The sequence below is a fragment of the Coloeus monedula genome (genome assembly GCF_965178545.1).
Source record: "Coloeus monedula genome assembly, chromosome: 1".
In the NCBI taxonomy this organism is placed as follows: Eukaryota; Metazoa; Chordata; class Aves; order Passeriformes; family Corvidae; genus Coloeus; species Coloeus monedula.
In genome coordinates this window covers 37,178,827-37,467,184 of record NC_138781.1, presented here as the reverse complement: position 1 = coordinate 37,467,184, position 288,358 = coordinate 37,178,827, and the positions used below count along the sequence as shown (strand labels likewise).

At 37.1% G+C, this 288,358-nt stretch overlaps 1 protein-coding gene across 1 annotated transcript; it reads right to left on the bottom strand.

The window, feature by feature from the left end:
- Nucleotides 1-51,490: 51,490 nt before the first annotated feature.
- Nucleotides 51,491-224,167, bottom strand: KCNH8 (potassium voltage-gated channel subfamily H member 8; the record flags this gene model as incomplete). The annotated part of the gene is made up of 16 exons (XM_082290170.1): nt 51,491-52,201; nt 62,703-62,779; nt 63,723-63,829; nt 68,116-68,471; nt 70,182-70,220; nt 84,433-84,647; nt 89,027-89,276; nt 91,032-91,231; nt 95,910-96,107; nt 116,768-116,975; nt 122,128-122,285; nt 136,468-136,708; nt 139,378-139,505; nt 151,683-151,814; nt 166,422-166,655; nt 224,092-224,167. The coding sequence occupies 16 exons, from the start codon at nt 224,165-224,167 to the stop codon at nt 51,491-51,493; spliced, it is 3,330 nt and encodes a 1,109-aa protein (XP_082146296.1).
- Between the last annotated feature and the right edge of the window lie 64,191 nt (nt 224,168-288,358).

Sequence of the window (288,358 nt, the reverse complement as noted above, 5' to 3'; positions counted from 1 at the left end):
CACAATTTCAAGCATATTTGTGCCCATGTCCTTTGAGATACCATTTGAAAGGAAGAAAATGTAACCGTGTTTGCTGTCCTACTTCAAGGCTTTTAGTAATTTACTCCAGGTTACTAGTAATGGATAATTGTCAAACTGCATGACATGTATAGAAATACATTGTATGTGGTCTATTTGTAGCAATACCACTTTTCCTTTTTGGTGGAAAAAGAGCATTAGTAGTATCTCAGAGGTTAGGAAATACTAAAGTTCACAAGAAAAAAACCTCAAATCAGTTTTCTCCCAAGAATCCTCTTGATTTATTGGGCTGAATATAACTATTTAGAAGGTGATCTAATGAAGAAGGATTTGTATAGGGCCTTTTTCTTGTTTAACGGAGCCAGCAAAACCAGAAGTTACTTTTAAACTTTGCATAAATGGTTAAATGGTTTTAATCTCAAGAAAATAAGATGACAATTATAGGAAATAATAATCCAGGGGAAGCTTTTTTACATGATACTTGGTCTTGTCTATCTGTGAGAGCAGAGGATTCTGGAAGTTGCCAGTGCATCAGGTCAGGGGCTCTGGAGCATGGCGTTATATCACAATGCTTGATCTAAGTCAAGAGCTCAGCACTGTTGAGTCTAGGTGACTTGGGGTGCTGGCAGTGGAACCCAGAACAAGCCACTTAAATTGACTTTCCATAAATGCAAGGAAGACTTGATCTCCCTGGTTTCTCTTCTATAAACCATGAACATCTAGAATTTGTGAGGACGGCAGAGATGTGTACCTTAAAGCTGGATAATGTAATAGGTATAGTCTATGAATGCTGTAGTTATAAAATATGTAAAATTAACTAGAAATCTGTAAATCTGGCCTGGGTCTGAAGTCGAATATCTGAAGTAAGGAAAATCTAGGGCTTCACATTAACCAAACAACAAGAGAAAAAATATTGCAATGGGCATGTGTCCATCTGTTGGACAGAATAATGTGAGGAGACTGTAGGGAGAAAAGAGAACAATGTGTCTTTGCTAGACACTGGAATTCAGGATCCTTTCATTCTAATGTTTCCCCTGTTCCCTTTCAGTTTCAGACTGCTTCCAAACATAACTGATTCAATTTATTTTTCTTGGGCTGACATTGAAAGCAGAAAGCCCTCTGCTTTCAGAGGGAAGTCATTATATGAGAATAAAGGCTACAGTTCAGTTGTCATAAGGGATATATAGGTTCCCAGGATTCCTTGGTTTCACACAGTTGAGTGAATTGTGCAGGTGTTGTGGAAACACATGTTATGACAAGAATTTGCAGCTCTTCATCACTTGAATCCACTGGGTAGTAAAACCTGATAAATGGAGCCTGAACAGCAAAAGAGGTAATTTTCTAAGGACAATAATAAAATACAAACTCGCTGGAAACAGGACAAAAATGAGCATGTAAAGGAGTTTTTGAGAAGCTGATAAAGAGGAACCAAAGGAAAGAAGAGTAGGAGGAGCAAACTTTAGGTTACGTTTATTAGATAGAGTGTGCAGGTGGAGGGATCACTTTGTAGATACAAAAATGCTGTTAGTGAGGATTTTCTTGTTAGTTTCTAAGTCCGTGAGAGATTTTTCTCTCTCACAGAAGAGGTAGCAGGGAATGTAAACAACCAAGCCACCTGCAACCTTGAAAAGTCTTGTTTATGGTATAGTAGAAAATATTTTGATAATGGATGTTTTAGGATTTTAGCCAATCACCCCCAAGGGGTGGCTGGTCCTTTGTCCAATTAGACTATGAAGAGAAAAGTCTGTAAGGAGTTTGTAAAGTAATTATATAAATCAATCTTGCTGCACAATTCCTGCCTGCTGGATCTTCTCCTCCTCCTCCTCCCTATAGCTGTGGGACACGGTGATATACTGTAGGAACCAGGCCTGCGGTAATATCACTACTAAGTAAGCAGGCCCAAAGCTTGTCTTACATGATCAGAGATAACACAAAAGCAACACAGAAAAAGGTATGAAAGGGAAAATAGGTCCATTTAATCATCAAGTACTTTTTACCATTGACCAAACAGCAGAGAAATATCACTGCAGGATCCTTCACAAATACATAATATGGTATAACTCATAGCAATACTAAATTATATTTGGGTACCATTGGTCATTTTGGAATTGTGAAATCAAAATTGGTAAAAATTGTTAAGCATCAGTACTGCTACAGTGTTTATATAGTCTCTAGGCCTGTGCAGTTTTGTGTTCTACTCTGAGCCATACGTACCCAGAACAATGGACTTTTGCAATACACAGACCACCTGCTCTGGCCGTAGGGAGAAGCAGAGGGAAGAGAGCTGGAGGTGAACTGTGTTCACTCTCTTCTTGCTCTTTTCTCCTCCTCAGTCTTCTCCCTGATTTGTATCCAGCCAGAATCCCTCTCCCTGCCACCCCAGCAAAGTGACAGAGAAATGCTCTGCTCAAGGGACCTGAGTTGAAGTGAGAGTGGGAAGAAAGGAGCTATTTATTCCAAGAGAGGGGTGGGATCCAGGTGCCACAGACAGCAGTGTGCCCCTGCCAGTGAAGACTCTTGGAGAACAAATTCCATTTTCTCTCTCCTCTCTTGTCCTTTCTTTCAACCCACAATATCATGTCAGACATCAAGGTGGGCACTTGAAGTCACAAAGAGAAAAGCTTACATTTTCACCTTCTTCCAACCCTCAGTTATCCTAAAAGTTAAATGGTATTACAACAGGGTTTTTTGGTATCCATATGGCAGAACATTTAAATGTTGGTCTTGGGCAACTGAGAACTGATAAACTTTTGAGAACCCTTGATGAACTGACACTCTTGGAATAAATCATCTCTTGCTCAAGTTAAGTTTCCTTGTGTATTATTTGTATGAGCAATGCATCTATCTCATAAACTGGCCTCTTTCTCACTGGTGAATTTAGAGGAAATGCTGGATTGGCAGGATAGGGGACAAATGAGACAGAGTGGTAGGTAGGAGCCTTGTGCCCAGCTGGTAACAAATGTGTTCTGCTATGTGTGTATTTGGCTGTTGCCTGTCCTGTCATCCATTCTTCCTTTCAGGCCAGTGAAGCAGAAGCGAGAGGAAGGAATACCTGTGCAGCTCAGAAAGCTGCATTAAAAATAAAGAGGTTGAAATGAAATAATGTTGAAGTTATTTCTTTTTTTATTTGCTGAGCTAATAACTTTTCTTGAGCAAAGTTACTTGAATAATCTATATAAAAGACAGACAATGAATACTAAATCTAACCTTGCATAAAAAACGGAAGGGTTTAGTGACTGGAAAATACCTTTTCATTTACCTAGTGTATTTTACTTCTACAAAATTCCTTGCCTTCTCTAGTTTCCATAGGTGCTGGATTCTTTTGTTTTTGTAGCAAATCGGGCTTTGAATCTTCCATAAAGAGGAAAATCAAAATTAATTCAGGCTTCCAGGCCTGATACTGCCCACTTGTTCTCGTAGAAGCACTATAATTTATACATCTCAAAGCAGTTCAGTTCATAGGTGAAATAAATTGGATTACAGTTGCAGAGTGTTTTATCACAATATGGAAAACTCTTTTTATTGCCATCCCTTTGGTTTTTTCCTTAACATTTTCTGAAATTTAATTTCTGGTACTCTTTGTTTTCTTTCCCTTGAAGAGAATGTTATAGTTATTTGTCAGTTTTTGACATTGCCATTAGAAGAGCACAGACAATTGCATGTCAGTCTCAGACTTCCATCATTATCTGAATAAGACACATTGATTACACTAAAATATTCATCTGTCCTATGTAAAGAATGATAAATTCTCTGGAAATCTGAACTGTAGGATATGGTATGAGGCATGAGGAGCTATCTGCTCCCTTGCTCTTAAACAGCTTTTCTCTTCCAGTGCATTGCTAGTTTCATATGAGAAATCTGCTTTAGGTGTTGGATGTGGAAATCTCAGGTGCTCAGCATTGCTCCTTGTCAGTGAGGATTCATTTGTTTGGCCAGTTCACAAGGAAATCTAGACATTCACATATAGATGAGTCAAATTAGTCTTCTAAACAACTGTTGTACACACCTTGCATCAATCAAACCAGTATGAATTTGCTGATCAGCTTAATGTGTTTCACATTTCTCTTTCATTTATAATGACTTTCTATCATACCAGCAGGTAGACAGGAAACATGGTCCCTTTGACTGGCAAAATCAAACGGGATTTTTCCTAATTGTGAGTTAGAAAAATTTCTAGGTCTGAATTTTGGTAGATTTTCTGTTTGGATCGTATTAAATAGCATGTAGTGATAGCAAGGTAACAGAATGTCTTAAATGGTTTATTAGTTTGGGGGTTAACTTTGGTTACTTAAGATAAGAAAAGTCTGCTTCAGTCATCCTATTCTCTTTCCTGGTACCTCAGAAACTACACCTAATGTGGGTTTCAAACTCTGTTTTATGTGGACAGTGACAAAAAACAAATGAGGTTTGCTGGAACGTTTTGGGGGTTAGGGTTTTTTTTTAAAGTGACCAGCTGAAATGTACTGAATTCTGAATAGTTGAGATCACACCTTTCCCCATGATGGGCCACACATATACTGCATTTATGGTTACTGGGATGGTTACTGTTGGACAGATATGGAATGTTCCTAGAGTAAGAGCTGGATTCCAGCAAATAATTGTAAAGCTTCTCTGGAGGAAAATGTAGAGACACTGATAGTGGCCTTTGGGTGTTACAGCAGCCCACCAGTCAGTCAGTACCAGGCCTCTCTTTCTGTGACTCTTAAAGACTTTGCAGTGAGTGGGGAAAAATGAGATGGCTGGGACAGGCACAGGTAGGAAATCTGTGTCCAGTGTTATCACACAGCATGCCTGGGTCTGTTGCTAACACACCAGGCCTTTGATCTCCAGGGTAAGGTTGCTTTGCTTTTCCTTCGTATTAGAGCCATACTTGAGCCTGAATATGGCTCAAGTGCTACCGATCTTACTCTGATAGAAGGGGATTAAATGGCATCCAGACAAATGGTTTGGGTTTAGAGCCATATGTCTGTGTACTTCAGTATTTAAGTAGGTATTAGCTAAGTGTTCTTCCAGAGCCCTGAAATGGTGATGCACAGTTTCCTAAATGTATGCAGTTTTGAAATGTCACAATATTCCGTGTACTCTGTTCAACTCTATATGTGCTGTGTGGGAGTGATACAGATGGAACAAGATAAAGATCTTGCTTTTTATTTTATGGGCTTTTCCATCTGAAACACACAACTTTATTTTTTTTTCATCCTGTTTGTGTGAATTATTAAATTACTCTTGGAAAAGCTTGTTGATTTTTGACTTATGACATGACAGATTCTGTGTGTGTGTGTGTATTTGTGGTTCTTTTTTTCCTTTCCTGAAATAAAAACCTGCAGGCAGAATTTTATATTTCTAAAGAACATAAACCTTTAGCCTCTTATTTTGTGAATTGTTATCCTGAATAGATCAAGTGCTTTTTGGGGTACGTCATATATTTCAATGTGCATGTAAGACTTCAACACAGTATAAATAATCTGTTCTGATCTGTACTATATGAGGATTTTCCCACTAAAAAAACAGTTCTGTATATTTTTGGGAAGGAGTTAATATGTTTATGTTTTGTGAAAGAGTACAACCTCTTTCAAGTCTTCCAGGCTTATTGCTAAAATGTTTGCATAAAACTAATGAAAATGGCTCAAGAGAATTTATACTTTGAAGCTCCTTCTAGGGTAGACATTTTATCCTTATTATTAATATCTCAGCCTTGATTTTAAAAAAGTTTCCTTTGCACTGTTTTCCCTAAGAAGAATTAAATATTATTCTCATACAGACAAAAAGCACCCACCTCAAACCCTTTCAATCTTTAGGTTTTTTAATTTTACTTTTAATGTATTTATTTAAATGCTTCAGGGGATAAAGAACTAAGAATAGACATTTTCATTGCAAGGATTGTGAAGCTACCCAGCATTTTAACAAAGCTATTATTTGTGCTTTGGAAAGGCTTTTCTTTAATCAGATATTTAATGCTGCAGCAATCAGAACAGAATAATGGTGACTCTTTAGCAGCTTGGAAAATAGGGATAATGGCTATTGTAGTGTGCAGCAGTGGTCCTCAATTGTCTGTGTAACATAGCTAAACACCTATTGAGAGCAAAGCAAAATGTGTTTTTCTCGCATTTTGAAGAGTTTCCATCATCCTCTATTACTTCTTGATGTAATACATGACAAGAAGTTACTTGTTCTTGCAATGAGGAATATCTTATCTCTCTGCGAGGGCTGAAATCTTTCCTATTTAATGGGGTAAAGCCTAGAAGGGTTGTGAAGATCACCAAATCCTTTTGTGACTGAGGACCATAGGCCCTCTTTCTTTAATAACTACATATTGAATGTCCTCTTCAAACTGGTTAGCTATTTGAATTACAGGTTGCAGTCTGACCCTGGAATTTTGTCAGGGAAAATTAGATTAAAGTGATTTCTATGTTCTCTGATTGATGTAACATCTCCCTTGTTTGTAATTTAAGAAATAACAAAGAGTACCACCAAATTTTTTGCCTTCAACAAGCATATTACAGAATATCTTCACTGAAATAATATACTTTTTCTGAAGTTCTAGCTTTCTATGGCTCTATGAATAGCCACAGAAATTAGATGCCTGTGGCCATGAGGGACATAGTGAATATAGGTCTCTAAGTATTTAATAATTGCATAGAAGTGAACAAATTCAAAACATGTTGTTGAAGGAGATGCACCACAGAATATCTTAGAGCCAAATCAGGGCAAGAATTTCTTCTGAGGGCAGAAAATTAATTTTCAAATGGTTACTCTAAATAAAACATGAACTTTGGGGGCCCAATTTAGATTTTTAACTAGTAGTAAGTAATGAAAAGATTACATTTAATGGAAAGGCTACATTTAATCAATTTTTGTTTCCAAATTTCCTTCAGATTTTAATTGTTCCATTTAAAAATGTTGTAAGTAAAAGTGGTGTTAGATTCACTTTTCATTTAGGCTAGCAAAAAAAACCAACAAGAAATCCAAATTCTTTTTGGAGCTGAAAGTGAATGGAGGAATTCATTGCTTACGGACAAGGCATTCCACTCTCTGCTATTGGGTTAGAGACCAACATAGTCAAATCTTCCAGAAGTGAAAGCTGTTTAAGGATCTCCTGCAAAAATTACAAATTACATGGCACTATCTTGTTAAAGAGGAAAAAAAGTCTAACTAGTGCTGTTGAATGACAGAAGAGAATTCAGTTTAATCTTTGCTACACTTTACAGACCTGGACATGATCCACATGTATTGTATTATGTCTCCTTTTTTGAAACTGGAACAAGGGAAAACAGTGGAGAACTTCAGACCAGTAATTAAAGCGTGGTTTTTTTTGGCAAGTTCTTTGATTTGTTTTATACCTTTATTAGCACTGAGATAAGTAAAAAAAGGTCAGATGCTTGGTAAAAGGGAGACAAATATTATCCCAACTATGATCCTCCCATATGGGAAAAATTGATCTTCCTCTGTATGAAGGCTGTCAGCTGTCAGGTGATTGTGGGATATTGCTCAGTCAGAGCAACATTCTGGTAAAGCTAACTGGATCCTGTTGGAAAAAGAGCTGTAAGGATTACAGCAGCAGAATTTTCATGTGCTGAGTTGATGAGTTTCCCTGGCTCAGAGTGGGAACTTGATTCAGTATTTAAGAAGAGATCAATGTTTTAAGTAAAAAGAAGGCTGACTGATGATGAACTCTTTCAGTTTTGCGTAAAAGTTTTATTTTTTCAAACAGAGTATCACTTTTTCCTCAAATAAGATGTTTGAGAGATACTTTGTGCATTCAATAGAGGATTCAAACAGGTAGGGAAATAGCCATAAAATCACTACTAATGTAAAAGATAAAGTCAAAACCATTGTTTTACATGTTGAACATAAAAGAAAACATCAAGGTAGAAGGAATCTGTCTACTAATGCTGTCTGTATGAGCTTTTCAGTAATAGAAACAGTAACTTCATCCTAGATCTTTGTCTACAGGAACAAGATACTGGTGTTTCTCCTTTGCCCGCTCTCCTAGAAATCTCAGAGTGAACAGCTCCCTTGCTGTAGAGTATGCATTGGATTGGGTGTCTCTGTCAAAAAGAAGTGGGGAAAAAATTCTTTCTTTATATCTGGGGTGGATTAGTGACTGTTACACATGAGAACAAATATTTATATGCAGGGTGCATATTATTAGTACATTTGTGCTGTAAACCACACACAGACAGTGGATCCTGTGAGTGGACAGACTGTCTGAAGTGAGCTTATAACATATTCCTTCCTCAGTAAAGTAGTGAGATACCTCTATACCCAGAACATACTGTCAAATCTCTGTAACTCCCTTTCCTGGACCAGTTGCACAGTGTCTTGAGCAAGTTTATACTATGCTGCTCAAATCGTTGCAATCCTAAAAATCCACAGAAGGCAAGATATTTAGACTATAATGTTTTTTAAAGGAAAGTGAAGTAAAGAAAATAGTTGCTTCAGGCTTGATAGGCTAAGGAAGAGATTTCTGCTCTTTAATATAAGATCTCTGAAAGTCAGACTAGCAAACACATTGTAAGATAACACCAGGACAGCTGGATGGCTGGGTTAGAGCATGAATAAAAAAGACCTAACCTCTAGTTTTGTGCTTAACTGACTCTAAAGAAAGCCTTAAAAAAAAGACCCAACAAAACAGTCTTGCATTACTGTGCACATCAATTCTGTCCTTCTTTTGTGCAGGTTCTGATGGGCTGTAATTGTGTTCCTGGCATTCACAGTGAGTCACATTAATTTTGCTTTTAACTCTCTTGAAATTCAATAGAAAAATATGCAAATTGTTCAGAAGGAAGTATGTAATTCAAAAGAGGTGTTATATGGTGGGGTTTTTTTTCCTAACTGTAAGAATAGAAGCTTCGTTGTCTTTTCAGGACTCCTTTATTCATATTGATAAATCAGGAGTCTGTTTCCTCCCCAAAATTTGAAATTAATTTTTCCAGTTCCTGATTATATTCTAGTGTTTCTTGTGTGGTGTGTGGAAGGAAGAAGGGGTTCTTGTTGCTGTTATTATGTAATTGCTGACATTCCTCTATGACAAAACAGGTTGTTCCCTTATGGATTTTCTTAAAAATGAAACCATCACCAAATCATCAGTGATATTAACTGATTTAGTCAGCAACATAGAGAGGAGATTAACTCTGCTCTTCGAGTTGCTTTGTGAGTTGTCAGGGGTCCAATGTGTGATCAAGTGCATCTTATGGAAGTAGGGTTTATGTAGTATCACAGGCATAGCAGGAAGAGTACACCAGCTGAGCGGTGGGATGGCTTAAACAACGCTCCCATAACTAACACTTGTGCCATCAGATTATTTCTGACAAGTTCTCTCACGTTTTGTCCCCAGGAGTCCAGTCCCCCCATTCAAACACTGATTCCACCCAAATGAGGACTTTTTGCCCCCTTTTGAGCAGGATGACATATGGATGAGAAGAGGAACAGAAGAACACCCTACCAAACAAACCAACTCACAAAACCTTGTCCTGTGCATGAATATCACCTTTGGAGGGGAGATATGCATCTATTCAAACTCTTATGTTTACCTTGATGGCAGTGCAAATGTATATTGATATCTACTGCTTGCTGTTGACCTGCTGTGAGGAGGAAATCAGGCCATACAGAAAGGTATTGGCCTCTCTTCCCATGTGAGCTTCTAGAAGTTACTCAGTACTGTATGGACACATTTGCTTTGATTTTGTATCTGGGTTCAAACAGCTGCCTTTGCCAGAATAGCTTGTGAGCTGGAAAGAGAGAACAGTCTTACTGCCCCCCACTTCCTGCCAGAGAGCATCCCCCTGGAACACTTGTGTGTTTTTCTCTTATGAAAGGAAGGACGGTAAAGACACAGAAGCACTGTAAATGGCTATTGATAGTCATTTTAATATCTCTCAGCTTTGACCTAGGAGCAAGCTATTACCCATCAGCTGTACTGCACTAAGGACAAAATAGAAACAACCCAGGGCAGTTATTGTGGAGAAAACACCTTGTGCCAACTCTCCATCCTGTGGGAACTGCTGTTCCTAAAGCTTTGAGAAGAAAGAAGCAATTAATGTCTGAGAGCCTAAAGTGGATATTGCTCATTAAGGTGTACTTCATGTGTATTTCTCCTGTTGTAGTTGTGACTAACATCGGTCCCTGGGGATAAAGTGTTGCTGCTTTAAGCACACTGCAGAGTAATGGCTACTATGGATGCCACAAGAAGCTGGTAATGCAAGGGGAAGGTGGGCACTGAGTAGGGGAAAGGAAGGAGATCTGGGACAAATTGGCAGTGTGCCTGCTAGACAGGGAGGGAAGCAATAGACATTTCTGCTTGGCAGGTACGTTTGGTGTACCAAATCCCCCAGACTGCATCACCTTGAACCTTTTGTTTTAGCCCTATTCCCACATTTTGAGTTGCTTTTACTTATGAGAAAGGTATGTCTGGTGTGTTTGTGCACTTGGGGATAGGTGTACGTTTCCGATAAAGTCTGCAAGAGAGGCGTGTGTGGGAAATACTGAAAAATTACTGATGCTTCTAAAAGGTTTTTAGTCTTAATGCTCTTTCAGTCTGTTTCTGCACACACCTGAGGTTCTGCAAATGCGGGGTTTGGTTGTAGAAAAGGCCTAAGTGTTATCTTTCCCATCCTTTCTCTGAAGCTATACAAAAAAACCAGGAGGGGGGTTGGGGGGTGTTGCCTCCAAGAAGGCTGGGGCTGGACAACCTGGTGTGCCACAACCTTCCTAGAAAGTGTCCTGCAAGGAACAACTCTTCCAGGGACAGTGGCTGGCTTCCCTGGGCAACAAGTGATTTCAGCAAGTGTAGTGATTTCTCAGCTACAAGTGATTCCAGCTCTTGTGATTCAGCCCTTTGTGAAATCACCCAAGGTGAACTCGGGGACAGAGAGACAGGAGCCTTGTATAGCAGTTCCCCAGAGGTAGCCTTTATTGTCCAGCAGCCCCTGTGAAGGGGTGGCCAGGGACAAGGCTCCCTGCATCAGGGCTAGGGGGCAGAGGTTATATGGGGTAGGCAGGGGGTGGGGCAGAAACCAGCTAGCCAACGGGGTACTGGGTATTACCACACAGAAACAAGGCATGCTGGGGGTGGTTCACTTTCTCCCCATGACCCAGAGGAAGGTTGCTTATCTCTGGGGAAGATCGTCTTGCCCTCAGGCCTCTCTTCTCCAAAGGAGAGCAGAGGGCTCTTGTGCCGAGGGCTCCCAGCCCTCCACAACTCCCCCTTCTTTTTTTACTAAGAATGCCTCCCCAATGACCTTTTTAAAGCAGTGTAAAAAACATGGGAACATAAGCAATATGACAAGAATTACAATGAAAATGCACAAAGCACCCTTAACTAAAGAAATTGCCCACCCTTGGAGTCCCCATTGTCTGAGACAGTTGTTGAGACCGTCCGTGATTTTTTTCTTCTGTCTTGATTTGGTGGACTTGATCTTTTTAGCTGCTGGATGTTCTTTGAGATTGAGTCACTATGTGATGTTAAATCAAAATAGCACGTGCCTTCAAAATCTTGACAGCCATGTCCATGGGCTAGGAGCAGGAAGTCAATGGCTGCTCGGTTTTGCAGTGTCGGGTGTCTGGTGGCTGTTCATCTCAGAGGAGGTCACTAGGGGCAGCAGATGTTGCGTTGGCCTGCTTGCTAAGGCAGCACCCCAGGTGATTTAGCTCACCAAGGGCTTTAGCAGCGGCTACCCAAGGTAGAAGCAGGGAGACTGCTACCCTTTTTCCTTTACTCCAATTAATAATTTGAGAATCACAATTTTTGTCATATTCTACATATGATCATTTTTGGCATGCCAATTTGTGTGCCAAATTATTTTTTAAACCTTGAAGTATCGTAATGTTTGGGGTGAGGGTAGTAAGCTGGCCAAGGCTACAAGGACCCACTTGAAGGTGTGAGGGGATCTGGCCCATGCCCTGTCTCCACAAATAAGAAACACTCCCCAGGGCAACACTTTGGGATGGAGTGAGGATGAAGAAAGTGTATGACTGGTGTAATTGCACCAATTTGGAGGATTATAAACTTTGTTAGTTGGTGAGACTTTTTTTTTTATGGGTAGACATAATAAGGTCAAGCTGGTTCAAGTGTTGGCCGGATAGTTTATAATGAAGTTGCACACAGTAATGAGCTTTGGAGGACCCCAATAAGTCCAATTCCTGGGTTTCCTCTGGTGCTTGTGGAAGAATCTTGGTCCACTTGTCCCAAATGTCTACCGGATTGGGTTTCTTACCTGTATATGGGTATTCATGTGCTGCTAGAGGAATCCCTACCAGGCACGTTGACAATGGGTTGTCTAGGTTGCCCATGGACAGGCACAAGTTACCTTGTTTTAATGTCCTTGCTAGGGTTACCCAGATGTTATGGCTGGGTTGTGGGACAACCCAGCTGAGGGCCTGTGTCGCTGTGAGGAGCGTCCAGGCAGCAGTGAGGGCAGCAGCAAGGTAGATGGGTCTCATCTTTAGACAGGGATGGGGCTTCTGATAGGGAATATAAACAAGAATTTGTTAACTTTGAGGTGAAGGGGGAAGGGCTGTCTTCACTTTTCCTCCCTCCTCCCTTGCCGTTTCCCCTTTGTTTTTTAAAATGAATACTGTTGTGGGAGATAGAGGGTTTGGGATATTCTTGTTGGAGGTAAGTAAGGGTTGGGGAGGAGAGGGAGGGGAGGAAACAGGAAGGGGTAACTGTGGAATAACTTGTTATTTATAACAGCGTTGGCCAGACGTATGTCTGGCCTGTAGTTTGTTTTGTTAAGTTTTAAGCTGCGTTTTGTCTGTGACCTGGTGACGGGACGGTGGATTCTTCTTGGCAGTCGACGTGTTCTCCGTCTCCAGGCTGAGCTTCTCTGGTTAACTGAACCTGATGTGTCAGACTCCGGGATATTTCGGTTATTATTTGTGGAGGCAGTGTTTGCAGGGCCTAAGTATGGTTTGATGTTTCTTCCTGGGAACCATTTGGGGCCAGATGGTAGTGAAACACAGGCAAACCCCCTCCCCCAGGTAATCAACTGGAAAGCCCAGAAATCTGATGTGTTTCTGGATCTTTGATCAGCGCTGGCAGTTTCTCAGTGAGCTTAGCTCGGGTCAAATTCGAGAAGTGCTGGAGTATGGGGGGGGTCAGGCTCTGATGAAGTACAATTTAGGAAATTAATAATGTAGAGAGCCTTGCAGTGTCTTTCAACGGGAGACATAATCTCTGTTTCTCTCTGTTGCTGATTGAGGACTCTTTTGAGGGTTTGATGAGTCCTTTCTACTATGGACTGTCCTGTGGGATTAGCGGGTATGCCCCTCGTGTGTTTTACTCCCCACTGGCTGAAGAAATCTTTCAATTTGCAGGAGGTATAGGCGGGCCCATTATCTGTTTTTATTTGCTCAGGGACCCCCAGGGTGGCAAAGGCAAGGAGAAAACGCTTGATGGTATGGGTGGCTTTTTCTCCTGCGTGGGCTGATGCAAACACTGCCCCAGAAAACATGTTGACTGACACGTGCACACACTTAGACTTTCCAAAGGATGGGAAGTGGGTCATGTCAGACTGCCATAGCTGGCAGCTGTTCAGGCCCTGGGGGTTAGTCCCGGTACCCATAGATAGTATCTTGTAGTGGTGCAGGTGGCTGCAGCTACTCTTTGTCCTGAGGAAAACTCAGACAACCAGCTGTGGTGGTTAGCAACCCAAGTAGCATGTAACTTTCAGTCATGGTGAGAACCCATGATTCCCTTGTTTTGCCTTTTACATGTTTTCCCTGAATAGTTAATATTTTGTCACCTTGTTTTAGGTATGAAGTAATGTATATTTATTTTCCTTCTTTAATATGTATTAGTTCTAGAAAGTGCCTTGTTCCTCGACATCCCATTGGATCCTTCTCAGAGTCCCTCCTATGTGTTGTTTCCATTGGTCCCCTTCCTGTCAATCCCACCTGCTTGTCTCTATCCCATTGGCTGAGATCCTTTTCCCCACCTATTCTGTACCCAGTATAAGATCCCTGAACCCTCCCACCAATTGGCTTCTTCGTCCTGTCTTTGCACGGTAATGAACCTGTGTGGAGCACATATGGAGAGTCCCCTCTCTTTACTTCTTTCCCTTCACCTGCGTGCCTGCATAACAGCAACAGAAAGATACAGCCCCTTTGGGTGAGGAGCTCTGCCCCTTTTTCATTGTGTGTTGGGCACTGTGTGCCGCCTTCCAGAGGGGTTTCTGTGTTGATATCTGGGCTTCTTTGTGTCGGCACGCGAGGGGAAAAACCCCCTTCTGCCAGCTCCCAGTGGCTGAAAACCCCTCCAGTATCTGGTAATTTTGGCAGTTTGGACATGTTGCTACAATTGCTCTCACTTGGTCTTTCAAGAGCTTGAACATCCTGGTGAGGGCAGGTACATTTTGATGATAAAATGCATGTGATAACTTTGCCTGGGCGAAGATGTCAGGGATGTTAGCAGTCTCTGCCAACAGGGGCATATGTAAACTGAACTGACTCAAATTTAAAAATTATTTAAAAGTATTACTTTCATGCTGCGAGGGGAGGAGAGGGGAATATATTACTCCAATGACAAAATTGTGTGCTATTCTGGGAGTGGACAGCAATACAATGTTGACACCTCTTCAAGTTAGCATTCAAAACAAAACGTTCCTGGAACTACAGCTTAATTTTGTTCTTTATTTGTGCGAGAAGCCTTTGCTGGAATTTTTAAATAACAGTGTATCACTACCTTCAGCCTTTTATGCTAGCTACAAGTATGTTCCCTTTAAGCTTATTGTTGTGTCTTCACCTATTTATATAAATACTTTGAAAAAATAGATTCATTGGCTTGCATCGTATGATGGCTTGTTGGTTCCTGTATGTTGTGCCTATGCACAGGTGTATTTTCAAGTACATTAGTCTGAAAACTTAGATCCTGCAATTTTTCCATGGCTAAGATTGAAATTTAATGTTTGATACTTCAACAGATTTTTTTTTTGTTTCATTTTTTAAAAAAACACTGATAAAATCCACGTGTTTATAATAGCTACAGTGCATAAAACTCTTTGCAACGTGCAGTTATGTTCAGAATCTTGCAGCTTGTGTTTTAGAATTGAAAGGTTTCTGAGAACACATTTCCAAATGTGAACAAGAAGGACAACAGCTTCAACTTTGTTGCTGTAATTCAATTCATGTAACAGTGCCAGGGCAGCAAAGCCGATTCTCTGGTATCTTCATGGTCATTTTCACACACATTTTTCTATCAGAACTATTAAAATGGTACAATAACACTTAGGATGAATGAAAGTTGCAAAATTTTATTAAATATATCAATGTGTCAATCGACTTCTGCATTTGGCAATCTGACTTGTTGCTGTCTGGGGAAGAGGGAGGTTTTTACGCACCTGAACAGTTTGAGAAGCCATACCACGGTTGCCTTTTTAGGTAAGCAGTGTAAAAACTGTAGGTTAAGGTCACAGTGATTGTTTTGGTGAAGGCAAAGGAACCTTGACCAAGAGAATGGTAGCTTTTACAGGGAAGTGAGGAGATGGGAAAGGATAGGAAAACTTCACAGACTGGACTATTGTTTTCCAGAAAAGCAAACACATCAAAACCTAGGCTGTTTACTTGTGAATGGGAGTTAAAAGCAGGGAGTTCACACCTGATTTAAGTGAAAGAGCGGAGTCTTCAACATTTGGCTTCATTCTTTCTTGATGCACCCCTTTTTCACCTGCTTTTTCTCTTTGCTCATTCTCATACATTCCTGTTTTCACTAGCCCGTTTCAGGAAGGGATTTCCTTTGGCATTTTCCTTTAATAAGAGAGAAATATAAGTTTCTGGGTTTACATAAATTTATTGTTAGCCTCCAGGCTTGTCTTGCTGCATCTGTAGTTCAAAATGATTTGCCATAAAAGACTAGCAGATTGAGAATACTCTTGCATTTTATTTTTCTTATATTAGCTGCTGCAATATTATCTGATAAAGAAACTTTATCTTTTCCATGCATAGTCATGGAAGTAAAGGAGGATTTATCCATTCTTCTGACGTGGAGGGAAGTCAGAGAGAGAAGAATGAAAGTGGAAAAACTGCTTTGGCCCCCTGCATAAACTGAAATTTTATGTCGTTCATAATTATCTTCAAGCTCCTAGAAATGGTGCACCTGCTGAAGCTTTGGCATTCTGCAATATAGCAACATCTGATTTCTCTTCTCTTTTGTTCCTTCTAAGTATATCACTCACATTTGGTCCCCACTTTTAAGCAATGTGAGTCAAGGCCACTGTCTATCTGTTGGAATTCTTGTAATTTGACTGAAAATCTCTGTATGTGATGGTGCCTTCCCTGGCAGAAACATGGGCTACAAATAGCAGGAAAAAGATATTCTATACCTAAACCAATAAATAAGATTTATGTCTCTGAGCAGAAACAGAAATGCAAATTCCCCACAAGAACTAAAAGAAAAAAAAAATCTGCATAGTGTCAGTCTGTTTTTTGCTGTGTTTCATGTGTGTGCTGGTTTTACCTGCGTGTGATGAATCTAGATTTCGGTTCCTTCTACCTTGAGTGGAGTGTTGGTTAGCAGGAGGACTTGGAGAGGTCCTTTCCATTTTTCCTTCAAGCACTCAAAGTTCCACATCTTTACATATATAAAATTCCCAGATTGGTATGATTTAAGCATAATTTTTACCAGTCCCTAGTTTTATTTGTGTAACAGGGAAGGCCTCTGCCCATCCAGAAAATGTACCTACCAATATCAGAAGATACCCTGTACCTTTTTTTGTCTAGGTAATTCAGAGAAATCTATTTACCAGTAATCTCCAGCTGAATTTCCTGTTAACTGTTCCAGAAGGTGGCATTTTCCTATTCATGGGATTGTTTTTTAAACAAATTGGACATTTCACCGTTATTGATTTTTCTATTTCAGTCATTCACACACTAAGTACAGAATTTTGGAGACTAGATATCATGGACTCAATTCCCCAATGGGTTTTGTTGTGTTCCGTTTCCATTATTTTCCTCATTATCTGAGGTGGAACTGTTGGCTGTCCACCATCCCTATTGATTCTTAGTGGGTTTTAATACATTCAGAGCTAAGCTCTCCTCTGCAGGTGTTCAATACTGAATAAGAATAGCCAGAGATCTGCCGGGATGAACCACGTTTCTCATAGAGATATGATGGAACTCCGTTTATTCTATTGTCAGACCCATAGTTATACTCTAATTCCCCAAGCACGCATAAGCAAGCTCCATACTATTGGGTTACAGCTACTGTTCACACGGCCTCTAATAGCAAGTGATTGGTTACAGATTAATATGCACGCAACTAACTAACATAAGTCTTTCTCTTTCTATGGTCAGCATCCCCCTCCCCAACATCCTGTCGACTTGCCACATCAGCATTGCTCCTCTCTTTTTCCCTAGTCAAGGACAGTTCACTAATATAGCTTGGATTGTGCATGTACACATCTCCCTGTTCACTCAGCCGTTTCTCTACAATTCCCCCTTTTTCTTCTTGCACAAGCCCGATTAACAACATTCTCTAAAGCCTGCCGTATGCACCCAAAAACACAACAAAATATCCTGAGCACGATAGACGTACACTGCCTAAAACTTTTTGTCTCGGGCACTTGATAACATTCTTGGCATAAACTACCTTGCTTGTCTACATTCCAAGTTCCCCTAGTAAGCTCTTCCCCACAGCCCCCACAGCGCAAGCACAAGCTCTAATAACAGTGTAAACAATTTCTGTGGCGATTAGCATGCACACTCAGTGACTGTTTCCAGACTCTGAGTGGTCGTCCAAATGTGAGGTTGTCAGCCACCAAGCAAAGCTTCACTTCCCAAAGGTTGGGAACATCTGCTGTACGTGCCATGTCCTGGCTCAAAGTCGGGAGGTGGAGCGGAGGGCTTGACACGAGCCCATTCCTGTAGTTGCAGGGCCGTCTGGGCCGCACCCTTTCGGGACTCAATGGGACCCTGTTGTGGCTCCTGCTTTCGATTGAGCTTTTCTTCCATAGAAGAAGCAGCACAATCAAAATGTTGTTTCATTTGATGCATTGCCTCTATTACTTGATGAGCCCATCTTTCCAGTGGGTTCATGCAAGATCCTGGGGGATGAGCAGGTAGCTCACTTGTTGCCTCTGTCATTGGTATGTCATCATCTGGCAGAGAAACAGTCTGTGGTTCCGGCAGGGAAACAGTCTGTGGCAGAGAAACAGGCTGTGATTCGGGATGAATCTCTGCTAGGAGCGAAGGTGGAGGGGGTGGGCAAGCAGGGTAGAGGTGCGGCTGACAAGAAGGACCGCCCGTTGCTCCGCCCATTGACTGGTTGACTGTAACTTTGGCGTTTGCCTTCAGTTTGCTCTGAGGCACAGTGGCGGTAGCTTCCTCTTTTGGCTCTGATTGCAAGAGCTCTTTCTCCTGCTCCTGCAGGAGCTCACTGACAGTCTCAAAGTGCTTCTCTGCTTTCTGCCCTTTTATCGTGCTCGGGCTTTTAAACAGTCCACTCAGCCCCCTGCGCTGCGTAGTTCGGGCAGGAGCGCCAACCTCAGCTGGTGTTGCAATTGCCTCCACCGCAGCCGCAGCTACTTTCGGCTCAGCTTGCATATTTTTCAAGGTATTTATAACAGTTCTCCAGGTGGGCCCTAAGTTTGTCATTTCTTTCCCTTTTCCCTGGATAGTACAGTCCCACAGGTGATCCCCTACTTCACTCGGCTGCATTGAAGGGGGGGGACTTGCAAATGTCCATGCTCCCACGCCCATAAAACAAGCTTATTTAGATCCTTTTCCTTGACTTCCTCCCCTCGCTTAGCGAGGATACTGAGGAGTAATTTCTATGTTGCAGCAAACTCTAAATCTATGCTAGCAGGGTATCACGGAGGGAAGGTACTGACCCTTCTTACCGGCGTGACTGACGTCCTTTGACTCGTGGTCGACACTCTCCACCTGCAGTATCTCTGTCGCTTGTCATCAATCAGCGAGCGTATCTTCCTCTGAGGAACAGTCCCTGGTCGGGCGCCAGAAATTGCTAGAGATCTGCTGGGATGAACCACGCTTTTCATAGAGATATGATGGAACTCCGTTTATTCTATTGTCAGACCCATAGTTATACTCTAATTCCCCAAGCACGCATAAGCAAGCTCCGTACTATTGGGTTACAGCTACTGTTCACACGGCCTCTAATAGCAAGCAATAGGTTACAGATTAATATGCACGCGACTAAATAACATAAGTTTTTCTCTTTCTGTGGTCAACATCCCCCTCCCCAACATCCTGTCGACTTGCCACATCAGCATTGCTCCTCTCTTTTCTCCCTAGTCAAGGACAGTTCACTAATATAGCTTGGATTGTGCATGTACACATCTCCATGTTCACTCAGCCATTTCTCTACAAATAAGTATTATTCTGAATTAATTAAAAAAATTTACCTTTTCATTCTCCACCAATAATGTAACGAGGGGATTCCCCCAGTCCCCTTCAGGGCAATTCTTCATCTTCACTTAAGGTCATGAGTTTGATGGTTTGAAGAGCCAGGTTTGGGTTTCCTGTCTGATTTTCCCCCAGCCTGGGGACATCCCCTTTTCCAATGTTCTTTATTTGGCTGGATGCACAAGGGGATATCTCCTCTAAAATATCATGCATGCTAAGCACAGAAAAACCTCCTGTTTAGGTACTATATTTTACATGCATGTTCATAGGTTTTTCTGAACTCATTAACATAACGTTTCCTGCCCTCTCTGCATGTGTTCTTCTGTCCTGGGAGTCTCTTTGGTGGTCCATGGTGGTTGGTGACCCCAAAGTCATACGCGATTGCTTAGTGAAGTGGTAGAAGTTGACATAACTGGTCTAGTTGCTTTCCACTTCTTCCTACAGAATGAGTATTGTGTGGTTCCATAGGCCAGTGGTTTTTGAAGAATAAGCATTGTATCAGCCCACCAGGTGCAAATGATTTTTCATCTGGCAACTGTTGGGAGTGAAAAATATATGCTCACAGAGGGAAACTTAAAACAATGGGTTGGATTTCCTTTATGTATTAACAGTCTGAAAGCAGTTTGCTCCTCCTCAACCCTAAAACATCCCATGAGTGTGTTTCCTAAACCAGTATAGTGAATTTAGGTGAATTAATCTCAGTTCTTGAGCAGCTGGATTTATAATGTGATCTTGCAGAGGAATACATAGTCTGGTTGAATAAAACAGAACTGTCTAAATAGATTACCTAGCTTTTACACAATTCTGCTTTTCAGTGCAAGTAAGGCAGAGTCAGATGCATTCAGGAGCACAACATAGGTACAACAGACCTATACACCTACACAGACCTACACCTACACAGGTGTAACAACCTTCTCCTAAAATGGCTGTGAATCTTCTTATTGTTCATCCAGCTCTAAATACTCCTTTGTCTCTGAAGAGGAAAGAGGGTTGTTTGTGCTGTGAGATTTGATGCATCTAATGTAGCCTTGGGTTTTAATTTACACACCTACATAATCCCTGCAGAGAAGGAGGTGCTCTGAATTGTACTCTTGGGGTGCTTATCTTCCTCTATTGACTGAGAGCTGAGATGTGGAGGGAAGGGCAATCTCCCCTTATATTTAGTTGCAAAGAAATGAATGTATCCCCTTCTCTCCCACTACTCATGCTGATGAATGTTTTATTCAAGCAAGCTGATTTCCAGACCTGGAAAAAATACATGAGAAAGCATGTGGTGATTTTAGAAACAAAGAAAAAGCTGTCATGGAGAGCAGGCAAAATGCCATATGTGTTGGTTGAAGCAGTAAAGCCTGTGGAGAGAGCAGCAGAGACTAGAATTAAAGAGCTTTGAAAGCCATTTCACTACTGGTCTAGGAATCCTATGAGTGCACTGATTCCTCATCCTTGTTTTGACAAAACTGAGGTCACTAGTGGTTAGAGCTGACATTTTCCACTCTTCACAGCTGTAGAGTAAGAAAAATGACTTGAAATCACAGCAGCCTACAAAATAGTACAGTTATGCTAAATAACACAGTAATTCAAAATAAACAGTACAATAATTCAAAATAGTACAAACAGTCAAGAATGTTCACTATGTAATACCCACCTCAGGCTTCAGCAGCTCCAGAATTCTGGGTTCTGCTCTATTACTGAACTGAATTTTCAGGATAGATGGTGTAAATGACTCCACAACATTTGTCTCTGATCACAACAGGCAGATTTTAAAGTATCCTAATGATTTTAACTCCAATGTCTGTTAAGTAATAAGTACTGAAGGACATGGTTTCCCCTTTACCTGATGTTCCTCCTTACTTTAGGGCCACTACTCGCCATGAAAACACCCACGCTTTTAACTGTGTCACCAAAAAGAGTGACTTGCCTTAAAAACTCTGATTTTAAACACCAGGCATTTTGCACGAAGGGGAATTTGGGGAATGGCAAAAAACCCCCAAACCAATGGAAAATAATGAAAGTTATTGTGGCAACAGCCACTGGGGAATTCAGTGTTTGGAACATCAGAAGCCCAGCAGACTGATATGTCGGTCACATGATGAAGGACGTAAACAAAGTTAAAACTTCCCAGTGCTCTGTGCTTATGCCTCATCATTCCAATAGCCTGGCTGACCCTCAGAGCTGCTTCTGGTGTGGAATTGGAGGATTGGGCAGTCTACCAGCTGGAGCAGGGAATCACTTTCACTAGGAACTATGACTTTCATTTGTTGCCAAAGAGCAAGAAAATTCTTTTTTCTTCATGAGTGCCAGCAGCACTCGAACCTGCAATGGGTAGCAAATCCACAGTAGAGGATGTGCCAAAATTTTGCTGCTGCTCAGAAAGATGTGAATGATTAAAAAAAAAATTATTTTTTCAGCAAGCAGCTTGCTTTATTGTTTAGTAAACACCAAGCTAGCCAGGCTGTGCAGTATCACAGTTCACAGTTTAATTACAGAGGAAACACCATAGGTGTGCTGTACCTGCACTAAGGGAAAGCAACAACTAGCAAAGAAGATCAGTTGAGGCAGGGAAAAAAATGCTGGTAAAACAGAATAAGGAAAATAGAGAGTAAAGGACCAGAAGAAATTAAACACAGGAATAAGCAAGATGTCCTCAGTGTTTTTCACCAGAGATTCTATGTCCAGGCTTTGGCTGACACGTTAAGTCTAGGTAGCACTGCATGAGATCCTTGCTTGATGTAGGTAAATTAAAGCTGCTTTGCAATCTGGGACACGTGAAATCTCTCAGCACCTTCCGATACTTCTGAGAGTGGAGATGGTGAAAAGTGAAGAACTGTCTGCTTTGGGTTCTCACCCCACCCCCTGAAGAAGGGAGGTTGGGCACTCTTGGTCATGCTGATCTTACATGAATGCACATCAATGCCCTCAGTTGCCAACCATCCAGAGCAGCATAACCTGTCTCCCCACCTGTCAAAGATCCAGTAAACTGCACTCAGCTGTCCACGTGCCAGGCACAGGCAATCTTAGAGTAGCAGCCATGTGAGCTAAAATCTTGCTTTCCTTTGAGCCAGCAGTGACCACTGGAGACAGAGATATCTGTTCCTGTTTTCATACTATCTGAAAGCACATTGGGAGGATGACTTCACTAGTTCTTTCAGCTCTCCTTGCTGGAAGGGCATTATGAAGGAAGAGCATTATCTCATTTACATTTATGCAATCCATGCTGTCACTGCATTTACATTCCGTCAGGGCTTGAAGTCTGAATCTTAAGAAAGGTTTTTCAAGGTGTTGGATGTATCTGCATTAAAAATGGGTTCTTTGCCTCTGTGTCTTACTCTTCCTTAGCAAATTAAGAGTGGAAGTAAATAGGTAAAGGCAAAATATTTTGCTTGTAGAAACTTTATGGTATGAATCTGAGTTATGGGATTTGGGCACAGCTTCATGTGTTTCTTTCCACACACGCTCCCCCTTCATTTGTGTCTTTGAAGAATTGCGTGTTTGTATGTTTAAACCAGTTTTCAGCACCTGGGATCCCATTTGGTTAAATTATTTACTGTGTTGCTGTTAGAGTTGTCACAGTGTTTTGTGGACCAAGTATAAGTTCAGTCTGTAATTTTTGCAATGGTGTCTGCCTTCTAGGATTTGCAAATTATAATACTACTTGTTAAATTTTTCCTTTGCTCTTGGTGATGAGGAAAGTTTTATGAAGACAATTATTATTCCATCTGTGGTGATTTCATTCAACTTTGTTTTCTCTGTCCTGTGTTATTCCACCTACTACAGTCATCATCCCCACTCCTGCTGGCACAAGCTGTTGTCCCAGTCTGCTCCAGACTTTTAATCTGTGAATCTCGCTGTTTATTCAAAGTCCTCCTTTCCTACAGTCTCTGAGAGAGCTGCACTTGGCTTTCCTACCCTACCAATCCTCCAAGTTAATTCCTTTCATTTCCAAATTCTTTCTGCTGCTGCAAAGTAGATTGTGTTCCTGATACTATGATATTTTTGTGAGTAATTTTATGCTTTTTATTTTATCAGTGAACCCCAGCATGGTTCCTGCAGCTTGATTGGATGCCTGTGCTGACCTGGCATGCAGCAGCAATTTCTTCCTCCTGCACTGCTATTTTTGTTTCTTGTCATCTTGATCATTACTAAGTTTGGGCTTCTTTTTTTGAATCAGCTAATGCTTATTCATATAATTTTCTTCATCTCATTCCTGTCCAATAAACCTGCCATGTTTGATTTGCTCTGCCATTTATTTGACTCCTTTGGCTTTAAGTGTGCATATACACCTGTTTTATGTGGACTTGTTTTCACTTTTTCCCAAATGGCTTTTGCAAATATAGCCAATTTCAGCCACACTTTAGAGAAGTAAAGCTATCCAGGAAAATTTAGCTTCTACCCTCTCTGTGAAAACTGTAGCACTGGAACAGGCTCCCCAGGGAAGTGGTCACAGCAGCAGCCTGATAGAATTCAAGAAGCATTCGAACAGCACTGTCAGGCACATGGTGTGACTCTTGGGAATGGTCCTGTGCAGAGGGAGGAGTTGGACTCAATGATCCTCATGGGTCCCTTCCAGCTCAGCGTATTCTGTGGTTCTGTGTGATTCTATTACTGTAACAGAAGGCACATTTTAAAGAAGTTTGGCTAATGTATGTCTTTCTTTCTTAGTTGCCAGTATATATGGGAATTTGTGTACAATTGCTGTGAAAAATTAATCAAGTTTAATTATACATGGCTGTTTTAAAAAATTATATCCTATGTTCTTTACTGTAGTAAAAAAAGTATTTTTTTTTTCCTCTGAAGTCTTGTCTACTTTATAGACAGGTGTTTTTGTCTTTCTTGCATGTACCTGAAAGCTGCTTTTGGCACCCTTCTTGCTTTCTCCTTTATGGGCTTCTCAAGCTTCTGTCAAACAATTTTCTGCTATCCTGATCTATATCCTTATGCCTTTTTTTTTTTTTTTTTTTTTTTTGGGGGGGGGGTGCATCACTGCATTTATAATATTAATTTATTTTTAACCTTTTTTTTTTTTTTTTTCCCTGTAAAAAATTGCTGGTTGAATGGAATCTCTCTTCTTTGGCTTTATTTTTCCAGAGGTTATTCTACTGAGACTGTCAATGGAAATGTGTGAAGCTGAAAAGTGCAACAGCAAAGAGTTGCTGTAATCCTTTACTGTCGTTCTAGAGGCAGTGAGGTCTTTCAGGGGTAAAATAAGTCCACAGTTCAGGCTATAGCTATATTAAGTCTCATCCCTGGGATACATTAAAAAATGGCTCCTGTTTCAGTACAGATTTCCTGGCATGGAGAATAGTGTTGGCATAGGTGACAGCATCTGTTTGGACGACTGTATTTCCGATTTCCAGAGCTTTTCAGAAAAGCTCTCTTACTCTGAGAGTTTCCACTATGGCAATTCTTATTTTGCTTTGCCCTATCCAAAGGTAGTTCTCTTTATCATCCATTTATTTCAGTAGTAATTTTCTGCATGGAAACCGTAAGATCTGGAGTGGGGTCTCTTTAATTGAGCACAGTTGATTTAAATAAAACAAGAGGCATCAGGGCAAGGCTGTGCAATGAAAGGACTGTACAATACAGGGCCCTTGCAAATGAAGGTGAGGATGGCTAGCAGAGAGTATAATGCTTTTGAGGGTCAAACCTTATCTCTATTACTAGATTTTGCCATTTTCAAATGGTCTGTTGTGTACATTTTCCACCCTCTTCTCTGTGTTAACCTCAAATGTAACTACGTTTTCCTCAAGATTCCCCAATTGACATTTCATGCAAGAGTGAACAATTCAACATGGGACCTGTGGGGACAATCATTCCCTACTTAAATTCTGTCAGGTACTTTCCTCAGCACTGTATCTTCTGTGAAAGATTATCCTTCATTGCTGAAGTTGGGACTGTTTCAGATTTTGTGAAATATCAATTAGGTATTTCCTGTTTTCTGTATTGTCATTAGAGTCATAAAGATTCTTTCCATCTGATGTTAAGATGCTTTCTGAAAGCAGAGATTCACTAAATATGTTCTTCAAAATTATCATGCAAGAGAGAAAGATACAAATTTCATTGAGTGACTCTTGCCTAACTCATCTTTGCTGTCTTTTGTCAGTGAAAGAACAACTTGTCCCCTGCCCAGGCTTGAAACCAAATATAACTAAAGTTAAGCTCTCTTTCTTTAGAAGAATGAATAAATAAAAGAATGGAAATTTATAGTATCTGGCAGTGTGAGTCTCTGAGAGGAATGTTCAAACACTTCCTTGCATGATGATAATTTTTATCACCGTTGACTACTATGTTTCTTAAAATTGCCTCTAAATATATCTACAGCAGTGCAAAACCATGCACATGCTTACAAAGGAGAAGGGGGAAGAGATCCAGGTCTGGGTTATCTAAGGAAAGAGGAGGAAGATTTTTAGTGCAATACCCAAGAAAAGGACTACAAGAATAAAATTTGGTATGAGAAAGTTTTAAAGATTTACATTGAACCCAGCTGCAATTTTAAGATCCTGTTTTACGCAGATGAGCAGAGCCATATTGGCAGAGTACTATAGAGAGAAAAGATGTGAAAAAAAGAGGACTTAATAGCATGGGTGAGACTCATGTTTATGACAGCTTCTGAAAGATCTGTTCCTGTACCCGGTCAAAATAAAATATCTCTGCTAAGTTGCCTGAGATACATTCACGTACGATGTAAATTTGAGATGAAGAGTGGCATAAACATAGTTCAAGTTTGGCTTCTGTAGGAGAGAAGTTCTTTAATCTGTAATGCAAATTGCAAAAGCAGTATAATGAACATAAAGAGCAATATAACTTAAAATTGCTGTGGAGGAAATTTTTTTTAGAATGGTGCAAGTAGGAGCAATTTAAAATTACTGTATAGTGCAAAAGATTCTTTTCCATAAGAGTGAAAATTGTGGAATGCTTACATCACAGTTTCTGATAGGAGACTAGAAAGAAAATCTGTGTAGTGAATCTCTGGAACAGGGATCTTGCCTTTGAACAAGTCTTTTGACCTCCATGGCAGAGGTCTGAAGGGACTGATTATTTCAAGAATGCCCTATAATACCTAACTCAGTCTCAGACAACTAACAAGAAACACGCTATTTTCAGTTAACTGAGTTTAGAAGGAATCAGTCTGTTTTATAGCATGCTCTCTTGTAGTTAGCCTGTGAAAGTTTTCCTAAAGTAGTACAAATAAAAGTAGCAATTTTTACAGTGATCAACTATACTGTGCTTTGTTTTTCCATGCAGAATAGAAAATTTTACTTTCAGCAACTTATCACAATAGTAGTATTTCGTTCAGTATTCCACATTCCTCCACCAAGTTATAGGGTAGGTATCTAACAGATACCTTGATCACAATATGTCCTTTTTAATTAAAATCTTCATCTAGCTGCAGCTAAATTCTTGCTGTTATGACAGACATCTTCCAGTGCTGATGGGTTGTCATCCCCAGCAACTGATTTTGGACGCGAAGTTGCTCCACTGGCAGAACTTCTGGTGAGGGCAGTAACTCTGGGCCAAGCCAGCAGGCTCATAGGCCACCTCCATGCACTGACCACAGGCATGTGTTCCACCAGAGCTCCTGTCTAGTTGTACCATAAGGACGAGCTGATTTATGTTGGGAATCACAGAAGGAAAAGTGCTTGAAGTGTTAAACAAAAATAAAGATAGGAGGTCTCCAATAAAGAACACCACCTGTATGCCACAAGTACCCTGAACAAATTCCTGGTTTTGAAGGAATAATTTTTGTCCTATGCTGTAGTGAGTAAGGCCCTGACACAAGTTATGCTCAGAATAAAATCAACAGCATTGGCCCAGCTGCAGATAGAATTTGTCTGGTTCAGTGGAAGCAAGCCAGGGTCCTGAGGAGGATGCTGATATATGGCAAATTGTTCCATGCCCACCCATCGAGTGTACTAGAAGTGCTGTGAAGTGCTCTGGTATTGCCACTAGGTGTTACTCTCTCAAAAAGAAGCAGACTGACAATTTCTTTGAAAGTACCAAAAGAACATGCGGGAACCCAAGGTGACAAATTATAGCTGGAAACTTTCAGAATTTAAAAAATATTTGTGGCTTATTATGTATAGTTTGAAAACAAGTCATTGTCAGGATTTTCACTTCACTAATTTGGGAGACTACCAGACTGATAATTGAGGAATAGATTGTATGTAGTTGCAAGGATGAAGATTAGAAGTAGATTTGACTGGGATGAAGCAGCTCATTGGGCGTGGAAGTACCCCTGCAGCATGCAGCTCTCAACCCTTTTGACCTATGATGGAAGGTTTTTGTGGCTGATATATAATGAAATTAAATGATCTGACGGAGTGTTTAAGTGGTAAATAAAACTCAAGTGAAATCTAAAGATGGTGATACCTGAACAAAATATGTATACGTGGTTCAACAAAAAATTATTAATATGGGACAACTCTTTTTGGCAAATGCAAGGTTGTCTAAAGTCACATTTTTTTCTCTTTTTCTTCATTCTCTGATGAGTAAGTGGGGAAGAACAGGCTCATGGCTAACAGGTTTGGTATGGCTGAAATGCTGCAGCTAATTTTTACTGTAGTGTCTAAGCCCTGTCAGTCTAGTTCAAATATTTCACTTACAGGTGTGACCTAAAAGAATTTTAAGGAAGTGTTTTAAATTATTTTAGGGGGTTGAGGTTATTGGTTTGTAATGTCTTTCCAACAGTTTTGGTTTTGAAAAATTAATATTTTTTAATGTTTCGCCTTCATCTGCACCAAAAATAAAAAGAACCCATTCGTAAAATATTTTTTCAAAAAGATCATGACCAAACCAATTTGATATCATTTGTGTTCGGGAACTGATACATATAAACAAACTTTGATTCCATGTCACTGATCTGTTTGAAAGCTGGCTCAACATCTGTTCCTGTTTGGCAGAGGGACACAGAATGTACAGATTTTTAAAGCCTTGTAAAATGCTTTCATGTTTATTTAATGATTGATATTTCATTGCAATTAATAACCTGATAACATTCTTCACCAGAGGTAGGAGGATGAGAGAAGTTAACAGACAAGCACATCTGCTAGTCTTTTGGAGATCCAACAAACTTTTAAATGAGATTTAGATTTGGAACTCCTTTCAAGTTTATTTTCATCCTGAAACCCAGAGAGGATAGTAATGGGCTGAAAGGAAGCACACTGTATTGCCATGAAATGCATCCCAGAGGAGCCTTTACAACTGGTCTATCACCAGTTTCATTAGTCAAATGTTTTCGCTGGAGAAACAGCTGGCTGTTTTCCTAGCAAGTGAATGCCACCATCTATGACACTTCTATGCTTTAAAATATTCCATCTCACAAATGATAGTAATCATGTAGTTATACTCAGAGTGGAGCAAGTCTTCTGAAAATACTGTTTAGTAATTCTGTGAGCAAGAAAGATACTCCAAAAAATGTAATTCACTAAATGGCAGAAAAGTGAAATTTTGAAATGAAGAAAGATAGTAGTTTCCATCTTAAGTGTTCAAGTGTTCTATTCAAGATATTTTAAATTTGTTTAAATTTGAGGTATATTATCTTTAAACCAGCTATTAAAACTTTAATATAACTAGATGTTATCCTTAATAAGTTTTGCAGTATTAAAATCTCTGTGGACATGTGTGCTCTGTTCTGTAGGATGATAAATAGATGTCCCCAAGATGATGTTAAAAGGACTCGAAACAGAGTGGTATAGTCACTCCACTAATCTCATTCATTTGTTGGTTAGCCTGGCAGCAGCTGGTGGAGCTGAGATTGGAACTGGAATCTTTAGCAATGTTTTGTGGTGTTCCATGGATGGCAGTCCGCCTTGCTTGGAGGCAGGCTGAGATCCCCTGCAAGAAGCACACAGCCCAGAGCTCGTACACTTCCCTGTGGAGCCTGCAGCAAAGTTGCTTTGTCTTTTCCAAGGCTAACTGGCTAAACATGGCTAGATGTTGGCTAAACATCAGGTTCATATCTTTGGTAACACTGGGGCACACAGCTGTGTTCTCAGGCAACTGAATTAAAAAAACTAGGGGTTTAAACTTCGTTCCTCCCTTTACCTTTGCTAGAGTTGTAGCAGCCAGGACTGACAAAAACAAGTGAAGGGATAAAGACATCTGGCAAATCTTGAAAAGTATGTGTGTAGGTAAAAATAAGCTGTTTTTATGATGATGTTTTAGAAAAAACCCTAACTTCAGTGTACTATAGTGATGTACAATTTAAGTTGACAAATTAAGCAGTGAAAATTGGAAAAGACCAAGAAATAGATTGCTTATGAGCTCTCATGAATATGCATCATGGCACAATATTTCTCTCCATAAGTTCTCGCAGTCTCTATTACTCCCAGTATATTCTGTAGTGGTTTTGGATTTGAATCATTGAGCAAGCAGCAGAGAGAGTTCTTCTGGGTTTAATTTCTTTCACGGAACAAATGCAGCGGAAGCTGTAAAAGTCTGCACTAGAACAAGTCCAGTACAAGGAGAACTTCTTGATAACACAAATGTTAGGCAAGCTTCTGTTGTTGATTATATATGAAGTTATTTTTCCAGAATGCTTAGAGTTGTACCTGTTTGAACCTCTGTAGCTATTATGTGCATTGCCTCTGCTTTAAAAAATAAAAGTTTTATTCAGTTATGATGCAAAGCTTTCCAATCTGAGAAAGCCATAGAAACATGGCTTCCCAATCTAGTTCTGGAAAAGCACAAAGCTTGTTTCATGGTATTATCTTAAGTTAACAAATACATTTTGCTTGAAACAAAAACAAAGTTTTGAAATTTTGGCACCACTGACACAAATTTTTCTTAGATCAGTGAGTGAAAATGGGGTTGGATCCTATTACCAAATGATTGAATGGAACTTTTTTAGTAATGATATTCCCACTATTTCAACCCTTAAGTATACTTGCTAGTAGAAAAGCTATTTAATCTGTCTTTCCCTTCCACAACTAAATTCTTTAGTAGAAGAAAAATGAATGTTTACTAGATATTTGCAGTCTATAATAAAAGAAAAAAATAAACTGGAATATCTTGATTTCAAAAGCACAAACTGTTGATGCTAGAAATAAAAATTATCTTCCCCAAACATGGCACACATCAATTTAAGTTTAATTAAAAGTAACAGCACCAATACCATCTTGATGCTTGTCAGAATATTGAAGAGTTGTTGGCAGATGCTGGCAATACAGCAGTAAATATGAATCTTTCCCTGTTGTATCATTAAATTTTTTAATGAAATCACACCGCTTATAGACTCTTCAGGTACGTTCAGGTCCACAGGGTATTGTGTATGCAGAGCACAGCATACGCCAACCTGTTTTCTTAGGTGAAGTTTATGCAGTCTAAAAATAGCTCTATGAACATATGTGCTACAGTATTTTGAGGTAACCTTTGTTTTCTCACAACTTAAAGTAATAAATCAAAACCACAGAGCCAAGCACATGCTGTTTCAGCTCCTCCTGCACAGTCATACATCACTTCTCAGTGCAGGAAGGAAACTTCTGATATTAATATAATATATAATCTATAAAAATTACTTGTGGTAGGGTTTTACAAAGAAATCATAGTATTTGTAAAGAATTTCCCTCTTTAAAAAACCCACGTTAACAAAAGGGATGGCTGATAGGAGAGTAACTTTCTCTTGAACTTTTTTACCTCTTTAAGGGCTCTAAACTTATAGATCACCTGCTGGGTGGTGTACTGACTGTTCATTATCTGTGATTTGTGTTAAATGAGACCAAGATCTGTTCACCACAAGTCTGTCTCAGAGCAACTTGAATAATACATGGCCATTCACATTCTTGTGGGTTTTCTTCAAGGTCCAGTACTTAGCGATTGGAGCTGCTTTCATCATCTGAAGAGTAAAGCAAATTGGTATTGAAGCTGAAAAAACATTGCTCTGTTTTGGCATGTCTAGCGTGTGCTCTGTGCAGTGGGAAAAAGCTTGTCAGGTTATCACTCACAATTATTAAATTGGCTCAAGTATTTTAAATGTGAAAGCCACTTGCTTGTGGAAAACAGACTAAGCTTGTGACTCTTAAGAGACAAACAGCTGTTGTGCTTGACAATGACGGGCTGGGGATGCCAAAGAGAGGCTGCTGCTGATCAGCTTGACAGAAAGACTGAAGGGAAGGAGGAAGATACAAGGAAGCTGATGTCAGCAGTGTAGAGAAACATCAAGGAGGCAAAAGGAAGGGTTGTGCGGGGAAGTTTAATACGTATGCAGAGTTGACAAAGGCACCACCCATGCCTTCAAAGACCTGCATCTACCCCATTAATGAGTATTAATGGATCTTAGAACAGTAACAGCAAATAGTGCAGGAAGGGTGCTATGGGTTTTTCTGGTTTGTGTGTCTTGTATCTTGACATGGTAGAACTAAGTAGCAAGGTGACATTCAAATGTTTAGTTGTTTCAGCAGGGTTTTGCCTTTTTGTTTGGAGCTGCTGTAGGTTCATGCAATGTCCTTTCTTATGACACCATGTTTTTGTCAATAAAAAAAATCTAAATCTGCAATATAATATTTGTCTGCAGCTGAGTGAAAGAGCAGGCATGTAATTTAGAGTTATACCTTTTAGCTCGTTTGCCTCGAGCCAGCTGACTGAGATAACAGAAATCCTCTTAAATTTCTTGAAGACAGTTCTTAGTGTATTTTTTTTTAAATAAGGTGTTTTTATATTAGTGTTACAGACATGAACTGGTGCTAGAAGTATGGCTTATACTGATAAAATACATGTAGCTAAAAAGTATCAAATTCAATTTTGGATAAAATAATTTATAACAGTCTATAATACATTTAAATAAGGGCATGTCTTATAGTCTTTGTAAAATGATATGCTTGTAAATGTAAAGTTTTGGATTATGGTGCATAGATCCAAACAATGATATGAAGTCTTTGGTAGTAGACTTGATTCAGCAGCTCATTGTGTGGGATTGACATTGTACAGCTATTTTTGGCTTATCTTCCTGTTAAGTTCTTAATTATTTTCAATTCTTCTCCACATTTGGCCTTCAAATATTCCTAATGTCTGTGGAGTGTGGACTTTCTATGGTAGCAGCCCAGCCTCTGTGTGTTGGTTTTCTCTTCCTTGGGGTTGATTCTGAACTTAATGCATTCCCTGCAGTTGGAATTTACTGCAAGTCTGAGTGATGGGGACAGTGCCATGAGGCCAGGCCACTACAGAACACACCCATTTACTTCTGGTTTAATGGGTGCACAAAAAGCAGAAATACTGTGTGAAGCTGACTTTATCTGTCTTTAACAGCAGCTGAAGAGTGTCAGGAGATCTTTCTTTTACCTCACCAAGAACTCTGGCTGAAGGCTTCAGTTTCTTCAACCAAAGTAAAACACTCCACCTGGTCCTGGGATAATTTTTTTAGTAAGTCCTGGTCAGCAAGTAAATAATCAAGTCCATGATATAATAAGGAAGGGGGGAACCTTTTGGCTCACCTTTTGGAAAAGAAGAGTTACTTGAAGGGAGATGAGAGCAAAGAACCCTTGTGCAGCCTCTTAGTACTGGTGCTGGTCACAGATGAGGAAGACAGGCCATCTCTGTGGGGAGTGCCAAAGTTGGCAGATTTTTTTGTCTCCTATCAGAAGGTCACAACATAGTGGGGTGATGTATTACATACAAATGCCATATGGCACCTCTTGACAATACTGTTGTAGTTAAAAATAGCACCTGAACACCATAAGACTACTGTGGATTTTAAGAACGTGTTTTTTCAATCTATCCTATTAGCAAATTTTCCATTGTATTTCATGTGATTACTTTCATTGAAAGGAGAGACAAGCTATGCTTTTTATAATATGTTTTCTGCAGTAAGTCACTAGAAATACTTGAATATAGAAGGTAAATAAGCAAACACTTCTGTTTTAAGACAGCCAGTAATCGCTTTACTGTAAATGATGTCAAGCATAGAAAGAGACAAGGTATTCCACTTAGAGTATTTAATCCCTTTCAAGATAACTTTCTTAGGTTAGGCTTAAGTGCAGAGTGTAAAATGTTAATGCAAGTAATCTGCTTTTGTTGGCCATGAATTATTCAGATCTGAGTATCTGCTCTGTGTAGTCTGCAAGTTCACAGATGAATCTTACCTAACTACTCTGACAGTCAATCATTAGAAGCTTTAAGAAAGTATAATGTGCTCAAGTACTGTAACTCAGCTGACTGCACTAACACAGCTCAAAGAGATATATTTGTACTATAAGGATTATTAAGAAAAGGGTAGTTATGTGTTATGAAGGCAGATGTTTTCAAAGCACAATTATATCCAGTAAAATAGATTGTCATGAAAAAGTCTGAGTCTTCTCTAAGTTATAATTGTCTTTGCCTCAGTTGAAACATGCTTTTTTTGAATGCTTGGTATGTCTTGCAGATATAAAAACAACTCATCAACAAGCAGGTCTTTAATAATTACATAAAAATATCTAGATGCAGCACAAACTGATTAAGTGTAATGATCCAAGACTTGAATTGGCACACGAAGAAACAGTTGAATGGAAACAGCAGTGAGGTGGTAGGGGCTGGAGCTCTACTACTCTCCTAGACAGTGCTTTTCACCTTTCCTGTCTTTTCCTCCTTTTGTCTGCTTGGACATTTTCTTCATGGCAGAGATCACCCACAACTGCATGCATCCTGTGGTGCATGGCATTGCACACTGGACAGGGAAATGTTAAATCATGTCCCTGCAATACGAAAGCATAGAGTACAATAGAGATAATAAGGGGGTTGAGGGGAGAGGGGTCTCATCATGGCTTTCTGGGTTTTTTCTTATGTCTTGTAACAGTCAATTTTGCATGTGGAGTACGCAAGGATGGATGGGTTTCTAGGAGAAAGATGTAAAGGGAAAGAAAACATATATGGAGGGAAATGTAGGAAGTTATATAAACAAAGAACAGATACAAAGTCTCTATTTCCCATGGAAGGAAAAATGACCCTGAAGTCTTTAAGGAAATTGACTTCAAAACTTTTTCATATCTTTACTGCATATTAAAGATGGGAGTGCTGTCAGGGAAAGCGGTAGCAAGTTTTGCTATTCAAAGAATTAAAAAAAAAAAAAAAAGTTTATTCAAGAATTCAAAACCAACAAATGTTTTGATCCACTTCCGTGACTACTTCCTAAGCTTTATTTTGAATGCAGCATTGCACATGGCATGCTTATAAATGACTGTGGTCATAATGACTTGTTTCAGAACAGGGAATAAGATTTTTGGGCAGTTTTCAGGCGGTTAGAGATCCTGTGTTTAAGGTGGCCCAGCAGTCTGGTTTTGTGCTCCCTTGATACCACTCTGCATTCCAGCCTGCTGCAGTAAGCTCCATTATAGCAGAGTTCACCTTAATGTGAAGGCCAAATGCATTTACCTTGCAGAACAAATGAAAGCCTCAGTCCTTTCAAAATGTACCAAATAATACAAACATTCATGGCCTGCAACCAAGCCTGCCCCTGGTTCTTGGAAGCATGTTCTTATTTGATGTGTCTAAAAACTGGGTTCAGCTAACTGATTTCCATGTCTCGGGTGTCACCATAAAAAAATCTCTTTATATGTGCAGGCCCTGGTTGTTTACCTGGTTCTGGTTTCTCTGTATCTGAATTTCTCTGAATAATTTCATAAGGCAGCAAAAGGGTAAGTGGACATCATGACTCAGTTTCTAGGCTTTTTTTTTATTCAGATGCTAGCCTGGATGTGTTTTCTGGATGCTCCTTGTTATCACAGAATCAACTAGGTTGGAAAAGACCTTTGAGATCATCAAGTCCAACCTATGACCAAACAACTGTTTGGTCATACCAAACACCACCCTGTCAGCTATAACACGGCACTATGTGCCACATCCAGTCTTTCCTTAAACACTTCCAGGCACAGTGACTCCACCACCTCCCCAGGCAGCCCATTCCAAAGCTCAGTCACGCCTTCTGTGAAGAAAATGCCTTGGTGCTCCTTCTGCTGTTCATTTATGGTTCATGTAGTGATTTTACATGGTGTTTCTTTTGATAATTGGAATAGATTTTCAGGAGCAGATTAAAGGTAAGTAAAATTGTCAGAGGCAATATGCAGTAATTGCTTTGTTCTTCACAGAGCTTAAGAGAAGTGAGAGACACTCAAATGAGAATTTTCTTATCCAGGATTTTCTATGAATATGAGATATGATAAAGAGGGGTTAATAGACTTGCTCCTTTTGAAAACCACTCAAAAATGCTTCAGTACACAATATTATTACAAACCACTATAACAAGTCATTTGCTAGTGATGCATAAGTGAGTTAAAAGTGTCTTTGGACATGAATTATTTGTCTTGGTAATATCTACTATTCAAATAAATACTAGACAGCAATTGGGCATAAAAAATGTAGAGGAAGAAAAATGGAAACGTGTGAAAGAAATACAGAAATATACCTATATCATAAAACTGTAGTAAGGGTGTGACAAGAGAGAGTACTAAAGAGAGGAAAAGTCATAGAGAAGATAGTTATAATTTTTATAATCCATTTGTTGAAGTTTATGTGCCTTTCAAGGGATATGGGATAAATGTGCCACTTTTTTGAACCTCAGCATTATCCCTCTAGTACAAAAGAAGCAAGGGGTTCTTGTGAAAATGAAAATTCAGGTGTGTAAATAAAAGTCATGTGGATGTGGTTCAGATTGCAAATGACTCTGCTAATGCAGTGCATGATGGCCTTTAGGGATCAGCAATCTGGAGGCTGTGAAGAGGCCACAGTGTTCACATCAGCCAGGGAGAAGCAGAGGCTGGAAACTTGTGTTAGAGTAAACTCTCATCTTAATCTGTGATAGGTGTGAAAGTTGTCTTTTGCAGTATTAAAGAGAGGCTCTAAAGTGCTACCTGGGTGTAACACTGTGTTCATGTCAGGCTGAAAAAGAATCATCAGTGATGGCTTTATAACTTTAATTAACCTGGTCTTCATTTACAAACCCCCCAAGGGTTTGAGGTTACACTGCAAGTGTCATATCACCAGTTTTTGCACTGCATGTACTCATGTAAGTTTCTGCATATGCTTTTGGTCTGTGTATATCAGAACCATATACCTCGTGAAACAAGTTGCTGTCATATTACAAATTATGTGGTATTAAAAGAAATCTGAATATCTAGATATATTTGACCCTGTTAAATACCCTTTTTTATTTCAGGGTTTCTTATCACTCTGTAGGTCTCTAACATTTCTTCCTGTTAACCATATTTTGATAGAGACACTCATAACATTTTTGTCCTTCTAGGCACATACTTTTGTTGTTTGACTGCTTTTGCCTTTTTTAATTTTACCTGCTTCTTTCTGTGTGGCAGGGGTTGGGTGTTACTAGCATTCAAAATTACATGCAGGAAATGTGCAAACTGGCTGGAGAGCAGTAGAAAGATGCTGCATCCATTTCTTACTGTAATTGATTAAGATAATGAGGTCACAGTTTTCACCTTGAGTGTCACCACGAACTCAGGGATGGGGACTGGTACAATTTTCATATGGCTCATGTAATTCTTGAGCATTTGAATGGCTTGTGCAAGTTGTCAGGGAACTGGACTGTTGGTGTTGGTGGCCAGCCAGTTGCTCAACAAATGCAGGATGTGCACTGGTACCAAGATGGTTGAGAGTAAGCTGGTGTATGAAGTGCTTAGCAATGTTTGAGAGATGGTATGCGCTGTTTGGAGGGGAGCTGTCCTGTCCTGTGAATCCAGAGAGCTCATGTCTGCTTCTGCTTTCATTGCCAGACTGCTGGGTATCTCTCACTGGCAAGTTGCTTTTCCTGTCTGTGCTGTTCCTGCTTTGGCAGTTTGTGTCTTCTTTATTAAAAAGGAAGGTTTTGGTGGTATGCATTGTCACAGACTATGCACTGTGCATTTATGCCTTGCTGTCACAAGGCACTGCTGTGAGCTGTCAGAAAAATCCTGGAGAATTTTCAACTGTCAAAACCTTTGGTAATTCCCCAGCAGAATATTTTGCTGTGGCCATTCTGTCCATTCCTGTTTTGGGAATTTTGTCTGCTTCTTGCCATTCCGTGCAATCACCAGCTCCACTGCCATTATTTTTTTAACACACTCATACAGACACACACACCCCCTCCTCCCAATTTTTTACTTATTACTTCTCATGTGGTTTTCTTTGTTCCTCTCCTCTTTGCAGTAGAAGTGCCTCCCTCCCCTGGTGCTTTGTACCTACTGCTGTGACTTTGCTTTTGCAGGATAATCACAATTCACTAAAAATCTTTTGGGTAGGAAAGCAAATTCAAATGGCAACCAAAGACTGCTTGGGTTATAGAGTCCTTCACATCCTGGACACGGGTGTACTCAGATCTGAATGACAAGATTTGCTCTGTGGGCAAAGGAGCCTTGAGTCTGAGCTGAGATAAGGTGATGGAAGCTGGTCCAGTTGTTAACAGGCTTCCTTAAGGAAGCCTAATTTGGGGGCTCTTTGTTTCCTTCACTTGTGAAATGAAGTGTGGTGTGAAATGAAGCTGAGGGAAGATAGGTAGGAAGAATAAGAAAGTATGAAAGAATTTCAGCTTCAGCTGGGCCACCTGTTTTGATTTTGCTTTGAATTTTTTCTTCTTTTTTCCTTAGGTTGGCTTGACTTTCCAGACACAGATTTTAGTCTAAATCTGAATTATTTGTAATTTAAATACATTTTAGTTATCATCAGCTGCAGAAGAACATAGAAGACAAAAAAAAAAAGTGTCCTTTTAGTTCACTGGTAATGTAAAAGCTGGGTTGCAGACTATCTCACTTTGAACAAGAACAAATTAACTTTGAAATTTTTTGCTGAACAGGAAGTTTGAACATAGTTGACTTTTAACTAGATGTGCAGCACTCTGCTTTCAAGTTTTTTACACTTGGTTTTAAAATGAATGGGAAGAAACGGTTGAAACAGCAAGAAACTTGTCTTGACAGCGCAGCTATATGTTTGATATAGCACTGGAGTCTGAACAGTCCTGTTCTTCCTGCTGGAAACTGTAACTTAGTGATTTTACCTGAAGTGGAGCGTACCTCAGGAAATTTTAGTTTTCAGTTATAATGACATTTATTAGCTATTCAAGTGACTGGTCTCTCCATTTGATGCTTAATGCTTCCTTAGAGAGTTCAGGGACAGAGGTGAGAGAGGTGAAGTTTTTATTGTTGTTGTATGGGTCTGCCCAGGGTGGGATCTGATTCTTTCCTTAGCAGATCAAATGCTCTTCTGTGACAGTTCAGGCTTCTCAGGGAACTGCACCTGATGACAAAAGTATTGTATAAATAGACAAACAGAAAACTACCTGCAGGTTGGAAATTTGTGTTCCCATCCTTACAGCACATCACTTTAGAAGTGAAAGGCAAGGAACAATCAAAAGACAGGAAATAGATAATAACACCTAAAGTATTAGAAATTTATCTAAAAACAGTTTTAGAGAATCATGTGAAAATGCTTATTCTGGCAGCATGCTGACTGTATATGCAGAGGAGAGAGAGATTGATTATAAGGCTTTAATTGGCAGCCATCTAAGTGAAGTATTTTATCTGGATCTAAGGACTATAAAAAATGTCCCTCCCTAGACAATGGGCTAATATAACTTTTCAGGTGTCCTCAAAAAGTTGTTGCTTAGAGAGTGAGCTGCTTCTGACTCCTGTAATAGATGAGAAATGCATGCTCCCGCTTGGACCAGAAGATAATAGGAAAGTAGTATCTGTGGTTTGCAGACTGACTCTGCTTGCAGAGGGAACGCACCCTTCCTTGACCTTCACACGCCCAGCTAGCTGAAAGCACTTGCAGAAAGAAAATAGTCTCTTCACAATAGATCAAACAAGGATGGTAGGGGCTTTTCAGTATTCTAAAAATGGAAAAATAACAGCTCAAAAAAATTTTCTGAAATGTTTGGATAGAATGAGCATAACAAATAAGGATACTTATTTATGGAGGCAGCATCAATAAAGTACACTTTAGCAAGATACCTGAGATATGGTGGTCCACAGCTGGAATTTCTGTTCAATGAATAATGTGGGCAGCTGATGTTTTAGCTATATCTGAAGCAAACAGAGATTTTTTAAGAAGCTTTTCAAATCTTTTCCTGTGTAGTTATTTGAAATGGACATATTTACTAATGTGCATATGACATAGTTTCTGAAACTTCAAAGCTAAGTTCTCAAAGTCCTTGAGATTAGAAATTAAGGTTTAGGGTTGCTTAGTATAGATGGTCTAAATTTCCAGTGCACCCACAGTTTGGTATCACACAGGTGAAAACCTCTGGTGTTCTGTATAGCAGGGGCTACCCTGGAAAAGCAGATTTGGAAAGCTCAAAGGCTGTCAGGCTAATTGTCTGGGACCTGTCTTGGTTTTGTTAAACGTCAGGGGCTATTTTAGAAAGTGTTTCAGTCACTCCAAATTTTCCAGTTAAATTTGTTTCACCTGAAAATTCCCCGTGTAGCATGTGTGTTTCACAGAGCTTCATCATTTATGAGTACATAAAATAAGTTGCTGTATGTGTGCTTAAGTTATTTGTCTACAGGTTTTGGCCCACTAGTTTGAGGGGATGTCTAATTCTGGTGGTTTTGAGAGTTGAAAGTGATTGCTGTTGAGTCACAGTGTCAACACTAGTTCAGCCTTGCACCCTAAAGAGTAACAAGTAGGAAGCAGAAGAAAGGTATCAATTTCTCTCATTATCTGAAGCAGAGGCTATGTTAGCTTTCATACAGAAACCATAAAGCCTGATGATGGATCATCTTTGATTAGCTGGAGAATATGCAATCAAAAAATTTTTTTTTTCTTGTGGGCAACAACCATAATGAAAGAAAATATGCCCTGAAGGTACAGAACAGAATAACCCAACATATAGAGAAAAAATAGGAAACCCATAAAAATACTTTTATGAAAACATAAGCTAACAAACTGGAATGTAAATTAAGAACTTGTGCAGAAAAATAAAACAAGGACCCAAGATTAAGAAAGCAGTGTCTAGTGGGACAAAGTCTTTCTGTGTAGTTGCAGGCTGATGTACCCTAAACCACTAGACAACTCAAGGCAGGTCCTGGGTTTCTCTTATTGCCTTCCTGTGGGTCATTAGCTGAAAACAAAGACATCTGAAATTTTGTCTGTTTGGTTTTTGCTACTGACACTAAATAGAGAAGAATTCAGCCCTAAAAACTTAAGTCCTGAGGTTCCTCATTTATTTCAGACAGCTCTTTTATCCCTCCCAGATTCAAGATAATGCCACAGATTGCTGGTGAAATTCACATTTAGTAGGGTTTTGTAACCCCCTTCCTTTGTGTTGGTGATTCTTTCCCCTCCCTTGCAGTTAGTCTGTCTTTGATTGTTGTTTTACAGGTTTTTCTTGTTAAATGTTTTCCAGCTGGCAGTGAATCATTATGTGCTACTTTATCTGCTTTCCAGTGCTCTGAGGGCTTCTTTATTTATTAATAGGAACAATAGCAAACTGAAATGCATGTCCTTTTTATAGTCACTATTTGCAGAGCACATTGTTCCAGGCCACCTTGCACCACTGTCATAAATAAAGCCTGCAACAGCCACTTGACATACATGCAATGAATAATAAAACCAGTGTTCATTTGGCAGCGATTTAAAAATAATAGATTTACAATCTATGCAGATCAGCAGTTTTAACATTTGGCTGAATCTGAATACGACAGTGAATTCCTTTTGTCTTGCAATTAAGCCATTTGTTTTATACCAATGTTGCTCACATGATAGAATTTACACAAGATAAAACAAAACAAGCTCAGGAGCTCTCCCTGTGGAGAGGAAGAAAGTTATTTCTAAGTCACCACATTCTGGTTTAAACCAAACAATAGTGGGGAAGTAGTCATAACGGGTTCACATCAATATTAAGAATTAAGAATTCACTCAGGAAAGCTCAGACTGTATGAAAGTCATACCCTGGCTGAAGAAATACAATAAAGCTGTAGTTAAGAAAAAAGAACATTAATTTCTGTCACTGGCATTTATGACTGAAAAAAAAAAATTAAATGTTCTTCCACCCTGCAGAACTCAGCTTAGAGCTGGCAAGGGACCCTAGAAATATTAGGAACTTTTCAAAAACTCTCTAGGCTAGACTTGGATGTGTCTGGAAAGTTCAGTGCTGTTATTTGTGAGAGAGAAAGAGAACTGGGAACTGTTTCACTGTTGGAAACTTTCACTTCTCAAATACAGTTTGGAGAACAAATGCCTTAACAGTGGTAGGCAAAAAACATGTCGGAGAGACGACAGCTTGCAGATTTAATCACCAAATGGTCACTGAAAAAAACAAGAGGAAGGTCCTGTACCCAGGTCTATTTTGGACTTCTAACCAGGGCATTGCAGAAGGTAACCTTGGACCAACTGACCACATGTAGGGAGTTTAAATTAAATGGAAAATAAAAGTCTGAAACGATATGCGTATGACAATCTGAGGTTAGTTGAACCTGATTGCTTAAGGGCATGAATGCTGAGGAGGCTTTGCTTTTCTTCAAATCAAAGATACAGCAAAAATATCTGAACTCCCTATTCCTAGAAAAAGAACAATGTTTTTAGAAAAAGAACAATGTTTTTAGAGGCAGGTTTCAGTTTTAACATCTTCATCCACACAATAATTTCTGTCTACATTGGCCTATTCAGCGTCACCTGGCAAGTTAGTTAAACATTGAGTTATCCAACTCTGTTAACAGTATGGAATATGTTCAAATATTAAACTTAAAGGTTGGCTGTAAATAACTGTAAAGGACCTCATTCTTGCTGGTATGGGGAGAACCTGTTCCCATTCCCAAAGCTGCCAGCTTTTTCCTTACCTTGTTGACTGTCTCAGTGGATATTGAGTCGTACAATGGTTATGCTGAAAGGCAACACTGAACATAATTTTTCCTTTTTTTTCCCAGTTTATTTAATTTTTATTACAGTGTTTCCCAAGTTACAGTTTATTTCTGGTATCAGATAGGGCCTGGGGTCTTCTGACTACTGCTTGCACAACGATTGGGGGAAAAGGTGTAGAAGAAGGGAAAGCACAGGATGTAAAATGCCTCTCAAGGACTTGACTGCCTGTGGTTGCAAGGTTGGCTGTAGCAGCAGTGAGGCTTGCACAGCTGTGCATGCAGAGTCAGCAGATGTGCTGCATGTTGCTGGAACACACTGTCTGCCTTCTTGTCTCTGAAAATACTTGACTGAGGCAAACTTTATCCTCGTGGGCACTAAAGTAAGCAAGTATTTTTCAGATGTGATTTTTATGTCTGATGGCAGGTTAAGGAAAAGGGCTGCTGGGCTGCTCTTGCAAAGCTGGGATTGCAGGTGTGATATAAACCTTACGCAAAGCCTTCAGAGACTTCCTTTTATTCTACCTTGCACACGCAAAGAGGCTAATTAATTATCAAACTGGCTGGCATAATTCAAGCATCTGCTCTCAGAAACTTAATAAGTGCAGTTACAGAAACTGCTATGCTATCCAGCCCTCACCACAGACAACCCTCCCATGCATCTTGTTGGTAGGTACTCTATTTTTCACAGAGCATAGTTCTGGGAATCCTTTAACATCTGTGCTTGGAAGCACTTTCTGCTCTCCTAGGACTCTGTTGCCTGGTGCAGCTCACACTGCTCTTCCATGGCTGGGCAGCAGGGCAGGCAGGGAGTCCACCCCCCTGCCTGCTGCCTCTGGGCTGGGCAGAGGGACCTATGCCCAGGAAGCCAGCTGTTCTGCTCCTGCCTCCCTGCAAGCCATTGTGGGACCTTGGATGAATTTTTCATGCTCCTTTATCTCTTTGTGCTACTCCTTTTTTTTTGTTGGGTTGAAAGCTCTCTGAACTTTGTATTATCTCCATACACTGTGGTGAATACAACAGACCCCTGAACTCTTTTAGGTGCTCCAGCTTCTATCGCAATGTGAATAATTGCTAAACTAAGCTCCATATGAGGGCATTTATTTTCAAATACAATTTTCTTATTGAAGCAAAGGGCGACCAATGCTTCAAAAGCCTCTGTGCTGTGCTATGGCTCTGGTGAGGATATTGTCAAATGTCCCTGAGGGTTTTTACAGTTCGCCTGTTTCATTTTTCTGCTAGTAAGTAGCTATATAGACATCAGCTTTTCATAACAGCCGGTTGCTCAAAGACTCTGTTCTTGCCAACAGTTGAAAGAATGCTTACTTTTACATATTGGTATGCACCAGGAATAGGCAGCTTATCACCTTGGGTGCCCTATACTTGTTGCTGCTGAGAGTTCGGTCCTGAAGGAGACTATTAATGATTGCATTGGATCTGGCTGAGATGGAGTTCGTTTTACATCTCCCAATCACTGTCCTTTTCTCAAAACTCTCATTTTCCTGGGTTTCAGCCCCAGAAAGACTAGTGGGGTGACCCTGTATGCCAAACACCCTCCAAATCTTTTCTATCAATCCCTTCCACATATGGACAGGGGAGAGAAGATATAATGAAGGGTTCATGGATTGATATAAGGTCTGAGATCACTCAGCAAATACTGTCACGGTCAAAACAGACACAATTTTGGGATATTATTTGAATTTATTACTGACAGAATCAGAGCAGGACAATGAGAAGTAAAAACAGACCTTAAAACATCTTCCCACCTCCCCTTCGTCCTTCCCAGCTCTACCTCCTCCCCCTCAGCAGTGCAGGGAAGCAGAAAATGGGGGTTATGGTCAGTTCATCACATGTTGGTCATGCCACTTCTCAGGGAGAGGAGTCTTCCCCCTGCACCAGCGTGGGGTCCCTCCCACCGGAGACAGTTTTCCTGAACTTCTCCAACATGGCTCCATCTCACAAGCAACAGTTCTCCATGAACTGCTATAATGTGGGTCATTTTCCCACAGGGTGCAGTCCTTCAGGCACAGCCTGGTCCAGCCTGGGTCCACAGTGTCACAAGTCCTACCAGGAAACCTGCTCCAGTGTGGGCTCCTCTGTCCTTGGGTCTGCAGGTCCCTGCCAGGAACCTGTTCCGGTGTGGGTCTCCCCCACAGGCTGCAGGTGGATCTCTAAATCCGTGTTGACCTCCATGGGCTGCAGGGGCACAGCTGCTTCACCATGGTCTGCACCATGGGCTTCAGGGGAACCTCAGCTATGATGCCTGAATCACCTCCTTCTCCACTGACCAAAAACTGCAGAGTTTTTCCTCTCACATATCCTCACCCTGCTTTTCTTTGGCTGCAATTACGTATGTACAAGGATTTTTTTAATTCCTTCTTCTTAAACATGTTATCATGGAGGTGTTCCCACAATTTCTGATTGCCTCAGCCTTGGCCATCAGCAGATCCATCCTGGAGCTGGCTGGCATTGGCTCAGCTGGACATGGAGGAAGCTTCTGGCAGCTTCTCACAGAAGCCACCCCTGTATCCCCTTTCTACCAAAGCCTATAATCAATAATGTTTTACAAAAGACCGAGCAGCAATTTTCTTTTTATTAAAAAAGCTTTTCATGTTGTTGGAGAGGTGGCGAATAAGGAATTCTTGCCTTATCTCTGATGTGGTACAAGTGCCAGTAACTATTTTTATGGTCTATATATACATTCATCAGAGATTCTGTGGCACAATCTGTAATGCAAACTGGTAATTCTGTATGGGAAAAAATAAGCAGGTGATCGCATGTCTTTGTACACATTTCAGCTGCTTGACAATCATGACTCAGTAATATTTTAAAATGCTGTTATGACACAGTGTAGCATTCAGAGAATGTGTGTGTTGGTGGTGGTGTTCCTGTCCATCCTGTGTCATGTCCTTGCCTCCCACAACTTCATTGCAAATAAAGGCACAGAAGAGAATTTTGATATTTACTTTTGGAAAATAATTTCAGACTAATGTGAGTGAGATGAAAAATATTTTCTATTATGTGTTTATCATTTTCCTTTCCTAAAACCAAATATAATGCAAGAAACCTGTTCATGTACTACAGGCTTTAAAATTCTACTTAGAAGCTATTTGCATGGTTACTAAAATAATGTTGGCATTTTTCTGGTAAGAATATGAACTGTATTTCTGTGGATCAGTGCTGTGCAGGGGTGGGGAAAAAAATCCAGCAGCACTATATATATGTGTTAAGTTAAAAATCGTGTAAGAAAACTCAGGAAGTAAATGATTGACAATGCTGGCCTTTAAAAAGGCATAATTAGTCTGTAACATTACCGCCTATTGAGGCTGGTGCTTCCAATTTGTCTCAGGGTGCTGCTGTTTTTGTCCTGTGTCTGACTGCAGAGTCAAAAAGGAACAGGCGCGTGGGATTTGATTGTTTGTACATAGGGAGGTTGACACTGCGCGGGATTTTTTTATCTCCTTCTTCTTGAAAGAAGCTTTGCTTTTTTTGAAATTTTTTGAATTTTTTGTGAGGTTGATAACACAGCACCTAGGATAACATTTGAAAACTGAGGAAATGTTTCTCATAAAGCCATTGGAGGAAGCATTTATTTCATGTCATATTAATTCTGTTGATATTTTATTCTGTGGTTAGATACATGGTAGCCATTTACAATTGTAATACATAATTTGTAAAATTCAGTGTCATAAAAGATAAAGATCTTTACTATTTTTTTTTTTTCTACCTTTCCATTTCTTGGTCATGTATAAGACCTTTGGATTTACCACAGAAAAAAAATCAGCAGGTTCCATGAGAATAAATTAAGTGTTAATCTCTTGGAAATAAATGCATAAACTTAAAACACACCATCAAGGCAGAAATGTAAGAATACTTTCTAAATCTTAAAATTTAAAACTGTTTGAAATTGGAAGGTACTGCTTTTCCTCTTGCACATCTTCTGTGGTTCCAAGTTCTGATCGACATGAGTCTTTAAACTCTTAAACATCATTAACTTGCTTCTTTGAGAGTTTTCCAAAGACTGGGAAATTCCGGTATCAAGGTACATAGGAAATAAAATTTTCTTTTCATCATCCAGTTTCTCTAAATGAAAGGATCAGATCTGTGTCATTTCTTTGTGGTTTTGAAGCCAGGAATTGCTGTTTCTTGTCATTGTTGTTGCCACTGACAATGTATGATAGGAGAAATGAAGAGACACCATGGGAAGGAAATTTTATGAAATACGCAAGAGATCAGTGGTTGGTCTGGGAATGTTGTGATTTTTATGCTCATGTTGGAAGGGGTAAAACCAATTATGTATGTGGAATTATCTAAGAAACTTGCAGCTGTGAATTATTTTTAATAGTATTTAACTATTTTGACAATTTGCAGATACTGAATGAGATGAGATAGATTTCTTGTTATAAGCTATTTGATTTTCTGAGTGAAGCAAAGACTCAGTACCATGTAGGCCACTGGAATTGATGGCAGCTGGGCAAATTCCTCTTACTGAGACAGGGGAGTGATCCAGCAAATCAAGCACCAGTCCTTTCCCTTTTCTTACTGCTTACTCCACTGCTGCCTAAATTACCAGCTATAACCTCATTCTTTTCAGGCTGTGGTAAGTTGTTAGAAACATTTTTCTAGAACATGGGAATGTGACTGTGCACTTTCTGTGGTAGTCCCAGCAGCAGAAAATATCTAAAGTGTGTCCCACTGAGAGAGATGTGAGGACCATGTGCTTTTAAGTTAAGGAAAGAAGATGCAGAAAATGTTGAGAACAGTTTGTTTCATCCAAAACTTCATTTGTGAAACACAGGATTTTTTACAAGCTACCAGGTGAGGTTATTGACACAGTGTGTTACAAAATTGCCTGATAAAGGGAAATGTATTGAAATCTTCTGTGCAGTTAGCAGATGGACTAATTAGAGTAAGTTATTTGTGGTAGATAACCAGCCAATGGTCAAAGCAAGGTTATTGCAGGAGCTGGTGGTTATGATCTGTAAAAAGATGAGAAGTATTTGCAGAATTTGTGATAAGCTGTGTTTCTTGGATTGAATCTAGTAGGTACCATGGGCACAAGACAAATACATATCTTTAATGATGTATCTGAAGCACAAGACAGATTTCCTACTTTTGGTATTTTTGTTTGTTTGTTTGTTTGTTTGTTTTCCAGTGCATCTTTTCAATTTTTTTCCTTTTTTCCCATTGTCAGTGAAAGCAACTGCAGCATTGTGAGAATATAACAGTGCAAGAGATTTTGGTTAGAGATCTGTGGTTTACTGCCTGAATCTTGACCAAATATGGTGTCCTATTGCATGACTGATTTCAGTAACCATTTAGTTTATTACTGGTAGGATGATTCTTAATAGAAAAATTACCAGGAAATGAGGAAAGACATGGTGTAGTTTGATGAAGTTAGAGAGAGGTTATAAAACTGAGTGAGTGAGGAAAACAAGAGAGGGAAACAAATAAAAAGAGGGAAAATAAATACAGTTACTGTACAGAAGAAGAAACTGACAGTGATGGAAAATGCAAGAAATGTAGCAAATTTAGGAAGTAAACTGATGCAGAATGAGATGGAAAGAACAATCCTTAACAAAAAGCAATCCTATTTTTTATTTTTGTAAAGCTTAGTGTGAAAAAGAATAAATTCAATTGTCTGAGCTGGGTGGTTGGATGTTAGGGCGTGGGATGCTTGTATTGATTTTTCATTCTGAGCATTTTTGAAGGTAACATGAAAATATTACAGTGGTTGTTGCTTTAATCCCAGATATCCTCAATGGCTACTCCGTGCGTAGAATTAATATGTCCATGGCAATCCTGCTTAGATACTGTTTCATTCCAAATGTACATGCCTTCACATTTGTCCCTGTGAGTTGTCATTTCACCTTCAAAAGTGAATTTTTTTGCACTGGTTGCAGATACCTCCCAACAAAACTTGCTTGAGGAATGCTTTTCCTGGGAGTTTTCATAGTATGATGGTATCAGGGAATTTAAAATAGTACAACTCCTCAAGACCTTCCTCTTTCCTTACTTGATTTTGGGCAGGTGTGCTGGTCTTGGCTGGGATATTTAATTTTCTTCACACAGGTCTTCATACCAGCTCTTCACAGCAGCTGGTATGGAGCTGTGGTTTGAATTTGTACTGAAACAGGGTGATGAAAGAGAGAGGTTTTGTTACTACTGAGCAGGGCTTACACAGAGCCAAGGCCTTCTCTGTTCCTCCCCCCACCCAGCAGCAAGGGGGCTGGGGGTGCACAGGAAGTTGGAGGGGACACAGCCAGGACAGCTGACCCCGACTGACCCAAGGGACATTCCATACCATGTGGTGCTATGCTCAGCACATTAAAGCTGGAGGAAGAAGGCATGGAGGGACATTTGGAGTGATGGCTTTTGTCTTCCCAAGTCACTGTTCTGTATGATTGAGTCCTGCTCTCCTGGAGATGGCTGAACACCTGCTGTCCATGGGAAGTAGTGAATTCATTCCTCGTTTTGCTTTGCTTGCATACACGGCTTTTGCTTTCCCTATTAAACTGCCTTTATCTCAACCCGTGAGTTTTCTGGCTTTTACTTTTCCTGTTTTGATGCTTATTCTGACAGGAGGGAAATGATTGAGTGGCTGCATGGGGCTGGGTGCTGGCTGAGGTTAAACTACAGCACCTGGAATGAACTCTTGTCTGAAGTTCCCTGAGCTTTTCCCTGGAAGGCAGTACACTCACTTGTGTGATGCCCATCTTACAGAATCTCTGCAATTCAGTGGTATTCCTTGAAACTATGGCCAATACAAATGGTATAGTGTTTGCCAGCTTTGTTCAGGATGTTTTTGACAGTTGCAGAAACAAGGAACAATTTAGGAAAGATATCCTGGTGTTATTTCTTCATAATTACTGCACATGTGTTTTTTTAAATTTGAGAATTAAATGTACAACAGTAAAGCTATGGCTATGTATGTGAAGAGATTTTTTGTGTTTCCACTGACCTTTTTAAACTTTCATACAAAACTGACACAAAAACTCCAGAACAAAACATCCAGTTTTAATCTCATGACACCAGTGTTTATACTGGAAAATGAAAAAAACAATGCCAAAACTTTAACTCATATACATAATGGTTTATGTGTCCTAAAATGAGAAAGCAAATGCTTCTCCCAGTTTATATGTGTAATGGAAATTGTTAAATGGCATTGAGAATTAGGCATGGTGTGTTTGTGCATTCCCAGTCAATAGCTGTGATATGGTGAGCTGAGGAATCAGGATTAGTGGCCAGCTGTGCCACAATGTGCCTGTGCATCCCAAGGAACCAGCACCTGTGCTCCATGGCTATAGGGTGCTGAGGTGCAGTGGGGCTCTGCCAATGTGGCCCTGCCCTGGGTGTGGGGGGCAGGCAGCCCTCCCCCAGCCTCCTGCCCAGCGCTGAGGCAGGGTGGGTACCAGCAGATGGCTAAAGGTGAACCAGGATTGTTTGCAGAAATACCATAGACCTGTACTTGCTACTGTATTTGCTACTATCTGTTGTTTTTATTATTATTATTATTATTATTTTATTATTTTTAAATTTCTGGGATATGCCTAATTTAATCAGCACTTCTCTATTTAACTTTAAACTAGGTGAAAACTGGAATAGAGGTAAAGTAAGAAACCCTGAATATAAACACTCACATTGGAGTGTAGACACACTGGCAAAATTCAGGCAGCCCAAAATGAGAGATGACACTTCACCCCTAATTTGTACCAGTGGGAAAATGGATGTGAAAGGATAAAATTTGGGCACAGAGTATCAGCTGGGGTTTGTGTTCCCGCACACATCCAAATGTTAACGATAATTTCAGTCTTTGAAGTTTTCATAAAAAAACCCAAAACAACCTCTTAAGGAAGTTACACCTAAATCTGTGCTCTGTAAAAATTTCAGTTTAATAACCACCAGTTTGCATTAATTATTAAATGTAACTTAGTTTACTTCTCCATTTTAGGGCACTTATTTTGTCTTGCAAGCATGTTTTTTTTTTTTAGAAAGCTAGCTAAAAATACATACTTATGATGTACACTGCACATCTTTAAGTATATAAATCAAAATTCCAGTGCAAATCTGTAGCTCTGGTTGCACTGTAGCAATATGTTTCTAGTACATTGAATACTGGAAAAAAAAAATTGGGGGGGCATTAAGTCAGATTCTGGATTAAATAAATTGCCAAACCTATAGTATCTTTTTTCTTTATTCTGACTAAAAATCAAAGCTAGTTTTTAGAGATGAAACAAAGAAATCATTAAATAAATAAATATTCTAATCTTATTTCTTTGATTCAGACTAAATAATTGTAATTTTCTCCTTTAATATTTCTCAATTTGCTCGATGGTTTTCATCCCTTTTAATTTTCTTATCCAGATATAAAACCCCTAATGAGGAATGCATTGTAAAATGTTGACTTGTTCTTACAAATGACAGCACAATACTAAGACACAAACCAAGAGTACTTAATGATATCAGTATGACAACTCACTTTTCAAGTAGTGATAGCTTATTATAGGATACAACATTCCAGCTCTTTTATTTTTTTAAATAAAATAATACCTTAATTTATTTGTATTCCACCAGAATGAGTACATTCGTTGCAAATTGCATGCACATAAAAGGGAATCCATTTGTAAACTACATAATATCTTAGTAATAAATAGTATTTGATCTAATACATGATGGTAGTGCATTTCTTGTTAAAACTGCAAGCCTTTACGAAAATGAAACCAAACTCTTATTCTCTTTATAAATATTTTAAATAATTTTTAGGTACATGGTTCATACCAAGTATATAAAAATAGTGGTTTTAGATAAATTAAGAGATTTCATTTACATGACAAATAACGTGCAACAACTAAGCACTCTCTAGCAGCTCTATTTGGTTGATTGTCTAGATGACATGCAGCGAATATTGTCCCTTTGCCTTCACAGAACTGACAAAAAGACCAGCAGGACCCACGATCACCTGAAGCAAACAGTGCCATAGCTATTGTTTGGGAACAACGGTCAGACACTCAGGGAAAACCTTTGCTTCGATGAACAAAAGCCACCCATGACAGTTCTTTGTGCTAGACTTCCAGCTGCTCTGACCCTCAGGGTCTTTGGACTATCACAAAAGTCTGTCAAACAGACAAGTAAGTTATATCTGTATTCAAAATGTTTTTCAACATGCTTCTAGAATCTAGAAATTTATTGTTTTTTCTATACTATGAACCAATATTACCTTTTCTTACTTTCTGTAAGTCTGAATTTTCATGTTTGTAAATCTCCATGATCGCCAAAACAGAGATCAAATAAAGCAGTCATGCAGTACTCTCTAAACGTAAAACTGGCAGCTGTGGAACATGCTTTGAGTACCACTTTGCTGTGTCTCATACATCTATGGCTTGGCAATCTTTATCTTTAAGATCCCTTGTGCTTGTCACAATGTCTATTGGGAAATCTGGGGTCTGTGCAGAAGTTACTCTGGCTGTTGCTTCCAGGTCCCACGATCCTGGCAGGTTCTCAAGGCTTAGTGAGCTGATTGCTCCTTGGCTAAAGCTCTCTTCCTCTGATCTGCTGGGCAGCACGAGGTGTAATGATGCCTCTGATGAAGAGCATACTGAAGGAGAAAGGGTCGCTGAAATAGACTGAAGAGGAGTCAGGGTAGTGTCTGAATGGGGAGAGGTGCATCTTAAAAATTGCAGATTGTCTTTCTGAATTACCTGATACTGGGAAGGGGAATTTTGAAGGCCTGTTGTATAACAAAATTCACCATCCATAGAATTTTGCAGGTTGGGTTCAGTCCTTTGGGGACTGCTGCCTACAGAAGACAGGTCTGTATTCCAAATGTCACAGAATGTGTTTCCACGACAAAGTTGTGCTTTGGTGCAAGTGAAGTTCCCAGCTTGCATGTGCGAGCAAGGTTGATGTGTAGTCCAAGCCACTCGAGACTGCAGACTATCCAGTGTGGGACTTCGAGATATGCTGTGCACAGCACAGAATCCTGGAGCCTTCTGGGATGTGAGCAGGTTCTCCAGAAGGTGCATCACATTCTTCATATCCTTACGTAATTGTGAGACTTCTTGACTTAAAGTTGTCATCTGTTATGAAAGGGCAAAATATCACAGTATTTATTCATGCACCATGCATAAAGTATGCACATACATCCCTTTTTTCCTTCTAAAAATGGCAGCTTTGATTTATGGCACGGTGTCTCTACAGTAAAGAAATATGCTCTGCTAATGTTTATGGGGAAATAGTCCTTCCAGCTACTTTAATTCACCTGATTTTAAATGATTCTCTGTCTGTAAAAATTGGTCATAGGGTCAGAGCTGAGATGACTTCCAGAGGGAGTATGACACCAATATTTTCTTGATCAATCATTAAATATTTTCAACCATAAACCTTTCTTATTAAACAATTTTATACTGATGAATTACATAAAAATGAGGTCTTGTGAAATCTTGTGTGTGCAAAACAAAGAATCAGATTTTTTATTAGACCTTTTCTCTTAAATGCTGAAACTACTGATAGCATCCAGTTGGTTACATAAAGTACATGAAGTCTTTCCCAACACTGCTGCTTCAGGAGGGGATCAGATTGGCAAGTTCTGAATTTCTGTTTTAAAGTTGACTGGCATATGAACATTAATGGGGACATTTGCTAGGACTTTATAAGGATGTTCTGGGCAATGAGAAGTCTAGTTCAAACATAAAAGTAACCCACTCACCATTTCAAATGGTAGAAATTAAATTTGTCTCCATGATAGCTATCAATCTATTCTAGGTCAAAGCACTGTCATTATCATTAAAATAGTTTCTCTTACTGGTGCTACTTAGTTGAAAAAAAGACATGACTGCACATTCTTCAAGCCACATGTCAAAAAGAAAAAAAGCTATTTCAGGAGGCCTTTCTTTGACTCAAGTAAAGACATCACTGATTAAATGATCTGCACAGATTAATTTTCATATAACCAGAAGTAGAAGTATAATTTTCATTTTTCTGGCAGGATAGTTCTGAAGAAATCTGCTGGAAAGACATTTCAGGCTGAGTTTGATTGTGTTAATACAGGCACAATAATTATAAAGAAATTTGGAGAACAAAGTAGGAAGCTCCAATACAGCTCCTATAGATCTATTCATTTTTCTCTGAGCAAAGAGGTCAAACCCAATATATTGTTCAATAGTTTTGTAGTGATCACACTGCCTCTGGAGAGAAAATCCTTAAAGGGGGGAGACTCTTGAGTGGCAGGTGACAGGATCTTCCTGTGTCTCTGCACTTCTCTTTCTTTCTACCTTGTTGTTTAATTGAGTCACAGTAGGTAGAAAATAACCATGAGATCCTCTTCTGACACCTGAGATTAAGCTTTGAATGCTTGGTAACTTCAGTAAATGTGAGGAGTTAAAATATGCTGCCAAAGCATTTTGTGAACAGGCTTCCTGTGGGGTCTGAGCAGCCAGGGAAGGTTCTTGGTACCGTCAGACTGTAAGGAAGCACACTGAGATTGCTGGACAAATCAACTGCACAAGAACTCCTGTGTTCTGTTGGTAACTGGGGGATGACATTGCAAAACATTCAAAAGCTTATTTGGGAAGAAAGGGGGAAGACAGACAATCAAACTCATGGCTATCTAGATTCAGTGGTCATCAGTTCTTTTTAGGATCATCACTGGCCCCTACACCTAGTGGATACAGCAATGATTTTCTATATATAATTTCCCAACTTGCGTCAATTTTTCAAGGCCTTCTGCAGTTGTGCAAATAGAAGCATTGACACTACCTTATGAGTATGCACCTTATCCAAACTATGAATGCTGTGTGAAAATATCTATTTAAAAATATCTTGTTTGGTTTGATCTATGTTTTTGTTTTCCATTTCTCATCACTTATGAGCTTTTTAGAAGTTTAATCATCATTTAACGTGTTTCTTTTGCCAATTCATTGAGACAATACAGCAAAAATCAATTCCAGCATCAGCACTTGTGACAGCCCTGAATTTCTGTTCATTCATTACAACATGCTCTAGTGCCCAGATACTCTGTTTTTGATATATCAGCTAGCTCATAGGGTGTTTTCTTCTCTCATAAGCTTGCTCTTCCACCAACGTAGGAATTGACCTGATAAACCCCTTTGAAGTAGATTTTAATGGTTTCCAGTAGTATGATAGTCAGAGTAGTTATGCCAAACTTACTCACCACTACCATTTAGTAAGATCTATTTGGACCTATTCTGGATGCCACATACACAAAATATGTAGGTTTCATGATTTTATGAACTATTAATCTTACAAGATTAAACCTCCAGTATCGATACCACTTTTAATTTTCATCTGTCTCTATATTATTGTAGTTCTATACATACATGGCATAGTAATGGTGTTCCTACCAATGCAACACTGTTTATACTATTATTTTTATACCCTGCAGAAATCTTTGAGCAGATGCAAATAAAAGGGTGTAATAGGGGGAAAAAAATCTTATCAGTACTATTAACAATTTCACAGTGTTTGAGAAAGTGCAAAAGAACAGAGATTAAAAGCCAAAGGAATTTTATGTTTGTGAAAGAGAAATTGAAAGCAGAACAGTTTCCTCCTGAGGAAAAAGGGCTAATTCCTGGCATGCTGGTAAGGCTGCACTCTTTTCAGGAGCTCACTGATTATTGCTAGGCAAAACAGCTACTCATACAAATGGTTCCCACTGTGCTAGGCAGACAGCTTTAAAATTATCTCTGAGATCCCAAATATACTTGAAATGCTGCCTTAACACTTCCTAGGACTTGAAAAAGATACTGCAATATTTCCGGATGTAGAAACTGGGTTTTATACAGATTTAGCTTCAAGTAGCAAGAGGTGCTTCTCAGACTGTTTGAAAGAAAAGTCCTGGTGCCTTTTTAGTAGACCATGTTATCAGGAAAGAATATATTCAAAATAGAGGTTAAAATAAAAATTTTACTTGATGTATTTTGTGTTTTCAAATTACTTTGACAGTTTCAGCAGAAAGTATTTTTCTTTACTACCAATATTAAACTGTTGAGCAGTTTGAGTACTTTGTTCCATGTAATTAGGTAGGAATGATGTCATGTAAGATGATTATGATGATTATTTATTTGTTTATTTTTCAATGACAGATTTGCAACTGGAATGCCTAGCTCTCATAATTGTTCCTGGATAAATCTGGAATAAGAATTTTTCTGATTAGAAGCTGATTCTGATTAGTACATTGGTATTTTTTTCTTTCTGTGTTTACTCCCTTTTGAAATTCAAACTTCAAACCCAGATATCTTCCTGTTATTACTCTTTCTGAACACCTGAAGAAGTGAAGATGAATATTTGCTCCTTGAGTAATGGAAGTTGCATTTTGGCAAAGTGGAGGAGCTGCCTGGCTTGCACTGCATATGGCAGCTTCTCTATTCCCTTGCTTGGTCTTTCATTACTTCTATTCTGCTTTTTCATTAAGTCAGGGAGACTTTCAGGTAGAGTGAGCTGTCTTTGAAGGCTCAGATTGACTAACTGCTGATATTCTTTTCCTTACTGACTACATTGTTGAATGAATGAAACAAGAAGTCAGTGGAGGCAGACTCTTCACTGATCATCTGTCAGCAACTCTGTGGCATTGGTATTATGGTGACAGACATTTCTGATTTAATGGCTTTAGTAATAAAGCTAGTTGCAGAAGGAAAAAAATCCAGCGCAGCTAATCTGAGTTCAGATTAAATCTATAGGATTTGTGCAATGATATGATTATTCAGTTTCAGTGAAATAAATCCAGGAATCTGGAAGGCTGTGCAATTTGTTTTACTGTGTGGGAGTAGGAAATTTGCTCGCTTGTCTGCTGCCTCACTAGCCAGCTCTTTGGTAGTTCCAGTGACCAGTTTGTCTGGGTAAATTAGGATACCAAGATTATTGCTATTAAACACGTAAGGATAAAGTAGAGAAGTATAAAGGACTAGATTATTTAAATGTATTCAAGTCAACAGGGGTCCCATGAAATTCAGTCTAGAAAAGGGGTTCCCAAACTGCAGTTCTAATAGTAATTTGTGACTCTTCATTCAGAGTGAATCTGGCTGGTGGGAAGGAGGGAGGGGGGCAAGAGGAAAGTTGATTAAAGGTATGGAGCATCTCTTCTACAAGGAAAGGTTAAGAGAATTGGGATTTTTCAGCCTAGAAAAGAGAAGGCTTTGGAATAACCTAATTGAAGCCTTCCAGTACCTGAAGGGAGACTACAAGAAAGACGGAGGAGGATCACTTACAAGAGCATGTGGTGAGAGGACATGGGGGAATGGCTTCAAACTTAGAGAGTAGGTTTAGTTTAGATATTAGGAAGAAATTCTTTACTGTGAGCGTTGTGAAGCACTGGAACAGATTGCACAGGGAAGCTGTGGATGCCCCATCCCTTGAAGTGTTCAAGGCCAGGTTGGATGAGTCTTTGAGCAACCTGGTCTAGTGGAAGGTGTCCCTGCCCATGGTAGGGAGGTTGGAACAAGATAGTCTTTAAGAACCCTTCCAACACAAGCCATTTCATGATTCTGTGACTGTTGGATGTGCAATCTGCCTTTAGGTTCACATAGAATCAGGACGGTGACAGCATAATTGTAGCAATAAGAAAACCAGGTTTGGAAATTACTGCTTCAAGGAATTCAGAAAGTATCAGGGACAAACTGTCAGACTAGCTACTGATTGAGAGCAAATGGAGGATTGTGGAAATCCCAGGTGGCTGGGAGACAAGAAGCTGGCAATATGTGCTGATGAAAGGAAACCTGAGGTAGTATATATGATTTTGGGCAAAAATATGAAGCAGACAATTTCTATAAGCACCTAAAGGAATAGTTAAAAGAGAAGAGGCAACATTATGTTTCTTAAGAATAAACCTTGGCAAAACCATAATTCTCTTCTTTAACTGAAAAGCTGTTTAAAATATAAGAAGAAACTTTGGATGTAATATACACCTTGTTAGAAGACTTCTGAGATGTTACTGTCCACGTGACACTCTTCTAGAACTATTTTCTAGAAGAAAATATGAAGGAGATGTAATCACCGTAAGCTGGATTCTTGAATGATTGGAATGGTTTATGATCAATAGTTTGCTGTCAACCATGGACATTTTAAGATATTCTTTTTAGCACCCTCTCCTGATCTGTTTTTATTTAATGTTTATTTTTAATGTCTAAATGGAATTCATGTTCACTTTCAAATATAAGTAATATGAAATTCAAGAAAGATAAATGTTAAACATTACATCTGAAAAGAAAATGTCAGAGGCATGAATATAATATTCTGCCTATGCAGAGTATTATAGAAAAATGTCTGTGGAGTTCTGCTGAATGACACTTTGTGGACATTAATCATACTCCCAGGAAATACGAACAGGGTATTTTCTTTAACTGAACTCAAGAAGGGGGTTTTCTTCACAAGGAATTACTTAGGCTGCTTGAAATACAGCTGCCTGAGATTGTGTACTTTGTCAGTGATTTCGAAGATCTAACCAAAGACAATTCAAAAGAAAATTATACCAATGAAGTGTTGTAGCAAATGTAATGGGAAAAGAAAGTCAAACAGAATTTGGTTTGCTGAGATCTGCTGGAATCACATGTTTCCAGAATAAATTGACTTTAGGAGGAGAACACCAATCAACTTCTTACGATCTGCTAGGCAGAAAAGAAAAAGCAGTGAACTTGTGAACTTGCATACCTACAGACATTAACATTTAGGAAAATAGATGAGTGCAGGAACATTTTGAAATGCCTGTTAGAGATTAAGTGTACAGTCATTGTCATCTGTCATGGTAGTAATATTTTTTACTCAAATTTGAAGTCAGCTTTTGGTGTCCGCTTGATTTGTATACTGCATGGTTGCCTCTCAGTTAATTCCTTTGTCTCAGGTGCCTTTCTGCCCTGGAAAACTGCAAGAGACTCACCACAGCATATGGGACTTATGCTATGTATGTACAGTGTGTTCTGCTTAAAAAGAAATAACCTAAGCTTTAGAGCATCAACTGTTTTTGTTACTTCATCAGCCAATACCAATTAAACTAATATTAAAAGAAGAACAAAGCTACCTGGTAAGGCGTCTCTACAGTTATCAAAGTATGAGAGCAGAGAGACAAAACAACAAGGTAGAAGTTCTTTGGAAACATGAATGTCAGTGCTAAAAGAGAAGATATATTTTAAAAAATCTTGGCAGGCAAAGTGCATTTACACTGCACGCATTGTTTAGAAAGCTCTTATTTCTTAATACAGATGATACTTGGTTTTATGTCTTGGCTTTAATGTGAAATTTACATGGCTAAAATCCAAAATGGATAGATTAGTTTTAATAGTTTTCATCATCTATAAATGTTGTTAGTTCACTTTTTGCCATATTTTTCTTGATTGAAAGATGTTTTAAAAGCAAATTACTGGGATAGCCTTGCTGTGATGTAATTTCTCTCATGTGATAATATAGTTATGAACTTGTTAGAAAGAGCATGTATTTAATTATTCTAAGTCAAGTGAGTTCATTGTATGAACTCTCAAGTTGCAAATTGAACTTTAATGCTATATCCCCTGTGTAAAACTGAAAGCCTGATTAACTTCACAAAATTTTCTTTAGTGTCCCTGATTATCATCTGCATATATTTTTAATAGTAAAAATGTTTTTTTTTTTCTGTACTGAGAATGGGATTGATTTTTTGGCAGCTGGATTTGAAATACATTTTAAAATAATATATGTATAAAATTTATGATTGGGAAAATAAACATATTTGCTCTAGGATTGTTCCTTTTATTAGATACAAGTTAAATATCCCTGTGAATATAATTTCTCTGTTCTGCATAAGTACCAGATGCTTAGAGTATTCTAAGTACTTGCATTTAAAAAACCTAAAATTAAAAATAGCTGAATTTCCACTAAGTGCTCCAATGTGGAGCTAAATAGAAGGCAATTATCTAGCTCAAAACCTGACCCTATTCATATTTCCTTATGTTTATTTGTTTTTCAGTTGAATGGGAGAAATGTGAACACTGTGTTCATTATACTGTTATAGTACTGTAATTGTGGGATCTACTAATATGGTAAAGCATGAAAACAGCCCCCAGATTTCTGAAGCTGAGGGAGGCTGCACTGAAGCTGGGTTCCATATGAGGAAAACAGGGGACATGACAAAGCAATCTGAGTTTGTCTGCATGCACTAGATGAGATTGCCTTTTTATCTGAGCTCAAAATCATGTACCCATGTAGCATGTTTTTGAATGGAGAATGTGTACATGTAATTAGGGGGAAAATATGACTAATTTTGGGCATTTCCTTATTTTAACTGGTCTATGTTTTGAAATAATTCAGATTTGGGTTTTGCAAACTGAATCAAAGTAAAAGTATTTCTCTGCTCTTTTCATACAGTGGCATTCAAATGATAGAGAGCTACAAGCCTAGTAGGATACAGGCAATGGGACAGTGATAGGCAGGTGCTTTAATCTAGATGTCTTGGCCATCTGTATACCTCAGAAAATCTGCTTTGTGGTTTCCTATTTTTACTTCGTGGGCTCCTTAGTAGATATGTATGATTGCATCAGGTAAATGGTGCCTCTGAAAAAATGCTCAGTGTTCAGATACACTCATCTGATCAGCATTTGCAGACAAATGCATTGGAGAGATGCAATCGGGTGTACAGATCTCTGCAAAGGAAGGACAGAGACTCGTAAGGCAGAATACTCTTCCTGAGTTCTTGCTCTGCCTAGTTTGGAGCAGATCTTTGAAACAAGCTTTCCCCAGCTCAGCAAAATGTACAGTGCTGATAGATATTCAGTAACCTAATCTTGAAACTATTGCTTAAGTAACTGTGTTTTTACTGGAACAAGAACCTGAACCTTAACTCTCACCTGCTGTATACTGACGGTACTGAGCTATAATGAATGTCATGCCATCTTTATTCAGTGATTATTTATACTAAGTGTAAGGGACAAACATGGTAGGAGATAAATTAGTCCTATTCCACTCCACCTTGCAATACTGAACTGGACATAAATTCCTGCATCAGCTTGGGTCTCATTTAGGCTCAATGAGCAGTGAGGTCAGGTGAGGGAATGGAGAAGCTGGTTAACTGGCTGAGCAGCCAAAGCATGGAGCTGTACAGCAGCAATTAGGGGTGTGTTCAAGGTTGTCTCACATTGACTGTGCTGACTTTGGAGACTACTCTCCTTAGAGGAAGTCTGTGCATACATTACTACTAAAGTTAATGTGGTAACAAATCTGAGAAGTGAAACCAAGGCCCTGAGTTGTGTTACTTTCTTAGGTAAATGAAACGTTCTTTGGATTATGTAGTGTATGCCACATACCCAAAATACTGCCAGGAGCTCAGCTGTATTTCTAAACTAGGTATAGCTAATTTTGTTGATTTTTCTCTGGGGTAACGTTTTCTTTGCTTTGCTAACAACAGACTGTATTGAAAGTCTGAATGGAAAGACATGTCTTTTTTCCCCCCCATGAACAGCCGAAATATTTCTAAGCTAACTAGTGAACTGTTGTAATACAATTGCCTTTCATGAAAGCAGTTATTTTTGCATTTGTTGATTGACTTCTGATCTCCACTGGAAAATGTACTAATGACAGTGTTTACTGCTGTTGGCTACTTGTGACCTGTTTTCTCATATTTTCTCTACCAGGAGGAGACTGCATGTCTTTAATACAGAACTTTGTTTCTGACTGTGCTGGTATTTTAACTACTGCGAGTATTCTGCTGCAGCATCAGTGATAAGTTCCCATTACTGGTCATCATCAAATGATGAAAGCGCTGGGGCTACAAATATTCAGTACTTAATACAACAACAGAAAACTCCAAGCAACAGCTACTGAGTATCAGCAAGGCTGCCCAGAGGCTCATCTGGGTAAGCACCAAGTCCATACTATCCATTCAGAAACTCCAGCTGGGGCATGTTTGACTACACATAGAATATGCAGTTAAGCAGCCTTACAGTCATGCAGTTTTTCCAATGTAAATGTTGATCCATGGGAGGACTAGGAGGTTACCCATCCATCTCTGGGATTTGAGCCCAGAATATTACCTATGAAATCTAAATCTAGTCCTACTGTCTGTTTTATGTTAATGTGAACAAACAGCTTGTATAACATTTTGATCAGATAGTATTATTAGGACAAAATTAAAATTGTATGTGGAGAGAAATGACCTTGAACATGTGGAGTTTTTTTCTTTTTTTTGATTAACATATTCCCCTGCTCCAAGATTTATTTATTTATCACTTTTCACTAGAAAAACAATGAGAAGCCCAGAACTGTTCCAGTTGAAATGTTTGTTTAATCCACAAGATCCCTGCCTTGGAACATCTGTCACCATGATACGTTTTCCAGTTGCCTCTTGCAGATAGCCACATAATACCTCCTCCTATTTCAAAAAATCCTGTTCTCAAAAGGGATGAGTCAGTATGACTTGTGTGTCTCAAAAGCATTATATAGGAAATGTAATTTCCTATCATAATGGTGGTGTCAATGAACATCTTGAAGATTTTTTTGAGTTCTTTGTCCAAGTCCTATAAAAAACCATAGTTTTTCATGGCCCACAGTCAATGGGTCATAAGACTTTTGTCTGAACTCTACACTTTGACATACGAATTAGGTGATGCATTCATAGTAACTAACTAACCATGCATGCACTCTTAGCTTAGGATGTTTAAGTTATCTAACCAAGTTAAGATGACTCAGGATGAAAGAGGTTTATAAGCTCAATACTTTGTAAGTGGAAAATAATAACTAGATTAAGTGTACACAATATAGGAGGAGAAATAAAAATAAAACTTGACATTTCTGGTAGCCAGAGAGCTCAGGGAGGAAGTGAAACTGTGTGGTGGGACTTATTGAGATGTTTCCTCATGTAGAAGTACAAGGAATTGTCTGTAATCTTTTCACATTGAAAGCGAGAGTATGCTGGAAACAGATTTTAGTCTTTCAGTATAACTGTGAAGTTAGTCTGATGCTTTAATCTTGTTAGCTGAAGTGCTGCAAGGACTGTGTATATGAAACAGCTTAGCCACAGAACATCTCTAGAGTTGGATTGATAGCTGATTACAGGTTTGAAGTTTTTAGAAGGGAGAAATAGAAAGCACCACTGAGTGCTATCAGCCCTGCATTCCTCAGGTCATATTGCTTGAGCAGGAAGGGTTGAACCTCTCTTTCATCCTAAGTAGACACAGGTAAAGTGATTTGAAATATTTTATGTAAACTTGGACATAAATGGATTTGCATTTCTTTCAAGGAAATTCTCTAAAAGCAAAACACGCATCAAGACAAAAAAATTTGGGAGAAGAAACTTGGAGAAGTAATGAGAGGAATGAGACACATAGAAACATACTCAGAAGAGATTAAATCCTAAGAAAATCAGATGCACTAGCCTCACTTGGGTTTTAGCCCTAGCATGTGACACAAACTTTTATGTAGGTTTCATGTAGAAAATTAATCTCAGAATGAGTTAAATCCCCAAACTGCCCTACACATAGGAACCTAATCCAGTTTTGTAAGCTCATTTATAACACATTTATCACATTCCTGAGTTTTCTGAGTTTTCTCCAGCATTCCTTGATTCATTGTTAATATCCTTCAACCCCCACAAAATCTTGTTACCTCATTATTAAGCCTGCTGATCTGCTGTTTGGTCTCTTCTGCTTTGATAACAAGCACAGCAGCACCAATTTCAGCCTCTGAAAAGAATTCAAATTCATGTAAATGAGAAGAGTATGATCACTTGGAAACAGTAATACTATTCTTGCACTTAACCAATGCATTAAATTTAAGCCCGTTTTGCAGTTGGCTAGAATGGAAATAAAACCACATGTTTAATGTTTGGTGTACAATGTGTGAGAGAAGGGCAATTAATAGTCTGGGCCTGAAAGGAATGAAAATAACAACCCTGGCGCCATCCATGTGGCAGCTCAACACTTTTTAAAAATCAAAAATATGACTAAACTTTTATTATTATTTTCCTGTTTGGCTTTAAGAGGAGCTATATATGTCCTAGTTTCCTCCATGAAAAAGGGACATAGTTATGTGGGGAGTGTTTACTTCTAAAAGAGCGGATGTTGGAAACAGTTACTGTCTCTTTTTAATCTTTTTTTCCCCCCCATCTTGACATGTTCCATTGCTTTGTTGTGCTACTTTATCAACCTTTTCAGTCTGTAGGTCATTTAAGGCTTCCTAAAACCCTTTATTATTCAAGGCTTTCACTCTTACTTTGAAAAATCTACGTTCTTCCACGCTCCCTCACTTCTCTAAATATCTTTAAAAAGTTGAGAGCCAAGTTTACACATAGGTTTCAATTTTGTCCTTGTGTTTAGTGCCTTCTATGACCAAAGGTTTGGAAGCATGAGGCAGATTCTACAGTACTTCTGGTATAACACATGAAAATCCAGTTCCCTCCCCAAACTGTTTTTTCATGAGTGTCTGTTAGCAGGAAAACTACAAATGACCTCTGGGACCTTGCTGTATTTTTCTACAGAACCAATTGTGGCACTGAAATGGCACTGAGAGTACAAATATATGTTTAATCTATTTATGCCACTTTTGAGATCAAAGAAATAAATGGGAACAAAAAGCACTTTTGAAAACTGTTTTCTCTAAAGAGTGATTTTCCCAGGCAAAGCTCACCTCCAGATGTAGGAGATAACCTGGATTCCTGCCTGAGCTGATCAGAGCTGAAGTCAAAGGTTTGGCTTTCCTCATTATGGTTTCCATCCTCAATCCCATCAACAATTCTGTTGAGAAAAATTGGAGTAATGGAACAGTTTCGTAAGTATCATGTCCATAATTATGCTATAAAAATTACTCCTAAGGGGCACATTTTGAAACAATGGTAAATTTTTCACAACATTAAGTTTAGAGAAAAGCAGAACCTATTATACTGGTATAACTTCTCATGAGTCACTAAAAATTAAAATTACTGATAATGGAAGGAATGTGAGGCCAAATATAATTAACCAAAGTTTCAAAATTTCCATGACTTTGGCAGCACATTCTGGGTCCAATTCAAACCTATATGGAACATAGTTTGCTTTCCATATCTAAAGTAAACTGTTGCTAATCTTTCCTCTGCACAACCTAAAGAGGCTTCACTATGCTCTTGTGAAGCTAAAATCTCACAGCACACAATCAAGCTCTTATCAAGTTTATTTCAGCAGAGCATAATCCTGAACATAATATATTTACAAAAACATCTCTAAACCTCAGTCAAAAGTGTCATTTCCATGCAAATAGTTATTCTAAATTTGTTTAAAATGAACTAGCTCAGGCAGGGCAATCCTGTTTGCAAATTTGATATAGGAAGATGTGTGGACCAGCCTGCAGTGTCCCAGTTACATTAATAATGGTGTTGGATCTGACTACTGGAAAAGGTATTTTTGCTGGTTATTTCTGCCCATGCATATCAGTTATCTCTAAATTGCAGAGTCAAGGAAGCCAAAGGAAAAAAAAAGAAGCAGTATTATATACAATAATTAGGTTCTGCATGCAAAGAATAGAAAACAGGTATCAGAGGAATCAATGCACACAACATTAAAAATATATAATTATGAATATTTTCTGTTCTCAGTTAAAATAAATTGTGCTATAAAGAGAACTATTTTAAAGTCAATGAAAGAGAATCATACAAATTCCAGTTTACTGAACTGAAGCATCAATTTCTTGTTTTGTCCAGGCACAAGCTCCATATTTTGTCTTACAGTAGGCAGATGAGTTAAATACTAATCTGGAAGGGCTAAGACAGAAAGTTCTTATCCTCTCAGTCATTGATAACTTTGTGATGATGGAAATTAGACTTTTTCTCTAATAAGGATATTTTCAAGGAAACTTCTTGGCTGGAAATGTCTGGAGAAAGAAAGAACAGACAACACAGAGGTATCTGTGATGTATTTGGCTTGAAAGACCTGTGTGACTCAGACCTCTGTACACATACCATGTGTTCTCGTCCTTTTTGGCTCTTCGTGGATTTAGATCTCTGTGTCATGTCTGAGTGTTCATAGTGCCAGTTGGATGCTACTAGACTTGACTCTAATCTTAATCAGCCTTTGGTAGAAGAGGAGACTCTAATGTGGTGCTTGAGCAGCCCTGGCCTATGCTGCTATCTGCAGCTGAAAACCAGAATGATTACTTTGTTAGAAATTTGCCATAAAACCTGTTTAATGTCATTTGGCCTCACTGCTTCAAAAGGCAAATTTTAAACACCAATATTGCTTTTGTAGAGGTTTCTAATTATATAAAATGCTAACATTTTAAGTGCCTTTACAGCACACAGGAGAAAGCTTACTCAGATGTGACTTGGAATTTATAGATGTTACATTCTTTATAGTGTTTAAAGATTCAGACTAAAAGGAAATTATATTAGCAAAAATACCTAGTTGTGGAGTACCAGGTTTCTATGTGGGAAATATGTAATGTGCAATATGCTTATTCATATACAAGGAACTGGCTGGGCACTACATTACCTAGTAAATTGAAAACATGAGGGGACAAAGGCAATCATTAAGTCTCACCCCTCTCTGAATCAGCTGTTGTACAGCCCTGAATTTTCTCCTGAAGACAGAAAACTCCACTCCTAAAAGCCAAAAAGTCAGAAAATATTAACATGTGACCTCTTCTAAGCAGTTGCTTAGGGCTAGAGTGCACTCCTCCGTGTGGGTCTGAGGAGATTCAATTACATAAATGCCTCCTCCTGGGGCTGCCTTTATTATCACTTACATTTTCTTCCTTTTAGCGCTCTTCCATTTCATAGGCAGTACCCAAAAGTAATTGGGAAGACCAGGGCTCTCTTCTAGGAATTACAATTCTAGCTTCTGTTCCTGGCACCAAGAGCTCTTTAAAAATTTGACCCAGTCTCTGAGCTTTATTGCTTTCACTGTGGGGCACAAAGAAAGAACCTGAGTCACCTGTGAAGAATTCTAGTTGGCTTGCTGTAGGAAACACCCACAGTGGAACAAGTTTCTTAAGGAGATAAAGTGAATTCTCTTGAGAAACTGTGGTTATACACCTCAGAACAGCACTGACTGGATATTTCAACCAGTCTTGTCTTTCACTTGCCTTCCTTTTCTGTCCAAAACCAAATATAAATGAGGATTTTAATGAAGGTCTTATTTTCTCCTTAATGTTTACAAGGAAACACTTGGGGCTATTTTTTAAAGTGGTATTAACTTGTCAGTTTAAATATTCTAATAATATAAATGCATTCTAGGAAATAATATGAAAATGTTTTGTCTGGAAAAAAAGCCCATAACATACATTTTGGGCCAATTTTCAAGCCTATTAACAGGATTAGTCTGCAGTTAGAAAATTATGAATGGAAACAGGAATATGTAACAATACTTTTTTCATATTTTCTTTTGCAGCCTTGAGTGCCAATGTCTGGCTGTATAAGTTCGGAGCAATAACGAGCAAGATTACATTTCAGCAGAAAATAGGAAAAGCAGCTTTTCCCTGAATTACCACTTGTTATGTGAGTGATAATGACCTTTACTCGTAGCTGACTGAACCAAATTCATATGAGATCTAGGAAACAAATGAGAAAATATCTGCTATGCATTTCAATTTTGCTTGTGTAGAAGCTGCTTTTCCACACATTATCGTTCCCTGTATTGACCCTCTATTTAGGATCTAGGAGAGTTCTATGAGTGGCTGATGGAGGTACAGTGGTTTGTTTTGAAGAAAAAGAGGCTCTCTACAACTACCTGAAAGGAGGTGGTAACAAGATAGGGGTGGGTCTCTTCTCTGGGCAACCTGTAACAGAATGAGGAATTGGCCTCAAGCTGCACCAGGGGAGGATCAGATTGGAAATCAGGAACAATTTCCTCACAGAAAGGGAGGTCAAAGGAAGGGAATGGGCTGTCAAGGAAGGTTGTGGAATCACTGTCCCTGGAAGTGTTCGAGAAGCAAGTGGACGTGGCACGTAGTTCTATGGTTTAGTTGACACAGTGGTGTTTCATCAAAGGTTGGACTCGATCTTGGAGGTCTTTTCCAACCTAAGGGATTCTTTGATTTCTATGATTTTATGACAAAACTAAAATTGATTTGTATCCTGCTGCTATTTGAAATGTAGCTGCACCAATAAAATATATGATGGGGGGAAACGGTTCTATATAATCTTCTGTATCCTTTTTGTGATTGCATCTCTAGGGACCAGTGCTTTGACAGAATTAAACAAATATTGCTCAAGGTGTGGCTATTTCACATTTGCAATGGCAAGTTCCAGAAACTTCCACTCTGCCTCTAATGAATAAAGGAAGTGCTTGAACATATAAACCGCTTCAAATTATAGTAGGCAAAACTTGAACTGGAAGATGAACTGCTGCACCTCCTTGTATGTATGCCTGTGGTTTCTCTAAAGAACTGGTCCTAAAACTAGGATTACATTGCAGCAATTTAAAAGCAAATTACATAAATGTAAGTAGCATAGAAGTAAAAAATTGAACTATTTTAAATTGTACACTAGCAATACCACAATAAACTGTTATGCGATGCTTCTTTATGTCAAAAGACACGGCAAAAAAGATTTGCTAAACTCTGTATTTAATGTCTACATAACTTCCATTATCAGATTTCCTGTCTCTAATGAAAAAACCTCTAAATATTTTATAAAATTGCTAGGCAATTGTTTTCCATTATAGTCCTCTTCTCCAGTACTTTTTTGTATTTACATCGTTATGCTATAATTTCATCTACTTGCTTTCTAAATTTTTGCATCTCTGATGGAATGTTTCACAGTGCTATTGTGGGAATTAATATTATAGACAAAATGACACAATAAGGCCAGACTATTTAAATAGCCATTTTTGCAGTTGCTCATTTTTTTTTACTGCCATTTTATGGGTAAAAATACTTTAGTTTGCAATAAACTTCTAAAGTCATAACATTCTGCATAGTGTGTGATGGTTCCTACAGTAATATGGGATGAACAGAAGTATAAACTGTTGAAGAATAACTCTTATAATGTCAAAATCATATTTTTAATTAGAGTTACATGAAAGAGAAGAAAATGACCATTCCTAACTATTACCTTGGGCTCAGATCTGGTGGGCCAGTAGTGGTCAATGCTGACAGGTATAATTTAAGGTTTTTCTCCTTCCTTCTTGAGTAGTAATGAAGCTCTGTTTCATGTTTGGCTCTTGAGGGGTTTGAACTGCAAGCACGGATGGGGGAATGAAAGGGCACAGTTCCTGAGGCCAACTGCTTCAAGTTTCTCCCTAGGTGGCTTTTATTGCTTGCAGTCTTCTTCTGCTGAGAGCTATTTGTGCTTCGTGTATCAATTGGTGAAAGGGTGCTGCTTTCTTCTTCTCCCTCCTCTTCCTCATCTTCATCTTCCACAATTGAAGGGAGTCTCTTCTTTATATTTCCATTTCCCTTGAGCTCTGTCTAAAATAACAAATAATACATACTAGCATAAAATTCAGAGCCTGATGTTGCAGAAACACAATTTTTCTGGTGTTCATCCTGGAACAAACCCAGACCTAGCACAGCTTTCATTTCTCATTAGAGAGAGCTCTTTTGGAACTCATCCATAGCCTCAGCTATGGCTATATGTGCAGACACAAGAAAAATACAAACAAATTTAAAAAGGTCACTCGTGATACAGTCAGCTAACTTGCTGCAATATGTTTTGTTACCAAGAAAGAGTACAAAATTAGTTCTTGCAAGCCATTTGCCATATGTACACTTGATAAGACTAATTTTGTTTAGCTGAGGCATTATTTCTTTTGAATGTTATGTTACCAGAATCTTGGTGGTCCACAGAAAAGGTCTGAGGCTAGTAATTCAAATAATACCACTTTTTCATATAGAAACTTTTATAATGGATAAATGGCATTTACACCAGTTCAGTTCAAGCCCGATGTTCTCTGTGTCCTTAATTTTTGTAACTGAAGTCACTGCCAGGATGGTAGACAGGCTTTTCAGTTCACTCAAACTCCCATTAATACACCAACAGTGTGACAGTTTCAGCTTCAGAACTGAGTCAGCAGAAAGTGGAGCTACATCTGGTTTTGAAAAAAATGCAATTTAGATGCTTGTTGTTGGAACCAGGGAAATTTAGAAGCAAAATAGACCTGGGTTCTGTAATTTATGTACTGATTAAAGCACAATGTAGGAGATCAATGCTATTTTTTTCATGGTAACAATGTATCCTGGTCATGAGTGCTGAGATATGCCAACATGGACCTCATGTCAGGATCAGAAACAGTTCCATTTATTCCCATGGTACAACTTACTGTGTTGGTAGTGTAGTAGGTGAATGGCCTAAGGCAGACTCAGGCTCCAGATCAAATTAACAAGCCAAATGCAATTTTATGGTTTCAAAAGGAGTTTTTGTTGTTAATTAATTTTTTTTTACAGGATACTCCTCTTAATCAAGCTTTATTAAGGCACTGTCGGCTTTAGATAGAAAACCTGAGATGACCCTGCATAGTCAGATTTCTAACATTCAGGCTAAGCCAGATTGGCTGGGTGGAAATACAGATTTGGGGAATTTATCCAAATATTCTAAGCCCCTATTAGCATCTGTCTAAATGTTTTGCAGCATAGGTTTAACTTTGCTGTGTGTTACAATACACTTTCATGGAGTGTATGCTTTTCTCTTGGTATATGTTGACAGATTTAGTGAACTGGAACCTTTTCATTTGAGATCTATATGAAGAGGTAAGAATTTAAAGCTGTGACAGAAGAGATGTCTATATAAAATAGAAAAGCCTTGTTGTCAACTGTAGTAGTCATCCAAAGGCTGTCACAATGATCAAATTGTACAGGACCTGGCACTTATACTGCCTATACTCTATAGACAATGAGTGTTACCCATATTCAGAACTTTGGCTTAGGTAGCCATATATTTAAAATGCAGTTGCTGTAGGAGGATATCCAAACTTAGTACTTGGGAAAAAAACCCCCTTAAACAGTTACTCATAAAATGGGCAGTGGCAGAACTATCTGCAGGATGCTATTTAAATTCTCATTCTGAAACAATGGAAGTGTGTTTTCAAGCAGGAAAGGAAGGAGTTTTCAAGCTTTGTTCTGGTCATAATTATGTGCATGTTCAAAGTCGAGCTTGGCATAGTTAAAATGTGATCAACATACCTGGGATAGTGTAGGCTTATTGGATAATTTTGATATTACCTGAAAAAAAACAAACCAAAAAGGTAGGAAATATGTACATCTCCACAGTTTGGCTTCCAACAGGATACAAACATCTAAACCAAAACATTTATGTCCATGCAAGAAAAGACTCATGATAAAATGGCTGTATTAAATCAAATGGTGACATAACAGTGAACTAAGGATAATCCTTGCAAACAGGTGCTGTGAGGAAAAAACATGTTTTATCTTAAATAAAAAGATAGTTAATGAAAAAGTAACATTTTACTTCAATAAAAAAGTAGGTCAAGACTCTAAACCATGAATGAATGTAGATGTGTGACAGCATGCCTGGTAGGTTTCAGTGCTGGTTTGATGGAAATGCAGGAACAAGTGCTCTACTCTGGCCCTGCTTGGCTTTAGCTCCTGTGCCAGCCTAGTCTGTGTGTGAAGATGAACTAAGTATCTCCAGCATCTCTGAGGAATTTTCAAAAGCAGTAATGAGACTGAAGCAAGTAGGAGCACAGTAGTCCTGAGGGAGATAGATGTCTAACCTATTCAAGGTCATAATATTTTCTTTTCTTGAATTACACAGAAAGTAAAACAAAAGAAAAGGAGGAAGAAAAAATTATGCAAGTTTCAAGTGCAGCTACTTCTAATAAAATCCACTGGAACTGCTGAATAATATCTGTTATGAAAATTCTGCTGTTGATTTGAATGTTTACGTCTTGACCACAGGCAAGTCTCTGACAGCCTATATACTGTATTTATAGGAACAGTTTAGTCTGGTAGAATTTTGAGAAATTATTTTCAGCTTTCCTAAACCCACATATCAAGGCAAAAAGAGCTTAACTCATCAGTTCATAGCATCAATTTATTTTTCTCCAAACACAGGTAGAAGTTAGGCATTTCTGACAGTCATTGCAACTTCTCAGTTTGTTTGACAAAAGCCTTTAGAACTCCTAAATATTCAAATTCTAGGCACAGATTTCAAAATAGTAATTGTGTGGGGTGTTTTTTTTTTTTTTTTTAATTTTTTTTTTTGTTCCTTTACAAGTCTTTCAGGTTAACCTAAAAACTGTTTTGTAGTGAGGGTACTAGTAATGGTGTAATATACAAATACAGAATATTTAAGTTTTCATAAGGAGAAATCCTACTGCACAGCAGCCAAGACTGTAGCAGGTGTACCATTAAATGTAGCAATAACACTCTAATAACTGCCAAACAGAGCAACTGCAATAATTAGGCTATGTAAACAAAATAACTGCTGTGTTCTTACTGAGTTAAAGTACTAGATGATAGCAGAGGATGAGATGTCAGATACTGAAATCTCACAAGTTGCATTGTAATCTATGCCAATTGAAGAATCACTAGCTTTTTCAAGATTCAGGATGAGAGGAAACTAGGAATGTACTAAAATATTAGAGTCAGAATTAGGAAGTACTACTGGCCTGCTTTGCACATATGTTTGAAATATTAGTTTAAAATAGTGCCCAGAATTTTGGGGCAGCAGTTTGCTTGGCTTCTAGGCACAGGTGCAGTGTGAATGTTAAATAGCAGCCTTAATTAAAATTCCAGGCAAATCCCAAACATTAGCAGCTTCACAAAAAGACCTCAGAAAGTATGCATTTTCCTGCTGAAGGCTTTAGAAGTGACTTGTCATTTGTAATTTGTATGTGGATGAAGATTTCCCTCACTTTTTGTTTTGATTTGTTTATTTCCTCCTCCTGAGTACATGGTAAACCTGACTGTACATCTAGAAAACATAGACAAAGAAATCATTATATGGGTTTTAAAGCTGCATGGCCGGTTGTTAGCACTGTGCCCTTGCTTCTGGACCTCCCCCCTGCTCCTCAGCACAGCAGCCACAGCCACCCATCAATCCCTCTCTGCTCTGTGTTACCCTGGCTTGGTCACTGCAGCGTGGAGGAACTGGCTGCAGAGGAGATGGGGTTAGTGGCAGCATTTGGTTGCCTCGTGACCTTCCCGAGAGAAGGGTTAAGGAATTTTTGAAGGCAGGCTGCTTTTTGTCCTCAGGAGGAAGTGTAACAGAAAAGAAGGGTAAGTACAAACACAGAGCATGTGATTTGAGAAGCTGCTTACCAGGCTTCCCCTGTTTCCCCAAACTGGTTCCTTTAACCTACTGGGAACAATTTCCCCAAATATTGATATTTTTAAATAAACTAAGGACCGATAAACTATCTTTTCCATAGCACAAAATCCACAGTAAAGAGTGCTGTAATTACTTCTCTCTAAATACACTGCAACCATACTTACTGCTTGTAGCTTTGAATACCCTGTCTTGCACACACAAAGCAGGGGCCTGGGCTTTATTGCTTAGTAGTTAAAGTTTGCAAAGGAATCTAATCTGTGACCAGAGAGAACTCTCAAGGATTTTACTTTTAAACTTGTTCCAGCACTTCCTCTTGTCTCTCCCTCCAGTCTCAAAGAGAAAAGATGAACAAGAACTTGGACAAAGCCAGTCAAAGTGCAGTAAGTTAAAAGTCCTCATTATGCACATAGTTTTATTTCTGTAAAAATGTAGTATCAGAAAATAATTAGGAGGTGTTGTCCTAGTTTCTAGGATGCTAAAACCTTTTATTTAGGGCAACACACTAATGCACTCTTCTATAAAATGCTCTTTTTTTTCCTTCTGCAAAAAGAGTGTGCTAAATAGTTCATATTCCCCTCTTTTAAAAAGAAGAGCAGCTCTTAAAGGATAAGGACTAAAAGGAAAAACACAGATATTTAACTTTATATGCATTAGGAAAAAACCAGAAATTCTGATGTTAGCATGAGTTATATGAAATACTGTCAGAGAGTCTAAGTAAATTTTTGATTTCAGTGCTGATGTCTCTTTATGTCTTGTGAAACCAGGTATTAAATTTAATTTTACAAGACAAAACAATAAGAGGTCATGTACCTAAAACAGAATCATATAAAAATCTTCCAAATATGGAATCACAAATCTATAATCTTCCAATTTTTTAGTATCTTAATACACAGATTTTAAAAATTCAATAATCCTTGACATTATTGGAAGCAGAAAAATAATATTCTCCATCTGAAAACACTAGTGGTTTGCTGTTGAAAGCCAGTGATCCGAAAATTTTTTCAGTGTCAAGTGGCAGTAGTCATTTATAAAGAATCTCTCCCAGGAACTGTGGCCAGCACAGGCAATTAAATAATTCAAGATGAATTCCAACTATAAAACCCTGAAAAGAAGATACAGAGATGCAGCTAAATTTGAGGCTAATACATTATATGTCCAGTCACTAACTTTGCACTCTTGGGCTCAATAGAATGTTACCAGTGTTTTCTGGGCTGATTCTTGCTGCTTTCACAAAAAGTAGGAATAAAAATAGAAACATAATTTCACTGATTTTCTTGTAATCTTAGGTACAAAAATACATGAATAATTCTTTATGTCGGAGGAGTCAAAAGGATAAAATACATTTTCAGGGAAGGATTTGAAGTCAAACTGGAGTATTAATGTTCTTAGTCAGCATTTGGAAACTGGAAAAGCCCATTTAGGAGCACAGACAGTGTGGGGTAAAAAAACAAGAATGCATGCCAGATGTTCTATTCTTTGCAAATTTACTGTATGGTAATGGAAGAAATACAAGTACATAACAAGAGATTATTGTACTGCTGCAAAACTTAATGCCTCAAATGTACTCAGGCCTCAGTTTTCTGTAATCAGGAATTTTTTAATGAAATATCACAAGTCCTCTAAATCACAAAAGACTCAATCACTCACAAAAACCTTGTTAGACACAATTGTTTTATATCCCCACCCCCTTTGTTTTCCCTTGTTTTGCTTTTCTTTTTAAGACTTTCTATTGTTCATTGGCTTGTTCCCACATTTTCTCGGGTTATTCTTCTCTCTCTTCCTTGCTTAATGGACAGATAAAGAGTATTTTGTGGAAGCAGATGTTTTCAGCATTCTCTGATCCTTCTTACAATACAGAGTGCATTGAACTAGCAGCAAAAGTTGAACAGCAGATCTATCACTGGCATTTTATCCTAGGGAAACTGTAATAGTGAATTGCCACGAGCTCTGCAATCTCCTGTTAAGATATTGTCCTGAATCTTTTGTTTCTTTGTAATTGTTTTAACTTGTGAAGTTGGTACAAATGTTCTGTGACTGGTTGGTGGTGGTTAGCTTTGGATAGTGGTTTTTTTTGCAAATGAATACTTGGATTCAAACTTCTCACATGAGTTTTTATATTTGGTATTAAAAGTTTACTTTTCATATGTTTCTTTAAAACCTGAATGTTAACCTCTCTGCATTCATTAAATTTTTTTAAAGTTACACTTTAATTGTTTTAGTAGCAATACAGGATACATTGCATTTCTTGTTAAAAAGGTGCTACAGAAACAAAAAACTAATGTCTCTGTCACTTGTGCCACATTAAGAATCAAATAAATGGAAAACATGGATGGTATAATTAGTAATCTTTACTTCTATATACTTATGTGCCTCTAACCCACCCCAAAACAGGAGAAGAAATTAGGGTTTCAACTGCTATGAAAATGCATCTTTCATAGTAAACCTGTGCCAGTAAGAATTTTAAAAAATGAAAAATTAAAGAACAGACTATCAATAAGGTGAAAAGAAGACAAAAGGAAGAATTGTTAAAGTAGACAATAGACCTGGCACTGACTGTACTGTCTGGCAGGTTGTATTTTTGGAAAAGCCTGCAGATTGCTGCAGAAAGATGATGTAGTGGAGAAAGCTTTTTAATACTCCTACAGTTTGATTACAGTCAAGTAAAGACTTACATAATAGAAACTACAATAAAGGCTGGCAGCTTTCAAAGCAATAAAACTTTTATGCCTAACTTCAAGCATCTTTAAGATTTTGAACAGATTCATAAATATTTGCATGATTGGCCCTTGATTGGCCTGTGATATTCAGTTAGACTCCTCAGTTTGAGGCTGGAGATACTGTGAAGGAGTTGTGTTTGTATTGTTAGCTTTATCTTTAAATGGAACTTCACACTACTATTTATGTAAATATGTATATCTAACTTCAGAGAGGCTCTTAAAAAGAGGGGGACAATGAAGTGGATATTGAAGAATATTCTCCCAGTTAATTTTATTACCAGTTGCCTATTTCTAAGCATTCCTGATGTTGGCCAGGTGTTTTGTTAGCATTCACAGGACAAATCAGTGGGATGAGTGTTAATAAGTGCCTCCCTGAGGAAAGTAATATATCTGTGGAGAAGTCTTAAGAAAATTGCTTGAAGTAGCACGACATAAAAACAAACACAGTCATAGAAATCCAGTATCAATTTTGGACAGTGATGGAATGAACAATGAACATAGTGTGACTAGCAATGGAATCTGTCTCTGAACACTTACTATCTATGCACTACTGTACTCTATATACAGTATATATGTATATAATGTGTGTATATATTTATTATTACAGTCATGCTATTATTTACCAAATCTTCAAAAATTGTCAGTGATGTGGTAAATAATAACATGATTTTAATAATGTAATGTAATATATGACTTGGATACCAAATCTATTTTCAGCAGAACTCTAGTTGCACTTATGTAGGCAGGTTCTGTAGCTCTGGTTTTACTGGCTGAAGGTATAGATGATTAAAAAGAAAAACACGCAGATATATTATTTTTTATATCAGTAGAAACTTTGACTGCATTTGTACATAAAAAAATTCTGGTTTTCCATTTTTACATGGAAAAAATATCTTTGAGCAGAGGGGTGGGTCTAGATGACCTTCAGAGGTCCTCTGTTATTGTACTGTTCTATGATGTTTGAAGAAAAATGGCACTAAAAACATTACCAGTGCAATAAAATTGAGAACACACACTTGTATCGATGTAAAATGCCAACTTGATACACAGCTCACACAGATTATAGACAGTTTTCTCAAGGACTACACTACATTTAGTTTCACACATTTCAGCATATATCCTGAGGTTACAATGACTCTGCAAGTCATGTAGGAACTTCACCACATAAGCCAGTCTGACATGAACATTATATATCAAGGTAGTCTATGCTTTCAGAACTAATGTTTTTATAGAAGACATTGTGGTACTATCATTTCATTCATTAATTAGTCCTATATTACCCATAATAATAAAAGAACAGCTTATTGTAAAAACACTTCTAAATCTAAGGTCACTGACAGATCAGTGCTACATCAATAAAAATAAAAGGAGTAGTGAAAAAAAATTAAATTCTCTCTCCAAATTGACATTATTTTAAATTTTAGGTATATTAGGATTAATTCTATTTTCCATTTTTTACAGCATAGAGACAAAGATAATATTAATATTGTAAAAGTTATAATATGATGTTCCCTAAGGCACATTGAGACACATTGGAAAAAAAGTTATCCTCTAGCATGCCTGTCTAATTAAAATAGAAATATGGTTAGATTCCAAGGCAATACTCTGAAAGCCAGGAGCTTTTCCTGTCTAAAATTCTGTTTGACACAGTGTTTTGTACCCTCCTCATACAACAGTCTAAAACCATCAATAAGCTGCTTTGCTAGCCTGGATTTTTTTCAACATGTTACCCTTGGGTTAAGCTTTATAATCTGATGCAGAATGTAATAATCCTAGGAAGTGAAATGAATGAGAATGGAGAATGTTCAAAAGGACTCAAAAGCTAAAATTAGAAGTAAAATTTTGTCACTTATTTAAACATGATAATTCTAGTTACAATGAAAGTTTTTTTGTATTTGTCAAGAAAGTGCTAAGGTCCACTTTTGAAAATATTTTAATAAATAATGTGAGGCTAATAGTCATAATTCCTGTCTCTTAATCCATTCACAAAAGTAAAAGAGTTGGAATACATAACATACTCCCAAACTAATGTAAACTGGTTAATTTCTCCTCCTCCTCTTTGTCTTTTTTTCCACACCTTGTGTGATTCACCCTTACAGTTAATTGTCCACTTGTTTTAGGTGTAAAATGGAAAAGATTTGTAAAAATACAAGAACTAAAGAAAAAAAATTAATGGAAAAGATGACATAATTGCATCCATATTGTGGTGGGGTGAATCTTCTAACTGAAAAATGACCACAAATCAGATGAATAAACTATTAGATACAAAACCAAACAGTGTCTGTGTTATTTTCAAAAAATTAGAATGACAGAAGGCTACAGAGATGAAACAGGAGATTATCAGGGAAAAAAGATTCTTCAGGTAAAGATACTAGGAAAGAAAATGAAAAGGCCAACCTGTCTGTCCTTTTTGAATTACCTGTTTCCTTGTTGCATTATTTCTCAGCAGTGTACCATATTGAAGGATATATTAGAAACAACGCAGTGAGGTGATTATCTTGAGGGGTACTGGGGGAAGAGATGGCTCAGAGGCACACACATGCTCATCAATGGCTGCTAGTAAAGAAGCTTTATGAGCTACCAGACTACAGAGAAAGGATTGTAAGCCTGGCTTACACTATAGCTCCAGGTCAGCCTTGCCCCCATAGAAAGTGAAGCAGTTAATTGCCAGGCTGAAGGAGTGGAAGAAGGACTGACTGACACTGCACAGGGAGGAAGCTACTGCAGCAGATTTCCCTGTTTGAAACCAGCATCCAACTTCATAGCCAAAGATCCACCAAAACATGCTTACTGTCACCAATAAAGATAGGAGACCTGTGAAATATCTTGCAGAGAGCTAGAGGACAGAGCTTATTCCTGAACCACATCTCATCCATTTAATATCATAAATGAAGTGTAAACCAGGTGCATTAACAGCTCTGGTTTTGTTTCTGCCAGTGCTCGTGGCCATCTACAGCTGCATGACTTTTTCCGTAGGAATAAAGAAGTTGAGCTGTGTAAATGACATTTTGAGAGTGCTGCCTTGTTCAGGAAATAGACTAATTTATTTAGGGAAGAGGGAGAGAGAGAGAGAGAGAGAGAGAGGGAAGAAGGACGAAATATTCCAGCTTGTCCCAGAAGCATAAATGAAAAATCTGAGTAGCTTGTAAAATGTGAAAGCCTTGAGTTACATTTCACAGCAGCACTAATTGGTGAGTAGTCCATGCACAGAGGCAGGTAAGAGAGCTACTCCAATGAACACATCAGGAATCATGTCTCAAAATTAATTATATGTTAACAGTTTTAAAATTAGTTTAGTTTTTGACAGCATGAGGAGCACCTTCATTCCTACACTATAATCACTGAGAAGTTGAGCAGTTTATAGACTCCATAACAAGAGGTGTAAAGGAAAAATTAGTACATGGTGTCTTTCAGGCAGAAGCAGTGGCTGTTCAGCCATCACTCACTTAGGGCTTCTACAAGGACAAGTAGAGCAAAGGGAACCACGTGCTTGTGGAATAAAGAGAAAGATCATAAACAGTTGGTTCACAGGCTTAAAGTTATTTTAGTTGTTTGTTGGGGGGGGGGTTATAAAGAATAATCATGCAAATAAAGTACTAAACTCCTGTTGTTCTAGGTGATTTATTGAATTCTATATTCTACTTGTTGTAATAATTCTTGTACAGAAACACAAAAATTGCTATTGATTGGTCTCTTAGTTTGCAAAATTTATACTTACTGACAATAAACCAGTGAGCTACACCTGCAATAATAGTACATGATCCTCTGCCAGACAAGTATTGACAAAGGTGAGTGCCTAATATGCTGTAAGCATATTTAAAAATTAGAAGTTTTCCTCAAAATTATCCAACACTACTGTTAAAGTAGGACTGATTGACTTTTTTAAGGTAAACCACTTCGTTTTACACAGCTGCTGGGTGGTGTTACAAAACCATCTCCTCTCTCTAAAAGTTTGTTGGAATTATTTGGGAAATGTTCTATGAAAATTATTTATTATTAAAAATATTTTGCAATGTGTGATTGTCCTGCAGTGTGCAGGATGAACCATGATCTCAGATGGAGTAGAGGAATTGTGTCTATAGCAGTGCTGTAAGACCTAATTTGGAAATTCATTTTTTCAATGCATGAATTTTATTATAAACACATAGGTAATACACATGAAATAGGAATTATTTTTGCTTTGGAAGTTAAACTCATCAATAAGTAATTATGTGAATGAAGTTTCTATCAGGTTTTCTTATCTAACAAAACTTGCCAAGATTAAAAGCAAAAAACATCCCCATGCTTATTTTTTTCCTTAATATTTATACAGTAGTAAATAGGATAACTTATTTTCTTCCTTAAAGCAAAATACTATTTACTTTGCAGACAATCAATGCATTAAAAATATCAGAAATTTCACACTATTTTCATTGCTGGTTCATAATAGACAATCAAATATGTAATAGAACAAGTTATTGCTATATTGGAAAGTAACATTCATTAATTCAGATGACCTATAGTAGAAATCTAGATCTAGAAAAAACATGAATAAAGAGGCAAGAGTGAATGCACATCAAATATGTAATCTCCTAGCTGAAAACCAAACAGTGGCAAGGCAGAATTTAATCTGAATTTTGTGCTTGCATTCAAAATATTTTTTGCTCTTTTCTTACAGCAAGAGCAATGCCACCAGTTAGAACAAAGAAAGATAAAAGTCTTCAAATGAGCCAGTTAAAATGACATGAGGAGGAATTACTAACATGCTTTTAAAATACTTAATGCTTAGCTGGAATGAATCAGAAAGCTCAGTATATTTTAGATCAGAATTTGTAGACATTTTTTCCCCAAGCTGTGCCTGCTGTTGTGTGCTCCAGAGCTTAGAGCTACTCTCACCTTTATGAACAATTGATTTTGTCAGTTGTCAGATTTTCCAATAGAAAATGAGGATCATCCATTGCAATTTCTTAGATACTGCTAATAACAACCTGAGCTTTATTATATTAAAAACTCCTCACAACTCAGTCATTAAAATTTAATAAATGCTAAACACCAGCCTCTCCAAAGTACAAGAATCAATCCCTATTTTGTCAGACAATGCCTTTCAGAGGGAAGGTGGGGTTGCTTGATTGCCTTTTAAAATTTATTTGTCTATTTATTTATTTTATTATCAAAGAGCCTGGCTAAGGTGCAGTAAGACTCCATGTTCCCAACTGGAGAAGGAATCTACCACATTTTCATGAAACCCTGTCATTATGTCTCATTTATACTGCGATGCACTGACAGAATCAATCCTTCCTTTGTTTCACAAACAGTGTTTTCATTTTAAAGACAGTAGCTGCTTCTTTGGGGAGAGGGGAAGGGAAGCTTTTGTAGGAGCCAGAACACTACTTCTAAGTCTACAAAAGGAAAAGTATATTCTTATTAGTTGCAAGTCCTATTTACAAACATGGATTTTTGACCTTTCAATATAACCACTTCTTTTTGAAAATGACACACAGTGATAGAGCTTTAGTGAGACAAAGATTGTGCCTGCATGTGCCTTGTCTTCCTTTGGGACTTAATTATAGCTATGAGGAACAGCATAGGTGTCAAGGAGACTTCTTGTTCTTTTTATCGGTGTGGCTTTAGCCAGCCTTTGGTTTTGTTTTTGGTTGGTTTTTTATTTGTTTGTGTTTGTTGTTGTTGTTTTGGTTTGGTTTTTAAAATCTGAATAATATTGTCTATACTGCAGATTCTTCTGCATGGACATAAGAAATAATCAGAAACAATAAAATATTATAAAGCCTTCAAAGATGTTGTCCAAACATTTACTTGTTCTGAGTTCTTCATAGGATAATTCAGAGTTATAAACAGCTGCTACTACTCTCTAAATGTATCAAATAACACATTTTCTAGGGCTGGTGGATAACAAAATAGTTTCCAATTTCTTTTATATAAATGTATGTGTACAGATGTAGCTACATATGTTTTAAGAACCTTCTTCTGAGTGCTTAGCTTTATCAAATCAGATATGGACACTCTCACTGCCTAATACATATGCAACCTCTAATTCATAGTGCAAAATTATATAGATGGGGTGAGGCACATGTCAAAATCTGTGTTACTCAGCAAACTGTTTCCTTACTGTGACAACACAGTCACAGACATAGAAAAATTGGTTGAAATGGCTGCATTGTTTTAATGTCACAACTCCAGCAACCAGAAAAATTGTCTAACTGTCCTCAAAGATTTGAATACATTTACAAACACAGTTATGGGTTTATTGATCACAAGACAGCAAAGAAAGCAGAGGGTCAGAATATGTACAATCAACAAAAAGTCTCTCCTAATTTACATCTTGCTGTGATGAGAATGTATGAAAAGATGGCATAGTAGCACTGCCAGTGTGGCTAAACACACATTAATGGTGATAATAATAAATCACTTAGCAATTCCTGGCTTAAGAGTTATCATGAGGAATCATAGAAACTTTATCTCTCTGATTTTGTGTCTGTTTCTCTGCCTTTTAATCATTAGAGCCTGAAATAGTTGTCATCTCCTATACTCAAAATCTGGGCTTTTCTTCCAGGACTGCTAAACAACACTTTCAATCCGTCTATAACCAAACAGCTACAGCTTCTACTTGTTACTGGGAAACCTGGTTATGTCTCCTCCTTGTTTTACTGAAAAGTGACAAAACAATGGAAGTCCTTGAACCTTTTCCACAGTTATACCTTACTTGGATTTTAATGCAGATGGAGCACATAATTATCTACACTCTTAGACTTACAAATGAACCAAGAAAACAAATTTAAAATGTTTCCCTTTTTTATGTGTGGGTAGGTAAGGGAGATAGGTAATCTAGTGCCAAGTATCCGATTTTGACACTTCAGGATCAGGACACTACAGATGACTTCTGACCCCTTTTTGTCCACATGCTTCTAATTCAGTTAAAATCTCTGATTCAATTTTGTGTGCAGTGAACCATTCCAACAGCACAACAAAGGTGGAATGGGGATAATGAACAACCAGGACTAAATTCTTATTCATTCTCAGCTTTTTAATGCTGGCTTAGAGTGCTAATAAATCTTCAGCCTACAGTAGATTTGGTGGACTTTGACTGAAAATGCAGTAACATTTTAGGTCAGGACTGAAAGACAGTTCACAAGTCATAGTGGGGAAATTCATACTATTTCACCCTGCAATTCACCTGACCCTATACACTGCTGCTGATTAATTTTAAGAATTATTGAATTCACATTCAGGTACAGATTTACAGTAATTTAAAATTTCCAAGAAAAAAGAGTGAGAAACAGACTTACTCAAATGAATAGATCTACTGTTTAACTACAGAAATGTTCTCCAAATCCAAAACTTCCATAAAGCTGCGGAAGTCACAGATAATCTGAAAAGTAAAATCTCCCTATATTAGGGAGAGGGAATCGAGATACAGCAACCTAGCTCCAAACTGTCCCATAACACCATTCCCAAGAAGTAGTGCTGTACTTAAACAAAAAGAAGAAAGAAGTCATATTAACATACCCAAGAACTGTACATCTGAAAACTTTCTTCTTACTTTTCTCTGAGAGTAACCATCATATAACTCCAATTATTTCTGTTTGCAAGTTATAGTAATGAAGACAGAGTATTTTCCAGCTGAAGCAAAGTTAGTTGCTTTGACCAGGCACACCAGGTACAATTTTTGGCTGCCTTATTGGTGCTGTTTATCCTTATTGATAAGTAAAATGGTTGGATAAGAAATGAGATGCACAGATATGTTCTACTGCAAGAGAACTACTAGTAGAGGACATGGCTAACCAGAGGATGTAGGTGAAAGCAAAACTGATAATCTATCTTGGATTCTGTGTATCTGCCTGTGACAGTGGATGTTACTTCATGTCAGGATATTTTTTCCTTTAATTTTAAGGTGGCAGATTATACCATGAAAATACAGCATATGCTCACAAATACTACTTTAAAACACAGAAGTTACTTGAATGTGTCCTGCACTGCTTTAAATCACATCCTCCTTGGAGAACCTGAGAAACACTCACCTCCAAGACTGCTGTAGGCTTGCTCGCAGCAGTCTGTACATCACCCAGCTGACTCTAATCAGGAAGAGTTGTCCCTGAATTTATAAAAACTGAATGCAGCTGAGAGGGTGATCCTCAGATTTGTCATCATACAGAAAAGCATGAAGCAACAGATTGTGGGGATCCATCAAGTTCCACGACAAAACTGTAGAGGGGAATGTAATCATCTTCAAACCCTATCTTTAAATGGAGTTTTACTCCTTTTCATATCAAATATCCCTCCCCAAGGGAAATGTGTTACACAAACTAATCACCAAGCTCTCAGAACAGATGTGTACTCTCAGCTGCTGTTTTCATCAGCAGGAAGTTTGGAGACATTTCAAGAGACAAACAAATGAGAGAGATCCTGGTTATTCTCCTCTCCAGAAGTACACACTTATATATGGACTCCTTTCTGCTGTAATGGTTTAATAGAGTGTTGCTGTGGAAACACTGGCACCAAAGTACATCTAATAGGAAGCTATATAGAAAAATCAGCCCATATATCAAATTCATTGGGGTTTTGAACTGAAAAGTATTTTGGTGCACTCTTACTTGGCATTATATTTGTCCCCTGTCTTGATATTATCCTAGCAAAAATTCCTGTTTTTCCAATGTTACTTCTCTCTGTGTGTTAGGAGAAGCACAAAACAAAGACAAATACCTGACCTGTTAAACACTAACTTGAAAGTTTGGCTATAACTGTATTTGAGCATTCACATGATTAAGTCAGAAAAAGAGGGCTGTCATAGAAGCTTTTCATTATTAAAATCTCTCTCTATATATTTTCTATATAATATCAGTGAAAGTACTTTGTTGAGTCTGTACTGAAGCCTTTCAGGAGTGCTTTATCTGGAATTTCATCTTGTTTTGTTTTTGTTTGGGGTTTTTGTTTGTTTTGGGTTTTTGGTTTTTTTTTCCAAAATAAAGTACTTGTTTAAGTGGAAAAACACATCTTAATTGTAGTGTACGAGAACTGTTTTTCATTTTCAGTGTGTGTGATGACATTCTTAACTAAAAGTGATAACCAACGATTATGAAATGAATGTTCATTAGGCTGGCACATGAGCTTCTAGAAAAGGTATGGATAAAGCCTTTATTTGGACACATAGCTTGTGTAAATATGAATTATTTTTATATATAAACAAAAAATATAAAAAAAAATTAAAGCATTTTCTCTCAAGGATGATGTTTGTTATGGAAAATAACAAGCAGAGAGGTTGTTCAATGCTTATGATCTGGCCAACTGATATACAATTCATGTAGGTAATATCTGAATTATCAAACCAATGGAATCAGCGGCTCTTTTAACATAATCTGTGTATTATTTCTTTATTGTGACAAGCATCTGAAAGATGACAATAACTGCAGAAACCTTTAAAGATACTTACATCACTTTCATGGCCTTCTCTTAGATTGTAAGTGAGATCATGCTGTATGTCTTCAACAAACTTGTGAGCATACTCTGGGTAGAGGTCGAGCACTTCAAAGAGACCTTTGAGTATAATACATTGGAGGTCACAGTATGTTAGAGCTTTAACATCTGCATTTGTTTTAATAACTTGATCCCTAATGGATAGGTTTGCTCCAATTAAGTCTCCTTTACCTGAAAGAAAATACAAACATAATTATCTTCGAAGCATAAATTCTTTACTTCTTTTTTGAATCATAAAGCTGTTTAACATAATTGCTACACCTGAACCTGAAATCCCATTGTTACTAATGCGTTGTTTAATTAATAACATCCTAAAGGATCTTAGACTAATTTTTTTTTTTTTTTTTTTTTTTGCAGATGCAACCTTATATGCAATTAATTGGAGGTACAAAAACTGATTTCCAGACAGGTAACTGGTTGATTTAAGGGAACAATAAAGTAATTAAGTATAAAATGAAGATTACATTAGTAACTAATAGCAGGTGCAATTATTTTTCAAAAAAGCTGTTATGGGGTGTTTTTGTGTTTGTGTGTGTTAAAACATGCAGGTGTTAAGATATCATTTTAGCATCTCTGTCGAGAAGAAAGAATGGCTTAAGAAAGAATTCTTATGCTGTTGTTTTTTCATTTATGGGCAGGACTGCCTTAGGACACTTGTAATAAAAAGTTCAACAGACCATGTATTGAAGAGCACAGAAACTTTATAATTAAAAGCTTCCATAAACATCTGATCTGAGGTATAAATTCCAAAGTGCAGTCATTGAACCAGAGCTTTTCCCCAGAAGTTAAAGCAGATGGTCTTCACTAAAGACCTGGACAGTGTGATGGAGTGTATTCTTAGCAAGTCATGGGCAGTAGCAAACTGGGGGAACTGGTTGATATGCTGAAGGAAAAAGCTGCTATTTAGGGCGACCTCAGTGAAAGACAAATCAGCTGACAGGAATATCATGAAGTTCAACAAAACCAAATGCCAAGTCCTGCACCAGGGATGAAAACCCTCCCTACAGCAGTACGAAGTGGGAGCTGAGCAGCTGGACAGCAGCTCTGCAGGAAAGGACCTGGGGGTCCTTGTGGACAAATTGAACATGAACCAACAGTGTGTCCTTGTAGAAAAGTTCAAGGACCTCCTGTGCAGCATTAGCAAGAGTGGAGCCAGCAAGACCCAGGAAAGTGATTCTTTCCTTCTATATTTGTCACACCTGATCTGGAGCACTGTGTCCAGTTCTGGGCTTCCCCATACAAGACAGAATATTTGCAAATTGGAGTGAGACCAAAAGAGTCTACCAAGAATCAGGGACTAAAAAACGTAATGTATGAGGAAAGGCTGCAAAAATGGGGTATTGTTCCATCTTACAAAGAGAAGGCAAAGGAAGGATATTATTTTCTTCAACAGCCTAACAGAAAATAGTAGAGAAAACAGAATTAAACTTCTCTTCAGAGTGCCCAGGGGAACAAGATGTACTGAGCACAAGGTGTAACAAAAGAAATTCTCATTATAAATTAGGAAAGTCATGAAACGGTGGAACAGCCTGCTCAAAGAGGCAAATTCCAAAGAGGAATTGCAAGCATCTCTGGAGATGTTCAAAACTTGCCTGGACATAGCCCTGAGGAATCTGAGCTAAATTTGCACTGTTTTAAGCAGGTTTAGGTTGGGTAGCTTCTGAAGGTCCCTTCCATCTTACATTATTCTGTGATTAATAAATAATAAGTTAAGACTGTCACATCTGAAAATCCACCCAGCATGTTATTCCAGCTGTATATTACATAGGAAATGGTCAGCTTGCAGGGTAACCTAAACTAAGCAGTCAACCATTCCTGAAGCTTCTTAAATGGGATAGCTTTACACTTTAAAATATCACCTTTTTAGTACTTTAAAATAAATTTGTTCCTATTTACATGGAGCTTGAAGAACTTTCTCAAATGTACTTATCATAAACTTAGGATAGGGAGGGATTTTCTCTTATGATAGGAATACACATACATTAATGCTACTTTGGGGTCTCTTAAAAATCTCTATTGGTATAAATGAGAACTGGTATGAGCTTAGGTCAGTCTGGGAAAGCGAAATTTGATAAGTAGCAATAGCATCTGTCATTGCTCATCACACCTTGTATTGCTCACATAATAAAACATAGCATAAAGCTAAGCAGTAACACACTTTTACATTTTACTTTGAATACCAGCAATTCCTTAGAAGTCTGCCACTATACTAAGCAAAGGGCTGGCATGTTAATCTGTTGCTGGCTGTTAATGTGGAAAAGGGAAAGAATATTTCAAATATACCAAAACTGGTCTTTAAACATCTTAATTAGAAACTTTTTAGATATATGAACAGTATTAGTATAAATATTGCAAAAACATTTTGGAAAAATATTAGATTTTTATTTGATTGTAGTTATAGTGTTGAAATAATGTCATATTTAAAAACTCTAAAATTGATCTGGTAGTGCCAATATATGTCTCCTTTTCAAATGAAAATAATGTAGCATAGGCTGTAGGTAGTAATCTGAAGTTTCATGTAGAATTAATGAAGTGATGAAATGACTTTACCTTGAATGTCAACATTTGTTACATAACAGAATCATTTCAGCTATTCTTAGTAGCTATTTACATCCTTTTTTCTTTAATTGGAGAAGAAATTTATATAGAAATGTTTCTCACAGACATATCTGTTTTTAATAAACAGGGACATGCAGTCAAAGTTACAAATGTCCTCATTATGGACGTTTTCAAAATAACTTATGGCTAATATTTTTTAAAAATCAAAGATATATGCTCAAACAGTACATAACTCATATTAAAACATATTTTCCTATAAAATATACCCTAACCATCATTATTGAAGTGATAGTCTCTAGAGGAACCAAAGATGTATGTAATGAGAGCATTTCACTGAATTGTTGCTGCACTGCTTGTTAGTGAGAATGGTTCAGTAAACAAAAACTAATTCACTAGAATTAGAATCAGGACAGAATTATAAAATATTCTGGGAACTGCAGCATTGTCAGGGAGAAAACTGCTCTCTTGGGTTTACATGACATCAGTAATACAATTTCTCATAGGGTCCTATATGTTTGATGCATTCACCTTCTGCTGGTGTTAATTAGGTTTAAATGATGAAGTTCCCATTCACTGTAACAAAACATTATTTCATTGTGTTATGTTTATGTTTTTTGAATTATGATTTCATTAACTTCTCTCAGAAATCCACTAATCTCTTTCTTATTTTTTTGATTGTTACCATTACACAATGATGCTTTAATTAACATTTTCAGAAGAGCCTGAAGATGGAATTATTAATGAAATCATAGTTCCAATGGAAGTACCTCTTGACCTTTTGCTGGCTTTTGGCTTATGTTTTATTCTAAGCCATATTTTGTATCTTTGATCTATGTGATCCAATGAAATCAAGACATTCTTAAACTTTCTAGAAACAAATGAGTGATGGAGTGATATGGACAGTCAATCTAATACAATTAAAGAGTTCTGAAACAAATAGGAACTGTATCACATTTATATTCTAAAAAAAGACCAACCAAATGCATTCTAGTAAAATAAAAGAAATTCAATTACAGAAGACCAGAAGCTTCCATTATCAACAGTCTAGTGTAATCCCACAAAACAGGAAGGAAAGCAAAAAAGGAAATGTTCTTTTTAACTCTGTTTTATAAGAATATTAAAAGTTATTAGAAGAATACATTTAAGTCTAGAGATATTAAAATCACAATAAAATAATTCTCTACTTTTAGAGTAAACTTTTATATTTCACAAAAAAACTTCATAAACATTAACTCAGACAGGTCCAATCATCCTTTAGCTGAAGATAAAGAGAATTTCTTTAGTAGGCCTTAGATTGAGGCAAATCACAGAAATTTACAGGTAGAGATGCTTAAGCGTCAATGAGTAAAAACAGTCATCTTGCAAACAACAACTAAAAATGTATTAGAACTGAACTTCTGGCCTTTCTCAGTTCTAATATACTTAAATGCCTGCAGACAGCATCAGTAAGCATGAAGAAGTAGCTTGGGGGAGCAGAGCCAACAACGCTTTGTTTTTCACCACGTGGCTTTTCTGCAAGGGATGTTCATAGGCAAGTGCCAAAGAATGACAGTAGGCTCATATGGCTTCCTTTCATTTGGGAGCATTAGTGGGAGCGTTTCCTGGCCACTAATTTTTATGAAAGATTTAGGAACTGACAACCAATGTTCTTTGAGCTGTCAATGCCATCACCAAATATAGTAGAAGGCAGCAATTTGTGTCAAAACATAGCAAGTACCTCTTTACATGAAAAGAAGAGAGAATAAATATAAGGAAAGTGAAATACTGCACAGCTAACAATCTAGCAATTGAAAGCCCCTTAGGTCAAAATATAAGTTTAAACTAAAAAAGAAAAAAATAAGAGTGCACATAGAATAGGTATTACAGATTAAAATTAAACAAATTCTTTCTCAGCAGACTACTAAGGGCATACTAAGCCATCAGTTAGCAGTGAAGGTCCTCCTATGCTGGGAGACCATTCTTCCTCTTTAAATCTATGATTGTGAACATACCAAGAATTGCCAGCACGGTGCTGTCCTTCAGGACTTCCATGGAACCTGAGCACACAAAGTAGATCGCTTGCAGGGCATCTCCCTGCCGGAGGAGGTATTCCCCGGGAGCACAGAAGGAGGTTTTGATGTGCAGAGACAGAGACCTGAGGCAACCACGACTGGCACACTCGAAAAGGGAGAGCTGCAAAATCTCCTTGTTCAAGTGCATGGTGATGTCTGAACGCAGCTCATCTGGGAAGTCTTTTAAAAGCTGTCCAAAAGATAGAAAAAACTATGAAAAAGGGAAAAATTGTAAAATTATTTGTTTCCGCTTTTGCAGAAATAGCCTGAGTTAGTAGTGCTGCACATGTCACACTGATGTAAATACTTCCCTTTCATTTTTCTTATCCCCTTGATGAGATATGTGCTTTTAAAATAAATTTTAACACTGATAAATTCCAGGAAAAACATGAATGAATATATGCCTTTATTCTACCGAAAAACACCTCCAAAAAAGCCTCAACAAACAAACCCTCAGGAAAAATGTTCAGTAACACTGTTTGTATGAATTCCCTCTAATGCACTATATAAGTTTGTCCAAGTTCTTCTCAGCTGATAGAACACAGTAGGCTGATCAGGTATACTGTTGTATACAGTGACATATACAATGAAAACAGAGCAAACATCAACATCATTTAGACTTTCTTTAAAATCCTTCTATAAAATTCATCATTATGCAATATTACTTCTTCTATAGCAAAACCACTGGAAGAGGGATAACTAAATAAATCTGCCTTGAATGTGTTTTTGTTGTTGTTATTTTTATTTTTTAGTAACGTTATTGGACACTGAAGGAGGGGTAGGAAAGGAATGGAGACAAGGTGCGTGTTCAATGGAAGAACCTATGGAAACTAAAACCCATGAGGTCTTCCTTTTCTCCCTTTTAAGCTGCAAGCCCACAAACATAGTTTTGTTTGTAGTTTGAGGGGATGTGGCATCTGAACAATACAATCAGCCAATGCTTGACCAGGTGGGCTCGGACAAGGCTTTTTATCTGTAGGAGGCAAATAATGAAAGACTGATGGTCTCTCCAGGAGCTGCAGTTGTAATACAGCAGTCACTCACTTTCAGCATGACTAAAGGTACAGAAGGTACAAAAGCTGAAGGTGATCATTAACCACATCTAGGAAAGCTTTGACATCTAAGTCATTTTTGTACCTTTGTAAATCTTACTAAGCTCCTTCTGTTGCTAAAATGCTGTTGAAAATCCCATTCTTTGTGCTGTTCACAACACAAAAAGAATTTATCAGGAAAAGAATGTTCCAAACCCCAAATCTTTCTGCTTACTTCCACATTATCTTTAGGGACCACTGAGTTTTATAACACAGATAACAAGAAACCTGAAGGGAGTGCGCCATTCAAATAACACTCCAGCAGAGAGAAGCCATTATTTCTCCTGCAGTACAGTAACACATAACCTGGATAAGTAATTTAAAACAAGCAAGCACAGACACCACCAGAAATCTGTCTTTTGATTTCACTCTGAAGTTACACTTTGCAATATTTAAAAATGTAACTATATAAATAACATAAAATTCAGGATAAATCACTTGTTTACAGTATTGCAATAAATAGGATGAAGGAGGTAGGAAAGGACATTAGAGTCCCTCCTTTAAAAAGGACTTAAAATCCCCATATAGATATTTTTTTTAGTGAAATACAGGACTACTCATTATAGCATTTCTGCTGGCATCATCTAAAAGGTTTCTGATGAACGCCTCTTCAGCATCTGAGAATCATGGAGGACTGAACTTTACTTTACATTATTTGATGTTTTAAACCTGCCTTTTCAATAGTGTACCCTCTTCCCAGGATAACCCATCTTTGTTTTTAGGCACGGTTTTCTTTGGTATGTAACTTCACACAAAACACAGCATCAAAAAAGAAAAATTACCCCCCTCCTGGACTCTAAGTTCATAGCCAAAACAATCAAATAAAACCTCCCCCCCCCTTCTCATTTGGTTACCTCATTGGAATCAATTCCATTATTGACAGACCACGTGGTTTGGAAATATTCAAGCATCCTTTGCTTTAGCTGCTGTGGCAGGTGATGGACCCGTATAAAGTCCTTCAAATCTTTAGTTCTTGTGTGATAAAGGGACCATCTGGAGTACATCCTCTGAATGATGGCAGTCACATTGCCAAACACCAAGGCATGCATCAGAGCTAGGGAGTACAGAAATTATTGTGAAATGTGGAGTGATGGTCAATGAAACTTAACACAGAAAATAAACAGCAGCTTCACAGGGCAAAAATTTCCTGATTGAGAGATATAAGAAAGCTTTTGAATATAAGGCTCCTTGAATAAGATACAGTGTTATTAATATTCATTTCTGGTTTTTGAGACACTGTGAATCATAGTCATGGGACAGGGTAGAATAACAACTGTTTCTGTCTAGTCAGGGTACCCAGCAAAATAATGTCGAAGTCACATTAAGTCCATAGTCTAAGAGAAAAGGAAAATGGAACATAGAATCATAGAATCACAGGATGATAGAGTCATAGAATGGTTTGGGCTGGAGGGAACCTTAAAGAACATCTAGTTCCAACCCTCCTTCCAGGGACGGCTTTCACTGGACAAGGTTGTTCAAAGCCCCATCCAGCCTGGCCTTGAGCACTCCCAGGGATGAGGCCTCCACAACTTCCCTGAGCAACATCTTCCAGTGCCTCTCCACCCTCACAGTAAACAATTTCTCCCAATATCTAATCTAAACCTACTCTCTTTCAGTTTGAACCATTCCCACTTGTCCTGTCACTACAGGCCTTTGTAAAAAGCCTCTCTCCATCTTCCTTGCAGGCTCCCTACAGGTACAGGAAGGAGCACATGTAGGCAGGTATGCTCAGGAAATAATCAGTATGAAAACTAGACTCGAACAGTCCATTGGAAACTACATAGCATGGAATAGTTTTCAGAGAACTCATATAAATACATACAATTACTAATGGAGACCATATGTAGTGGAATGAGGTTGTAAATAACATTTAAAGATGTATCGTATTCTGGGGTACATATTTTACAAAAAAATCAGAAAAAAAACCCATTGTAAATTCAGGCTAAAAGAAACATTCAAAGAGACAATCTGATTACTATTGCTTGGCATGGTCAAATATGGTTAAAGTCATTTATCAGAAAGTTCTGACATCCTGGAGTTTGTCTGCAATTAGTTATTGGCTTGGGAATAAAAAGATCAGAAGCAAAATTGAAGAAATATTTACAGATATAGGTCATCTGGGTCTGTCTGTGCAAAATGTGTTTGCTTATTATGAGTTGGAAAAATCACTGCTAAATTGTGATATGATATTGATCTAATGTATAGAATATACACATCTACAAATTGTTTATTGAAAAAATTACTAAAAAACTTGATTGTTCATCTAAAGAGACGTCTGTCTTTATAGTTCTTGAAAGAAAGCAGACTCCTAAGAGTGACAAAGGAATTGGTTTATAAGCAAGACAAACAAGCTGTTGACCTTGCATGTCAATTTACAGATATCCAGTGTGAGTGAGAAGAAACAAGGGGGAACAGGAGGAGGAAAGGATACACTTTAAAATGGTAGAAAGAGATAGAAAATTCTGGAGTTTGGTGTACTAGAAAATGTTTACAGACTGAGTAAAACCCAAAGGAGCTAGTAACTATATATGTGTCCTTATTGTGAAGGGAGTGCAGAAAAACAGATAAAGAACTGCAGTGTAGAAATAGCAGAAAGAAAAGGATTATGTATATAGTAAGAATAGTAAGCCTAGCTGGAAATTTATTTCTAAAAATAATCAGCTATATCAACTAGGCGTTGTTCATGACGGTGCAGTGAATTGCTAACTCATTAATGTCACAAACAAATGCAACAAAATGTGAGGGACTGGTGTACTACTAGATACAGGATATTATACTAGAAATATGACAGCTAGGTCTGAAACAATTCAGCCAGACACAGATAAATAGGTTAAAGAAATAGTGTAGCCTCTTTAAGGATGCAATAATCAGTTTAAACAGGGGGGAGGGATAAAGCATTAGGTGGTGTATGAACGCATTTGTAAGAATCACATGCGGTGTAGGCCTCTCATCAGGTTCCAAGCTAGGAGCTGGATGGTGTAGAGATCTCAGTGATGTTATTATAGGCACAAATATCATCTAGAATTTTATTATTATGGAAGAATCTGTCTTTGCCTATATACATTGGAAGGCAGCTGCTTCTCATAATGACAAGCTATTCTTGGCTGTGACAGGCATTAGAATTCTTTATCAAATAATCATACTCTTACCCTACTTTCTGTAAGAAACCTATTGCGCCTCTGTCTAAACCCAAGTAGGACAAGTTCAAAACTTCTAGGAAATGTATTTTATAAAGTGGCCTTTATTTTAATGGATATTCTAAATCACATTTTAGTTACTTACAGAGGAACACCTCTGATCCCAGATAGGACTGGAGCTACTAGAGTGGGCCTCCAATCTCTTAAATACAAAAGTACACATTATTTGCTGAAAGAACATGCAGAGTACAAGACAGAACAGAGTATGATCACCTGCTGGAGGGCAGATCTGATTAATATTTTACAGATGCTGGATATCCTAGGAGTTCTGGTTACATTTTAATATGTACATTTTCTTTCCCACTTTAAGAAGACATACTGTATTGAACAAGATCTTTTCAGAATATGACTTGTTAAAAATATGAATTTCAAATTCATGCAAAATAAAAATTAATATGAAGAGGCCAGTAAATATTAAAAAGGTTTGCTATAAGCTATCTATTTGTCAAGTTTACACTTCTTTTTTCTTTCTTCAGCTTTTTCAAAGTTTAAGTAAGTTTTTTTCAGTTTGTAGTGTCATCCATTAAAGAGATACAGAAAAACTACTGATAACTCACCCTATCTGTTACACCCGAAATTTCATAAACGAACAGCTTGGTCAAAAAGTCTGAAAAACTTACACCAATTTTCCTCAGACCATCACTTTCCACCAGGGAATTTTAAAATTGAATATCAGCCAAAACTATATGCTAGAACATTTTAAGAAATGAAGAGGTATCATGTCCCTAAGCATACAGATCAGCACTTTATTCCGAACAGTTTTCTAAGGCATGCTCACCCATCTTCACAGTATCATTCTAACTCCTTCAAGTTTCCTCGATTTTCCTCAATAGTATCTAAAATAGAATAGAATTCCTCAAGAAAATACCTGCAGATCAGCCTGCTCTGCTTTTTTTACCTGGACACATCTTGTTCGCTGGACCCCTGCAGATATAAATCCCTCCTCCTACCTGCTTGCCTATAAGCAACTTTGTCTTTCAGTCATCAGTTCCCTCTTACTCCACTCAGTTGACTAGTTTGTCACAATTTATTCAATGTACAAGCATATTATTTCTGTCACTTAATAATACAAGAAATAAAAGTGAAATTGTTACAACTGGACTAAATAAATGTATAGGATACCTCTGTATTCTTCACTATTACATTTATGAAAGCTCTGCCATATTAAAACGAATTAAATATTCATTGCTGCCTTACATGGGAGATCTTTTGGTTTCTGGATAGAAATGAAAACTCCTTCCTTAATTCCAACAGATTTTATGTAGTGAAAGCCCCAAAGAACAGAGACCACAGTGTATTTTAAAACTATAATTTTATGCAACCACCAAAAGCAATTAATGAACTGCTTGTGGTTTTGTGACATCGTCAAAAAAAATTATATCATTCTTGGATGATTCATTATATTATTGCCTCTTATTTTCAGGACTGAGGAAAACTAAAATAATTCACTGAACAATTCTTATACCGATTAATGCTGCAAATATATAGTTTACGGGTAATTCATCGTGTTCTCTGGCTTTCAATTGTCAAATCTGCAAATTATTGTTGCCCACAGAAATTTATCCAGCAAAGCTGATACCCAGGGCTTTACTGACTAGCCCTGGAGAAATACCTACTAGTATTTCCAGAACAACTAAGCAAGCAGAAAAAAAAAGGAGGACAGAGTACTCTAGCAGTGACTTGCTTTTACCCTTCATGCCCAGTGTGACATCTTTGAGCTGTATGGTGTACACATTGTGAAATAGCGCACCTAATTTTTCGTGGGAGGAAGGTGAATGTAAAAACAGAGCTTCCAGTACTTTCTCTAAAGGTCTTAGCTTACAAATCTCTGCTGGTTGTACCCAGGTGCCTCAGCAGAAGGAAGAGGACCATGAATGAGCACGTGGCTTACTCCAAGTACGACTTGGTAATCAACATAAATGAAAATGTTACTAAGAGCTCCAAATACGACAAAAAATTGCATTTTGATTCAAATCTGTATCAAATGGTTATCAATGATAATTGAACTACTTTTTTTTTATACTAAGGCTCACCAGACAGTCTCCTGGCTCTGTCCTGTCTCTATTTCTTTCTCTCTGGTCTTGTCCTTCAGATGAGGATATGCACCAGCTCACAGACACATTGTCCTTTGGGCTCCCACTTCCCCTCATCACCATTCCCAGGGCTGCTGTGGGGAATGTACTGCAGCTGATGTGCACATCATACCTGGCTGTCTGGGAAAGTGTCTGCCATGTGACTGAAATCCCCAACACATTGCTGGGCCACTCTCACTGTTAATAATGTGAACTTGCATTTTAGTGGGCGGCACTCTTTCATCACCATAAGTGAACAAAAGGTTAGAAATTCGTTTGCCTAAGAGAGTTTCTCTAAACTGAACAAAGTTATTTCCTTCTTTTGCCATTTTAAATTAAATTTATTAAACCTCATTTTGTGTTTGTTTGGCGTTTCTTTTAAGAAACTTAGCAAAATTTCAGCTTTTATTTGACTTTTTCCTACTCCTTGAAAATGCTGTAAATGATGCTTAATTGTACCTACCCCCAATCAGCATTGTGCAAATGGAGAAGATCTTTTCAGCATCGGTATTGGCTGAAACGTTTCCAAAACCAACACTGGTGAGGCTGCTGAGAGTGAAATACAGGGCAGCTATATAGGCACTTCTGACTGATGGGCCTCCTAGTGTATTATTCTCATAATAAGGAGATTCAATTCGTTTTCCTAGCTCATGAAGCCAACCTGCAAAACAAAGCATAAAAAGAATTACTATTAAATATTACTGACACCTCCATAAAAGCTACATATTATATAAAAAAAACAGTTCTAGAAGCCCCCAAAAACCTAATTAAAAGGCAGTATAGTCTTCACACAATTCCAAGAATAAAGAGAACATTAAAATGTAGGAATTTAAGCACCACATTAAGTATTGTGTCTCTGCGGTATTTATGTACGATTTTTTATGATAAGAACTGCATTTTTGCATTGAAATCAAGTGGTTTGAATTGCATATTACAGGTCTAATTAGATAATTTATAAAATCCATTAAGTCACTGAAAAGAAAAAAATCTTCACCTAATAGCACTGCAGCAACAATGCAACATCATTTAATTCTTTCCATTAATTAATGCTTGGAAAGCTTTTTGACATTCTAAGACTAAATCATTATAATAGTAATTACATATTCAGAGCTTTTCACATGTTTCTTTTTACAGTAGAAAAGATTCAAAGACCTAAACATAACTTACAAACCAGAACTAATTTCAAAACATGCTTCAGTAAGTATTTTCTAAATTGTTCATTTAATCTTTCCTTTCATTTTGATAAATGAGTCTATGTATGCCAGAGAAAGCAGAATTAGCTACTGCCTCAGATATTTGAAAAAAACAACAAAACAACCCCAAACAACAATGCAGAAAAAATATGCAGCTGGAAAACACAACCTGAATGAATTGCATAAACACAATGCTTCACAAAAATCAAGATAGGGGAAAAAAGAGGGATAAAAATCTATTTGTGTGCCCAGTTTTGCCTGTTAAACAGCTTGCTTGGGAGATTGGGAATCTTTCTTGGGTATACAGGGAGAATTGCCACAAGAAAATAATCCTGACAGAGTTTTATTTTTAGAAAAATTGTTTGGGGGGGTCTCCCTTTTGTAACCTGGGACCTGACAGACTGAATCACCTCCTGAAGCTTAGTCTCTCTCCACTTCAGTCAGCATCCATTTCTGTGAATCCAGATATGAACTGGAGGAAATCTCATTGCACAGGATGTCTGCAAAAGTAGGGGGTAGATTTAAAGTGTCTGTCCCTGCACTTCCAATTAAGTTGGGAAAAAAATCTGTAGGGATTTAGCACCCAGAGTAGACCTGCTGAACCATGGCTGCTCCCATGCTCAGCTCCAGGCTTTCTAGCATGCTCTCCTCCAGAGAAAGCTCAGCCAGAAGGGCTTAGTAATGGCAGAGCCAGGTCTGGCTGTGACTCTGCTGACCCACTCTGTGCAGGACAGGGAATTTAATCAAAGGCGTAAATGAAAGCAATCTGCACTGTCGTACGATGGCAATACTGAGTAGGACATTTTACCTTGCTGATGGACAAGAAAGCATATGAAAATCCCCTTGATTTTGCCTGGATAGATAGTACTAATCGTGGGGCTATTTTGTGTTTGTGGCTCCCAATTATTTAAAATGAAAGTAAAGCAAAATGGGGAAAAAAAGAAGCCTGTCTGAGTCAATACCAGTCCTCTGTGCACTACTCTTTTTCCAAGAACACACTACATTTCCTCAACAGTAACATGGCCCTTTGTATGGCAGATTTAATTCCTATGTTTCTATAGTAGGGAAGATAATCACAAACACTAAAGAACATAGAATAAAAACCTAAGAAAATCTCTGGGATTATCTCTGAGCTTAATCTCTCGTTTTATCTCTGAGCTACAACAGTAGCAGTTAGCAATGATTAGCAATTCTTAACAATTGCTAAAATAGTGCTGACAATGTAAAGAAAAGATGTTAGGTAAATTTATTCAGGGTTTAGACTTGGAAGAGAAAACATATCTCTGAAAGGGAAAACCCAAAAAATATATAAAAATATATTCCTCTGACTTGTAGATAAGAACATGTTTACAGCTTCTCATTTCTATTTTGGCTGGCAGAGATTGTCCTAATCAGGAACTTTTGAAAAAATTATATAAAATGATGTTTCAGCCAGAGTATATAAAATGCTGCAATATCTTCCAGATCAACTGTACCTCTCATATTTTTGCTGATAGCACTGCATTTTTTTTTTCAGTTTCAGGATAGAGGAAAGATACTGTTGGGTGTAAATACTTTCTTCAGCCAGTGGAAATAGTCATGAGGTAGCGTCATTGACTAATGCCTTTTCCTTTTCAGTTCCTGTAGGTAACAGCACTCAGCAGATTCTCTGGCAAACTTGAGTAATTAATTTCTGCCCTCAGGGAAGAAGAGAAAAGTAAATATACCTTGTAGTCAGAGGAGCTTCCTAGAGTTTAACATTATGAATCTTGTCTGGTTCAGAATTAGCACTGTCTAGGTATAGCTCTCTGACTTTGAAAACATTTTAAAGTGCCAATTAGCATAATTAAGAGGAAGGCCTTTCAAAGGGAAAAAGAGCACTTAAGTAATCAAGTCCCATTGGAAAAGTCAATAGGAATTGGATATCTAGCTCCATTAGACTAGTTTGAAAATTGCTGTAAGAATCTGTATTGAGTTTCATTTACTTATATCTGGGAAGTGCTCAAGTATCAGCAGAAGCCTAAAAAAGCATTTAAACCTCCATAGATTACATACTTTTTAACTGGATGTAAACCAAATTACTTCATTTAGTAGACATCCAGAAAATCGGCCCTTCCCCTGGCTTGGTACTTTCTCTGCATTGAGTATGTACAACACTCTCTGTGATTTGAGCTTCATTCTGTATTACTACTTAGATTTTCCTTATATGCCAGATACTTAACATATCAGAATACTGTCTGGTACTTCAAAAACTTACAAATTAGTTGCATTTTCTAATGCATTAATTAACCATAACACTCATTCTAAAAATAAGGGAAACTTTATTTTTTTTTCTAGCTAAAAAACAGACCAAAGGTCTCTGGTTTATTCAGCACTACAGTGTCAGGAGTAATAAAGAGGTATAGATAAGGAGTGCCTCTTAGAGCATCCCTGAATGTCTGAAAGTAATAGTAGCAGTGATGCTAAAAGAGAAAAGTATGAGACAAAGGCCAAGCTTCTCTCAGCTATTATTCCACACCAAATTTAGGGACTTCAAGTATTCCTGGGGGAAATGTAAAGGTAGAAAAGCCTATCTGCTCTCATGTAATCACTTTTTTTTGATGTTTAGGCTGTATTTAAACCTCATGCAGGGCCTGACCATACTTGGCCCTTTCATGCTAGTAAGGAGAGAAAGCAATACTATGTTGATAGTAGAGAAAGAATATGTAGTGAGAAATGCTGGAGTAAAAAAAAAGGACACTGTGGTTTGTCTTTAGTGAGGGTTATCTTTAAAGACTCTGTTTGAGGCTGAGTTTTTCTTTTCTGGAAAAGAAAAAATAATAAAAGAATGTCCTGAACTGGAGCACATGCAGCCTTCTGATATAAATAGATTACAACTTTCAACACAGAAGTCGCTATCTTATGACTACTAATGTGTGTTGCAGTGAACAGTTTAGGGTCATTAAGGAGAAGATAAAAACTGTACAAGAGAAATTAGATCCTTCATCACTGGAATGCATTTTTAAATTAAAATCACCATGTAGCTTGAGAGCTGTCTTGGTTCCCGCTGCAGTAGTCCCTTATCACTGCTGATAGCTCCTAATTTCAGATCTAGAGCAAGGCATCCAGGAGCTGTAGGTTTGCACAGCAAAGCACACCACCCTTTCATTACACAGCTGTACCCTCTGATCTGCAAATAAACATCTCATATTTCCATTTTAAATGCGGGAAAAATATTCCAAGTTTCTATTGCTCTCAATGAACCAAGATTTTTAGTTGTATCTTTCTCTATGTTTCTCTGTATTAACCTCCACAAAATAAACCTTAAGGCAGAACAGTTGCTAAGAGGGAGCAAGTAGGTGAATTTCCTTCTTTTTAGGTAAAAGCACCTGTGAATACAGTTTCTATGATTTTAGATGTCCAAATCTTCCCTTAACTGTCCATGTGGCTTCTTCAGAATGTATCATAGTTAAAGTGCATTTGAGGAGTGTAGCCCAGAGCTAATATTGTATTTGAAATAAGATTTTTTATAACACCATAATGAATACCTTTTACCATATCAAACCCCAATTGTCATTCATTAGACATTAAAACATTAGCTTTGCTTTTAAGATTGCTTCCAAAGAATTTTGCACAATTACTTTCTAGATGTTGCCGACTGATATAATACATTCAGAGTCTAAAGGTGTATAAGGAGATGAAATCATTTTACTTCTTCTTGTATGTATGACTGCATTATTAAATAGTCATTGCCTCTGTTCTCATGGTGATTACTTGTTTAAGGTACTCGGGTTCTTCACAAGAGCTTCAAAGCCTTTTTTGTCCCTGTCTAGCCAAAATGTTTTTGACATGTGCAATTTTTTCCTGCTAAAACATTTGTAGTTTTTCCCAAGACTATTAGATGACCAAACAGCACCATTCCTATTATTTCAGCCTGTGGAATATCACTGTTACTCTTTCATTGCCACAAAACCTGGTCATTTGTTTACAGGTTTGATCTACAGTTGAGTTTTGCCTGTCATGTTAGGAGAGGCTCCCAGGTACCAGAGCAGATGGTTTTAGGATTAAAGAACCCTAGAGATGACAGGAGCAATCATACCTTCAACCAGTGCTTCTGAAGGACTGTAAATGTGCCAGACCTTTTTGGACTGGGTTGATATGTACAAAAAGAATCAGGCTTTTCTTTCACACAAATTTGGAAAAAAAGAATAGCTTCTAACCTCCCCTCCCCCTCCCCCCCCAGCCCCTCTTTCCCCCCTTCCCCAAAAGACCCCAAAAGGAGAGATACTTCCTATGGGAAGCTTGCAATCTCCCTCAGTGAAGGCACTATAAGGATTATAATGGGATTTCCAATGTCTCTGCTTGATCACTCTTGGGCACGTTCATGGTTTAAAAATGGTAGAGCAAAAGGCCCAATATTAAAAACCAGTACAAAACACAGTCATGGACGTGTGATACAGTTGCACATTCTGACAGTGTGATAACACAGCTCCAGCACATCTGCTCAAATGGCAGAGTTGCACATTAGTAAAATACAGGATATGAATTAATGCTCTTTTCAAAATGAAGACAATAAATAAATGTTATATGTGTAAGAGGAAACCTGAGAGGTGTCAATAAGTACAGGGTACAAAGGAACAGCTCTGGACAAGAGGCTTATATTTGAAGAAAATTAGCTGGTATTCTAGATAAGTAATTGCTAATTGGCAATGCACAAAAATTAAAGTAGAATGGTTTAAATATTAGTACAACAGACATAACCATAATGGCTGCAGGAAAATGAGGAGCAATTTGCATTAATCTAGTTCCCTTGATCTTTATTCTGCTAACACACTTTCCTGCAAAGAGTAGACACCTAAAATGAGAAAGAAAACAAATGTGATAAAGACAATAATGTATTTCTCAAGTACTGAGACTGCTTAAAAATGTTAAAGTAGTCATACAAGAATTTAGGTGAACACTAGGAATGGATAGATTCAATAAATATGCCATTTGATTTCCATTGAGGAGAAACTGGACAGATTTTTTATTACACCTCTTCCCAAATTAACAAATGAAGAGAGATGGTCATGAGCCAAAATCCAAGGCACAAACACTCCTGATAAAGCTGAAAATTCATACCCTTGCATCTACTTTTTTTTTTTTTTTTAATGGATCAAATTTAAAAAATCAGGATTTGAACATATGTCAGATGAAATTGTAATTCTCTGCAGCCTTTGGGAATTCTACCACTGATTTTCAAGCATCTGTAACATCATCCAGAGAAAGTTTGAACTTGGACATAATCCAGTCAGAAGGGAAAAACAAAGGTTAGTGAATGCCCCTGTATGTCTCATTGCTCTTGAGGCTTGGACATTCAAGATGCACAAAACTCTGTAGTCAAAAGCAGGTGGGTGAAACTGTTACCTTCTTATCTGGTTCCTTTTGAATGCCTGCTTTAACCTTTGCAGGTACAATAATCTGGAGGAAACTCTGTCTTCCCCAAGATCCTTAGGGAAAGTTTTTGACTATCTAGAGACCTTCATTGAGATAGATGTTTTAAAGACTTTAAAAACCCATAGAGCATTCCAAACAAAATGCGTATTCCTTTGAGTTAGAGCATTTTTAAATACAAGCTTAACCTCTATCAGGTCTACCAAAAGTTCATTTCATTTGAAAGGTGACAAGCTATGCATTTCATCACTAATTCACTTTGTAAATATATTGGCTGTTGTATTCCTAATTGAATGTATACTTAGAAGGTATCATAAAAAACCTTACATTTTGCAGGGCTTTAACTCATCTAACTTGACAAAGCCATAACAAGATATTGACCCATTGTTCTCACTGAAAATGATGCTTTCACGGTGAAATAAATACTCAATGAACTAAGTAGTTTCAGCAGGAAGAGAAGCTCAATCAAGAAAGTAAAGAAAGGAAAAAAAATCTGATATCTAGTCACAATGTTCCTCATAACAAGAAGAACACAGCTGAACCAACAGAAGTGGTGAAAACCTGAAAATTAGGCCTTAATTATCTCATAAAACTCAACTATAAATTTCAAGTTTCACTATTTAGAATAAAAAAGCAACATTTTCCTTTCTCATGGTAAAATTGATGCCACCTTTGAGATATGGAAAAAACTTCTTGTAGGAAGTAATTTCTTGTCATCACCAAGGTGTGGTCTGTTAAATAATTTATATTTTTATTTTGGAAAGCCATAAGTGCAAGGAGAGATACTTCCTGTGGCAATCCACCCCAGTGAAGGCACTATGAGGATTATAATGGGATTTCCAACATCTCTGGTTGATCACTCTTGGGCATGTTCATGGCTTAAAAATGGTAGGGCAAAAGGCCTGATATTAAACACTTGCAATGATAGCATTTTATTAGAAAACAATGTAGGAAAGATATATTTTAAAATATTTAGTTAGCAACAAGTTAGAACAGTCAGAAGTCCGGCATATCTTCCACCTAATGCAAAATCCTACGTAAACACTCTACAAAACACAGTGCGGATGAATTAACAACAACTTCACACATTTCAAGCCCTGCACATTTCTAGCCAGAATCTAATATAGTTTATGCATTAAATCTTAGAATTTCTGGATGATGTCCTATCTTCTTTTGTCTGCAAAACAAAGTCTTGCGCTTTCACTTTTTCCCCTGCTGTGAGAAATCCCTAAGGAACAGCCCAGATAGAGGTTCACAGTCAGAGCCCCAGATATTTCTTAAAGTTGGTAGGTAATTCATGTGAATTAGATATTTACATTTCTTCTACACCATGTGGCAAAATATTGTCTTTCCAGAGAACTTCCTTTGTGCTTACAAGTAGAGTTTATTCTGGTGAGAGAAGAAAGAAAGGAGTGGCACTGGGGGGAGAGGTTCCTTTGGGCAGGGCTCCAGGACAGTCTCCTAAAAGCCAGCTAATGCTCTGCATGAACGTAGAGGTTATCACCTCTATAAGGCTCTGGGTGAGTTGTGCCTCTCACCCCTATGCTGTGTTGAGCCTTGCTGCCTCATAAGGCTACAGATTGCATCTCTGGGACATGCAGCTGGCATTCTGTGGATGGCTAAACCAATCAGACAGATCTGTTGCTCATATTTATGAGGAAGACCGCAATATAGCTCCATACCAGTCTCACAGTTTAATGTAATAAAGATTCCCCTTACAGCAGAGATATATTTATTCCAAGGTAGAGACCTGTCTATATTACATATAAGAGCTATGTATAAGAATTTGAAGAGCTGACTCAGCAGACCTGCACGGAAAACATTCCTCTTGATATTTTATGATAGTTCTCTAAACATTTAGACTGTGTTGCAAAGAAGCTCCAGTGTGCATGGTCAGTCCACCTGCATTACTGCAGAACTAGGTCATAAATTCCTTCAGCCTCATTTATCAAGGGGTCAGTAAATTTAGAAAAGGAATGTTCTTGAAACTCTTCTCTGTGATAAGTTAGTACATCTCTTCTCAACAGTAATTTGTCAGATGGCTATGTTAGAATATGTGGGAGATTTAAATCCCTCTTGCTTTTGCAAGTCAGCAGTTTACTCTCTCTTCCCCACATCACTGAATCACAGAATCAACTAGATTGGAAAAGACCTGGGAGATCATCAGATCCAAAGAAAGGACAAGATGGGGAAATTTTCAATCAACTTCTTGTGACAGTAACAGACAATACATGCAAAGCACTTGCTATAGATAATTATTACTATTAAAATTTTTATTGTTACTAGGAATAGTTTACAAACACCTCTGATGCCATTAATATATTTGGAGTGAAGAAAAACACCTTTTCATTTTTTTAAAAAATTGTCTTGCTTTATTCTCCCCAGTATCTTTTCCCAGGGTTCTTACACTAAAAGAAATTAGTAGCGTAAGTAAGTTAGCTACTTTTTTTGTAATATAGTAAAATGTTAATTTAATTTTTAGACTACAGGTAAACCATACAAATCTAAACATATAGGTAATTTGAGAAATGAAATTGCAAGGCCATAATCAGAAGTATATAAATCACGTGAATATCATCTTCTTTAAGGAGATGCTCACACTGTCACTGCACAGAGTTTCAGTATCTAACATTTCTGCTCCTTAGGCAAACTGGCTGCTACTGTCCTTTTCCAGGCTATTAAATGCCTTGCAGCTAAGCTTGGAATTAGACACATTTGTGCTTGTTTGTTCAGTGCAAAGAGCACGTCCATCTATGCCCCCTTTGCTTCCCTGCGCTCCATAGGTCTGTACCCATCTGTTAGAGCTTTTCTTATCTTATATTTAGACTGTAATATCCTCTTGGGCAAGAGCAGCCTTTTTATCCTGTGTTAATTCAGCAATGGAGACAAGAGGGCCTTGACCCATGAGTAGCATCCCAGGTGTTCCTGCAATGAAATTTATGGCAATGAGCGTTTTTTTTTATGGTGTCAGCTAAAGAGTTAGAAACCTATTTTGCAGTTTTATGCATTTGGAGTCCAAATCATGCCAAAAAGGTTTTGAGCTACTACAGGCAGGATATTCATGTCTTTTTTAAGAAATAAACATTCTCCTCCATAAGCAATATAGATGATTTTAAAATGAAACCTTTATTATCAAAATATGACAAAATATCCCACACAACAAAGCCTTGCAGAATGTTAAGTTTTAAAGTTGCTAACAAAATTTTGTGTCCAAATGTGTGCATCATGGCATAGTTGGTAAATTAATCTCACCTCTACCCTGCTGTTCTCACCTGCTCAGGTTTCACCATCAGAGAAATACAGACTGAAGTCTTTCAGTTCTTATGACAATTTTTCAGTCCTAAGAGTTAATGTATTAAAGTTCTGACTCAGAATCTGCAAGTAAATTCTCATGGAGGTAATGACAGTGGTAATCAATACCTTAAAATCTTTGTAAAAAAAACCCAGTACTGTTTATTTGCAACAGCAAGATATCAAGAGGACTGTATTTTTTTAGAAAAACAGTGCAATATGCTACACATATTTTATATTTTCATTCTGACTACCAGCAATCTGCAAGAGTAGAGCTGTTTACTTCCAGACTCTGCTGTAAGAATCCTCTCTGCTTTTTAAATCTGAGTAATACAAGAAGTGGTCCCTCATAGGTGGTACCTTCCCCTCTCCTGCCGTCTTCCCCACTCCAGAAATCAAGCCAGCTTTCAGTACCTCCTATCTGTTCAAATGCAGTCTCCCAGCTTGGCAAAATAGGGCCAGAAGCCTCAGCATGGAAACTGTTTCCTTTTGTAGGTCTAACTACAAATGAAAGGTTAACTTCAGAATTGCAACAAAACCATGCTAATTTCCATCTGACTGGCCTGCGTAATCACACAGGAGACGATAATGACAGCACAGAGTTCAGTTTGGGTCAGTATAGACTGCTGCAGTCTACATGACATCCATTTCTCCTTGTCTTCTGTATTAATAATATCCATGCTGGTTAGATAATAGCTAAGTATGTTAACCCTTGCTACAATCCCCTCCTTGCTTGCTCCACAGTTTTTACAGCATTGTCAAAGTATTTTCCTTTGTGTTCTTATCTAAGGAGCCACCGTGTTGTACAGGGACCTGTGTCTGACAGGCAGCCATATGATAAATGGTATTAGGACTTTATTTGCTTTTGACTTGTCTTATTTTTTTGTTCCTTGATTCTACAACATAAATAACATTTTTCAATTTGTTCTTTTATTATGCACCACTTGAATCAAGGAAGTTTAGATCCAAACATATTTGAATTTGGGAGGAGGAAATCAGCAACAGGGAATATTTTACTCCAGATTGTATCTAAAGATAATAAAAAACCCCAAGAACTTGCAGTATAATAAGGGCTTGATGTAACGAAAGAGTAAAAAGTGAAGAAGAAAGGTGGTGACTTCATGGAAAAGCACACAATGTTTTTAAAGTTGCAGCAGTTCTGAAATATTACATCTGTGTCTGCAGATATGACAGGTTTTTTTGAAGTGAGTGACATAAGGGAATCCTAAGCGTTAGTATTTTTATCTCTACCTCTCTTGAACCTGACAATGAAAAACAATTTAAAATAATTAGGTATAATTACTTTTACAGAATGTGGCTTGTGTAAAACTTTACATGCTGCAGAATTCATTGACATACTCTCACAGCTTCACATTGGCTTCTTTGGCTGAAAGTAGTTACTAGTTAACTTTGAGCACTGTAGCCTGAAAGTACAAAAGGAACAGAAATATTTTCCAAGGTATAGGAAAATGGAAGAGAGCCTGGAAAGAAAAGACTCTTGAATAATTTCTTCATTTCTGTACAGAAATCATTTTCTATTCTGGCAGCAGAAAACCCTTCTTTTATCAAGCACCTGCTCAGGTAAAGGGCAGAGAAAAAAGGATAGATAAATAAATAGGAAATAGGAATATATGCAAAGGACATCTTTAGATTAAAAATTTAAGGCATGCTTGTGCTACAGAAGAAAAGAAAAGTTATTTTAGTCATTATGGGATGTCTTTGGAATGCAACACGGCATTCTAACACCCTAGGATCTCTACCTGCGTGATGGGGCTGAGAGGCAGACCAATCACATATTGAAGCAGCTGCTGAAAAGATTTCAAAATTTATAGCAAAGTCTTTGTGGGTTTAAACTGGATTGAAAAGGTACAGTTTGAACAGCCTAGACATGAGCTTCAAAACAGAAGTAGAAATTTCTAAGAAATCCTAACAGAACTTCCTATTACACTAATGTGTTAGAGACACTAATGTTTTAACAAACTGTACAAAGCTCTCTGAAGAGGGTAGTGTAACCCTAGAACAAGCTACCCAAACAAGGTTTGCAGGACTTGGATGGAGCAAGCCGTGTTTGACCCGGTTTACTGCATGTTATAGTCCAGATAGTTCAACTATCTGGCTGGTTTAAATGAACCCCAGAGGCTCTCTGCAGCCAAGAGTTCTACAGTTCAAGTACAGCAGTTAAGGGTTAAAGACTCTGACGTAACTTCAGATTTTCTGAACAGAGCTTTTATGCACAATATGTTCAACTTCCAATAAATTATACTTTCTGGTGTTCGCATTATAGAAGCCATGTGGAAAGATCCTGGTGTTATTTTACCTCTTGGGACTATCCCTTCTTCCGGGGTGTTTACTAGGCAGATTTTTCCCCTACTTGTGGCTCTGAGAATTTCTATTATGGTTGCAGAAATTTGTCCAGATACAGCTTCTGCACTGAGATAAAAACTGCTTTGTAGAATTAATAAATGATACATAGGTAATCTGTTGTTTGACACAGCAGGACACTTTGTTAAATCTCAGGGGCTTCATCCGCATGCCAGATTTTTACCTTTGACTTAAAAACTGTCCAAAATTTTTTCTACTAGTTACAAAATCTTGGAATATTTTAATAATGATGTAAAAATTTAACACTCCATTTAATAAGCTACTTTCATGCCTGTTTTTTTCTGGGCTTCAAATCCAAGAGGACATCTCATTCCTGGGGTATTTGGTGATTTCTAAAGTGGTGGTTCAATCAGAAGGCAAAGTAAGGTAAAGGTAAAGGAAAATACAGTTTAATCAAGGAACTGAGCCTGCAGGAAAGAACAGCAGGGAAGAATGGCAGAATAAAACTTACTAAAGCCCAGAGCAGCTAAAATACAAATTGGTATTAATCTAAATGCAAAAGGACTGTTTCAGTTCAGCTCAACAAATGGTATTTTGGTTTCACTCACCTGCACCTCAAAAACAGTGGTTTGAGTTTACAAACAGAAAACTGAATAATTTCCACAAACTTAATTTCTATGAATATTTTAAAATATAAATTTATATTTTAAATCCTGACAAGGTCTAGTATACACTGCTCTGAAAAGAGGGATTTTAATAAAGAAAACCTCTTGTAGAAAGTATATTTGATATATGGTTTATATTTATTTATATAATATGTATTTATCATACAAAACAGGCAGAAAAAGTAGGGCCAGGGTTTCAGATAAGCCATTCCAAGACCTTAATTTGTAAGTATAGGTCTTTACCATATGCAGACAGGTTTCCACACATACTTCCTGCATATGTTCTGGTGATTACAGTTTTGCACATAAAACCCCCTTGCAGCAGTTACATTTCTCTGTCTCCAATCTCACAGACTTACAGACACAGAAAATACTATGTGCCTCTGCTTGTACTGTACTAAAATAATGAATATTTATGTTTATCTGCAAACAGGATTTCTTCAAAAGCCAGATGAACTTTGTCTCACTTGTACCTTATTCAAAAGTCTAACCCAATTAGAGAAAAAAAAAAATTCTTTCATTAATATTCCACACCATAAGCTTCTCCAAATTTGGCCTCATATATAGTATTTCACAACAGAATTACTTTCACCATTCAGGTAAGGTATCCAGCAGATTTTAAATAAATATTTTTCGTTGTTTTGAATTACACGAGTACATTAATTCTAATTTCTTCATGTTTTTAATGATTTTATCTATATTCATTCTAACAAGGCTAGATATTGTGAACCTCAAAAAATTAATGGAAAATTTACACATTGCGTGTATAATAAAAGTGTTACTTTCACAGAGGAATAAAACTCTTAAGGATTAAAAAAGGCAATAAAATTATTTAAAAGAATTTCAGTGTTAAATATTCTTCTGGGATTAAAATTTTCTGTTTGAACTGCTTTAGAGTGTTTCACCACTATGTAATGCTTCAGTATTTTGGTATATCCTTGTCTTTTTCGAAGTATGTGCAATGAAATAAGTACTGTTTGTAGTAATTTTTAAGATGAGTACTTTGAAAAGTTTCATAGCTTCAAAGTGATCATCTTGTAAGGTTGTCTAGTTTATTCCTATTTATTATTTCTGTATGACACTCCAGGGGCTAATTATTTTATAGTGTTGCAAGAAACAACCCAAATTAGTTAGCTGAGTCTCTCAGATATTGATACCCCAAAATACTTCACAAGAGTGGTAACCATCAACCATTTCCTTCAAATATTAATTAGAAGTGATTTTCAGCCCTACATACCACAAAAAAAAAAAAAAAAAAAAAAAAAAAAAAAAAAAAAAAGGTGAGTATACAGGTATTTCTATTTCACACAACAATGGACCTTCAATACAGGTACCAAAGGTCAACAGAGCACTACAATTCATTTTGCTAAATTGAAAATACCAGCACTCATGCATGGCATAAGTATATTTTTTAATTCTTTTTCTTAAAGATGTCTCTTCAAAACGAGGAAGGACGATAGTTCCAGAGGAATGTGTTCTGTTACTACTAATGAGAAAAAATGAAGAAAACTGATAATCAAGAACATAGTGAAGCAGAGTGGAAGAGAAATTAAAATCAAACATTCAGGTACAGAGATGACAGACTGAAGTGAACAACTGATCGCTGCTAGCGAATGATGTGCTGTGTGATGTAGTCAGCATGATGTTCTTTCCTGCTCTGCACAAGGATTCATAAATCTACACATGTCAGTTCTAACCTGATGGATGTGTGTGTTTGGAGCAGTGAAACCAGACCAATATTTTACAGTGGGACACAGTTTTCTTGGCTGAGATCCTTGGAAATTTACAAGTGCTCTTTCTGGCAGTGAGGAGGATTCACTTAGTTCTTACAGTGCCACGAAACAAACTGAACTGCGGTTCCCACTAAAGCAGACCAGGGAGTGCTGGGCACCTGTGCCGAACCTTGCCATCTGCCAGACAGCACGAGAGCAGGTGCCAGCTGCAGCCTTTCCCAAGACTCCAGCTGCACTTCATTAGTACTAGCTCTTCATAAGCTGAACATTTGTTGAAATTACTGGAAGCTGCTTTGATGTAGGTCCAGGCTGAAACTCCAGAAGGTAGGTCTGCAATACAGAAGTAGGTACATGTACCTGCATGCACCAAACACTTCCATCACATGGGTCCAAAACCTCATCATTCCTTAGCACTACAGTTTTACCATGTGTCTTCTCTTAGCTGATTTTCTTGACAGCCCCACTACCTGGGGATTTATGATCACACAAAATCTCAGTTTCCATATTTTTTTTCAAAATAAGTTCCTGGTTGCCACTGTTGCTAAGAATGTTAAGAACATGAGTCTCATAGGATTCCAAAGCAGACTGATAACCACACATTTTAAAAATCTCATTATTTTTCATATTTTTGTTATGGTTTTTGAATGCTTAGATTTAGGACAAAATACTCATGACACATTCAAACCCAAGTTTTTAATCCTTCAGCAGAAGGAAATGTTGTACAGAGACAAAGCCAGAATGATCTAAGATCATTAATAGTGAAGACAATTCATATATAAAAAAGAAGAAAAATAAACACCAAGCCTCTATCTCAACTTTCATACCAACTCTTCTCTCATGTCTATCCATTTAAGTAATTTTTTTTGCAAAAATATATTCATATTTCCCTGCTTCTACAGTACATTCTGAGACTTAGTATAATATGAAAACACTAGGAGTCAAAAATTAATTATTGCTTTGACAAATTATGTATTGTATTGATCATGAATGGAAATAATGGCACTGATATTTCAAATATGATTTCTACTTTTATTTGCCCCATGGTTATGCTGGGTTGTTAGTTCACTAACATACATTATTTGTGGAGGAACTGGCAGATACACACATACGTAAAAATAGACCTATGACACTTCTGAAAAGAGGAGAGCCTGTGTTTTAACCTGAACAAATATAACAATGCCACAAGTATCTATTGTCAAGGATATACTTAAATCTGTACCTTCAGAATTCCTGGCAAAATTGCTCAGGACCTTGTGAAAACTAAAACCTTCTGCCTCTGGTTTCTTAGCATAAACTAGGAAAAAGCTTCCTGGCACTAAAACTTCCCAGACTATTGAAACTCAAGAGAATCACAGGTAAATGTCTCTCTTAATAGATATTCCAGCTTGACGCTGACTTACAAAATTCTGAAAAGAGTGAAGCAACCTGGGGACCACGAAGGACTTGGGCAGAATTTTGGAATCTGAGATCAAGATTTTGACCTAAAGTTTGCATCTAAGACATAGGACACCTACATTTTGGAAAACCCATTTCAGCCAACTTCTGCATCAGGCCAGAGGTGCCACAATCTTTACATGATTAAGACACTTGGAGATTCTCTCCTGTCTGCACTTGGTGGGGATCTTTCAATCACCTTGTCCCTGCATCTAAATTTCCTGAAGGACTCAGTTGGAAGGGTAGTTTTTGAATTCAGGCTGTTAACTTCAGCCCAACATGAGACTTTTAATACCTGAGTGAAAGACCCTGAAGGCACAGCCTTGTTTTCAGCATTTCCAGCTGGCACCACTCAGGTCCTGTGCACCTTTTTCTGTACCTAACTCTGCCACTGAGAGCTAATTGCGGGTATTCACTGGGAGTCAGGATCCGAGTCCTTTTAAAAGCTCTGACTGCAAGAGTGTGATAAACAAAAGATGTGTGGGAGGTTTTATACTGCAGAGGATGTGAAACTACAGTGGTTCAGCCACAACTGTGTTCTTGTTTTTGAAAGTGCTGTAAATTAAAAAGCTAATAGAAAATGATTAAAAACCTGAGATGAAACTTGAGGTATTCAATTGAAATAAAGATTTAAATAGCTGAAGAACAATACTCTTTACAGGCCTGATTTTAAAGCTTATTCCAAAGTTTATTTATTATGTATAAAAACACAGCTATTTTTGTACTGTATTTTGCATTGATAACAACCCCTCCATAGTCAAAATGTTGTGTTACTGTACGACTAACAAAAAGTTACAGCTAATATTCTGGTGGACAGGAAGGAATTTTTTTTGAGACAGTGGCACAAATTATACCTGACAGTTTTGACTATCTAAAGGAGCCAGCATCCTGACTCTTGGCCCTCTCCTAATCTCCTCACTACACTCAAGACAGTTGGGTTTCAACAACTCACATGGTTCTCACAGAATGAATGCCTTCATCAACAGGAAATATTTTCAATATTATCTGTTTCTCATAGAGACAGATAGAAAAATAACTTTCTCATATATAATAAGAACTTGAATATCTCAGTATATATTAACACAAAATAGCAGTCAGCAAATAAAGAGCCCATGCCTAAATCTGATGCCAGCTAAACTATAGAAATGGGAACCAATGGCATTGGAGTGTTAGGATCAGCCGGGAACCTAAACACAGTCTAGCCTCTACTCTGTGTCAGCTAACAGAAAATTAATCTTATTTTTACAGGTTGGTGAAGACCATTCCATATCTCAGGGAGACATCTGTTTCACCAGTGAGAGCAAATGAGGGGAACAAGGTGAAATGTAACAGAGAGGGACCTGAAAATGCCAGAAGGGAAAAGCAGGACAAGAACTGTACCACTGTCTCCTGTGGGTGGGAATGACGTGTCCAGGAGTCATGGTTTTATCAGACATTAGAGTCAAGATGCTGCACATGGAACAACTCTTTCCCAAGACGGGAGAACTTGCTGAGGTAAAGGTTTCCAGCATCTAAAAGCAGTGGCCATACTGTGTATCTTCCAAATAATGTAATCAGTTAAATCTAGCAATACTGGAGCTAAGCAAGAGATCCAGTTTTTAACATTATGCTACACTGATATTTGTCTGAGTGCCACCACATCCTGACAGCTCATCAATAATAGACCCAGACACTACACCTCTCTCACCGTGCAACTACGTGGCTAAATTTGTGAATGTAACCATGTTTTTAAATTATTTGCAATGGGACTGTTGCCCGAATGAGGACAAAAAGTGAAATAAAGGCTTACAATTAGGTCCAGTAAGAACAAAGCAAATGCCATTTTCAGTTCTGGGTATTTTCATAGCAACGATTTTATCACTCCCATTGCCCCAATCCAAATGCAAATTAAGCACCACATTTGTTTAAATTAGCTGGAGAAATAGATACACAGAAGCAAATGCTGCTAGATCTGGGCTATGGTGCATATCTGATGGCACAGCAAGGTTCAAAGTATTATGTTAACAGTACTGCAGCTTTAAATTGTTTGCTTTAAGTGTTATCAAACCTTGGTCCTGAAATCTGTGCTACAGGCTTTCTGAGGAAGCACTAAATGGAGTAAATAAAAGCTAAAAGCTTTTTGCTTCCTCTGACTCTCTCCCCAAAAATAGCAGCAAACATGAAAAGCAAATTAATCTTCTTTTCATTCCAGACAAAATTTTCCTTTCTTAGAACAAACCCATTCCTATATTTCAGCTCTTACATACATTTCAGCGTCCATACTCATGGTGCCATACTCAGTTTTTCAGGTGGACATTGCTTGAGACATTCCAGTGAAGAATAAAAAGTAGGATTTCCAAGGAAGCGACACATTTTTTTCATTACAAAAAGTATAGGAATTATAATTTTTGTATGGTATTTTTTAATGTTGTCCATTAGAAAGCCTCTTCATGGCTGGAATAAACTTTGTGTACGATGCATTGATGGAAACTTGAGTCTCCAGTTCTGGTATTAATGTATTGAAATTAAAAGTTAAAAAATTAAAACCTGTAAGTATAAAAGTAAGGAACATATCCTACTGCTTTGCCTGCAGCAAGATACCTCTTTTACATGCTCTCCAAAACAGCACAAATTTTTCAGCTGAGGTCTTCCTTTAGGAGAACAAAATATCCTCAGTGTCTTGCAGTAATACTACCTTAATTGTACTCCAAGCAAGATTTCTCCTGTGTGCATTATTTGCTTATGATTTATTATGATTTCCAGATCTCATTTTACTTTGCTTAATCACTCATACTCTAAATTACACCTACCATTCTCCCCTCAAAATATCCCCAGCGTGGTTGCTATGAGGTGTAGTGAACTTGTCATTTGAAGTTTCCTTAAGGCGAAAAGAAAGGCTACCTGCATATAATCACCAGAATAGCAAAAGATACACAGAGGACCAAGACTTAATTTCATTGGGTTTCATCAGCAAGCAGTTTGCATGTGGAGAGCAACAGAATTTATACTGATTGAAAAAATTACATTTTTACAGTGCAGATTACTGTAACACGCATATATCAAGCCAGGAGTCCCGTGGAAAAGAAATATATATGGACGAATTCTTGGTAGATGTTTCAGAGATGAAATTACATAATAACTTTTTGTGCTCACATATGCAACACATAAGCTTAACCAGAAATTTTGTCAGTGCTGGAGTGGTCTGTGCAAAACAAGAGCATAGATATCTGGAGTTTTCTGAGCTCTTTTCTTTAAACCAGTATCTAATACTTTAACATTTTAAAACCATTGCACTTAAAATACCCCAAACAAACAAAATAATCCAAACAAATCCCCAAAGCTATAAATTATTTAACTTATCTCTAGAACTAATATCTGTAGGAGCATTACAGGAGTCATTGCAGTATAATTTTTATTATAAATTTATAACATCTAAATATTTTAGAGACCATCCATGAAGGTGGTGGAACAGCCTTCCAGGCAAAAATGCAAACTCACACATTTAGAAAAAAAAAACAACTAAAAAAATCCCTGTCTGTAAGCCCAATAGAAAAGCCCTTTTTCCGTATAAAAGGTGAAAGTGTGAGAGCACGCACTGCTAAGAAGTGCCTTGACCCATCCAGTGTAGAAGTGCACTGCCTAGAGGTGTCGAGGGAAGGCCCCTGATTGTCACAGGTCAAGGTAAGTTAGTGGTGAGGAGCTGTTAAGGAGTGCTTCCTGCCTAGGAAGCTCACTGGAAGACCATCAGTGTGTGGTAACCCAGAAACAGCACTCTTCACAGAGACACAAATGGGACTCCTGGGAAATGTCTATGTTCCAGTTAAACTGGGACTGGTTCTAATGAGGTTGTTGGGACATTTGGTTATTACTGCCATTGCCCAAGATTGGACAAAATGGTGAAGGTTAATATTTTCATAGTAGTAAATGCCAAGAGCACCAGGGTATATGAGGAGAGTTTTCTGAATGTGGCCTTGCCTGGGGGAAAAGGGAGCACAGCCAACAGCCCTACCCGGGGAGCAAGGATGCAGCCCATCATCATCGTTTGGACTGCAATGAATGCTTTGAAAGCAGCTATTGTTTGCAGCCTACATAAGCTGACAAAGTGCCTTAAGAGCTACTTCCCACCAGAGAGACATTATTATTATTACTATTATTATTATTATTATCTGGATTTGTTTCTCTGTTAGTGGTATTTGACCAATTTTTGCACAGTGGGCTTTCTTTGTATATTCTCCTCTAGAGCTGCAGACTTTTCTTTCAGACATTTGCTCTCTATAAGGAGTTCAGCAGCAGGTCACAGACCTGGTTTACAAATGAAAAGATAAATAAACAACCATCTTAGAAGAAGAAGAAGACTCCGCAAATCTTTAAGTAACCTATTGAAAAACTAGAAACACATATTTCTTGGACTTTCTTCTTTTTCTCTTCCTGACCCAGTATCCTCCCTTCTCTGAGGTCAAGCACCTTTAGTATGACTATAATTTTTCCCTCAGATTTATCATTATTAGATGATATTTAGAGAGATGATAACAGGGTTAAGAGAAAAGAAATAAAGGAGATAAGAATCAGGCAGTCTGCAGTCTGAATGCATATCACTGAGCCTTTGGTCACAGGTGTTTGCATTATTTCCCCCACCCCAAATATTTTTTCTCTTGGGAAACTGCCTCACCTTTAGATAAACTTCATTTATGGAAGATGTTTCACTACAAAAAATGAAATGCTTAAAATCTAGAGCTAATCTGGAACACTCAATTAAATCAGAATGAATGCTGGAGTAGAAACTAAACATTGGACCAAAACTGAACATTCCATTGATAAACAGGTCATCTGCTCTGCAAAAATCAAAGCCTGCAAATCCCCTAAACAATAATTCCAAAGGGAGTTTTTAACCTGAAGACATTTCAGGGCCTATCTGTTTCAATGTATAGGAAAAAATCAGCACATTTGAGGGAATGCTTTTGTTGATGAATTTTCCTAATTTGCAAAACCAGGATGAGTTTTCTCATTTATGCTTTTACACGGTCTGTCTAGCCATTTCCTATACAGATCCTGAATTTTCCAAACTTTGAATCACTCTTAAAAATCTGAAATTCTTTTCTATTTTTTTCCAATTGATTTTTATTTTAACCTTTTTCAGATTGACCTGAAATTCAGAGTGCCAAACTCTTCCTTTTCTCTACAAACAGCACTAAACAATGGCATAAGATTGAACAAAACCTGAAATATTGAGTGACTTCTACACGTACTTTTATATATTTACATACATTTATGAATATATACACGTGTATGTATACACAGGAAGGAAGAACTTACCTATGTCCCAAGTAAGTGGGTTATTCTGTTCCATCTCCCTTTTCCCTATGACATACCAGATGCAGGCCATCCAGTGAGCAAGCAAGGCAAACATGGACATGAGAAGTGTGAGAACGATTGTGCTGTGCTGGGAGTAACGATCCAGCTTCTGAAGGAGACGCAAGAGGCGCAGCAGCCGCACTGTTTTTAGAAGGTGGACAAGGGAAACCTGGGAAAACAGGGAGAGAAAACCAATTGTCAGAAGCTAAACAACTTGCCAGCAGCTTTCTTCTATCACACAGTTCTCTTGTTTCAATGAAAGGATATTCTAAATCTCGGTGAAATTTTGTGCAGTCTTCATTCAGCTGCATAGCTGACTAGACTGAATCTTTAGACAGCAGAGAATAGAAAAGAAGATGCTTTAAAAAAAAGTGTTATATTTTGATGTGTAAATACATAATTATTATTTCTGATTTAAATCAAACAAACTTGAAATACTACGCCTTTCATGTTGTTTTTTTTTCATGCAGTCTCCTTTCAGATTCAGCTTAAAAATTTGTGTTTGGGAAAAATGGGTTCTTCCCAGCTCTAGAAGAGAAATACAATTGTCAAACTGACCAATGTTCATCTGACCACAATATGAAACCACAAAATATGTATCTCCAAGCACACAGTGATTTTCAGCTTCAGCTAACAGTACACCTAATTTAACTGTCTAGGAGATGAAACCAGTTTATAATTTAGCATGGAAGAGGCAATAACGATGGCAGATATTTTGCAGAACAATAAAGCAGAGAAGTCAGAGAAGGCTCAGATTTGTTCTTGAGATTTAAACCTGTGTTCAGGGACATGGGCAAATTTTACTGCTCTGTACTAAGTAGTAGTCCCAAAAAGCTTTCATTAAAACTTCTAATACTGCTTCTTAAATTCCTTAACTAAAATATTATTGCCTTTCAAGTTTGTGTGGCAAAAGCAGCACCTAATCTGTTCAACACCCTAAGTATACTTCGGTTTATGAACTATATGGCTCTGGCCTTAGAGGAGTCCCAGCATAAAGGGAGCAGTCTCTGGATGACCCCATACCCTCGAGAGCAGCCTGCAGCCTACATCCATACCATAGTGTGAGCAGCCCACAGTTTTGCTGGGATGTACTTGGCTCATGTTTCAGCTGTTGGGCAGAGTTAGCCAACAATATACAGATTAGGATCCAAATACTTTTAATGTGTTTGTCTAAGATTAAATAGACATAATTTTCATTAACAGTAAGCTTTTCTTTTCTTCCCTCATTAATGAGACAGTAGGATTAATGCCTGGTTGATACAGGATACCCACATCAGCTGGAAAAGAAACATCAGGCTTGACGTGTCTTGCCACAGCACTCCCAGAGCACAGTAATGAGCTCTCTCAAAAGCAAGTCTAAAAACACAGCCCAATCAATATCCTTTTGCTTTTGCTAATCCAGAATATCCTGAAGTTCAGCCTTTCTGTTTCTTTTACCAAAGCTAATAATTTGAACTCTAAAATTTATAGGTGTGCCTTTACTAACAGCCAGATCTGAGGTGACTGATAAATTCTGCAACATCAAGTGTTTTTGATTTGTTCAAAGACTTAACATCTCGGTGATTTTATTCCAGTCTCAGGAATTAAGTAGGTGGGAAACCTGTAAAGAAGACAATAAGAAATCTACAAGCATCATATTTTTTTTGTCAGTACAGTTTTGGTACTGCATAAGTAAGTCTCCCATGAACCCCTTCAAACAGGAATATTTGCAGCCCATTATTTAATGTGGTTTTTTTTCTCACGAACCTTTAAATTATTTGTCATGTACATAGTAAGGAAAAAAAGAAAATCAACAAAAATATGATATTTTTTCAATATATGTTGTTAAAATAAGATCTGACATTTGAGCACACAAACATTTACAAAGTCATTTCTTGCATTTTTTTTCCTCATCTTATGTCATTCTCCATCTACAGTGTCAGGGAATTAGTTATGTCTGTGACCTTAAGCCCAAGAATATCTGCAAGTCTAGGGCAGAAGGCTGCAAAATATTTGGAGCAATTGCCATGTTTATATTACTACAATCATATAACTTTAATTTATAATTATTCTACAACTGCCATGAAACTATACCACCTGCCTCTGTTTCAGTGGTAGTTCATTTCCCAAAGTCTCTTTTCCTTCTCTCTCATCAGCTTGTTTGAACCAAGCACAGTTCTGTTGCACTTATAACATAAATGGGTCCCTATTCACGACTGACTCTTCAAGGTGTTGTAGTAACATATAAACATTTGTATAATGATTTTGTATATAATGATTGTATATGTGCTGTGGCCTACACATTGGAGCCTTCATCTTCCTATGGGAGCCTGTGTTCTAAAACATCACAGTTAAATAATGATAACCTTGGTGAAATTATTTTTTCTTTGTTTTCGATTCCTGAAAAAAAGAAATTTCAAAAGGACTGTTAAAATTGTACGTGTGCTCTGCCAGTTATCAGTCTGGCCTAAATTCTGACCATTTTTTTTAAGCTACAGATATAAAGACAGTGAATCATATATCATAATACTCTTTTTAATGTGGAGGTGTGTTTCATTTTAAGGCCTAAGGACTGCCCCATTTCAAAATGATTTCTGCATAAATTTGGACACAGATGTAATTAATCATGTATTATTGCACTGAATTTTCTCATTAGTCATGCCAAACGCTCTTCTGGTATTGTGCCCAATATGTCATTGGAAGATCTAAAATGCCATCAGGCAGCTTCTTTTTCTATGTCACAAATTTAGGAAGACAAAATAAGGAGTCAGCACTCATACTTGTGCCTGCACAGATTTTTGTTTGCCCACAGATATAAAATCATCAAAATTTTCCATTTTGTTAATCGTTTTAGACTAGCTGTGTTAACCTTTTTCTGTCAAAAGGACATGGACAAAGTTTTATCTAACACAATCAGCATAGTCCTGAGAAGTACTGACAAAAAATAAAGTTGCTACAAACCAGTGATGGAATTCTCTGCTTGGAAGAATCATCTCCTACATAAAAAATAAATTAATGAAGAAACAGGATACATTTTAAGAAATTACTAGTGTGAGAGATTTTTAATAATTTTTTGTCCACCTGGTTAGTCGATTTTCCTCAAAAAATGATACTCTTGTTTTATAACCATGGATAGCTGCTCAGAAAGGAACAATTCAATCATTATAACTAGTGCTTAATGGTCTGGTTTTTAAGGCAACATTTGAAACCAAATTTCCCCAAATTAAGGGATCCTTTTTGTCAGATGAACACAAGGATCGAAGGAGAAGGGCATGAACTGAGGATAGGCAGGAATGTGCCTGTGGTCTCAGATCTCCAAAGAGTCCCTGATTTTAATGGGAGGGCAGAATCCAGGTAAGGTGTAAAGGCAGTAGAGCCCACTCATACAGTTTCACTTTTGTTTCTTTTGAAATACATACAAAGATAGCAAAAGACTCCACAGCAGTTACATGCACTCTGGCTCCATCAGTCTCCAACTGGGGTATGACATATATGTGCCATACATACACAGGTATGTATGGCACTATACCTATAACTTGCAGAATTTAGAGCGTCCCTAAAGGTTTGGCCTTTGTGCCAGGGCCTGAACAGCAAAGGAGTGAGATGCTCCCTGATGCCCCTTCTCACCGTTCTGTTGAGGCAACATCTGAAAGTCGATGAAGTGAAAATCTGAGAACAGATATGAGGAAATGGCTTATTAAATCGTGAAGTCTGAAAACAGTATAATGTGATTAGCACCTCCCCCCGTTCTTGAAGCAGTTGATAAATCATTGTTATCTTGAGGATTATATTAAGAGGTGCCAAGTCTTGTCATGATAGGAGATATGATATAGTAAGGCACTGTGTTCCCATTAAGGAATCATACAGAGGTCTTATTAAGGGAAAAGTTTCAAAAGTAGGACAGGAGATGTGCATTAATCATATTATAGTAGCATTTTGCATATTGTGATATTTTAACTGTAAAAATAATCGTTAGATAGTACTTTCTTTTCCAGAATAAAGTATGGAAAGCATATCAGTCCTTCCAGTGGGGTGGAAGAAAATGTTATTGTTTTCAGGTTTTTTTAAATTTTCTTTTTGAAAGAGAAGATAAACCTGGTGCTTTTAATGAAAAAATATTAATGGAAATTAAACCAACACCATTATGCTGGCTGTTTGGTTTGAATGTAAAGGATAAACTGAGATAGTAATGTATTTAAATAGATTACCCACCTTTTATAAAAAACCAGTGAACAATGTGAAACTATTAACTACCAGGTTTCAAAAGTTACTGCACTAGCAGCATTACATTGATGGTTCTTTATGTAATAAATGGCATGAAAAGGGAGTTCATTGAAGGAAATGGAACTAAATGATAAGATCAAACATCATATCTTACATGGGATCCTTCCTGACTAGTGTTATTCTATGCTGGCTTTTTTTCTGGTATGTGTCTATCCTATAATCTCTGTACTTGTCTGTAACTCACTTTTAATGAAATAGAGATTGAGTGCATCTGTTTACGAAAGATCAGAATTCTGGGAATTAGAAAGTGGACAGCTAAAAACCTTAGTCTCATATGGCAAAAGTCCACAAAATTAAGAAACCTCTGCCGACATTTTTTTCAAAAACTGAACTTTCTGATTCAGAAGGGCAGGAGGTGTTTATATTTTTTTTTTGGGGGGGGGGGGGGGGGGATTGTTTGCTTGTTTGTTTGTTGCAATTTTGCTTAATTGATCCTTACTCTACAAAATCTAATAGGGCTAGCAGAATAAAAACCTTTGTCTTAGCATAAGTAAGCCAACACAAATGTAACCCATCATAATTGTGACATCACCTGACATTAGAACAAACATTTTTCAAAGCAGATTAAGCCTTTTGTCATTACATTCCTAAAAAAGATGAGTTAAAACCAAAGTCAACGACAATTTTAAGCAATACAAGTTAGAACACACAAAAAATTAGCAGTCATTTTTTCACTAAAATTCCCAGAAGTAAAGAGAAAGACGATTCCTGGCTAAATAAACATGCTGACTGTAACAATGATTTACTTTACCACAGTAAAAATTTATGAGTCTTGAAAAATGAAGGACTGAATTTATGCATCATAAGAGAGAAAAGCCATAGCAAACTGTATTTGAGTACAATAATTAGACATGAAGTTAACATAGATGCAACTGTTAACAAAGCAAAGATAATAGAATTTAAGAATTGGTGCATCCAGTGTGAAAATACACCACAAAACTGTAAAAGACACCAAGGTATTTTAGTTAGTTCAGTTTTAGTCTCCAGGTCTGGGAAAAAAAACCCCACATCAACAAGCTCTTCTTGAAAAAAGATTAAGAAGACAGGTTAGTACTTACCACAGTGACGTTGAAAGCATAAAGAAGATCAAAAGGAAGTGCAGCAATTAAATCAATGATGAACCATGTAGTCACATAGTGGATGCAAATAGATCTTGCTTCAAATATCACTTGGCCAGACTTGCTGACATATGTTGTTCGGAAATTTAAAATAATATCTGCTTGACAAAGAATGAACAGAATCAGAGACAGTGATTTCCTGATTCCTGGGCATAACACCAGGAATTCAGCATAATACTGATTGGTCTTCTCCTGCATCATAAATACCAGGTGAATAATCTAATACAGAAACACAAAAAACCATAGTGGTAAGACATGCACATACATGGAGTTAAACCAGTTAATGCATTATTCTTTTCAAGGAGTAAACAGAATGTCTAAAACATTTATAACTCACTGATTCACAAGGGAGCTTGAATTAAAAAAAAGTCCACACACGCAGATTTTAAAGTGTACCAAATATTGGTATTTTTCTAAACGAAAAAGTAAGGGTATTATTTTTGTTTATAAACATTTTTACATTAATTTTCAAATAAAAAAATTATTAATTCTTTTATTTAAAAGGTGTAATTTAAGCTATTTTAGTGATAACAGCTCAGCACAGATGACAAATGTCATCCTGAAGGATAACCACTTGTTTATCAACTGAAAAGTGCTGAACACACTTGAACAAAAGGCTTTTTGTGCTATGGTGGAGATTGCAAAAGTGGTATGAATTGCTTGGTGACTTGTGCATTTTGTATGTTCCCATCTAACATTCCAGGATGCGTGTCTTTCAATATGAGATATAGTTTTGACATGTCTTGCCAAAACACATCAGCACTCGAAGAAAAGCTCAGATCTTGACAACAGAGTCTCAATTATTTTCATGTCCTACAAGACGAAGACTGTAATCTGTCCCCAAGCGATGCACTCTGTTTCTACTAACATTAGTGAGAACTACTTGTGTAACTTCTACAGTGTCAGAAGAGAGTGCAGCCAACCATTAAGGCTGGTGTTTTATAGTGAAATAGCTTTAGGGGGAAAAAAAGATTAATTTGCATTTCTGTCTGGTAGTTCTTTAGGTAGGCTACACTAAGACCTTTCCTTCAAGCTTGCTAACCATACTATACAAGAAGACAGGAAACAATTTCCCCCCACCCGCCACTGAGGGCAAAGAGAAGAAGAAGAGAGATTCGGCCCACAGAGAAAATCGTGTTGGACCATTCCTTTGGGGTATCAGAAAATACTCCTTTACGATAAATTTTGATCAAATCCCAAGTTCTAATGTTGCGGGTCTGGAAAATAATTATTTGCCAGGTTTTACTAGAAGAAAATTTTTATGCTGTCTTCTGCAGTTTGCAGCTAGACAGTCTGCTATGATCATTTGTCAAACTGGTTAACCTGTATATTGCTAGGAGTAAGCCTAGGGTATTTCTAACAGTTCGACTTCGGCCACTCCCTCCCTTTGACCCAGTACAGTCAAGTCTCCTAAATAAATGAAATCTTTGAGGAATTTCTCATTGTTTTGGCACAGTGTTGATCATGTACTTTTTTTTTAGTATTTGGTGCAAAACCTTAACACAAAGTGACCTAGACACATATCAGAGGCTATCTGGTTCCACTGACTGAGGTTTTGCAGGTTTATGGTTTAAGAACTACTGTTTTCATTCAACGAAGTACTCAGGCTGAACAGAATATATAAGTAAAGTCAGAGACATAATAATTTTAGATTACTTCATGTAGTAGTCTCAGCTAGCCCTGCCTTCCTAAAGCTACAAAAATGTTATGAAATTTCCAATAATACAATTAAGATGGGAAAAGAGCATAATTTTATATGGTCCATAATAAGCAACGGGGTCAGTTCGACTCCACAGGTACTTTGTAGAGACTGTTGGTTATTAGCCACATTTCCAGATCAGTATGGCAGCACCAGTCACATAAAGAACACCTTCATGCAGATTTGTTTGATAGAGGTAAGAAAGAAAGATAAAGATATTTACGTCACTAATATTTTGGTACTTCTCATTCTCATATGTCTCAGAAACTCCAAAGTGCAGTTATCAAAGTCAGGAAAAACTATTTACTTATTTATTGCACATTAGCATTTGTGAAACAACTAAAGCTTTAACAGAAAAGGAGATAAAGTCTTGCTTTAAATTTAAGACATCCAGTACAGCAAAGGCTTATCAATGTGCATATGCAATTCACTGTTCAAGTTTGAAGAGATTAGGGGTTTTCTGCACTGCACCCTTTTCTACCTTCCTATCAAAGCAATTTAGGACAACAGCCCCAGATAATAGCTATATACAAAAAAAAAGTGAATAGGAAATGGTAAGTGCTTCTTTCTGCATCCAGCTTATTAGATAAAAGTCCAGAGGGCAGGAAGTAAGTGTGATCCATCTTGTATTTCTTGACAACTTTCTGAGCTATAGTTGGGTGTAAACAGTTTCTTCATCTGGGCAATCTTATTTACAACTTAACTGCTGTGCTAAAGTACTTGCTGAGAAATTTGTAAAGAAAAAACCAAAAAACACAACTGCTGAGGCAAAAACCATCTAACAGCACAACAAAATCTTTAACACAAGTTTAGAAATGACCATTTTTCTGAGGTATTGTGTCATTTCTAGGAATTATATATTCCACACTTTTTTGGGATTTCTGTTTAAATAGTGGAAGATTTACTTCTTCTTTTTTTTAAAAAAGTTTTCTTATTACTAATAATATCTTCTGAAAGTACTAATGCATTATTTAATATTTTAGAAATTGTTTGTTAATCATATTGTGCAGTAGCTTCTACGAACTGATGACAATTGAAATAACAATCTGAAATTCAACACACGAATCAGTAATGTAAAGCTTTGGAGATTCCAGATAACTCAAGAGCATCAAAACCAATGGTTTTCTCTAGTAATGAGTTTGTTCCAAATACTCTGAGATGAGGTGAGCTTTAATCCTTTCCTACAACATGAAGGGCAACAATTTCAAGTTTACACCTGTAAACCAGGCAAGAGGGATGTTTAATCTCTGAGGTGATTTTTAAAGCATATATGAAGTGATTTCAATATATTTGGATAATTAGTGGGTCAACATTTTTCTACAAGAGATACATTTGAATATACTATCTTTAAGTATTCCCTAACAACAAATTTCATCCTGTGCAAACTTCATATTTAAGCTATGTTTGACATGTTTGATTCAGGCTGGGACAAGAACTGCAATGTCTCTTCATCTTTAGCACCTCTCATAACACAAAAACCAAACATTAATAATAAAGATTATTATTAAAGAAAAAGAATCTGAATTTACTTTATTGGATGTTTTTTCAATGCAAGATGGGAAAGCATCACTTTAAATGATCTTGTGAGCTACACAGCTGGTGTTATGTGCTCAGGAAGGCAGAATAGGGCATTTAAATAATATCTCTGACATGAGAAATGTCATTACAAAATTATCTAAAACTAAAGCAGCAGTAATAGCAGAAAACATCAAACTGATTAACTCATTACACCTGTTTTGAAGCAGAGCACACACCATACAAACCACCATATTTTTCTTGATGTAGAGAGAGAGAAAAGAATGAAACCTCTTTATTCTTGTCTTCATTGGTTTCTTATTTTGTTACATAATTAAATTTCAGTTCAAATTAGACAGAAAAAAAGCCAGGACCCAAGCAAATTAAAGCTCAATATAAAGTCTAGACTATCCTATTGACTTTAAGAAAGATCCTTAAATAATGTTTAACTACAAGGCCTTTTTCCACAAGATTTTTACTATGTTTAGCACAGATGCATGTTGTGTTAACAAACACCAATGTGTCTTAAGCCAGTCACGATTTCCTCCTTCCCCAATCTTTTCTGGGCATATTGCCATGTGTGAACCTTGAGCAGTGTCAGTCTTCAAGCAGTGAGTTATTTTTCTTCCATTGAACACACAGGTGAACATGACCTGAAAGCACTCAACAGGGAGAACCCAAGATCTCCAGTTTCAAGAGGCTTGGAACAAGGAATCACGTCACCCGTGCACACTGTGTAGGAAGATGGGCTTCTGCTCCACACACCCTCTGATCAGAGTTCCCTGCTGATGCAATTACTTTCTGCTTTCTGAGTCCTGTTCCTCTGAGTCCCCCTTCTTTCTATCCTGCAGACTGATCACATTTCCCTACAAACCCCCCACAACACAGACCAGGAGCCCTCTTAGGCAATAAATCCTTAAGATGCATGCAGAGATAATAAACAGTGACTTTGTGAAACCACAACTGTGATTTTTCTCCTGGTTGGATCCCATGGCTAACTAGCTCAATCTGTGTGGATTCTCTCAGTCTGTTATTTCCACTACTGTTAAGGTATCCCTTAAAAAAAATCTTGTAAGGAATGTATCTCTAAAACTCATGCAAAGATACACTGAAAGATTAAGGAAAATGCATTTTTTATTTAGAAAAAGCCACCCTTTTTTTTTTTCAGCCATGAAATGAATTTAAAATTGTTATCTAGATAGAGTTACAGTTCCTTATTTATTTATATATTTTGCTCCAATTAAGCTCTTAAACAGTATTCACAGCAGTAAACACCAGAACACTGGGACCATTATTACCCTAATGTCTTCCAAGTTTGTCATTATCATGGCTACATGGATCTGTGATATTTTCCTTCCAAATAAGTGTAGCAAATAACATGATCTAACTGAAAAACTTTAAACAGTCACTTTCCTTATTTGAGTTTTCTAATGGCTTTTACTCACCTATTGGGGACTATTTTCTTTTTCACAAGCTTCCAGAGCAAAATCCACGCCCTAGTAATGCCCGACTCCTAAGAAAAGGCAACTTATTTCATAGTTGGGCATAAAAGAGCTGGGAAATCTCCAAGTCCATAAGGTTTTGAAAATGTCTGGTGACTTCTCTTGGATTAAAGCTCTGTATGACATGCTACATCCTTCACCAAGCTGTCCCTTTCTAGATTTCTGTTATGCAACACATTCATACACAGACACATTCACGCGGTGAATGGGATACAAACACCAATTCAAACCAGTGTTCAACAAAGGGGAAAAAATTACATTGAAAAAATGGAGGTTCTGCTGAGCACACAATGCAGATTGGTCTCCTAAATGATATAAAAGGAAAAAAAGCCATAAACTGATAGTCATCAAGCTAACCTAACAATCCTGAAGATGGTTCCCAATATAATAACCCTTGTACAATCTTAAAAGCACAATATTTGTTTTGTATAATCTCAATTTCTAATCCCTGTTAAAAAAAAATAGATATCTGGAGGCCAGCCACTTTACCCATAAACAGGATTTTTTTACCTGAAGCAGCTGATTTTCCTGTGACAATATTTTTTTTTTCCTCTCTTTAGGCTTGATTAAAAAATAAATTCTGCTGGGAATAAACATATGATCAAGTCATAGCAGAATAACAGTTCAGGATTAGTCAGGTGATTGAATAACTGCCCATGAGATACTTTTAAATTGCAGAAAATGCAATTTAATATACCTCAGTTTAACTGTCTTTCACTGGGAGCTAAATGAAATTGAAAAATCCTGTGCCTTAAGGGCAAGTAGCATACATACAAGCAGTGATGTTTTTTAGACTGCAGTCACTCAAACCTGTGCTTGAGAACTAGATGATTTTGGTATATTAACCCCATTGATTTTCAGAGCAGACAGTTTTCTACATTATCTCCCTCTTCTAGATGGTATGACTGACTCTTCTCTAATGTCTTTTATTTTTTTCACTTTCCTTTATATGATTTTACACTGGTTGTCTTTAGCTAGTAATACTTTCCCCAGAGTTCAGACTCTTTCATTTATCTGACTGTTTTAACAAATTTTATTTAATGATACAAGGATAATGATGTTAGAATCTGGCCAGACAGTTTTTAAGAAAGTTTTCAGGAAAAATTAGTGCCATATTTTTTGAAGAACAATTTATCTATCCCTATATAAACTCCTGCTTTCCTATTCTACTGCTGAGATAAAATAGATGTTCCTAGCAAATTGCCTAGGAACAATTTATTCATAAGGAAGTGTGATTTTTCAGTACAGCATCTTCCTCCCAGACATCTATAATGACAATTAGCTTAATGATTTTCTTTCAGATGCTGACACGATCAGGTGAGGGAGCTGGAATTTGGTTTATATAGGAAAGAAAAATAATGCTCATCTAATACCATTGTGTAAGAACCTGAGCCATTCTGAAGTCAAATAAAGCTTATGAGAAAAAAAACACAACAGAGGTTGAGTCGTAATAAACCAAAATGTAGGTATTTTATGTAATAATATGTAATATATAATAAAATAAATACTATATAAATAATATAATCAAAATAATGTCTAACTGCCTTGCAGCTGCTGGAGGAACTGCAATTTTTCTTCTTTTTTAGAAAGTTTTGTCAAATGGTGAACAGATATTAAGTGACAACCAATGTAAACTATAGAAAAATTGAAATGAAAGTCTAGACCTGTTTGAGAAAGAGAAAGAAATCACTGATATCCAGGACAAAGCAAAATAACAGTTTTAGGAAAGAAACGCTAATATGAAAATTTAGTTCGTTTGTAGTAAATAGTATCATGTCATTACAAAAGAAGCTAGTAATAATCTTGTGGGAAATCCCGAGGTATTCAATGCATCCTTCTTATCCAATTTTGAAATGAAGCAGCAAAGCAAGGTTGTGTCATATCAGACGTTAAACTACAATCCAGTGTGCCCCAACAAAGAGTTGGCAGGTAGCAACATTTTAAAAACTAAACACCTAACAAGATGTCACTTCTGCAGGTTGATGAAAAAACCTCCAAAATAGGAATATGTATTTTACAAGCCATAAGTAAATAGCATTGTGGATTCTTTAATGTCTTTGAAGAAGAGTTGATGTCCTTCAGGAAAACACATTTTAGCCAAATGCTGTTTATTTAACACACATGTGTTAAATATGACATCTTCTATTTAAGACAACTAGATTGTAAAAATTTCTGGTTCTTGTCAGAATCTTTGTGAACTGAAAGGTCATACAAAACTACGTGTAACTGAAGTCTCAGAGTATTGTGTTGATGTAGGTAACAGTGAGAAGGAAGATGATGAACTGAATTTTATACAGATAGAATTTAAAGAAATTAAGTATCCCAAGATATGCTGTGTAGGTCCTACTGGACTTGATATCTAAAATGGAATATCAAGACCCATCATTGTACTACCAGGATGGTGTTTTATTAAGTAGAAGAATTTGTTATCTTCTACTGCTTAAACAGAAAAAAAAAGGAATCTAATTGAGGAGCATGATCATGAGAGAAAATTATAGAAAAGGATTAGCTCTTAAGCAATTGTACATTTAAAAAGCTAAAAAATGGCTATCAAATATTCCTTTCCCTCCTATTTTTCTTTGGGTGCAACCCCAAGTATCATTTTCTCCTGGTCACTAGCACTTCAGAATACTGTGCAAGTAACCCCATTTAGTTTGTGTGGGCAGTCACAGAGTCTGAAAAATACATTTTAGAGCCACATTACACCTCCACTGAAAGAAGATCTTTTTTAGAAGTTCCGTGGCTTTAGCTGGATGACTAGAATTCAGATGAACAACAGGAACATGGTTAAAAGCTGGAAATTCTTAAAATCTTTACCATCTGTACGCATGATATTATGTAACATGATGGACTTCTGAATAAGAGATTTCTGCTAGCATGGAGTAACTATAATTCAGAGGCTTTTTTCTGTTTAAGTCACCATTGAATACACTGAGCTGTTTTACCAGTCAAACTTCTCCAGTGAGAAGAGTTTATTTATGATTTGACACCGAGTTGCTTATCACTGTAGAGTACATGAGGAGTGGCGTGGTCCCTGTCCTAAGGCAGTGCTATGATGTACGTTCTCAGCCTTGATTCATTCAAGTTTGTCAAATAAACTACATTTTCAGTGATTTTAATGGAAGAAAATCTATTTTCGGGTGTGACGGATCATAGCCGAACTGACTCCCAAAATCCATCTGTAACTGACAGTCTGATTTGCTCTTCCTTACTATTTGTTCTTACAGTGGAAAGTAATGTGATATTGAAGTCATAGCCAAGTGGAAATACTGTGTTACTTGGGTGAATTATCCATGAATATATAAAAAATGAAATCTGAAGGCATCTTTTGAATGGGTACTTTTATAACAAAAGTCAGTCCCTCCAGGAGAATGGCAGGGACAGTGATAACGCACTAACATGATATGTTCTATCAAACACCATATTTTGGCTGCTGTAGACATGAATGACCAGCACACTAATTTCAAGAGAGGGGGTTATTTCTTCTACCTGCTTCTCTGATCCTTAACCTTTGGGGTTCACCCTTTTAAGTTGCTTTCTTTGACAATGAGGGTGTTAAACTCTGATTAGTTTGTCCCAGAGTAGTTGGTACACCAGAAAATCATTAAATATCATGACCATTATAATAACATACTAAACTGGCAAGGCCTTCTTATAAACTATGCTGTATCTTTTGAAAACAGACTCAATTCCTGAATATATTGAATAGCTAAAATATATTTTACTGACTTTTCTACAAAGGAAGATACAGACTTTGGAGTCTTGAAAGAAAAGCAAAGAACTTGAAATATTTCTGAAAAATGAGCTGTTAGCTCTTCTTTGAAAAGAAGCTAGTATGTGCAACTGCAGAAGTGTGAAAGTTTCTACATGGGCAATTTTCTTAATAGAACCTGCAGATATATGGCAGAAAGAAGCAACTCCAAAGAGTGGAGAAATATCAATCATATGATGTAACTTTTCACTAAATTCAACCTGTGTGAAGCAGACATAGTTGTTGGTATTTCATGAGCAGAGTTCATATTGCAGAAAACAATGCAAAGATCAAATCAGAAAAATATTCAGTGGGCAGTGGCATAATTGCTCCATTCGCCTACAAATTTTGACCAGTTCCAAGGGAAAACCTGAAATATTTTTCTCAGAACTTACCTCATGCAGTTTGGCAGCAATTCACATAGACAGTAGCCATAAATCATACAAAAGAAAGGAAAAAAAGACCACATGCTAATTCACAAAAAATATGGTAAACTATTAAGCATCACATAATTTCCTCGGAAATTACCCAGATTGTTAGTTAAAAGACTTTAATCTTTTTGAAAACTAACAACATTGTATTACCATTTTATTATAGGATAGTAAATGAAAAATACAAATTTTGCCTGATTGTAGCTCTAATGAAGAGGAGTTAGTAGAGGAAATACAAATAAAATGTTCAGGGTGCCTCCATTACCATATCTTATCTGCATCTACCTGAGGATACAGAAATATTTCCATGAAATAATCACTTGTGGCTAATGCTCATCTCCTTTTTGTCCAGGTTGATGTTTTTGTGCTTGGAAACAGCATCTTGTGTGCAGACAAGCATCTCTTATCCCTACAACTTATGCAAGGAAGGTTATTGGAAAGATGTTTAACATGCGGTCTTGCACACCTCCGTTTGATCCTTTGGGGGAGAATCTTTAGGAAACCTATTACTGCTTTTCAGCATAAATATTTTGCACTGTTTTTTTCACATTACTAGGTAATCCATAGACCATGAATATTTTATTATGACCTTCTCTCTGAAATATTAGGTGTATCAACAACATCACTCTATCTGTTCATGTTTTGCTCATATGCATTCACAGTTGAGACCATTTGTTGCTTAGAAATAAATTCCCAGAGATAATTTCAAAACACTGCCTTGGTGTTTTCCTGATAGTTATAACATTACAGCCTTAAAGCACACTTTCAAAAATAGGATTCAAAAAACTACCATTTTCTTTCAAAATGCACAAGTTTTCTTAGATATGAGGTCCCCCAGACACAGAAATTATTTTAAATGTCTTTCTGCGCACTTGCAAAGATAGGAAATGATGATCATTATAATAATGAAAAAGAACATGGAAAAAAAAAAGAAAACAAGCCTTCCATTTTAAAGCCATCTAATAAAATTTATAGCATTTAATACTTCCTCATCTTATTCCAACAAATTTCATTCAACATATATTATTTTCAGTACAAAAATAGTATACTTGAATGACTATGTAAGTCAGGAACGATGATACGAATTTCTACAAGGTTTATACCATATTTTTAAATCTCTACATTTTAAACATCTGAGACTCAAGGACTTCATATGATTTAAAACAGTTTTTGAGAGATTTTGAGTCATTTACGTTTGTGATAGATACTCATGGCCCCACAAGTCTCCTTAATCTATAGTATTGTGCCACACAAAATAGAGCTTTTGTGCTTTTAAACATGTTGCATTAAAAAACTGAAATTGCCAATAAAACACTTTTTAAAATAATATTTAGTGAGAGAGAGAGGGAGAAATATGCATACAAAGAGAGGAAATCTTAGTGTTAATCATGATAAATTTTCTCTCTTCAAAGTGTAAGCCACAGATCAAGTCTTCAGATGAGAGATTGTGTGTGGAGAGTGGAGGAAGGGATGGGTATGTGTTTTTTCTCCACAGGTGGCAAAGCAGTGTACTGCAGGCAATCACATAAAACAACTTTCCAGTCTGTTTACAAAGAGTATAATTTTATAGCCATCATTAGTATGCAGTGTTTGTCTTCCACTAAAAACTAGATGATCCACAAATAGAAAATTGAGCTCTTCTCTCCATAGCTGTTCCTGGCCACCTTAGATACAAAATACGCAGACCCTTTGGATTTTATTCAGCAAATTATGCATTACCATTACCCAGAAAGCCTATGCATATTTTCACTGAACCATTGCACTGATCTCAACTCCAGTTGAAGACCTCCCATTCAAATATTCCTGTGAGTAAACAATAAAGTATAGATAATTTTTCAGATATTGTTGCTTTCTTCAAATCAAGATGTTCAATAAAGTTTTAAAAAAGCAAAACAGATAAAAAAGAGCAATATCTGAAAACTGGAATGAAACAATTGCAGCAATAAAAACACTACACTGGATAGTTATGGAAGAGTAAAAGTTATGCAATCGGAAGGTTGTTACTAATTAAATTGAATGATCTTGGTGAGAGATTCTCCTGCCTTTTTTCCTCCAGGAAAAAGAAAACTTTAAAAATGTTACTGAAAAGTAACCAAGATCCATTATGTTTCTTAGAAGTATTGATATTCAGGCTCCCAGACATACCTATCAAGAAATGAAGGACCCAGCTACTGTCTATGGAAATACAGGGGCATAAAACTTGAAGCAAATAGTGCAATAAAGCAGGTAAGTAATAAATAAGTAATAAATAAGTAATATCTCTTAAGAGATGAAACACCTCTTAGGATATTTTTTAATGAGTTTATTTAAATACATTAATGCTAAAATGTTTTTCTCTGCACCTTTATCTTTATGATTTTTGAATACATAAGACAAAAAAAAATCTAAAACTAAACTAATCTTACTCTATCTTTGGTCAGAGGAAGCAAAAGGTTTATTTACAGGGGGATGTTAGAGCAGGTTTGGACACATAACAAAGGGAAACTGATATGACAGTACACTTAAACACGACATTACACAAGTTTACACAGGAAACATCATATGAAAAATTTAGGTTCATATGAGAAGCCCTAATTATGTTATCACTTCATCCTCTTCCCCGAAGATGTCACAAAATATGTTGTTATTACTGTTTATCTTCTGTCGTGTTTTAGAGAACTTTAAAGGCTAAAGCAGTTAAACCTCAAGCTAGATGTTTTTCTCACAAATGATTTAATTCATATCAATAGTCTTAGTTGTAAGCACCCCAAGTCAGAAGAACACTTCCATATCTATTTTTATCATGCTTAAGCATAGGTTGACACATGTCACAGAATAGCAGAATAAACTGAGTTGGAAGGGACCCGCAAGGATTATCAAGTCCAATTCCTGGCTGTCCACAGAACCATCCCCAAGAGTCCCAACATATGCTGGAGAATGTAGCCAGTCTTGGGTAACAAAGCTAAGAACAAAGACCTTGTCAAATCCAAGCAAGTGTTTATGCAAACTATGCTCATAAAAGGAATACTACTCCATGTTCTCAGAAACCTGAATAAAATCAAAGTAGATAGACTCTATTTCTCCAATCCATGAGTACTTTTGTGATACCTCAATCTATGACTACAGAGCTGTAATACAGCTGAAGACCCTCTATCAGACAGATCTTCCCACTGACTTTCTGAGGCAGCAGCATCATAAGAAGAATTTTTCTTAACATTTCTCATTGACTTTTCTCAGAGCACATAGATCATCCATCAAAGATGTGCTTGTCAGAGCCACAGTGCAACAAATACCCTGAAACTTATGCTTAAATTTAAGTATGCTGTCAATCTTACTACTTTCAATATAGTTACACATGTTCTGAGACATAGTAATTCAACATTTTAATGGATAAAGGACCCTGGAGAGATGATCATAAACACACTATTTTCTTTAAATTCACTGCAGGGGTTTAAATGCAGTATGAGAATATCTTGAAAATACTCCATAAAACTTTCCTCAGAGCTGCAGATTTAAATCAGATAATAACTTTAGAAAAAAATTATTCTGGAGAAAATGGAGCCATTATTCAAACTGTGGGGGAGGAATATCAGTACTCTACAGTACAGTGTTTGTGGTTACCTGTAACATGATTAGGCAAAGTCTCTTCTAGTACTTCATGCACATTTTTTGAATGTATTTAGTTACAGCCACAGTTTGATTTCCTGGACTACAGACCTAAAAATCTAACTGGAAAATATGAAGTAAAATTTACAGAAAATCTACTTGGTTTTATTTTTTTACTCAGCTATTCTATTGATCATAGAGATGCCTTTGCTTTTGACTTACTGATATAAAACTCCATATTTCCAGCAAAATATATAACCAGAAAAGTAACACTAAGCAGTTCATCATCTGTCTTGCTTCAATAGAACACTACAGCACATAAATCAGTTAGATACAGATTGTACTCTCTTGTGCTTATGTTCAAATAAACACTTTTATAACACAAACCAGTTATCTACACCATTATCAAAATATTGTAAGCTTGAGTCTACTCTTTTTGTAAAGTCACCCAGGTACATAAAGTAGGATTATTTGATTTAGTATTCTTAATGTAACATTAATTGATGACTGACTAGAGTCATAACCTCACTCTTTATGCAAGACACAAGATGATCCCTGATGGTCTGCATTGCAGAATGCAAGTTTCTTACTGTAGTGCTTGAGTATCTTTGGATGTGATTTTTTTGCATTAACGTGAAGGATTCCACCAAGATCTAATAGTGAGCATAGCATTGAAAATTAGACCTTAACTCTAATGATGAAGCAATGACCAAAGGAGGAAACAAATATTTATCCATTATAACTTCTGATTCTTCCATCAGCCACATCACCTACTAGGCTTACTGTCTACAACAAAGCTGACAAAGAAATGGAATAAACTTTTCAAAATTTTTGTAAGAAAATCTTCTGAGTTATTGCTTAGTTTTTATGATTGAGATTTCTTTTGTTCTCGCAGAGAAGATTGTAATGCTGCTTTTAATGTTTAAGCTAAGCTATATTTTTTCACGAGAAAAAAAAGAAGATTAAAGTGGAAAAGAAGTTTCAAACCTGAGAATGATTTGATTCTTTTTTTCATTTTCTTTCTCTCTCAGAACCCATCCAAACCCTTTTCATGTTCAAGAAAGACATGCTCCACTTGGCTTATTTCTTAAAAATAATAGCTTCTCCACCTGCATAATCGCAACAGATCTGACCTCTGGTTCATCAGTGTGACAGCACTGAGTGGTATTATAATAGTAAAAGCTTGGGGAAAAATCTGTTTGATTCTAGTCGGGGATTCTTTTCCATATTCAGAAATAAATTGAAAAAAAAAATAATACACCATCCCCCCCCCCGAAATGGAAATAAAAAGTTTAGAGAATGGATCAGATGACCAAACTCCAACCTCTCAAATTCTATCCCAGTTTTCATATAGCATATTGATATTGTACATGTGCATTATTGCAGCATGAGTTTTAATCTTACATCGATATTTTAAAAAATCTATTCAGCTTGTGGTCCACTTCTAAGTGTTTGTGAAATAAAAAAATAACCCCATAGATTGTGAACAAAACCATAGCAATTCCAGGACACATTCCCATACTGGGAAGGCTTTAGGCATCCACAGGGTGAAACAATGGGTTTCAATCTTCCTTGAGAACAAAGTCCTTTTAGAGCAACAGCAGAATTACTTCAATCAATTTAAAGTAAAAAAAAGGTGATTTAAAGTTCAGAGAAAATATCAAGCCGTACACCTAACATTGATTTTCTCTAAAGTCATGAAAGGAATGATTATTTCCTCTTCTGTAATATTATGCATTCTGTGAAAATCCTAAATGTCAGAAAAGAGATCCCAAACAACCCCCAAACATATCTTACCAATGATAAAGAGAATTTCCACTGCAATGTCACTGACAGTTGTGCTTCGAGTTGTCGACAGCTCATCATGGCCAATAAAGGAAACATTATAAGGTACAGTCACAGCAACATAAAACGTTGCCAGTAAAATAAGCCAGTCCCAGCCAGCTTTAAAAGTGCTAAAATGCAACAAAATGAATTTGGATTTTTTTGCATCTGAAACTTTGTATTCTGGAAATGCTGGTTTATCTACGAAAACGTTCTGAAAAAGAGAGAAAAAAATTAATTGAGACAAAACAATAATTTGATTACACCAAAGCATTTCTTCCAACGCAGCCCTTAGGTGGTTGGTGTTTTTTGTAAAAGAAGCAAAATAACATATGACATACTCATATGCAGGCGAGACCTAATGATACTTTTGTTTCTAACGTAGACCTCACATTTATTTATACAGATGGTTCTGCTCATGGAATAACTTTTGTGAATGTTGAGGCAGGAAGAAGACTAATAAGTTACAGATTAAATAGAGCAAAGAGGGGACTGAATCTGGCAAACTATTTCTTCCTTTGTTGAATTAATTTTCACTGCAGAGCAATGTTATCCTACTGGACAGATAGATTAGAGCTTCGTATACAAAAGGAAATAGTACTGTAAATAGGAACATATAGAAAGCAATAGATGGTGTTGAAGAAAAACATCCTACACGTAGAGCTGTGAGGGGGTTCTTTCAGACTAGTTCTAGCCTGGTCCTATGGACTGAACAGCTCCAGTACTTGGAGCACCTCTCCTGGTTTAGTTCCATCTGTGAATGAAAGCACCGTTAGTAGGAATAACTTTTTGGTTTTCTTTAAAATTGTACTCCTGATCTAAACCAAAGTGTATATCTGCCATAGTAAGGCTTCAGAACTGACTACATTTGTCATTAGACTAAGTTTTGTCTTGAATCTTTGTCTTACCAATGTTTTATGCAGCCAAGATTTCAGTATTAAGCTGTAGAAATTCTTACTTTTCATCTTTCATAGCTTTGACAACAAACACCTACCCTCCCAAAAAGCAGCATGTGGGACATGAAGTGTCTTGCATTATTTACTAACAAAATCCTTGCTCACTGATACTGTGTTCCTGGTTAATGCTGTTCCAGTAACAAGGAGCCTCCCAAAACAATATTGTGCATTCAGCAAAGATTACTTCTGATCTTGAAGTTATTCACTATGAAATTAAAAAGACAAAACCTGCAAAACTGTAGACTTAACTACATTTGTGTCGTCTGTCACAGCCTTTCTCTTTGTCTTTCTTTTGAAATACTGATGTCATTGCCTTCTCTATTCTTGGTTCTTATTCATGAATCTAAGCAGCTGAATTCTCACTTTTATTAGTGTCAGCCCATTTTTAATCATAGAAAAGAAAGCATTCCTCATATTATTTCCAATCCATAGCTCCAAAAGTCCATGCACTAAAGGTAGTAAATTAGTCTCAGAATAAATATTTTAACATGATAAAATAACATCTGCACTAGCATTGTGACAGTACAGGTAAGTCATCAGAAACTATTAAAGAGTCATGTTCCTAAAAAATATTATCATATTACTATGCAATGAAAATATTCCTGGAAGACCTGGTCATATTTTTCAGGGAGTTTTTTATTATTATGCTTTTTCAACATGAAACATTTGTAACTTTTTTTTTAATATTTAATAGTTTTTCAACATTTAACCTTTTTTCAACTTTTAATATGTAAATCCAATGGAAGTGACTCTATGTCCTGTGAGAGATATACCAGTTGTGTATTTTCAGGTCCTTAATCTATAACAAGTTTTTTCTACTTTTAATTTCTAATATAATAATCTACATGAGGATGAATCTGCACTGCTGCCTAATTTTGGTAATCAATAAGAGGAACATGCCCAGTGGCAGATCATCTCTTCAGGGTGTTCATGTTTTATATGCTTTGGTTACTTTTTCCACTGTCTGTCTTCCATCCTCCCCTAACCATAAAAAAAACCCACAAAAGAACAAAAGACCATTTAGTTCTTGTGTCTCTGTCAAAGACTTTGCCTCATTAAAACTAATAATATGCAAAAAGGAAACTAAATACTGTTCTGAGAAGCCGTTTTTGCGACCCCTGCTTCCAATAACTATAGGCTCTCACAGTTGGAACAGGCGCTCCGATATTATTCTAGCAATTTTTTATATGAACATACTGATTTCATAGGTATCCTCTGCGCTAACTTTTCTCCTGAAACATAGTTGCACAGAGCAGGAGAGTTATTTTTTCTCATTAATATTTCTTTAGAAGTCATTCTGTTGCTATATTCTTGGTTTGTCTATGGTTTGATTTAGTGTTAGCAACACTCACAGCATGTTTTGTGAACTTACTCATAGTCACTGGAGGAACACAGAATTAATTTGAAGATGGAAACATCACTGCTTCAATTAAGAAATGAAAGGATAAATATCACAGCACAAAGTTGGAGAAATTAATATGAAAACTTGCCTAAATGAAGGGGGACCTTTTGGAGCTTAACAGCATTAAGAGTTTCAGCTAGAGCAATATCTTGAATTTTTTTTTGGCAAATAGTAATAATTGAGATAAAGTAATTGGGATGACAAGGCAAATTGGACCCTAAAATTCTGAGAACCTGTGGATTCTAAGTTCTGAGAAATTTTATAGTGTGGGTTTCATGGCATTAAATGTCTATTTACAGTATGATTAAATGTACTATCTTGCTATATGGTAACAAATACCAAAGTAGGCAGAACTGTACTTAAGTGAGAAGCATTCTAATCCATTTTACTGTGAAACTATGACCAGGATATTTCTCAAGTACTCACTGACCTTTTACAGCACTTTAAATTTTTTTTTTTAAAATATAGTGCCTTTTTAAAGAGTACATTTTTGGGGGGTGAGGGGAAGAAAAGAATATCACCTACATTATTTATTTTTAATTTGTTCTTCTCTCTTCTTTGTAGATGTCCAGAGATATGATAAAGGACAGCTCTACTCCGTCTACGTGCCGACTCAAAATGTGATCCTGCTCTTCCTCTTCCTTTCCATTTTTCTGCAGAACAGAGGTGAGAGTCCATTAAAGATCAGGAAATAACATTTTAACCTTTGGGACCTGAACTAATGACATTTCAGACATTGGTAGAAATGTAAATATTATGCACACCTTTCCTTTTGCTTAATCTTTTTCAGTAAAGAAACAAACCCCCTCTCTCCTGAAGGGCAAATAAAAACCACCGTAAAGTTTTAGTTGTCAAATGCCTTCACACAACTCAGAAGCAATTAATTGCAACATATGATTTCATAGATAAGATAAATGTACTCTCTACTGTTTCAGAAAGTAGAGATTGATGACCAGAGGGAAGGATGGCTAGAAGTAACCACTGAAAATATCCTTGAGGTGATCCTACTCTGTCTCTCTCATTTTACAGAAAGAAAAAAAATCTCTTGTGGTGTACTTTTAAAAACAAAGAGTCTGACTTGTACTAGGCTTCCATTATGTGAGAATATGCTAATTTGTGAGCTTGTTAATTAGTAATAACCAATTCTTACATTCATGCGTTAAGATTTCTTTTCCCACCACATGGCCACTGGCACAATGGCTTGACATATTCCTTGGTGACATGAAACCCATTAACAGTAAAGACTGAACATTATTTTGGAAAGGTTTGTGGTTTTCACCTCCATTCAGATGTCTGTAATTGTCAATCATGGGAACAAATTTTGTTCTTGCTTATAAAGCAGTAAATTCAAAGTAATTCCAGTCACTCTGATGGAATTACAGTGAATTTATGCCAGAGTAAATGAAAGCAGACTTTTTGTGATGTGTCAGGATTAAGAAAAAAGAAATTATGGGAATAAAGGAAGAAGCCGTCTGTCAAGGAGGTTTAATTAAAGTCAATTCAGTGCATACAAATTAAGGCGGAAAAAATTTAACAAAACACAAAATTAATTAGCAGAGCCAGAATTTAGCAGCAAGCAACATAGCTACATTTTGAAACCTGCCTAGAAAAGCAAGAAAGATTTGTATTATAATACATAAGAAGACTGATGTATTTTTGGCTTAACAGCACAAAACCATGCATAACAAAATGTGTAGGAAGATAAACTTCCCAAACTTCTCAGTAAAGAAGTTTTCGTGTAATTCATGTAAGAGCACACCCTAGCTGAGGATTTTTTTACTTGGCAGTAAGGAGAAGGGGGAAAAAAAACCTAAAATAAAGAAGGGAAAACCTTTATACTGCAAAGCCAAATGGTTACTCAAAAGTTGAAGGAGGCAGACAGAGAAGCCTGATATTTTCCCATCTCCAACACATATTGATGTCAGCTACAATGGAGAAAGATGGATCAAAAAGCATTATTTCAGAAAAGACACAACTACATTAATGTTGGGTTTTAAAAAGTAATCTCTTAATCATCAAACCATTTAAAACTCAAATTATATTTTAAGTGTTCTTAATCTGGGTAAGAATAAAGTTCTTATCTCTTTCTCTGAGGAAAAGTTAATTTAAGTCTCTTGAATTAATAATTAAGTCTCTCCACTGGAGTATTGTTCAGCTATAGTAGCCTAGTTTTGTCATATGACTTTGAAATTCTTTTTAAAACCATTTACAGGCCTCTTTCTTTTCCCTTTCTCAACCTAAACTGCCATGTTCCGGCAACTCCCCACTCTCATAGTGAAGACTGAGTAACCCTGATGTGACCCAGAAGCACTATGCTCACTCCATAGAGGACAACCTGTGGCATGAGAGAGACCATGAAATGCATTTTTTTCCAAATACCAAAATAAACTAACCTGATCTGGCCAGAAAGTTTGCACTTCATTTACAAAAACTCTCTCAGCCTTGGTAGTTTTTCCTCATTTTTCATAGCATTAATTTGTATGCCTTCAAAAAACTGGTTTCACTTTTCTCATTCATGTATTAATAGAACATGCATTAAATTAAACCACTACCTATAATTCCCTCTGGTGTGATAGACACCCAACATTCTCTTGTATGGAAATATCTCCCGTCTGATCATGGGTCATTACCACTGAAAGTTTTCAATCCAAGTGTGCATGGACACAAAACAGAAGATTAAGATCTAGCATTTAATTCATATTACACAGGAAAATCTGAGAGATTTGCCTATGTTTGCCTAAAACATAGAGTGTGAACAAAAGCAACCTGCACCTCTCAAATTTAACCCAGAACACAATATACTGGCAGTATGTGAATGAAATAGAGAGGGATGTAAAGCAGCCTGGGAGTTTAGCCTGGGAACACATGCACACCTGAGTAACTTTATTCAGAGATGGTAGTTCTACCAACAACCTAAGTGACAGAGTTATCCTAAAGGCTGTGAGGCTGCAGACCTGGATCTCTAAGCAGTATTTGTGCAGTACAGCAGCCAAGGAAAGACAGGGTCACCACCAGGGGACAAGACCATGACGCTTCACTGCTTTTTTACATTTTCACAAGCATGTTAGCTCCATGCTCAAAGTTATATTCCAGCCCCAACTACTTGATTGCCACCACTGTCCTGTTTGCTTGGCAGGTGGGGCAGTTAGGCCTAGGGTAAGATTGATTCAGGCACAATGACTGTCCTCCTCAAAGAGTGTAAATATGACCATCTCAAGTCCTGCTGTGCAGTAACCCGGCCTGGGCAAAAGCAGGAGAGGTAGTCTAGACATAGATACAGATACAGATATAGATATAGATATAGATATAGATAGATATCTTTAAACACTTTGCAAGGAAGAGTCCTGCAGAAAAACCGTGAGCTCCAGATTTACATGGACCCTATAGTGGGTGTTCTCAGTGAAAATTCTAAATTTCAGTTTTATTTAACAATGTAGTGTACACTTTTATAAATAAATTCCATAAAATAATGAGATGACTTCACCTTAGTTATTTTGAGAGCTAAGCCAGGAGCGAGTATGAGGAATAATAATAAAAAAATTTATTCTACTAGCATTTTACTCAAAGGACTAGATAAACTGGTAGAGTAGATAAGAACTTTTTCGTTTATTTCATTGTTTACAAAGTTAAAGTCAATTGTGAGATGAAACAGCAAGTAAGGCCAGCTCCCACCTAAGAAAATTTATCATAGAAATAACATCATTTTGAATGTGTGAACTAGATTTCCTGTTGAACAATAACAACACCACCAACAAAGTAGAACAGGAGAAATGGACTTTCTTCATAGCTAAAAGGTATCTAAATAGGGACAGACTTGAAGAAATCCATGATGCTGCTCCATACGCACGGTGAAAGGAACACTGTGAAAATGCATAGTAACCATGTTAACGCTGTGATTTTTAATGCAGGTTGGACCCTTCCCTGCTCAAAACACAGAGTGGTATATTGTGCTACCTGTGTGATCTCTCCTGCTACTCTATTCTGAAATCAGGCAGGAGAATAAACCTCCCCCATTACCTTTGCTGTGTATATCTTTAGGCTGTCACAACCACTCAGCCCAATCACACAGAGAGATGTTTTTACCTGGAATATCTTTCAAGTACTGAAGTGCTCCTTTGTGAAGCTGGGTTCAGTGAATGATTTATTAAAGAATTTATTCGTCTTACAGCTCTATCTATAAAAGGCTTCCTGTGAGAAGTGCAATCAAGAATTTTTTGTCCTTTTAATACATCTTGAGAAACCCTCATCAACTGCATCATAAGATAAGGAATACCACAACAGAAAGTGTGATCTTTGCATAGGCCTCCACGAGTAACCCATGTGCAATAAAATAAATACAATGATGTCTACAGGAAACACACTGGTACTAAATAATATCCAGTATCACTGACACAAAACACATTTCATAGGCAGTCCTCAAAAAAACCAAACCACCAAGGAAATTCTGAAGAAGACAACTGGGGAAAGCAACTCTGAATGAACACAAAACAACCCTCTAAAACCAGATTATATGGAAAGTTGGTATGATTTTTTTTCTAGGCTTTTAAAAATCTTTAGCAAATTTTCTGTTATTATTCAGGAGACATTGCACCAGCAGTTGCCAATAAAGAGAAAACTGATAAAAGTCATCTTTGGTATTAATGACAGAATAAAAGCACTACCATGGGCAAGAGGCTGCAGGAGTTCTGTTGGTTGTATGACACATTCTTTCTGCCTACAACAGCCAACAATTCACCTAACTGTTAGCTGTATGGTGGATCCAGGCTAGCCTCTAGCTGCTTTTTTATTTCTGTAACTGATTAACTGATTCAATAAGAAGGTGTACTTAACACACATACCAGCTATGCACTGTAAACATTATTACAGAACATCTTTTAAAGGGGCCAATTTTACACAGAATCAACGGTATGATTATCATAATTTTAGTATTATGCCTTGAGAGAAAATTCAGCTTTGAACAGAAAGAGAAAAGAAGCAATATTATACATTACTATTAATGTTTTTATGAATAAGAAAAACCTTTAAACAGGGGTATGCTTACGAGATAAAAATCCTTAACCACATTTTGGTCTGCTTATTCTTCCACTATGAAGAAAAAAGGTATGAGGAAACAGACAGACAAAGCCAAAAGAAGGGTTCTTTCTCCTCTTCCATTTTGGTGGTTGATGGGAGCACATCCCTAAATAAATAAATGAATAAATAAATAAGTATTTCTTTTTAGATACCTGTATTTGGGTCTGTCTCTTAAAATTCAGAATGGGGAAAAAAAATTCCAACAGACATGTCTTTTTTCAACTGCTTCTAATAGACCGAGTTTCAGCAGAAGAACTCTGAAAGTGAATTTCTTAAACTATTTTCTCATTTATTAATACTACTGCTGAAAAGTTACAGAACTCTTATAATGAAGTAAAATATTCAGACTGAAAAATAGCTATTTCATAACTGTGTAAAAATAGTTTATTCACTGGCTTTCTACTGTTACTACTCTAGAGTTGTCACACAAATGGGAAAACTGTCGTTTTTATTTTGTCATCAAATTTGAAATGTATCTATTGATTCAGCTAAAGTGAGTGGTCATATGTAGTTCTTACAGAACAAGATGTAACATCAAATTTACAGCTTGGTCATCACTCACTTCCAGCTTTTTTTGAGGTGACTGTTTTTTCCTGGAATAGTTTTTATTTCCCGCAGCAAATTCCAACAAGGCTCATGAGACAGTGATATGCTCATATATCATTATGAACAAAAGCATACCTGTAATAATAAAGAGAATATTTGAAATATTTTTCAGGAACCCCTGGAACTTAAATAATGCCAACTATTTAAGTCACCAAGAAACTTTTCACCCTCTTCAGCAAGGGTTAATATCTCTTCCTCTGCAAGTGTGTAGTATTTAAGGACATAATATCGTGGAACCTGAGAGTTTTCTTTTTTCTTTTAATTCCATAAATTTAATCATGTATTTTATTTACTGATATCTTTTCCTCCTTTTGAATAGTCAGAAAAAAGTGATCATAATTTAAAAGTCATTCATTGCAAAAATAATTAAAAAAAAAATTTGCAAAGAAGATGATATTAAAGTACACCTTGCTCACTCAAGTGAAAGTAGTAATATATGTACCTGAATAATTACTATCCTGTGATGAAATTAAGTCTTTTGAGAATGAAGACTTGTTTTCTTAATAGATTTATGTACAATACAGAACCAGATAAGTCACCTATAAAAAAGTTTTGTGGTCAGTGTAACGTGTCCTGAGTTAAAACAGCAGGGGAAGGGGGAATAGATTTTTTTAAAAATGGTTTTTAAAGCTGAGACATATATAAGTTCAAAACCCTGTGATGTCTGTGTATATGTTCCATATATATATGTATATATACCCCACATCAGGGTCATTGAAACACCCCGAAAATATCTCTGATTATCTCTCAAGGAATGAGATTTTCAGACTATGAAAGTAACTAGTTTCAACCTGTTTTACAACTTTTAAGTATACAATTTAGGATGGAGAGTTGTAAACCCATCTTTTCTACAGCTATGCAAAACTCACTTGTAATAGGTCTCATTTGCTGAGAATTGCTCTGAGGATCTGCAGCATGAATTACATGCCCTATAACTGCAATTACAGTTAAATTCTGCAAATGGCCCAAGGCCTCCTAAATTGTTTCTGAACACAAAGTACACATCAAATATGTATTCTAGTCCTCATGGCCTCTTAATAAAATGTGAGATTCCAGACTGTGTCTAGGCCAATGAAAGTCTTTAAAGATATTTTTCCCTTTTCAGATTTTTTTCCCACAGAAATAAGAAAGGTTGTAAATTGTATAGGAAGGTTGTAAACCATCTGCCTCGTTAACTAGTCACCTACCACACACACACAACTCTGAAGAGTTCTAATCAGCAACACAGGCACTGAACATATTCCCTGTTTCTTCTATGCCTTCTCTTGTCTGTTTTACATGGTTGAATTTTCAGACTTTAAAAAGAATGTCTGAAGATATTTTCCAACAATCTGCCAGCAAAATGGAAAACAAAACAAAACAGAAACCCAAACAAACAAGAGCTCCCTCCTCCCCACTCCTTGATAACTTTGTTTTCTAAGGAAAATCTGAAAGCAATGGCACAAATTTATCTAGAACTGGTGAGTATGAACTTTTTGGTTGCTAATGTATATATTCTCTCAACCTTCCAGGATATCCCAGAATACAATCTGCTGCTCTGCATTTGCTCAAGAATCAGACTGCTTTTCTTTTCCTCCTTTTTATTCTACATATATCACAAAGGACACTTTCCCCTCAGTTCCAGAACATGCCCTGTACCTCTCTGAGAGCTGCTGGAATGGAACTGCCACTTGCATTTAACACTTGGTGCAAGAGTAAAGCAAGAGCTACAAAGATCGATATGTCTCTAAAGATTTGAGGCTCAAATACAACTTATTTGCTTGGGTAAGAAGGTGAAAAGGTGAGGGAGAGCATCTTCGTGCTCACAAATGCAAAAAGGAACAAGGCAGCTCTGTTTTTGTCCCCTAAGTGTTTAAACTATCATGCACAGACCAGGAGGAAAGGAGTTTCTCTTTACTGATGGCAAAAGAGTTTCAGACCTCTCTTAATTTGACAGAGAGCCAGGAGCAAAGTCATCCTAGGGAAGATGTAACTGAGTCATTGCAGAATAAATTGCAGAATAAATTCCTCAATATTTTCTTCCTTTGGGCAGTGGGAATACTGGGGTAAAACTCTGCTTTTAACCCACCTCCTCCCTTGATAGAACTGCATGGTGCCTGTACATCCTGAAAAAATTTTATCTGCTTTGGTTATTGTAAATCTAGGTGATTGTACGGTTATGTTCCCCACCTCAACATACTTCCTCCTGACAGGTATAAGTGCTTTAAAATGAAAAACTTCTCCTGAATATTCACTGCAGTAGCTTGAGCAATCATGAAGTAGCTGAGACAGTAATTAAGCAGAATAAATCAAAGTGCACATTGCAGAATTTCTTGCTCAAGACTATTCCCACTCCAAATAGACATTTTCAACATAAAAATATCTGTAATGTAAAGTGTTTGGCACATGGTATTTCACTGCTGGCACACAGAATGAACAACTCCTCCCTCCAAAAAATGATGAATAATCAGAATAATTCTGTCTCCTTAGAAATTCATATGGACCTAAGGATTACTAAGAAGCCAGTAAAAGCCAGCCAGTTGAACCATAGCATGCATCTTAGTTTAATTTGTGGTGACAAAAGGTGTAGTCCAACTTTTAATTCACATTATTTCAAGGGTGAAGGCATCTTTGCCAACAGGCAAGCCAACCTGAAACATGAAATTCTGTTTAAGAAAAAGCTTTTTTTTTGCTTTATGAGGAGTCAAACACTGGAACGGAGTGCCCAGATAAGTTGTGGAGTCTCCATCCTTCATGTTATTCAGCACACATCTGCACGTGCTCCTGCGCAATGCATTCAACCTGACCCTTTGAGAAGGGGTCATTGGACCAGATAATCTCCAGAGATGCCTTCCCACCTCAACTATCATGTAATTCTGTGGCATATTGCACACATTTTTAGAATAATTGTTTTCAAACAAAGAGTTCAAAATTTTCACAATAAAGAAACCTGAAACAAAAGCAGATAGATTACCAATAAAGACTAAAGGAATCTTTGTGGAATGAGTCAAATTAAATGGGAATTTTAGCAGTGACTCTAGCAGTGGAACTCTACATCTATGTAATCTAAGTTATTACACATTAGCATACAGATTAAAGGTCTAAAAGTAGTCACAGAATAATTTAAATTCTTATTTTCCTACCTGGATTCCTGTAGTCCCACTAAATTCCAGCATATGTTCTAGTGTTTTATAGAAGGTTCATTTGCAGAAATGACAAAGTACTGACCCAGTCATACCACACTGGAGTCCAGATTTGGAGAATGGAATTTTAAGTTTAATCACTTTTCCTCCAAAAGGACAATGCAACTTTTAACAAGCTCACCAAAAAGTAGCTCATTGTAAATGAGGATGCTAAAATAAATCTCCCACAAAACTACTTGAGAAACTGTTTATTAAAAAAACCCAAACAAATAAATATTTTCCTGCATATAGAAAAGACCATCAATTTGCTTACAAAACATAGTTTTAGGAAGAAAAGGTGGTGACTTGCTTTTCACAACAGCAAAGGATTACAGGTATTATTAAGCAGATGGAAAGCAGAGTGTATTTCTGCAGTAAACTTACAGGTAAGGCAAACATGTATTGTTGAAAGCAAATTACTGATACTGAAAAATTGAAGCCTTTAAGGATATTGGCAAATTGACTTAAAAAACCAACCCAAACCAAACCAAAACAAAGAAGTGTGAAAGTTGCTGACTGTCACAGCACTTCTTAGACTGCCAAACTTCTCAGGCATGTGTTTTTCCATTTTTCTTTTATGAAAGATTTAGAACAAAGTCTGTTTCTCCCATTGGTTGATAAGGCTCTTTTCACTGGAAACTTTTATACAGAAGAAAAGCAGAAAAACCCTGTTAAATTTGTATTTCGAATGACACATTCAAAAGAAAAGGTCACAGACAACCTCTGATATTTGGGCTGGGTAAAGGAAAATAAGCTAAAAAAGTGGACTTTTGCAAGGCACATTGGCACAAAGGACCAACTGAAATTGTGTGAACAGACAAGATAAAATAGATAAGAAAATGCCTGCAGAAAATCAAAGACAGTATTGGCTCCTGAGATTTGCAAGAGTAAATATACAGTGCACAAGAAGAAAGAGGCCATAAAATCAAGAGATAAAGTTCAGGAAGGTGTCATTGTAAAGTACAAGGAGAACAAGATTTTACAGAAGAAACAGGTGATATCAAAATTAGGAAAGATCCTAGGGAAGTAGGAGTCTGGAGAAGACTTTTGGAGGCACAAGCATTGACAGTGTGCTATTATAAAGTGCTGGTGGAAGACCAAAGGGGCAGACTTAGGAGAAAAGGAACATGAAAGAATTTTGTTAGATAAGTTTGCTAAGGAGTTTAGAAATTAAAGGGAGATGGAACATGACTATTAATGACCCATACAAATTATAAAAGTCAGTTCTGGGCAGAAAGCAGAAGAGAGAGACTGAAACAAAAACACTGATAAAAGGGCCTTGCGTGGGCAGAATAGCTTCATACTGAGAATGTTTGTATCTAGGTCCTCCTTCCATACACAGTCTAACCTCAAGAGGTATGCTAAAAAGGCAGTAGAAAACTGCATAATGGCAATAACCTTATAGAAATAGCTCAGTTTCAACTCCAAGTTTAAAAAATATTTGGTTTTTGAAATGGCAGATTCAGTAATCCTTGAAAAAGTAAATCAATCTCTGAACATTAAAAAAGTTTTTTCATACATCCAGACAAAACACCAACTCAATTTTTTGTTAATACGAGGTGCATCCTACATGCCTGATAGTAGCTGTGGTCTTTACGTCTAGAAGTTAAACCTTCTGAAATTTCAGCTACTGAATGAGTTGCACAGATTGTGCTGGGAATTCTTTTCTAACAATAATGAGATGATATTCACCACTGGAGGATTAGTGAATCACTTTGCATAGGAAGAATTTTAATGTTATTAAAAAAGGGCTGATATACCACTACATTTATTTTGATATAGACAGATAGATTTACATAAAATTAAAATACTGGAATTCTTTGTAAATATTTTGAATAAATTATTAAATCCTGTTTGTTATCTCATTTCATTATATGAAACACAGTATTTGTCAAAGCCCCACACTAAGTTACTTTCTGCTTCCGTGATGCTAATAATATAAAATGATTGTCATGGGTTTAAAATTAGTATGAAGGGATGGAACAACCAAGTTTCAGGATGGTCCTACACAGAATATGTCATGGAAGAAAACCAGGTGTCAATATTCATAAGTTTGTAGCAATTGAATGGGCATTTGCTGGTGTAGTGTAGCTCTGAGTAAGTGCATTCCTGTGTCAGTACACAGCAAGAGAAGTAGTATTAGTTTGTAAGTGTGCTACAGGACACAGGAGTTAAAATCTGCTTAGATTTATAATTTAACATGGAGCCACATCAAAAGACCATCTTAATCCATCCCAAAATAACCCTGTAGCTAAAAAATGTTTGTCAGATAAACAATAGCTGTCATTTTGCAGGTAATCAGCAACATACCTATTTCAAGTCATCAATGGCATATTGAATGTGATTTCTCACCAAGTCTGTCCTGAAAATTTGCATCACTTGTAAATCATTAGGCTTTAGAGCACAGATGTTCTGACAATCTCTCTCCTACATGGTTCCACGTATCAGGTTTTAATAAATTACTTTCCTAAAAATTTTATTAGGGTAAGGTTTTCTGAGGTTTAAGGAGAAACAAGGTAAAACATTTTTAATGTTTTTATTTTTTTACTTCAAGAGGTAGCAATTTCTTGAAATTGAATATAAAGAAAAGCAGTAAAATGTACTTGTGTTCTAGTCCAAAACCATTTTTCAGTCTTTCAGCTTAGAAATTTTCAAATACATTCAGTGCAAAAAGTGAAGGATGCAAAATGCCCCCCAAACCCATCTAATAATCAGGCCTTGAAAAGTAAGAAAAATGTGAAATTATTTGTCCAGATGTACACAAGAGGCAGACATCGTAAGCATAACTGTTGGTTTATAAATATTAATCAGCACAAGAGAGCATAATATTTTTACAATTTAAGGCACTAATATTTCATAAAATAATATTGAATTACACATCTCTGTAACTGGAATGCAACTTTTTTGTTGAAATATGAATATTTAAAGCCAGAAAAAATTGAATATTAATTGTTCCCCTACTTTAGAAACCCATGAGGGGTAGAGGTGTTCTAAGGGCCATAACTACGTCGTTTTTGAGATACGCAATATCAATGGCTATCACTGGGTGAAATATTTAAGTAGATCCCAGAGTAGCACCACGTTGGAAAATTCAACACTAATGACACTTTACAGAATGCTGAGAGCTACTCTTTGTGTCTATAGCCAAACTCTTTCTAAGCAGCTCCTTTGAGATGGATAAATTACAAAAGTGTTAGTTCACAATGCCTTTACACAATGCAAATCTGGAATAAGTTCACTGCCTTTGATGCACAAGTCGAAGCTCACTGCATAGCCTTCGTCCATCCACACTGACTTTGCTTTGTGTTAGCAAAACTTAGCAAACCTTGATTACACTATACAGTCAAAATTGTTTTATGGCAGTTGTGAGCCATTACCATATGACAATTTTCCGAATTCATGGAACAGAATCCTTGCAGTGTTTCCTTTCAGAAGCAAATAAAAGTGAGAATGTATTTCTTATAAATTAATCCTGATGACATAATATGTCTTATAACTTAATAAAATGAAATGAAAATGAGATGAAACAAGAAAATATATGCTTATCAATAGGAAAAATAATTTTAAAAGCTGTTTTAAAATCTGGTCATTGGAAAATATGAAAAAATTAATTCATTTATCTCTCAGCCATGCTGAAATTAAATTCACAGATGGAATGTTTGAAAAGATCTAGCTTTTCTAAAATACCAAAATATACCTCTGTAAATCCAGAGAGTAAATAAATTAAATCATGGTAGATAAAAACAAATTTAATTTTTAGGACAAAATATTCTGTCTCCTAAATTCCACGTTTACAGAATCTGTAGCAATATGTAAAAAAAAAAGCAAACAGATTTTTTATTATTCAATGTCATATATTAATTTCTTATTTGGAAATCTAGGAGGTCTCTATATTAAAAAGTGCACACAATAGAGAATGCTCATGCAGGTACAATTCTTAAAAACATATAAATGTTGGTTCTTATCAATGTTTTTGCAATTCACACAAACCTTCCTTTTTGTCTTCTGCAGCAATCTTCACTTTTGTGTCTGTTATATCTTTGAAAGAGGCCAGAAAGAGTACTACATCTCCTTTTTCATTCTTTATAGGAACAATATCCAGTAAGCACCAGAATGAAGACCCTGAAACGATAAAGAATGAATTTAATTCAAACAGCTGTCTTTTAACAGAGAGAGGGGGGAAAAATGTGAACTGCTTATTTAGGAGGTCAGTAGTCAGGGAATCACAGATGTTCAGCTCATGTAAATCTCTTTGCATTATTGGTTGAAGCTCTGTAATACTGCTGTCTCCAGAAGCAAGACATTAATTGAAATGCAAAATTTATCTACAGCGATCATTCATGGAGTTTAATGAAGCTGCTTACTCCTCTGAAACCATGCTTTCCTTTGAACTCTCAGCTGATGTTGCTTATTTCCTGGAATAGCTCTCACTTTGTTAATTTGACATCTGAAGCCTTCATGTCTGCTATAGAATCGTTCTACCTTAATCACGTGATTTGATACTCATTAAAACCTCTGATAGTCAGAGCATCATTCCACTAATTCAAAGATATTTAAACTAATCAGATACCAGACTTAGAATAGAAATAAACTCATTGCATCTTACAGATTGTGAGATAGATAATATCACACATCATCTCTAAAATTAATATCAGCTATCTTCCTTATTACCTTTAATGTTCATCTCTTTAAGACTGAAGTTGGATGACTCTGAGTTTGACAATATTTTTAATTCTTGTCAACCTTTCTCTGTTCACACCTGCTACATAATTATGCAGCTTAAAATAAATTCTTACTGTTTTCCCTGATCATGTCACATGTCCTGTTTGCAAGATATGTTGCTCGATTCCAATGACACCATTCATAAGTTTCCTGTTAACACCATTTGGAAGAAGAAAATATTTAATGTCTAGATGTAAATATCCTAGATCCCACTCCAATGCATTCTGGGGTAACTCAGCCCAGCACCAGACTTTTGTCTCTTTCAGGTTTCAGTTATCAGTGCTAACTACCTCCATCCATCATCAGCCTACTAATATTATATAAGTACCACTAAAGGGTTTTAAATTTTTTTTTGGTACGTGTCTTTACACTTCCACAACCTGCTGCTTCACAGCATACTATTTTTAGCATTCATTTACAAGCACAAGTCTACTTTAATTCACAAAAGGAAACAAGATTAGTTCCCTGGACCACTGCTGCCCCAGCTGACTACTGCCAAATGATCAGCTGAGTTTTGGAGGAGCCCTTAGGAACAGCAAGCAGTTTAGTCACTTCCTGCTGTGCTCTCTTCTGAAGTTTTCAGTTTTGAAAAAGAACTGGGCACAGGAAGATCACAGTAAAGTTTTATTATTTAAATTTTCAAGTGTAAGTTCCCTATATGCCTTTTGAACACTACAGATGAGCATGGTAGGTGAAACAGCAGCTTTCCTTTTGAAAGGCCACCACAGTTAAAGGTACAAAAATATGCTTCAAAGGAAATTCATCTGGTCCTCTGTCCTGATTAAACTTTCCAAGAGCCACACAGGCAGCTTTGAGAGTAACATTACTAGTTCAGTAATCTGGTAGCGCTTCCACTTAAGGTATTTAAAGAAGGGACAGGGAGAAACTGGAACAGGAGGAAAGAAAACTGGAGAACAGAAAAACTTTGGAAAGAAACAGACTGGCTTTGTATTGGGTTTAAATATTCTTATTCCAGGTTGAAGACAAAGTAAGAAAAGTTGTCCTTTTAAAAGAAAATAAAACTTATGTCAGAATCAGAAGCAAGACTTTTGATTTTCCTTTTTTTTTTTTTTTTTTTTTTTTTACAGATTTGACTCTATTATTGAAAACTCTGGGAAAAGCTGCTCAGTAGCATCACTGTCAGAAATGTTTTAGATAGTCATCACCCTCTCAATCTGAAGTGGTCCATTCAAAGAGAAGAAGCATTAAGAAACTTTACTGCTTAGAAATAGAATCATATTTACAAAATATGTGGTCTTCACAAAATACCATCATAACTTCTAAACTGGCCAAACTCATACTGGCAAAATTACTTCCTACCTGGCTGCATTCTAGCAGTAGTTTCAGTGGGCAAGAAGTCACTGTCAACTCCTTTTAAACACCACGAGGAGGGGCAATGATCTTTTAAGAATATGTTTCTATCTTCTCCAGAAGTGGAAGCATATCTTACTCTTTTCAATTGTTTCATGTCTTTTCTACACACACACATGCACACACACACACTCACACACATGCCATTTAAGGCCTGGAAGAAAGTTACAGACATCAGCCATTTCAAACTAACTTAATTCAGTTATAGTAATATTGTCTGAAATTATAGATTTATAGGTTTAAGGGAGTTATTATAACATGGTTCATCATTAGAAATAGAGACAAATCCATTTAACATTTAATGATTTAATGCATTTTCTCTTTTGTATAATCAAAGCACATTTGAATTCTTTACAGGTGAACATTTGGTCACTGAAATTTTTATTTTTGAACACTGGTCACTGAAATTTTTCCATATCCTCTCATCATTTAGTTTCACTTGCTGTTTCTCTCAATCATATTTTTTTTCATTTTGTTTTCTCATTCTCCTTCTCTGTAAATATATCCGAAAATATTTTGACTAAGCAAAGCAAACACATAAAATACGGTGTGTGCCACTAAAGAAAACACACACAATACATCCACAGGCTACTTCTCTAGTTCCAGACTAGTGCCCTGTGCAATGGGCTGTCAGTCCTGGCTGTATTTATACACTCAATCTTTAGAAGTCCTAAACTGAGCTTGTTGGTTTGGGGTTTTGAGGGTTTTTTCTGCCTTTTTTCTGAAAGGAGCAAATGAATATGAAGTTGTCTTCCGACTAGATGAGATGATCTGTTTTAGATCAGGACTAGGTCAATATAAGGCTGCATTCTGTCAAGAGCAGAAATGCTCTATCTTTCACTATTGAGGAGCATTCTCAGAAAAATATACTCCAATGCAATCCATTACTTAGCTTTTACTGAAAGCCAGCATCATATAATTCTATAAACCAAAAGCAGAACTTTCTCCTCATCATCTCCTCATCAAAAAAAGTAGTGCCCTATTTTGTTACTGTTCTCTTGAATGCACTCATCTGTGAGACAGAAATTCCTTCCCTGCTTCAGATGGTGCATTCAAAGGTTTTCTGTATTGTCAAGAGTCGTCTATCAAAGAAATTTCTTTTGGAGGTTTGTTTATATACAGATTCTTTTTATTGCTTCAAGACACCACTCGTGGAAAAAGAGTCTAATCTTTCTCTTGCATTATGAAGGGTCAAAATATATTTTAGTATCCCCAAGGCTTATATAAGCACATCACAGGGAAGGAGAAAAGAAACCAAATGAAGCATAATCTTATCACAAGACAATTTGGCTATAGTCCACCTTTTATATATACATAAAAAAAGAGAGTGCTTTATGGTCACTCTCTCAACCACCCTTTCTACCTTTCCTCGTTTTGACAGCTAAAGTCTGTCCGCTGACTGAAATCAAAACGAGGGTCAACAGATCACAGCATTTAAAAGGGAGATTTTATACAAAATCCTGCCATTAGAATGCCAGTAGCCTTCAAAGGCAAACATTCTTTTCACTAGAAACTAAGGCCTGCTTGAACCATGGGACAGACTGAGACCATTAGCTCTGTTGATGACCTGTGTGCATTCACTGTATGATAATAGGCAATCTTTAGTTGTGCCCACCCCAGACAGAGCCCAATGAAATATTCAGAATGGAAAAAAATCTTTGGTGGATATTTGGATATTGCAAAGGTTTCATAATAGAGATATGAAGTGGGATGATGGACAGTAAGTTTATGTAATTCTTTAACAAAATAATTAAACTCTGCACCCATCTTGCTAAAATTTTACTTGATATGTTTTTAGCCATACATATACCTAAGAAATACTTGGAATGAGTGATACTCATGCAAAGCTATGGTTTCCTTTTGCTCTCGACAGTCTGGGAGTAGCTTTGTCCAGGAAGAAAAGCTTAAGGCTTCTTTTGACTTTTTGACTTGTGTCAACCATCAGTGGTTATATCCACTTCCAGACCTTCAATTCCTCAGGACTTGCCACACTGCTCTCCAGAGGGACGCTGATGCAGCTTATACAGTCCCTTCCATCATTCAAAGGCCAGAAATGACAAATGCACAAATTTCTGTGATCTATTTCTGCTTCTCTGTGGTGCAAGGAAGAGGGATCAAGCTTTTGTGAAGCTCTGAATCTGCACATAACATATTGAATTAACCACACGTAATGGTTCCTAGACTAAAGAACCCAAGTACCTGAAGAAAGAAAGTTTAAATGGTTTGCATATTAGATATACAAGTCTTGTGGCACAAAACAATAGCTCTTCAAGGAACAGTAATAATAAGGTATAAATGCATAAGAGGGCAGAATTAGGCTTCACAAGCCATCATAAATCTGGAATATTTCTTTTTGTTTAAGTAGGTGACTCAGTAAACTAAATGGTCTTTCAGGCAGACAAAATCAAGCTTTAAAGAAAACTATTAAAACACATCATCCTATTTCCAGGGATTTATGTAGAAGACAAAGATAAAAATATTTTCATGTAGATAGCTATAATAACTTGTCAACAAGATTGATGCTGAATCCTCAGCATTACAACAGTGTCTTCTTGGTGGTTACTAATTATCAGCAAAATAAACTTGCTGCTGGATGCATCATAACACCAGAGATGTTCGGGTCTGATCATTTCCATTTTTCCATTACAAAAAGTGTTCACTTCAAGACTGACAGACCAGGATACCAAAGAGTTTGAGGAAACCAAATTGTCTCTTTCATCAGTTTACCCAAAGATTCCCAGCCTCACTGATAACACATCATTTTGAAAGTTATGTGGTTTTGACATGATGTCAACATTTTGTTGAGGAGAGCAAAGTGCAAAGAAAACAATGCTCAAAAAAATTGCAACTGAACTGAACAGAAAAGGAAAGGAGTTGTAAGAAAAGAATAGCTATAAATTCAAGTACTTTCTCTTTATTAAATATCATAACTTCGACAATGATCAATGAATACAGCCAATGTAAGTTTCTGCTGCTTTAAGCAAAGTACCACCTCATTCTTCTCCATCATCTCTGCAAAAATCAAATTTATAAGTTAACAAAACCTATAGTTTATTTTTCTTGAATTGTGCTATTGCAGGTGCCAGCCTGTCTGCCATACCCCAGTGACATCCTTTGTCCAGAAGATGTTGCAAAACTAAGAACTCATATGGGCTATCTTGAAACTGACTTATACGGGAAGAGGTGGTTGTGTTAACATTTTCATATAGTGGTAAAGAAGACTCAAGAAGTTGTTTCCCCTACTTATTTGTGACCACCAGGTCTTGCTTACATCCTGGAAATAAGCCTCCTTATGAGTTTTAACAGTCTATATAAATCTATTCCAAAATGGATTTATAATTCATTAATGCATCCAAAATGCATCCATTCCAAGATTTATTTACATCTCAAACCAGAATATAGTTGTATCCCAGGAATTCAGTAGACCAAAGGTGTAATAAGATACTTTAAAAACAAAGCAAAAATTTTATTTCAGTATGAAAAAGTAAGGAATTATTAATCCTGTGGAGTTGATTTAAAACTTGTTAAAAATAGCTCTCCAATCCTCTATATACCCTACGGAGTGACACATGTGATTATTCAAATCTACTGCATCTCATCAGAGATACACAAAACCATCCCTCCATGTCTTCCCAGCCTGTTCTGTGCCCAGCTTCAACCTATGCTCTGTTCCTTCTGCTGCCAGGTAATTCAGTGCCTCATATGTCATACTTCTCATATTACCCAGCATGTCTAACTTTTCCTGCCATCACTGTCATGATGGAGAGACAAAAAGAGGGAAAGGATGTTCAAAGAGAAGACCCTTTTCATCACAGCAATCTCCTATCCTTGCCTTTCCTGAAAACTGTCAATGTTAAGCAGAGAGGATCTTAATTCACAACCCCAAAGCTTCTGTTTGTCACTATTTGCACACCGACTGTTGGTGTTATGGCAGCTCCTAGTTTGAGTGCATGTCTTTTGCAGCCTTAGTGGAAAAGACATGCACTTATCTTTGTGTGCAACAACTAGTACAGTCTGCAGTGAACATTTTATACAAACTAATTTATGAGCTCCAGCACATCTACATTTCAGCTTTGTTTACTCAGCTTTCTGGTCTCTCCTTGTATAGCTTCCACTATCTTTCCTACTTAATGAAACCATTTCAAAATCCTCTAGTTACATTGAGTTTTCCTTGAACAAAAGCAGAAAACTAAGCAATGCCTTTTAATGCCATGTGAGATACAATATCCTTAAGTGTACTACTTTCTTTTTGTCTGCCCTAATTTCCTTTTCCTATCTCCATCCAGATTAGAAAAGAAAACGACATTTAGGGAGATAAGTACTTCCCTGATGTAATACATTTACTGGGTTGCAGTTATGACAATTAGAAAAACACACAGGATTATCTAAAAACTCAGTTAAGTCAGAGAGATGCATTCTGTTTAAATGCAAAAAGCTTCAGGGCAGACTCATAAGCATTATCAGTCTGCAACTTACTTTCCCTCCACCTCCAGTGATCATTACTTTATCACAGTTATATTAGTACAGGGCATTCAGCATTTGTCAACTGACTCCTGGGAAAGTAGTAATTGAGACAATCTATTTAAATAAACAAATATACAATACCTATTGCTAAAACGAAAAATAACCCAAGAAAACCAAACAAAAGCAACAGAAAACAAAACAAAATACAGTTTCTTCAATATCTTTATACAAACTGCTTCAGAAATAGTCAGGCTCAGTCCTTCCTGAGCAGTGTAGTGTTTACTTCATTGGTTTCAGTTGAGCAATTTCCAAATAAGCCAAATTTTCTTTCCCCTGATTACTATATTTTTGAAATCTGTTTTCAAAATTGTGTTTATAACCTATGCTCCTTATTGCTTTTAGACTTTCAGAGACAATATGTAGATGTAATCACAGTAGTAAATATGATTTCTCAGCCTAGTTAGGGATGTACTTTTGAAAAGAAGGCAAGAAATTTTCTTAAACCAGCATGATCTCTCATATATATGTATGTTTTTATATATATTTGCATATATATTCATATATATATAAAACCGTGTGTTTATTATTTTGAATTTGTGTCTGATATTTTGACATCTGAAGGAGTTATACATTCACCTAAATGCAGACGTGTTTTCAAATTACATTATTTTGCTTTTAATCTAATTATTTTATTATCTGAAAAGAGAGACTTCAAAGATGGCATGAAATTTCCTGCAAGCAAAATATCCAGCAATCTCCAAACAGACCACTACACCTATAAAGACAAAAATCACATTTCTAGTTCCAAAAAACAAGTGATAATATAAACAAAAAATATCTGGAAAATATTTTTGTGACCCTCACTTTGGTGTCCCTAGCAGTGGCAGCCCCTGGTAACAGAAGGCTGGAGTCTGCAGAATGGGAGATCTCCCAGCACTGGTAGAGGTGCTGGCTGCAACCTCATGCTTATTCACAGTTTTCTAAAGATGTGACATGGAGAAAAAGGGGATTCTGCTGGTTACTTGTCCACTTACATTGCAAGGCTACATTTTAGAAATGATCAATTTATTTTGCACTGCTTTTTCCACAGGGTTAGGTCAGAGAATATTTTGCTCTGTAATCCTTGTCTATTATTATTGTCTTATCTGCTAATATTAATCAGAAGTTATCAGCAAGTTTGAGGATTTTCTGTTGAGGCCATGATTCAAGAACTTTAACCTGCACTTCATATGAAGTCCATGGCCACCTTTCTGGAAGGAAGGGGCTAAAGCTGGGAATTGAGAAGGAGTCAAGTCATGTATTTGAACTGGTAATTCCATCCTGTCACGTTTGGGGTTTTTGTAGAGAAGGATTTTGGAACACACACTGAGCAATTACGTAACCTGGTAGAGAGGATTAATCTCCCCAATTCACCACTTGCATCCATGTGAGTACATGCTGTAAACAGACTCTGAGCCTGCCCGATGAAACAAATTATAGTAAGCCCACCAGCTGGAAAGCAGTAAGTTTTAACCTTCTAGTTATTTAACTGCTCTATAAAACCAAACTACTTTTGAAATTCTCTACCCAAATCAGTGAGAGGGTTCAATAGACACTGCTAACATGACCCTCCTACCACTGGTCCGCATCATAATCCAGTACATGGATTTAGGGATCATGGACAAAATAAGGAAATGTCAGCAGAAGAGAGGAATATGGTCATCAGGAGAAATGGTACTTTGAACTTTCTTTATCCAAAGAACAACCTAAATATGGTGAAGCACAGGGACCCAAGTCAGCTTTTAGATAAAGCTTGATTTAAAGCTCATAAAAATAAAAGATAGCAGACTCAATATGGCCATAAAATTGTGAGAAAAGTTGAAGAGTGACTGGTCTGATGTCTTATGAACATCCTACTGCAAAATAAATACCAATATCTCTTACTAAAAATGGATGTATAAAAAGTAGCACAACTAAAAAAAAAAAGCATCCAGCAGTACCAACACCCATTCATACCAGGTGCAGCTGGAAGCCCAGGGCGCCTGTGTGGAAATACTAATTGCATCTGTTACCAGTGAAGGGCACCAAGTTGTAGCAATGTAACAAGTAACAGGAAAATTTCATACAGATTTATTTACGTATCAATGTGGTCGTAGGAGACCAAGTCTTTTCTCAGTGATCTATGCTTTTAATACATCATGTTGCTACTGGAAGAAGCTATTAGCCAATATCTGAATGCCATCAGAACGGAGTATCAGCACCATCAGGAAGCTGCAGTCTTGTTAAAGTCTCATTAAATTCTAGGAAAAGATCTCAGATGGTTTAGATCACATTGCACACAGGGGATTTTGCTGCTTTTATTTTTTTCCTTCTAACTGAAATTCATCCCCTTGTTTTGTCTTCTCTCAGGCTTTTGCTGACTGCTTCACCCAGGCCTCTGTTGAGTTTAAGCCAGGGCACTACAGAGGAGCACAAGCCTGCTCTAACTTCCCCTTCTACTGCAGAAGCTGGGACTGTCTTTAAAACATCAAAACACTTCAGAGGCACACATTAACTTTCATCAGAAGCCATGGGTCAATCAGATGAAGGGTTTGGAGAGAAAAGGAACCAAAAATTCCCTCTTCTGTGAAACAGAGGAAAATAAGGACTTGTCTTCTGTCTATAATCTATACTGCTTTTTAAAGAGGAAGACTTCACCAAAATCAGCGAAATCTTCTAGTAATTACTGAGCTATATGAAAGGGGAAAATGAAAAAGAATAAGAAAACAGAAAAAAAAAAGAAAAAAAGAAAAGAGAAAAATAAAGAAGAAAGAAGAAGAAGAAGAAAAAAAGATTCCTTTTATAAAGTTACAAATTATTTTTTAGGGCTCAGGTAGCTGCAATTAGATATTACCTTCAGACTAATCTTTCAGTATTGCTCGCTTTTTTTATTTCCCTCATCCTGTATTTTGTACCATAATTTAGCAAATGTGAGCAAGCGTACCACAAAAGCTTTCTTATTTTTAGACAACGTTTTTAATGCAGAGAAGCACTGAAGCAGCAGTGAGGCCACATTGCTACAAACTGCTCTGTCAAGCAACTTGTCAATGGGCTTCCTCTACATTAATAAGTAGATGTCCCTAGAAAATTGAGGTCTCTCTATGGAAATACTTTTAATACAGTCAGAAAATTCTAATAAATATGCCTTTTCTTACTGCTGGGTTTAACTTCCAAAAGACATGGTGGATTTCAGGAGATTGTTAAAAAAGGCAGCCAGTTAATGTTAGACTCCCATATTTCAAAATACTATAGGATATTTTTGGACAATCATTAAAAGTATATGTTTAAATTTCTTGTTGGAAGGAACAGATACTGTTTCTGCAATGAGAAAAATACTTTCTGTAGAGAAGCTTGAGGAAAACCCAATTTTCTTTCATTGAAAAATAAATTAATTTCCCCTCAATTTCTTTATAATTAATTGATTCTTCTATAATTTTAAATAACATTCTACTCTTTGTCTAAAAATAGCTTTTCTGTTTGCTTAACACAAGGAATGAATTAAATACAAGTGATGTCATGGAGCCTTTGCTATTCTCTAGCCACCTTATTCAACCGCAAACATGGCAGAGGCAATGGATGATATCTCATGGCCTGAGCCTTATTTCGTTTGCCTGTGGCTGTCATTGCTGTTCATGTGAAACACTGTTACACCCAGACTTCAAATTGCCTTTTGCATGACGAATCCAGTAGCTCAGTAAGAGGGTCTGAGTTTTACCCTTTCTCTACTCATAATTCTACCCATATGAAACGATACCTTAATCTTGATCTTCCAGATAAGGATACAGGCTTATCAAAACACATGAAGAGACAAAATACCTTCATTTAATATTACTGACTTTTAAGAAATGAAGAAATAAATACAGAAATTAAATATATCATATCTTCCTGTCCTTATGATTTACTCACCAGATCTTTAGGGACCAGGAACTACAAGGCACATGCCTAAGACATAACCCAGAAAGTATTTAAATCAGTGTACACATAGAAGATTAAAAAGTGCCCCTTGAGTCCTGGTGAACCATCACAGATGAAGCAAACTCTGCTTGCAGCCAAGTCCTAAGGCAGCTTGTAAAGATAGTCCCAGCAATGCCCACTTGGTCCAGTCCTCTTACAGTGGGGATTCTTAACTATGCACAAAAGCTTGTGCAAACAGCCCTTTTTCTGGGGTGCACAGATACAAAGGTCACCACAGTGAAGTTTCTCAAACATGCATAAATCACATGCAACCACTGCTGATTACATTGTGTTTTACACAACTTATACATGCACAGAAAGATGCTGGTTTCCTTTCAGTGAAGGAAGGCTGTGGAACTACTACATGTTTTAAAAGGTTGTGTGCAAGCACAGACCTCTTTTCAGACACTACAAACCTAATTTTGAGACATAGGAAATAAGCCTGATGGGGTCATAGGGGACCCAAGGTGTGACCTTCTCAGCAACTGAAGATGGAGAGCTTAGACTGGACTAAGTCACTGATTATGGGACTTATTGTAGCATTATCTTAGGCTGTAAGAGAAATGGAAAAATCCACACATCTGCTCAATTGTACTTCAGTTTGAGGAATGTGAAGACCTCATTTAACTACCTGTAATTGCTACTGACAAATTTCAGCAGAGGTCTGACAGGGAAAAAAAGAAAAGTTTGTTTAAATATGGTTCTTCAGCATAGTGTCCAACCGCTTTGAGATTGTTCTAAACAAGACATCCAGGAGTGAGAATTTTTCTCGCGACTCACTTGAATTCTGAAAGGTTAATTTACATTTCCATTACCATAATTGACAACTTAATTTGTTGCAGATGTTTTAAAGAAAATGTAGAAATAGTAACAGAAAAAAAATTAAAAAATCAGCTCCTAAGCAATATAATTTTAAAACTTTCTGGAGAAGGCAACAATCATAAAATTCCTTGTCTTTCAATAGTTTTCTTTTCTGATTGTCTTCAAGAAACGAATATAGCTCTGTCAAAGAAAAAGCTAGAAACTGACTGAGGAACCAAAATAAATACTGAAGCTATGATGAAAAGTGTATTTTGAGTTGAATTTTCAAAAGACATCTCTCTCTGAAGCTGCTGTATCTGCTGCCGTACTGGTCTGTGCTAACATGGCAGAAAATATTCAGGATGAGAAGGTACAGCCAGTTTATCCTATTCTAAGAATTTATTAAAATTCCAAAATGAGAACACACATAGGTAAATGTTCTTATCCACTTCTAGTGGTTTCAGAAGGATTGGTCAGAGCACAACTGCTTAAGATGATTCTTTTCTTGAAATCCACACCCAAATGACAAAGACAATGAAATACTGCAGTTCATCTGACAGAAAATCCACTTTACTCAGCTTCCTACCCAACTCCTTGCACACCACTCTTGCTGCAGTATCAGCTCAGAGCAGTCTGGAATTTCCATTAAATTTCATGTGGATTGCTGGGGTTGCTTTAGTTATAGCAATCTATCCTTTAACTAACAATTATTGAGCAGAGGTGCTATGTGAATTCTTAAATGATGGTTAAATAACTGTGAAAGATCCATATTCAAGCTTAATAAATTCAGATCAAAACTACTTGTTTAGAATGAACAGTCTAATTTACTGATAAAAACTGAATCAGCTTTGAAGTAAGTTTAAATCAAATTTAAAATATTGAAAAATATGCCAGGTAAGGAATCAATGCATATTCAGTTTTGTAACCTTGAATATCTGCCCCAAAAAATAAGACAAATATGATCTACATTTTAGACCAAATCCAGAAGAACAAACTGAAAGTTATTGTATTCATACATCCATGTCCCTTATACTAATTTTTATCGTAATGTTGTACTAACTATTAAGATTTCCATAAGAATTCTGAGGCACTTTAGTCTATTCCGTGAGCTCAAAATGATCCCTGAGGCCTGAAAGTGCTCATTTGGTCTTGTAGTTAGGCCCACAGAGCAAGGCTGTGCCAAACAGCAGACTAAAGCCAGATAGGTGGTCCCCCTCTCACACCCTAAAGCCGTAACAGGACATTGAAATGTGACCCTGTGATAACTAAACATTGCTAGTTACTTGTCTCCCACCGATCTATGCTCCTAGCATTACACAGCCCAAATGACAATTATTTTGCATACTGGATAAACTGGAATGTATCCACACAATCATTTCTGGGATATTATTCCCAAAGTTCTTATGTCTTAAAATATTTTTAAACCTTTTTCTGCAACAAAGATGAAGTTGAATAAGCTTAACAGCTTCAGAAGTTCAGTTTTTTCTCTGAAAAAAAAAAACCAACAACAACAAACCCAACCCAAACATAAAACCATTTAGCTAAAATGGGTGATCTGCCAAATTTGGAGCCTGAACTTTGCAGCTCTATTGGAAAACCAAGATTATTTTTTAAGACAAATTTTTCTTTTATACAAGAAAGTCTCATGTCATTTTAATACCTATTCATTTCTGTTTCCCAGTGGTACAGAAACACATGGAAATGAAAAATATAAGAGGCAGTCTGGGAAATTTATTCCTATTCAGAAAATATATTGGAGTGGCTTCCAGTCAAATTATACACAGGGATGCCTGTAGGATGGATAGTGGGAATTCTTTTAGCCTCAACAATTTCTCTTTATCTGTTTATCTGTGATTCAGCTACTTCTCTGATAATTGACCTGCAATTTCCTTCTACCTGTATTAATAATATCTATTATAGGTTTGAAGCACCCTTTCACAATGTAAAGGAATCACAATTTATCCTTCAGGACAAAGAAAATGAAATTTATGTCTTAGCTTTACTTCTTTAATTTAAATACCTTGAAATATCTTCTTACCATGCCCAGTTGTCACTGTATAATACTGGAGAAAAGGTGCTCTTATCCTTCCAGGTTAAAACTATTTCCCCCCTATATTCAGAAATGTTTTGCAATTTGGAACTACTTTATTTAAATATCCTTCCTGAAACAATTCCAAGAAACTATGTGAATCTCTTCTATATGTTAAAAAACAGAACCAAACACCCCCCACACACTCCCAGGCCTCCCCAAAAAGACAAGACAAGGAAGCATTTAGCAGGATATTCCAGATTAACTTCAAAATTTCATCCTATGAAGAGCAGCAATCATGAACACAAGCCAACTAATCAGCATTTCTCCTTTTTGTGTTAGTGAAACTGAAGCTGCCTTCTAACACTCTAAATCACTTTCTTATCACTATATAGTTTTTACTTTTAGAAAATAACTTCTTAAAGCATATAATAATAATAACAGTAATATTATTTAAAGGGAAAAGGTTTCATTAATAAAGACAGAAGTAGGGACAGACAATGGCAAAATGTGGTCTAGACATATGCCCATATACTCTTAACTATACAATAAAAGAGAAAGTGATACTCAACACCCATGGATCCATTGAGCCAATGGATCTCTAGGCTCCTGTTACACTGGTTGAAATCCTGTCAGTATCTCAAACTTAGTGTCACGTGTTTGAAGATGACATGAATGTGGCCATAGGAATATATGGAATAAGCAGCCTGAAGCAGCTGGATATAGCTGAAAGCTGGGAAGTGTGCATCATGGGCTTCTCTCTTCTGTGCCTCAGGCATCTCGACTATGAAATTGTCCTTAGAAATGTCTTGCCATAGGAGTCAAAGATGTGGTGCAGCTTGAAATTTCCTGTAGTCTGTGGGGTTACTTGATGACCAGAAATTTTCTTTGTGTGACAATACGGACTTGAACATAAATTTTACTTTTCCACTTCTTGAAAGTCATTGCTATTGTGTTTATGTATAGTGGCTGTTGAGAAGAAATCACTTGGCTCATGCAGACATCTGAACATTTTAGTGATGGGATTTACGTAGCCTGTCTACCTTATTGTGAATATGAATATTTTTATTACAGATTCAGCAATAAGGGATAAAAATGTCAATATAAGAAAAAGCAGAAAAAGCAGTGTCATACTGAGTGCAAACAACAGTTTGGGATCCTGAATTTCCTCTATTCAGCCTAGTAACATACTTATATAAAATCAATAACACTAATATAAACATAGTCTCAATGTGTCATTATTCAAATATATTCTTGTAGGTTTGATGATAGACACACTAAATCATTACATAGAAATGAACATATATATATTATATGCATTTATGCTAAGTTTCATTCTTTAGGACCAACAGAATAGGAAAGAAACTTACCATTCTTCTTGTAGAACATGATTTCTCCTTTAAATTCTATCTTTTCCTCCAACGATTTCTCAATTTGAAGAATCATCTGCTCATTTGTTTCAGCACCAAGTAAAAATTTGCAGCTGCAGCTCTTCTGCATGACTTCAGTCCGTGCAAATCCAGCAAGCTCACAGAAGCCATCAGAGCAGTAAACAATGGGGAATCCTTTAGCCACCTGAGCATTTGCTAGGATGAAGTTACTATCTGCAGAAGAACACAAAAGTAAAATATGAATTAAGTCTAAATTCTACACCGCTTGACATAGTTCTTTCTTTAGCATCACAAGAAGGAACAAGTGGACAGACATTTAAAAACATTTAAGTCCCAACTGCCTGCAAACAAGAATCTAACTTCTGGTTTCAGACTATTATTCTTAAATTAAATCAAGTCTAATAGTCCACAGATCATCATGCAATAGTTCTTCATGGCTTTGTACAGTTTGCCTCACCGTCTCCCCTCAAGGAATACTTTATTATGGCTGCCTCTGAGGTAGGTATCAACACATTAAAACAACCACTTGACCAAACACTGGTGAAAAATATCAAAATTTTGGAGAAATTTGAAACTTTATGTTATGCTGCCACTCAGACTACTCTGCAGTCTGAACAGCTGATGTAAATGCAGCTACATCATAAAATACCAAAAAATCTCCATGGTCTCAGTAAGACAATGTTGACCTATATCAGCACTCAAACTAATTTATTCTATATAATTTTGCAAGGGAATCCTTAAAAGTGCAGTTGAGTGACATGCCAGGCTACATGGAATTAGGGACATTCTAGACTACGTAGAATTATTTGTCCTTTGTGGAGTGTGGGGTTAATTTTGTTGGGGGTTTGTTTGTTTGCTTGCTTGCTATTTGTTTCCTTTGTTTTTGTTTTTTAGGAAAAAAGATTAAATATTTCACCCAAAATCAGTCATCTGTCTTTTGGAGCCCCACCATACTTCTCCCATATGAAACAGACACATCAAAGATTCACCATTTTGTTATACTTAATTTTTCAGTGTGTTTAAGCTGCAACCATTGTGCATGATACATTCAAGAGTAGCATGTTGACATGGGCATCAATCAACAAAATGAGGTGTTTTAATTTGATTTCAAATCTTTGGCAAATCTAAAAGTTGAACCTATTGACAACCTCATAGCTCATTCCCATCCATTGCTGAAATGTTTTTGAAGGCTTTGTGCCTCAGACCTTCATCTTCAGCCTATGCCAACAACTCTGGCCCTTTACAGTTTTTTCAGTTACCAGGGAGACCTTTTCCAGATAACATATGAACTTTTCATACAGGTTTTTTGCCTGTGTTTCCTTATCTTGAAGTAAAAAAAAAAAAAAAAAAAAAAAAAAAAATTATGTGCAGAATTTGTCTACATTTCACATCGAGGGAGGAAAGACTATTTTTTGCCTATTGCTTGTTAAGAAATGTTTACCTTACAGCTTGCTAGCAGGAGTTTAGGAGCAGTCTAGTCCCAAGACAGATACCTCTCATTTTTCAGACTTATGTGCAAGTGAATCCATCTGTATGTATTAAGGAGAAATACTATTAACTAACCACAATCCCTTGATAAATATTCATAAATTTAAAGAGAAAGAAATGAATTATTTTAATGGAAAACTCAGGTTGATATGCCTAATCCCCATACAGGGATATATTATTTATGATTGGGAAGGGAAGGACAGAATTCATAAACTAAAATAGAGGAAAAATAGGTCTATTTTTCAGTCTGAACCATCACAAGAGTTCTATATCTGTGACATCCCAAAAACTTCAGCTATGTTACTCTTTAATTACCCAAGGCATAAAATACTGTCTTATACTGGAAGATTTCAGTATTTTAAAGACAATGGAGGTTTATTAAATGATCAATTTGCTCTCAAGACTTTCCTTCAGTTACTCATATTTTGTTTAAATTTAATTAAATTCTTTCAATAAATGATGGTTATGTTAAAACTGTCTTTTCCCATTTACCAAATATGTTTTTAAAATGCATCCTGGTTCAGTGCAGTGCTTGACTTAGCCTGTCATTTTTATTTGCCTAACTGGGGAATAAGCATCATTACCATTCATGAACTAACATGCTGCTCCCCCTGTCAACACAAAACTAAATCCCCACACTGCCAAAAGAATTAAAGTCATATGCTTGCAGTGCATAATGACAATGTGACAGTGCAGGACCTGCAGATCATTCATACCAAATATATTTGTAGCTAGCAAATTAATTTACTTCTCTGTTTCTTGTTGTTTAAGATGCAATTATGTGGTGCAAAGGCTGCTGTGGGGTTTTGCTTTTCTTTTTAATTCTAATTGTTCAGAATTGTATGAAGCAGAATATAGAACAACAAAGGGAAAAAAAAGGTAGAGAGGACATGCAGTAGTGAATGAATATCATTATTAATAGGAATACACTGGAGCTTACCAACCATGCCATGATTTTATGAAAAATGTAAGGTGGCCAAACTCTATTGTCATTTACACCAAAATAGACCCAGAATAATTGTAGTTACTTTAACATTCGTGGAATAAACCAGTTTACTTATGAAAACCAATCCAGTAGCAGCTAGAATAAGAGCCAATCTTTCTCTTAATATCAGCAGACATCTGATAAGACTTGTAACCCTAATTTTACTGAACTTTTTGAGTACAACAGCAAAGCATCAGCATCAGGAAAATACAATCACAACTATATTTGCTGTTTTTCTTGAGCTTGAAGTTCAAATAAAATAATGAGAGATGCACCTATAATCCCAAACTAGTACACTAAGGGACATATTTAAATAATTTGTTAAAAAATTACTTGTCATACCAAAAAGGATCAAGAAACATTATGCCCAGTAATTGCATGTGTCATACAATTCTTCAGTGACATTTATTAAGTGATTAGCATTTACCTATTACATAAGGCAAATTAAAAAAAAACAACCAAAAGCTAAACAAACCCATACCTTAAAATAGTCTGGTTAAAAGTTTATTTAGTTCTGTAATTTATTTTTATCGCTTCAAATCTTTAGTATCACTTGCTATTACTCATGCATGTAAAACACCATAAAATATTTCAAAAAAAACAAGTACTGAGGGTGAAATTTCTATCATTCAGGCTTTGTTGTGACACAAATAACAAACCCAGCATTTAATTTCATGATCTTCAATGATAGCTAGATGGGTTTTAAAATCTAGAGTAAGATAGATGACATTTTCTTTAGAATAATTTTTTAGAAACCTATGGACTGAAAGAAAACACATTTATTTATTTTTTAATTTGCAGCAGGAAAGTTGCAATGAGTGATACAAACCTATTGGTCTGTATATTTTGGTAAATGTTTGTGTGTAGATTGCTACACTTCCATAATAATATAGAAGTTGTTGAATTCCATATGATTCTTTCAGCACATTGGCCTGAATATTAAGCTATTTTATTCAGGTTGATCAGAAGACAATATTAGATTACAGGTAGATGTTTCTTTTAAATTTTATTTTTAGATAAGAAAATACATCCAAGATAAACACTTGGTCTATTGAGAAAGATGTAACCCTGAACTTTGGGGCATTTGGAACAACAAGGGTAGAGCTGCTGAAAAGCTATGTAAGAATGAACAGATTTGGACTATTGAGGAATAAATCTGGTGCAGGTAGTTCAGTTTGCCAACTGCACACTGAGATGCAGATTGAGCTCTGGGTGGGAGCCTGAGGCAAGAGACCATGAACTGCCAACCCTTTGGTTAGCAAAGGGCACAAAGATGGGTGGATGGACTCTGAGGGACACAGCGGAGCAGATGATTCAGGAGAGACTTGTGTGAGGAGATACTGCGAGGATATAAAAGCCCAGGGGTTCCTTTGTTGAGGGTCCTCCTTGGAGGCACCAGCTCAGGCTGTTTCTGTGTTGCTGTGCCATGAATAAATGGCTTTATGGAAAGAGTCACCTGAGGGTCTGCTCTGGGAAAGCTGGCGTGGATTGGGTAGGGAAACCTGGTCTGACTGTGTGAGTGTGGGATGTTCAGGGAGTCCAGCAGGCACCTGTCAGGTCACTGGAGCCACCCATAGTGAAGGGGCCTCGGTCCCAGCAGTCAAAGTCTCTGAGCTGGGAGTGTGACTGGCAGAGTATCAAGAGAATGGGCAGACTGGATGTTTTCTTAACTGTTTGACCATGGGTTTCAGCTCAGAAGTTAAGCGCTGGAAGTGTCTGCAAAATAAATTTAAAAATTCAAATTGGATAAACATACTTGATTTTATGTCCAAGCCTGCACGGGTTGGGCAAAGGATGATTTGGAAGTGCCTCTGTTAAGATGGGACAAGAAGTGTAGATACAAAATATCCAGCGTTCACCAGGTTTTCCTTTAGCAGCAAGTCAGCACAGATGGATGAATGTGAGAGAGGTCCCTGACTAGTCAAAGCAACTTAAAAGCAGATTTTTTTCAATTGTGATTCTTTTATTTTAAGCTCATTTTCTTTGAAGCTCAAATTACTTTTTCACATGAAAGTTTGAAGGAAGACTATTAGGAGCTTGCACACCTGCATTCATTTCAGAAGTAGAACATACTGGAGAGGATAGGACATTGATCAACAGAAGATTCATGTGGTTTCAAGAAATCTCTACCAGAAACACATCATAAAGCCAGAGAATCAAATAAGATGAACCAGAACCTTGTTAACTATACCTTCAATCACAGGCTTAGACATTGTTGCACTGTTTCAATGATACCCAAAAATTATAACCAGAGAAATGGAAGAAATTTAGATCTTATGCTGTCTGATACAGAGAATCTTATCCTCTAAACATCCCATGACAAAGTTTTAGAATTGAGATAATTAAAGAAAAAGGCTTTATGCAATACCCTTCCTCCTAATTAAAGCCCACAATTTATCTGAATGTTTGTAATGACACTGTGCTACATTTTCACTCTGCACTCCCTTCATAAATCCTACTGTCATATCTAGCAAAAATGACAAAAGTGTTTTTGCTTTAATACTGTGGCTATGTGTGCTATAAATCTCATCATTGTGCTTCCCCAGTTCATTTATAAGTTCTTTTCAATCAAAGTCCAGAAGGTTTCATGAAGAGAATACCTATCTGACGTCTTTTGCAACTGAGCAAAGCCAACAACCATTCTAATTTTAAATATTAAATTATTTAAGAATTAAAAAGGAAGAAAAAATCCTACAAAAGAAAAAATCTTTAGCAATTAAAGAAGCTGCATTAATTAAGCAAGTGACTCACACGGTTACTCTATTGATTGTAGAACAGTCCACAATTCTTCTGGATGAAAGGATTTACTCACTTAGATTTGATTCCACAGTTTGTACACAGGCAACTTACCAAGGGAAATCTCATTCCAGGTTCATGCAAATTACCGTGACAGGCAACATGACCACGTTAACAGTTAAGATTACTGATTAATTGAATGATTAAAGTAGCATATGAAAACATTTAGCTTTATGTTAGCACATTTAGATGCAAGTGAATTTAATTAGAGCATTTGCCAGCTAGTGTCTTTTCAATCTGATCGAGACCAAGATGATTTTTATAATGCATACACTTCCAAATATTAAAATTCCTCTTGAAAAATCTCAGTACAGTTGACTGGGTCACTAATGTGAGGTGAAGATTTATCTAGATCTAAGAAAGTCAGAAAGAAAGCTGTTTATACTGATGCTTCCTCCCACTATTCTGTAAAAATGAATTCAGATTCCAGTGAATTTACAGTAGTACAGTGAAAGGTATAACTATTGCATTAAAAAGTACAAGTATGGACAGATGAACAAAAGGCCTATCACTGTAAATCACTGTAACCTTTATAACTGATTTCATCAGCCAACTCCTTTCATTATGAGGAGATGTATTCATAAAATTTGGTAACAGCTACAAATTTAGAGTACAAAACAGTATTTGAAGTACCCAGCCCTATGGACTCAGCTCAAGGGGTAAGCTTCCATAGCTCTCACTTGACCTGAATTGACAGGAATAATTTCCTGTAAGTCGAAAAGTTTTGAACTCAGTAGCTAAGAACTAAACCTTTCATTTTGTATTTACAAAAATATTTAGTCTGACAGTGAAAATGCTTTACTGTATGCAATATTTATAGCTATAAGAAGAGTTAATCTGCAGTGCAGTTCAGCATGGAGATGTCTAAGCAAAATTTGGGCATCTGGTTGCTAAATCATCCCCCAGTCTTATTGATAAACACAGATCATAAGCCACTTGAGAGACTTGGTGTTTAACGATCTTGAACCCAGCTTTCATTGCCATTAGTGCATCAGGTCAATACTGGAATAATGACTGCAGCTTTCTGCATGACCAGTAAAATTACCTATTCCTAGGAAAAAGCAGACCAAAAAGCCAGACTGTATCAGAGAGAAACAAAGTGAAAAACAAAACCAGTAGTAAACCTCATGGTACAATGGCCTTCTGGCATCTTAGTGAGGAAAAAATTATTTGCTCCTCCATTAGGAATCTTTGTGCATGTTCTCATTGCTTTTCTAATCTCAGTATCATTTGCATCTACCTGAACTCTAAAATATAAGACTGAGAAAGACTATGTTGAAGTAGTAGCACTGCTGTGATGATCATGTATCATCACAGAGCACCTTTCAAATAAACAATCAGTACAATTGTAAAGGGTGAACTATAGTAAAGGAAAAAACTTTCAGCAGAGATTACTTTTAAATTCTTTAAAATTAAGCTCCACTAGAAGAAGTAAAGAGCTACATCTTTTCCTCAGAAGGAAATATGAATTAATCTAAAATATATCTTTGCTTTTTTCTTTATATTTATCTGGAATTACAAATTCACATATGCCAGTTTAATCAAGGTTAAAATGAGATATTTCTTTTCCCACCCTTAAGCTTTGTTGATACTGACAAAATTTTACTTTTCAGTAAAAAAAGATTACATTCTATTTGATGAGCATTATTTATGTCATTGGTTGTGCAGTGACTCCCATTACACTGTGCAGATGTAACTAAAAAAGCTATATTGCAGTTGTCAAATATTTACATGTCAGTTTTATAGGCATTGAAGTGCTGCAAGTAAAACAGAACATGGCACTGGAAAAGAAGAGGAAACAAACCCAAAACAGAAAAAAGGAGACATTAACAATCAAGAGACACTGTAACTCATGAGTCACCAGCATGTTGTGACAATGTGCAGTGTTGTCCAGGAGTTACTTGCTGGGTGCTTGTTTTTCTGACAGGACTGAACCCTATATCCCTCATGAGGGAATTCAGCTGTTCAGTGTATTCTGTGAGTGCCCACTGCAGAGCAGAGTGCACAGGTTCACATTTCCAGGGGAAGCATATTTTACAATTTCTCCAATAAAATACATGGAAATTTTAAATTCATCCACCAGGCAGAAATGCCATTTGTGTAACCCAGCTATATTTGATTTGTTGTTTGGGTTTTGTCCAACTGTTATATTGATTTAATTCACCTGGAATTTAGAAATGGAATTGCTATAAATCAAACTAACACATAGGGTTCTCATAAGCTCAAATCATATAGCTCAATGATTTAAGAGCCTGGGACCATGATTTGCTTTCGAGCGTTCAACCGAGAGAAAGGTTTGCAAACACTCTTCCTGAAAAGAAATATTTTCAAAGACAAGAGCCACATCATCAACAAATATTTATTAATGTGACCCTGTCCATACCTTCCTTTATCACTTGTCTGAACTAGGAATGAAATAAGGAATTGAAAAGTGTTATATTTACAGCTGTATTAAGCACATGTCATCTACTCACAATTGGTACTCAGTTTGCAGACATACTGAATTTTCAGCATTGCATAATAATTTGTGGTTTTAGTATCCTACACTTGCCTGTACCATGTAACATGCCTGATGAACCTGTTTGTAACACTACTGCAGTGGATAACCCTTTGAATATTTCCACTCAGTGTACTGATACTCAGTGCTACTGATACTGCAACATATGAGCAGCCATATGTTACAGATGCTGCTTATACAGCTAGTGGAAGAATACAGGGGAAAAGATTTACCAGACATTATTCTTGCATAACTGAGAGGAAGAACATAAGCTAGACATTTTGAAGCCAGTGTGAAAAGGCTGTGAAAGATCATGTTCCTGGCTCTTTGAAATCTAATGCTCCTTTCTTCTTATGAGACTGTGTTAATTATGGAGTGGTAGCTCAGGGGCTTGGAAAATATCTTGACACCATCTCTACTGGAAACAAGAAACTGAATTTCTTTACAGCGTGATGATGCAGAGTTCAAGAACTATTCACCTACCATTGGGAAAGTTTCATCTTATCAATTTGAAATGAAGTGGATATGGTCTGGAAGACGCTAAGTATCTGGAAGTTTTGCAGCAAAGGAGCACATATATATGAATACACAGTGAAATTGCCTGGGTTTTGAAATGAGTAGATTTCATGGAAATTTGTTTCCCCTTTGAAACTGACCATGTTAAAATAACTTTGTGGATTCTATGTATTCTATATTAAAGAATGTTATCAGTAAGAACATAAAGAAAATATTTTCAACACAGAAATATAAGGAGATATGAGTGCAAAGAGAGTAGAAAATCTTTATGGTCCTTCCACTTTCTTCTACCATGCAAGGCCAGAAGGTGTTTAATGCCCACATGCTAAGCAAAGGGAACTTTCAGCCACTATTCCCAAGAAGAATGAAAGAGAATTTACACTTGCAGCCCTGGAAGTGGCCATGAAAGAAAGAGGGACCAAGCTATGCCCACTGGAGAGACTCCAGTGAGGCACGAATCATAAACACACTAATTCTCCTCTGGTCACAGTGGGGCATTTCATGCCAAGTGTCCTCACGTGAACAAAATTATGTTTTCTCAGAACAGAACCAAACCCACTTCTGGGTTTAAACTGAAGGCAAAAGGGATGGTGATCATCCTTCCTCAGCACCATCTGCCTAATGCAGCACTTGGACTCCACAGAAGGTGGTGCAGCATCCTCACCTTTTGCATATGATTTTCATTTTCACAGGTGAGATACACAAATGACAATGTCAAAACCACTATCTGTTCAGATACCACACGTTGCTATTATATTCTCTGAATAAGAAACTTTTCCCATTTTATACAAGTGCTATACTACCCTGAAGTAGTTACTCAAAGAGTCTCAAAGCTGATTTTCATGTATGCTAGACCATATACATAATTTCTGGGCTTTTCACTGTCACTTTTACAATCCCCTATGACTCCCATGACAATTTCATGACAGCTTGTGGTGAGTTTTACTGTATTGATTTTCCCCTATAATTATTGTATTGTAAGGTGTCAGAACTTTAAGAGTAACTATTTTGAACCTTTGTAGTTTATATGCTCATCTCTCAATCCCTGAAATTAAAGGATAATCCTGAGTTAATTTTAATGGGGAGTAAAAGCAGACTCCCTTGTGCCTATTCCAGTGAAATGAGCTGTCTGTAAACAGAAAGAATTTCTGCATGCATTTTTCTCAGAGAAGAAAAACTAATCTGAAACAATGCAATCAAAAAGAAAGTCTGTTCCAAGAATGTTCTTCTGAAAAATTGACAGGAATCATATTAAAAAATGGTTCATAAAATAATGAACAGTGTCCAGGAAATGTCGTTTCCAGAGGGGAAAGTTGTATACTATACTATTTTCCATAATAAAGAATTACATAGTATATCCCAAACTCACCCTCTCTGAATAAAAAATCCTAAGAATTTCAATATAAGGATTACTGGCATTGTCTTGAGCAAGATCTGTAAAAAACCAAATATTTTGAGGGTGGAAAAGGATGAGAGGGAGGTTAGAGGTGAGAGTGTAATTAAGTTATCCTATTCAAAGGAAAACAAATAATCTTGTAGTGGTTTTCTCACATGAGAATGATCTCATAAAAAATCCAGAGGAAAAATGCTAAAAATATGTGGAAGGATGAGTTTTCTCATAGAATAAACAAGTAGAACAACCTTAATGGAAAAGCAGATGTATGAAGTAGACATGGGCTATTATTCCTTATAGTAAAGCTCCTATGGACCTTCTGAATGACTGGTGTAGCTTACAGCAGGAGTACCTGAGCTTAGACCTACTGATTTATGCAAGATATACAAATAATCAAGGCAGAAGCTGCCTGGGGAACCAGAAAGGCTTGAAGTGAATACTGCCATAAGATGGTCTTCTGGAGAAAAATCCTGATTTTGGCTGAAGAAATGAATATGATCTGGAAGATTCAAAGCAGCTGGAACTTTTCAGTAAACTTTTTTCAGTAAAGGAGCACCTATGTAAATACATAGTGAAGTTGCCAGGGTTTTGATTACCTTAGAAGAAGAAAAAATACTTTGGACTAAGTAGTGTCTCAATGAAAGAAATCAGTCAAGGAAGAGATTGCGATAAAAAAAATCTCTGAACTGAACCCCAAAGGACTTAAAGAGTGCAGATAACAGAAGAAATACACCAAAATCATGATAGGACTGAAGATAGTTACCCAAATCTAGACCTTTTTGTGCCTTCTTGCTTTGTTCTATTTCTAGTTCTTTTTTTTTACAGGAAGTAAAGAGACTAAGTATCACAGAACCATCTTTGGCATTTCTAAAGCAAAAATTTTATTCTGCCACGGAACAAAACCAATACCCCTTCCTGCCTCTTTTCCCCAAAGTGCTATTTAAGCATAAAACCCCCAAATCTTACTTCGGAAAGAGACTCTCATGAGAACAATAGGCCAGTGCTCAATAATTAATGCAAGTCTCAAACCTCCAAAATCCCAGGAAAATGTTATTTATTAACTGTACTGAAGTGAATCAGTATCATTAGGGAACCAGGTAGCTTTTCTGAGAATTCTATCAGTCAAAACATACAAATTACATTTGGGGTTTAAAAAAAATTATTCTTACTGCTCCAAAATAGTTTAAAGTAAAAAAAACCCCAGTTGTTGGCACTATACTTGTAAGACAAAGGCAACGCTATTTTTGTTCCACAAGAAAAAAGTATAAGAATGCTGCAATCTAACTCCAGTGTTGTTATGGGAAGTAGTTTGTAGTCTTGCTTAGTTTTGCTGGAGCTCAATCTGAAGAAAGTGGTGAAAAATATCTTGACAAATGGCAGCAGGTGCTTGTATCCGGGTGCAAAGTTTTCGTGCTAGAGAGACTCATTCATTCTGAGAGTTTAGGAATAATTTGTAGAAAGGCAGATATTTATATCTTTGTCTCATCAAGTAAAAGTGGCACTGAGCAAACAGAAAAATACTAAAAATACAGAAATAAGGTTCTATAAATCACACTTAGCGAAAACACCAAAAGTAGAAGAAAGCTATAAATTACAACATGATTGTACTGCCACATTTCCTGTGCAACCTGATGCTGTAAATTTGGAAATTCATTGCTGCTCTAGATACTGTTTTGAAAGTAAAAATTTATTCAGAGACTAAAAATCAGTTGGAGAATTTAACCAGCAGCATCATATACACCAGCAGAAATGTCTTTTGCAATTCAGATGGCCAAAACACTGAAGCAGTGTAAAACCTTTCCTTTAACTTACTCAACCTCAGTATTGGGGTCAATACTGGAATGGTGGGAAGTGACTTCAAAGGGTTACTCAGAATAAAGACCTTTATTTATCATATGTGGAGGGTCTGGTGACCAATATCCTCCATGTCTAGTCCAGACTGGGCATTGTCTTAAAGCACAAGAAGTGGATAACATCAGCATCAAGCCAGGATAGAATTCAGAACACTTCTGTACTACGCATGCACAGCCAGGCTCTAAGTGTTGAGTAAATGAGCTGACCTGGCCCATGTCTTTCCTTCTTGCAAACAGAGGTCAAAGAACATCTGTAGGTGAGATACTGTAGAACTTATTTCTTAACTTGAAATTACTCTAAGGAAAGAGAAAAGAGGTATATTTTTTGTTGCTGGTTTTCAACCCACTACAGGTGGTTTTCTTATTATGCTGATTGAATAACGTTGGTGCATGAAGTAGGCATCTGAACTTGTGGATTATATTGTGATGCAGGAAAAGTATTCCATTTCAGATCACTCCATATGTGTAAATATGTGTAAATAGGATCACAGACTGTGCAAAGCAGCATAAATTAACTTTCTTAAGTTACAATAGCAACAATGAAAACTTTGGGCAAAACTTCACAAAATCTATGACTCTTGGTCAATGTCATAGGTTAGCAAGCACAGTCCCGGCAGGGATGTCCTTGCTAAGGGGTGCTTACAGCTCCCTCTGGGACCTGACAGAACCTATCAGCTGGCCAGTTTGAATATGGACAATTCTCTAAGCCACTTAAAGTTGTGACCACCTCTGTGTTCCACATTTAAGAATAGGCAAACTCCCCCTCCAAGCTCTCTCTCGTTTCCGGTGCTGGCACAGGTGGCTGCGGGCCCCGTGTGGGGGCCAGCGGGCACAGCCCAGGCCCTGCTTGGGCCAGGCCGGGCCGGGCCACGGCCATCCTGGAGCCATGGACCTGTTCCAGCCGTGGAACCCCCCCCACTGCCTTGCCGTGGGCAGCCGGAGCGGCTCAGCTCTCCCCCCTCTCCACTGCGATAAGAAAAATTCAACATTCCAGCTGCAAAGCTGCAAGGCCGAGGTGAGATTAACCCTTTTACTGCTGTGAAGAGCTGAAAACCTGAGGGAAGAGAGAGAGGAGATGCTTAAAGCTGAAATTCTGTTGTGAAGCTATGATATATCAGAGTATCCTCTTGTAATTTCATGAAGATATGGGGGGTGGAGTGTTCAACTCGTAAGTAAAAGCACCTGCGCCGAAATAGGCAGATGCTGACGCAGCTGTAATTTCATGAGAAGTTTGGACAGGGAGAGATGGACCAGATGAGGACTTTTGCTCCAAACAGGAAAGGAGAAAACCTCAGTTCCTAGAGATGAACCTGATGAGGACTTTTGCTCCAAACAGGAAAGGAGAAAACCTCAGTTCCTAGAGATGCTCCCAGAGATAGTCCTAACGATGAAGATGAGGAAGACCCTTTGCTCCCAGGGAAGGAGAAGGGCCTCTGTTTTTGTTTCTGAACGGCTCAACCTTAAAATTGTACCCCAAAATCTTCAAGAGTGGACCCTCGAAAGCAGTTACAGGAAAAGCTGCAAGTCGGGGGAAGGGACTCACACGCAGGCAGAGAGACTCCTCTTCCTAAATGGACGGAACAATATTTGGAAGTGGGTGGCTGTCTCATTGTGATAATGTTTTCATAGCATGAGCAAGAGAGACTCTTCTTTCTAAATGGACTGAACAAGGTTATTATGGAAGTGGTAACAGACTGAACATCTTAAGGGTTGTCTTTTTACATTGTCAGTGGGAGAAGGGAGGAAGGTGGGGGGAGGAGGAGAGTTCTGAAGGTGGTATAATTTTATAATGTTAATAAACTTCTTTATATTCTTTCAAGTTTGGTGCCTGCTTTGCTTTTCTCCTAATACTTATCTCACAGCAGATAAACAGTAATGAGTATTTTGGGCCAAACCACTACACTAAATTGGTGTTTCCGCCTGGTTACAAACCCAACCCACTACAGTCAAACATAACAAACAAACAGTATGAAGCATGGCCTTTTAAGTCAAATAAGGTCCCACAAGCATAGAAAACATGATACAGTGGATTTGCATCTGAAATAATAACAAATATTTTGTGTTTTCTTAGGTACTACAGTTGTAACCTTGGCAATATTACTTGCCAAGGACTCTTGCTTAGAGCTTTGTACCCTTTACCTGCATTGTTGAGGCAGTTTTCAGTCTCTGTAGTATTTTTGCTTTATTCTCCACATATTCATGTCCTTATATCACACTTCTCCCAGCCTTGCACCTGCAAGGCTGAATAGTGGTAGGCTCTCACAGTAAGCATCTAACACTGTCTAAGAATTACCCCTCTATTCCCACTCTCCTTATCTCACTTCATAAGATATCAGTTTATTAGACAGAACAAAACCACTGTGCACAAGCAAGTAATTCATACTGATTTATGTATCAATCAATGTTAACCTGTAAGAGATGTACACACAAACTTAACAAGTAATAAATACACACCACTGCTAGCTAATTCATCAATCAGCACTAATGCCATTATTTAATGATAACAAACAGTAGGAGAGAGAGGGAGGATTAAACGAGGTTCTGAAAAAAGTGGATCGTGATAGAGAAAAACCAGGTGAAAAATCATCTACTTTACTGCCAATCACTGCACTAGAGAACGGCCCAGAGCTCCTCTATGAATCCTGTCACTGCTTTCCAAGTTAGCTAATAGAGAGGTTTTTCCTTCTCCCTGTGCGCTCTCCATCCTTTGTCAGTGCTATTAACGTGCACTTTGTTAGACGCTTATGTTCTAGAGTGCTTTACGATCATATACACACAAAACTTAAAAAAGTCCTCTAAGCTGCTTTGATCGTGAACCAAAATTTAAACTAAGAGACACTAAAGAGGGGAACAGAGAAGGAAAAAATTAGAAATAGGGGGAAAAATTTGATTAAAAAGTGGGGGGTGAATTCAGGAAAGTTGCTATTGACGTAATTGGCTTGCCACTTCTAGAGGACACTGTGGGATACAGATGTCTGCACAGGCCAGATTGTTAACCTCGTTTTCACTTCCTCACTCCACTTCATTAACGATATTCCAAAGAGAAACTTGCATAAACATTAAGTTTTATATATTAAGATATTTTTATAATCAAAGCCATCATAAGAGGTAAATTTTTACAATAATATATTGAAGTTTATTTTTCACTATATAAAAATGTGTAATTGATTGGAATCCTTCAAAATTAATTGGAATGCTGTCACGGGATTAAGTTTTGGGCTTGTCCCAGAGCAGTGTTTCCCCATATTTCTAGCTCACCAATTAATTGACTATATTTCAAAGGGTTCTTCTGAAGCAGGAAACATATTAGGTATTTCTCTAGAAGTACTACTAACTAGTTTTTAATTAACATTTAAATTTGCTTTTAAAAATACCTTCTCCATATAATCTCTGCATTGTAAGAGTATGACTTCAAAAAATTATTCATACATCCATGAAATTCAACAATTTAAACTAATACTAAAATTAAATAAAAAATTTAATCAAAGTTTCAAATAAATGAATGTTCTTTATGTATTATTGTGGCTTTATAAACAAAAAAGGAAGATGAAACCAAAGGTAATAAGGATAAGTTCTTTCTTTTACCATTTCATGGAGCATAGTAATGAAAATATAAAACAGCACACAGGGAAAAAATCAATTAAGAAAAGAAATAAAGAAAACCATTTCCCAAAGCTTTTGTTCTTCTCAGGATATAGCCTCAATAATGGATTAACTGACATTTTTGCAGCATGCAGGAAAAGTAAATATGCTTGGACCTCTGGAAAGTAATACACTGCTTATATTTCAATACAGTCTTTTCAGTTCGGTTTTTTATCCCCACATTTTTAGTGAATGAGTAAATTGGTAATGTATGAATGGCATTCAAAGGACCAAATTCCATGCCACAGATACTAAATTTCTTTATTCAGAGGCACTCTCAGCAGTTTGTTTTAATTGTAGAGGTCATCCAGGTCCTCTGCTTTAAACAATAGTCAAACTTATTTCTCATCTATTTACCCACCTGTTCTGGCCTCCACTGCCACTGCAATTCCCAGAACTATTACTATTTCTTTAGGTGGTCTGAATCCCTAGGAAAGGGGCTTTATGTTGATTATTAGGGTATCTGTCCCTGTGTCAATTTAGGAGATAGGAAATAACGAGAGTGGAACAGAAATGGCATTTGCCTCAAACTTAAATTAAGCAGGAATCTGAGAATCACACGTTCTTGATCTTAAATCTACAGTGCTTAAATCTACAGTGCTAAAAAACCTTTGCCTTTGCAGCATTTAACAACTAATCTTATTCCTGAACAGCTTCCTCCTCCGTTTTGGCTTTCCTAGAGAAGAATGAATAACCTCATGCAGAGTTTGAGTCCCTTGACCATATCCCAACCTTCAAGAGATACAACTAAACCAGATCATTCTATTAGCTATATGCCCACAGTAGAAAAGTGATTAGCCTAACAATCATTTGTACATATTTCAGCTTCCACAAGAAGTGAAGGAAACTATAAAACTTACATTTAACATCTTCCTTTGTAAAGAGAAGTAATGTTAAGGATTTCAATTTACAAGTATATTCCTGTACCATTTTACCACATTTTCAATTACAACCCAGTGGCATTCACATTTTTCAACATATTTGTATGCAGTTATTTGAATATTTAACTTCTGATTATTAGTTTCTCCATTTCTTACTGACATGCCAGACATTTTCAGGTACTGCTCTCAGTTATGATGAAGAAGTGGGAGCTGGTGTTAATTGACCCAGTCCTATTCAGCTGTTGAAACTAATGAGTAAGTTTTCACTTTCTGTAACTCAAACCAAACTAGAAGAGACAAATGGCCCCTTTGTTTTATTGCATTTCCAAATCTGGTACAAGTTGTTTCTAAAAAAATCTTAGAGAAAAATTAAAATTCATATCTAGCCAAACAGTTATGTTGCTACATGGACATGTAAGCAAGATTTGTATTGATCATGACAACCCATTTTTGCAACTGAGGTGTTTCATTTCCTAAAGGATTTTTTTCTCTGCAAAGTGACAAGTAAACAGAGAACACATTCATAACAAGATTAATATTCAATCTATAAAACTTTTCAGGAACATGATAATTCACAATAAGCCTGTTTCTCAGCTGCGAGACAGATGTGCCCCATTGAGGTTCCACTGCGTTCAGCACCCCATCTCAGAACCCACAATTACTGACAGTTGACTGACACCATTAGTGATGCACCACCTGGTGCTTTCACCCAAACAATGTCCTGGCCAACTTTGGTTTGAAAGGAAAATGAGGTGCATGCAAGCTCTGCTATGCAGTCATGTTTCCTATCTTTGATTTCAAATTTCAGAAATATTTGCAAGGAAAAAAGTCCTAAGGAGGCCTTTCACAATAGATTCATAGCTAGTGAATTATAGACGTTCCTTAATTATTAGCTGTGAAACAAAAATTTGGGTTTCTTTAGTGGGATGTAGAATAATAGAATAATAGAATTATTTAGATTGGAAAAGACCCTAGGATCATCAGGAGTATGGATATGGAGCTCCTCGCCAAGTAATTCCTAACTGCAGTCCACTATGAAAAGAGCATCTTCATAATTCCTTTCCTTTTGCCACAGTACTTAAATCCTCTTCCTTCTCTATTGCAGTTATCCTAAAATGCACCCCTCACAATTCCCCCAGTTCCTCCCTTTCTTCTTGAGGTTCTTATCTATTTCAGTTCATACAGAAACAGGCAAAGCACATTGTCCTGGCCTGCCAAGGTGTGCGTGGTTTGCTGGAGGCACAGGAGCTGGACGCCTTCCACCCAAGAGATGTGGGTAAGCCAAGTTGAACTTCTCAGGTGCTGGGAGCCAAACAAATGGCTCAAAATACATTATGGCGTTGGATTATTTCTTCTGCAGGCCAGTTACACAAACTTAATATTTTTAAGCTCATCCACCAAGTTCCCCAGTTTATTTTCTGGGGAAAGAGAACTGACAGAGAATAATACTACACACATCTTGTTATCTTGGAATCAAGGCAAAAATAAGTGTTTGCATTATTATATTAATTTTAATACTCAGAATTTTAAGATGATGCAATGGTATTGCATAATGAATATTATGAAAGTAAAACTCTCTAAACAACATCGTTTTCTTGATATAGGTTTAGATCAATTCAGATTCAGTACAATCATTGATATAGAGTATTCTTACTTTTGTTTGGCATTGTTAAAATACACTGCTTTTGCTTATCCAAAGGTGTTAGTTTTAGGTCATTGCTGTACTGTGTTTTGCACAGTATAACGGTCCAGCATATATACTTTCTAATTTTACTGAGCAGAGGAGACCAAATCAGATGTGACTCTTCTCAGGGTATTTGTCCACAAGAAGACACCTTTTTATTCAAGTTGTACATATAAACTATTTCAGTCACTGGGCTTTTTAGGGAGATTTTTTTTTCTAATTTTTTTAAGAAGTTTTGAACCTAATTCTTCCTTTGGGTTGTTAATCTTCTTAAAAGTAAAGATCACTGATCATGGTTCAAAGACACTGTATCCATAACTAAAAAGTAATAGCTAGAATAGAAACTCTCAAGCTTGCTACTGAATGAATATGTAAATTGTATTACAATCCTTCATAAGATTCCTGCAGGAGTTGTGAGAGCATTGGCACTGAAGTGCCCTTTAATTCCCATTATTATTATTTCTCCCTCATTTTTTTCTTTTTCTTTACTTTGATCTCAGTTGTATGCAAAAGTTGTCTCAAGGCATATCATGTCTTTTCTGTCACATTATACATTAAAAAAGATTATTCTTGTAAGTATGATATTACCAACTCAAGGCTAAACTCTATGCTTTTGCTTTCCACAATTATTTTCCATTTAATAGATTCTGAGTCTGATAATATTCAGCTGAATGGATCCTGACAAAATCTTGTTCAAGTGCAATCTCTTTGGCCTTCCGTGATGTCCCTTTGGAGTCATGGATGCAGAACAAAATCATGTTATCAAAAAAAGAATAAAGCAAATTTGCTGATGGCTCCAAGCTCTGCAGTTGGCACACCTGATGAATGGGAAGCCATCCAGAGAGACTTGGACTGGCTCAAGAAATGGGCCCTTGGGAATCACATGAGGTTTAACAGGACCAAGAGTAAGATGCTGCACCTGGGTTGGGACAGTGTTTGGTACCAACACAGGTGGGGGCATGATCATATCGAGAGCAGCCCTGCCCAGAAGGTCTTGGGGGTGCTGCTGGATGAGAGGACATGACCCAGCAAGGTGCACTTGCAGCCCAGAAAGTCAGTTGTGTCCTGTGCTGCACCCAAAGCAGCGTGGCAGGTGACTCTACCCCTTGGCTCTGCTCTGGTGAGACCACACTTGAAGCACTGCATCCAGCTCTGAGGTCCCAGCACAGGAAGGACATGGAACTGTTGAGGAAGGCCACAATGATAATGAGAGGCATAGAACACGTCTCCTATAAGGCTTACAGAATTGGGGTTGTTCAGCCTGGAAAAGAGAACAATCCCAGGTGACCTAATTGTGGCCTTCCAGTACATGTAGGGAGGCCACAAGAAAGATGGAGAGAGACTTTTTACTGGGGCATGTAGTGACAGGGCAAGTGGGACTGGCTCCAAAGTGAAAGAATGTAGGTTTCTATTAGATATTAGAAAGAAATTCTTTACTGTGGGGGTGGTGAGGCACTGGAGCAGGTTCCCAAGAGAAGTTGTGGATGCCTTGCTCCTGGATGTGGTTCAAGATCGGGTTGGATGGGACCCTGAGAGCCTGGTCTAGTGAAAGCTGACCATGCCCATAGCAAGGGGATTAAAACTAAATGAACTTTAAGGTCCCGTCCGACCCAAGCCATTCTATGATCTTATGATTCCGTGTTTCTGTGTCCTACTTGATTGTACTTTACTACTTAATGTAAAGATAAGCAAGGTGGGAGGGGAGAACCAAACAAAAACTATTTCCTGATATGCACCATCATTTCCTCTCCTTGATTCCCTACAGAAGCAGTTCATAATGAGAAGGAATGAATGCCATTTTAATCAATATATGCTTTTTCCACTTCCAAAAATGGGTTTATCTTCTTCATCTTTAGATATATATATTTAAAATTTCATTCTCCTTGCTCTCAGTTACTCTGGTACATCTCCAGGGCACTCATCTAACAGTAATAAATTTATCTTATTCTAGAAGAGATGGAAATCTGGAAACTTGGATTAAGTTTTAGTACTTTTGAAAATTATTTCAATTGAATCCATCACTTTCACCCTGGCAGCTGGCAAATTAGATTCTTATTTCAATAATACTCATTTGCATGAAAATATTTTCTCTGCATGCTGAAGGAGAGACAATGATTTTAGGATCACAATCTAGCAATTAACCAATTTTATTAAATTGCAATATTGTTATCAAAGATAACCAGTGAAAGAGTAACTAAGGCAATAATCATTTTAGGTTGCTGTTTTAGTGTCAATAAATAGAATTTGTTTCTAAACTTCCACGTTCTCTCTTTTATAAACTGTTTTATTCCACTTTACAACAGATGTTACATTATTTATTCTCCTGCTATTTGTAGTTTGTTTTTGGTTCATTTTTAAAATTCTTTCTCCCTGCAAAACAAGAGTTTCAAACAGCATTCAGCTGTCAATCTGAAAATATGTGATGAGCTTGAAGCATGTGTTGATAGGTTTTTCATCTTTATCTGCTTAAGGGAGAAAGTATAATGGTACCAAAAGGACTAATTGCTTGTAAGTTAATACACTTAGAATATTTATAAACTATAAGGGAAAAGCAACTCCGATAGCATCTCTCTAAAAATACATTAGTAGACCACTCAAAAAGATTTTTCATAGAAAAGACGTTCCAAGGAGATCAAAGTCTTCTGCAAATTTTGCAATTTAATTTATAATATGAGTTTTCCAATCATTAATGCAAGGAGCATTATGTAAAGTTTAGAATGGAGGTTTTGTGTCTTCTGAGATCTCCCCTGAAATTGCAGACTGAGTAACTACTCCCTTGGTTCAATCTCTTAAAAATCCCCACTTTTTTCTCTATAAGAACTGTAAAAAAATCAAGGTTTTCCCTGGCACCAGATCAGAAGTTAATTCAAGACTCATTCATGCTAAAGCTCTGCAATGTTGTGTCTATCTGCAAATCACTAACAGCAGAGCTATGAAGAGACTTCAGTGAGCAAAACCATACCTTCATTACTACTTTTACAAGAAAAAAAGAACTTTTGATGGATTTTGTTATGTGACCTGCCTCTGCATGAATCTGAGCTGACTGAGCTGACTCTGCTCCAGCATACAGGGCCTGCTGGAGGAGGCTGTTGTTAATACACTCATTCCACAAGTCTGATTATTAAAGATTATTTTACAGTTTTAGCATCTGATCTTTTACCAGAAGTAAAACAAAACTGAAGCAAACATGTAATTCAAAACTAATCAAAACACAGAAACACTTATAGTAGATTTCTGCTTGAGAATCAGTGCCCAGACTGAATTATATGACAATGGGTTTCAGTCTTCCCAAAAAAATCACTGGATTCATATGAATTATTATATTGGGGATGAGGATAGTTTGGGGGTTTTGTCACATGGGATAGAGTGATACTTCTTTTCCTCTCATGTTTATTTTACTTCTCTGATTTCTAGTATCTCCCCTTTTTCCTCACTTCTAATTATTCTATGTTTTTCTGATCAATTTTTCTAGCTCAATACCGCTAAGTCAAGCCATTTTGAGTCCCACATTCCCAGTCAGAAGATTACTGAATGAGGATGCAAAGGTGCTACCTACAACTGAGATGAAAAATTGAAGATGAAGACTGGAGCTGGTGTTTGTATATTATTTTTGAGCTTGGAAATTAATTGTTTGTGACCTATTCATGCAGCCAGTTATAATGTGCAATATAACAATTTCAGAGAGCAAAGGGTAGGTATCCTTTCTGACAGCCAAGTGTAGAATCCACTAATATGGCACTACAGATCTGTCATATTGACACAGGACATGATGCAGATTTCCTTGCCAATACTAACCTACTCTTCTGACTTGCAAGAAGATTGTCATCTTGAAGAGATTCACAAAGGCTGGGAAAAGCTGACTGCAGTTAATAACTTGGTTTAAGCTGAGACATTGTGCTTAACCTCAAGATTAAGAACAATATGTAGAACAAATTAAGTTGGCTTAAACTGAAAATGTGTACTTCTATTTCTTCAAGCACATAGACAGAAATAAGGATTAATTAAGCAGTCCTCATGTCACTTGCAACTACTCAGCAAGTATTTAACAATATTTTCCAAGTCAGCTAATAAAAAATTAGAATCATATCATTGTTTAGGTTGGAAAAGACCTCTAAAATCTGGTCTGACCATTAACCCACCACTGCCAAATCCACCACAAAACCAAGTCCCTGAGTGTCACATCTACACAGCTTTTAAATATCACCAGGGATAGTAACTCCACCACTTCCCAGGGCAGCCCGTTCAAATGCTTGTCAATCCTTTTGGTGAAGACGTTTTCCCTAATATCCAATCGAAACCTCCCTTGTTGCAACTTGAGTCCCTTTCCAGCTGTTCTGTCACTTGTTACCTGGAGAAGAGGCCAACCCCCACCTGGCTATATCTGCCTTTGAGGCAGTTGCACAGAGTGGTAAGGTTCCCTCTAAGCCTCCTTTTCTCCAGGCTAAACACCTCCAGCTCCCTCACTCCAGATCCTTCACTAGCTTTGTTGGCCTTCTTTGGACGCACTCTAGAAATATGTAGGAATGCAACAATAATCTAAAATGAGTGATATAAGCAGAAATATGAATAAACTGAGTCTGACATGACATTGTATTTCTAAACGAGCAGACTTCCCATTATGGATAAAGAGCTGTAGCAGACAAACAGGGCTTCCCTACTCTAAAACCGACATCTATTTGTTCTGGATTTCATTCTGTGAGTGAATTAAATTAGAGTTTTTCCATCAACTAAACATACATTTATTACATATTCTACCTTGCCAGTTCCAACTTAAAAACAATGTTTATGGAGGGGCTGCCTTTATTAAGTGAGCTTTAAAAGTGGTCCCTTGATACAGTGATTCAAGTTTATTACACTGTAGGAGCATAAACTTGAGTGGCAACATGAGGCATATGTAGAAGAGTCACAGCAGTGTTGTCAATTATAACTCCAGCAAGCTTGCAAAAAGATTTAGACTTTAAATTCACAGACCCTGTAGCCCCATGAAACTGAGTAGCCTGAGAAAGGGAGCCAATTTCATAAGAAATGCTGGAGTTTGGAAACACAGATTTTGCTCAACATGAGGTGTCTCCCCTTCCTAGCAGAAAAGGAGATTTGTATGCATCTTTGTCCTTGTTGCCTTCCTCCTTTTTTCTCAGTAATCAGAAATTAAGACTGGATATTTATCCAGCATGTAGGATTTGATCCCAAATGGGTTGAATCTGTAAATACCTAGATTATCAAAGGATATATTCAATTTCTGTCTCTTAGTCTTTTCTACTCCACATGAAAGATAACATTCACAGAGTCAGAGAGTGACTGAGCCAATCACAGTTATCAGTATCCCAGGATATCACACATTTTGGGTTTGAGTTACCCCTAACTCTTATTTCTCCAGAAATTTTGTCTAGATGCTTATAGACTGACTGAATTTTTTTAAGACTACATGAGAAAAAGCTTCCTCGTGCATATAATATTTTTTTAATAAGATGGACACCACCATAGTTTCAAATGTACTATTAATGGGAACAGAGGACAATTTTAGCCATCTTTCATTTAAATTATGTCCTTCTGTGACATGGCTGCCACGGTAGACTCCTATTTCTCCTTCACAAGCCTGACACTTAAAAGCAAGGGCCGAAAGCACCATAAAATCTATTGCAAGGTCTGAGACAGAAACAGCAAATATTTAAAAGTTTATTAGTTTTGATATTAATTATTTGCAATTCTTGTTTTATGAAATAAGTATTATAAACAGAGACTTCAGGTTTCCATGCCTTTGCCACCCACACTACAGTATGTTCTGACACATTTGTGTAGCAGAATCTTTTAAGCTATTTTTTCTCCAGAGATGCCTAGACAACAGATACTAAGCCACATCCATGAAAGAAAAGGTAGACTGTATATAGTCACGGTAGTTTTAAAAATGTTCCTTCCTTAAACCTTGGTGAAGTCTCATCTGTCTAAATATACTTCATATCTGAACTAGACATCTGGTCTCCCTTTATAAATAGAGGGATGATGGGTATTTCCTGGTCACCATTCATCTGTTTTAATGTAGATATCACAGACAGGTCAAATGAATTATGCCCTGAAGTTGTCTATTTTTATCCACTAACTATAAAGAGAGAAGATGGCTTTGACTTAAGGTGGATATTTAGATAAGAGGAGCAGGGTATTTAATACAGTCCCAAAAGTCATGGAAAAGCAGACATCAGCTGCCATTTATTATTCTGCTCTACTGCTCTTTCAGAAGGTAAACCATGGTCTATGAAAATCTGGATAACAAATTTTAAAAGGGTGAAATGTTTTAAAAACTGTTGACACTTAAAACCAATTTAAATGCAATAATTTGAAAGATTAAGCTCCATTTTGTGCCTCTTTTGTTTACAGAAACACCTGCACAACCATTTCAGGATTCCTCTACTCCACTATAAATGCAAAAGGTGGTTCCAACATCCTCTAACTTGAGGTCACCTGTGACTTTATCCTGGAACAAGACTTCAATGCAGTCTATAGAGAAGCACCAGCTAACATGGTCAAGCTTGCTGGTTCATAGTAATTTCCTTATATGTTTGGGATGGAAAATGCCTGTCTGTACTGGATACCTGATTCCTCTCATCCAGGAGAATCCACACTGGCATAGCACACAGCTTCACTTTGCTAAGGAAGCACCCAAATAATCTACAAATTAGAGTTTTTCTTGAGCAAGAACCAGCAGCCTAACCTTACCTGGTACAGTTGCACACTTCTACACGCAGTTATTCTCATGAGTCATCTTGTATGATTCATGTTGCTTATAAATAGGGGTAGAAATTCTGAATGTGCCCTTGTGTAAAACTGCTTGCAAAACAGGTCCTAAGTAAAATGCTTTCCTACTGACAGTATAAGACCTGACAAGGTAATGGACTCAATTTTAGCTATATAAGGCCTTGTTTGCTATGTACTGGGATTTATCTTGACCAAGTTCTCTGAAAAGAAGTTAATTTAAAAGATTGAATTTAATGAACCTAGGACTCTGGTATATAAATAAAGCGAATTTTCCTATATGCAAAAAACAACATACATATAAGAAGGATGAGCACAAGAAGTTAGATTGACAGACAAGCTACATATGGCAAAAAGAAGACAGGGGAACAAAGAAAATATGCCTTTATTTTGTTTAGCATCACATATTCCACTAGTAACACAAGACCAGGTTTGTGCCTTGGCTTCCCAAGGTCACTTACAGCATGCAATAAACTTCAGGTTGTGTTCATTGACGATACCTTGACTTTCCCAATAGTCAAAAGAGTATATTGGCTATTGAGAAAACACTGGCAATGTTTGTTTTTCTGTCCTCAAATACTTTTGATATATAAGACTATTTGTGAGATACTCCAGCTTCCTGAATTGAGACCTATCTTCTCTAGCAGAAACTGTCTACACCTACAAGCCAAAGAGGAGAGAGAGCTTGAATGAATCATACTCTGCAAACAGCTAGCTCATACTGTCATATGTACCATCCTCTGAAACCTCTCCCTTTTCACTAAGGACTGAACTTTATAACTTTCAGGTATTTTGGTGAAATAAATTATATCTTAAAATCATAATGAACAATAAAACTTGCAGTCTGACTAAAATATAGGCAGTTTTTTTGGTGGTGGTGGTTTTTTGTTTGTTTGGGTTGGGTTTTGTTGGATTTTTTTTAATCTAGAACAAAAAAATTAAAATAAACTGAGAATGAAAAAATAGTAATGATTCATACACATTTTCTTAGAGATAATACTTCACATCCTTGAAATTAATATTGGAAAATTTCAATGCAGTTCCAGTAGCTTATGATAGTATAGTGCAAGATTGCAATGAAAAAAAATCTCCAATCTTACTTATTATAAGTTACTCTTGTTTTAATGTCATCATGAGTTAGATTTAGAGGGAGGAAATTAATTCCACCCTTGCTGACAATTCTGTTTTCAGTGTAAAAGTACAATAGCAATAATGATTTCAGTGAAAGACTATGAAGAATCCTCTAAAATGAAATGAAATGCCAGTGTAAGGTATATTACTGTTCAAGAATGAAAAGGAAATTAAAGCAAATCAAATCCATGTAAAGCCTATTACTGGGATTTACAGGCATATCTGCATATGTGTTCCATTCCTATTTTTCTGGTTATATATCACAAAGCATAGATTTACCATCAACTTAAGGAATATACATACACAAACTGAACAGAAATCTTCTACCTCAGCCCTCTGATTGGGGGCTGCACCCTTTCATACATTTGTTATAGCCAGTGTTGTTTAACAATGTCATTTTTCAGATCAACTGGATGAGAAAGACTTCAGTGTTAAAAGAAAATCACTGAGAAGGCACTTTCTGGTTTATGATTGAGTATAAGTGCAAGCAGCTTTCAAAAGTTAGTTTCTCAACTAAAACATTTATGGAAAATATTCATCTGTTTGTGTTTGAATGAGATTCTCTTCCTGTTTACTTAACATACAATCTACAACAAGATGCCAGATTTTGGCTGCTGCTGGCCAGGCAAGTTTTCCTCTCCTGACTCTCAAGCAGATATTAACAGGATCATTAAAAACAGGCCACAGGGTTTAACCCCAGACAGAAAAGGTGTTCAAAGGGAGCATAAAGTGGAAGATTACACCTATGTTAATTTTCAGCAGGTGTTGAAAAGTTTGCATAGGCATCCTTTAAACTGCTTCAATTTACATCAAGACCACAACAACAGCACTTTCAGAATCAGAAGGTTGAACATGGCTTTTAAATTGTGATTGCTCCATCTTCAGAATTAAATAACTCCCAATGAAACAGACAAAAATGTGATAATTTATCTTCCTTAATTCTGTGCAAAAGCTTCTGTAACTGAATATGTCTGATATCTTCAGCTATGTTTCTGGTTTATGTTTACTTTGAATATGTTCATCATTGTAGTAATTACATCATTGTAGTAATTTTATAGGATTTCTGCTGACATGAAAGCCCAATGCATTACTTTTGGAAAAAAAGCAGATCTGTACAGCTCATTTCTATCTCTTTTTCCCCACAAGCACATCAAAAATAGGGACATTCTAGGAAATAGTCTGAGGTGCTCAATAAAAAGTATTATACCTTCCACCCAGTCCAAGAATCTATAGGGTCTTACCTGCCCCTGATGAACTTGGTTAAGAGTAAACCAACAGAAGTGGAAGTGGACCACAACAGCAACAGAGGAAAAGAGAGCAGGTACCTCAGCATCCCGATGTAACATTCTGACTCATTAACGGGTCACACCCGCCTTGAGCTCCTGCCCTCTGTCTGGATGTAATGAAATTACTCTGCTTGGGGCTGTTTTCCTCTGACAGGTCTGTGATAGCTCTGCCTAAGCAGACTCACATAATTTTCTTAGGACATATTGTTTCAAAATGAGGAAAACCCACTATAAATTACACACTGAAAATTAATTGGAAAAACGTAAATGATCTTGGAAAGTCAGCAGCATCCTGTAAAATTCTCTAGCGTGTGGCAATTATGATATGCATATGGAGAACATGCATTTCACAGAAAAAATTAAACACCACCAGCAAAATACAAGGAAGTTTAAGGTGAATGTTTTTAATAACACGATTCTTTTTATCAGTTCTTGCTAGTAAGTAAACACAAAGTGTATTTGATATGATGCTGTATTAAATGTGTCCAGTGGGAATTGGGCCATAAGCTTCAATGGGACAATACTATTGGCTGTCTTCTTAAATTAAGTTACAGTGAACTTGATTATCAGAGAAGTCTGCATGTAGACTTCCTTAAACAATTTTCTTGGTCCTGAACTCAGGTAGTAGGCACAAGACCTAAGGAAAGTTCAGGAAATCAGCAGCACCTATGTGGCACCATAGAGCAACCCCTAATGGAATTGAGACTTGATCTTGAAAGGAAAAATATCAAAAAAGTATCATGAAAGAGCAACTTAGAAAAAAAAATAATGCATTAAAATAAATAAGCTCAGACATTTTACTTCTTCTCCTTCTGTTTCAAGAAGATTCAAATTTAAATGAGGGAAAGATTTTATTCAACATTATATTTTCTGCAAGACTACATAATAATCAGGAAAACAGTAAGTGCACATAAAAGGACAAAATAACAAAACCCTAACTTATTTACTTCAACTCAGTGGAGTCATGATATAATTCATGTAAAAGCAGACATAGATAAGATTCTGTAAGCTAGTACCTACAGACCTGTATTCCATTTCCCTAGCACAAAATGGTCTGGAAACAAGAGCAGCAGCATTAAAATCTTATGCCAAAAACTGAACATGGAACTTGTCAGGTGCTGAGAACTCAGAAGCATCCTGCAGAATTTTCCATTCCATAGCAAATGAGGTACGAAGGGGGTGGTGGTTGCTCATTTCACATAAATACAATGCAGAAGTCTTAACAGCAAATGTTATAACACTAACAGGGAATACTGAATACATAATAACATTGAGGAGGATTTCTATCTATTTTTTAATGGTTGTTTATACTGTTCAAAAATTGTTCTTAGAGACAGTTTTGATGAACGCAGCCAAACTGACAAGGCAAGACAAGAGCATCCACTGTTCCATTCTGATAATTATGACCAAATATTTTTTGTAGGTGATTTCATCTTTTTATAGTATTGTTTATTTTTCCTTCCAATTGCTTAAACTACAAGTTTCACAGGGCCATGCCAGTCCCCTTAAGTTATGCTTGGATTGTATTTACCACACTGGCTCTTTCCCATTTTATTTTGCTGCTGAAATATATGGCTGGTATTTCTGTCCTGGAGACTCATTTGAAGATAGAGCTGTGTCATAGCTTCCTGAGTCTCCTATTTCAGAATACCAATGTAATTTTATTTCTCTCGAGATCTGGGAAAAACTCTAACAATAATTATGCTTTTGGAAATGCCTCTCTAGTCACAAATTATCTCCTAGTAAGCGTAGTTACTTACAAGCACATAAAATAAATACTTCATTGAAATGTAATGTAATTTCATATTTATGAATTGACTTGTCTGCATAGCTGCCACTTATGTTAATATCTCAATTCTATGTAATGTTCTTCACCTATGACAAATCCTTACTTGCTACTAAGGACACATGAGCATGAAAAATCATTGCACTTATGACACTTAGAAAAATTAAACTGTTTGAAGAGGAGTTTGGTTTAGGGATGAAAGACGAAAATTCCAAACTCTAATTCAAAGCATCCTAATGATTTTTTTTTTCTTTTTTTAAGACTTAGAAAAATCTTAACTATTTAGAGACAGAAAGTAATTTAGCAAATGTATAAATCACAGTTTATACCAAGGATCACAGCTAGTACTGTAACTTAGTGATTGCAACTCAATACTCTTTCAAAACTACTCTTCAGATCATGGTAAGACACTTTAATATCACATATGTATAGAGAGAAGAGATTGTGTCATCTACTTTAAACAAAATATTTTGCTTCTAATAATTGTAGTCTTTAAATCTGACATCGACTTTCATGCTTATATTTTCATTTTCACCCTCTTGACAAAAGGGCAGACCCATTCCAATACTGGACTTGCATAAAAGCTCCTTATTCCTCTTTCTTACAAAAGGGAGTGATTCTATTCCTTTGGCTCCTAAATTGGTATTATCCAACATGACACAGAAGCTCATCTCCTCACCTACATGTACTGTGATAAGTAAATACTCAGCAGTTACACCACAGTCCCTTAACTTACACTTTTTTACAGGAGCATTACCATCAAAAGTCAAAATGGAAAGAAGAAAAAAAAATTCTTTTAGCCATTCAGTTTATTAGTGTGTCTATTTCAATTGCAAGTTATTTTACTTAAAACAATTACAAAAGATGCCTTAAACTTCAGCTATTTAATCTTGCACACTCTACAAGGAAGCTGCTAGTAAGAGAGGAAGAAATGTGGGAGTTTGATAAATACCAGTAGATGAAACTGAATCTTTTCCTTAGTAAATTTTTGTTTATTAGAGAGATGTGGATTCAGAAGAAATCTCAATTTATACCTTAGAGGAAAGGACCTCAAAGACATGACTTGAGATTTCTGTTGCATATCTTTTGCCTAAATCCAGACGAAATTCTATTGCATATGGTGGAAAAATCCATTACTAATAAGTGAAGCACAGTGCAAGGTTTGCCTGGAATGAACAAATTAATGAAAGATCTAATTATGCAGCAATTTCCTTCAGATTTCTTGCCTCGTGAGCTGGAACGTTTTTCTGACTGGAACATTCAGTTAGCATGACCCAATCTTGTTCTCCATGTTTATTAAACACATATATCAGGATTGTGCTCACACATTTATCTCCCATATATATTTCCTCAAATACACAGAGGAATAAACACAAAATGCTTATTGCAAGTTGCATATTCAATCAGCTAGGATGGTGGAGTACTGCCCTTGGTTCCCAACCTAATCCTGTCTGGGATGAAGTGATATTTGCTACAGTCTGAATCACCAGTCACAGGAGGTTTCAGAAGTGGTGTAGTCTTGGACAATCAAGTTATTCCCTTTTCTTTTAGAAAGTCAGCACAGCTTTTCCAAATAGGTCTGCTATCCTAATAGAAGGACATTAGGGAAAGGATTGATACTTAAAATTTGATGTAGATCTATTACTGTAGGGCTTTGTGTCTTTCTGCTTGAACCTCTCAAAAAACATTTGCATTCACGTAATCACAGTTATCCATGGCAGCTCAGCGTTTTCATGCCTTTATGTTAAATGCGTTTTTCCTGATCAACAGCTAAAATTGATGAGGCTGTCAACAATTAAACTTTCTTAAAAAATGTCATTGGACCAAAGCCCCCACTTCTAAATATTTCATTGGACAGTACTTCAGTAAATGTGTCATTAAATTAAATGTAGGTGAGAGGCAGATACTGCTGTTTCCTAAACATTTCTCCTCCTTACAATGAGTCAAATCTTCTGTTATCAGTAATCCACATAGTATTTTCTTTTTTCTGCATGATGTAATCAGTCAAAGTCACTCAAAATTTTTTTCAAAGAAAAACATACTCCCAAAGTCAAACCGAGGACATTTTTATATAATGTGAAAATATTTCAAGAGAGTTTTCCACCTTTTCAATATACTAAATCTTTCAAGACACTAGTTAATAAGACAGGTTATAATTATGGCTTTCTCAAAGAGTTCACTATATTCCAAAGATATTTTTAAAAATGGATATATGAAGAGGGAACAGTAAGGACAGCATCTCACAAATACACCTTTTAAAGACTGGTAGCAAAACTTCTGCAGGACTCTTCATTCTTTGTAAATGTTAAGGCTCTATGGTTATTGTTTTGTCTCTTGTTTGTATAGCATTTTGTTATATTAAATTAACCTGTCAATGCCAAAAAAAAAAAAGGCAAAAAAGACCTGGCATAAGAGCTGTAATGGAGTGATTATGAATGCTTACAGAATTGGAAAGGCAATGCTTGAGTCTTCAGAACTTCTGAAAGGACCTCTATAAACAAAACCCAGCTCAGCCTTCCCTGTTGCTCTGTTTGGAACACAAGATCTCCTTGGGACAGACACCATCATAAATACATATTATCTGACACTATTATGAAAGTTTCATCAAAAATAGTATTTAGCACGTCTATTCACTGTCTCTCATACCTCATCTGCTAGGAAAGACTATCCCTAAGAGGAAATAATAAATTTTACTTCTTTCTTTTCTTTCTCTTTCTCTCTACCTGGTTCTTATAGCAAGGTAGGAGAAGATGTAGTAACTTAAATCTACCTGTTTGGTGCTCCTTTTCATGTCAAACTAAGTAATGTTTTTGTGCCTCAGAAGCAGCTCTAAAGAATTGGCTGATGATGTTGTTGGTTGAAGGATGAAGTTTACAGACTGATATATATATATCTCCTTTTTTTTAAAATCTTGCATGCTTTAAGATGACAAATATGTGAACTTAGAAATTTCTGCTAAATAAACTCTACAAAAATCCATTATACACAGTTCAGTTATCTATTAAAACTTCCTAAAATTCAGCTAACATATAAACCTTGTAGTTTTTAAAAACCTCAAAATGAGACCTTAAGAAGTCTGTAAATCCAGGGCCCTAATCTTAAAACCTCAAGGCACCACACAGGTATTATTTCAGGCACCTCATGGTGCTGTTTTGTACTGTGTTTTACCAAGGCATTTTCCAGCAGCTCTTTCCTCTCCTTGCCAAAAAGTGTGTGACCATTTCAGTTGCTACTCATTTCTTCTACTTATGCCAGGAGCACATAGTTTACCATTTGAAGAGAAGCAGAGACTGATGCCACTGCCAACAAGAAATTAAATGAGATCTGAACAAGCTAAATCCTGCTGGTAATATCAGTCAGATTTCCCACTTTCTTCAATGGAACTGTGAATATCTGTGCTTTGTCTAGTACTTGCATTCATTATACTTGTAATCATAGCTGCATGTGCTGTAAACCTAAGAATATGTGTAGAAGTGTTTACTTAGAGACATAAAATCTTGTTTGCATGAATATCTTGCACGTCAGTTTGCAGATTTAAGCATTTTACTCAGTACTCACAGAGAATTTTAAAATAATTTTGTTCTAATAGTGTAAGCAAGTTCCACTGAAAAATAATTAAGTTGTACCAAAATAAAACTGTCATGAAAGATTCACCAATATCCAGTAATTCCTAATGTATTTTTCCATTGTTCCACCTTCATCTTTTGCATCTACATCATGCATGACAGTTTGCTATTCAGCATAATAGATATGTCAGTCCTTATTCCTGCGTTTTTTAAGCCAGTAATTTTAGGACAGATATAGAAGAATCTGTGCCTCAAACTTAGATTGTGTACTTCTCTGAAAAAAATCTGTTTGGGACAAAATGGAGAAGGAGATAAAGGAGGTAACAAAAGCAATGGAAAAAACATAGTTTCTGCATCACAATGTCTATATTGTGAAAAATAATTCTTTTCCCTTTTTAAACAGCATTTTAATCAGCTGAAAATGACATAACTAGCTTTTTTTGTCAAGTAGAATAATTTTCAGCAGTACTATTTTAATGCTGAGCATGTCTGCAAGTTACAAAAACAAACAAAAAAAAAGTGCTAAGATTTTTAAATACCATGTGGAATCTAAATAGGAAGAGTTCAGATGACTATATCATTTTACAGCCAGATTCTTCCCTGTGATGATACGTCCAAACTCTTGAAGGAAAAATGAGTAATTCCCTTATTTATCCTTTTTAAAATGTATGTGTAACCAATATGTCTTTCATTTTACATTTTCAGCCTTCTTTGCAGAAAGCTCTTACAAGTTTAGTTCAGTATGCTAGGACTACTTTCCTCAGAAATACAGTTTCTTAACTACAGTCTAGTGATCATAATGACAGGTCACAGATTCATAACCTTTCTGCTCAAAACTGACAAAGAGAGAATGAAATATTTTATGTACTTTCCTGTGACTTACAAGCATGATATGAAAAAGTAATATCAAGTTCATAGATTAGTATTTACCCATACATCACTCCTGGGACCACAACACTTCAGTTTTAGGCAACATATTATATACTGTATTCCATCTATTTTACGATCACTTTACACAGATCTTGTCAGATAATCAGGATGATTATTTTAACTTACACTGAATATGTTAAAAGATCTAGCAACAACTACAAGTGTTCTGTGCTGTTGTAATTAGAGCAGGGTGAAAACCACAACAAATTTGCTTTAATAATTTCCTCAAACTTAAAAATCAGGGGGCTGTATTCTGCATTTTTCCTTCTACACAAAATAACTACACCAAATAGGTCAGAGAACTTAGTAAGTGCTCTTTCCAATATATAAAACCTGGTTTCTGTCCTCATTTGTCTTTGGGATTTAGGGAAGGAAATAGAGGATAGGAAAGAAAGATGAGTCAACCCCTTTCCTTTTTTTCCCCTTAGCCACGGTGATGTATGATAGAGAATGGAGCTCTCAAGGCTTCAGTTGCTTCTTACTATTTTTCTCTACCTGCCTGCCTCTGCTGAAGAAAAGCAACCCCAGAGAAACAGTTCTTTTCTTCTCCCAGGATTCTATTGGGAATGATGGAAGAGACCACAATGGGTAGAAACCGAGCTCCACAGAGTTAATTTACTACCATTGCCCATCCTCATAATTTCTCTCTTAGGGTATACCTGCCCTGAAAACGGCTCCACTGAAATTAAGGGAGTTCTTAGTGGCATAAGGTAGTAAACAGAGTCATTATAAGATGATCGGTACTTAGTTGCTGCCTTCCTCTTTGAATCCGTCTTCACTTGGTGAAACCATGACCTCTTGTCTCAGTCACCAAATATTTCTCCTGAGTACTCCTTCCCACTTCTTTACAAATTTGGCAGAGAGCAGATTAATCTATGTTGTCTGATTTTGCACAAAATCATATCAAGAACACTAATAATATCCATTACTGGCTACACTGTGAAGATACTAATCACCCCCTAGAGAATACAAACATTGTAAATCAACATGGCTGTTTGTGCAATAATCATTAGACCATGGCTGAAGGGAATGATTGCAGACTCTGGCCTGCTGTTATTATTTCTGAAACTGAAATTAATTTAAAACTGTTCTCCAGCAGAGTTAGCTTGCTGGGATTATACATGAAATGCAGACTCGACCTAAAGAAAAGGCTTTGTCCTTTTCTATAGAAATGCCATGCAAGCTTCAAGCTGAAGTTGAACTTGCAACCAGCAGTGTGCTGAGATAGCCCCTTTCACCACATATTGGCAGGGAAAGTTCCATGAAGAAGCTTCAAGGAGCTAGCTTGAGTGCTGAGGTAATTAACTGTTGCAGTGGCTAGTGTGTGACACAAAAATCACAACTGTATGGAAAGGGAATGAAAGAAAAACCAAACTAAAATAATTTAAAGCAAACTTTGTTCTAAAAAGAGAAAATTTTATATATTCCTAAAAAATCACAGCAAATGTAGACAGACTTGAAAAGAAAATCATATCAATCTTTATCAGCATTTAGAACCTACCTAAAAATATGAATTTATGACAAATATTAATAATTATATTTTTAAAGTCTGTTTTCACAGACTTTTCACCTCCTTCTAAAGTTTACATACCAAAGCAGAATATTTGTGACAAATTATTGTCTATTTAATATGGGTTTTAAAGGAGATTTATAAAAATATAATCTAATCCAAGTAATATACACATGTTCACTTTCTAAACAAATTTTTGTATCTACATCTAAATGAAACAAAAATAATCATACATCTTTGATTAAGACCAATAATAATATTTTTTCCTATTTGAAGACTCCTTTGTAATTTAGGACTCTTTAGTTTTATATCTATTACACAAATCTGAAGCAGCAAACAACCATTGTGTTATTGATTTATCTCCACTTTGACAGAGTTTCTTAAACTTTATATAATTACTTGCATTTATTATGATCTGTCTGCCATCTATGTACCTCTCATAGAAATGTTAAAACATCATGCTGGGTTGCTGTGTTCACAGCAGGTTGCCTCCAATTTCCACCTGTTATACTGTATTAAAATAGATAAGGGAGTATTAAATACAGTGGCAACACTACTTAGTGTAATTGCTGTGGGGATGTTATTCCATCATTACTGAGACACACCACAGTGCAGAAGATAACCCTAGGTTGCAGCATATGCTAGGAAATTGGTTTTGACATGTTCTGTAACTGAAACTAAGCCTAACAAAAACTAAACTACAAACAAGAACAGTAAGTAACCAGTGCCCCCTGAACCACATTCATAAACTTGAGCTAACACCACTTACTGGTTGGTTTCATCGCAGAGACTGTGACTGAAAAGGGAAAAATTCTTCAAAATATTGTGAAAGGATTTAAGACAAGTACAGCTCTTGAAGCTTTTTTACAAAAGCCCCCAAATTATTTTTTTTAGTTTTTAAACTCTATTAGGCTCCTCAAATTGAAAAAATCTGTTATTTACACAGGCTCATTTTGAGTGTTTTACACAAATTCCTTTATAAAAAATCAAGTTATGAAAGGTACATATATACTTATACATACACAATAAATATCTAATCATCAAATTGTGATCTTGGTCAAAGCAATACTAACCCTGACTAATTCAGAAACACCCAGGATTATTGAGTTAAATAATATGGGAAAGTTAAAAAATGAAGAATCAGGCAGCTATATTAGGACAAACATCTATTTCATGGGGTAAAAAATACAGACTTAATGGCCAAAAAAGTAATATCTTTCATTTTCTTGTTGAAATAAAGGGATGCATTACCTACATTACGTAGTTCCATGTTTCAAAAAAAAAAAGTAAATAAGCTAAGTAGACGTAATCTAGTAAACCAAAAGCTTTAGTCACAAGCAGAAGAGAAAAAAAGCCTGTCAATGTAATGTCCTTCCTTTTCCACTCAAGCAGACATAAAAGAAAAAAAAAATAAAGACCTTATATTAGGTCATACACTTCCTCTCAAGTTTGTGCTTCCGTCCTTTTCTAAATCAGAGGTTTGGTAAGCAATTTAAGCAACAGAATGTGATTTATCATCCCAAAGATGTCCTCTTTCCCTTGGAGTCTGCTATATACACAGGAACCTATTCTTAATCTCCCTACAGACAGAAGACTGGGAAGATGCTTGGTGTGATGATAAAACATAAAGAACAAAAAGAAAAACAACTTTGTGAGAGAAGTCAGTGTGATAACAAGGCCACTTATCAAAGGAACTGAATTGCTGAACAGAATTTAACACCAGCCACTGGGACACAGAATACAAGCAAAGGATTTGTGCTCTGACAAAATAATCAGAATCCCACTTTGTTTTCTAAAACTGCAGGATTTCACCGTGTTTTTCAATGCAATCAATCCCAGATGAGTGTTCACCCCCCATTCTCATTTTGCACGCATCGCACTGCCTGGTAGAGAAATACTGTCGTATTCAAGAGCCACACATACATCTGGATATTTTTTTGCTGCAACTTTTGGAAACACTTAGAAGGGTAATTTCACTTTTTGCTGGTTCTTGTTACTCCTTTCAGCATTTAAAAACTATTAATAAACAGAGTATCTTTTGTAGTGTTTTTTCTACACTATAATTAAGCTAAATGGATAATCTGACTGTACAGGAAAGTGGAAGGTGCCTAGTGCTGCTTCACTTTCCAAAAGCACCTCTGACCTACCACATATAAATCACACATGAAAATGAAAATAAATGATCCTGTAGTGATAAACATATTTGGAGCCCTGCATGTCATTAAAGTATGTCATGATCATACTTTTCATCAGTAATATACCATAAGTTAGACTTGACATCATTTGCTGGTAACTGCAATTGATTAAATAAAAGCATAATACGTGCCCACTTAACAACATGCATGATGCAAAACATGTAAACATTTTTTCTTCTCCACTAAAATCAATTATCTCCAAGTCATTTAACAGAGCTGAAAGACTCTAAGACATAATCTTATGTGATACATAGGAAAAAACTCACAACTCTCTTTATAATAAATTTTCCCACATATTTTTACCTCTACATCAAGTTTTAAATTGTGCATTTTTTCAAAACAAAAAACCATGAAGATAAACTATTCAAATTCACACAGAAAAAAAAAAAAAAAAAAAATGCTCCGTGATAAATCAATTACAGTAGGAAAAAGAGAAATTGTGTTTTTAACCAATAGTTGAGCAGAATTTTTTTAAATGCTACTTTTGCATTTCGATATGTGTATCATCTGGCAATAATACACCCAAAAAGGTTTTCATAGACTACTGCACAAAGCACCATTACTTAACATTATGATTTTCAGAAGTAGGGTATATATCAGCTTTTTTCCTTAGTTGATTTACTAATAGTGTAGTAATATTCTCACCTAGCACTGCAATAGATGAAAAGAAAATTATAGTCTGTATTTACAACTAACAATGCCTGAAAATACTCTTTTTTTTCTGTATATTAACCATTCACTTTGTCTCCTTACTACATCAGAGTGTAGCAGTTACAATTTAGGAAAAAATGTTACAAATTTTTGTTGCATATATTTATCAATGTTTCAAAAGGTTGCCTTGCAAGTTATGCTTGCTCATTCTTGTAACACCATACATTATTTATGAAATGTTTGTATAAAGATAGATTATTTATACTCTGATATTTATGTCACATCCTGATCTGAGAGTGTGTATGAAATTGTTCAAGAAACAGCAGAAACTCTATCACATAACATGAAAACCTACTATTAAAAACAGATGGCAAACAAGGCTTACAATATTGTTTTTTTTAAAAAAGGGATTTTCTCCTATTGCCTTGCAACAAAAAATCTGCTTTAAGGTTTGCCATTCATCATTTATTATATATATTTTTGGCTGCACATAGGCATAGGAGTTTTCTTAAGTATTTCAGTCTGAACAATAAGCTATTGCTGAGCCGCAGTGTCCTGTGGATACTTTTCCTTCCTCCAAGGGTTTAAAGGTTAAGATTTAAATAAATGTGAACTTTTACAATTCAGAAGGTATTTTTCTTGCTCCTGTTACGTAAATTCTTGTTTTCATGTGTTTCAAAGGCTATTTTTGGTGAAATCTTACAGAATATATTAAGAGAAAGTGCCACCACTCCCATGATTTGCACACAAACAGTTAAAGAGTGGGCCTGGAAAAATTCATATAGTACAAAAAAGGAGAAGAGACTAAGCCATGGCCCATGACAACCTGGGAGTCAGCAGGGTTGAGTACACTTCTTTAACAGCCAGTAACCAATTAATTTCTTCCTAAGCAAGAGCAGTGGATGTGATAACTGAAGAGCAGCTGGAGTGACAGCCAGCTGTGCAGCTGGAAAGCATGAGGGCCATAGAGGAGGTCATTTGTGGTCATGCTCTTCTTCACTGCCCATCTACACCCAGTCCCTATGAAAAAGCAAAAAAGGCAGTATAAGAACGTAAAAATACGCTGAATACTATGGAATAGATGTGAAAAAACCCAAACCAAAACAATAGAATTTCAGATGTTAAGGAAAGGAAGAAAATGGAAATTCCAGGAACAGGCATTCTAATAAGTCCATCATAGTAAGATTTCTCTACATTGAGTCTCTGAAAGAGTAGCATATATACATTTTTGGCTTAAGGCTTAGCAGTTTTTAGCAAATAGAAGGTCTGGTCTTCCACCTATTAATTTCCCTGATCTGTCCCATGTATCCGTCACTCTGACTCCTAGAAAATGGGTGTGGAGCATTTACAAGCAGAAAGGAAGAAAATTTAACTCCTGTAATTTTAAAATGGCAATGAAGTACCTAGAAGTTAAAAAGAAGAAAAAGGAAAAGAAGGATCCTTTATAATTTGTTTCATATGGTGATGTTTTTTAAAAAATCATATTGCATTCAGAAGGAATGGGTAACTGCAGCTGAAAAAAATGTACAAGGGGAAAAAATATGTTTGAGGCACAAAATGATAAGGAGTAACAGCAACATTATATTTTTGAAAAGAACATGAAAATAAACCCATTTCTACAAGAAGTTTCTCTTTCAAATAATTTGGCAATGATATCTGGACAACATGAAACTACATCAAAACCATAAATCTTCTCAAAACAAAACTGGCTTTATAACTAAGAAACCCAAAATTTCTGTTAAGATGGAGTTAAACAAACAATATGATAGTTTCAGTATTGCTCTGTGGGTGACATATCACAACAGCTGGAACTTAGCACAGCCTTACTGCTCTGCCAAATAGGGGTGGGGCATTGATGGAATTGGCCACTCACCCCAAAGGAGGTTTAAGTTTGACCAGGGTAAAAATAATTTTTTTTTTCTTTTTTTTAAGTTTAATTGAAATCTTTGTTCGAGAAAACATTTATTCAGAGCAGTAACCAAAAGCTAAAATAATAACAGTGTTAATGGATTTGGGAAATGAATAATTTCTTAGTAATTAAGGAATGATAGACAATATTTGCAGATCATTGTAGGTCTTCAAGATGTTTTAAAAGCATTAAATATTCTTCAGAGCTCCCTTGCAAGTTAGGTGTACATGATGTCTCATTTCAAGAATGGAAGCAAATTGAATTAGGGAATTTTGTTATTTACTCAGCCTTGTAACTGCCTCAAGAGCCTGAATGTTGGTATAACTTAAACCATCCAAAATACTAGCCTTCTACTCAACCCCAGAACTATCAGAATTCCGAATTTCCCCTCAGATTTGCCTCATACCACACTCAGTCTTCCTACCTGGGAAGAATTTAATTTCCTATATTTTTGTGCAATACACACCCATGGACTTTGGAAGGAGCAAGATAGAAAGCATGACAATGGGACATGCAGAAATAGTGGGCAAAGCCTTTACTGAGGGACAGACCATCAGCGTAACCACGTGGATTATCACCTTCAGCAAACAGCAGAAATGCAGTCTACTGTGCATATTACTGTGGTCTCACTGGATCTGGTATGTTGTTACAGGACATCATGCACAGTGCTGCCGATGCCTCCTGCCATTCCAGGCCAGGAAACCACCTGCTGTACCAGGTTTCCATGCCCACTCTACCTCTCCCACAGATTGCATGGAATTAGCAGGTCATCTGGGTTGGTGCAGTGCATCCAGCAAATGTGAAACACACCACAGATACCATACAGTGCTCACACATACAGGTTTTAAATCTAAGTTAAAGAACATAAAGGTGAACTGTTCATAGAATCATAGAATGGTTAGGGTTCAAAAGGACCTTAAAGGTCCAACCCCACTGTTATGGGCTGTTCAGACCACACCCCATATTTAATGCAAACTAATTAACAAGAGACATGATGTAAGGTAGTTTGAATTAATGTTAAAAAGCACAGACCTCAAATACTTCCTATGAAGTGCTCCTACTGCCTGTGTATTTTCCCATTATAAAATGAAACACCTTGCACAGCTGCAAGCAGTATCAAGAAAGATGAGGATAACATTCCCATGGAAAATATTCTATCTGTGAAAGATCTGATCTGTGGAATGACATTTTCAGCCCTCTTTCCTTTTTGAAGTCTGGGCTTGCAAGTTCCTGAGGAGCAGTGAAGGAGAGCACACAGTGGCAAGCAGACAGTATTTCCAACCTGAGAGGGCTTACTCTGAAAAGGTTTATGTTTTGGTATGTGGTCAGGGCTCCTTCTGTTTTTCTGGGAAAGAGGTTTTTTCCTGATTATTGCTACATGAAGCATTGTTACAGGACTGCTCTGTTCCACTGTAATCTCCCAAAGGCCTGCAGGATTATGAACTAACATGAGATAAGTGGCAAACAACAACCCAGTAGCTCCTGACCCACTTCTGTTTCCTTGTAACCTAGAGTAGGCAGCTTCCCATGTTCATCTGTTTCTACACCTAAACTATTTATCTCTCCATTGAAAGCCAAGGGTAATACAGGGCTTTTAATATGCAATTGAGCTTCATTAAGAACAGAATTAAGTTCAGACCTAGAGTAAAATCAGAGCAACCCTGTGAAATACCATTCCCAGTTTTAATTTGGCACTAATCTTTCAATACATTGCTCTGCAGATGTAACCTGCTACTGATGATAAATATAACCAGTAACATTAAGTTCAAACATCAATATTAACTTGGTTTGTCAGAAAGAAATTTTACCTCTGAATTGGTTTTGAATTCTATCACGGCAGCAATTAGAATTTGCTGTAAAAAAAAAAAGATATACAAATGGATGGATTTTTAAATTAATTTATTTAAAATAATCAATATTGTTCAATGATTGAACTTCATAACTGTGGCCTGTATGGCCATTTAAACATAGGGAAAAAAGACCACTAGTGGTTCCTTTTGTCCTGTCAAATTTCAGACATTTATTCCTTACTTCTGTACTCTAATCAATGAAGAGAAGGATGCTTTTCAGATGGCGAAAACACCATCTGGACCCGCCTGTCCCTTTCCCGTGTCTGGAAATCCATTTTGCAAGTGTGTTCCTAATAAAGACACTGAAACATTTGGTCCTCCAGAAGTTTCAAATTTTAGTTTAAAATTGACTTAATTCCTTAGACTTATCTGAAAATTACATTCCCAAGAATGAAGTCACTTATAAAAAATAATGCACTGCAAGTTATATATAGCATGCTGACTCATCAGACATGGATGATTATGCATAAAATAATTTTGTATCTGTATTTTGATACCTGTCAGAAGGACTTGTTACCCCATTTTCCACATGTGGAAGTATGAGTGCAGGCCAAGACAACCAAACTCCCCTATTTTTCATCGTTAATGATAAAGATCTGGCATTCTACAATCATTGATTCTGAAGGAATATTTTAAAGTATTTCTGTTCTGCTGATTTTTATATTATAAATGCATAGCTACATAACTCTTCCTAACAGTGGATAAAACTATTTTGAAACACTTAATGGTATAAAATGTTATAAATCAATTATTCAGTTTATATGGAAACTTTGATATAATTTTTGCCATTGCATAGAACAGAGAATATAGTAAATACATGATGTTCAGACACTGCATTGCCAGATAATGTTGTTATTTTAGGAAGAAATTGTTTTCTTGGGAAAACCACAAAAGACTGTATGAAGGATTAGAAGTATATTGCGATGTGTGATTCATTGGTCATTACATTAGTGATTATTTTAGTATTTTAAAAAAACCCCAACAAACAGCAGCCAGACTTTGATTCTAATAACTAAACCATCTAAGTTCATATTCCTTAGTACATTTTTAGGCAAAAAGAAAGTATTATTCAGCAATATTAAAGATATTAAATAACTGAATATATACTCAAATAATGGTTTAATTATCGGAAAATACATTATGTGCATATTAAGACTACTACCAATATCACACATATCTAAAAAAATATTCTTCATACCCAGATGGGTTAAATTTATGGATATAAATTTGCGTCTTTTCTCAAGTGTCAGAACTATCTCCAGCTGCTTCATTTTGTGTGCTAATACATGATTTAGCTGAAACTGTGTAAAAATGAATGTTGTTAGAAAACTCATTTAAGTGTAATTTATTTCTAAATTGTTTCAAGCAAATAAATTATTCCACTTAGGCAGTAATTTCTATTAATGAAATTAGCTCAAGTCCATCTGCATGGAAAGAAATGTACTACAAAAAACAAAGTGGCTCTGCTTTTGACCACTCTATTTCACTTTCTGCATCAGTTCTCTTAAGAGGTGTGATTCTCATGGTGTTATGCAAAATCCTTCCATAAAAGCAGTAAAAGGCCACCCTCAAACATAATTGGTTTCACTGTCTCCAGATGTGAGAGATTTGAGAGGAGCTATTACAAGATTCTTATAAGTTTTATGGGGAGTTATACAGTCTATTTTAGACCTCTAATTAAAGTGCATCCAAGAAACACTAAAGATTAGGAATGCAAGATTCCCTCTGCAGATGAAAGAAAGAAAAGCACTATCCCATACTCCATTCTGCAAATAACTTGAACCAGTTAAGGAAGGAAAAATAGTGCCACATTTACCATCCCTTTCAGAGGTATTCAGTGCTAAAAAATCCTCCTGTCTAAAATAGCAAGAAGGACAAATAGCATATAGGACTATCTTCTGAGCATTTCAATTGATTTATTTCCTCCCTCGCAGCAATAGACTCAGAATTATGTATCGCATTTATTTTAGGATACTGAAGCCAAAAACGTCTTAAATTGGAAAGCTCCAATACAGAATCAGTTGGATGTCTATTTCAGAGTGTTACAAAGGGTGATATTTAAACTGCTATGGATTGCCCATTCTTGCTCAATCTCTCAAGAAAGTTTTAATGTACGGCTGCTTTTTGTGATAAAGCAAACAGGACTTAAGTGATTGTGTTTCCCATACACCTGTGGTTCTTCTCCCCATCTCCTCTCTTCTCAACACTAAATCCCCTGCCTATTTTCAGCAATATTTATCAGGGAAGAAGATAAAATAGCCAGGAGAGAAATTAATTGTGCTCCATTTTCACAAAATATCAGTGTCAACTTGACTGTGTTGGACTACGGAATATTCATATAGCAGCTCAACTGCAAGAGGAAAGAAGGGTTCTTTGGCACACAGAATCATTTGTTACCCCTTTCATATATTTGCAAGAGCTGAAGACTTTTTTTTTATCTGATACTTTAGCAAATTTTAAATGTTAGAATTTCAGCACTTTGTGAAATGAGGAAACCAAAATTGCTAACTAAAAAGAAAAGGATTATCCAAAGAAATTTGCTAGATGTCCATTTGGATTGGTACCATGTCCACTGTGTATTAAAGGTGACCAGTCCAGGGTTAGGGTCTAAAGGTTTCCATTTCTCATCACTGATTTTATATTTCAGTTATGGAGAAGAACTTGGGCTTGTGCTGTAGTTCTCACAAAACAGTATGGAACCTATGTATTATTTATCGAAACAAAAACTTCCAGTATTTCTGCAGTTAGTCTGGTGAACGAGGAAGCAACTGAATGTCCCCACACTTCAAGGACAACTCTCTCATACTTGGGAAAAGAAATTTTCCAACTGGTCTGAGCTGAGTCAAGAACTGTCTTGGGAGAAAGTCAGGTTGGGTCACTGGTACCCAGTTGGAATGGAAGTAATCATAAAAGATAGTACACTGAAGAAAAAGATAAGTGCATCTGGTTAAAGTGCCAGGAGGTTCTGGTCTTGATGATTTAGAAAGCAAGGAAACACACCACAACACATCAGAGTACTCATAGTAGTTCTATTTTTACTTTCAGTGGATTGAAAACAAATTCAGCTGTGCCTCAGAAAATGCAGTTAATACCAGTAAAACCACTCTGGTTTTGATGCTTCCCAAAGTGTGGTAGAACACAATATTGCAGTCCTGAAGTTCTGAAATAAAAATATATCGATATATCGATATGAAACAATAAATTTATTGTTGCTGCATTTTTACTGATGTAAATTTGTTTGGGTTGTCTTTTAGTTTTAGGCTTTTTTTTCCTTTTAAACATTCATGCAACTTGCTTTCTAATTTTGGTCTGAAAGCTATGTGAAAGCTGTGTTATTAGAAGGACTTTTTGGAAAGTAGAGTACATTCTTAGAGGAATATTTTTTCCTCCTGGACATTTAAAACTACATTTATATGAAAAGTTTTTGTCTTGCTGACTGGGCATTAATGTTCTGAAAGATATGCATTGCAAGTAAAGATAGAATTGCTCTTTATAGACATGCTGCTTCATCATAGTGTAGGTTGTTACAAATCCCGTGTCGTGAAAAATTCTCTTCATTTCTTCAAAGTCTGTGATTGAGAACATTACAAGATTAGAAAAAGCGAGATATTTTCTGTTTCTAATGCAAGATGAGTTTCTGTGACCTAGAGTATCTAGTTCCAAGCTTTGTTCCCTCTTGTCTTTCATCAGTATAGTTTAAGCCATGTTTAACATTTTCAGCTAGTCTGGTCTTGTCAGGATATCATTTTATAGGAGTGATTTTAGAAACAGGGTAAGGATGGAAATATGCTTCTCATGTGCAACAATCCATTCATACAAAGTCACTATGCTGGAAGGATTAAGGGGGTGAAACATATCACTTTCATGGCAAGAATGGGGTAGATATGGCACAAGAGTGGTTTTAGTTGTGAAAGTCTTGTAACTGCAACTCTCATAGTAATTTGCACTTGTGAAAATAAGGTACAGCCTTCGTTCTTGTTACTTCTGTATTTCTCTTCCGCTGTAGCTACTAAGTTCTCTAGCACTACATTTTAACAACAGAACTACCTAGATGCTACAAGAGATCTTGAAATTATTTTGGTCATCATGACATTTCTTGAGCAACAAAATGCAAAATGCTACTGAAAATTACTTTTAAAGCTTAAAACCTGATAAAATTTCAGGATTGATCCAAAATTTCAGATAATTAAAAACTGAAGATAAATGTTTTGGTTCAGATACATGTTTTGGTTTGTTTTCTGTAATAACATCATGTGTTTGATTTTAAGTGCAAGTATAAATTCATCTAGGAACCACTGAAAATTTAACAAGAGTAACAAACACATCCCTTACTGAGGAGCAGCAGTACTACCAGAAAGAAATCAAATTTCTGTAAAAAATTTGATTTATTTCTGGGGACTACTTTACTTTCTTGGTACTTCAGAGAACTGTTCTTGACTATTGCCTCATAATCCCAGAACACAGGCCTATGACTGTCACACAGTGCCATAATTCAGACCCTTTCATGTCAGGTGTCCACACTGTTTATGGAGATGCCACCTCTGATACTTGATTTGTTATTCAAGGACTAATCTAGAAAAGAGGTTCCCAAAACAAGAGTATTGCTGCTTCCCTGCAGCAGAACAGCAAGCCATGCAGTTGGACTGAGTCTGGCTGGAAGATATTTCCAAAGCTGCATCACCAGCCCCAGAAATATTCTGTGTCATGTGGCCCAAGATGGCATGGTCTTATGTACCACAGAAAATACTGGTCTGTCAAAAAGCAAAGATTCAGTTTTTTGCACAGCCAAACTGTTAGAACACTCACTGCAGTATTTTACTGCCACAAACTTTGCTTGCCAAGCCTGAAAACCTATCAGGAAGAACCTGCTTTCAAGAGCAAACTATTCTGTTATTATATTTGGTTTATTTTGCCATTCACAAACTCTCCCTGGAAGCCATGAACTAGCCATGATGAATGAACAACAAAATATTCAAGTGCTATGCAAACTGCTACAATACTCTAAGCATTAAAACAGATGAAATAAAATCACTGTGCTCAGCACAGCAATATGTCAAAATTTAATAGCTAGAAAAACAGCTACTATCAAACTAAGAAGCACCATTACAAGAATTCTTTCTCTTTAACTTCACTTTAGGCAAATATTTCATCGAATAAACACTATGTACATCTTAATTAAATACAATCAATTTTATATACTTCTGAGCATCAGAAGGTTAGAAGCCAATACCTTCATGCTATAGATGTAAAAAAACTTCCTCCTTCTTCATTCTTTCTTATCTTAGAAAGTCATCCCAGCATAAAACAGAACATGTAAAGGGGGCAGAAGACATCTCATAACCTTTAGTCAAGCACATTGAAGCGTTATTTTCAATGACAGTTCATATAAACTGACATATCAACCATATCAGGCTGAGGAAAAAACCTAATATTATTCTCCCAATTAATTCTAACCTCTTAGCTTTACTTGTAATTATTTCACTCAGCTCCTAAAACTCGGCTTATTAAGATCCATCCATCATGGTGTGGGTCACACAGTACTTCTGTCGTGGGGCTTTCTGGCCTTTGTCTTCCGATCAGTGAGAGGCCCTTGCCTACACTGAATTCATAAAAGGGAAACTTGTTTTAAAATGAAGGATAAAGGTAAAATGCAAACTAATTGCTATAGTTCCAGATTATTTATTTATTTATTAAATGACTGTTATTTCCCTGAACTTAATCTGCTGCTTCCCTGGAACAGACACTCGTCATGCTAGTCACTTGTGAGACTGCTAGTTGAACTATTCGCCTGTACTTCACACCTTGCTTAGTGATGCATGGAGTGGCTGTTTTTATTTGCACCATTTTCTTTCCAAGAGATCATATTGCTTTAATAACTCGGTATATTCCAGGTGAGATTGATACAATATCAGGTTGTGATTATTTATGTTTAAAAAGCATACCCACAAAAAACCCAGCAGAAATTAGCACCACTATAGTTATTCATCACAAAAGACACAAACGGAAGGCCTGCAGTTCCCCTGACAGTTCAAGCAATCATTCCCAGGGGACACACATCAGCAGAAAAATGAATAAATGAACTATTTATCCTATCTGAAGCATGATTTCTTCTGCAATTAAGGCAGGTTATCACCTTCATATATGTTTCTCTATTTATAAACATATTTGACATACAAAGTGTTGAAAAGTCCAGATAGATAACTGCTTTTCTGAAGATACTGTTGGTGTCAAAAGGAAGCACATTTTTGATACATAATTGTCTTATTTAATTGGGACACAAGTGGGGAAAATCTTCAATTCAGATAGCTCCAACTGGATGCAGGCGTCAAAGTCTCTGCATTTCTCCAAGAGTTACTGCTCTCACTATCTAATTCGATGATTAGCACTGAGCTGTAGTTGGAACCAAAATTCCAAATCCCCATCTGGATCCTGCTCATAGCAGTACAAACACAGTACAACACCTGCCTGTTTTATTTATATAAGAATTATGACTGATGTGTTTAAATGTCTGCAGTAATTTCCACCTGTCCCTCCTGACTGCTGTTGATCACTGCGTCTGCTGCAGGGATCGATCAGCAGTGTGGGGAAGCATTCAGTTCATTCCAAAGCAATACCTGCTGCTCACTCAGCAATCCCATCAGTCAATCCATCTCTGCTTCTTCACAGCTGCTCGCTCCTTTTTTCTTTCTTGGCCAAAGATCACTTGTACACTTTACCACCTAGGACCATCCCTTACCTCGAAAAATCAATCACCACTCCAGTTCATTCTGTAAGTAAACTTAAAAAAAAAAATAAATCAATTTTGTGTTTAAAGTTGCTTATTATCTGGGTTTTTAAAAGGTTTTTAATACATCTTAAAGGAGAATGGAGTACTTTTTCAAAATTCAGACACCACTTACTTACTCTCTGCAGGTACAAAAACAAGTTAATTAATAATTAATTGTAATTGCTAATGAATTTGAAGAAAAAAAATCACTAATTCAGAGGGGAAAATGGCAAGCTTTTACATGGAATTGAAAATAGTGGGATGCAAACTTCCACCCTATCAGAGGAAAATCTGGAATTATGCTTTAACCATCACAAGCTTTGGCGTACCTGTGAGCGTGTAAAGGATGAATCCTCCCTCTGTGGTCTTCTACTGCACTGCAGTGAGTTCACTTAACTGATGTGGGTGGCCAAGCCTCCCATCCATTTCCTTAAGGAATGACTCAGTGAAGTACAATGGAAAAGCCATCACCTGCCTAATTCCAGGCAAGAAGTTGTTGGCAACAGATCCATGGAGCATGCCTTGCTCTAACCACTCTCAGATACGTGATCTGCAAGGCAGCATCAGCAGAATCACTCTCCTTATGAATTCTAAACATCTCATATATGCCAACTAAAAAAAGCCCAACCAACCAACCAACCAAAAAAACAACTTTAGGTATATATTCCTGTAAAAATACAGAGAGGTAGTAAAGAAAGTCAGGATTTCTAATGCAACATTTCTTCTTACAGTGTAGAAGCAACTCTTGAGCATGACTAAGAAGGCAACTTACTCATAGTGTACTGTAGCACAGTTCTGCTTCAAACAGGACCATTAAAACTGTGTTTTGAAAATCCCAAACACTAATTTATGGCAAGACCTTGAAAGGCCCCCAAAATGTGGTGTATAATCACACTATTCTCTCATCTTTTTCCTCCCATGCTCTCACCCAATTATTACAGCGCTGAAGCAGACACAACTCATAGCTATATATATTCCTCTGAAAATCAGTGATCTTGTTAATTTTCCTTAATCTTGGCAAATGTGTAGCTCAAGACCTTTCATTAATATTTATTAACCATTCTTTTCTACATTGAACACTTAATTATTTAAATCCCTAACATTTAATTCTACAACTACAGGTTTTATGAGGTACATGTTTCTTCCCACTGTTCTGGAAGTGAAAAAGAGAAAATGTTAAGTCCAAATGCCAAACCTCAAGATCTTTCAACTCAATAAAGAAACAATACAGTTTAATAAATGCAGTGAATGTTTTATAATCTCACAAACACAATCCATATATTAAAAAGAAATATATTAATTAAAATATTGTGTATTTTCATTTTGATCGTTAGAAAAAATCACAGCTTGTCACTGATGCACTGTGATTATTATTGACTTCTGAAGGTTTTTTACCCTCCAAAGAATATTTTTGATCTTCCACAAAGAAGGTTGTTTCTTCTGCAAAAATATTTTCTTTGACAACAATATAATTTCCCCATTGTTTTTCATATCATTATAAATTCCAAAATGTGAGAAAAGGCAGAAGTTATGCAAAAACACATTCATCACTTGTCCAGGAGTTATCTGACACTTAGGAGAAAAAAAATAACCCAAGCTATTTGTCTGAGGACAATTTTCTTATTTTAAACATCGAAGAAATGATGAAAGGACCAACTCAGAGTTCTCTTTCATACTTTTGGAATAAGATGTCTAGTCACGTATCATAACTAGCTGTGGAGTGAGATGGAAAGCAAAAAGAAAAGGCCACCAAATAAAGCTGTAACAATGAATTTCAGGTCCATTCTGTTCAGACGAATCCTTCTGTTCTTCTATAGGTTTAAAATAGAGAAAAAGCAAAATAATCCTAGACTCCTAGTCATCAGAAATAATGCCTGAGGAGAAAGTGAATTGAGTGCTGGCACACAGGAAGCTGTTTTCTCTTCAAAAGATCAACAGGGAAGACAACATATTTCTCCATAACACAATTGTCTTCAGCTGTCCTTGAAATGATTGACAGCCAGCATTAAGTTTTAGGGATGCTCAGATGATATTTAATGTCAAGTTCAACGTTGAATGCGCTAGTATTTTAAGAACAACACCTGTTCCAAAGTCTTTTAAATACTACTATCAGTCCCAGAAAACAGAAGGAGCCAGAAGCACTTGGCAAGATAAAGTCCAAATGAAGACTTTTTTTATTGTCAAGGAAGTCTCTCTCCTGTCTGTGATTTGAGAATATTTTGTTTGTTTCTTCATCTTGCTGTGCCTCCCCTTCCCCCTTCCTTCCCCTGCCACCCTGTCTTTTTTCCTTCTTTCTTATTTATTTTATTTTTAGATTGAGTGAGCAAGAAACACCATTACTCTGTGAGCAGGTTGTTCCTCACCTGCTTTTTTCTTTTAGTCACTCTAACACAAGGTAAGATGAGCTTGCTTGTGATAATGCAAAACTGTTGTAGCAACTGTCTTTGTTAACCTTTTCCAGGATACAACATATGTAATATATGTACCTTGCTTTTCTTCCAAAAATTCATTTCCTCAGAATAGTACTAGGAGCAGTTAATGCTCTGTAAACCCATTCCTTGCCTGATTTATTTTAATAAATTCATGTATGTCTATTTGCTTATACTTCTACATGTGCGTGAGGCAGTGTTTTTGTTGTATTTCTATTGTTTGTTGCCCCGAAAAATACTCCGAGCACACTTCCTTTACATCCAAAAAGACTGGGAATACGTACAAAATTGCTACCTGCACAAATAATATAAAAAAATTATAAAATAGAGATTGAATGTACAAATGCAATGATAATAACAAGCGAAATCTGTTTTTAGGATAAGCCTATTTACTCATTGAAATGTTAGCAGAGAAGAAAGTATATGCTTGGAGAAGGAAAAAAGGGTACACTTACAGAAACTCTCTAGTGGGAATCCTGATAATCATCTAAGATTTTGAAACACTAAAGCATTTCTTCCACTCACACAAAGTACACATTCATTCAAATATATGTCACTTCAAATATACAGATTTGTTTTGATCACTGTGCTCTGTATCAGATTTCTACCCTGAAACAATACAGAGTAACATTTTGGTACTCAGAAAAAAACCCCAACCCCTTATTTAATGACATTTTTCACTCTTAAATCTCAAATGCTTGCCTTGAGTTCAAATACAGAGTTTATTTCTGAAGTAATGATGTGTGCTACTAGTCCAACTTTATGTTTATAACATTAATCTAAGATTAGTGTGATAACTGAATTATATATCCTCTAAATGGAAGACCTGCAGAATTATCATTCTATCTTATTTCTATCTAGCAAAAGATAAAAGAACACCACCTAAGAATTTGAATACATCAGTATTTTCTCTAGCAAGAAAATGGTCTTTGAATAAAACATACCTTAATGACCTTTTTTCATTACTTTAAAGTGATTGCATATCAAAAATAATGCCTGAACACTTTTTCTTTTTTTTTTGCTTGAATCAGATCCTTAGGACAAGAACTCAAGAATTAAGAAACATGGTCTTAAGACGCCTTGAAGCCCTTCCAATTCCATCTTTCAGGTCCAATTTCAGCTCAAGTTAGAATCAGAAGCCACTATAGCTGCTGAAAGCTATGATAACTGGATAAACCAACCTTAAATCATGAAGTTCTACACTCCCAAAACTTGTGCCAAAAGAAAAGATTTTCCAGTTAGCTGCCTAATCTAGCCACTTGGTTACTTCCAGCAAAGAGTAGCAGCACAACACAGGTTCCAACATCCAACCCTTAGTTTATATTAAAAATCATATTTGCCCTTTTCTGTAATGGAACCACAGCAAGGTGCAGCACTGGCCGTGTCTTACAGAGACAAGTAGAGAGAGACAACGTCTGCTTGTTTTGGGCTCTGAGCTGAGAACAGGCAATATTTTTTCCAGTGTTGACTGTATATGTTTCCAGCGACAAATAAATGATTAATTCAGAACACCACATTATTTACCTGTTCAATGATATGAGTAAAAGCACTAAACAGCTCTGCATTAACATAAGAGCATCCATACAAGTATCCTTGGAAATTTGCCTCTGGCCAAGTCACTTCATCTCTACGACAAAGAGCTAGACCAGTTTCCCTGCTCTTACTCCTTCAGAGGGACAGTTTGACAGACCACCAGATTTTCCACTGTCACTTCTTTGAAATCTCTTTGACTTTGATCAGTGCTTATCACAGTTTGAGTCACCCATCTTTGGTCACAGGATTTTACAGAATCACAGCGTCAATTCAGTCGGAAAAGACATCTGAGACCATCGAGTCCAACCTATGACCAAACAATACTGTGTCTACACCAAGTGCCATGTCCAATCTTTCCTTAAACACCTCCAGGGACAGTGAAGCATTTCTTTCTAATGTCCAACCTGAACCTCCCCTAGGACAGTTTGAGACTCTGTCCTCTCATCCTGTCACTGGTTGCCTGGGAGAAGAGACCAGTCCCCACCTGGCTACACCCTCCTTTCAGGTAGTTGTAGAGAGTGATAAGGTCACACCTGAGCCTCCTTTACTCCTGGCTAAATACCCCCCCCCAGCTGCCTCATCCACTCCTCATAGGACATGCCCTCCAGATCCTTCACAAGCTTCACTGTCCTTCTTTGTAGCCACTCCAGCACCTCAATGTCCTTCCTGAATTGGGGAATCCAGAACTGGACACAGCACTCAAGTTGCAGCCTCACTAGTGCCCAGTACAGGGGGACAATCCCTGCCCTGGTCCTGCTGGCCACACTAGTGCTGATACAAGCCAGGATGCCATTGTCCTTCTTGGCCACCTGGGCACACACACTGGCTCATGTTCAGCTGGCTGTTACTCCCCACCCCCAGGTATTTTTCTGCTGGGCAGCTTTCCAGCCACTCTGCTCCCAGTCTGTAACTGGAGCATGTTTTGTCTTTGTGAGGTGGACCATTCTGATCCTGGAGTCTGATCAATAGCTTCCTTCCCCTGAAAGCTCAGTTGTTGCTTCCCTACATCTGACACTGCTGCAATTCCTTGAGCCTGTTTGAGGGAGAACCCCCAGGCAACTAAGAAGCACTTTTCTGCTTTTGAAGTTTCTGTGATACTATTAAGCAGCACATTGCCTGGTGTAAAGAGGCTAGAATTCATCCTGAATGAGACAGAATTTCACAACAAAGTTGCAGAAAGTGTTAGCTCATTGGCTCAACCTAGCAGACATCACCAGTTTGTTTATGAGACAGAAAAGCAAGTGCTGGGAGTAGCTGGGGAAGGGTGGGGGAGTAATCTGACCCTGCAATCTGGAAAGATCACTGTAAACAAAGGCTTTCAGCTCTGTACCAACTGACGATGATGCAAAAGAGACAACCTGATTCTACCCACAGTGCCAGCAGAAGTATTCTGACATCACATTTGGGATGCTTGAATCTGTGCGTTCTCAGCAGGTACCTTTCATTAACACCTTAAGGGTAACTAAAACCACCAGAAAACTGACTCCATTTTATCATGAAGGAAAAAAAAAAAACTAGTTGTGAAAACCACTGCTTAGGTGCAAAGTTCTTTTTGTTGGTACTTGAGCATGGTTTTAATTGGAAAACATATTTGAATGTAGAATTGTTCAGCAAATAAAAAAATAACAAATAATCACCATTGACACTGAGCAAGAAGGAATTCACTCAGCTTGATCTTCAGATTAGACTGATCATGTAAGTTTGTCAATAAGAATGTGAAGTACACACTTAATTTGGAATCTGATCACATACGACAGGCAGGAGATAATTATAGAACTTCAGCTGTCATTTTATAGTATAACCATAAACAAAATTGTTGTCCTTTTTAAAATACAAATTAATAAGGCTATTTGCTGAATCGCTGCTAGTTTTGCTCCTTGAGAAAGTCTCACAGATTTTCAGAAGCAACCACTTAGTGTGTATTTAATCTATTTAAATAAATAAATAGTGCATTCAGAATATTTACGTACATGTACATATATGTATGTATGTATGAAAACAATAAGACATAATTTCCTACCATGCAACTATTTCTGAATGCTTTGCCTAAACTAAATAGGGTTAAGAAGCAACAATATATAAATTTTCCATTCAAAAGCTTGAAGTGAAATAACTCACTTCTGACATACATGATATTTGGTGGAGGAGTTAATTATAGGCTTATATTTGAAATATTTTCACACTTGAAAATACTATTTTGTCTCAAAAATCTAAAAAGAAAAACAAAACAAAACCAACCAAAACCCCTAAGCCACTAACCACTCATTTGAAAAAGCTTGTTTGTTTTCCATATAGACAATAAACACATTGTTAACAGAGGGGGCAAAAGTCTTTGGATGACCTGGTGTTTACATTTTGGGTGGGGGGGGAAACATTTTGAGAAAGCATTAACTTAAGATGTTACGAACACAAAAGGTATTTTTGAGTTGGAAGGTGACAGTATAACAGCACATAGGCAGATCCAGGAGCTCTGCCATGGAAATCCAGAGAAGCAAACCTTCAATGCTGCTCTTCCACATGTGTAACACAGGTTACACAGGAAATTTGTAGGAGACCTCTGCAATCTCCTGTACAGATAATAGCAACCCCAAAATTAATCTAATTGCTTTGTTTGGCACATATTATTGGTTTTATATGTAAAGAATACTTATGTGTAACATACTGCCCAAAAAAAAAAAAAAAATCTACTGGGAGAATTCTGAGCAGCTGAAGAACCTGCCAAGAACTTGTTTTATACATTTTTTGAGATATGCAGTATTTCATGGTGTGATTTATAACTGCTAATTAAACATAAATCACTGCAATAGTATAGTTAAAAAAGTTCTGTCAATGAATTTTTGAAAATTCCGTGCAAAGCATATTTTCTAACATTATCTGGAATCCCTTCTTGCACTTTTGCCCGGAATTAGAATTATCCCTCTTCTGGATTAAAGATGCATTGGTGGATTAGTCTATCACTGATGACAACATAATATATCCTTCCCAGAGGCTTAAACTGAAAAGAGGTCTGTTAACTACAGACTATATTAAAACAACAGTAAAAAAAAAAAAAAATTAATAAAAGACATTGGATACAAGACAGTATTTTAATATTATTATGTGGGAGGTAAAAGTTTGTGAAACATAACCTCAGGTTCAATGCCATGTTTCAGTCCTATTCTTTTCACAGACAGTATCACCTGTAAACTAGTAAGACATGGGACTGATTCCTGCAAGGATTAGCCACGGGTATTACTTTTATCTTTAGCCACCTGAGCAAGCTCAGGAATACCAGCCACACAGGCAATTTAAATGAAAAATAAATCGGTTTTAATTTTTCTACTTGATGTTCAGATATGTATGCACATTTTGAAAAACTGTGCTTCTTTGTCTGAATTTTTTTTGGCCAGTTAAAGAAGTATTAATTTTATATTTAAATTTAGCATTTCCAAAGCAAGAAAGCAGATGAGCTGTTTCTGAACTGAAATACTTTCTATTTCTGAAACTTTGTTTCAGATGATATGAAGTTGATTCATCACTTTACTCTTAACACTCTAAAGGAGATGTTATGTTATTCTGTATATTAAGAGACAGGCTTCCAGTTTTCCATAGAATAGAATCATCCGGCAAAGTTTTTCTAGATGTGAGACTGCGTAGTTCACAAAACGTCTTTCCGTGCGAACTTCCTGGAATATTTCACATGCCAATAATCATACAATGACAGCTTCTAGAACACCCCTATTTAATATTTAAGAAAAATTCTGGAAAACTAACTAAAAAGAAGTATTTCACTGAATATAATAAAAAGATAATATGCTGTATTTTCTGGTGAACTTCAACACCCAATTACATTCTTTTTCAATTATATTCCCCCAAAAAGTAGATGAGTTGTTAGCATTAAATTTCAGTGGAAGATGCTGGGGTCTGTTTTTTGTTTAAGAAAAGGCCAGTCCTTCACTTCATGAAGGTCAGTAAAATCACTGGCTTAAAATGGTAGCTAAATTTGGATATAGAATTCAGCTAAGAAATAAACTTTCTACCATACTTCCAGTTGGTGTCACTGACATGATGGGGATTAGACATTTTTCTGGTGTTTTATTTAATAAGAGACCTGGATGTCATCACAAATGTTGCTTGCTAAATTGAATCATTGAAGAACAGTATAGGATTTGTGAAGTGTTTGTGTGTACAGCTCACAGACTGTGCGCTCCATCCTTTGAAGGGAAACCATTGTTAAGGGGTAAGGTCCGGAGCACAAAGAAAGGAAGGACTGTGTTTCTGGCAAATGACAGTATCAGCAACAAAACTCTAATAAGAGCTGCACGCTTCAATAGGAAGTAAATAATACCCATACACTTTGTAGAAATAAAAGGATGGAGGATGGGGGAAAAGGACTTTGAGTTCTGTAGCTGAAGGAATTTAAAGGTACACCTAAGTAGTCTCACGAGAGATTGCTTTATAGTGAAGTATCAGTTACACACAACCCTGGATCATAATTATCTCTGTATCCTCAGAGTAGCAGAGCAGTTATAATGCAGTTCTGTGCTTCTCTGCAATTGATCTCAGTGACTGCATAATTTTCTTGACATTTTACAACTTACTGATTCAGTAATCACAGTTCAGTTGTCTTAATCACACAGTAATTGAACTATAGAGGAAATGCCAATAGATAATCAAGGAGACATCAAACCAATTAGACAGCAATGTTTTCAGTCAAGAAATAGCTAACAGCAACTCATATCTGAGTTGGTTTATCGTCCACTATCGATGTCTAGATTTCTTAAAAGGGAATGAGAGGGAAGACAGTCAGTTTTGGTCCCAATCTGCTATCTGCCTGCTCCTTTTATTTGCTTTAATATGTGTGAGCCCCGTTAAAGAAGAAACAAAAGTCAAGATACAGGCGGGTCCCCCCACGGCCGGAGGGGGAGCACGCCAGCCGTGCAGGGGAAGGCAGCGCCTTGCCGGCGGAGCTGCCCGGCGGGCCCGAGGCGGGCGGCGCGGGCGGAGCCGTGCGCGGCGGGGAGCGGAGCGGAGCCCGCGCCGGGACCCGCCCGGGGCCGGGACCTGTCCGTGGTCCTGCAGCCGGGCCGCCACCGCTGCCGGAGCCACTGCCGAGGGGCCCTTGGTCCCTTCCTACCTGCCTCCCTCCACTAACGCCCTGAAACAGCTGCTGCCACCACTGAGCCCGATGTACAGAAATTCAGCTTTTAGGGAGATTTCGTACCCCCCCAAGCCTGGGGGTACTAAAGAAAATAAAATTCTCCAAACCTCCTACCAAAGCCCTGCTCAGGCTCTGAGAGTGCCTTTCCCTGGCGGTCTCTCGGCCGCCCGGGGCGCGGATGAAGCCCTAGTCCAGAGCACAACTTTCATGCAGGGAGCCGGGCTTCAGCCTCCTCGGAGCCCCCGAGCAGGGGACTGAAGACGGAGGGAACCTGGCGCCCTCCTCGCCTGAAAAGCTGTGGAGAAGCCAGGCAGGAGAGCGGGAGAGGTCGGGAGCTCCCTCGCCTTCCCCTCCTCATTGCCGGCTTCTGGTACCAGGGAAACCCCCGGGGGGCGGAGGGGTGGGAAGAGGAAGCTCCCACCGTACGCGCAATGCCCCCCGCGCATCCCCTTCTCCGGGAGTCCGGAGCCCCAGCCCGGACTCACGTGTGCCGTCAAACCGGGTGGCGATGGTGTCGAGGAAGGTGTTCTGGGGGGCCAGTAATCCCTTCATAACCGGCATTTTTCCAGCGCGGTGCGAGGTTCCCCATCAAAGTTTGTCTACGAGGGTGGTTCGAGAAGAAAGTGCAGAGGGCGCCCGGGGGAAGGTAGGGAGGGAGGAGGCGGAGGGATAGGGAGGAGAAGGAGGATGGGGATGCCGCCGCGCCGCCTCCGGCGCCGGGAGCCCCCCGCTCGTCAGCCCCGGCCCCGCCGCGGGGAGCCGCGCACAGGTGCGGAGCCGCGCCCCCGGCCGGCAGCGCCCGCTCCCCCTTCCCGCACCCCTCCAAAGGCAAGGGGGAGGGGGGCGCCGGCGGAGAGCCGCCGTGAGGGAGAACGGGCTGGAGGAAAGCACGGAGCTCGGGAAGAGCCACCTTTATCCACCTGTAGCAGAGCCGGGTGGGGCGGGGCAGCGCAGGGACCAGCGGCCCCTCGGGGGCTGCGGAGCCTTCTCCGCCCCCGGCCGACTCAGACATCTTTGGGCTCTAGCACCTGAGAAGTGTCCCAGGCATCTCAGCTCACAGGGACCCTGTTTCATGAGTAACAATACCGAAGGGTAAAGCACGGGCTCTTACTTTGCTAAAAGGAGAAACAGCCTTGGCGAATAGCAAAGGCCTCTGGAAGTGCTCACTGGAGAGCGACACTAGGACATGGATAATGCTCCACCAGTTGTGTGGCCTCAAGCCTTATTTGCATGGTGAGGCAATTCAATTTATCTAAGGAATAGGCATTTGCTGTGGTTGTTAATATATCCTATAATATTCTTTCGATGTTCTTCCCTGATAAATTCCTGAAATAATTTTTTTTCCTGCCAGCCAAAGAGAGAATTAAGACATATCCTTGCCCAGAAGGTCTAATGTGTAAATTCAAATAAATAAATATGTAACAATAGTAATAAATAAGTGGCATTCCACATTCAGATGAGTAACCTGCTCAGACTGGTACCATGGCTCTTTAAATGCAGATAACTCTCCGTAGTACAGCCATTTCATTTACGTTAACAGCAAAACTTCCCCATGTTTCTTCAGGATTGAAAGACCCTAGAGAAATGAAGTGGGAGTACACTCCCTAATCTACAAAGTCACTGTGCAGAGGAAGCCTGTTGGGTTCTTGCTATTTTACAGTTACTGCTATTTGTATTTTTTGCTATTCCTGTTTATTTAGGATTCTCTCTTTCTCCAGATGGTTAGAAGACTTTGATTCCCACTTTTTAGCATAAGCAGCATTGAGAGAGGTTACAGAAGAGAAAAAAGGGTCTTTCTTTACAACAGATCATTAAACGTAAAAAAACCCCAGAACCTCAGAAAATGCTGATGTACAGGGTTTCTAGCACAATATAAAGCCTTCCCACAGTAACCCCACCTTGGCTCTGAAGAATGCAGCATTATTTCAAGATCATGAATCTGTCCGCTTGCCCTTGTACTAGAAGCCTCTTACAAACTACTTGATATAGAGCTGCCAGATCAGTTTTCAGAAGTAGCACATGAACTGAGAGACTGCCTGTACAGTACTTTGGAAGTCTCCAAGATCTCAAACTACTATCAGTTTCTTGCTACCTGATAAACTTCAAATTCTGGTCAGCCTTGTCCGTAAAGTATACAAGCACCAGCCCAGCCTTGTCTTTAAAAAGTACAATTTTTATACTGAATGCCAGCAATTTTTAAATTTTTGTTATTATTCTCATATCTTCCAGATCAATATAAGCAGAAACACAAAATTAATTTCTCTTGATAATTTTCCATTTAGTCTCTCTGGCTACTTGGGTTTGATGCTACAGCATGTACCTACTAGTGAAATAAAGAAAATCCTGTTTCAGTACCTGGAATGCTGCTGTTGTGTTTCAGTTTGCATTTTTTTTCCATGGCCTGGCCAAAAACCATTTAAGTAGGAATATAGTGAAGGAGAAAGGAATATATTCTTAGTCTTACTACAGGCAGTCAGGAGACAGTAACCCATATACACATTTAAAGATATAAATATATTTCTCAATTTTGGTCACCACAAAAGGGAAGAAAGAGATGGTTTTCCAGTGGGTTCAAGTAGTTACCTGATTAGTCTACAAGCCCATAAGTGGCCACACCAAGTCTGAGTTGTAATCATAGTGTTTTGAGGGCTGTATGACATAGCAGCTTCAATAAGTTTAGAGCTTTACTAAGAGCTCATGGAAATTTATTAATCATGAGGCAAAAAATGTTTTAATAAAGCCTTAGGATGTAACTTGGGCAAAGAATGCCAAAAAATTATGCAAGCACACACCTCAGAAAGTGTGCCAGAGGAATTGCATGGCAGATTTCATGTTGATAGGGGTGAACACAATTTACAGTTATTGAAACATATTCACAACTGGCCAGGAGGATGTGGTAACAATGGCAGTGAAAGCTCTACACAAGGAAATTCTGCTGATGCACAAGAGGGAGGGACACCAAATTCTTTATAAGGAGAATATACTGAAGGCCTCTTCATCTCTGAGAACTTTACAAAAGAGGAAGGAAGTTTGCTGTCCTTTACAAGTACTCACAATCATGGTATACTGTTATAAATTGGTTATGGAAATAGCTATGTACTATAAACAATTAGTAACAATTAAGCTCCTAAAAATTATGTTTGTGTTCTGTGTATCACAAAGCAACCACTCAAATGCCTCTGAAGTAAAACTAATAAAACATATTACAAAAATAATGTACATAAAAATCCACAAACTACAAAAGAGGAGAAATTGAAGTGTAGTATTCTATTTTGCACTTGTATTTGCACTTGTATATTCTAGAGACTTTTTCTCATAAGAGCAATCCTCCTTAATAGAGGCTGGTACTTCAGAGAGTTAACTGCAAAACACAGAAGCCTAGAGTTGCTCAAAGCAGACAACTTTAACAGGCTGAAATTTCAGTGAGCTAAGAAGAAATAGTTCAGAAAAGCAGACAAGAGATGAGCCTGTGTAAAAGGGAGGTAAAAGTAGCAGCTGAAAGTTTGCAGCAAAGTTCTGGAAAATTATTTTTTAAGGTTTAAATGATAAGCAAACTAGGGACTCTGAGTAGTCACAGACTGCTTTTAATTCGGCCTTTATTTTTTTTTTTTTAATGTTTAAGGAAAATTAAGATACAAACCCAGGTGATTTTTATCTTGTTTCAAGAAGTCAGCTTTCAATTTTGCTACGCTAATTTTTAATATCTGGGTTATCTGGACATAATGCCTAGTATAGTTATCTTAAAAAATGCTAAAGTGTAGCATCTTTTTTGCTGGCAAGGACAGGTAAGGAACAGATGGAATCTAACTTTGACTTTTGTGTATAAATTTATAACCAGTTTAAGTAAATAGCCCACTACCCATATTCCTGTCTTTTTCACTGTGGAGCATTTTGCTGAATTCAAAACCATAAATATATGTAAAAATATATAGACAAAAGTTATAGATAGACAGTAACAAAGGTGAGAAATTAAGGGCTAATAGCACTGCTGCTACTCTTCAAAATGCCATGAGCATCCAAAGATTGCAAATGAAGTTTACTCAGGGGCTTGCAGTTTAGACCAGAAGGACTATCTAAGAAAATAAGGTTTGCTACTTCAAATTACTCAACAGTATATAAATAAAATCTCAGCCATACATTTCCCCCTACTTATCCACAGCTCCTTGGGCGCTGAACATAGCACATTACATTGTGAGGCACTGTATAATCTTTTTAGATATTGCTTGTTACCCAGAAATGAGGGCATGGGCAGAGTTTTGCACAGAATATATGCAAGGAGGAGCACGCTGTAGCATTTTTGGTCTTAACTGTACACCTTCTTTTCTTCACTTGTGATCTAACCAACAGAACTTTTTCCAAATTTTGTTATTAATATTCCACACTACCATGAATTACCTCATAAAACAAGAAGTTAGGAGTTGCTTCCCTGGCATAACCATTCCACCTCAACTTACCTGCTACAATTATGCAAATGAAAACAGCTAGTGAAAATCAAATTAACAAGGACTGCCTGCAGCTTACTTTTGTGCTTGAAATTGCCACCCACTTATTTGTTTGTTAACCTTGGCATCCAGTGCAAAAAGGGAATTATGAAATAGCCTTAAAATACTAGGAAATGGCAAAGAATGGCAACCTGCTGTTCATCTGCCATGAACAGGCTAATTCAGTCTGAAGTAGTGTGTGTTAAGAATATTATCCTGATAAATGATCGTTGTGCTTCAAGAAACGCTGGCTGCTGCCTTTTGTTGAGCATAAACCAACAACAGAATTTCTCTGAATATAGAATTCTCAAGAATAGACCTGCATAATTAAAACTCTGACAAACAAGGGGCAGTTTGGGTTGAAGTTTAAATGCAAAGCCAGCACCTCTGGCTGAGGAGGAGACTAAGTTCCTATAAACTGGAAAAAGTTGCAAGCAAGCAGAAGAATCCATACAGGACGGTACTTTGAATGTAGTTAAAGATTCAAACCTCACTTTTCCTCTGCTCCTGACAGACACCCATGAAACATTTTGGCAAAAGCCTAATTTCTTTTTAGTACTGGTGTTAAAGGATGCAAACTTAATGTTCAGAGACATGCCATTCACTAATGTACTGGAAAAGCACTGTGGTAGATGCACAAGGTCTAAATATACAGATATCACCATCATATTAGGCTGCAATTTATGCTTCTATTTCCTTTTGAAATATATAGGAAACCACAGATAAGGTTTAATTTCATTATACATATTGATTAACTATGTAGAATAATGATTTATACAATATTGATTTTCTGTTCTGTATTGTTAGAAAGCTCTTCATACATTCACAGACCCAGGTTTCATGTGTCCATCATATTTACAAAGAGAGAAGATGCTGTCTCTTTTCTTCTATAACGCAGAAAGTGAATTAAGGCCTAAAGGTAGCTCTGTGGTCAAACAAAAAAAATTATTCAATGGTGAATATACTATCAGATGTCAAAATTAATAAGGTTATAAAATTTCTATTTCTGTTTTCACTTTCCTATCTATAAAAGCAGAATCATAGTTTTCACCTCCGAGGATTGTGTGGACATGGTTAATGTTCACACAACAAAATTTCACAAAAACTTCTGATAAAGCTAGAAACAAATTACCAGTTGTTATTGAAGAGATTGGATAGTGTTCAGAAAGTTATTGAACCACATTTCAAACAATGAGGAATTAAGAAGACACAAAATTGCTCTAACATTAATTGAGCACCATCATGTGGGGAAAAAATAACCATTATTTATTGGAAAAAAGTACTGCATAAAGGAGAAATGCACAGAATTAGCATCCAAAGCTGAATAAACAATATCTACTTTGAGTGGAGTTTGGATTTCATCAGAAAACAAAACCAAACCCCCCAGCAAACTAAAGCCAAAACCCTCAAAATTAATGCTATTAATATTAAATAAAAAGTAAAATAAAATAGCTACGTTACAATTCTGGCGATGAACTTTATGGTAAAGTAAATAGGACCAGAATTTTGTTCTTAAAATTAATGCTAAAAAGTAAAGATTAAAAGAAAGTTGAATTCAGAAGAGACTGAAGCACTGTAATGGCTTCTTTTGTATTTCCTTGGTATGAAAAACATCATAAGCCTTTTACCCTCACTGTGGCATCAGAGGCAATGTTGATGTTAAAGGATGTTGTAGATTATTCTACATCTCAAAAAAAGTTGCTGATTCAGTTCACCTGTTAATAAGGAGTGTTAATTTTGGTCCCAATCCTTTCTTTGGAAAAGGAAAGAATTAAAGAATTCACTTAGTGAATACCAATATAGCTGTTGAGAATATTCTTTATAGTAATATCAGATCTGCATTTATTTATGATCTAGAGTATAAAATTATTTCATTGTAAAATGTAATCCGTTACCATTTGTCTGTTTGAATTCAAAGATTACAGTATCAGAATTATTTGCAAGGCAAGATTGTGCTCAGTGAAAACAAAGGAGAACTCAGTCCAAAAGTTTAAGAGGTGATACTGATTGTATAAGAGACATAGAAGGATGCTTTGAATAGAGAATAATCACAAGCACAGCTCTAGGTATGGGATTTGCTCTTAAGCTTTAAACATCATCTTCCTACATGCAGATGTAAAAAGTGATTCCTCCCACAGATCCCCCAGAGTTATTAGAAATTGTGCTACCATGCTTCCACACAGATATCCCCTGAACACTGGGAAAGAGCTATCTAAATTTCATGATCACTTTCTAAATACCATTACTGAAAAGCAACTCCAAAGACAGAACAAATTCCTTCATAAGTACACCTATTTTAAAATCCTTAAACCAAATCAGTCTAAAATAATTTCTTCTGTTCCTTACCCGATATTTTTTGAGCACAGTTTATATGGTGCTTAAGCTTCTTCAACGTCACCAAAATAACTTGCATCACTCAGCCATATTTTTCCTGACTTGCACCAGTGCAATAAAGAGCAGGATGAGACATGCCAGCTGGTTTTACTTTATTAATATTTCTGACTTGCAAAGCACCACAGGTAATGCTGAAAGAATTAAGCAGTACAGCTGTGCTGGTCCCTAGCAGTGCTGTGGTGCTAATTTTAATTAAGATTTTGGTGACCATTCATGAAGTGACAAGTGAGCAGGATGTGACAGCAACATTGTTTGTTATAAATCACTAAAAGTCACGGAAGACTACCAAGACCCAGAAAACTCAAAAGGAAACAGAATAGTACTTCACTAGATGTCATCTTCAATTTTGTTTTCAGTGCAATTGCCTTGACAGAGGATTCATTAATAAAAATCCTGGGTGGCATTACTGGGTCTTATTTCTTCTTTTCTCTTAGATTTTACTGCATTGTAAAAAGTGAAAATCTCATATTAAAATATAAGATTAATGGCTGAAACAAGTTAAAGAGCATTGGAAAATGCCCGGCTCATAATGTACAAGTATTTCTAATCACTTCATATCATCAAGACACAGAAATTAGTGCTGTGATGTATGTATTTTTAATAGACCTTTATATTAATATATAAATTAGACCTGACATCTAATTTTTCTACCAGAAACATCCTACTAAAGTGAGATAGTGAAAATTCTTTGATATTTAGGGGTTTTAATGGTAAATATGGATACCACTCATTTATATGTCTTATTTGGGTATTAAAAGTAAGAGCATATTTTTTCTAAGGTGCAATTGGCAAGCTTTGCAGAAGTCAACAGCAATAACTTGAAGCCAGATATTAAGTTTTGCTTTAGAAAACTCCCAACAGGGAAAACTGAAGTTCTCCTCATTATGTATGTATAATCAGCATATTTTGTTCATTTCATATTATCTAAACAATAGATGAATATTTCTTTTTTTTCCCCTTTTCCCCTTCACTCCTTCTTTGATTAGGAAAAGGTGTTATTACACTGAGGGGTCTGACAAATTTGTTATTGCCTCAACTAACTCTTGGCAAAGCTAAACTCTTGGACTATGTGAACTTAAATCTTTTAGTATTGTTTTACACAGAAATGATTCAAGGTCAATACTTATGGCAGGTCAAATGTACTTTCTACTTCAATACACATAATAAGGGACCTTAATTAGCATGTACTTTAAAGGTATCTTGAGGTCTTTAATCTTTGCCACAGAAGATTGTAAATAACAATGAACACAGAGATTAAAAAGTGTATTGATGTATTATTAAAATGTCATAAGCAGTAATTTAAGAAATTTCAAAAATTGTTAGAGAAAAATGCGTTTAAAATATATTACTATAGTTCCAAAATACCTGCGCATAAAGTGTAAATGTACATTAAAAACCCCAAGATGAGTTATTAGTATAAGTACAGACTCACCAAGATCAAATGCTTTGCTGAGAGTTAGTTGAGGCAATAACAAATTTGTCAGACCACTAAATGTAATAACACCTTTTCCTAATTGAAGAAGGAGTGAAGGGGAAAAGGAAAAAAGAAAAAAAGAAGTATTAATTTAAAAAATGTTTAATGTGGGTTAGACTTTTTTTCAAGAATCCTTCCATCAACTAGAATAGGTAAGTTTAGTAAAGATCCTGCAATACATATATCCTTTCAGAAATATAGGAAAGGCAATAGGTGACACTTTCCACAGATCTGAGATAAAGGTTTTGTCAACTACAGTTACGTGACTTTTCTATTATACCAGTGATCACTGAATTTTCTGCTCACTTAAGTCAATTGCATGATTGTTTAAAAATAACCTAAAAAACTAAAATCCTCCACAACCTTTTGACGTGCAGTAAATCTTATTTCTACATTACAAGTTCTTCAGAAGACAACAGTTAAACTGCAGTAATTAAGGAAGAAGAGTCTAACTTAATCCATCAAGGCTGTAACAGATCAGCCTTAATACTGATTAATTTGCTTTTTAATCTTCTCCAACTCATCAACTTCTGTTCCATCTTAATAAGAGTTTCTTAGTTGTTCTTCTCATGAGGCCATTTAAACAGAAGAAGCAGTAGATATTTCAGAATTCACAAGTAATATTTCTCTACCTAGAAGATACTCCAAATCTTCACAAATAAATTAAACAAACTACCCTGACACCCTCATTAGAAAAACATACATCTTACTCCCTTATTTTGGAAAGATTTTTATAAATGTGTCTTCCCTGAATGTGTACTTTGAGTTACACATTTGCAAAGGGGAACACTGCAAAGGGATAGAGACAGAAAAGGAACACTGCAGGAAAAAGGGTTCACTGTTCAGAGAAAAATAATCTCAGTGACTAAGGCAAAGAATTGGCAAAGACATCCTACATAAGTAGACAGATAAGGAAACATCTAATAGGTGAAAGTTACCATCTTTGGCACAGGATTGATCTTTAGACTAAATCTGTTGTGCAGTACACGTGACATCAGGCAAAACAAGGTTTAAGTAGGAGTAGATGAAATCTAGGGAGAGAAGAGGGGGCAGCACACCAGGTCTAAGAACGAACAGCAGGTTTCAGGCAATGCTTAATTGTGCAGAGACCAAAAAAAAAAAAAAAAGAAAAAAGTACAGCATTTTTGTCTGTAACTGAAACAGTTGTGAGAATGTGGAATTTGGGATTAAGGGGAGCTTTATGCTGGAATCACATTCATCTAGCTTTTGCGTGCTCTTCTCCCAGCTAACCCCCAACAGGGCAGAAACAGGTTATTTTTGGACTTTGTCTGGAGAAATGAATCTTGAACTCCAGTCAGCTCCAAAATACATCATACTAGTCCGCAAGACACTTTGAACCTGAAGAATTTTAGTTTTATTTAGATTTTGATCTGTCCTAATTTTTTCCATTATTTCAAAGAATTTGGTATTTCAGGTGTGTCAATCCTCTATTAGCTCACCTTCTATATAAAACCTTTCATATGCTTTTATGTGTTCCATCTATAAGCAGTGCTCTGATCCCACAAGAGATCCAAGCAAATAAAGCCTTGGGTATGCACAGCTTTCTGCATAGGAAAATTAGTATGGCATAATAGGTAGGTGTAAGGATTAGACTGAGGATCATATTACAGGATTAGGGCAGATATACATGCAATGGATTTTGTAGGAAATGACCAGCCTTGCACTAGATGCAGCCTCAGAGTCCTATTTATAGTATAATCTACTCCCTAGTCAGGTTGCGTTAATATCCTTATCCTTTTTGCATAGACTAGTTGGCATATTCTTGGTAGAATTTTCAAGACTAATCTTTTATCTAGGATGGCATTTGCTGTTACAGTGCAGTTTAAAGCTCAGTACAGAATTTGTGTCAGCACTTTTTGTCCCGTGAAGAGCTGAAATTAAAACAGATAATGTAGCCATTGTCCCAAAAAAAGCTCACAGCTTCTTCCACGTTCGTAAGAACTGAACACTCTAAAATCCATGGGCAATTTATAAGTATTGTTTTGAGATTTCTTGGCCATGGAAAAGGTTTCCCAGGTGTTCTTCTGAAGCATATTTCTTTCCCAAGAACCAGCATCTTATTCTTCTGCTTGGGCTAAAAACCTCTTCAGATTAAGGTTTAAACTAAATTAATTTGTTTCATACTAAGGGACAGAAACCTGTGATCACATCCATGTATTTGATCTAGTGACAAACAGCAGAGGTGTTAATTATTCTATCTTAAGCAATTTAGTGGGATAAAATAATGTGTAATCAAATTCAGGGTGAGCAGAAACATTCAGCTTCAAATTCAGGATTTGGACAGAATTAATTTTCCCAGCTTTTAGTACCATTTTTCTAGTTAAGTTGGTCTACCAGGGTATCCACAGGAATCAACAATCAAAAGCCTCACAAAAATAAGCATCACAACTTTACTCAAGTAAGCTAAGAAATATATCAACATTATGAGCAAGCCTTTATGTATATCTCCACTTTCTGATCACCCATCAGAAGACGAACATTAAGGGCTGGCTATTTCAAATCTCTATAATCCAATTTGTTTGAAGCTATATATACACGTCTAAAAATGTAGGTGCAGTTTATGGTGTTATCTCATTGGTATTAGCTTACAGTTTTCCTAAGTAAATTTAATATTACTGAAATATACTTTCCAAATGAACTTCTAGGCTCCTGCAATCCAAACAACTGGTTTTTTCATTAGAAATTTACATCAGATATTTAAAAGACAGGTTAAGAAACAGATATTATCTATGCTCTGTAAATGGTTGAAAAGATATATTTACAGCTGGAACATTTTAGAGTTTACTGCCGTGGGCAGAGAATAATCACTCACAGTAGTTTTCGTTGGTTATATTCTTTTAGCAGTTGAGATAAGCACTTTGCTCTTTCCTCCCTAATTGTCAAAATGTATTGGTTTTGTTTACATTTTATGATAAACTATATGCAGAATGAACACCTGAACAACTTATAAAGAACTGAAATGCGATCATAACTGTTGCAGAAATCAGGGTTTAGGAGGTTTGTTTCAGTTACAAGACAAAAGGAATTATTACAGAGAATAATAAATGAATCCATGAAAATAAGTAAATCCACGAAAATGCCTGCTGAAAAATCCAAGGATTGTAGTGATAGAACTGATATAACATATGGTAAACAAGAAAAACAAGCATTTGGTAATCAACAGGCAATAGTAGATAAGTAGTAAGATAATTAGATAAGTAAAATGAGAGTCCTATTGTCTTATTCTATCCTTTTGATTTAGTATTTTTCTTGTACACAACTGAGAAAAACAGAATGCAAAGTCTAGGTTTTCACCTAATAACTGCCAACCTGCCTATGGAATTAATTCTGTCCTCTTTGGCAAGACAGGCAAAGTTTATGAATTTACACTGTGGTTCTCAGATTTATTGTAATAACTTTTGACTCATCCTTTTGTTCTTCACAAACATTTAATTTCAAAACTGTGAATGTGTCTTCCAAATTTGGAATATTTGCATATTTGAGTACACTTCCAGACTCTGGAATGAATATTCTACATTTGTTGGAGCTGCTAAATATTGATGTCCTTCTCTTGAAAGTTCATCTCATTCAATTTCACATAGTAACAAGCTTATTCTAACACCTCTGATGTTTGGGCTTCTTAACCTACCTAAAATAGCACAAAATGCAAGATTGCATTTGGACTCTCACATCCTTTAAGGCAAAACAGAGACCACCATGGCATTTCACATGAAGTATTACCATATTTTCTTACTCTGAAGAAGACGTGAAATAATGTTTGCAATTTACTTTTGTTTGTCTTTGGAATATTTGTATCTTTCCTAAAGCACTTCGTGACTAATGGTTGAGAATTACAAGAATTACAGTAGAGAATCTTCTCATATCACAGTTTATTGACTAAATTAAAGGGCAAGGATCAGCTTCATTCTGTTCGAACTTCAATTAAGGTCAGGTAAAACATTGAGTTCAAGGTACTAACAACTAAGGATCAAAATTTTAAAGGTTTTTAGATGCTTAAAGAGGCAGGTAGGAAAGGTACAGGAATTACAAAAATGTTTAATTGCTTTGTGTAAATTTGCCTCCTGAGGACTATTTGTTTTTTTCTGTAAGTTCCAATGGATGCGTGAGAAGGTGTTCTCACTTTCTCCTCCACTGTGCATGAAGCAAATTATTTATAACCATCAGGACTCCCATTCTCGACAACATGACTGTTGCAAATATTTTGAATACAACTTGTGCTTAAGTAAGTACATGCCTTTTTTCTAAACTTACTTCTCTAAAAAGGAACTTGGAATCAATGCTCAAGTACTGTAAGCACAAGCTTAATGTTCTCCAAAGCTAATCCAGCAAAACACTTAAAACATATACTAATATAGGACTGGTAATATACTTAACATTAAGCTCTATTTAGTGAAATACTTTTAGCACTCACTGCACTGTGTTTTGTAAGATAAGCATACTCAAGTATTAAACTCTCAACATGCATTTTTCCAGGACTGTGGTCAATGTTTGCCTCCAGCCACAGCATGACCTGGTTACTTATATGTTTTAAAGCTCTTGAATAGACAAAAAGCCTAGGTCTCTGCTGGTGTAATTGCACTGATGGTACTGGAGATACAGCACAGCTTCCGGTCCTTGGCTTTAAACATTGTGCAACATACACATTTTGTAAGTTCCCACTGGATCTATTGCTGTCACTGAAGGTGTCATGGACTCAGATCAGATGAACATTAAAAAAAACCCATAAAAAATGAAAAAATACTACCCAGACTTGATTAGTCAATTCACTTGGCTGTATTTGATCTGGCTTTATGTTTTAGATGTACATAGAATTAATTTTTTTTAGCAAAGAAGGAATTTTTTTTTCAGTTTTATTTAGATGTTGTTAAGCAAACAATCCATTCTCTTTCCTCAAAAACCTAAAGAAAGCATTTCAGCAACTGTTATGTAACAGTTGAAATTGGCAATAGATAAAGACAGTGTTTCCAGCTGTGGTCTAAACATAAAATTGACACTAAAATTGGGGTTTTTTTTCCTGTATATGTTTTGCACTCTGTCTCACAGCAACTCATTCTATATTTCTTTCATTATTATTCTCACTTTCTATACAGCCTACACATACTGAAATTCCCATGTCCCATTTCTAACTATATTTTCTCCTATTTTGTACTTATATCATGGATGGTAAATTAGTAAGAACTAAACATAAACAGGAAGGTGTTATTTTATTTGAGAAGTGCTGTTCCCCTTCACCAAACACTGTTTATAACATTAGCAAGACTTCATCTGCAATACATAACAACACATAACTCAGTGTTATTGTTTGTTATTGAATGTGCAAGTGATATATTTCACAGAGACATCAGTAATGAAGCAGACTGTAGAGACAGCAATACCCAAGGTGCATTGGCCCGAGACCTATCATGTTACTGTAACATTTTCCTTTCAGAAATATAAATACTGAGATGAAAGTGTGTGCCATGAAAATTCTTTCATAAACCTGTCTCTCCACAGCCCACATTCAGGTGGTTACATAAGTACATGAATGATGTTAGGCAAATGAGTTATTATAATGAAGTTAAATACACAATTCATATCAAACTAACGTTTAAACACCTTTTATGTCTTTGTACATTTTCATGGAACATTTAACAAGGCTTAAATCTTTTACCACTTATTAAAACAGAGCTGCTCTCTTATGCAAAATCTAAGGGATCAGCTTAAAGAGAAAAGATTAGACAATAAATGAAATATTTTTATGCTGAGCACCCATGTGATTTTGAATATTACAAAAGCTGCTTATTTGCATCACAAGGGCCAGATACACAAAAACATTTAACCATTGAGTATTCTTCCTTTTCAGCATGATACAATTATCATATTAGGAAGAGAATGAGCAGCTGTTAGGTAAATCTGTCCTGGCTCAAATCCACACAAATAAATACATGCTAAAACAAAAGAGGTACCTCACCCAGTTCATGTCACAGAGCCTCAAATATTACCTACACCTGGTCATTCCCATTAAAACTTGAGAGAATACCGGTATTTCAAATACTCTTAGGGATACCTCAGCAGTGTCTACAGTCTACACTTAAATTCTACTGAAAGTGTATTTCTATACACAAAAACGTCAGAGGGGGATTGGAGGGAAGGAAAAGGAAGCTAGGAATCTTTTTGGAGGCTGGTATAGCAGCCCCAAGGACCTTTGTTGAGTCTGAAAAGAGAATAGCTAATCCAACTCACAGGGATTCTGCTGAACCCTATTAAGACCTCACAAAACCAGCTTCAGTTACTGATTGATTTCCTTATCATTCACTTCCCAAGACTCCTACCATTCCCAATTTCCTTCTGCATTATCACTTAGAGCCATCAGTAACTCTTTTCCTTTCAAAACTTTGTTTTATATTTTTTTCCATTAAACACATCTGAGTTATACTTTTTTCACTAGCTTCTACCTAAGCACATAATCTGACACTTTGTGATATTGAGTGAGATGACTTAAGGATAGTGTATCAATACTAGCAATTAATTTCCTTCCTTTTATTGCTTTGAACAGCTGTTCAATCTAATTTTCAGGATTAATTATTTTCACTTCCCACTGGTACTGCAGACAGAACACAATGAGCATCCGAGAAAGCTGAAACCAATCCAGCTTCTCAGAAAAGCCTTTAATAATTTGATTTTGCTCATCTCTCCTGATTTAAAAAGGTCTGGTTCGAGTCTTGCAAAACAAATTCCAAATTCAATTTCAACTAGGATTTTCACTGTATGGTTCTAGCAAGCTTCCAGTATATAGTACTCTCATCAGAACTCACACAAATTTCTGTTGCTTTAAGCCAAAAAATGTCTTTCCTTGGTAATACTTCACACAAGTACAAATAGAAAAGAAATTCTAAGAATTTTCTAGACTGAGTGACAACGCTTGCTAGCAAGCCTACAGTTCTCTATAATATTAAAGTAGGATGCCACCTACTGCTAAACAGCCTGAATTAAAAATAAGGGAAACCAATTTCCTAATGACATAACGTAACCTGGAAGCACTCATGATTGATGTTTCCTATTTCTGTTGCACAAGTCCAGATCTCAGAAAAGAGCTTCACAACCAGCTTATCATGTAAAAATTGGTGCTCTATGACTTCTACTGCTGGAGGAGCAGAGTTCTTTACAGTTAACTGAAAGAGCACATGCACTGAAAAGGTAAGTTTATACTTATGGAAAGTAGCATTACTTTGTGATACAAATTTAGTTTTTGCCTGCCAAGTTTGTTCTCCAGCTCACTGAAGTTAGCAAAGGAAGTCTTTGGATCAAAAACTCTGGATCAAATACTTACCAACAGTGGGCAACTCAATGATGCTTGCATTGATATCCAGAAGTTTGTTACAGTTTTGGGAAAAAAAAAAAAGGAAAAAGATGTAAGCAATAATAGCAATTTACTCAGCCTAGGCAGTTTACTTTAAGTTTCAAATTCAGTTAGCAATGTATCTAGAAATGTACATGATTTTTTTTACAGTGTTCCTAACTGCAGAGTATTCTGTAAGTCTTTGCCTTTTCTCATATAACCTAAGCAAAAAATCTACTACTACAACCAACCAACTAACAAAAAAGTAACCTAAAGCAAACAAAATCAGCTCAAAAAGTTCCTGACTTGGTGATCCTAACTTCCCTGGACGAGTTTCAGCCGCCTCACTTTTTGCAGTAAAATTTGTTTAGCAGCTGCTCAGTGAATCAAATGAGCAAATTTGTCCACATTCAGAGTAACCTTCAAAAAACAAGTTTCTTTTCCAGCCTGTGTATTTCCTCTGATTCAGGTTATATTGTAGCCCTGCCAATATCTGTGTCATCACAATCTGTTCGGCAAGGTTCCCTAGCACAAGATCTGGTGACGCAGGGATTTCTGAAGCCGCATTTGCTGCCAGAGGGAGTGCACAGTGCAGTTTCTTGAAGTTGTCCTCTGCTCACAAATTGAAATAAAACAGACATTTCCATCACATTTTAATTACATATGACCTCTTCAACTCAGGAAAGAGCCACAGTAATTGGACAAAAGCTTTCTATTTTTTACATAAAAGTATTCAACAGAGAACACAAAGAGGACACCCCTCCTCCCTCCCCCCCCCCCTTGTGGTTCTGCATGCAACTCCTCAGCGCAGCATTTGCCAGAGATGATGATTTATAAAGAAAAATATACTGACTTAGAGGATGGAGAATGAAATGAAGTATTTTCCTAGGATGTTCAGACAATTTCGAGAGTTTCCTGCACAAACACACACCTTAAGGCCAGCAGGAAAGTGCTTTGCCACTACCCTCAATTAGTTTTAAACCAGGTTTGTGCTACATCTGTAACAGAATCAGACAACTTCTGTTACTTGAGTTAAAAAACCACAGCCAACAAATAATGGATATTGAAAGAATGGCTTTAATCCATCTAAAAGTCCTATGCCCACTGCACAAACTAGCTTACTAAGAGATAAAGCAGGATGAAGTTTTATTACAGTGCAAAAACATAACTGGCTTGTTTTGGGTGATTAATCAAGACCTTAAAAAAAGAATGCAAAGCCTCTTTTGGGGGAATAAAGGCATCAAACTACAGCCTGGCTGTAATAACAAGTACTTCCTAGCCATTCAACAGCATATGCCGTAATCTTCTATCTATCATATACATTAATGACCAGGCATTCACACAAGTCTCAAAAGCATGCAACCAGCTGTGTGAGGATCAAGCTGTACTGCAATGTCTAAGCATACCACAACTTGTAAATGCAACAGCAAACACAGAGTCTTTCACATTGAAATTACTAGCTCTCTAAGGAACCAGGATATCACCACGAATAGTCTAGCATCTAATCATTTACCACACCAAAGCCCCAATCCCCCAAGTCATTTAGAGAGCTTTTTGTTCTGGGTGCATAATTGCAATAATTAAACTTCGTATTTCTGGATCTTTGCAGAATTACTTTAGCCTACAGTGGCTTCCTTCAGAGACAAAGTGGGAACACTTTCATAATTCCAACTCTTACTCAGACCCAGCCTTTTCATTTCTGGATGGGATGGGGCTGTCCATACATGTTTCCTCAGAATCTACCCAAAAATGTGACTTCTGATGATATGATCAAGAAAATACCATTATAAGCACAGGCATAAAAGAACCAGAAGTGACCTACAGGAAAACACTGTGTGAAAAGTTCAGTGAAATAAATTTACTACTCTGCTGTGTGACAGCAAGAGTCGGCCCAAAAGCACAATTCTGTGAATGTGAGAGGTCAAAAACTCAGAGCAGGCCTCCTGTGCTCCACCCAATTTTATGGATAGTTACAGGTAATGGTTTTGCATGGCCTTGTTTTCAGTAGTGGGGGTGCTCCAGGGGTGGCTCCTGTAAGAAGCTGCTAGAAGTTCCTTCCATGTCCAACAGAGGCAATTCCTGGCAGCTCCAAAGATGGACAGGCTGCTGGCCATGGCTGGACCAATGAGAAATGGTGGTAATGCCTCTGTGATAACAGATTTGAGAAGAAATCAAAACAAAAGTCATGGCACAGTTTTAATTGTGACTAGAGAAGAGTGGAGTGAGAACATGTGAGAGCACCAACTCTGCAGACACCAAGGTCAGTGGAGAAGGAGGGGGATGAGGGTCAAAGGTGTTTTTAAGGGCTTGTTTCACTTCTCATTATCCTGCTCAGATTTTTTAGCAATAAATTCACTTCATATCTCTAAGTTGAGCCTGTTTTGCCCATGACAGTATTAGATGAGTGATCTCTCTTGGTTCTTATCTCAACTCATGAACCCCTTGTTAAATTTTCTCTCCTCTGTCCATTTGCAGAGGGGAGTAAGTGAGTGGCTTTCCTGGGTGCGTGGTATTTGGCCAGTGCCAAACCACAACATTATGTTAGCCCAAGGAGTGAACTTCTTGAGATTACTAGTGGAAGAATTCTGAATATTGACTGTCAGATTGAAGACTGTGAGGAAGTAACCTAGTAAGAAGCTTAATCTCAAAATCCTAATTAGTGAAATTAACAGCAATTATGACAATGAACTGATTAATTTACTTCCAACGGACATTAAAAAACCATTTCCAGCAAAGCCTCTGGAATCTGATTTTCTGTGGGAAAAACCCAAAGCTTTGATACTTTGCCTCATTAGCTCAAAATCAATTTTGTCCCTTAAAACCTATTCTGTTTCAAACGTGAAAACTTTAGATTTATCTAGTGTTAGATGTTTTTCCTTTTCAAAATTAGGTATTTTGAACTCTGAATTACTCCATAACAAAATTTTCTAAGGCTTAAAAGGAGATTTTCAACACTGTTGCACTTCAGAAACAGAATATTTCACTAGTATTTACATTTTGAATCCTTCATTCATAACCTCTTTTGAGGGAGAACTCAGAAGGTTTTTTTTGGATGACTTCTTAATTCCTTCATTGCTTTATTTTCTTTTACATACACCCACCTTACCTTTTACTTAGCATGGCCTTTCACAAGCCCTATGAACAAAAAAGAGGAGCCCAAACCAGAAATTCATATTTGGACTTAAACTTTAGAAACAGCATTCCAACACTCTAAGAAATGCTTTGACCCACTTCATGCGTATGGTTAACTCTCTTCAAAGAGAGAGTTAATTCAGGTTAACTCTCTTCAAACCAGTGTTGGTTTTTAAATAAAAGAACAGGTGTTTTAATTGGTTTTGTTGTACAATTCTTTGTGCAAGCCATGTGATGAAGTGCAAGCCCAAGCCAATAAGAGAAACAAGCTGTTCAGCAGAGAACCAGCAAGCTTAACACATATTCAAGTGTCCCACTTTGAAACCTTGGGTTACAAATTACACCTCCCAACCGTTAAATACTTATTGCACACACCTAAAATACATTCTTAGATAATTTGTTCGCAATACTTCTGGTCTAAGCAGGGTTAATAGGGAAAAAAACCCAACCACACAAGGATACTTATTATAACACTTCTGTGGGTGATCTTTCAGGACTTTCTCCCGCACCCCCTCGGCTCCTTGAGGAGCAGCACTGAGAACTGATCCATCTCGGATCTCGCACGCATTGTTCCCGTCGCTGTGACTGGCGTGGCACGGCCGCCCCCTCGCGTCCCCTTGCCCGCACTGCGGCCGGGACCCCGCGCGGAGGCTCCGTGTGCGCGCAGATTCCGCGCTGCGCTCCCACAGAGCCGGCACCCTCACGGCAGCTCGTTTGTGACCGTGCAAGGCAGGCTGATGAAAATTCAGCCTAATCTGACCTTTTAAACATAATTTCTACTACTTCATCTAGCACTCGAAGCGTAAGCATCAGGTTGTCTTCCTCCTCTTTGCTATGTGAAGGAAGAGGGAGTCATACAGAAAGAAAAGGCTTGACTTAAAGGTGGGAGTAATGGGAAGGGTGACAATACAATGATAATAAAAACTGACCCCATGCTTTTCTGTTACACCTCCCACCAGTTACTAATGGCAGAGGATGAATTACACAGATGCATTAATTAGTGAAGTCTGATAGCTCAGAAAGGTCTGTTGTGCACCGATCTGTGCACAGCAACTGTAGTCCAAGTGTTTAAGTGAAGCAGGATTGAGCAGGGATTGCTTTTGATCTTTACAGGATACCATGTAAAATTGGTAATGCATGTTTCTGAAAGTTAAGAATGAGAAAAGAAACAGAAGACAATCAGATCTTTTATCTTTTTTTTTTTTTTTTTTTGAGGTGGCTTAGAAATGTACAGAAAAATAAAGCAGCTTAAACTGTGAATGATAACTTGTCAGATAATTGTGTGTCCATCTGTGTGAGTATCAGAAATTGGAGCCTTGAACTCTCAGGAACAAGCCTAACCTTAGGATTGCACTCAGCAGTGAAATCCCATTGGAGAACAGTCACTAGTAGCGTACTCCAGGTTACTGTTGCCAATGCCACTTCATGAATTACCTGGATGATGGGATAGAGGGCACCATCAAGAAATTTGTGAATGATACAAAACGGGGAGGAGTGGGTGATACGCCAAATGTTGTGCTATGGTTCAGAGAGACCTTAAAATGCTGGATAAAAGGTCTGACAGGAACAGCAGAAAGATTAACAAGGGGAAATGCCAAGTCCTGCATGTGGGGAGTAACCCCAGGCACCATGACACACTGTAGGGTTGGGGGGTGTGCACCAGTGTCAATGTGCTGGAAAGCAGCTCTGCAGGGACCAGCCACAGAGTACTGGTGGACAACAACCTCACCATGAGTCAGCAATGTGCCTTCATATCCTAGGAAAAGCATTGTCAACGGGTTGGGGGATGTGATTCTTTCCTACTAGTCAGCACTGGTGAGGCTGCACCCATGCTACTGGATCCACGTCTGGACTCCCAAATACAGCAAGGATGCACTTACTGGAGCAAGCCCAGCAAAAGACTACAAATACATAGAAAAACAGAATCCTAGAATTTTCTGGGTTGGAAGGGGGTCTTGGAGATCATCTAGTTCCAACCTGCCTGCCATCGCCACCTTTGGCTAGACCAGGTTGGTCAGAGCACCATTCAATCTGGCCTTGAATACTCAGGAACGGGGTACCCACAACTTCCCTGGGCAACCTGTTCCAGTGCCTCACCAGCCTCACAGTTAAGAATCTTTTCCCTAATATCTAATCTAAACCTACTCTCTTTCAATTTGAGCACTTTCCCCCGTGCTCTGTCATTAGGAGAGGTGCTCCATCCCTCTGATCTTCTCGGTGGCCCTCCTCTGGATGCAATCCTGTTTGGAGCATATGATGTGTGAGTAGAGGCAGAGAGAGATGATACTGTTCATTATGATTAAAAGAAGCTTGGGAGGTGGGGAATGGAGGGGTGGGGAGAAGAAACCTTGTCAATGTGTATAAATATGTGATGAGAGGGGATGAAGAGGGAGACAGGCTTTTCTCACAAAATGACAGGCAATGAACGCAAATTAAAATGCAAGGAATTCCATATTAATTTAAAAAAAAAAAAAAAAAAAGGTTTTTTTATTATTTAAGGGTGGCCAAACACCAGAACAAGTGTCCCAAAGAGGTTGTGAAATCTCCATGTTTGGAGATATTAAAAGTTTAACTTCACACTGTTCTAGGGTAATATGCTTTCATTGACCTTGCTGGAGCAGGAAGGTTAGACTAGGTCATCTCAGGGGATGACTTCCAACTTACATGATTCGAGCATACTTGCCAACTGTCACTGGTACTTGCTGCTTCTAAACTGTGAGAACACCTGAAAAAAACCAACAAAGAATAAAGACTGGCCTCCATTAGGAGTCTGACTATATCTTGTACTTCTGCATGTAGATAATTTAGACTGGGGACACTGGAAGGTTTAGGAGTCCAGAGAGAAGGTGACGAAGATCCTGACTGGAGGAAAGATACATGAAGTGAGGGAAGATGCTGGAGATGAACAAATGGATGAAGAAAAGTTCCACAAGAATGGCCCCAGGACCTTGGCTGGTAGCTGTAAGCAGCTGCACACTAGAAACTGACAAACCTTTCTGGATCTGCAGCCAATTCCCTGATGAGAAGTAGAAGTTGAGACCTAGTGGACATGATGTAACCTGGGGGAGAGTGAGGAAGTGAGTGAGTGTCCAAGATATTAAATAGGATAAAAGCTTTAATCTCATGGGTTCTTAATCTCTTTACATCCACAGCACTGGCTGTAGTGTTCTGCATAGATAAGGAGTGGCCCATAACTACAAATCTCAACCAGTACCATGTGGAAAGCAAAATCTCCCTGGGACTTAGAGAGGTCTGTGCTACCTTATGGTCATCTTTGTAATCTGATGACTTCACTAAAGTAGCAAATGGAGCCCTAGCACCTCGACAGTACAGGTAAATGCATCTGAGAGCAACTCTTGGTGGAAGCTGAGTATTTAAACTTTCACCCTCAAAACAACACAAAATTAACAGAGTTCCCTCTGCCAGCCTCCCACAGGCAGCCTGTAGATGTTTAGCTGCAAGTCTGCCCTGGAATTACTGTGCACAGTATGGGAGGTATTTGCCAAATTTCTCTGTCATTTCCTACTGCCTAATGAAGCCAAATACACTACATTAACCTTTATTTACTAATTCTACTTCCATTTTGTCTTTACCTAAAATGTCCCCTTACAAGTCTCTTTCTCCTCTGCAACCCACATTTCCTTCCTGTCTTACAATACTTCTTGTACTATGCAGGCACACTGGCACACATTTTCTGCTTCACTAATGGTGTCGGTCTCCAATGCTCCAAGTACAGCTGATCCAGCATTGCCAAATTTTAACTCTGCATTTACTCACTATTGCAAAATACTTTCCAAATTGACAACAAAACTATTTGCTTGAAAACTGACCCCTTTTAAGCATTATGATGAAGGGGGGTCCAAAAGTAAAGCCCAGGAAACTGCAACTGGTGTGTTTGTGCAGCAGTTGGAAATAACGGATTTTATTCATCACTTAGTATCTGACAACTTCAAAATGAAGCAAAAATATCATAGAAAAGCAGTAGGATCCCATTTATGCTATCTACAATCTCCTTTTTGTTCTCTTTTTTGCTCCTCTTAATGTGCTTTGTTCCATATTAGACTATGCTTTCCTTTGAGCAAGAGTCCTTCTTTTCTAAGTACTTATGAAACGCTTGGACATTCAGATTAGAATTTTTATGTGTGCATAGAAAAACAGCAGATGATAATAAAAACAAAAGCTAACAGGTTACTGACTAGTGGTGAACTCAAATTTGTGGCCCATGTTTTCAATTTAGATTAATGAGTGTCATAAAGAATTACATAAGCTTCATAATTACTGTGGGGATTTTTTTGGCAAACTGATAGATTTCAGTTTTTTAAAAGTCCTGAGTCCTAATACTTCACTCCCTGTGGACTTTTGTGTCCTGTAAAATTAATTATTATCCTTTCAATGTAGAGACTGTTCTTGGAATAAGCTACTTCAGGATGTGTACATACAAATCCTACCAACTAAGGAAAGGTACTGCAAATAGTGTTTATATTTTTGGTGCACCAAGTAGCTCTTACAAACTCATCCCTAGTAGTGGAGTGGTTACTATGGCTACTTCAGGATTGATTTCAAGCATGTGTACAACCTTATGCTTGAGCTCGTACTTATCTGATACAAATTATGTGGTCATAAACCAAGACTGTGGTGAGGAACAAATCCTGTTTCCATGGCTCCTGTTAGCACAGGTCCAAGCAGGCGTTTGTCTGTAGTGAAGAGCAGTGCACAGTAACAGCAGTACTTTCTCACTCCACATCTCCCATCTCCAAAAGTGCCCATCCATGATTGACGTAGGGGAATCAGGCCCAGAAACAAAGCATGGTTGAAGTGGTAGGAGACAAACTTGGTCTGCTTTCTCAGTAGAAGCGTGTGCCATCAGGTCCTTCCAAAATGTCACTCCACAATACATATGCCATCAGGACCTGGCCACCTGTTGGTGCAGGTCCCAGAGCAAAACATTCTTCTGCCATTCTTGTGCCTGTGCTGTGGCAAATGGTCATAATGGTCTACCAAAATGGAGTTTCTCAACATGTGCCTGAAAAGTGGAGAAACTACCGGAGACAGATTTCTGGAATGTGTACAATATAAATGCACGAGGGAGTGAAGTATCAAAAATATATATAAATCCAAGAAAAGTCTACAAAATGTATAGAGAAGAAGTGCTTACCCTGACAGAAGTGGTTAATTAGGCCCCGTAGGAATTGGTGGGAGGTAGAAGCAAGAAGAAAAACCACACTTGTGCTGGAGCACACAAAAAACTGTAAAATGAGGCTTTGTATGTCCAAAGAACAAACAGAAAACTCTGCTGTTGTTAATGTCTGGTAAAGGTTTATCACCCTTCAACCTTCCCTTTGCTGCTAAAGACATACAGCACAGCTTTGGCACACCTAAAATACTATACATATATGTGGGAAAAGTCTATGTGTGTTCTTCTTTCTAGGGAGATAAAAAAATACCATTAGTCGCATTTGGCCTGATAGGAATCATATTGCTCATGACAGGAAGGTGTTCAGAAACAGGTGCAGTGTGAAAATATCTTGTTTCCTCATTTGCAGCTAAGGTAAAAAGGTAAACGTCAGTGTTATTTTGAAAACACTGGATTTTTGTAAACTTCAGCAGCCGTGGAAAGTGATGTTTTGTTTTTTTTTCTCCATCCTGATTATGTCAAGCTTAGAGTCTGATTCAAATGAGAGAAATCCAAAACAAAACTTGCTACCTGGAATCTCTTTGAATAACACACTGCAAAGCTACAGGGAGAAATTAATCTCTGTAGCTACTCCAGTAAAACACTGGTCTTCTTAAATACTATCTTTCTGCACCCCAGTGGTATAGTAGTTTTCTCAGTGGTTGTTTGCATCCCAATCCAGCCTCAACATATAGCACACATGTATCTAAATATTTAGTTTCTACTTTGATCACATCTACATTCTTTTAAAAGAAATCTTACTGCATTATTAAACTGAAATGTTAATTTCTAGGATAGGAAAAACAAATATTCATCCTGTAGTAAGAGTCCCTTCAAGAGTTGTGAATGATTTAGAGTTAAGCCATGCCAGTGGTCTGTATGACCTTCTTCTCCCCAGCAGCTACCTGAAGGAATTTGGAAGAACTGTCTTGACAACAAGGAACTTTTTTTTGTCAGAAAACAGGAGTAAAAGCACCACAGGAATCAATATAAATTGCGCCAACAACAATTAGTTTACAATCTAAATCCAATAGTTCCTGCAAGATGTTTCAATCTAGCTTCTAGCAGCACACACACACAAAGACATCTTGTGCTTCATTATAATAATCAAATCAAGCATTTATCGCTGCACCCTGATAAACTGACATAAGTTGTCCTTGCCTTTATTTGCCTTAGTGATATTACAATATTGAAAGCTGCTCTCTGCCTGCCTCCATAATGCTCCCTGCACACTCCCAGACAGATCTGCAGCTGATGGAAGTCAATCCAGCTGCACCAAGGCAAATGGAGCCATTAAGGCCAGGGGAGCCACACTGACAAGCTCTGCTGAGAAGCCATCTCTGCTGTCACACTGTGACCACAAGCAAGAAACATGTGCAAGCACATTCTCAGGCCTATCTTGGACTCAAAACAGTTCTCAAAGGTCAGCCAGATAATGAGAGTGGTGGTTTTGCTTTGCATGAAATGAAATTTTCTGAAAAACAGATTTTTGCTACTTCATCCCTTCTCAAAATTGAGTTTTACTTCATTCTTAAGATCTTTCTAAAGGCTGACATAACCACAACAGGTAGAGTGAAGAAGAACAAAATATTGTAAACACAAAGAAAAGATCATTAACAAGAGTAATTTCTGAACAAAATTCCATCTAGGAGCACATTGAGCTTTTAAGTAGTATTTAGTATTACTTAACACATTTTTAAACATCTCAACACAAACTGTAAATGCAGTCTGAATGTTTTCCATAGATAAGAGACTTGCTACCACATGACAGTCAATTTAAGTGTCTGTAGGTTTTTTTCTTTCATTAAGTGGCAATTCAGCTCTTCATCTTTTCCGATTTTCTTTACTCACTTTCAGGCAATTACTGCTGGGGGCTCTGATGTTAATGAGTTATACACAGCATATTTAGAAATGAAATACGCTTTTAGAGTATGAAGTTAAGTTAATGGAAGCATCAACCTGAATAGATGCAAAAGCCAGACATCTTTGATATCAGTGCTTGATTGATTTTATAAGTCAGGTGTTCACATGAATAAGTAACCCTTACTTAGCTCAAGAAGCATTTTGACAAGAAATTTGCACTGACGAGCTATAAAGGCAGCTTTTCTAGAAGACTCTACTTTGCATTGTCCCTCATATTTTTGATCTTGTTTGCTTTTTCTCTGTAGTAATCTTAATCCATATCAACATTGCAGATCTCTATATTATCATAGAAGCTGTCATACAGCTACTTATAAAAATCTCTACAAATTAAGCAGTGTGAAACTACTGATGTGAAAAGCATGGCCCTACTTCTACAAATATACTTTTTTTATGAAGGGTCCATTATTGTATTCTCTTAATTGTTGCAGTGGAATACAGCTGGAAAGCGTTGACCAAGTTCTTTTCCATGGAGTTCAAAACAGTTGACATTTAAAGTCATCTAATTTTTAAATACTCTTCCATCCATTGTTTATTCATGTTGACTATGACTATAGAAAAATCCCATTTCTATAATAAAATCCAAGAGGTATTGTAGTGGTTTTGGTTCAAAATATTCATTACTTACTTATTTTCCTTCTGTGAGATAAGAATTAGGAGAAAAGCAAAGCAGGCACAAACCTTAAACAGTTGCAGTACAATGAAAGAGTTTTATTACTAATAGAATTAAAAGTAAAGAGACAATAACAAAACAAAAACAAATCCCCCCCCCCCCCCTCCAGCCAGCACTTCTCTCCTTTTACCTAGCTCACACAAGGGATAACAGAACATGGGTTGTTAGTCAGTGTTCCAGTTCTTGAAAAGTCTCTCTCTTATGCTTAAGGGAAAAAAGGGTTTTTCCTTCAGTTGCACGTGGTTCCCAAACTGCCACTAACAGCAGATCCGCCCGGAAACAAACAATCTGCTGTGTGTAGAACATCTCTCCCATAAAAAATCTCACAGTTCCTTCACACTGCAAAACATGGGCCATCACATGGGGTTATTCATCTTTTTAAGGATAAGTTCTTTTGGCCTGCACACAAAGGCTCTTCTTCGCCACAAGTCTCTAACAGCCTCTTACTACTATAAAGCCTGACATCGGCATTCTTCACAATCTTCACAGGCACACGAAGATACTCCATCCCCCCATGTTCTTCAAATGGATTAAAGAGACAAACAGTTTGTGGTATTACAGTTTCTTACCACGGCATGCAAGAAGGTTTCTTTTAAGCTGCCCGCCAGAATCGCGGCACCGCCCTCTTTTCTCCCGTCGCCATTTCCAGCTCCGTCCCACGTGACTCACTTCTCTTTCTCTCTGACTGACACCGCCATGCTGAAGGGTGTTCTTGTTCAGCCTTTACGGTGGGGAAAGCCTCGCTCCCTTTGTGCTGCTGGCTGCGTGGTGTCTTCTTCAGTTCAGCACGAAGTGTGCTGGCTGCAGACAGGAGGCTCTGCCGGCTCCCGTTGACTCCGCCGGCTCCGCATGGAGAGGAGAGGGACCCGCCGGTCCCCAGAAGCCGCGCTGGATGGGTTTAGCTGTGAGCAGTCCATGGCTGGGTTTAGCTGCCTGTGGCTCTGAGGCAGTCCCCCCCAGCCACCCAGGGGCCGTGCTGCGGTGTTGGGAAAGGGGGAAAGGGGCAGTGGCCCCGGCCCGGCCCGGCGGGGCCGGGAGGCTCCGAGCTGCCCCCACCTCCCAGCAAGCGAGCTCCGACCAAAAGGGGAAGTCCCGCCTTCCTGTGCGGTTTAAATATGTAAATTGTGAGAAGCGTAATTGGTCTTAAAGACTGTCCATCAACTCAGGGTCAACCCAATACAGGTATTTAAAGTACCATAATATTTAAGGGCATAGAAACTTCATCTATCTTGCTGAACACAGAAGTTGTCAGACTTTTAGCCACACAAAAACTAAGTTAAACAGACTTTGAAAATTATTCCCTTGTTTTTGAGCTTTTCTTTTACTTGAACTAAATGCCTAATCTGCAATGCAATTGGTATATTAGACTAATGACACAGAGCCGACCTACTAGGAATTGTTACTTTGCTTCTAATGAATATCTACCCATGCATCACATAAAAGAGATACCTAGATCTGCTGAAAATGTACAGCCACAGAGACCAAATGTGAACAGGGAAACCCTCAAAATTACATTTTATTATTAAATCCTTCCTTCTATTGCAAACAGGAGGAATTCTAATCCTCACTGAAAACACCTAGCACCCCACCACCTCTTCACCCAAGGACCTTCAAAAGAGGCAATATTATCCAAAAAACTCACATGATCATATCTATTCTCCAGAATTATTAGCCAAAATTAGAAAATTTGTGGAAAGAGAAAATAAACCAACAAGATATATTCATCTGTTAATCATAAAGTCATATAAATAACAGAAGAACTTACCCATGGAAGCTTTAGACTTTTTACACCTTAGCGGCTTTAATCTAACAAAACCACAGCAAACAAACAAACAAACAGTATAGAAAAGCAGAGACCAGAATAGTCACCTAGACCATTAGCCACCCTGTGACAAGGCCATGTTAATTCAATTTGTATCCTTTTACAGCAACACTTTAACGTGTTGAAGGATTCACTATGTTTCCAGGTGATCAACGGCACTGTTTCACTAGGGGTATGCTAGGCTAGATTCAACTGAGGAAATTATGAAACCTGTGTTAATTTCCAGGTTGCTCACATTAAGAGATGTTGCCGCCTGTTCCGAGCTTCCCTTCCCCCTCTCCAGGACACTTGCCTCTGCCATGAGTTCTGAACCCCTTTGTTCCAAGCCGGGCAAAACCAAATGTAACTCAAACTGTTTAGCAGTGTCTGATTGGCCAGTCACCCTGGGTCCGCCCCCAGTCCTCCCCTTTCCCCTTCTCCAAATAAAAAGAAAGTACCAAGGCCCCCATTGGCCTGCCCTCTTTGGCTTTGCAACTCTTTCTGCGAATATCTCATAGTCTGTTTCTTTTTGAAAGCTCTAATTGCGGAAATTAGGCAAACCAAAAAGCTATATTTCTCCCTCTTTGCTTCTGCTGGTGGTATTTGCTTTGCAGCTAATACATTTACTGCTTTTAGAGCTACTGAAATGCTGGATTGCCCGTGCTACCTCTCTAGGCTGCCCGAGGCTTTCTAAAGCATTGAACTACGAGCCTAGCCGGTAAAAAGCTGTAAGTATATCTCCGCAAATAGAATCCTTCTGGTTTGAAAATCTATTAATCTATCACAATGTTCATTACAAAGACAATCTTCTATGCAGCCATCAGGTGTCACTGTGTGTAATCAGACCCTAAAAATGAAAATTAAATCTCTCTGAACAAAAAAAGAAATTTCCCTGAGCCTAGGTCTTGTGAGGGCAAATTAAGGTTTTTATATAACACCATGAACACTTGAATTCTGCCTGACTTCTGGCAATGGTGGGTTACACAGCCAAGACTGGGTCATTGACAGAGGCAGGGAAGGGGAGCTGAATTTCTAGATTATGGCTTTGCCTTGGAGCTTATTTATTCTAATTTAGCATATGTGATATGGTAAATCAGGTTTCAGAGCACTACAAAGTAGAGAGGAAACATCACAGCCACAACCTGAAGGCCAAAACTAGAATATGCTTTTCATATTTATATTTGTTCAAAACACTGTGGAAGTGTGTTTTCCATGCAGACATCATCCCTAGACCAAGTACCATCAACCTACACTGCTTCACTGTTATGTTAAATGGGATTTTTTTCTGTTCCCTCATAACCAGTATTAACATTGAGTTATGTACTCTGGACAATTTAACTCTAACTTTGGTTAAGTGTACACTGTGTAGTAATCCCGCACTTCACAGACCCAAATCAGTTACCACACAACTACAGCTGTAAAGTAGCGTATAGATCCTGGGTAAGGCAAAGTGAAAAGCAATATTTGATCTAATTCAATGGCAGAGCATCCAAGAATTTGCAGATAAATAACTAAGATTTCTGCAGCTGTGTCATAAAGACCAGAAAATGGCATCAAGTGCTCACGCCATTTCAACTTCATCTCATGAAAGAAAGAGAGATTTGTCTGCAAGATGCAAATTGCAAATACTTTGAATATTACTTTGGTAATAATCTTATCTAGTCATTAAGTTATAATGCTCAATTCCAAGGTGTTTCATTTTCTGGTTTTGCATCAACCAATAAATCCTCCCTGAAAGTTTCAGATAACCAGCATTCACACATTGGTTCTGGTATGGAAATCATCACACCCGGAAGTCCAGCTGTTATGTGTTTTCAACAGTTCTGGACCAAAAAGCACACTTCGTGGCAGACCCTATCAACTCTCCACCTGTCAACAGCCCCATTGCACCCCTGTCCTTCTGCAACTTCAGATGATTAATAATCTGGAAGACTTTTCTTAGCAGAAAAGAAGGATGAAGGGCAATTTTTCAGAGTACAGGCACGGAGAAATCTGAATTCAAATATATCCTCTGATGAGGTAAGTCTGTGCAGTATCTGTTATGCAACCCCGACATGGAGGAAGAAAAGGGCAGCTGAGCATTACAAAGAGGGATTGTTCTCCATCTGCACTGCCTAGCAGCAGCAGCACCTGATGTAGTCTCTAGAGCAGCAACATTGCCACAATTCACCACTCCAAACCAGGGTGAGATGCTGGCACATCTGAGTCTAGTGGAGCTCTGACTTCAGCAAGACCAGAATTCAGCCCAGGTTCTTGTTGCCTCGAGAGATGTGAAAGTGTGCTCACAGATATGAAGTGCAGACATTTATACTACCACAAGCTGTAGTTTATATTTTTATTTTGAAGGCAGAGTCTTATGGAGACCTATTGGATGCTCATGCATTATTAATTTTCTTCAGCTATAAAAATATAAAATGGAGCATACAATAACATGTTGTTTATTGCTTATGTGGGTATGAGGCTCAGAAACTCGGATCTCCTGCCAGACACTTACAAGCAGAACTGTTCCACTTCATGCTGATGACACTGCTCCATCAAACAGCACTAATCAAATTGCCCAGGGCCTTCCAAACAAACTGTTAAACTGCATTATCAAAAAAATAGTCCAATAATACTGCCCATCTTAGTCTTAAATTGAAAGTGTGGATTGGAAAGCCTCCAAATATGTTACAAAAATATAATAGGTTCTGCAGATTTGCTTTTGAAATTCCAGCCATTTTACATCACTGTCCTTAAATGAATGGCAGCTGATAGCTATCACAATATTTAGAGGTTTATAAAGAAAAATGTTCCACTTTAAAGGTAGCAATGTGTTTGCATCAAATTTTCACATGCTTAATGACAAAGATTCCTGTTTATCTGGAGAAGTTGCTAATACCGGTCTGCTGGTTACACTAAACATTTCACAGTAATTAAAAACATTACTTCATTCCAAAGAAAAAATGCATTCTGGTTTTCTCAGTTTTGTACCACAGAAATATTAGATCTTGTACTATCAGAAGGTCACCTTTGTACCATTAATTTCTGGACTTGTTTAATTTTCTTTCAAGCAAGCACTTCAGTCAACACCAATGAATTAGTAGAGTAAGGCTGCCCTTGTGTACTTGGTTTTTTCAGTGATGAAAGAAGGCAAGGAGCTTCTTTTAGTTAGTTGACCATCTTCCTTTTGGGAGTTGTCAAAAGGACAAAAGCTCATGTCTTCCACTTTTTATCATTGCTTTAGCAGTGTTCTCAAACATGAAGAAGCAGCAGAGGGCAGGACCATGTCATCAAAGACAGGCAGCTTTCAGACTGGGGGAAGGCTCTGGAAGCATCATAAGTTGTATGCTCTCCAGGAAACTGGGAGATGTTCAATATCATACATGATGTCTTCTCAAGGATCACTGATCCCCTTGGATCAGAGGAGAAGGTTAAGAGACTTTTTGTAATACAGATTTCCCACGTGCAGTGAGTGGCAAGGTTTTGTGCACATGATATTCTTCTTTCTCGCAATCTGTGTAACCAGTTGCTAGCAGATCCTCCGAGGTATACAGCTGGCCAAGACTGTATTGGCAAATTGTGTCATATATTAGGAGCAGATCTGTGAAACAAAACTGTAGATGCTGAACATCTGACATGAACACTCTTGGTGAGTCTTGCAACACGCATTAGGGGACACAGCTTCCACTTCGGTTTCATCTCCAAGTTTGAACCATTTCAAAATGCAAACATCATGGTGATGGGGATTACTGGATGTTTAACTGCAAAAGCATGGTCCAGGTCTCAGACTTCCCAGGCCTGAACTTACTTGTCTCTATCTAACACTCATTTCAGGGTTTTTTTGAGTGTGGTGAGTAAAGTAAATAAACATGGCAATATTTAGACGGTAGAGGTGGCTTACATGATGTAGAATACTGGCAGGTACATCTGTATTTTTTTACTTTTTATTTCCACCTATTTTCCTAGGTAAATTTGATGAATACAATATAAGAAGCAGCAACGTAGAGGTCTAGATAGGCCCTGGCACACTGTGAGCCTGTGTTGAGTATGCTTTTGCGGGTGGTTTTGCCAATGTCCCTTGATGCCTGTTTGCAGAGCTTCAGTTCTTCGAGGGCTGGACGTTTCTGTGCAGAGGCTGCCATCTAAGCTCTTGTGGTATCACAGTGTGGCTACATGAGAAGGACTGGGAATCATGTCCTGGTAGCAGATAGTGATATGCAGACCATCAGTTTTAACACAGGAAAATTAGACCTTTGTTAATTTATTTATTTACTTAAGACTTGCCTATAAGGAAATACTTGTAATTATTAGAGAAAATAAAAAGCCATGGATAGCAGAACGATAAACCGCTGATAGTTATTTGCCTTCTGAGTCATGGGCAGCTGGGCTAAGATCTAATTCAGACACTCCACTAACATATCTCTAGTACCTCAGACATTTTTAATGAAGCACATGTAATAATTATCTTTGTTATGCTTGCAGATAGATTTTTAAAAATTATCTATGCCTTTGGAAAGCCTTTTATCTGACAATAAGAACAACAAGCTGAAAAAGTAAGAGGTTAGATAGAAAACTTGGCACTTCATTGCCAATGTATCAGCAGCTCAGCAGAATCATTGGGAAATGGAGAAGGAAAAAATTAATTCTAGCATATTTTAAAACACAACCCATGTAGAATTAATCCCCCAGGTCAAATCAAGATTTGTTTTGAGTATTCGAATAATGTCATACGTTTTCTATTTACAGGCCAATATGACCAAACTCCCACAAAATGCCGTGAGGTTCCACTAATTCTAAGTGTCCAACACAGAGATTCTTTTTCTATCATTAGATGTGAAATACAGTGCCAAATAATACAACGTGCTTTCCCATAGAGACAAATAACTTCCACTTTCAAGGAAATTTGGCCAAAAGATTTTGAAAATGTAACTTTTTCTCCTTCTCATTTGATATAGACATAGGTAAAGGCTAATTAAGAATGTCCCTCAGTACAATTCCATGAAGCTCCTCTGTTTCCCACATACATATATTGTCTTATGGACTAGATGCAAAGATCTGCACTTACACATTTTTCTGGACCAACTCATTTCAGCAATATGCACAGAATTACAATATTGTTCCAAAGGTAAGAGTATATGGTAAAATTTATTTTCTTTCTGGTTGTTATTTTTTCTCAGTCCTCAGTCTTGCTTAACGAGAAATCTCATACATTTTCTTCAGCAACGGTACCATGGTAGGATGTGATTTAGCTGATATTAAAAAAGCCATAAATCATAAAACAACGCACCAAGAACATTTAAGATTCTTAAAAATTTATTTGCTATTTGTACATGCTGGTTTTTAAATACTTATATACAAATACATACATATATCAGGACATATTTGTAAACAACTAAGAAGCAGAAGAAAAGTTGAATTTGAAATTTTTATAATTGTAAGTATATGATTAATCATCAAGCTTAATAGCATAAATAACAATATGTAACAGGCATTATTTCAGAACAGTCAAACAAAAATAATCCAAAAAAGCCCCCTGTATTTGTAAGGACAATTTTTTTATGACAACATCACAGGAAAAGGTTGTAATTAATGCAAAAATAAAGCGGACAATCTATTAACATAATCTGAATAAAATCCTTCCACTGTTAAATGTAGACACTAAGTGCTAGTATAATACTTTATTAATTAACAAAGTATTTATCCACTGGGAAATGAGGATAAAAGACCGTACACTTTGTCAGACTGCAGAAAAATGTGTTAGCTCTTCATAAGAAATGCATAAAACTCAAACAAAAGAATGATTATCTCTTTAAACCAATTACATTTAATCTCAGAAGAAAGAATGAATAAATCTGCTTCTTCATGTTACTATGATACACCACCAAAATTATGGAGATCAGAGTCCTTATAAATTTCAAGGCTAGTATTCAGCTATTCCCTTGAACTGTTAAAAGTATTTTGGAATATATGTGGAATTTTTAGGTTGCAGGATTTTTTTAGGAGTAGGAACAGTTTTAAAAAGGCAATACTCTAAATGGAGCTAGTTTTTAGGTAAATGAAAGATACTGTGCTTTCTAAATGAACAGTCTTTGTCACACAGCATAGCCATTCTGGCCAGACCCCTTAATGCAGTATATCCTTACACTTGTCATGTGCTCTGGAATTCTTACTTTTCCTTCACTTAAATTTTGCAAATGTTATGTTTTTAGATAATCATACTTCAACTAATTGTAAACAATTTCTTACCTGTTTCCTGTTAAAAAAAAAAAAAAACACCAAAAAGAGAACAAAAAAACAGGCCTTCAAAATTAAAAAGAATTTACAGATCAAAACAAACAAAAGGGAACATCCTACTCAGAAGAGAAAATATTTTACATTAAGCAAAGGAAATTAAAATATTAAGGATAGAAGAATATTATTGCTCAATGGAAGACAATGCTCATTTAAACTTGGTAAGTATATGGACTCAGCTAGTCTAAAATTGCTAGTGGATGATTAACAAATTGACTACTTACCAATGCAACTGATTTTCAAAAATTAAATGTTTTGAGTCCCTTAAGACATAACTCAACCATTATATTTTCCGCTATTGATTATGAACCTGATCATCTAGATGCTTCCTAGTGAATTTAAATATCAATTTCCGTCCTTTAATCCACTTGAGAACTTTGGAGACTTGCAAATACAGAATTCCCTGAAAAGCTGAGTGTCTTCCCATACACCTTTGTCCAAGGTCCTGCGCTATCCAAGGCATAAGGAATGAAGAAGACTGAAATGTATTCCTTTATAGATAACCACTGCATCATTTCAGTCTTCCTGAAGCCTTTTAGTCACACTATGTTATCTTGCATTTATACGTCACATTCTTTTAGTAAGAAATGCAAGTCAATTACCACTAGATTATCCTTTGAAATTTTTTTTAAAAAAAGGGGTTGTAAAACTAATAAAAAAAATTTCTGTTCTATTGTAAAAACTGGAAAATGGTTGTTTGAAGAGTATATTAATTTTTTCTGTTAAGAGGTCTAGTTATGATCCTTTGCCCTTCCAGACTTCTTGCGGACTTGTGTCTCAGATAGACTGCATCTCCCTTATGGAAATGAAACATCATTGGATTGTATTGTAAAATGCAAAGTCTGCTCACAGCATAAATACTTCAGAGCATAAGTCCATCATCAATTTATGAACTTTGAAGTGTTAAAAAAGTCTTGATGTGGAGACCATTCCATCCTGAGTTAGTACTGTGGCAAAATCTTACTCCTTCCTTCAAGGCAGTTCTTTCTACCTGGTGGGGTGCTATGAATACCACTTACTGTGACAAGAGGCAAAGCATTCAGAATCAATAAGAGAGAACTAATTTATTTACTATTCATGGGTATGCATTGACTTCAGATTATTATCATTTCCCCTTTATTGGATAAAATTCTAGAAACAAAAGAACAAGAATAAAACACATTCAGATAAGAAAGATAAAACTTTTATTGCAACGAGTAAATGCTGTTTTTTACATTAACATTCCAGTAAACTAATCAAAGCTTATTTTTACAAGGGCTTGTTGTAAAATGAACATATAAAGCAATGAATAACTCAAATAACCTCAATTTCTAAAACTGAATAAATTTCTATGAAATTCAAGATTGTCTGAATTTTACTCTCACTTGTATTCATAAAGAATGCACATATTCAGAATGACTGATCTAGTAGATAACTTGATTTTTTCTGCTTCTTATTCATCTCTTAGTATTACTATTTCTCAGTTTCATAGAATAAGAAATAGAAACTTTCTCAAAGTTGCAGTTTCTTGCTCAGGACCAGAATTAAAAGTCAGTAGTTCTTAACTGGTCTTGCACTTCACATAGAAATCATTCTGTAGCAGCATCAATAAATTTAAAAAATATACTCTTGGAAGCTCAGATCATTATGGAATGACTTTCTTTACCTGAAGGCTTAATATAGAATGAAAAGTTCTGACTATCAATACTTGTTTTGTGTGGCACAGTCACAGGCATACGCTACTGCATTTCTCCTAAAGTCTTTGCATTTTCAATATCGTTCTGATACACTCTTGTTACATATTTAATGTTGTTACAGGTGCAAAATTGTAATTTCAATCTTGAATGCTGTTGCACATGTGCCTCAAAAACACCGAAGGCCAAAACTCTATGCTGCTAACACAGATTGTGGGTCAACAACATTTTTCTTTGCTTGCTAATGCTTTATTGTCTCTTAGTATACATTGAAATAATAATGGTAATTTATGCAGATATTTTGTATGCATAGCAAATAATGAGAAACACCTGCAGAAATTTCCCTCCTTCTCTGAGTTCAGCAACTAATTATATTTTTAAATAATGGCTACCATTGAACACAATTATCCAAATCACTTTAAGTAATGGAATCTTTTAAAGGTGTTTTTGAAAATTTTCACACAGTTTTTAAACAGTCTTTTTATATATCAGATAGGAGACAAAGAACATGGTAAGCAGCTTAGTAACCCAAAAATGTTTTGGCAGCTATAATTCACACTATGATTTTTCTTCTGCAGCTAATACTTTGCTGATTTAAAGAAAGGCTAGGATTTCCCCAATACCTTCCCATCCTGATTAACATTCATGGGTTCTGTAGAGAAAACACTACTGGGAAAGGTAAAACTCTGAGCCACCCCAGTTAAAGTGACTGACTCAGCAAATCTTGCCTTTTCAAAGTTGGGATTTGAAAGCATAAGCGGGGATGGAAAATGGCAATCTTATGAATAAGGAATGAGAGTCTAATTTAAGGAAAAGAGTAAACCCAAGGTCTCTGAAGACTGAAGTAAAATCCACTCATTTGAGAGATACTCATATCTTTGTACCTTGCACGTTGAGCATTCCTTCCAAACCTCTAACTAAATAGGACAGAGGTGCTGTTTTTCTGCTACACTCTCCTTTGCAAGTAAGTAAGTGAAAAAGTGTCAAGGAAGATGGCATGACAACTACAGCAATCAGTTCAGTGCATGGATTTGATACTTTATATTCGCTTGTAAAGGAGAGAAATGGATCAGTTCTATTTCAGCAACTCTTTCTCCTGTTTCTAATTCCAAGCGTTCCTGAATGATATAACAAAGTACAAAACTGTTTTACATATATATGAAAATAAAACATGTACATACCCCAAAGCAATAAATAAAAGCAAAAGATTACCTGAAATTTCTATAGCATTTTTGGCCTTATATTCAGATGTTTAACTAAAAGTTTCCTGCATTTCCCTGCACCTGGATAAGCATCTAACTGTAGTTGTCATATTATTCATACCAGACCCACCATCAGGCATCTCAGCAGTGAGTTAATACCAATTTTTGCAACCCCAAAGATGACAGATGAATATTAACTCAAAGTCGGGATGCTCAGCTAAAAATAAACATGCAGATGAAGGTCAAGGTGGTCCAAACAGGATAGGGAGAGCCCTCTGTAGTCAAAGATGCAGTCACTGTTTCTATGGGGTAAAGGAGATTACTATGGAAAAGTCCACCCTACAGCCACCATATCACAGGTCCTCATCTAATCCACTGTAGACACACAAGAGCAGCTCAGTTTATTAGGGTACTACTCCTCCTGTTGGGGATCTGTGACCTGGGTTTACTTTGCTTCAAGGCTTGGTAACCAGTCCCTGACTGTACAGCTCACATTGGCTGCTACATTCTTGTGACTCCAGAGTTGATGGATATATGTTTAGTACTGTAAATTCAGCTTACCCTTCAACAATGTTACAATTGCACATGAGAAATCTCACCTGACAAAACACCCAAATTCCTAGCATCTAACGCACGAAAGTTGAGGAAAACACAGCAAGACCCTAAATTTGAAACATATCAGACAAGTGCTGAATTTTAGAACTCATTGGGGTCACTCCAGCTTGGTCACTTGGACAAGATCATGCCTACACAAGGGATAGCTGCATCAGATTTGCAATTCATCTTTTTCATCTTCTGTTGCTAGTGGAAACAGACATCTTCTGTTGCTCCTGGAAGTGGACAGGGATGACAAAAATTACCATTACAGCTTCAAAGAAGCCTATTTATGTCTAGTATTACGGGTGCATAGTACAGTGAAATGGGGCAATTAGAGTTAAAAAGGAGAGAAATTAGGATTCAGTTATATGTATGATACTTCTGTGTGAAATGAGCTGTTGTTCTAACTCATTTCCCTGAAGCCAGGCATCCACATCATATAAATGTGGGAACTGATACTTAGAGCTCACCTTTTGAAAAGAAGCCAAGAATTAACTTCTAATTTTGAGTTAATCAGAACAAGGATAAAACAGTGAAGAAAAGCATTGACACACCTTCTTACATGTTTTATAGACAAACAGTAGAAATTATTCTTCAACCCTTTGTATCAGTATTTTGTGCCTGCACACAGCCCTATGGTGGGACTTTCAGAATCATGTCTTTTGAACTATTATCTTCTTATTTTGTACCTGCAATATATTTTTACAAACATTACATAGATTCAGTAATGACAAAATGTCAAAAGCCTTTGAATGACTGATTTTAAAATTGTCCATTACTTCAATTTTGAAATTCTCATTAAAATAATCACACCTTTTATTTTTTTCCCCGCAAATTTCTTACACTTTGGAAAATTAACAAAAATATTTTAACATATGCCACAATAGAATCCCCCCTCACAAACAGTTCATTTTGACAGCTGCGTTGGATGTTTAAAAAGTCTTTACAAAACATTTTAAGATGCTAGAATAAATCAGTAGATAAATAATTTCTGTTTCAAACCTAATTCTAAAAATTTCATTACGTCTTTTACAAATCTGAAATTAAGACTGATTTTTGTTGACATCTTCAAGAATGTCTTGTACCAAGATAAATTTGGAATGTAAGGAGTAGCATATCCTGGTTGTCTTGATGTAGGTCAAATACTGAAAATTGTATCCAGGAAAAATATCACTTGTCATCTGTCTTCAGACTTTTGTATACGCATTTGCTAAACTGGTTGATCAAACTATGCTTTCAGAAAGAGAGATAAAACAGGGATTTTGAAACACATCTCTGCAAGAGTGCAGTTCCAAGCTGGTCTTGATTTCCAAAATGAAGAAGGAGAATGTTAACATTTAAAGCCCAAATAGGTCTGCAGAGCATTAAAAGGCATTTTGTTAGGACATGTAAATACAGAAAATAAACTGATAAATTCTCTTCTGCTTTTTGTGTGATGTCCTCTGTGGTACTTAACTGGAAAGGGAAAAAGCAACCTAATGTTACAGAAGCAGGCAGCACAAGAATTAAATAACACCAATTTAAGGAAAAGTAGATAACTTTTCCCTGAAATATCACAGTGCGTATCCAAGAGAGAAGGAAGGTGTTGTGGGAATAGAATTCTCGCATCCATGCAGATTACAGGGATTACTTTCCATTTCCAAATTCCAAAAGGAGGGCCAGGCTTTACTATCTTGCACAATAAAACCCAATCTCAAGATATCAAAGACTGATGTTAAGTATAACTACAAAACACATGATCCATTATAATCTCATTTGATGAAGTTATTTACACTAACTTGTACTTTACTGAGATGAAATGGTAGGTTTTTCTGTTATGGTGAGGACTGAATAAACAATACATGTTATTATTAACATCCTGATAAGTATCTATTCTCCCAGTTAAAATACCTCACAGAAAAGAAGAAAAGAAAAAATGCACCCCCTTGCAAAGTGCTGTAAAAAAGACCTTGCATTCCCACCTGCATTTGTCACAGACTTGGGTAATGGTCAGTGTTGTAGGGACCATTTCTTCTCCCTTCTGTAAGCAAATTTCTCATGTTTGGAGCATGGAAGAAGCAAATTATAATTTTTTAAAAAATGCTGCCTCTCTCCAGCCACATTTTGCAAACTGTGGTAGCTTCCAACGTCCATGAGAGGGAACTATTGTTTAACAGTTGAAGATTCATATCCCCACTTCAGTTCCTTCAGTGAAATTTCCCTCTGCTTATCTGAACCCTGCCAAATGGGATGTTCAGAACGTAAAAGGACAATCCCAATCCTCATTAGAATGCTATTTTTAAAAGCTAAACTGTTTTAACTTTCAACAAGAAGGGTACTAAAGATGGTGCTACTAATGGGATTTGGTGTGCTATGCAGATGGAACCAAGTGACAGGCGCCTGATACCAGAAACCAGAGACATGATAGCAGAGACATCATAACAAGAGAACATTTGCTACATTCAGTGCTTTCTAGGGAAAAAAAAAACTTTTACTAGGGATATCTCAATTTTAAAAAGTGTCACTGTAAAACAAAAAGAATAGCTCAGTATTCATCAGATTCGTGTTTGACAAGTAAATGATCCGTAACTGGTACAATGTAAACATATGCTCTGAAGTATTCACTTTTACAATCTCCCAGGCCATTTCAACTGGCAAAATCCAGACTACTGCACCAAAAGATACATAGAGTGGACTCTTGGAGATTACACACTCTCCTCCTATTCTGCTTAGCCCCTACAGTCGCAGAACTACAAAACAAGTTAGAAAATATATGCTTCCTTAGGGCTTGGTGTTTGTGTGTTGGATTTTTTTAAAAATTTTTGGAGCAAAGGAGAAGACAAATATGTTCATTCATCTTGACAGTCTCCTGATTTATTAGAGCATTGACATACATTCCCATTGTACAATTTGGCAAATGATCAATAGAATTATTCTTTGTGCAGGCAGTCTCAGATTGACTGCGGCGGCAGGTACAAAAGGCATCATACCAGATTAGGCTTTGGGATGAATTGACAGCATAAAGGGCCTTCAGTTTTATAGATTAGCTTGAAAAACAGTAAGTGGGTTGATAATGTGGCTGAAATTTATGAAAGCAAAGCCTTTTTGTGAAATTCGTACCGTTAATTTACTTTGTTGTTAAATAAATTATACAGAGACACGTAAAATATGTATTTGTTTTCTAATACAGATATGAGAACTGCTAAGCCATAAAGAGGAAACACTGCTATAGACTCTGCCTTCTTCTACCTTCCTAACTTTGTATAAGTGAGTAGTCCATCTGAATTTAATGGGGGTAACTTGTATTATTTTACCTCTAAACTTAAGAAAATCTTTGCAGGTTTAAGTTATATTTTTAGTGCATTTTGATTATGCAGCTATTTTTCTGGTGTATAAAATGACTCTGAATAAATAGAATACCTCCGGAATTATTTAAATATATGTTGATTTAAAGGGTTACACATTTTCTGCCCTTAATTTTGCCCTTTGTTTGAAACTAATAGTCATCAAGATTGTAGTGGCTTAACCGCTGTCTTTAAACAAGAAAACATTCCACATTTGATTAACAGAGAAACCTCCTCATCAAGATTTTTTTTAATATTCTATTTTTTATTCTCTCATTAAAAAAATGCAATGAAATAAGATGTCTTATAAGTAAAAAAACTATCACAACTAAGCCCATTCTCAAATTAATTAAATAGCAATGTCCTCCAAACATTTTGTTCAAAAATGTAAAATCCCTCAACTTAAAATGCTCTGAATTAACATTTATTTTTTGTATTAAAAAGAATCAGCTTCTCTCTGTGCTTCAAAACTGACATATTGTGCAATAAACAGCAATCAGCCTAAAGATGCTATATTAAACAAACCAAGTTTTGTTTTGCTAAACTAAGCAAAATTAGTTGAATGCCCTAAGTAATAGTTGCTGGTATTTTTTTGTAAATTATTTCTCCACTTGTTTTTGTGTCTATGCATAAATTAAAAATCTGCTGAAATTTATTATTCATCTGAGATGTAATTAATATGCAAAAATATGCAAATTAAGATGCAATTAGGCTTCAATTCTCTAGTGGAATTTTCCATTATAATTTAATACAAAGTAATAGAGTAATTGGTGTCACGTGTAATTACGGTTACTCACGTGTACTTGCAGACGTGAAAATGGTGTGGTATATGTTAGTTATCCTATGCAAATGTACCGTACAGGCTCTTAACACTTGGGAACTAGGTAAACAAAGATTGTCTTAAAAAAGAAATGAGCAATAGTGACCCTTCTTACTTGTCATGTACTGTCATTTTCAAGAACATGAATAATTGTAATTAATTTTTGCTGTGTTTATTCCTTAGAATTTATAAAGTGATGACATGATGCAATAGTAGGCTTTCTGGTTTTAATGTCTTCTGTGGGAAATCATGTTTGGCAAAACAAAAAATTGTCATCAAAACGACAAGGACCTGGAGGATCAGTAATACACATAACACCAATTTGTCAAGTTTTTAAGACAAAATATATTTTTGATCTTAATGTGATATACAATCAGTTTCAATTGTTTTATAATTCATTACTTCTTGCTATACAGCTTTGCACTACAACCTTAAATGCAAAATCAGATTCATACACTTTGGCTGGAGGGAGAGCCCACAAACAGTCATGGACATGAGCACATGTACTGGGTGAGCAAATCACACTGAATTCAAGTTTTCTGGTGTTAACCTCTGCAGGATCAGCATGTGAGTTTATATGACTTTCAGTATAAGCGGCTGTGATACTGCAACATAATCCACAAGGTTTTTTAAGTCCCTTTCCTGTCGTGAAGTATAGTTCTGGTTTTGCACTTAGAGAATTTTGGATATAGCGATAAATTGTTCAAATCACCCAAGTAATCAAAATTTCTTGATTTGACTGATAACCACATATCCAGTTAGATCAGAGGGACAGATTGCCATGCACTTGTATTTACAAAAATAATAAAGAAAAAAAGATGGGGAAAAAAACCACAAGCAAAATCAGAAAAATGCTTTCTAAATTTTATTGTAACAAAAGATGAAAACTGAACAAATATAACATAATTTTGTTCTTAGCTCTGACTCCAAATTCATCATTCCTGCACAGCAGCATACACCTCTCATTTTCAACACCCCAACAGCAACACAGATAAACCAGTAGTATGTGTGAAAAAGAATGATTCCATTCCAAGCCGGTTATTTTTGGGGGTCTTTTGGTTCGTTTTTTTAGAGTTCTAAGGTATATTGTGCAACCATGCTTTTGCTTTAGAGCTATCACATTCTCAAAACCTTTTCTTTTTCCCCATGCAGGCTGGAACTTGTAACAAGTTTAATGTGGATGGATCAATGGCTAGGTAGGTGGGGTGAAGAGAGGGAAATTGGAATGATTTAGTGTAATGAGTATAGAGCTTCAGTGTGCCAAACTAGTCTCCTTCTCTTTCTTTTCATTTGCTTCTACTGCCGCTGGCTAATTATTTAAAGGAAAAGCCATCTATGTGAGAAAATAAAATCTACCATTAGTCTCTCGTGCTGCGCCCTTCCCTAGCCCCACCCATTCATCCATATGTAGCTTTTCCATTCACTCCCATAATACCACCAATTACTATGCAGTCAGGACCATTCATATTCATATTCACATCTCACTGTGGACATTTAAGCTACACTCTGAGCAACACTCATACCTTAAACTACACCTATTATACAGCTGTTGTACAATTACTGTAAATGAAGTATACAATATGGGGCTCAGCTTGTATAATAATTTGTAATCAGTGATAGGGGAAGAGGGTTTTGTGTACTTCTGCCCTGCGTACCTTTTGGTCTCCTTCATTCCATCATTCTTCTCTCCCTTTCTCCCCTTGGGCTTGGTTCAATAAAGGCTTATTCTGAGAGATACAATAAAGAGATTCTCATCTAGGGTAAAATAACTTAGCTCTCCTACACCAGTTTATGCCAGCTGAGACAGTCAGCCTGTCTGTCTCAGCACATAGCACTGATCTCTTTTGTATCATTTTTTGCTGAAATGGACTTAAGTTTGATTTATACCAGAGACCAGAACAAAATATGTAGCCTATGTGTGATAAGATGATCAGAAGAAAGGTTAAAGAGAATCACTACAGGAACTACTAACTAAATTAATGGCCTTTGGACCGGTTATTTTTAAGTGTTTGTAGTATATTAGCTGTTCCAACAGGCAAGAGATTACAGAAATGATGGATCCAGTGGAAAATCTCAGGCTGATAAAAAAGGAAAAGATATTCAGTAGAATATGACATCTGTAGGCCAGCTATCTCACTGGTGGGCAAAAATTTCCACAATATTTCAATCTTTGTGATTTTGTCGCTTGAAGTTAGGATGGATTTATCACCAATAGTATCAAAGCCATGTTGCAATATCTTGAAACAGTTTCCCACTGCTATCCAGTGTATGGTCAACATGAACTGTATTCTGCAGACAACATAAAACAAGAATTATTATGGATGGTTTAACATATTTTTTTCAGATTGTTTCCTGTTTATAAACATGTTTATAAATATACCATCATACAAAAAAAAATTTGACAGTCATGGAGTCTTCTTATGTCTAGAAATGTTCTTCAATAACATGGAAGTCCATTTCAGTATCAATAGATATTTTAAAATAATAAAAACAATTAAAGACTTTCTAATTTTTTTTCTCTTACATAGAATATAGCCCTCAGACTATTCAATATTTTTACAAATACAATGTACTTATGTGTGTTCCTTCTTCATTACATTGTCATGTCCTCCTTCTATGTTATTCTGATCTACAAATTCCATACATCTAGGTGATTTGTTCTTGTGACTGTCTTCACAAGACTGTATGGGGACTAGTCATATATATTTTCCTCAGTAATTGTTTGCAAGACTATAGCCTTACAATAGGTAGTCAGTCTTAGCAGTGTTTTACAAGTCCTGCCATCTAACATGCTGTGTTCCCAAATAGAATTGCAATGCTAACAAAAGTTAATAACATTTTAGTAGACATTACTGTTCCAATTACAGCCGGCTTTCTTCCTTTCTCCCTTAAAGCAGAAGGTCACAGTCAATATTACTGATGCCACCCCATTGGGTAACCTTTAACTGAGTTCTTGTTGTGGGTTTTCAGCTGATAATTGCTCGGTTTTATGGTTCTTTCATAAGTGGATTTCCTGATAGAGGGGTGCTGTACATCTTTCCTCCTTGTGTGCCATGTTACAAGGAAGAGGCTGCATCACTGCACTTCCATCAACATTTTGTTTATGCACAGCTTTGTCTCCCCTCCTTTCTCTCTCAAGACCACCGCTGTCCTCTGCCATAGGTGTAAACAGCTGTTTCCCATCAGAGACTAATCAAAAGGTCAGTCTTTCCATTTTGTCCTGTCACTCAAGATATTTATTGTAATTCCTTGGGAAGGTAATTTCTACCACAAAATTAAGGACCAAATAGATGATTTGTTTGTTGATGCTGTGCTACTTCACCAATACGCTTTCACGTGGCAACTGTTGTTCCTACATTCGTACAGAAATACCAAGACTTTACACATTTCTCACAAACATGTTTCTGCAGTGAGGTGGGTTAGTTCAAACAGTTGTCAGCAAGACAGAAAACATCGTCGCTTACGGGAAACAAGTACACATACCTTTCAAGTGGTTAATGGTTCAGAGTTGTTGCATTTGCTAGGTATTTCAAAAGATGCAGCATGAAAAGAGAAAAAAAAAACCTCATTCTTAGATGGCCTTGCGGAAGGCAGATGTTCCAAACACAGTATGTACTTACCACATCTGCTAGAGTTCAGCTGTCTCAGAACACGAGAATTAGAACCTCACATGCAGGTATTCACCTGACTGCTTCCTTTATGCCTGTAGTTTGGTCTTCTAGCTCAGGTTTGGCATACAGCTTTGCAGAAGCCTTGCTCATTCTGTAGTTTAAGAAAGGGCTTCAGAAAAATAAAGTCACTATTGGTTAAGATAACTCCTTCTGCAAGTAACAACTGAAACATTAATATATAAGTTGTATCAGGAGCTTTTGATAACCTTCCAAAGACCTGCAGTAAATCAGTAAGATAAATGTTCTCAAATGGAGAGGTGTTTTGGACCCTGAGTTCTCATCAAGGGACTTATCCACTCCAAATTTATCTTTCGTCTCTCTGTGTAGGTGCAGAGAAAGAATTGGCTTTAGCCATTTGATCATGGAAAGAAATGTGGACTGCATCACAGCATTTGAAAAAGTTATAGTCTGATGAACAGTGGTCTTGATAAGAGCACCATTTTAAACAGCCTAGCTCTTCCCTACCATACTTCTGGTCCCTGGCTTAATGTTCGCACACCCTTTATACTCTTCAGCTGTGCACCCAGGAGCAAGGGAATGTGATGAACTGACAAGGATTAAAAATAACCTGTTAAAACCAATTTGTTTTAACCTGTGTTAGTCATACTGCTGCTAAAAAGAATCTCTCAATTTACATTCCCGTTTCCCCAGGCTTTTTCCCTTGCTACTGTGTCCTCTAAAGTAACATAGATAGTAGACTTAATTCATAGTCATTTCCATGGAACCCAGATGATGATCCAGATCACAATTGCCTCTTTCATCCTTCCTCGACAGCACTACATCTTGCTGCTGTTCTCTTTATCTCTGACAAATATCAGGTGTCAAAATGGGTTACTTGTAATATTCCATTTATACTTCAATGATCTCCTACTCTTACCTGTCTAGGAAGCACTGCCTGTCTTCTTAGTCATTCATTGCTGTAAAATCCCTCCCTTCATCTTTCCCAGCTTCAGCAATACTTTACAGTGGAGTTGTAATCTCTGCTTCCAATGACTATGGAGTAATAGCCTCACTGACTTACTTTATATTACCTTATTTTTTATCATGGATTTTCCTGGTTTGGCCTCCCATGAAATGTCCACAGTTCAGAACTAGAATTAGGGGAGACTCTATTCTGTAAGAAGTTAAAATTGCCTGGAAAATCCTGTGCATTTTTGGTATGGGAAGTGCTGAGAGAGAGTGACAAAGGAGGAAGAGACCGACAAAGGAGGAAGAGACCACAATTACCCACAGAACAGCCAATGACCCATGTTTGCAGTGCTGAAGTAGGATGAGAGGCTGAACTTCAGGTGCAACTTCAATCAATATTTAGTTACTGATATAGAGTGGAACAAGGTTCAACGAGAATCACAACAAAAATCTACTGGTTGGGTGCAGCTGCCCTGCAGATAGCAGCCCAAGCCACATCTGGTGTCAGTCCACAGGAGATTTAATATTGATTGACTAGGTGACTCTCTGCTCTGGTTTGTTATTCTCTGTGGCAGAGCAGCACTGTAGAGCAACACCCTTTCTCAGAAGAGAAGTCCATGCTTACCAAAACTGAAGCTTTCATTTCAACTGCAGAAGGGAGATTTAGAAAGCAAAAAGCAAACAAACATAGAAGAAAAACCAAAAAGCTCCCTAAAGCTCTCTCAATTCTTTGAGAAATCTGCAGTCTGCATTACCTAAGACCTTTCTTCCCTTCTCCACCCATAACTAAATAGTATGTAACTTCTATCTGAAGCCATTTTACTTATTTATTCTGCTGCAAATCTGTATTTTACCACATGCTCAAGACTATTTCCTCCTCCCCAACTGCTGATCACTACTACTATTCTAACAAAGATGCCATGTAACAATTAATTGCTTTGCTTTGTATTATAGCTCATCAACTTGTTGGGAGCTAGGAAAAATGAAATAATGGGGGTCACTTCTGGAAAATGAGTTTATTTTCATGCCAGCTGCAGAAAATGAGCAAGGCTGGCTTCATGCCAGTTAAAGGGATGCTGTAAGAGGTTTCTTTCTGTTTGCCTGAAGAACAAATGCCGATCTAAAGAGTTACACATGCTAATACACACATGTGTGTTACATACATGCAATCTAAAAAAAAAATTTTGCACAAAATGGGCTAAATTTCACATCTTACTATATTTTGCCCTCACCTTCCCTCCTGTATATTTTTAACTTTCAACAAAAACTCATTTTCTTGTGCATTTATCCTTTTGGAAATGGTTTACTAATTTAACATAAATACCAGCCAACAAGGATTTTGCAGCTACATGACCTGGAAACTGAATATTATTGAACTACTTTAGAGTTTGCTTAGAGTTTTTAGCCTTCTAAAAGCAAGTCTGATTACCTGCTTCATCTATTTGTGAAACATTAAATTATTAAAAGTTTTATACAAATGGAAGGCACCACATAGATATTTTCAAGCACTCAGCACCTATGTACTGATATTTTGACTAATGTGTCTTAAATCCCCAAGAAAGCTGAGGTCTATAGATTTAGCAGATTACTTAATGGCAACATTTGTTAAGGTACTGCCATAAGTGAGTTTGGAAGGAGCTGATGACTAGACTCATCATTGAGCAGAGAGAGGATACAGCTTCTTTCTAACAACAACACATTGTTGAAAATAATTTCTTCACTGACACACAAATTTCTGTGTAGCACTTAACTTGAACACCACACAGGACAGTGCCCTTAACTTCCATGTTTCTGTCATGTATGAAATGTCTATTTCTTGTTCTAAGTTCCAGAAATTTGAATGGGGAAAAGAAATTATGAAAAGAGAAGGAAAATCTTTCTAATACTGAAATGTGTGAGACTTGATAGCAAAGAAAAAAAGGAGAGTGTAACTGATAAATAAATGAAACAAGGTGTAAAGAAGTATTAATGTTTTCATTATTTCATACCATTTCTACTCTGTTGCAACTGATTTCCATAGTAATATAGTTAGCTCAAAATCTGTCTTTGCATATAAGGTCTCCATAGAAAAAGCAAATGTGAAAATGGCAATATTTTCAACACTTCTTTAATAAAACTAACGTTTTCAAATCTGCTTTTATTAAAACACAATAAATACCATCAATTTTTGACATGAAATCTCATTACACACTGTAAATATTTATCACTTTGCAGAAAGAAGATTATACACTAGTTCTATTCATTCAATTCAAATCTGAGTAAGAATGAATTAATGTTTTATTTTTCTTCTCTATTTAAAAAGGCCCAGTTGCTGTAAGAAAATGAAAGAAATACTCTTTGTTTCTGCTAGCAGATAAACACAGAGAAATATCTCAGAGGTAAGTGCTCTGACACACTGTTCCTTGACCCTGCAATTACTCCCTGCCAATGCCATTTGTGATTCTCACAAAGTCCCATTGATTTCAAAGGGAGTCAGTCCATGAAGACGTCTTTGTAAAAAGAAGATACTAACCTTTCTGTTTCTGGAATTTAACTTCAAACATGGAGGTTACAAGGAAAAGAAAAAAAAAGAAAATCTGATTGTTTTATTATCATTTTACCTTCGTGACAGAATCACTCCTATATTAACCAGTAGAGCTCAGAACACAGATGGTCTCTGTTCACAAAGCTCAAAATCGAAATAGCAGTGGTGTAACAGCAGGACAAGGTGAATAGATGAAATAAATTGTGGAAGCCTATGTTATGCCTGTCCATACTAACCAACACAAGGATTCTTTATTTTTCTTTTCATTAAATCTAATCCCAAGTATTTTAAATCAATGTTTTAGCTTCAAATATCTAGCTTCCATAAGTGGCATGTTTTCTGAGAAAACCATTCTTGTAGATCTGTTGCTCTTTGAGTTTATGGTTTTACCTAGATAACAATATAGACCATATCCTGTTGCACTATCTTTGAAGAATTCTGCAAGTATCATAATTTAGTTGCATATGTTCCATATGCACTCAAATCCTTTGAAGAATGCTTTCCTAACCTACATACATTTAAGAACAAAAAAAGTTGGCTTCCTCCCCTTCTGGGGGGCACAGTCTTTGCAGAATAAAACAATTTCATTACGTGCAAAGAGAATTTGACACATTGCTCAAGCAATTTGAAATTCTGCAACAGACATTCAACTGCTCTGATAATAAACAAAAAAACAAATTAATAAAATTGAGGGGCTTTCAACCACAATTAACTCTGACGCCAGGCTCAAGTATAAATTTTCCTGCACAAGCTGGGAGATGTGGCTGAGGAGTACTCCCACAGAAAGGCATCTGGGAGTCCTGGTCAGCACCGAGCCCTGTCAGCCCAGTAGGCAAACCCCATTCTGGGGTGCATCAGACACAGCATCACCAGCCAGTCAGAGGTGATCATCCCACTGTGATCAGCATTGGTGTGGCCTCCCCATGGACACTGAATGCAGTTCTGAGCCCCACCCATTTAAGTAGGATGTGGAGGTCCTTGAATGCATTCAGAGGAGTGCAACAAAGCTGGTGATAAGCCCTGAAGAATGACCTGTAAGGAGTGGCTGAGAACACTGTGTTTGTCTAGTTTGGAGAGACAAAGACTCTCGGTACCTTCCTGCAGAGGGGAAATGGAGAGAGGTGCTGATCTCTTTTCTCTCAGGTCCAATGATAGGGTGCATGGGAATGGCTCAATGGTGCAGCACAAGAAGTTCAGACTAAACATTAGGAAATATTTCCTTACAGAGGGAATAGTCAGACTTGGGAACAGGCTTACTAGAGAGGTAATTCACTCCTACAAATGCTTAAGAGGCATTTGGACAATGGCCTTAATAACATTCATTAACTTGTTGAGCCATGAATTGGTCAGGCCATTGGATTAGGTCGCCATTGCAGGTCCCTTCCAAATGAAATATTCTATTTTATTCTGATAATAAGATATCTATAATTGTAAGGCAAATGTGAAAAAATAATATAATTCTGAATGATGGGTTGAACATAAAGCACTATTAAGTAGAATTTGTTTATTTGTAGTCATGTGAGAATCAAAACAAACAATTAATTCGGTCAGAAGGATACCAAAATATTTTAGCTCATGGTTTCATGATTCATAGACTCACAGAATCTCCTCTCCTCTCCTCTCCTCTCCTCTCCTCTCCTCTCCTCTCCTCTCCTCTCCTCTCCTCTCCTCTCCTCTCCTCTCCTCTCCTCTCCTCTCCTCTCCTCTCCTCTCCTCTCCTCTCCTCTCCTCTCCTCTCCTCTCCTCTCCTCTCCTCTCCTCTCCTCTCCTCTCCTCTCCTCTCCTCTCCTCTCCTCTCCTCTCCTCTCCTCTCCTCTCCTCTCCTCTCCTCTCCTCTCCTCTCCTCTCCTCTCAACAGGCCCAGCTCCCACAGTCTCTCATAAGTGAGATAAGCCATTTTTGTGGCCCTCCACTCAATCCTTTCCAGTAGATCCTTGTCTTTCTGGTACTGAGGAGACCAGAACTGTACACAGATCCAGATGTGGCCTCACTACGGCTGAGTAGATGGGGAGGACCACCTCCCTTGACCTGCCGGCCACACTCTTCCTAGAGTCCCAGGATACCACTGGTTCTTCCGGTTGCAAGAGAACTGCCAGCTCTTGATCAGCTTGTCATTCACCAAGACTCCCGGGTCCTCCTCCACAGAGCTGCTCTCTAGTATGTCAAGTACCAGCCTGTGCTGGTACTTGGGGTTATTCCTCCCCAGGGGCAGGACCCTGCACTTGCCCTTAAGTTTCTCTCCATCCAACCCTGCAGCCTATCAGAGTCCCGCTGAATGGCTGCACAACATTCGAGTGTATCAGCCACTCCTCCCCAGTTTTGTATCATCAGCAAACTTGCTCAGGGTGCATTCTATCCCTTTGTCCAGGTAATTTATAAACAAGTTAAGTAAGACTGGACCCAGTATTGATCCCTGGGTAATGCCACTGACTACAGGCCTCCAACTGTATTTTACTCCACTGATCATGATCCTCTGTGCTCTGACATTCAGCCAGTCCACGGACCACCTCACTGTCCATTCATCTAATCCACATTTCCTGAACTTTCCTATGAACGATTGTCATGGTGTAACGTAGTTTGGGTTTTTAGTTAAAGAGGGATCCATCAGCCATGGAAGTGATTCTTTGCAAAGAGGTGCTTACAGCTTCCTCTAGACCCAATAGAACCAAAAACTGGCTAGTTCAAATATTGGCAACTTTTTTAAGCCACTTAAGAAGCTTGACACGCCTCTGTGATCCACATTTAAGAACGAACAAAGCCAGGGAAAGCTCTCTTCCTTCCAGCTTTTGGACAGGTAACTTGGGGGCCTGTGGAGCAGCCCAGTGGGGCCAGGCCGGGCCCTGCTCAGTGCAGCCTGGCTGGGTCAGGCACGGCACGGCTTGGCTGAGATTTCAGCTGCTTCTGCTCGCTGGACACCCAGTGCAGCCCCCTCAGTGTGGGCCAGGCTGGCCAGGAGACAGCCACCCCGGAGCCGCGCAGCCCTGTTCCATCTGCGGCCCTGCTCCGTGTGGGCCAGCTCCCACAGCCCTGCTCCATGTCAGCGGCACTGCAGCGTGGCTCAGCCAGGCCAGCCCTCACCCAGTGCGGCCGAGATTCATTTGAGGCCACTGCCTGGCAAAGATCTTGCGACCAACAGCAAAAGGCGAATTCCAGCTGCAAGCCCTGGGTGAGATCAACTCTCTTAGTGCTATAAGATTCTCCAGAACAGATGAAGCCTGCAGACATCAATCCTCTCCCAAGTCAGAGGAAGAGGAAAGGTGAAGGCACGTGAAGAAAACACCATAAAGACACCGAAGTCAGTGAAGAGGGAAGAGCTGAAACTCCGAGAGAGGAGAAAGAGGAGATGCTTCCAGCTTAGAAGCTGAAATTCTGTTGTAAAGCTATGGTCATGGACTATGATACATCAGAGTACCCGCTGTAATTTCATGAAAGAAGCATGGGGGGTGGAGCGTTCAAACTGCAATTGTGAGCAAAAGTATCTGGGCTGAAATAAGCAAATGTTGAAGTAGTTGTGATTTGATGAGAAGCTTGAACAGAGAGAGATGAAAGTGATGAAGACCCTTGCTCCCAGGGAAGAAGAAGACCTCTGTTCTTAGAGATGAAGATGCTCCCAGAGATAGGTGAAGAGAGCCTTTGTTTCTGAACAGTTCATCCTTAAAATGGTACCCCATTAGCTCAAGATTGAGCCCTCGAAAACAGCTGTGGAGAATGATGTAAGACCAGGGAAGGGACTCTCACATGCAAGCAGAGAACCAACCCGGGTGGCTGTCTCGCTGTGACATTGAAGCCATGAGAGAACTGTTTCTTATGGAGATGTCTCCATAGCATGAGCAAGAGAGACTCCTCTCCCTAAGTGAACTGTAAAAGATTAATATAGAGGTGGTAAACTCACTGAAAAAATCTCAAGGGTTGTCTTTTTACATTGTCAGTGGGAGAAGGGAGAAAGGTGGAGGGAAGAGAAATGTTCTGAAGGTTTAGTCTGACTTTTTTCCTTCTTTTAGGTCTGTTAATAAACTTCTTTATATTCTTTTAAGTTTTGTGCCTGCTTTGTTTTCTCCTAATTCTTATCTCACAGAAGGTAAATAAGTAATGGATATTTCAAACCAAACCACTACACTTAATTGGTGTTTCTGCCTGGTTTACGAACTGAACCCGCTACAAGGATGTTATGGAAGACAGTGTAAAAAGCCTTGCCGAAGTAAAAGTAGGCAATATCCACTGCTCTCCCTTATCAGTTCCTGCCATACCACCACGAAGGGCTATCAAATTGGTAAGCATGATTTCCCTTTGGTGAATCCATGCTGACTATCCTGACTTCTTTTCTTCTACATGCTTGGTGATGGCCTCCAGGATGATCTGCTCCATCACTTTTTCAGGGATGGAGGTGAGGCTGACTGACCAGTAGTTTCCTGGGCCTTCGTTCTTGCCCTTTTTGAAGAGAGGAGTAGCATTATCTGTCCTTCATCCATTGGACACTTTTCCCATTCTCCATCATTTTTCAAAGATGATGGAGAGTCGCTTAGCAACGCTATCTGCCAGCTATGTCAGCAGTCATGAGTGCATCCCCTCAGGGCCCATGGGTGTTAAGTCTGTTTAACCGATCTCTAACCCAACCCAACCACAGGGAAGTCTTCCTTTCTTCAGCCTTCTGTTACCTCCAAGGTCTGGGACTCCAAGGGTCTGACCTCAGCAGTAAACACTGATTAAGGTATTCAGTAATTCTGCTTTTTCTGCGTCTTCCATTATCAGGACACCCATCTGATTCAGCAATGGCCCCATGTTTTCCTTAATCTTCCTTTTGCTGCTGATGTACTTGTAGAAGCCCTTCTTGCTGTCCCTGATATCCCTTGCCAGACTCAATTCCAAGTGGGCCTTTGGCCTTCCTCATCACAGAAGATGACAGAAGCTCAAAGAAATGGAGCAGTCTTTTTTACAGAGATAGAGAAGAGTAAAGGATTTTTTTTCAGTCATGAACTTCAGTCCTCTGTTGGGCTATTTAGTCTATTTGTCAAGATCTGTCTCCGATTTGTTTAAGGATTTCTTTTTCCATTGCCATAAGTTGCTCTTTGGAAGACATACAAATAACACAACTCTTCCTGTCCCTTAAGAAGTTGTAATGAGTAAAGGAAGAGCAAAGGAAAATTTAAAACTTAATGCAGTGAAGATTGTGATACTCCTAAACTCCACTTCTGGGCTAATAAAAAAAGATGAAAAAATTTCATCATTGTTTCACCTCCATTCTCCTTTATCTTAGCAACCTTAGTGTCAATTATACAAAGCATGACATACATTCCTAGACCAAGAAAGCTGAAGATTTTTTTTTTTTCAAATCAGGAGGAAATTTTAAAAATTATACGTGGGCAATCTTAATTCAAGGTTCTTCTTCACTGAAGATTCCCTAAAGAATTTTCCTCTTGCAGTTCTGGTCTGGCATAATTTTGCAGTCCTGTTATTTCTATGACTTCTGTTGTCATTGATAAAACACTCAGTACTATATATGAAATGCAGACTTTTGGAATTCACCTCTCAAACAACCAGAAGACTGAAAGAATCTTTGAAAGATTCTGAAAGTATGTAAATTTTCTCTTTTTCTCTTCTGATTGGTGTTCCAAAGTTAGAAGGTAATTCAACTGAATAAATGAACTACTGTTATTGCTTGTGGGTTTGTTTTTTTAACATCCAGTGCCCAGTGTTTCACTATATGTAAAAGCTATACTCAACTTATGCAGATAATCAAATTTCCCATTATTGTATCAATGTTTCTTTGAGATGGTGATTTTTTTTCATGGAATAATGGCTTGTATTTCCAAGTGAGCCTTAGCAGTGCAAAAATAAATAAAAACTAATTAAAAATAGTCATTATAATTTAAAAAACCACCCAGAAATGAGAACATTAGAACCTTACAATACAAGTTTGAGTTTTAAAAAAACAATGAATATTTATCCATGGATTGGTGAGTTTGGATTCCATCTGAACAAGTCCGCCCATCCTTACCGCCCAGCCTTATTTCTTTCAGTCTTGGAGAAAATTCACCTTCGTTATTCATATACCTAAACAACTATGTTAACAAGTACTTCTAATTGCCATATGGAACCAGAGGTCTGCGAGAGATATTTATATGAAACAGAAACTGTAGAAAAGGATATTCTCTTCTTTATTAATCTGATGCCAACATTTTGCTAATTAAACCACCACATGTCTCATGTCACTTCCTACGTAGGTCACTGGAAGAGGAGATACATTTGGGCAACCTTAAGGATAAATCCCGGGGAGCATCCCACAAATGCATGGTATTTAAGCTTGCAAGTTTATTAAACAAATCACAGAATATATTGCAGTCTAAATCACAGACGTGGCATGGCACAATTAGAAGATTTATTGATTCTTTGGGCTAGAGATCTCACAGCTTGCACTGGGGGCTCTACACCCACCAGAACCAACAGATTTGCTTCATCACAAGTAATATTTCTAAACTAGTGCAAGGAAGTTTATAAAGTTGAAACTGCCTGACTTCAACTTTGCTTGCTTTCAACTTTGCTTCTATTTTAGCCCAACTATAAACTGAACATACTTTGTATTAGTCCCATGTCTCACCACCCCGAATTATTGGCACACAGCCTGCAATAGCAGAATCACTGGGGAGGAAGCAAAGGGAAAAAAAATTAATAAGCAATATTTTCTTCAGTCTAGCTACCATCTGCCTGTTTTAAAATCCTTACCTCTTTTATGTAGTCCTTTGCTTATTGAGTAACAGTGATCACAATGATGGTCAGAACCTCTACTCAAATACAAGATGCTATAAATGGTCAGCTACGTCCTCTACACCATATTTCCAATAAAAGACAGACGATTATGACTGAATTATATGTTTCCCAAAACTAATTTCAGGTGTGAAATGGCTCTTTCCAATCATGTCTTGAAGTTCACTACCTTACCGCAAAGCACATGGACATTTCTTTTGGAAGTCTACTTTTTGTTCTCCTTTGTGACATGTACAAGGGCCAATATTTATGTCAACAGAAACTCTATTCAACATTCTATGAAGTTCAATGAAAGGTCACAAGGATGATTATGCCACTGGAGCACCTCACATATAAGGAAGAATGAGAGAACTGGAACTGTTTAGCCTCGTGAAGAGAAGGCTTGTGGGACATCTGTAGGAACCCAGAGTGCAGAGAATATTTCTCTGCCTGTTTTGAAGGGTTCTACCCCCTGAACAACACTGTCTTTGACCTTTGTCCTTGGAAAAAACTGCCTACTCTTAGAGAAGAACTAGAAACTACACTGGTGTAAATTAGGTGATAGACTACTATGTAAGATTGTCACAGGGTGAAAAATTTAGAGGTTTTAGGTTTGTTAATGTAGTAAATAGATAAAAGCAAAAAACATCAAAATGGAGGATTGTTGTTGTTCTCCAAACCTTCTTCTTCTCCTTCTACTACTCCATATTCTGCAGTAAAAGAAGTTTGAGATGATTGGACAACGAATTCCACAGTTCCTGCCTGTGTTACTAAATAATTGGTAGAAACGTAAAAATAATGTATGTTTTTAGTAACCATTGGTTGATTTACCTTTAAAAAGACCATGTTATCTTGATAATTCATCTTTCTCCTGCATTCTCTGTTTTGTGCTATGTCTAGATGACGTTAGTGACTCTTTCTCTGATAAGACTTAATAAACAACTATCAAGAAGCAGCAAAGGCTGAGAGTCCCATTTGTCTCTCGAACTCCTGGCAAGGACTTTAAAAGATCTCTCCCATCAGGAGAGGCATAATTATGTCATGATCAGTGTCAACATCTTACAAATATATGTAAATACCTGACGAGGAGGTGCACATAGGACAAATCTACTCTTTTCAGTGTCATCACAAAAGGCTCCATAAACATAAGGAAGCACTTTTTTAGTGTGAGGGTGCCTGAACTCTGCAACAAGTTTTCTGGAGAGGTTGTGGACTCTCCTTCCTAGAAGATTTTAAAAAACCCATCTAGACATGTTCCTGGGTAACTGGCTCTATGTAACCCTCCTTGAGCAGGGGGTTGGATGATGACCTCCAGAGGTGTCCTCCAACTTCAACCATTCTGTGACTGGATGCTCAAATCTGTCTGTAGTGGAAAAAATTATATTGCTTAGACTCTTTGGATCAAGAAATCCCTGTCAGTTCTTCACAAGCAAACAAGTAATATTATCATCAGCTTTTTAACTGAACCATTAATGTAAAAGGATCACACTAAATCTGCATACTGATGCAGACTTATCCACCATGATCTCATCAATACCAGTGGTCCATGACCACTCTTTAACTCTGAGATTAGTCTCTGTCATGGCTATAATTTAACTGAAAGAAATCAATCTTGTCCACCTTTCTTCTCTGATGCAAAGAATGCAAGTCATCATAGAATCATAGAATCATAGAATCATGGAATCATAGAATCATAGAATGGCTTGTGTTGGAAGGCACCTTAAAGATCACCCAGTTCCAACCCCACTGTCATGAGCAGGACATCTTCCACTAGACCAGGTTGCTCCAAGACCCATTCAACATGGACTTTTCATAATCATTTAGGTATTCAAGATTGATAATCTAGGTGAATGAAAGTCACTTAAATGATAGAAATTTATGGCTTTAAGCTGGTGCCTGTCAAATATCTTTGTGATGGCAACCAATATCATACATCACTGGAGTGTTTGGGCTGAGGTCTTGTTCTCTTTCTGTAGAGTTGTATAGTGAAAAAAGGTCACTGGCAAAGAAAAATCGGAAATGCCAAGTAAAATAAGAAAAGAGCTAAGTCAAAAATCATCCTTACTTTTACATTTTGGTGTTTAAAAATGAGGCACCCTAGAAGCAGCAGTAGCTCTAGGCAATTTGGCATGCCTGACTGCTTCATTCATTTACATCAGCTTTTGACCTCAGTATCCACAGGATTCTACTAAAAGGTATAGTATCTTAATTTTAGGCATAAGAGACTCTTTTGATCTCATTAGGGATGAAGGGATGCTACTCTGGATGGAGCAAGTACTTATGAATGTGCTTAACTTTAAGCATGCAAGAAATTCTGTTACTTTCATTTGCTTTCAAAATTAAGAGCAGGCTTGAGTGCTTTACTAAAATGGATTTCAACATAAAATTTCTGATGGTTGCCTGAAGTCATAATAATGTAAATTCTGAGAAGGGGAGAAAAATAGAAGGTTTACCAGCTTTATCATATATTAACTTGATATTTACTTTGTTTAAACTCTTTTCTGAAATAATTAAGCCAGTGTTCTCCAGTGTTCTTTTGTTTACTTTCTTTTTTTTCTTCTTTAGATATATCACACATCCCCAGTGGATCGTATTTTGCCATTACATCAGAAAAAAATCTCCATATGCATTTAGGAGAACCTTAATTGATTATTGTATTTTTTAAATTAGTGGGGTTTTTTCATTGCATTTCTTTTTCTTGTCAGTCCCAATCTTCTGAAAATACTAAGTGACCATATTCTCAAAATTCATTCAAGCCTTTCCCTTTTAAAGAGTTCAATCTGTGCAACAAATATTGTGCTTTCTCCTGGGAAGCTCTTCCTTTTAAGATGTCAAATTACATGTGAAGTGCTAATTTCCATCTGGAGACATCACTGAGGATCTTTCCTCTTCACAACCTTGGGAGGGAAATATTTGCCTCCTGAATAACTTTTTTTTTTTTTTTCCCAAATCTGGGCCAGTCTCTGGAGCTGTAGGGAACTGTCTGATCCAGAGTGCAAAAGCATTTCAACTCATCCTAGGTTCCACTTTAAAGCAAATCTGCAAAAGTAGTTCATTCTTGTTCTCTAAATATTGGAAAATTCCATCAGGGTGTTTCTGAGTTTTCACAACATGGTATTATGTGGGAAAATCAGCCTTTTAAAAAATGGTATATGGAATATAAATGGTTAAACTACTTTTGTCACAAAACATTAGTTGACTATATGTTAGAAGTCATAGCTTCTCTACCCTCAAATACTTAAGACAACATGATATATCAGCCCAAATCAGAGAAAATATTATGGTTCATCGGAAACAGAAGCTACATTTTAGTGTGATTTTCTAATTTTAGTTCAATTTCATAATCCGAATTTGTAAAAATAATGAAATATACTTCCTTTTAGCCCCTATGTCTATATGATCAGGCTGTATTACAAAGGTATCTTTACAACTAATTTCACTTCCTGAATCTACAACTAAGATACATTGCCTTCTAGAAAGTCACCTATTCAACATTTTAATATCAACACATCTTTCACTCCATTTGTAGTACAGCCTACTCACTCTCATCATCTTCCTTCTCTCATATCTCTGTATATTGCTGGGAAAATAGCCCCCAGCTTGGCTCCCTGCTCAGCAGCAAAACTAAGCCAAATTAATTCATGGCAAACTATCTTTCTAGATTTGCAGTGAAATGAATTCACTATATTCAGGAACAAACATAACACACGACATCACTCACAGTTTAAGTACTGGCAATAATGCTAATTCTAGATTGCTTCGAAGGTGCACCTAAAAATACAATTTGAAACTTACAGTTTTTGGCAACTAAACTATACTTGTACAAACTTTAAGCTGACTGAGAGGGGAAAAAGCCTAAGAAATTTCTATTCAGTTGGTTGTTTTCACTCCCTGTAGAATATTTCAGTTTGAATTTTTTACTTTTGGTCCAAATGTAGATTTTCTATTCATGTTCTACAACGTATGGTTTTCAATTTTCAGCTACTACCCTTGGTATTTCCAATAATGTATGACAGAAGTTATAAGGTGATTTCTCTTAGCTTCTTTCAGCACTGGATTCACATTCTTATGTTAAAAAATTATAAAAATAAATACCTTTTTAAATATATATATTGGTAGTAGGTAGCCAGAGATTTTGAGGTAATTTTATGACATTATTTTATTTTTTTCTTATTTAAGTATTTACCAAATACCTTAGATAAGGAAATAAACAATCACAGGATTTTCTGTAGCACAGTGTCTGTCTTCTAGCTTTTAAAACTAGCTAATCAAACAATGACCTTACTTTTTAATAGAGGGGGCAATTGAAAATCATTGAACAGCCCTACCCCCTAATGATTTTTTTCTCAGACATAATTATAATAATTAGCATTATAAAGTGCTAATTATCTTTGGACACAGAGGACTTGCACACCAGAGACAGAGGTCCACATTAAGTAAAGAGGATTTTGCTTTCTTTAGTCACAATTTTTTTTTCCTTTTGTGAAGAGGTAGAGGACACTCAGACCATCAGGCTTCCTTTCTGAATGTTCACATTTTATTATTGCTGGATGATTGACCCCAATACAGAAACAGAAATGTTCTTAAAAGCCATGTGCATTGATCCTGCACTCCACATATCCAGTCTGTAGATCTGAGATTATCTTCTCATTTTATTGGACTTCATATTGTCCAGTAGTATTGCAAAGACCTTGGATTACTGTAAAGGATTGCTTCAGTCCTAGTCAGTCCTGAAGGGATCGGATTAATTTTGTTGGCAGGCAGTATCATTTTCTCATAAATTCTTTCTTATTGACACAGCAGAAGGAAGGTTTCAGTCCCCTCAAGAAATACTGGAGTGATGTTTTTAAGAAGAACTGTAATGTACACTGCATATGTTTGAAAATCAGGAATGAGGACATCATAAGCATGACATAAAGAATAAAAGATTGGGAATTATTTTTCTTGACCTCCCGTACGGAACCTTACAACTGTCCCTGGCTAAATAATCCTTCTCCTATCCCTCTCACTGGATATCATTGCTTGAAGCATGAATCATTTATCTCTTGCCAAAATTTTTACTCTCTTTTGTTCCTACAGGTTATAAATATCTTTTTATATGGATTTTCTCCTTCATGTTGACAGAGCTTTTGCACCAAGCACTGCTACTTCATTCAGGTGTTATGCTCACTCCTTCATCTATCTTCCACAGACTTCTTTCCAGTGGCTTAAAAACAGATTTTCATCTCCCTCGTTCTCCCTCAGATGAGTCTCACAAGTATCACACTGAAAGGTGTTATCCACATATGTGTATTTCTTATAGTCATCTTGGTGCTTCGCCCAATCATCACAGATGTATATAAAAGGTCATATTTCCTGTATATGTATCTGAGCTGTCTTCACTGATGACCTTCTACATTAAATATGTATAGAATATCTTCTTTAACCTAAGCAGATTATGTTTTCCAAAGAAATTGGCAACAGCTCACAGCGTGTGTGGCATGGATAGATTGTTCTGGGCGTTCAAGTTAACAAATAATGGAATGACTGCAAGAGTTTGCTCTTGAGAAATATGTTCTGTTTCTTCTAGAAAACACCTACTATCCACCTCTCATAATATTATCAGGGCTATCAGCAAGGACTCAATCTTTTTCTAGCTGGGATAGTATGAAAACATCTCTGAACACCAGCTGAAACCTTCTCCCACAGTCTTCCTCAGGCAATTTCCACTAAATTCCTTCAGAAAAGACTACTTATTTTTCAGACTGCTATGTTGTTTCCCTGGGTCTGAACCAATCAATCCAAATTTTCTTTGAATGTTGAAAGTCCTACCTGAGCTCGGAAAGACATTTTTTTATCAGGGGCTCTGGCTTTCCTTTTGTCTCATTTTTTTTTAACCACAAGTTAAAAATCAACAGTGATCACTTTTGAAGGCAAAACTGATGATGAGTATAATTACCTGTGAAATAGATATAAAAAAGTATTCTCACATTCTCCCACAACAGGACTGGCAGAATAGTTTTGCTTGCTGTCATACAGCTCTTCTGGTTGTATTGCATTTGAAGTTTATCTTCCAATCAGCTGCACTGGTCATTTAAAACCACAGATACAATTATAGCTTTAGATTGAATGACTATGTAAGTATTTTTGGTATGTGTATCTATATATATGTATCTTTATATATATATATTTCCCTGACTCTTCTGTGTGAGAAACAGCTTTGGGCAAAATAAATGGAACAGTAAATGGAATATAGCCAAATAGAATTTTTTTAAAAGGTCTATAAAATCTCTGCTTAAAATGTATTAGAGTGTGCTCAGATTCTCTTTAGCATATGCATCCATTCTTAAGTTTCTTACTCTGGGTGTCTGCTTGGCTAGCAAAGGAACTTCATATCAGTTATTACAAACTTGGAGTACTGATTGTGTGTTGGATCAAGACAATATCATTCATTAGAACAAAAAAGGTGTCTTCTAATAGCTAAGATTCCCTTTCTTCATATTTGTGTCAATTTTTTTAATACTTTATATATTTTTTTCTTATTTGGAAGGTTTTTACTTTTAATAAAAATATATAAATACAAACTTAGGGATAAGAGGGAATTAAAGTAGTATGATATGAATAGAATGCACCACACTAAGCATCTAAAACTGTATACACTCACAAGAGTAATGGAAATCAAATATAACGTCATCATCTACTTCCCATATGAACAATCAAGGGAGTCAAAATCTAGCTAAACCAGCAAGAGTAAATAGTTTAGTGATGAAAAATTGATATAAAAAGTTCACTGAAAATATAAATATCCTCTGGGCTGTCAAAAGCAATTGGTTCAGCTCAATCTGGTAAATCTACTTTTAATGATAATGGCAACAACTTTTCCTTTTTATTACACTTTACATAAATTTATGAGCTTTATCACTTCAAACCAGAAAGAATATATTTTTCTCTGTATCAGGTTTTAAAGTTATCATATGTCTTGGAAACTTACCTAGAAATACAAGAATATAATGGTGCTTGTAACCATTGTAACCATTTCTGCTAGGATGGAAATAGAATTCTTGTATCATACAACTGCTGCTAATTAAAAGGAAGGGGATGAACATAAAAAGACTGTAACAATTTAACTGGTATTCAGTTTTCTTAAATGGCTAAAAAAAAAAATTATTACCGTTAATAGTTATGGAAAAAAACTGCAGTTTAGAACTAAGATTTTTTTCTTAATAATGCCTTTTATACTAGGCTATATATTTACAAATGACCTCTGAAAAATTGAATGGGACCATGTCTTTTCAATATATAAGCCAGATTTTTTAGGCCTCTCTAGTAGATGCAAAAAGATTATTTGTGGTTTTTACATTCCAAATATCTGATAATTTTTTCCCCAAGAAAACTACTGAAGTCCATGATACGTATATAAATAGTGGGAACCTATAAATCAGTAGCCATATATAATACTACTAGGAACAGTACTAAAGATATTTGGTTTTACTAAAACACAAAGTAAAATGTTGGTAAATATTATACACCAATAACATGTCAATGTTATTTAATAACCAAATGTACTACTAAATTCAAGCCAGTTCACATAATTTTTTGTTATTATTTATCTTTTAACAGTGACATATTTTCAGGACTTGAATTAAAAGCTGATCTCTCCCTGAACTCATTAATTATCAAAGCAATATATTAGAGGAAGTATCAGCTACATCTAAGGCTGCAGATATTTTGGTACACATTGCATCATGTCCAGCTCTCCTTTCACTTCTGTCTTGCATTTGACCAGTCAAGCTTTACAGATTGATGGTAAAAAATGTTGCTGTTTTGTTCTTCATGACGTTTCTACTCACAAAGTAAGATTACTCCGGTTTAGTTATAGTCTAAAAGAATGAGGGAATGCTTTCCCATTACACTTCTGTCACTACTAGAAATTACAGGTGCATCACACATGCATTGTATTTCATAAGTCTTTGTTTATGAGAAACAGCTTCATGTTTTTTTGCTTCTGTCTTGTTTTCAGCCATTAAGTTAAATCCAAATGTGCTTAATCAGAAACCTACCTTGCCTTACTGTGCAAAATCTGTGATCTCCATTAATTTCTGACAGCTTCTTAAAGAGCCAGTAGGTTTTCCATTGCTTGTTCTGTCTGTATCCAGAAATCTACTTTGAAATAAGAAAACCTTTCTTTTCAGCTACATATTTGCATCATCTCTGAATAGACTTTTGACTTTCCTTTGTATCCAGAAAATTTGTAGTTAATTCCCACTGTCGAGATAGAAACATCTTTTCCTTGCTTGCCAATTGTAGAAATCCTTGCTCTGTTTCTAGAACTCTGAAATTAATTATTATTGCCCAAAGTATTTTTTATTTATTTCTTTTAATTTCTATGACTTATAAACTTTTTCAGCTTCAAAATTATTTTAAAAAAATTCCCTACTCCACGAACAACAAACTTCACAAAATTGCAGTTCTGACACAAACTCTAAGGACAGATATATGGGCAGGGAGGACAAAAAATATGGCCATGGTCACACTGAAAATACTGAAGCTGATAAATATATGTTCCAGGTAGACATATAAGCAAGTATCCTCATTCAGGTTGGAATGGGAAGAAGATTTCTCCCTGTCTTCACTCTCTGAAGCTTATCTAAAGCTT